Source organism: Neolamprologus multifasciatus, chromosome 7 (assembly GCF_963576455.1).
Source record: "Neolamprologus multifasciatus chromosome 7, fNeoMul1.2, whole genome shotgun sequence".
NCBI lineage: Eukaryota > Metazoa > Chordata > Actinopteri > Cichliformes > Cichlidae > Neolamprologus > Neolamprologus multifasciatus.
In genome coordinates this window covers 24,543,425-24,826,159 of record NC_140445.1, presented here as the reverse complement: position 1 = coordinate 24,826,159, position 282,735 = coordinate 24,543,425, and the positions used below count along the sequence as shown (strand labels likewise).

The 282,735-nt window shown below is 40.9% G+C and overlaps 20 protein-coding genes across 43 annotated transcripts in view; 8 read left to right on the top strand and 12 right to left on the bottom strand.

The window, feature by feature from the left end:
- Positions 1–16,047, bottom strand: part of cabp1b (calcium binding protein 1b) — a 17,504-nt gene extending 1,457 nt beyond the window's left edge. The window contains exons 1-8 of one of the 4 annotated variants that reach the window (XM_085168320.1): positions 14,999–16,047; positions 5,524–5,691; positions 4,613–4,643; positions 4,365–4,508; positions 3,170–3,279; positions 3,000–3,074; positions 2,803–2,875; positions 1–701 (exon numbers count right to left, since the gene is read on the bottom strand). The exon at positions 1–701 is cut by the window's left edge and continues 1,457 nt beyond it. In XM_085168320.1, coding sequence (XP_085024446.1) covers positions 676–701; positions 2,803–2,875; positions 3,000–3,074; positions 3,170–3,279; positions 4,365–4,508; positions 4,613–4,643; positions 5,524–5,691; positions 14,999–15,700 — 1,329 coding nt within the window. In that variant the 5' untranslated portion in view covers positions 15,701–16,047 and the 3' untranslated portion in view covers positions 1–675. Of the gene's footprint in view, positions 702–2,802; positions 2,876–2,999; positions 3,075–3,169; positions 3,280–4,364; positions 4,509–4,612; positions 4,644–5,523; positions 5,692–8,231; positions 14,978–14,998 lie in introns of those variants that run through there. The other 3 variants (XM_085168324.1, XM_085168321.1, XM_085168322.1) reach the window with 3 other exon arrangements.
- A 7,544-nt stretch (positions 16,048–23,591) lies between these two features.
- Positions 23,592–27,770, top strand: LOC146514340 (uncharacterized). The gene is made up of 5 exons (XM_085168325.1): positions 23,592–23,693; positions 23,901–24,003; positions 24,615–25,344; positions 26,333–26,551; positions 27,165–27,770. Exons 2-5 carry the CDS (start codon positions 23,904–23,906, stop codon positions 27,373–27,375), a joined length of 1,260 nt encoding a protein of 419 aa, XP_085024451.1. The 5' UTR covers positions 23,592–23,693; positions 23,901–23,903; the 3' UTR covers positions 27,376–27,770.
- Positions 27,771–27,964: 194 nt separating this feature from the next.
- On the bottom strand, positions 27,965–31,972 carry LOC146514339 (G2/M phase-specific E3 ubiquitin-protein ligase-like). The gene is made up of 9 exons (XM_085168326.1): positions 31,929–31,972; positions 31,740–31,773; positions 31,563–31,624; positions 31,157–31,240; positions 30,455–30,771; positions 30,202–30,383; positions 29,807–29,979; positions 28,418–28,632; positions 27,965–28,301 (listed from the first exon to the last, which is right to left on the bottom strand). The coding sequence occupies exons 5-9, from the start codon at positions 30,612–30,614 to the stop codon at positions 28,066–28,068; spliced, it is 966 nt and encodes a 321-aa protein (XP_085024452.1). The 5' UTR covers positions 30,615–30,771; positions 31,157–31,240; positions 31,563–31,624; positions 31,740–31,773; positions 31,929–31,972; the 3' UTR covers positions 27,965–28,065.
- Positions 31,973–42,796: 10,824 nt separating this feature from the next.
- ggt5b (gamma-glutamyltransferase 5b) lies at positions 42,797–54,528 on the top strand. The gene is made up of 12 exons (XM_085168298.1): positions 42,797–43,900; positions 45,822–45,949; positions 46,043–46,138; positions 46,445–46,634; positions 48,725–48,885; positions 49,037–49,183; positions 49,316–49,446; positions 50,007–50,191; positions 50,282–50,373; positions 50,462–50,571; positions 50,655–50,765; positions 50,972–54,528. Exons 1-12 carry the CDS (start codon positions 43,728–43,730, stop codon positions 51,119–51,121), a joined length of 1,674 nt encoding a protein of 557 aa, XP_085024424.1. The 5' UTR covers positions 42,797–43,727; the 3' UTR covers positions 51,122–54,528.
- Positions 54,529–57,705: 3,177 nt separating this feature from the next.
- On the bottom strand, positions 57,706–73,736 carry ggt1b (gamma-glutamyltransferase 1b). Its single transcript, XM_085168297.1, has 13 exons — positions 73,423–73,736; positions 72,509–72,683; positions 72,220–72,350; positions 72,005–72,094; positions 71,571–71,763; positions 71,322–71,482; positions 70,746–70,895; positions 61,039–61,175; positions 60,556–60,743; positions 60,334–60,461; positions 59,990–60,102; positions 59,780–59,893; positions 57,706–58,553 (listed from the first exon to the last, which is right to left on the bottom strand). Exons 2-13 carry the CDS (start codon positions 72,673–72,675, stop codon positions 58,407–58,409), a joined length of 1,719 nt encoding a protein of 572 aa, XP_085024423.1. The 5' UTR covers positions 72,676–72,683; positions 73,423–73,736; the 3' UTR covers positions 57,706–58,406.
- Positions 73,737–80,508: 6,772 nt separating this feature from the next.
- On the top strand, positions 80,509–139,226 carry lrrc75bb (leucine rich repeat containing 75Bb). The gene is made up of 4 exons (XM_085168308.1): positions 80,509–81,028; positions 94,103–94,231; positions 96,126–96,238; positions 121,906–139,226. Exons 1-4 carry the CDS (start codon positions 80,741–80,743, stop codon positions 122,507–122,509), a joined length of 1,134 nt encoding a protein of 377 aa, XP_085024434.1. The 5' UTR covers positions 80,509–80,740; the 3' UTR covers positions 122,510–139,226.
- On the top strand, positions 131,702–160,796 carry rnf34b (ring finger protein 34b). Of its 5 annotated transcripts, none has more exons than XM_085168303.1 (9): positions 131,702–131,816; positions 139,431–139,649; positions 141,594–141,841; positions 141,878–142,178; positions 148,106–148,168; positions 148,291–148,492; positions 148,585–148,608; positions 148,805–148,846; positions 150,407–160,796. In XM_085168303.1, exons 1-9 carry the CDS (start codon positions 131,811–131,813, stop codon positions 150,589–150,591), a joined length of 1,290 nt encoding a protein of 429 aa, XP_085024429.1. In that variant the 5' UTR covers positions 131,702–131,810; the 3' UTR covers positions 150,592–160,796. The 5 variants fall into 5 exon arrangements, with proteins under 5 accessions (XP_085024429.1, XP_085024432.1, XP_085024428.1 ...); XM_085168305.1 differs by lacking the exon at positions 131,702–131,816 and adding an exon at positions 132,547–132,636; XM_085168306.1 differs by lacking the exon at positions 148,805–148,846.
- On the bottom strand, positions 148,863–182,627 carry kdm2bb (lysine (K)-specific demethylase 2Bb). Of its 6 annotated transcripts, none has more exons than XM_085168292.1 (21): positions 182,354–182,627; positions 181,651–181,795; positions 181,470–181,548; positions 181,281–181,327; positions 180,077–180,255; positions 179,815–179,921; positions 177,698–177,791; positions 177,399–177,552; positions 177,171–177,286; positions 176,458–176,578; positions 175,672–176,078; positions 175,476–175,562; positions 170,028–170,258; positions 167,152–167,295; positions 166,952–167,062; positions 166,514–166,840; positions 162,183–163,255; positions 161,931–162,094; positions 160,431–160,592; positions 158,358–158,576; positions 148,863–157,153 (listed from the first exon to the last, which is right to left on the bottom strand). In XM_085168292.1, exons 1-21 carry the CDS (start codon positions 182,396–182,398, stop codon positions 156,972–156,974), a joined length of 4,194 nt encoding a protein of 1,397 aa, XP_085024418.1. In that variant the 5' UTR covers positions 182,399–182,627; the 3' UTR covers positions 148,863–156,971. The 6 variants fall into 6 exon arrangements, with proteins under 6 accessions (XP_085024418.1, XP_085024416.1, XP_085024419.1 ...); XM_085168290.1 differs by having other exon boundaries at positions 162,183–163,258; positions 182,354–182,624; XM_085168293.1 differs by having other exon boundaries at positions 162,183–163,258; positions 166,976–167,062; positions 182,354–182,622.
- Positions 182,628–183,532: 905 nt separating this feature from the next.
- On the top strand, positions 183,533–187,357 carry orai1b (ORAI calcium release-activated calcium modulator 1b). The gene is made up of 3 exons (XM_085168319.1): positions 183,533–183,909; positions 184,015–185,707; positions 185,841–187,357. The coding sequence occupies exons 1-2, from the start codon at positions 183,796–183,798 to the stop codon at positions 184,570–184,572; spliced, it is 672 nt and encodes a 223-aa protein (XP_085024445.1). The 5' UTR covers positions 183,533–183,795; the 3' UTR covers positions 184,573–185,707; positions 185,841–187,357.
- Positions 187,358–187,388: 31 nt separating this feature from the next.
- Positions 187,389–189,959, bottom strand: morn3 (MORN repeat containing 3). Of its 4 annotated transcripts, none has more exons than XM_085168317.1 (6): positions 189,846–189,959; positions 188,808–188,975; positions 188,553–188,710; positions 188,308–188,467; positions 188,035–188,219; positions 187,389–187,560 (listed from the first exon to the last, which is right to left on the bottom strand). In XM_085168317.1, exons 2-6 carry the CDS (start codon positions 188,950–188,952, stop codon positions 187,471–187,473), a joined length of 738 nt encoding a protein of 245 aa, XP_085024443.1. In that variant the 5' UTR covers positions 188,953–188,975; positions 189,846–189,959; the 3' UTR covers positions 187,389–187,470. The 4 variants fall into 4 exon arrangements, with proteins under 4 accessions (XP_085024443.1, XP_085024442.1, XP_085024441.1 ...); XM_085168316.1 differs by lacking the exon at positions 189,846–189,959 and adding an exon at positions 189,554–189,703; XM_085168315.1 differs by lacking the exon at positions 189,846–189,959 and adding an exon at positions 189,524–189,702.
- Positions 189,947–198,000, top strand: tmem120b (transmembrane protein 120B). Its single transcript, XM_085168309.1, has 12 exons — positions 189,947–190,085; positions 192,550–192,668; positions 192,813–192,929; positions 193,012–193,071; positions 193,174–193,269; positions 193,355–193,444; positions 193,563–193,628; positions 193,711–193,772; positions 196,038–196,130; positions 196,395–196,459; positions 196,643–196,711; positions 197,282–198,000. The coding sequence occupies exons 1-12, from the start codon at positions 190,023–190,025 to the stop codon at positions 197,396–197,398; spliced, it is 1,017 nt and encodes a 338-aa protein (XP_085024435.1). The 5' UTR covers positions 189,947–190,022; the 3' UTR covers positions 197,399–198,000.
- A 184-nt stretch (positions 198,001–198,184) lies between these two features.
- Positions 198,185–205,126, bottom strand: rhof (ras homolog family member F). Of its 3 annotated transcripts, none has more exons than XM_085168311.1 (5): positions 204,872–205,126; positions 201,325–201,412; positions 200,231–200,340; positions 199,768–199,902; positions 198,185–199,541 (listed from the first exon to the last, which is right to left on the bottom strand). In XM_085168311.1, the coding sequence occupies exons 1-5, from the start codon at positions 205,124–205,126 to the stop codon at positions 199,377–199,379; spliced, it is 753 nt and encodes a 250-aa protein (XP_085024437.1). In that variant the 3' UTR covers positions 198,185–199,376. The 3 variants fall into 3 exon arrangements, with proteins under 3 accessions (XP_085024437.1, XP_085024440.1, XP_085024438.1); XM_085168314.1 differs by lacking the exon at positions 204,872–205,126 and adding an exon at positions 204,380–204,490; XM_085168312.1 differs by lacking the exon at positions 204,872–205,126 and adding an exon at positions 201,641–203,180.
- Positions 205,127–207,610: 2,484 nt separating this feature from the next.
- Positions 207,611–221,421, top strand: setd1ba (SET domain containing 1B, histone lysine methyltransferase a). Of its 3 annotated transcripts, none has more exons than XM_085168289.1 (19): positions 207,611–207,825; positions 208,085–208,236; positions 208,490–208,588; positions 208,879–209,149; positions 210,041–210,162; positions 210,550–211,638; positions 213,231–213,950; positions 214,535–214,708; positions 214,796–214,889; positions 214,981–215,189; positions 215,684–215,765; positions 215,861–216,208; positions 216,339–216,470; positions 217,086–217,628; positions 217,876–218,042; positions 218,128–218,253; positions 218,370–218,489; positions 218,832–218,969; positions 219,099–221,421. In XM_085168289.1, the coding sequence occupies exons 1-19, from the start codon at positions 207,765–207,767 to the stop codon at positions 219,270–219,272; spliced, it is 4,821 nt and encodes a 1,606-aa protein (XP_085024415.1). In that variant the 5' UTR covers positions 207,611–207,764; the 3' UTR covers positions 219,273–221,421. The 3 variants fall into 3 exon arrangements, with proteins under 3 accessions (XP_085024415.1, XP_085024414.1, XP_085024413.1); XM_085168288.1 differs by having other exon boundaries at positions 216,936–217,628; XM_085168287.1 differs by having other exon boundaries at positions 216,339–217,628.
- A 655-nt stretch (positions 221,422–222,076) lies between these two features.
- On the bottom strand, positions 222,077–231,769 carry car15 (carbonic anhydrase 15). Its single transcript, XM_085168310.1, has 8 exons — positions 229,733–231,769; positions 229,580–229,609; positions 227,751–227,927; positions 227,531–227,676; positions 227,329–227,421; positions 227,177–227,243; positions 226,928–227,088; positions 222,077–226,842 (listed from the first exon to the last, which is right to left on the bottom strand). Exons 1-8 carry the CDS (start codon positions 229,782–229,784, stop codon positions 226,618–226,620), a joined length of 951 nt encoding a protein of 316 aa, XP_085024436.1. The 5' UTR covers positions 229,785–231,769; the 3' UTR covers positions 222,077–226,617.
- A 139-nt stretch (positions 231,770–231,908) lies between these two features.
- Positions 231,909–251,169, bottom strand: dgcr2 (DiGeorge syndrome critical region gene 2). 2 transcript variants are annotated; one of them, XM_085168299.1, is made up of 11 exons: positions 250,740–251,169; positions 242,661–242,693; positions 240,562–240,684; positions 235,745–235,822; positions 235,452–235,656; positions 235,119–235,195; positions 234,836–235,024; positions 234,546–234,749; positions 233,980–234,132; positions 233,099–233,335; positions 231,909–232,997 (listed from the first exon to the last, which is right to left on the bottom strand). In XM_085168299.1, exons 1-11 carry the CDS (start codon positions 250,819–250,821, stop codon positions 232,765–232,767), a joined length of 1,614 nt encoding a protein of 537 aa, XP_085024425.1. In that variant the 5' UTR covers positions 250,822–251,169; the 3' UTR covers positions 231,909–232,764. The 2 variants fall into 2 exon arrangements, with proteins under 2 accessions (XP_085024425.1, XP_085024426.1); XM_085168300.1 differs by having other exon boundaries at positions 234,842–235,024; positions 250,740–251,165.
- Positions 251,170–251,547: 378 nt separating this feature from the next.
- Positions 251,548–258,734, bottom strand: ess2 (ess-2 spliceosome associated protein). Its single transcript, XM_085168301.1, has 10 exons — positions 258,334–258,734; positions 255,894–256,062; positions 255,684–255,767; positions 255,300–255,469; positions 254,010–254,127; positions 253,743–253,876; positions 253,470–253,572; positions 253,043–253,152; positions 252,844–252,959; positions 251,548–252,745 (listed from the first exon to the last, which is right to left on the bottom strand). Exons 1-10 carry the CDS (start codon positions 258,478–258,480, stop codon positions 252,466–252,468), a joined length of 1,431 nt encoding a protein of 476 aa, XP_085024427.1. The 5' UTR covers positions 258,481–258,734; the 3' UTR covers positions 251,548–252,465.
- A 502-nt stretch (positions 258,735–259,236) lies between these two features.
- LOC146514325 (uncharacterized) lies at positions 259,237–261,237 on the bottom strand. Its single transcript, XM_085165768.1, has 3 exons — positions 259,963–261,237; positions 259,649–259,881; positions 259,237–259,510 (listed from the first exon to the last, which is right to left on the bottom strand). Exons 1-3 carry the CDS (start codon positions 260,177–260,179, stop codon positions 259,430–259,432), a joined length of 531 nt encoding a protein of 176 aa, XP_085021894.1. The 5' UTR covers positions 260,180–261,237; the 3' UTR covers positions 259,237–259,429.
- A 4,289-nt stretch (positions 261,238–265,526) lies between these two features.
- LOC146514324 (uncharacterized) lies at positions 265,527–271,226 on the top strand. The gene is made up of 2 exons (XM_085167010.1): positions 265,527–265,753; positions 268,313–271,226. Exons 1-2 carry the CDS (start codon positions 265,624–265,626, stop codon positions 269,023–269,025), a joined length of 843 nt encoding a protein of 280 aa, XP_085023136.1. The 5' UTR covers positions 265,527–265,623; the 3' UTR covers positions 269,026–271,226.
- rnf185 (ring finger protein 185) lies at positions 269,031–273,299 on the bottom strand. 2 transcript variants are annotated; one of them, XM_085167014.1, is made up of 7 exons: positions 273,168–273,299; positions 272,663–272,931; positions 271,979–271,997; positions 271,752–271,864; positions 271,608–271,662; positions 270,466–270,583; positions 269,031–270,385 (listed from the first exon to the last, which is right to left on the bottom strand). In XM_085167014.1, exons 2-7 carry the CDS (start codon positions 272,824–272,826, stop codon positions 270,285–270,287), a joined length of 570 nt encoding a protein of 189 aa, XP_085023140.1. In that variant the 5' UTR covers positions 272,827–272,931; positions 273,168–273,299; the 3' UTR covers positions 269,031–270,284. The 2 variants fall into 2 exon arrangements, with proteins under 2 accessions (XP_085023140.1, XP_085023141.1); XM_085167015.1 differs by having other exon boundaries at positions 269,031–270,382.
- Positions 273,300–273,888: 589 nt separating this feature from the next.
- LOC146514322 (chemerin-like receptor 1) lies at positions 273,889–277,295 on the bottom strand. 3 transcript variants are annotated; one of them, XM_085167009.1, is made up of 4 exons: positions 276,853–277,295; positions 275,854–275,984; positions 274,779–275,741; positions 273,889–274,396 (listed from the first exon to the last, which is right to left on the bottom strand). In XM_085167009.1, the coding sequence occupies exons 3-4, from the start codon at positions 275,731–275,733 to the stop codon at positions 274,386–274,388; spliced, it is 966 nt and encodes a 321-aa protein (XP_085023135.1). In that variant the 5' UTR covers positions 275,734–275,741; positions 275,854–275,984; positions 276,853–277,295; the 3' UTR covers positions 273,889–274,385. The 3 variants fall into 3 exon arrangements, with proteins under 3 accessions (XP_085023135.1, XP_085023133.1, XP_085023134.1); XM_085167007.1 differs by having other exon boundaries at positions 273,889–275,741; positions 276,853–277,292; XM_085167008.1 differs by lacking the exon at positions 276,853–277,295 and adding an exon at positions 276,322–276,837 and having other exon boundaries at positions 273,889–275,741.
- Between the last annotated feature and the right edge of the window lie 5,440 nt (positions 277,296–282,735).

Sequence of the window (282,735 nt, the reverse complement as noted above, 5' to 3'; positions counted from 1 at the left end):
TGTATCGGTGCTACATAACATATACCGAACAAATACTGGGTCACGATAGTCTCCAGTGACATAACACATGTACAGCATAAAGTGGAAAGAAACAACAGTATGCACAAAACACAAACACGCTGCTTGACAGGGGTCACGTAACATGTTTCTATATTGCCATTTGTATTTGTGCTTCAGATACACTCGGCATTAAAAAAAGGAATGTGCTGTATGAGTTCGGGTGTTTGCTGGCTTACTGCTGCTTCTTCTTAATTGCTACAATTATTAAAGTGTAATGACATGTAGTTTGTAGGTGAGCAAAACAGCTTCACCCATTGAGTCAGGAGAAAAAGCACATCAACATTAGAAATGTTGTCGTTAAAGGAAAATACATTTGTAAAAACTACTTTGCAAAAGTCAGAAATGCAGCTATTGGTTTTGTTTATGCTCTTGGAAACAGCAGCAGCATATTATTCTTAACAGTGTTGCTCCTGACTGTAGTCGTCAGCATTTGTGCTTCAGCGTGGCAGTTTCAGGGCAGGGTTTGATATGTTTTCTTGTTTTGTTTTTTTGCTGTCTTCTTCATTGACAGATTCAGAAGTTCAAGCTTCATCAGTATTCTGTGCTACTTGCACTTCTTTTCCTCCAAAACCCAACAGAGAATCCAGGCTGTCGTTTTAGTTCTCAGCCAGGAACTCACCGAGACATCATCCGCACAAATTCTGAAAATTAAACAAAGGAGAGATTATTCACACAGTGCAGGACCTCCTGTGGTGGCCAAAACGGAGCAGAACTACAGTATGGTTGTTGGAGATACTGGAGCACAAGCTGACCTTGCTCAGTAGCAGCAGAATATGAGAAATCCAGTATTTGCTTCAAAGTCCTGAATATATTTATATTGCTTCAAAAAAAAAATGTCTTAATGATATCGCCAGAGATCGTGTGCTGCTAAATGAGCATGACTTGATCTCTAGGCCATGCATTAACTTGGGTATTATTACTGCCAATCTATCTCTGTCAACAAAGAAAATATGCAAGTTAAATGGTCAATGACACATCGGCTCATGAGTTTATGTAAGAGAAACTCAGTTTTTGCCCTTTATTTTGTACTGATGATGTCATGGGGCTAATAATATGTTAGTCTGAAGATAGTTGGGTAAATATTGGGCTCAAACAAGATAATGATCACTGGATTTCATACAGCTATGTTTAGCATTTCTGTGCTTTTTAGCTTTGTTTTGGCTACACAGACTAGCACTTTGATTTTTCTTCCTCTAAAAGCTGAATGAGAGGAACCCTTGAAGGTCTTTTTTTGAACTGAGTGGCTTCTTGTCATATTTCATGGCCTTCTTGACAAGATATATCTTTATTAATATATACTGAGGTGTCAAAACTGGTGTATACAGGTGATACCTTTAAATATTGTCTTTATGGGATAACAAACTGCTGTGAGCCACTCTCACATCTCCAGTAGCATTGTTTCCAGATGCAGCAGGCAGCTGTTTTCAGTGGTAAAGCGCCAAATGCTAGCCACACCACTGAGATGATGGAGCGTTAAGCAACTAAACAGACAGTATTTGTTATGTCTCCAGATTTATTCCCTGATCTCCGTTTGGTTCTTACGTGTAGTTATGGTTTAGGTTTTGATTTTTTATTTATTTTAGAGTGTGATAAGCCTCCAGCTTTTTGTTATTTGTGGAGTTATTAGTTATTTGCACGTTCTGTGTGTGCGTGTTTTACTGTGGCTGTTGCCCAGCTCCCTGATTAGCCTTGTGTATATAAATAGTCCTGTGTCCCCTTTCCTTTTGCCATTATCATGCTCTGTGTTATCACGTGGTATTTATTTTTTCTTGCGTTTCGACTTGTTTGGCACTTTGCAACAGCCAAAATAAGTCCTTGTCCTTGTTTAGTTCTGCCTCTCTGAGCTTTGTGTTTGTGTCCAGCACACGTCACATTTACCCTTGATATCAGTTTGCTGTGCTATAGAAAAAAGCTTAAAAAAAAAAAGCTATAAAGTTCCCAGTAGAAGACAAAAAAAAAATCAATTAAAGTTTAATAAAGATATCAAAAAGCAAAACTACACATCAGGTTGAATCAGTCTGCAGGTGTTACCAGGGCTTGTAAAAGTCATAATCGCTGATCCACTTGCATGCACACGATGTTAAATAAGCACTGGATACATACTAATACTACAGGATCCTAAAACAGAGCTGAACTTGAGGTTTCAAGTAGATCTGAGTAGACCCCAATTCATACCGTCTATGAGAGCAATTTCTAAACCTCATTTCTTTTTCTACCCAATTATATTTGCTTCCATATCTATTTTTAGCTTTAAAACAATTACCGAGGCACTCGAGCGCATAACCAAGTGCTGAGTATTCATATTTATTCTCTCGTCAGCCTCATTAGCAACCTAATGGTTCTCTCCTGCCTCACGTCTTCTTGTACGTTCTTTTCTGATCTTCACCCAAAAACCTGAAATTATGTATCTCTAAGTTTAGTAACACTGCTGAGAACAGCAAAACAGCCTTAAATTTTCATCCCCGGCATCCTGCTGTATATATCTTTCTCTCTGTGGGTAATCTATGAGGTGACATAAACCTTTGGCAAGGAGATTATCTGAGACAGACCTACTGCTTCATCCCCTCACCTCACTCTCAGCATGGTATTGGTATATAAGGCAGACACATAGTGGGATTTTGCTTATACGTGAAATAGCTGTGTGCGTGTGTTTCAGAGATAGACTGAAGGTTGAGAGAGAAGGACAAAAGCAGAAAAAAAGGTTATACTGTGTTCACAGACATACTTCACAGTGTTTTCTACCTTCAAAGTCTACATGTCCATCTCCGTTGATGTCGATGTCTCGCACTATTTCCTCCAGTTCTCTGTGCCCAACCTAGAAAAGTCAAGTTGGCGTGACAGTGTGAGCTTCTGTGGCACAAAGGTTTAAAAGCAGACAGGTTGGACAGTGATGGATGGAAAGCTACAGGCACGAGAGCAAACTCTCAGCAGCTCTGTACCTGCTGTCCCAGAAGTTTTTTCATGGCCTCTCTGAGTTCTGCAGTGCTAATCTCGCCGTCACCATTAGTATCGAACTGAAAATGGGAAATAAACACATTACTAAAAACAAAAAATATTTATTAGTATTAAATGAAAATATAGCATTGAAAAAAAACCCGCCTTTCCTTACCTCTTTGAAGGCATCCCTCAGCTCCTTCACCCCTATCATGTCTGCTGTTTCAGCCAGAAGTTTGGGCCCCATGAGTTCAACAAAGTCTTCAAAGTCAACATGTCCTCCCACTGATGGATAAAATGTCAGCTTTTATGAGCAAAAACTGGCAGAATTTTTTTCTTCATTTCAACATTATCATATGAATAGTAATGGTGAAGAGTAAACTCTAATTTTAAAGGGTCAGTTTACCCCAAAATCCTGGCAGCTAGCACAATTTATCAATCTTTTTGTGAAGAATACTAGGATGTCAAATGTCAACCTTTTAAACTTCCAAACAAAGGTTTGTGTAATCCGGTTGTGTTACGGTTCTGGGTCAGTGTTGACCCAGCATTTTGAGTTTCTTATATTTTGGTTTATTTTTGCATTATGGATTGTTTCCTGATGTTCTGGTGCTTTGTTTATTGTTATTATCATTATAGATCTGTTTCTGTTCTTGGTGAAGGATCAGTTCTTTGGTTTTGGGTTCTCATGTGTATTGCAGTTTCTGTTCAGTGTCTGGTCTGTCTCTCAGTGTCGTGTCTGCATCTTTATTTAGTGGTTTCTGGTTTCCTGTTTTATTGTGAAAGTCTTTGTCTTATGTCAGTGTGTGCAGCTTCGCTCCCCCTGTCTCGTTAGCCCTGATCTCTCCCAGCTGTGTCTCCCTCCTGTTACCCATTCCCTGATTACCACCCTGTGTATATTAGCCCTGTGTTGTCCTCAACCCAGTGTCGTGTCGTACCCTCAGATCCTGCCTGTGTGTTCCAGTTAGTGTTTTCATGTTTGGTTTCTGTTTTGTTGGTGCCAGCAATAAAGCTGTGGTTTTCAGTTATATTTCCGACTCAGAGTCCTGCACTTGGATCCACATCTCCACCTTCCCGCACACAGAGCCCTGACAGGTTGTGATTTCCTGAAGGCTGTGCAAATCTTGTAGCCAGAACACACAAGCTGAGTGTCACGTTCAGTTTACATTCACCATAAGGTAAGTGCATTTGGTTCCATTACATAAAAGAGAAGACTGATATCTCTACAGCCAATCTCTCCAAAACTGGGCAGCTCTTATCAGAACAATCTAGATGGATAAGCAGCACTACAGGATAAAAGAGGTGAAATCTCTCTTTCAATTTTTATGCATATTTGGCAATGAATCAAGCACACAGGCACACTTCTAACTTACAGTTCATGTTGATCTGCTGGCTCAGTTCTATTAGCTCCATCTCTGTTGGCATGTATCCCATAGTTCTCATGCAGTTCCCCAGGTCTTTACAGCCAATGAACCCATCTTTGTCTTTGTCAAACTCCTTGAAGGCCTCGCGCAGCTCTGAGACCAAGTGAAATTAAGTGTAAATGTGACAAAGATGTGTTGAAAACTTCTTCAGAATACTGTAAAATTCACTCTTTATTTTTACTAACAACATAGCATACCATCCATTTCTTCTGGCCTCAGCTCTCGATCCTGTGGAGGATCATATTGCAAGTTAGTACCCAAACACTGCTGATATCTTAAAAAATCAGGCCAATTCCCAGCATACAAAATGACACTGTAAAAAAAGTAAATTGGCAACCACAGTGCCACAGAGCGCCACGAGCTTTCAGTTTTCACTCCAGCTATAGAGAGAGAGAAATTATTAGTGGGATCACACAGTTAATAAAACATTGAGTCTTCTATTTATAATTAGGCAGTGGGATCAAAGTGAAATAACAGAAACAAAATGTATGGCCTTTGTTGCAGCAGAAAAGAATCAGAGCCATTTTCTGTGTCTTTAGAACGGATGTGTGCGCAATGAGTGAAAATTGTTAGTATTTAGTGTAAATACAGAGACTAAAGGAAGATGTTAATATGAAATAATATGTGTCAGTCCATTGAATTAGAATAACTAGTCTCGACCCCTGTATCCTTTAAGAAGTCCCATATAAGAGCTCATCATCAGAACAGTCGCCCGCACTGAGGATTTCAGCATTGCTCTTGGCTTTAATACCAAGACCTTGAGTTGTGTTGTCAGCTGCTGGGAATAGATGAAGAGAAATAATCACCATGTGAGTAGCATTTCTGCCGCCGCCATAACCTGTCCTAATAATCCTCCATCCAGCTACAAAATGCATCCATCCTCATGCATAACAGATGCTCACATGCCCTTTCAGCATTCAACTTAAATTATCCAAAAAAAAAAAACGTCTTCTAAGCCCGACTGCTCTTCAATACATGCAGGAAGTGCTGACATTACAGTAGAAGGTGATTGCTACACACATGGGATTTGGTTATTGTGCATGTACTGCATTGTGTGCTATAATCTCTCTTGGCATGCATGCACATGATATTTTCTGGACTTACGTACAGCCTGCCGGCTCTCAGCGAAGCCCTTGCGTAGAAAGATGCATGCAGGCCCCAGTACGTTGTGCATGTTGGCTCCATTCTGGGCCAGGGCTACTAGTGGCTCAAGATAGGCCCCCCCAGATCCCCCCTCCTCACAGGATTGCACTGCTTTGTAGTTCTTCTTCTGGTCCTGAAGAAGTATCCGGTGGGTAGCCGGATATGGATGAAGAGGCAAAGACAGGGGTAGAGAGTGTGACTCAGTTTGTTGAGGTATTGTTTCAACAAGGAGCCAACATGGAGATGGGAAGAAGGGAGGGTTCAGAGGAGGATCATAGATGATAGACATATGTCTGTCAGTCATTGGAAAGTGTGGAGTCAGGTGAGTCATGACAGAGGAAAGGATCTCAGCGACAGACAAGTGGGTGTAAAATATAGTGACAGAGCAACTGATGCCATCTACGTATAAATCCATCCAGCAAAAACCATCCTGCACAGCAGAACACTGCAGAGCAGGATGCAGGCCTCTTTTCATGTCACAAAGCAATAGCCTAATGTAAATAGTGCCTATCATTTTTTAATAGTCCTCACAGGTTATTGTGATCATTTTTGATTCATTACACAATGTGGTTTGACTTTAGTAGCTTTGGCCATTGTTTCCAGTGATTACGATAACACTGCACTCACCACAATTGCCGAGATGTGGGGAAACAACAAGTCCAACTCCACACACTGGTCACACTTAACTCTGATATCAGTTTTTTTGCTCTACAGGGATGAATTGTGATAATAATAATAGTAGTAGTAGAAAGCAGTTGCATGATTGCTCCCCAGATCTTATCACAGAAAATGGAGAGTGCAATATTATCTAAGCAATGGCCAGAACTAACAAAATAAGACCCACGCTCTACTAAAATCAAAGAATTTCTTAATATTTTTTTCTACAAGAGTGTTTGTGCTTTTGACTGACACAATTTATTTTTAGATTGCAAATCTGTAAGCAGTAGTTCATTTAGTTCAGCACGAGGTCAAATAAGGGCATTTAGAGTGTTATAGTGAGTTCATGCAAGTCAGCTACAGCACTGTTGCTGGGATTGTTACTTAAAATTACCCAGAAGTGGCTAGTTTTCTGTTGTTTTTTTTTTTGTTGTTTTTTGGCGGGTTTGTGCACATTATAAAACAGTTTTCCTGAAGGTGATGCTGACGTTCAGCTAGCCATTTAATTATAATCACCAATTAGCCAATCAACCAGGGGGCGAATGTTGTTCTCTCACATCAGTCATTGTGATTACCGAGAGGGCTACAAGTTTATTAAAACATTTTTTTTTTTTAAAGCCAAATAAGGTCCAGAAGGTCCAGCTGCAGACCAACACAGCTCAGATTGCTATTTAAAAAACAGAGTCTAATGTGCATTTTGGTGAAGATGAGATTAACTCATTTTAATGCACTAATATGTCTTATAAAACATGTCACATTGGTCTGGTTTTGAATTGCTGCACTTTAACATCCAACTCAATGCAGGAATTTAAAGCTAAAAGGTAGAGAAGTAGACGTTATATCACAACGAGTTACCAGCGGACCATTTTGCTGTTGTTTTAAATCTTTCTGACATGAATTTGTACAACATTCAGATGCTTTATACTGTCAGCACAAGACATCTGCATGCATATGCAATGAAAAATTAATATGCATGCTTGTGCAATATGCACAAACACACACTATTATGCGCTCTACAAATGACCTTCACACTCCATCTGTTACCATGCCAGTCGTCCTGCCCGTTTGTGCATTCCTACAGTTTTCACCACAGGAGCGGATGCCCACTGGGTAATCTGACCAAGTGATGCATGGAGCGGGGCTGTCTGTGGCTATATTGTGCCAGAAAAGTACTATGAACACATGCGCTAGCTTTTATATAACTAAAAAAGAAAATACACGTACACATGCACACACATGCACATACAAGACCAAAGAAAAATCTGAAAGGATGTCAAAGAAACGCTGAAGTCAAGCAAGAACTTCTTCAGCACTCCAACCAATTTTTGCACAGATGGCATCAACAGTTGCTTGTCATATTGTTCTTCCTCAAGGATGTGCAGCTGGCGCAATAAAGGAAATTCTATTCGTGGGTCTGTCTCCCTGCTACACTGACAGTCTATTCAAGCATACGCTGATACGTGAAAGATGTAAATTAGATGTATTAATAAGCCCAAAGACTCTGAGCCAGTGAAAACAGCACACCTGTTTGCAACATTTTCATTGCCTGATCGCATCCTGCAGGTGCTGTTCAACAAGGTAGCATCTTCACCTGGCTGATAAGGTGGTGTGCAGCCTGACTGACCTTAAGTGATGTGATCCTAATTCACAGATGCAGTCGACAGGTCAACCAAGAGAACTGACCAGCCCCTTGAACCTCTATGTGAATACATGCACTGATAAGGAAAGAGAAATCTTTCTGAAGTCCTTAAAAATGTCAACGTGTAAATGCAGACTGAGTTTTAAAGATCAAAACTAAAAGCTCCTGACTTGACTAAAAGTACACAAGAGACGAGCTTTAATCTTAAATTATTCTGCCATTATTCTCCACACAGCCTAAATGTAAAATATCTAACAGTACGCCAGCTCAGTCAGTGCAGATCCAGTCAAATAGCCATCGGTCAGGTTGGGGACAAACCATTAGAAAAACATGCACCAGGAAGGAGGAGATTCAAGGAGAATGAAAAACCTCAAAGCGGACCTTACCTTCTTGGTGAAAATTTTAAGCGACTTTACAGAGTTGCCCATTGCAAAAACAAACAAACCAAAAAAAAAAAATCTTCCTGTCTTATGTTTTCTCTCTAACTGTGGCTGTGTTAGTGAGCCTGCATGTAAGTGCACGTGTATGCATGTGTGTTTGCAAGTGTTTCCAGGCATGCATGGGAATAAGAGTGATTAGAAAGCGAAAGAGGGTTCAGTGGGTCATTGACTAATAAAGGAAGACATTTGGGAGAAGGCAGGGAGAAGAGCAGGGATATAATAGGAGGTACGAGGGGAAGAGGACGGAGAGGAGTGTGCAGGGAGGACCTGGAGGCAAGGACACTGGAACGAGGGGGAGGGACACTGAGACAAAGGGAGGGAAATATGTAAACAAGAATGACGGACAGGTCAGAAAAAACACAAAGATGCGCAAAAGAGAGGAAGCATGCATGTAATCAGCTCGAGATGCAAATGCCAGAAGTAGAAAAGAAAGACTGCTTATTCATTCTATCCTCTCTCCTACTGTGTCTTCCCTCCCTCTACCCTTTCTCTCTTCTCTCTCTGTCTCTTTTATCTCTCTCTCTCTCTTCTTTCTCTGTTCGTCAGTCTGTCTCATGCTCTTTTCCCCCTCAATTGCTCCCCCAAGTCCTGCTCACCCCACAGTTCTAAACCATCTATACGAATGTGACAGAAGAAGCTCGTTCGGACAAGCATATTACCTTCCCCTGAGCAAGATGCTGGAGACACTAATCCAAACATGCACACACGCACATGCACACAGAGACACATCTCTCTCCCTCTCTCACCCTCTCTCTCCCTCTCTCTCTCTCACTCGTACACACGCTCGATTAGACACTCTTGGATGTGGGGCTGTGGAGCTAAAAATATAACACCCACTCTCTCTTCCCCCCCTATTCCCACCATTCTACCCCCAGCATCCATCCCTGCTCTCTCTCCCTCTCCCTGTATGTGTCGACCACACACATACACACATAGACGTAGAAGCATCACAAAGTCACGTTAAGCTTGAAGGGCTCGGATTCAGATCAAAGCTAAAATGTGCAAGAAATGACACATGGATTCTGAACCACCGCGCTGGAGGATTCAAATCAGTGTGTGCAAATGCAAACACACACAGACGGAAAATAAATGCTCTCTCTCAGCCTGTCTTACACACACACACACACACACACACACACACACACACACACACACACACACACACACACACAAAAGCATACATTTGTTGTCAGGCACAATGACCAAAAATGTGGCTTTCTAAAAATGAAGCCTCTGTAAAAACAGTAGTGAAGATGAAAATGCATGCAAATGCAAATGTGGGCTAATTAACTGATCAACACTTTGTCCTACTGGGCTTCACATTTAAAGCAAATGCTGTACCTTTTATTCCAGGGTGCAATAAAAACGTAACAAACAAAAATATAAGCTTAAAGTCTGATCAGTTGCTATATTTTAGCACCTAAAAGTAAGACAATAACAACTTCAAGTGCTGCTCTTAAGTTAATTCACTCATTTCATTTTGTCTCACTATATGTGTTTCCATACCATTTTGCATTTACTCGTTAGTTATTATTGACCTCTGGTTCTCTTCCACAGTGTTTCTTCCTCCCCTCACCCCTAACAGCTCACGGGAGATGGCCGCCCCTCCCTTAGCCTGGTTCTGCCGGAGGTGACTTCCTCTTAAAAGGGAGTTATTCCTTCCCACTGTCACCAAGTGCTTAGGGGGGCCATCTAATTGTTAGTGTGTCCTCTATTTTTTTGTAGTGTCTTTACCTTAAAATATAAAGTGCCTTAAAGGGACTATTGTTGTGATTTGGTGATACATACTGTACATATATTGCATAACTTTAAAATGAGTGTTTATTGCAGGAGTTTTAAGTGAGAATTCAGACATGTTCTTATTGACATGTCCCTCTTAAGTAAAAGCCCTTCCCTCTGAGGCATATTTTAAGGTATGTAAACAAGTTCTGCCTTAAACATTTATTATTTATGACCAGTTTGGGTTTTTTTGCACATGATAAAATGAATGATTATTTCTTAAAACCAAGCTTTTGTTTGATAGCAAATCTAATTATGTTGGTAATGTTTAAAAAGAAAACTGAGGAGAAGCTTTTAGGATTTTGGTAGTCATCATTTTATGCAGGAAAAGTTCTTCTTTCTGTCAGCAACATCCACTCCTGAGGTAACTTCACAGTCGGTCGCTGCAGCACTGACGTGCATCAATATTTCCCCCTCCTGTTCGACCTTGTCTATTCACTGATGTTCTAATAAACATATTCACGCCCAAGTTGCTTCACATCTAACTCCCATTCAATATCTGAGCGGCTCCTCTGCGTTGTTCCTTGGGTGATTCATCCAGCCTCTCACCACAGGCTCATTGTGAACTTCAGAACACATCAGACGTCAGACACAGGAGCCGTCAGCTCTTATAATGTCACACTGTAGTGTGCACGAGCATGAGATCCATCCCTCTCTCTCTTTTTGCTGTATCCTTTCCCTTTTCCATCATGCTCACTCTCGGATACTTTACCCACTAAGAAGCATGTCATTTACTTTCTTTGATATTAGTATCAGATGGTTATGGGGTGACCATTTATCAAGAGTCTACATGCACGCACAAGGCAGGAATCTAAATCAAACAGGAATATTAATCATTTCCTTTGCGATTTATTTGAGATTTGAGGTCAAACATAATCCTGTTTCATCCATCCTCGGCCATCAGCTGTGTTAAATGAGCTGAGAAAAGTAGGAGGGTGAGGGAGGGGACTGATGCAATAATAAGCTCACATGAGTTCACCAGCCATTGTCCTCTAAAGCCACCGAGTTAATATTACACAAACAAGGAGACTGTGACCACAGACTTCATGTGTTCGTTTGTGAGTTTGTCATCAAAGGACATCCGAGCAGTGAAAAGACACGCAGTGCGCACTTGCGTCATCTTCTTGTGTTTGGGTTGAGACGTCACAGTTTTTATCCTGCAGCTGATTCATTCATTGGAGTCAGATTATAGTCAGTATTTAAGTATTTTTCTTACAAACATCTGCTTTTATGTGAGAGGAGTTAAACATCCAGTGTGTCAGCAGGGGAAAAATATTCATATGTGTCTTTTTATTGCATGTCAGTTATTGCTGATTTTTTTTTCTCTCCCTCTGAGTCATTTATCCCTTCTAGTCTGTCTCGCAGTCTCTCACATTGATTTTCCCTTTCAGCCTCAGGTCTGCATCAATATTTAGCATCATCACATGGGCACACATGCACTCACACACACACACTTCATAATGTAGCATGTGCATGTGTGTGCACGGGCCTCTAATCCTCATCTCAAAAAAGGGTTTACCTCCGTCTTGGAGATATAAATATACCTACCATATGTCTAAAAATAGCTTTGTATGTTCTAGATATGAAGGAGGCGTATGTTCTTTTTATTTTCACCCTGATCTTTCTTCTCATTTTACTCATTTGTGCTCCCCCACCCCACCCCACCCGTAGGCACTCTCCTTTTATCCCTTCTCAGACGTCACCAAGGTCACTATGACCCAGGTCAAAAAAAGAAAAAGGAAAAGGAAAGGAAGAGAAGGAAACATCAGTGCGTGCGAATGCAAGACGAGTAACAGGAAGTGGAGTTAATCTGTGTTTTAAGACCTTTTCCTCAGATTGTCTTTAGACTTTTCAGGTGGGAGCGAGGAAGTGAGAGGTGATGAGCGTTTGCCTGATATAACAATCATCAGGTCTGCCAGTAAAGGCGCTCATTCTTCCTATTTTACATCCTTTGTCCCCCTCATTTATCAGATTCCTCCCTGCTTCCTTCACTTTCTTTTTCCTGCCCTTTCGCTTCTCCTGGTTCCCTGATGTGACATTCTCCCCCCACCTCACCCCCTCTCTCCCTCACCCACACACTGGCAGCTCAAAAACCTTGGTACAAATGATACTTGCTCCCTCTGCTGGTCAATGCACATCCTTCAACTATTATTATAGAAAAAAAAGAGATTTCTCTTCATAATAATTTCTCATCACACATCTTTCAATAACAGTTCCCTACTACATTTCCACATTTCCTGCGAGAGTTTGCAGAACAAGGTCACAAAAACCGAGAGCTGTAGTTAGGCTCTTAAAATAGAAACAAATTTTCTACTGGGACGTAAAAGTGCTCTGTCCTCGATCAAGGTGTCCTTTTAAACCCGAATGGTTCAAAGGCCAGAATGTGCTGGGATAATGGGAGCTAATTACGGTGCACGGATGCTCTAAGGATAGAAATTTTGACATTAAAAGCTGAGTGAATCAATGTGCCACAATCTCCCTATAACAAACAATCCGCAAAATGCAAACGGCAAAACACATTTGTCCTTATTCTAACCCCCACACTTGCCTCTGTGATCATCGTGAGTCATCACGATTCACGTATTAAAATGTGAATTTTAAGATGATGGCTTGAAAAAACATTCACCGTCTTTCTCAATCAGGTAGCGCACTTGCAGAAGCCTGAATATTTTTGCCAGGACAAAACAAAAAGTAATAAAAAGGGAAAAAAACACCCTGCCCTCCTCCAGTCTCTCATAATCAGGTCTTGTTGGGCTATTTTTAGCCTTCTCTACATGCAGCCAGTGTGTTCTGTTAGGATTGTGTGCAGATCTTGATGTTACATAAGAAAATATGAAAAGAAAGAGTTTGCAGGGAGTTTAATGCCTCATTGCTGGACCCGGTGTCAAGCTGCCACATCCCGATTTAAGAAGTACTAAAGGGCATACTATGACGATTGTGTTGTCAAATAAATGAAACAGCTTAGGTAAGACGCTGAGCAGGTGCAAAAGAAGAAATAAATAAATAAGAAAGCATGCCTGCATAAGCCTTCTCAGCTTTCTTCACTTTTCGTCCTCACACATGCATCATTCGCTTGCTGGCTCCTTCACACAAACACTGATGCACACAGACTCACAACTAGCTCGCGTCCACTCACAAATTCATTTTAGCTTTTGACGGCCGTGTTTGGCATGACTGAACTTCCGGGCGATATCACAAAACAAAGCACTTTGAGAATTTGTTGATTTGCTTCCAAAATCAGATTTAATTACAGTAGGTATGCTGGTTTGGTAAGCCTGCATTTTCAAATTACATTTGTAGCTTTTTATACTTTTTCTAGCTTTCACAAATGTAATTCTTCCTCACTGTTCCCCTGAATCAAAAATCTGAATTTTTCCCATGTGGGATCTAGGCAGAAAATATCAGATCTCCTTATTCTATGCACATCAGCAGCTCTGGAGACTTTATATAGCACACCGCTGGATGGATTTTGCCTCACTGGAACCCCTAAGACTGATTGAAGCTCTGGCCTGGATTGAGGAGTTATTTCTAGAACACATTAGCACACTGAGAGGTAATTGTCTCCTCTTTAGCTTTTTATCATCCAAAGATGATAAAGAAGGATTGTAAATGAAATGAGAAAAAAAGATGGGGTGGGGTGGGGGGGTGGGGGGTTGAAAAATCTAATGTGCAGCTTCCCAATCTGTCTGAGTAACAGGAGGAATTTGGCACCCTTTGTAGAAAACTAGTTTATTTGGAAGTGAACAGGTGGTGAAGTGATGCAGCCTGCATTTGTCACTCACCACGTTATTGGCAAATGTTACGAATGATATCTCTACAAACGCTTCACTTACCGTTGTGTGTGTGCGTGAGACACACGGGCTCTCATCACTGAAACATTTTCCACACAGGGGGGTAATCTGATCCCCCTGCTGTCACTCAGGTGACAGCAACAATGAAAGTGACTGCATTCATATCGGGATGCATGAAAGACTACAGAGAGCGTGGAAGTAATGGATACCCAAAACAAACAGGAGCCAGATTTGGACTGAAAAGATGCATTCATTTTTAATCTGCCCAGAACGGGTGACACCCTGTCAGTCCAGCCTCACCTTCATCTCACCTGTGAAACCTGCTGCTGAATTTCAGCAGCTCTTATGAAATGCATGTATGCTGCAGTTAATGGACCAAACCTTTGCAGCAACGAACAGGAACCCAGAAGTAAAAATATCTGAATATCTAATCCATCCATCCATTCGCTTCCGCTTATCCTTTTCAGGGTCGCGGGGTGAATATCTAATCAGCAATGTTAATTTTATTCATTTAGGATTGTTTTATTTATGTCCTTTTATACTGAAAGATCTGCTGTGACCCTGAATTGGATAAGAAAAAGACAATGGATGGATGGATGGATGGATGGATGGATGGATGGATGGATGGATGGATGGACTTTCAAAACATTTTCTTTTTTATCTGTGAATGGAGATGGTCTGAATGTGATACACATGTCCACACAGAACATGAAGATCCAGTAGTGCAATCCAGTAAGGACCTCAAAGTGTGCAACCCGCATCACTTTGTAAATAGACTCAATTTTGATCTTTGTGGGGGAATAACAAGTGCAAATAATTAAAAAAAAAACAAAAAACGAGTGTTCCAGTTTCTTCTGGTTAATGAGTCTGCTTTTTTTTTTTTTTATTCATGCTGCTACTGAGGAGTAATACAGCTTGATATTTTGCCCTTTGCATTATGCTACAACAAAACTCTGCAGACTTAGTGTTAATGTCGTAACAAGACATTCTTTAATTTAACTTAAAAAGATTTAGAAAACTTAAAGAAGGTCAATCTATAAATTAATTCATAGATTTTTCACCGTTTGAGCCTTTGATCAACTTTCGAACACTTTCGAAGTTTAAATGTTCTCCCCACCCCACAAACCTCCTTACCTGCCCAAAAACTGATTTCACTATTGGATGAAGACTGGAGTCATACTCAGAGGATGCTGCGTTCAGTCTTTTGGTTTTGCGGCTGGCCGCTGGCCGGACAGGTGCGCTTGTCGCAGGTGGGTCTGAGCTGAGGCTGGATGATGACCCGGTGACGACTCTCTCGCTGGACTCGAAGAAGAAAGCTGCATCGTCCTGGTGTTTTGGATAAGATGGGGTTGGTGAGGTTCTCCTGTCGTGTCTGGATCCGCCCTGCGGATGCGCAGCGGGAGGCACCTCACCTCGAGTGGAGTCGTGGTGGTGATGATGATGATGAGACTGTTTGGATCTCGAGGACCTGATGTGCTGTTTCTGATGCCTGTTCATCCTGTGCCCCACATCCTCCTGAGTGTATTTTTCATCATCTTCATCATCAGCCAGGGTGGTCGGCTGCCGGTGAGTATGACTTTTCGGCGTCCGATGATGGTCACTTAAATGTCGAGAGTCGGCATGTCTTGGTTGGCAGAGAGGTCTCCGCACACTGGTCTCGCAGTCTTCCCTCCAGACCGCGTCCTCGCTGCCTCCAGCTTCGGCGGGATGATTATGGTGAGAGCGGTGGCTCCTGTGAACGTGGGGACCGCGATCCCCGTGGGCAGACCTGCGGTGGGGCCCCGATGTTCTAAGCAGAGAGGTGGTCGACTCGCTTTTGGGAAGAGATGAGCTCATCGTCCGCACTCGTTTGACAGGCGAAGTGAAGCTGAGGAAGGATGAAGGTCAAGCAAAGGAAAAGAAGGCAGTCCTCCGCTACGTGCAGGTGTTCAGCCTCAGACGGTGGGACTCCGCTCTTTAATCTACATCCACGCGCTCGATCAGCACTTGGCAGAGCGCAGAGAGGAAGTTGGAGCACCTGAGCGAGAGAGTGGCAGCAGAAAAATGTAGAAGTTGAGCTCTGTCAGCTAGCCGGTCAGTCACGGGGGGCTCCGCTAAGTTTAGATGACAGCACTGTGTTGCGCTGCCGCGTGTCACATGCGGCAGCAAGTTCACTCCGCTCCACGTCACTACACATAATTTCACACGTAATGAGCAGCTCGATTAATTCTCCCCCCCCCCCCTTTTTTTTTTTTTTTTTTTTTTTTTTTTAAACGAGCAGTTGCTTGGACGTTTCTGCTCACGTTCATGTTTTACATACAGTGGATGATGTATCAAAATCACAAACATCGACGGAGAAATGTTATTAGACCAGACAGCAGTCAGGACTTCCAACAAGTGGCTTCAGTGACATTAACGCGAGTGGACAGTGGTCATTGTTTTCAAGGACGGGCAAGGTAGATCCTCTGTGTCCTGCAAATCTGGAACTTTTATCGAACACTTCACGAGTTAGAAGCACTTTTAAGTTTGAATTAACGCTGATCCCCCTTGAGACACAACACAAAGCAACAGTAAAACATGACAAATAAAATGACAGCTTTGGGGGGAAAATACTTTAAGTGATTCTTAAATTATTCTTTCTCCAATCCTTCAAATCAATGCAGTTTATATAATTAAACCAATTTGCAGATTTAGGAAAAGACTGGTGTTAAATCTCTACTATCTCGCTATAAAAAAGAATATACCAAAAGGGTGTTAACTTGGGATTTTCTCTTTTTTTTTTCGGTAACATTTTATGTATGTTTTATAATGTGAATTATCTATAGGTTGCAGATGTGTAGGGGAGATAAATATGCATATGCAGTGAATCAGTTTTCATCACTTGCTAACAACAAGCAAACAAACAATATACTTGCATAATCTGGGTGTGATGGTGTCAACAGCATAATGGAAAATCTGACTGTGGGTTACTCACAATAATAACAGCAAAATTCAAATGAAAAAAATGGTGAAAACAAAAATAATTAATTAAATAAATAAATAAAATTAAAAGCACATAACAGCGTCAGTCTTGCCCCATCTGCACACCCAGGGTCATAATTCTCACAGCAGATGTCTGGGGATGCAGGGCAAAAGTAATGATGTTAATATACGCAGCCAATTAGACACTCGGGCTCTCACAAACTGTGCTCACAGAGCAAAGCTGAGATTTTGCCCTACTCTCTCAGGGGAATTTTTGTTCTACAACATCTGTGTCCCTGTCTCCACAGCTCTAGGGAGAAGCAAAGTGTCTTCACTCTGCTGCAACCATCCCCCCGACACACACACACTTCAACATGGGCTCGCTTTAACTCCTCTGATACCTTTTCGTTTCAACTGTGCATCTTAGCAAGCGTGGGTCGATGTCACCGTGTGCTGAGCCATTATTGTGTCGTTCTGTAAAAATCAGCAGCATCTTTAGTCTAGTGAGATGACACTCTGATGTAAGAGCTTTTAGCAACATTTCTATCAGAGCATTTCTGGAAGAGGTGTGAATCATGTTGCTTTCATCTTACCCCCTTCTGCTCTTTTTTGCTCTCCCCTTCTGTAGACACTGAGCTGCAGCAGGGGACATTCAGGCCTCAGGCTGCAATATGGCCCATTTATTGTACAAAACAGGAGGGCAAGATGTGCAGCACAAAAACAAAAATATACACATATTGCAACACAGAGACAACACCACAAATAAAAATTAAATTTTTTAAAGTACATCGATGAAGTTATATAAAAGAAAACTTACGTGTTTTTTAGACTTTTTGAGGGCAAGTCACTTTCTATTTTTACATACCCCCCCAACCCATCAACTCTCACAGGGGTCAGATGACCAAACTTTCATGGCAAGTGCTGCAGTGCACACAGCTGCTGCCCTGTGTTCATAAACTGCAAATTCATAATAATATATATTAAGAATATTCTAATATTCATAATATTCTATCATTTTCTGGTGAAAGTACATCAGAGTAGCACTCTTTGCAAAATAAATCTCATTTTAAGACTAACTTATTTGCTTATTATGGAGCTTTATAGTTAAATTAAATGAACATTAAGATTGAGATGCACAGTGCAGTCAAAAAGTATTTTTCCCATGTTCTTTGTTTTCACATATTAAAAAGCTATCCCAAAAGCAAAAACTGCAATCAAGTGTTTGTGATGACTGGTGAATAGTCTTTCATATGCAGAGGTGTGGACTCAAGTCACATGACTTGGACTCAAGTCAGACTCGAGTCATTAATTTTATGACTTTAGACTTGACTTGAAAAAATGTTCTAAGACTTGTGACTTGACTTGGACTTTTACACCAGTGACCTGGGACTTGAATTGGACTTGAACCGGTTTACTTGAAAAGACTTGATATATCACCCCAAATCTAAAATTTAACACACATATTATATAGAAAGTGTGCACCATTAATTAAATTCATTCATTCATTTATTCCAACCACACTCCGTACATATGCATGAGCTGTAGCACAGCCAATCAAATTAACCAGATTTTTTTAAGAAGAAGAAAAAAACGCTCAAAAATGCTGCGAGGAGTTATTTTTTTCAGGTACATAAACTATGAAGTAGTCAACAAAAAAACGAAATGCAATATGCAAAACATGCAAGAGGAGAATCACAGACAGAGATGGAACAACTTCCAACTTTGTCCGACAGTTGAAGTTGCATAAAGAACAGTAGGTTCTCTTTTGCTACGATGAGATAGCTGACTTCATCTAACTTTGTGATGTCAACTAACTTTAATGTGTATGATATTTTTGTCATGCTATTTTAAAGCCGGTCCTACAAGCGCATCCAAGAATAACATGCAGCTTATCTCAGAATTGTTGGTGAAAATTATTCTTGGAGCTAAGTTTAATTGAGCTGCATTTTATAGAGGTGCAATTTCACAATTTGTGTATATTTTCTAAGTTCACTATTTCGTCATGTGTTGAGAAAAACAGAGATTTAAAAATCACATGGTCTAATATTTACATTTAGCATATAACTGCAACATTCTTTTTTCTTTCCTTTTTTTTTAAAGACTCGAAAGGACTTGAAATTCAAAGTTTCAGACTTGTGACTTTACTCGGACTTTTAAACCATTGACTTGAGACTTGACTCTGACTTGAGGATAAAGACTTGAAACTTACTTGAGACTTGCAAAACAATCACTTGGTCCCACCTCTGTTCATACGACTGTGGAGGAAATTTGGATCACTCTTCTTTGCAGAACTGTTTCAATTCAGCCACATTGGAGGGTTTTCGACCATGAATGGCCGGTTTAAGATCATTCCAAAGCATCTCAATTGGATTTAAGTCTGCACTTTGACTAGGCCACTCCAAAATCTTCATTTTGTTATTTTAGCTTTCTTTTTAAAGAGGCAGACTTGCTTGCATGTTTTTGCTCATTTTCTTGCTGCATAACTCAAGTGTGCTTGAGCTTCAGGGTATGAATGATGGCCGAACATCCTCCTTCATGATTTCATATATTGTATAGCAATTGGTTTCAACCAATTGCTATACAACAGATCATCCCCAGACCATCACACTATCACTACCATGTTTGACTGTTGGTGTGATGATCTATTTGTGAAATGCTGTGTTAGTTGAAGATGTAACGGGACTCAAACTTTCCAAAAATTTCAACTTTTGTCTCATCAATTCAGGAATATTTTCTCAAAAGTGATTGGGATCATCAAGACCTTTAAACTCACCCATGGATGCTATTTTTGCCCAGTCACTTTCTGTTGAATTATGATCACTGACCTTAACTGAGGAAATTGAGGGTTCTTTTGTGACCTCCTGAATGAGTTGTTGATGTTGATTTGGGGCGACCGTGGCTCAGGGGGTTGGGAAGCGTATCTTCCGGAAGGTCGCCTGTTCGATCCCCGGGCTCTCTGTCCTGGTCGTTGTGTCCTTGGGCAAGACACTTTACCTACGCCTACTGGTGTTGGCCAGAGGGGCCAATGGCGCGATATGGCAGCCTCGCTTCTGTCAGTCTGCCCCAGGGCAGCTGTGGCTACAACCGTAGCTTGCCTCCACCAGTGTGTGAATGCGAGAGTGAATGAATAGTGGCATTGTAAAGTGCTTTGGGTGCCTTGAAAAGCGCTATATAAATCCAATCCATTATTATTATTATTATGTGCTCTTGGAGTAAGTTTGGTAGGCAGGGCACTCCTGGGAAGGTTCACCACTGTTCCAAGTTTTCTCCGTTTGTAAAAAAAGGCTCTCACTGTGGCTCATTAGAGTCCCAAAGCCTTAGAAATGGTTTTGTAAACCTTTCCAGACTGATAGATGTAAATGACTTTGTTGTTCGTCTGTTCTTCAGGGTTTTTTTCTTTTTTTCTTTTTGAAGTCTTTTAGCCTGCTTTACTCTGTCAGACAGCTTCTATTTAAGTGATTTATTGATTCAACAGGTCTGTGCGTACTCTGGTCTGGCTGTGATTGGTGAAGTTGAAGTCAGCTTAGAAAAAAATTATTATCCACAGTTTATTCATGATTTCAAAAAAGGAGATTTACTTTTCCACACAAGACCAGGCAGGTTTGGATAGCCATTTCCCCTTATTAAGTGAAATCAATTTTTTTTTAAAAATGCATTTCAAATTTGTTTTGATGAAAAGTGTGTGCGTGTGACAAAAATGTAAAATAATAAGAAATCAGGAAAGGCACAAACACTTGTTAAAAACACTGTATCTGTTTGCCAAATAGATACGGGGACTGCCAAGCACTACAGGTGAAAAGTAGCCTTTTGGCTAACTCCGAAATATTTACATTGATATTAATATAATTAATATACACTGTCCATTTTAAATAAATAAATTCAAATTTGAATAAGATTTAGAAAGTCAAGAAATTAACAGACAAACTGAATCTCTAAAGGGGATAACAATCTTACTGCATCCTATACTACAACTATACTATACTTTTCTAAACATTTTTTAAAGGATTTCTTTCCCCCTGAATTGTTCCCCCTTATTCAATATGATCACATCAGGCATCCTCATTAACATCACCCCTTGGCGCATTTTCATATTACTGAAAGATTAATCAGCTGGGTAAATAATTCACCAAACTGCAGCTTAGGGCCTACGATACGAACAAAGAGTTCCTTGATCTGAGTCATCAAAACATTTCATCCAGGGAACAGCCCGAGGAAACGTAATATCAACACTAAAACAATACAATCGGGGACATCAGGCAGCCTCGTAGAACCCAGGAACTGATAATGTGATAAAACTCAAAGTCATTTTTAAGGTGGAATTATGTTTGTCCAAACTGTTCATCAGACTCCATTGTTGTTACTTGTCAGGAAATATTCACGTCAATTCCCACTCACTTGTACTCAAGCCCATCTTGGAGACAATTCAAACATATTTCCTCTGTTACATTGTCATATCCAGTTTGCAGCTTGTGTTTGGCATGTGTTTGAGTCAATGAATAGAAGCCAATATGAGAGAAATATTCTACTGGGCAATAGAAAATTGGTCAGAATTTGACATATGAAACATGAAAGCATGTATCCAACCTGCCTTGTATCAACAATTCAGTCTGCTAATGGTGGCCTAGTGATGTGGGGGATATAGCACACCTTTACCTCATTAATACCAACTGGGCATCATTTAAATGCCACAGCCTATCGAAGTATTGTTACTGACTGTGTCCATGACCATCTGTACCCATATTCTGATGGCTCTTTTCAGCAGTATAATGCACCATGACACGAAGCTCAAATGTCATGTTATTTTAACATAACAAGGAGTTCACTGTACTCAAATGGCCTCCACAGTCACCAGATATCAATCCAGTACAACATGAGAGGACAAGAGCTTCATGGGCAGCTGACAGATCTGCAGCAGCTGTGTGATGCTGTCACATCAATATGAACCAAAATCTGTGAGGAATGTTTCCAGCACATTGTTGAATCTGTGCCATGAAGAATTAAGGCAGTTTTGAAGACAAAGGGGGCTTCAGCCTATTACCAGCGAGGTGTGTCTAAAAAAGAGGATGTTGGGTGTATGATGTCATATTTCCCTCAAGCCGTACCACGCACTAGTTAGTTAATTATCCTTTAATAATCCCCATAGGAAATTTTCTTGTCTGCCTTTAAGCCATAATAAGTATTAAGAACAGTGGGCAACTGTGCGTATCGTCCACACACAGCTGCCCACACACTGTGCTCAGGGACTAACTTCAGCTTTGTGCTTTGGTCAAGGGAACTCTGAAGGCAAATTAAGCTTTCATATTTTTCAAAGCATGAAGATTGCATGTACAGTCCTTGCTGTGAGGCAATAGTGCTAACTACTAAGTCATAGTCCTGCCACTGTTGATAACTTTTTGTTCATGTGCATTTTGAAAAAGACGCTTTGTTAAAGTCCAATGTCCTCCAACAGTAGAGTCTGTTGTTCTTATTGGTTGCAACTTGTTTCCAACTATTGGAAACATATGGTCCCAATTTGTGATCTGGTTATTTAAGGCAAATGCTTTCACTTTCTTTCATACTTGGCAATGGCAGTTTCTTACTGACTCACTAAATCAATGGGAACATTCAGCATGGGAACCAGACGCTCAGTCATACATCTGACGAGGTAAAATGTTTAGTTCCTGGAAGGGTTTTGTTCCCCACAAGTGAAGCATTTCATGAGCAACACCACTAATATGAACTGTGTTTGTTTGTGTCTGTTTTACTTATGCATTTCTAGCAGACTGCTTGACAAATTTTATATTAGTCAGACAATTAGTTATCCAGTTTCTGGTGCCAAAACTAAACCAGAAAGAAGTTTTGAAAGAAAGAAGAATGAAAGTGACACCCTCTGTGGTAGGAAAGTAGAAATCTGTTCTACTCCTGAAGTTTAATTTTTTATTTTAATGTTGTACCATTTTTTGTTGTACACCACCGTCGAACTAAAACACAAAATAAAATTCAATGAAATAGTAGGACGGGTGAAATAGAGACAAATAAATGATCTATATAACAAACAAAACATACCTTGCTGCTTGACCCATGCTTTGAGGCAGAAGTAAGCACCTTACAGATACCTTTAAGAACATTTAAACATCCTCTGACTTAAATTGGCCTCTTCTGCTTCACTTCCATCCTTCAACATGGGTGTACATCTCACTCAGGTGCACCAGCGGAACCAACATGCAGTACAATAGTTCCTACATGAGAATTTCCACAATAAATGACCTAATGACATATAAAATATGCGTAGTGCAAAAAAAAATACATTAACTAAAAATATGGCAGTAAAAATAATAATGCTGCGCTGTTGTGAAAATAATCAGTGTGCTCTGGCCCTTTCTGTTTGCTGTTCTCAAGCTGAGGCGTAATGTGTGAGGATCGCAGATGACAGAAGATTTCTAAAGAAGGTAATTGAGCTAACACTGGATTTCAGATCATGTCTATGATAACAGTACGGTGGCCCTGAGAGGCGAAACGGACTGCAACTTCAGAAAACACTTGCAAAAAGAAAAATGCTGCAAAAAGAAAAATGCTTCAAAAAGAAAAACACTTGCAAAAAGAAAAATGTTGCAAAAAGAAAAATGCTGCAAAAAGAAAAACACTTGCAAAAAGAAAAATGCTGCAAAAAGAAAAACACTTGCAAAAAGAAAAATGCTGCAAAAAGAAAAATGCTGCAAAAAGAAAAACACTGCAAAAAGAAAAACGCTGCAAAAAGAAAAGCGCTGCAAAAGCACACACAACACAACGGAAATAGGAAAAAACACAACGGAAATGTTCCTGGGGAGACAATAACCCGACAGACCAGTTGCACGAACCAAAACATGCTAACCAGTGGGACTGGGAGACACTTCAAAGAAGTGGAGGAGAGGTAAATGTGTTGTAATCTCATGATTCTAATAATACTACAGATATCTGGAATATACATTCAAAGATAATTCTAACAAAGATAATGTTTAATGTAGCCTTAGAAATGAAGCTTTTTTAAACTCGAGAACAAATACTAATAAGTCAAAGTCATTAAGGAGTGTTGCAGTTAATGTGTTCAGGTTTTAATTTGGCATTGTGTCTTCATCAGGCAATGTATTGTCCATATTGTGGAATCCAGCTAGTGGGGCAAATTGGAGTTTTTTGTGGGTCCTGTGGAACTAACATTCAAGTTTTAGCACCTTTTATAGATGGTAAGCACTTCACTTTCCTATGTTCTAGTATTTATTGCTCACCTTTTAATTGCTTCATAATGACTTATATACACCACAGTAGCTTCAGTAGTGCGTGTTAAACTTTTTTTTTTGGGGGGGGGGATTATTATTCATGTGCCATTCCAAAGTACTATATTCATTTCCTTATTCTAAGGTTTTTGTATTGTTAAAGACTCTGTATGCAAAGATAAATCAGAATTCCAAAAACACAAAGGCATGAACTGGTAGGTACTAAGAACTGTATTCTGGTTTAAGCCTGCCACCGGTTCTACGGCATAATTTTAAAAACTAGTTTATTACTTAATAGGGCATATGTACACAGTGATGAAATTCTTCTAACTTCTCTAATTTTGCTCATTTTGAGTTGTCAGCATAGAGGTCTTAATGAGAGTGATAAGTCCTGAATCCTGGTCCATGTTCTTTGAGCTTTTGCTGGCCTTTATTTAAGCACACATCAAGAAGATTAAATACTTGAGTCATGTTTATTGAGAGTTGTTTCAGATGTGGTATTTTTTTTAAAACACTTATTAAGTGCATTTGTGGATTCCTGCGGTCGTAATTATCTTTTCATGTTTTCTCTTCAACCTTAGGCCCAGTCTCAGTCACAGACATCATCAATAAGTATTTCTCTGAGGGCCATACATATGAAGTGATCCTGGATTTTCTTGAAAACAAGCATAATATTTGTATGAGTCTGAGAACATTAAAGAGGAGGCTAAAAGATGCTGGAATGACTAGAAGGACTGACTTCACTCCCACTGACATTGTCATTTCCACTGTTACACAAGAACTGAGAGGCTCAGGTCAGCTTCTGGGTTACAGATCCATGTGTCAGACACTGCGACAAAAGCATAACCTGAAAGTTAAAAGAAATGATGTAATGCACATACTCTCAAGACTAGATCCATATGGTGTTAAGCGTCGCTGTAAACGCAGGTTTTTTCGAAGAGGATATTTTTCAGAAGGACCAAATCAAGTGTGGCATGTGGATGGTTATGATAAGCTGAAGCCCTTTGGTGTTGCTATTAGTGCATGTGTCGATGGATTTTCAAGGAAAGTTATGTGGCTCAGCTGTGGCAGCTCAAATAATGACCCAGGTATCATTGCAAAATATTATATGGAGTGCGTGTCACGGTTTGGTCAACTTCCAGCATGCCTTCGTACAGACTGTGGCACAGAAAATGGCACAATGGCAGCAATTCACTGTGCTTTAAGATCAGACCATGGAGATGAACTTGCAGGAGCCCACAGTCATATGTATGGCACCTCAACTACAAATCAACGGATTGAAAGTTGGTGGTCTTCGTTCAGAAAGCAAAGGTACCTGGCTTTTAAAATATATTCTGAAACTAAAATTGAATGGTTCTGAAGGTGTTTCGTGGTCAGCGATATACTTTTTTTTGTGGGTGGGGTTTTATACTCAAATATTAAATTACAGTCACAAACAAAGAAAGAAAAACATAGTCACCTACACATTTTTCTCATGTGATGCACGACTGCTTCAAAAACTATAATAAATGGTTTGGTATACCAGTGACATTTGTTTGTATTAAAACAACACACTCAAAAAGAAAATCCGACTCAGACATTCCACAAAAGTCCTAAAAAGGAACTATACAAAACAAGAAACAAACTGACATTCAACATTTTAATAAATTATTATAAATCCTAGAGGCAATGGCATCAGTAAAGATTGATCTATTTAAAATTGAGTAAAATTTATTCAAATTTGTGTGCCTACGTAGTACCAAACTAACATCTAGACCAAATAGTTTACCTGTAGGGAGTCATATAAATAAAAGAACAAGGGATTCTTCAAATTTGAGAACTGTAATATGAGTAATATAAGAACATTGATCTAACATGACAGAAATTTGTTAGAGGAGGTCGTTTGTTTCAGACATTTCTTCAACTTTGTGTGCCAAAAAAAAAATACCGATGTTTTCACTCGCTTTTGGATTTCTGTGTGGTATCTAACAAGTGATAACAGCTTCAGTGTTCATGTAGAAACAAAATAGTACATTTATATGGACAGACCTGTATATTACAACTTTTCTTAAGTTCAACCGCCAAATGCAGGAATAACAGAAAGATTAATCACATTGTTAAATTTTGTTATTTGTGTGAAGTTGCTTTTTTTTCCTGCAGTGCATTGATGAAACACTTCAGAACATGTGAATAAGCTTTTGTTTGGACGAAATTGCGCACAGTTCAATATTCTTAAGATTCCGACTTTTTTTTAAAGAGGACAATTACATTGAATTACTTGTGTTATTAAATTTTATATGCCTTGTCATTCCACCATTAGAACTCAGTTCTGGATTGAACTCTTCAGTGACCTGAGGGAGAGGCATCTTTTCAACGGCAGTCATGAACATAAATGCCTTCTACGATATGTCTTCCTCAATGTCTTGCAAAAAGAGCTTGACGAGTACAGAGATCTCTGGAACACTCACACCATCCGACCTGTGCGCCAATCTTGTTGTCCATCTGGTAAACCAGAAGCCATGTATCACCTGCCTCATAGGTATGTATTTAGTCCATGTATTTTATTTCATAGTTTTACTAAATTTTTTCTTCCTCAGTATAGTGTATTCTATGTGCAGGATACCTGTCCAGCTTGCTGTTATTCCACCTTTTGTTCATTTATAAAATGTTTCAGGAACAGTCCATGCCTTATGTGCACTCTTTTCTTTCTTGACCTAACCACTTGAGTTAAGTAAGCAGTATGTCATTTGGGTTTAACAATTTGCCCTAACTGTTACTCACAGCAGGTATTACACACACTTTAGCAATTGAATAGTGTGTTTTGTTGTTTTCACCTTTTTGCTGAATAGAAATTAAAGCTGCCACTTGTGTTTTGCCATTAGTTCTGTTCTCTGACTTCATGCACATACGTTTTATTTTTATATTTTTTTCCAAAACAACAAAAAAAAAAGTTAGACAATCATATTTTAACTTTGGATCACATCTTGGCTAAAAACGACAAATGTAGATATATGCATAATTAAGATTCTTTAAAATCACAATTTCCAGAACTGACTTTTAATTATAAGATTGACTTTGCGCTTTTGCTGTAACCTTGAAGGATAGTACCTGGAGAAGTGACTGAATTTGTTAATTTTTCTGACTGACCTAAGGTATGGTGGAAGAGAGTGTGGATTCCAAGTGCCTCAAGAAATCCTGCACCAGTTTGATGACATTCTACCTGCTCAGTACAGTCTATGTGGGGACGACAAACTCCAGGTTCATTTCACAAACTTGGAAAGACAGAGTGAGCTCCCTCGACCAGTCAACTGGACTACTGCAGTTGAAAATTATATAACACTCAAAAATATGACTGGACTTTAGAAGTAAAATCATCTGCTAGATGTGGGTACAATTACCACTGACACTAATTGTCACAAACCAACTTTAATGAGTATTGAAAAAAATAGTACCATAGTTTTTATATAAATCGTTTCACTACCGTCAACTTTTCAGTGTGTACGGTTTCTACCTGAAGAAATCAAAAGACCATACTGTACAAAATAACTTGTTCCTTTTAATTAGGTACTGTAACAAACACGTTGATTAATTTGGAGATCTGTTTTACAAACAAAGGTTTACAAAAGCATTCTGCAAGACCTGTATTTATGTGGGTTTTTCTTTTTTTTTAACTCCAAGAACAACTTGCATATCTTACAAAAAATGTAATCAAACACAGAAGTGTTTGATTAAATAAAGCCTTTTAACTGAATTTATCAGATTTTTTTCCCTGTGTTATTATACTAGCGTGTCTCAGTACTTCAGAAATGTTTTATTTTGTTACTTTGGCAATTTCTTAACACAGTGAAATATGTCTAACTTGTTCAATTGTCCCACTATGATATTATGCTTTTGAAATTCCAAAACCTGATTGAACTTTCTGCGATGCATTAAACTATATGTTACCAAAATTATTATAAATTATTAGAAACAAAATTTTCAGATTTTAAAATCACAAACTTCAAATGTTTGCTAAAACCATAAATGTGGCTTAAAAGCAAAAGGACTTGGACCTTAGGGAAGCCCAAACCCAGGAGAGTTCTGGATGCCATAATCCATGGCTTCTTGGAAGTCCTCATAATTGTGTAACACTGGGATTTTGATAGTATTTGCACAGACATCTGCTACAGGGAAGCGTGAAGTGGTCTGGAAAAGAAGTTGTGGCTTTGGCTGAATTGCTGCAGGAGGAATTTCTCTCAGTCCAGTTGCAAACATAAGGATGTCTTCAAGAGACAGACTTCCATTTTTCTCTGTGAATGTAAAGAGACAAAAAGTTATTTCTAATGATAATAAACAGGAAAAAGGGGCCATTACACTTTGCTGACATAAATGTACTCATTTCAACATTTTCAAACAAATTTAATACCTTCTACAGAAAGCAGATAGTCTTGCCAGTAGCTTAGTACTCTTGTCTCCTCTTGACGCCTAGAGCTGCCAGGTGGACCAAATTGCACATGGAAGATGTTCTCAAGAAGATCAGCTGTCAGCCTGGTCTCAGTGTAGCACATGAATGAGAAGAAGAGTGAAGGATGCTGTTCCAGGGCGTTTAGAAAATCCAGTGTTGCTAGACCCTCTCTGAAACTAGAAAACAGTCTAATTTTTAATAAAATGTTTAACGTTATTTGTGCAAGCAAGCAAAACTTCACATGGGAAACTACTGTGTTAAGAAAGTAACCAACATTCTTATCTAGCTAAGACACTCATCCTGCTACAAGAAAGAAGTCCTCCTGAAAAAGGTCTTGCATTTAGAATATATTTTTTCCGTCCTTTAAATTTCACTGGAATAAAAAAAAGTAACAATTTATTCTTCTGAAAAGATTGATTGATTGATTGATATGTTTATTGATTAGCATTCAAATATCTCAGTGAAGACAGAACAAAGATTTACCACAAAGCAAGAAAGCATGAGACAAGGCTAATCAAAAGGTATTGGCTGAAGCATTTGCTTATTACGCCAACCCTTTTAACAAAAGATCTTTTAGCATGCAGCTCCTGTACACAGGGCTCGAAGCAAATAATAAAATTCAATTCAATTCAATTTCATTTATATAGCGCCAAATCACAACAAATGTCGCCTCAAGGCGCTTCATAGATACAGAGAGAAAAGCCCAACAATCATATGACCCCCTATGAGCAAGCACTTTGGCGACAGTGGGAAGGAAAAACTCCCTTTTAACAGGAAGAAACCTCCGGCAGAACCCGGCTCAGGGAGGGGCGGCCATCTGCTGCGACCGGTTGGGGTGAGAGAAGGCAAACACAGCAAAAACAAAACAAACAAACAAACAAACAAGAAAAAACACCACCACCTTAGTAAGTAACTACATCAAATCAAAAGAATCAAGAGGTTTTCTGTTTTTTGTTTTTGTTTTTTGTTTTTTTTGCTCTTTTCATTCTTGATATATATATTTTTCTAATACTCTATTTTTAAACATATTTTTAAACAAGGAAAATGAACTACACCTTTTTAAATCACTGTCATAACTATTCCACAGGTTAACTCCTCTAACAGAAACACATCTCTGCTTTATATTTGTCCTTATCTTGTTTTTTTTTAAAGAAATCTGTTCCCCTTAAGTCATATTGACTCTCTCTGACTTTGAACAGCTTCTGAGTACTGGGGCAAAGCAAGTTATTTTGTGCTTTATACATTATCTGTGCCATTTTATATTCAACTAAATCATAAAATTTCAGGGTATTCAGATTAATAAATAAAAAGATTATGTTAAATGGGCACATAATAGTCTGAATTCTATACCTTTGGATGGAAAGATGGTTTCGGTAGATGAAGTACCACTGAATGTAATCCGCTACTACCTTCTTCTTATCCTCCAGTGTCCTCATGAATCGATAGCATCCTGCTGTCTGGAGCATGCTTGAGTGTTTTTCTGAGATTACTCGGAGCTCACTTAGAGATGTTGCATTCTTTATCTAAAGAGAAAAATATATATTACACACACACACACAACACACATGCACAAGTGACATCCTTCGCATGCTGTCTATTAATGTGCAATTTAACACAGTCTTCGATTAGACAATCAGTAATCTTTTCAGGCATCAGTTAGTTACTAATATTATGTTAAGTGGATAACTAAGACTAAAAATTTGCATTTATTGGTGTTTGTCATAATCATAACATCACAAATTTACCTCTAGTAGAGCCTTCTTGATTTCTTCATCTGGTATATCATCAATTGGTGCCTCGAATGTCTTGTCTTTTCCAACAAGGTACATAAAGAAGTTTGGAGATAAACAACATGGCCCTGGACCACCATGGACAATGGAAACTGCAATCATTCTTCCAACGTAGAAATATTCATTTTCATCTGCAGCTAAAGATAAAGACATTACATTATAATAAAGTAACTTTGACCATGGAAAAAAAAGTGAAAAAAATAAATACCTTTACTATGAAATGTGAGATATTTGGCATAGTCTTTTCCTTCGAATATTCTTCTCGTCCTTATGGCTTCCATCAAAAGGGTGAGAAATTCTCGAGTAGGCCCACCTGTGTCTATTGCCTCTTCAGCCAGTCCCACGTCATCAGAGAATTTCACCATCATGCCAGAGTTGGGACTATATGAAGACCTTCTGAAGCCTCGGTAGGCACCATCCCAGACATTGGCTCAGTTAATGTTGAATCTGCTACAGGAGGTTTTGTTGATCTTCAGAGCCAGATTTGAGATGACATCTGCAGCCGTCAATCCATCAGGTTCATCACTGTAGAATCAGTCAGTGAAAAGCAACAAAATATTTACACTATTTACACTTTATGGGGTTTTTTTTTGGTTTAATATCTTTTAAGTAATTTTTCTTGCTTTATCAATTGGCCTTTTTCTGTTAATTCATTTTAAAAAGCAAAATAGTGATCTGAAGAACAATCATCAGCAACCAAATAATTTTAAGAATCTTTTCTTTCTGAATACAATCATCAGCAGAATAACTTCTCAGGAACAGTTAAGCTAAGTTTGCTCCTGTAAAAGGTTAGGATCAAAAATAGCAGCAGTACCCAGCACTATTTTTAGTAAAGAAATATTTGATAAATAGGTTAACTGCAAGTCAAACATTATGGGTTTATTGTACTTATTCAAGATATGAAAGTTACCAGTTTTCCTTTTGCAACTCCTCTCCCTCAGCATCTGAAGAACTGCTGTCAATAACGACAGGTGCATAGATATTGGTATACATACTGTGAAAGAAGAGTAAAAACAGAAGATTAAAATACATTTTATGTAATAGTAATTCTGGCTCTACATTTGGCTGGGTTGGGTCTGAAGTACTTCACCATGACTGAATTTGCTCAAGTTATGGATTAGATAGAGAACCTCTATAATTAAAAAAAAACAACAACAACAACAACAAAAAAAAAACAGTTTCACTGAGCTTATTACTTTATAATTATTTACAAGATATATCATTTTATATTTTTTAAATTTTAGAATCACAATCAGAATCAAAATACTTCATTGATCCCTAGGGGAAAACATGTAATTTTATAACTTAAGACTAACTTGTAACTTGTAGTATGTTCTCCTGATGTGGATGCCATTTGAGATTCTGTACCACACTGAACCTTCAGCATAAACACAAACACAACACAATACCATAACAACTGCAGATGTAATGGCATGCAAATGAAACTTAACAATTAAATATGCAACATTGTTATACAAAAGAGTATTATATACTTGCACATCAGATGTTTGGGATATTGAAGGTAACCTATAAAATATAGATCCAATGATAAAAAGAAAATGTTATAAAACATAACATGCTTTTGTGGCCATCACATGCTAACATTAAAGTGTTAAAAACATTAGATGTTTATATACCTGCCACAGAGGCCAGATCAATGTGCTAGAAGGTAGCCAACTTACCGACGTATAGGCTCTGGTGTACTGTTTTCTGGACTTAACCAAAGCTGTCAGATAAAATCATCAAACACCAAACTCGTTGATTATGGCTGCTCAGATTCTTACCACTATATATACAACGATAGAATGATATTAGTCTTATATCCAGACATTGAATGCATTATTCCGGAACTGAGAGCACTAACATCTCGAACTAATGAATCCTTGAGATTTACATACCACTGTGTCAGAGAGAGGTGACGTAACGGGTGGTACCCTAACGATAACTTCATCATCCTCCTCATCTTCTGAAACACTAACATCTGTGGGAACTGTGGGAAATACTTTGGTTAAAATTTCAACACAGTAATCACAAGATTCTTTAACAATATGACTATAAAAAAGAATTAATGGCAATTCTATTTAACTTACATTCTGACAAAAAGTCCTCAAGGGTGCAGACAAATAGTGTAATTCTTTGGTAAGACTTGCCAACGGCCTCTTTGTAGAGTTCAATCGTAAAGGGTGTGTCAGTTCCTGGAATATTTTTTATTTGAGAGCCATCAGGGTAGAGCAGGATGTATTCTACATCTTTCATATCTTGGTTGAAATCTTTCAGTTTTTTAATGGCAGCACCCAACAGCCTCTCAGATGACCAGCTTGGGTCAACATGTAATGGTAGTGATTTCCCTCTTATGGGTCTCATGCCAGTCTTTTTTTTGTTCATGAGCCCAACAGAAATCTAGATTACATTTCAGGAAAAAAAGTGGTCACATATTAGAAAAGTGTTGTCAGACAACAGATTAACATTTAAAAAACATTTTATTTATACCTTCGCTGTTTTTGTTGATTTCTTTTTGGATTTTGAGAACATCCTCCTTTCTGCCTCTTTACCTTCACGGTACTTGAAGAACTGCTGAACAACTGTCTTGGCTGAACAGGAGAAAAGGGTGAAAGACAGAGAGACTCTTTATTGGTCTATCGTTGTTTATAATTCAAAAGCAAACATGAACTTATGAACATAATGCACAAAAAATCTACCTCTTCCCCACAGTCACATCCAGCAGAAAAATGTCTTTGCTTTCAGAAATGCAGATTTATTAGTCACATGACACCTGATGTCTCTAATTTTCCTTTTTTTTTTTTTTTTAAATTTATGACACTATCTGTAAATTACAAACACCTGAACAAATCTTGCCCTTTTAAGTTTTTTAAAATGAGTTGGAGTTACAATAGCAGGAAGTTCAGAAAAAATTACCTCTTGAGTGTTCTTGTTCTGGGAAAGCATCTTTAGCTGGTACAAAACTTGTGTCTTTTCCACAGGAACAGCTCTCAAACTGGAATCCACAAAATGGACAATACATCTTAACCTGAAAAACACTAGTTGTATGATTTTAGCAATTTATTTTACAAAGCAGTCAAATATATATATATATATATATATATATATCCGCAGCTCCGAACTGTTGTAAAGGGACCTCTAGCTAATACGTCGGGTTCTGTGTCTGCCTCTCACCTGGAACTAGCTTTACAGTTTTGGTCAACTTTGCTAGTAACAGACAGAGAGAGGCGTTGAAAGGCTGCTCCAACCGAACTTATTGTTTGGGAGGAAAACACGAACACAGTGTACAGTCGAGTCTAAACAGAGTACTTACATCTGGACTCGTCAGGCACTGTTTTTGGCTGCAGTGGTTATTATTATATTTACATGCTTCCATCTCCCTTTTCTGCTAGGTGAGAACTCATACTTTTCCACTTTCCTTTTTCTCCCTCCCTCACTCACAGAAACTTGATGTGTATGGCAGTCCATTCTCCCTGCAGCACGGACTACACTGCCCTTGAAGGCACATTCTTTATCGCTATGCCTGTAACACTCTGCCTATTGCCTTCATATTAAATAATTTTTTGAACATGACAAATATTTTGTCATGTCATTATACTGCCGCAAGTAGAGGTGACATGGGCCGCGAAACTGAGACAAAGGCATTAGAGCCTCTTAATGTTTGTTTTGTTTGGGTTTCCACCAGAGTGGAATTACCAAAAATAGAGAGGGCATAGCCTAAAATACGAAATAGGAAAAGAATGATGTGTAATCTATTTATTTCAACAAAGTAACTGTATTCTGAATATCACCTATTTAAACTGTAACGGAATACAGTTACTCATATTTTGTATTTTAAATACGTGACAGTGTTACATGTATTTAGTTTCTCCCAAACACTGCAAACATATCTGTAGTATTATTAGAATCATGAGATTACAACACATTTACCTCTCCTCCACTTCGTTGAAGTGTCTCCCAGTCCCGGTGGTTAGCATGTTTTGGTTTGTGCAACTGGTCTGTCGGGTTATTGTCTCCCCAGGAACATTTCCGTTGTGTTTTTTCCTATTTCCGTTGTGTTGTGTGTGCTTTTGCAGCGCTTTTCTTTTTGCAGCGCTTTTCTTTTTGCAGCGTTTTTCTTTTTGCAGCATTTTTCTTTTTGCAAGTGTTTTTCTTTTCGCAGCATTTTTCTTTTTGCAGCATTTTTCTTTTTGCAAGTGTTTTTCTTTTTGCAGCATTTTTCTTTTTGCAAGTGTTTTTCTTTTTGCAGCATTTTTCTTTTTGCAGCATTTTTCTTTTTGCAAGTGTTTTCTGAAGTTGCAGTCCGTTTGGCCTCTCAGGGCCACCGTATAACAGTAATCCAATAGCAGGAGCAAACACATGTTGTACCATTTTTTTTGTTGTGAACTACTTTGCGATATTTAACTTGAAAGGTACAATATAAATAACATCGTACTATTTTTTTATACATTAAGTATATCAGGTCTGCTAGAGAAGATAAACCTCCAAAATAAGGCCCCAGGTTCGGACTAAACCCCAAGGGCAGTTTAAACATAACCATAAATTAGGCTTTCCAGCTCCAGAAACCTAGCCAAAGTCATGCTTGTACTTGCACAAAAAACTGTTCACAGTGCCAACATCATATCTGGTTTCCCTTTTCACTCATAAACTGAATCCCATCTGAAAGTATGTGACTAGGTAATTCATACCAAGGTGGAGTGAAGTTTATTTAAAAGCCAAGCGGTGCTGCTTTAGAAGAGGTCTTGAGAATATCTTGGAAACAAACAAATAAAGCACACCAAACCATTAAACATCAGTGGCTTTATTGATGATCAGCGGTGGTACACAGGCTTAAAGAGACCTGCCAATGGGGCGACCGTGGCTCAGGAGGTTGGGAGGCGTATCTGTAACCGGAAGGTCGACAGTTCGATCCCCGGGCTCTCTGTCCGGACTGAATATCAGGTGATTCAGGATGAACAACAGGAAATAAGCACACTGAGCATGATTCGTCCTGACCTCACTGGAAAGTTTGACCAGCATTTTTCAGGTGACTTTGATCTTTGAAATGGACTCATTTGGTTTTTGCAATCTTTCTAACCACATACTCACCACATCCATTACATCTGACATCTGGATTTCATGGATTTTACCATCAAACACAGTTTTGCAGTTTCCTTGAAATTACTTGTTGGGTGAGTGGAAATAAGGACATGTGCTTGTGTGCTCATTTCCAGTCAGCCACAGCTGTATGAGAGAGGTGTTAATTCCTTTTCTTCCTTTCTTTTTTTTTCTTCTTAGCTTGAACTGCTTACTTTCCACCCACTCCTAAAACAGTTTCATCACAGTAAATGGAGGACTGGTGCAGTTCAATCAGTTTTATCGTTAGCACGCTCAGCAAGTGGTTTTTGCTCTGAAGGTGAAAGTGGGATAAAACGTAAACCAACTCAGTGGGGATTTTTTTTAAACCAATGAAATATAAACAAATGCACGAACTGTAGCAGCATTTCAGTGAAATGTGAAGATTTTATGACCACGTTCTAAATATTTATAAAATGGGAACATCAGAAAATAATCCGAAATGAATGGTTTTAATGGCTATTGTTGGCTTTTATTACTTCAAAAAAAAATCTCAGACATAAAAACAGCAGCACATAATGTATCTTGACTTCATGCCTTTCACATTTATTTTATTCCTTCGGCAGGATGGAGAAGTTTCATCGGTATCATTTTGCATGTTAGTGCTTCAGCTGTGAACTGCAGCAAAGCATAGTTGCATAAACATGTTGGCTTAAAAGAAACAGATATTTTTGGGGTTATGCAATAGCTGCGAATTCAGAACACACTCCAAGTGATCTTGAATGTGCTTGTGCATCTTTTTCATGCTCCTCTGTTTCATTTCATCCTGTCTAGTTCCCAAAGAAATGTACTTGTCTGAATAGAAGAAAGCATCCATTTTAGTTATGATCTATAAGTGCACTCTAAAACATTAAGACATTAAGAAAAGTGATGCTAATTCTCTCCTGGAGAATGAAAAGTAAGACTCTGCAAAAGGATGGTTTAAAAAATATCCCTTGAACTAAAAGCTGTGAAGGTGCAGTGGCAATGATGGCGGATGTGATTGACTAGAGGCTGGCATGGTGAATTTGGGAGGTGGGGGTAGTTATGACGCATCAAGGACATAATAATAACCACGAGCGATTTATAGGAACACAGCGACCTACAGTATGATATCCTTCATACACCATCTCTGTGTGCTTACATAAGTGGAAATCATGACACACTTATTTGCATTTTGTAAAGATTAATTACTGGAGCGCAGCAGAAAATAAGAGATTCAGCTCCTTTTCAGCGCTGTAGGCACTCAAACCCAGCTCAGATTTTATTACGTTTGTGGTTATAACAAAGCCAACGCGACCTTAAAGAACTTTATCATGCATATGGTTTTGTTTTTTGGAGGCGCATTACTTTTGATTATTGCTGTTTTGCACGTAGCACAGTCCAAATACTTTAATGTGTAACACCAGACATTACGGCTAAACTGGAGTAATATACTGGGGCGATCGTAACCCAAGAGTTGGCAGTTCGTCTTGCAATCGGAAGGTTGCTCTGACAGTCTCGGTCGTTGTGTCCTTGGGCAAGACAGTTCACCCGTCGCCTACTGGTGGTGGCGCCAGTGTCTGGCAGCCTTGCCTCTGTCAGTGCGTCCCAGGGCGGCTGTGGCTACAATGTAGCTTGCTGTGAATGTGTGTGTGAATGGGTGGATGACTGAATGTAGTGTAAAGCACTTTGGGGTCCATAGGGACTAAGTAAAGCGCTATACAAATACAGGCCATTTACCATACAATTGTATGTGCTTTTCTTAATTATGAAAATGTATTCTACATCTAAAACCACAATTCCAAAAAAGTTGGGATGCAAAAACCTGAAAACATGTAAAATGAGACATTTTACTATTTTGTGAATTCAAAAAAAAGCTAATAACTCATTTGAAATTTGATTGCAGCAACATGTCTCAAAGGTTGGAAACAAAAGACTGTAAAACATTGTACTAAGAAGAAACAGCTAGAAGAACATTTAGGTTAATTGACAACAGGTCAGTAACATGTTTCTCAGAATTTCTCAGAAGTAAAGATGGGAAGAGGTTAAAGAAAAACCAAACTGTGTCTTCAAACTGTGGGACAATTTTTAAAAAACTTTGAATATCCCACCAACTACAGTACACAGTATTATCAAGAGATCCAGAGAACCTGGAGGAGACTGTGCACAGGGGACAAATCTGCAAATCAGTACTGGATGTCCACGATTCTGAAGCAGGACTTCATTAAAAACAGGCATCATCCTGTCACGGAAACCACTGCAGGGGTCAGGAAGACTTCCAGGAGTCACTGTGAACACAGTTCACAGACATGTTTCCTGAAAAAGAGATCCACACCTCAACAACAACATGAATGTGAACTTGCCAACATCATCGCTATAATCTCATGTCCATTTGACCAAACTAATGCCTGAATGAAAATGTGTGAACGTGTCATCTTCGCTCAGTCATAGGAGTCTGGAGTTTTATCTCTGAAAGCGTGCACACTATTTCCCCCTTGTGTTGAATGATAGCTGGCCCTTTGCTGCAGTGGCCATAATCATATGAGTGCTCTCTCAAACCATGCAATGTTCAGATCATGTCATATAAGACATACAAATATCTGCATATGTATTGCTCATTATAAATATCACTTGCACCTCTTCTTAAAGTCAATAAAGATTTCTTTTTAATCTTTATTGGTGCACCAGCGGAGCCAACATGCAGTACAATAGTTCCTACATGAGAATTTCCACAATAAAGGACCTAATGACATATAAAATATGCGTAGTGCAAAAAAAAAATACATTAACTAAAAGTATGGCGGTAAAATAAATAATGACAGTAATCCAATAGCAGGAGCAAACACACTCTCCCTTGGCTTGGGACTCATGGCTCCTGTGGTGCAGTGGCTCTTGCTCCACCTAAGAGTCAACACACAAGGCAGCGACAGTCGATGTCAGATTTTTTAAAATTTTGAGCCTTAATGAGTGACCGTCTCACCTGAGGTCACTAAACATACTGGAATCTGGTGACCCTCTTGCCATAATTTTTATTATTTGTGCGCAGCGTCTTTGTTTGCTATTGTCGGACTTCAGCTGATTATATCCCTGAACACACCAGCCCTCCACTGTTGGCTCTTCTTCTTGACTTTACAGTAACACTATCCACTCAACCAGAAAGCTGACTATAGTTACACATTTCATCAAGATTTGTATTGCAGTTTCTGTAAACATAGTGTTTCACTTTCACTGTAACTGAGGCCTATGATTACTGATACTGCGGGTCTAAAGGAGGAAGGAGAGCTAACAAAGGAACTGGGCTGGAAAAAATCTCACAAACCGGTCTGATAGCTGTCTTGTAAAATATGAAAGAGAGCTTTATATGGGACCTTGTTTCTGCCACTGGAAAAAAAATACCTAGCATACCTAAGTCAATACATTTGGGTTACTATCTCAAAATTTCAACTTAATAACTTGAGACTTAAAGTTATTTTCTCAGTCTTGAGTTATTTTGTCAGAAGTTTGAGTTAGTAAGTCAAACTTTTGACAGAAACAAGGTTCCATACCTTTATGTATGTGTACTACTTTAAATATATCACATGACTTTGCCTGTTCCCTCCAAAGAGGGATCATGTGCAGTTATCTCATGGATTATCAGGCTGAGCATGTGGTCATCTGGTAGATTACCAGGTCTGCTCGGCAGAGAGGAAGAAATCCAGTCTTGTTCCTCGCTTCCACGGTGGCCAGCATGGTAGAAATGCAGTGATCCAGGGTGGAGTTTATACATCAGGTTTGTGAACAGACTGTCTGGGATGTTGGACAAACCACATGTTCCCTGTCTGGGGTTTTTCCACGTTTCACAACTTAAGAATAGACTGGCCATCTGGTCATTTCATGTGCTGAAACAGCAAAAATATAAACATTTAAATCCCTGTTTACCTTTTCTGTAGAATGATGGAACCATGTAAGAAGCTAAGAATTAATCACATCTTGTCACTCGTTCTCTTTCACTTCAGAGACTTGGCTCTGGTAATTCTGATTCACATGTGCTGCAGGCTAGCTACGGTGCACCTCTACAACATTTCAAAAAGAGGGGGGAAAAAACCTTAAGATGTTTTGGAGTTTGAATGGGTAGCTATGCATGCATGAACAAAGAAATGAGACAACATTCAGAGCTTCACAATGACTCACAATAACTGTCAAAGTGAAATGACAATAAACACTAATCCATGTCCTCTTGTTGTTTCTGTCTCAGTCCACTGAGCAATGACTTTGTCACTGCCACAAGTTTAGCCTACTGCAGAAAAAAAAGTAAAAGGTACGCTATATTGCCAAAAGTATTTGCTTGTCTGCCTTTACATGATTATGAACTTGAGTGACATCCCATTCTTAATCCACAGGGTTTTATATGACGTCGGCCCACCCTTTACAAACAGCTTTGACTCTTCTGAGAAGGCTTTCTAAAAGGTTTAGGAGTTTGTTTATAGGAATTTTTGACCATTCTTCGAGAAGCCCATTTGTGAGGTCAGACAGTGATGTTGAACAAGAAGACCTAAGTCGTAGTTTCCACTCTAATTCAACACAAAGGTTGAATTAGATTTGATTGAGGCCAGGAGTGTGTGCACGCTAGTCAAGTTCTCCCTCAAGAGACGCACTCATTCATGTCTTTACGGACCCTGCTTTTTGTGCACTGGTGTGCACGTTGGAACAAGATGAGACCATGCCCAAACTGTTTGCACAAAGTTAAGAGCTTTAACTTGTCCAGAATCTCTTGCTATGCTGAAGCAGTAAGAGTTCCTTTCACTGGAACTAAGGGGTTGAGCCCATCTCCTGAAAAACACCTGAAAAAACTACACCAAACTAACAAACTAATCCCCCCTCCACCAAACTTGACACTTGGCACAAGGCAGCCAGACAATTAGTGTTCACCCAGCAACTGCCAAACCCAGACTCATCCATTGGATTGCAGGACAGAGAAGCTTGATTCATCGCTGCAGAGAACACATCTCCACTTCTCTAGAGTCCAGTGGTAGGATGGTTTACACCATTGCATCCAACACTTTGCATTACGTAAGGCTTGTATGCAGCTGCTCACCATGGAAACCTGTTTCATGAAGCTCTCCACAAACTATTCTCGAGCTGATCTGACGGCCATATAAAGTTTGGATGTTTGTAGCAATTGACTCTGCAGAAAGTTGGACCAGTGCATATTATGTGCCTCAACACCTGCTGACTGTGATTTTACATGCCATACCCTCCCACACAGTTGCTATTGTTCCCAATCGCATCCACTGTGTTACAATACCACGAAAAACTAATATAAAAATATTAAGTAAAAAGGAAATTTCATGACTTGTTGCATGGCTGGCATCCTATCATGGGATTACGCTGGAATTCCTGAGAGCGACCCATTCTTTCTCAACAATTTGTAGAAGTAGTGCCTATGCACTTCATTCTACCCCCCTGCGTCACTGGAATTGATTGGAACACCTGAACTCAATCATTTGGATGGATGAGTGAATATTTTTGGCAATATGGTGTATGTGGATTTGTCCTGACATATCAGTTTAAATGTTTTTAAAGACTATCTATTGGTAAAAAAGTGGAAATCAAGGACAGTATTAGTGTTGGACACTTGTGAAATGTAAATGTGTTTTTTCACCTACCTCTGCAAATAATTAGAAAAACTTTTAAGTGGACATTTACTGGAAATTGATGTGGACAGGCTTGGGGATAGTGTATATTATTTTACATACATAATTAAAGGTTTTATTGTTGAAGTCAGCAAGCCTGCTGGTGACTCACCATGAATCACTGATTCCCAGACTGGATTGGCTCTCACTGCAGAGCTCACTTCTCTCTCACTGTAGCTGTTGTGACTGCTTGCAGGAGTTGGAGACAGGTGTGATGGTGTGAGAGCAGAGCTTCCCAACCTGGAGATCAATCCTGTCTTCTTCTTTTTGTAGTTCTGTCTGCTCTAGCGACCCTTGAGCCTCCCTTCCTTCAGTAATGTACAACTCTTTAACACATTCACCAAATAAAAGATTATTGTATCTCTCTGGGCCATCTTACATCAGTGGAAGATGGCCAATTTAAGAAGAAGGCTGCAATCATGCTGCAGACATTAGCACTCAGAACTCTCCGTCTTCTCTCCTCCCACTTTCTGTCTCTTACTTTCTGACTGGATTCCTTCTGTCTCTCTCTGTGTGACTGTTTTTCTCTATCTCTGCTCCAGCCCTCAGCCTCAGGCTCAAAACAATCAACCATGCCCATGCCAGTGTCACCAGGTGGAGGTGTTTTTAGTGGACTCCAACACACTGTCAGACCACCAGTTTTGCTTTGTGCATTGATCTTTTTGTTTGGTTGTTTTTTCCTTTCTTTTTGGGTTTGTTTTTGACTTTTATTTTATTTATTTGAAGTTAAAGTACAGACTTTCTTTACCTAAGTAGAAATACAGATACCTGTTGATGGGTCTGTCTAGCACAACCCTTCGCTGGAACGAAACAATCCTACTACAACAGCAAAAGCAAGATGCAAGTCATCAAAGTTATTTGTATTACTCGTGCACGAGGAAGAGAAGCGTGTTCCTGTCGCTCACCCCAGTCGCTCTCGTCTGCTCTCTCATAACACTGCTCTTTATTGAGGTTACATGAATATGCATAAGTTCATTAACATATGACATCTCAAAGAGTACCAGTCTGTGCATAGTGTAGGTATGTGTATGTGTGTGTGTGGGGGGGGGGAACTCCCCAAAGCTGGTGCTAGGAACGCAGTGGTCCACCTAAACAAAGGGCCCTTATACTTAACCAGATGACAATCAACAATATAAACCTAACACCTGTGTTTGAAAAAAGTACTCCAGTAAATCTTGAAGTACTGACTCCACTTTACTCAAGTGAAAGTGAAAAAGTACAGACTCTGAAATATATTCAAACTAGGTGATTAAAAAGTAGCTCTTTGAAGTAAAATTCTACTCACCATTTTTATACAAAGGTAACTGAACCTTGTGCTATATTAATGCAATAATAAAACAAAGATATATTTTGAAAAGTCGAAAGTCCACATATTTGTGTAAAGACGTAGGGAGCAAGGGCAAAAGGTTGTTTGAAAAAAAAATATGTAAGTACAGAAACCTGAAAATTCTAGAGTAAGTATTTGTACTTACTTCCCACCTTTACATGAGAACTATTGCAGACACCGATAATAAAATGAAATCAATAAAAAGACAATACAATATCGAAAACTATCTAATGTTTGCGCAATGAAAATGAAAACAAGAACAGATTTCCAGTGATGTTTTTTTATTTAAAAAAAATGTTTATACGTCTTTTAAACTCTGTAAACAACTGAGAGAGCTTCGTAAGGTCTCTCATGATGAGCCTTCTCTAAACGAACTGATAGATAAGGTGGAGGAAATGACGTCATGAGAAAGTAAACTATGAATAAACTGTTTACATAACATGTAATCTGATAAATAGGTGTTAGAGTTTTACTAATCTGAATGCTGTGGACTCCTTGAAAGTCATCCTTGTTTTGTTTCGTTGTTGTTGTGGTTTTGTTTATTTGTTTGGTTGGTTTTTGGTTTGGTTTTTGTTTTGTTTTGGGGAGTTTTGTGTGCTTTTTGGTGCAGGGTTTTTCTTATTCACCGCCACAAACGGGAACAGAACCTCCCGTTCTTCAGAGATGTAAATCTATTTGTCCTATTTCCTGTCTCACAGTCTGTGCGCCCCTCGGTTCACTTTTTCTTGTAGACTCCTCGTGCGTAAAACCATGACAGGTTTTACGCACGGAGTTGTTCTGTGTTGCTGTCTACTTTGTCTTACAATGTCTTACCATCCAGAGGTCAGTTACGATTAAAATAACAAGTGGGAGCCTGCTGTGGTCTTAATGCAGATGAGTTCGGCATCTGCGATATCTCTCTTTAAATACCCCACTGTCACAGCTGGGTCGCTGACACAGAGTTCACATCAGACAGTGTGGTGGATGACTGACAGCAGGAAACTAGTTTTTCACACACTGAGGGTCAGAGTGCGATGCTCTAGAGAGTGAGAGGGTACAAATTTCTTTTTAATGTCGCATCTTTAGATCATTTATCGACATTGACGTCACTGAGTCGAATGGAAATCACCCTGCATTTCCCGACTAGATTATTTCCCACCGTGGTCACAGCTAAGTCCCTCTTGAGATTTTAACATGACATAAGAAGGACAATTAAGGTTTAGTGGCATGCTGCAGTCATTGTACTACTCATCCGGTCCTATCTTCAGTTTCAGTTTAGCCATTTCTTAAAAGAGGCTGGTGGAGGCAGGGAGGGAGGTAATCCACGTCTGGATCATTGGGCAGACCTCGCTGAACGCGTGCGCGCACACTGAGTGGCAGCAAGAACAAGTTCCTTCGGCGCAAAGTTTTTCCCTCAGAAAGTCAAAATGGCCAAATATAAGCCCTGGGTGCTGTGGTGCTTTATTTTGATCGGTTTTATTTGCATCGTTACGCTCTTGTGCCTGTGCTTCACCTCGTTTCTGGACGTAAGATGTTCCAGCGGCAGCTTCAAGCAAGCGGCGGTGGCCGCAGACTCTCAGATTTGCTCGGAGATTGGCAGGTACGCTTTTGTCTGTTAAAGTCCTCTTTATAGTGAAAAGCTAATCCGGGGAAGAAAAAGAAAGTATTGCATTTGACTGGATTTTGTCTTTTACACTAATTCTTTTTAGAAATAGTAAGGAGGTTTTTAATTCTGATTTTATTGTGTGTGTGTGTGTGTGTGTGTGTGTGTGTGTGTGTGTGTGTGTGTGTGTGTGTGTGTGTGTGTGTGTGTGTGTGTTTATAGATCTTAGATATAGTATTTTCATTTTAAGCATGCTTTCATTCATGTTATATGCTGTAAGACTGTGCGTCCTTCTGAACCCAGAACCCAGCTGGCACTCCATGAGGAGCCAGTGTGCACCTTGTCCCACTCAGCAATCTGTCAGCCAACAGTAAAGAAAATAAAGAAATAAATAAAAAAATTTAAAAAATAGACTGTACAACTTGGACAGGAGGAGATGGTTAAACAGAAGAAAAACACCTCTATCACCAAACCAAAACTACTCACTAGTAGCAGCAAAACAACTCCAGCCTCACAGTCAGAAGCTCAAACAACGCATATCACTGCAACTTTCTGCCCTCAGGGTGCTTCACAAATTGACTGACCTGTAGCGCTTACCCAGTGCTGCATGGCAACAATTCCCAATACTGTTTGACAGAACTATTAGACTGGACCTTCCAACAGAAAAAAGCTGAACTGAGCAATGTGATAAGCTGTTTAAGAGATTTAATAGGCAGTGAAGAACAGAGATAAGACCTGCAGATCAGTAAGCATGCAGCACACTGTACCTCAGTACTTGTGCTTGTAACTGTAAAAGAAAAACTCAGTAACTGATATTAGCTTTTCTGACTGGGCAGTGAAGGTCTGAGCTGTTTCTCTAATGCACTCTGTGGTTGTTATTTGTTCTGCAGTGAGCAAGCCATTAATCAATCAACACAGTAACTGCAAATAAAGCTCAGCAGATTATTTTATTATCTCCCCCATCCCACCCGACTAGATGTGAGCATACCCTTTCCTGCTTCCTGCAGATAGATATATCTCTGTCTGTTCTCTGCCAAAGTTTAAAGAGGGTTCATTTCCCACTTGAAAGCCGACACACTAAATTTGTTCAGGCAGGTAAAACCACCAGGCACTGTGCCAACAGGACACAACTTCAAGTAATCAAAGAAACCTGAAACACATCAGCTTTTTGTTGTTTAATCATACTGACCCTGTTCTTCTACAGTAGATGGGTGACAAATAGAGCTCTTTATATGTCTGTGTGTGCACCAACACTCACTGCGGACAGATGGGCTACCAAGTTTCAGTTTGAGTTTTCAAACCTCCAAAATTCTTTAAGCTCCCCCACCCCGTGAACATCCTAAATTTTTCCCAACTCATGTTTCATTGTAATGCTCCTTTGGTTGCCTGCTCTGTGTTACTTATGCTCACAGATTTGTAAGATAATCACTCATTCGGTCAGACCTTATTCACTGACCATCAGAAGCAAAACATTCCCAACAGTGCTTCCTCTTGTAGCTCAGTGACTACACTTGATCCCACGCCAGCCTACTGGTGAAAGGGCCCATTCAGGGCTTTTCAAATACGGTCCAGTCAGGATTAAGTTGTTTATATCACAGCTAACTTAGATAATCCGAGTGAGAAATGTGAGTTACATTTCTTTTTTTAGTGCCAGGTTACCTTATGAGTCAAATAAAAAAAAGAAGAGAAAGGAAAGAAAGAACACTACCACTATGGTCAGCGACTTCCTGGTATGTTACCTGAGGTCGACCTCAAACAGCAGGATGTGGTTTGAACATGCCCACTGGCAGCCGTCACCGTACTGTGGCATCTTCAAGTACTCAAACACCAGGTTCAATAATTAAAGCCATGTGTAAGTCGGAGTGTGTGCAATGAGTGTTTACACATTTCCCATATATAAAATAAAACCCCCTTCCAGGAATATGCTTCAGCAGGGTGGATCAGCAGTAGATGGCGCCATTGCAGCTCTTCTGTGCACATCTGTGGTCAATCCTCAGAGCATGGGGATTGGAGGGGGCTCTATAATAACTATAAGAGATAAGAAAGGTGAGTCCTCTACTGACACGTGTTTCGTAAATTGTATTTCTCCACAGCAGTGATTGATTAGACCAACCAATTGGATTTCTCATCTATTTTAAGGCAATGTTAAAGTCTACAACTTCAGAGAAACTGTCCCACGGTCATTCAGACAGAACCTGTTAAAGGAGTGTCCCACTTCCTTCAGTTTTTCCACAGGTAGGTAGATTTACAGTACTTATCAATATCCAGTTACAGATTTTGTCCTCGTGGTTTCTCACTTTGCAGAAATTAATTAATTAATTAATTAAATTAATTTTAAAAGATGCATTGTTTCTATCCACTTATGTACTTAGTATCACTATGTATTGTTTATAAAGTGATTGTAGCTTAAGTTGTTAGTGCTCTAGTTGTGCTGGTAAGGTTAGATCTTCCTCATCAATTAACATTTTGTCATATTTTGCAAACAGTTTTCCACCATTAGTCTAATTTACTTGCACTACTTTTATCATTTTTACAATGAAGGCAGCCAGTGGATCGGTGTTCCCGGAGAGCTGCGAGGCTATGAGGCAATTCACAAACAGTACGGGAAGCTGCCCTGGGCCAGGCTATTTGAACCAACAATTAAACTGGCTAGGGAGGGCATCCCTCTGTCACCCTATCTGGGAAAAATCGTGTCTTTTGTGAAAACAAACATACAAACATCAACTCTCTGGTACAGCTTTTCAATTACTCCTCTGTGACTTAAGTTGTTTTTTTTTTAATTAATAATGCTTGCAAAGAAAAAATTGTGTTTTAAGTCACGTGTTTGATGGCACCAATGAAATAAAAGCATTTGTAATCCTTGCTGGAGCCTATTTCATGCAGCTGTCACTGCAGAAATCCTGGAGCGAAGGCCTCTCCTGTAAATCCCTGGTTATACTAATTTTGTGATAGTTTTATGTAACATCTCAAAGAGAATTTAACTTTACACATTGCGTAATAGTTTAGGCCAGGCACCACGCTCATTGTTCTCAGTGAAGCACTGTTATCTCTGACATAAGAGTGCACATTGTTTTTCTTAACGTGACTCAGGACCAGGATTTACCAGCTCAGAGACAAAGGTAGCATTAACCTTCATCCAAAAAATGTTTGTGAGACGCAGCCAGGACTCAGGTATCATGGGGAATACCTGAAAGATTGCATTTCATTTTTGGATGCCGGGCCAATAGTGTGTGCACAAACAGAGTTTTTTAATGTTTACGATAGAGAAGGGAATCAGAGGAAAATAAGTGGTGATTAGAAAACCTATTGCACTTGGATCTTTAAAAAGTGCATCACTGTCAGGTGCAAATCTGGATTCCTGTGAGATTGAAGATAAAAATTGTAGTAAACACCAAGTGACCCAATTCTACTGTAAGGTAATCTCAGAAAGCTTTTAAACTAATAGGTAAAATTATGGAGCACTGCTTAGATGATCAGAGGCAAACCTGCTTCGACTCACTGCCCTCCCTCAGGGTAGATTTTAGCTGAGTCAGTCATTTAAAAAGGTGTGTTTGCTGAAAGGGAATGATTATCTTTGTGTTTGTCAGTGTCTCAATCTGTAAGAGGGTTGATGGATTGAGTACAATTTTGTGCGTGTGGGTGGTTGAGGCACACACTCGGCTCTAGGTTAAGGGTGAATGACGAGTCTTGTTTATCCAGAGTTTCTTTTGATTTGGGTCTCAGTGACATATGCTGCCTCAGCAGTGCTTTCAGGGCACTCACGTTAGCGCCATTTGATCAGCATGTTGCATTCCTAATGCATTTAAGGTCTAATGTGGTAACAAATATGATTAGCCATTTTTCTGGAGCTCTCTTTTCAGAGTTAGAAATGCCTTGTCTAATCAGCTTTTAAACTGAAAATGTTTTTCTAATCAAGACCAGTGAAAAGGACATTTTGGGTGCAAGAATGAAAATGGCTGCTTCTAATGCCAAAGTGCAATCAGTTCTTCCAAACAGAGTCACCGACTTTATGATCCAGTTTTGTTTTTGTTTTCTTTTAATTATTAGCTTTGTGCTGTGTCTTTCAGATTACTTCCTGTTTAAAGTTAAAGTGTGGTTTCTGTAATTTTGTTTCAATCCCGTATTCCGTGTTATGTATTTAGTGAGTTTTTGTCTGGTCTTGTCTGAATCTCCCTCAACTTCCTGGCTCCTCTGTTGTGCTTGGATTGTTGTTTTTTTATTTAGTTTAATATTCTGAATTTTCTGAGACCTAAGAGCATAAGAAAAAAAAACTAAAAGGGACTTGATAAACTGTCAGCTATCAGTTCCACTGAAGAATATTTCCCCGAACTGTGACTGCGCTGTGTTAATTTCCTATTCAATCAATGCAGCGTGCCACTAATCAACCTGGCTTCAGTTTATACTGCAGTGAGTCTAACAAACCGTCTTCTCTGTCTGCCCAAAAATTAGATGCTCTCCATCTTTGTCACAAGTTCAAACAAGCACTTCATCTCAGTGGACTAAGAAGTAATTCTTTTAAATTTCCAGCGTCTTTATATCAAAACACTCACCTTAAACATTTATAATCCTGGTAGGATTAGGTAATAAATAAGAAGTAGAGTTAGTTAATTCTAAAGTAAAGATTTGTAATAGCCACAGATCCCACACAGGGCAGATCTTGATCCATTCTTCTTTGCAGAAGCGGTTTAGCTGTGCAATGTTGTTAGGATGCATAGGGTGTAGTGCTTTGACCCTTCATCAGTTTTTGGTTTTGACAGCTCTCTGTCTCTTTTTCTCTGCTCTCCTTTTTGCTTAGCTTGTGTTTTCTTTTCTTTTTTACAGTGAAATTTTTTGCCACAAGAACAAAACTGTTCTGAGCACAGGCGACATCGTAAAGTTTTCCAAACTTGCAGAAACCATGCAAACCATTGCAGAGAAAGGAGCAGAGGATTTCTACACTGGCAAGATAGGGCATGACTTAATCCAAGACATAACAGCTGCAGGTTGGTGCAATGTCAGCATTAGCAGCCTGAGGGTTTGTGTTTGAAAAGGAATTAAATGGAAAGGAAAAATGACTTTTACTCAGGGTTATGAAAAAAATCTAATCTAATTAAGGGCAAAGTTTGTTATATATGTTCTGTGTGTCTGTCTCAGGTGGGACCTTGACTATAGAGGATTTGAGGTCATTCCAGGTGCAGGTCCAAGATGCTTGGACTGTTCCTTTGGGAGATGCTAAACTCTACATCCCTCCACCCCCTGCTGGAGGCGCCCTGCTTGCCTTCATTCTCAAACTCATGGAAGGTGTCGTGTTTTGTGTGATTTTCTTTTTGGCTAAGCCGCTGTAATAGCTGGATGAAATTTCAATTTAAAGAAGCAGTTAAACAGTTGTTAGCTCACAAAAGCTTAAAAAGATTATCACTGTCTTTTCTGCAGGGTTCTCGCTGACGCCAAACTCTCTGGTTCGTGACAAGAAGATTGAGATGTACCATCATTTTATAGAGGCAGTTAAATTTGCTAATGGACAGAAGAAGAGCATTTGTGATCCCAAGTTTAATAACGGCAAGGTTGGGATCTGAAATAATTTTTTTTTCTTATTGGAACTGGGGACATTTTCAATACAAGGGCAAGAAATTGAATTCTAAAGTCTAGTTATATATTATGTATTATTTCATGTATTTTATATTTTATTATATTATTTATATTCACTGCTCAAAAAACTCAAGATGGATATCTATAATATGTTAAGAATAATGATTGTTTGATGGAAATGAAAACAATCCATCTACAGAGGATACAGAGGAACTGAGGAGACCAGCTGCTGGGCTCCTCAGTTCCAGATGTTTGCAGACTGTTGATAAAAGAAGTGGTAAACATGGCCCTCTCTCAACGTTTTTGAGACGTGTTGCTGACATCAATTTCTAAATTACCTCTTTCTTTTTTTTAATAATAGTATATTTTCTCACTTTAAACATTTGACATGTGTTCTGCTGTGAACAAAATGTGGGTTTATGACATCTTTTGAAACATTTTATAAAGCATCCCAACTTTTAGGATGGGGTTTCTACATCTCAAACCAGTAATATCTGGGATATCTTAGAAATGTTTAATGATGCTCTCCTTTTAGTGTGCAGAACACTTGATTGATCCCACCTTCATTGATCGCATCAGGAAGATGATTTCTTCAAACATGACCCATGACAACTCTTACTACAACGTCACACCTTCTTCAGATCACACTGGGACGACACACGTGTCTGTCCTGGATGAAGATGGCCTGGCCGTCTCTGCCACAAGCACCATAAACCAAGTGTGAGCAGGAAGAGTTGCGTTATAGGAAACATACTAATGTTAGGTGTATCCATCATCCCCTCAGCTGACTGAGTACCCTTTGTTCTGTAGATTTGGAGGAATGATTTACTCTCCACGTACAGGCATCATCCTCAACAATGAGCTGGCTGACTTTTGCGGGAGAGCAGACACACTGAGGGCAGGTGAAGTTATATACGACAACTAAATTACAGACATTTCACGATCCCATCACCGAGTCTGATTTCCATCTGATGTTTTATTTTTACGTAGGCGAACGACCTCCATCCTCAATGAGTCCAGTGATACTGGAGTCAAAGTCTGGAGGTCTTCTTATAATTGGTGGATCGGGAGGAAGCCTGATTACGCCGGCAATGGCCTTGGTAATCAATAATTAAAAACTCTATTTGTTTCCTTGTTTGTATACTTCTTTGTTTGTTTACTCACAGTTATTTTATCCTTGCAGTCTATAATAAATCACCAGTGGCTGGGGATGAGCTTGAAAGATGCCATTACTGAGCGCATAATCTTCATCGACTCAAAGAACAACGTAAATTTTGAACCTGGTTTTGATGAGGTGAAGTACTTCCCTTTATCCTCGCTATCCATTAATGATATTCAAATTCACTAGACTGTCTATCAGAAAAAAAAATCATCTGTAATAATGGATTCTGAAGAAGATTAGCGGTCCATAATCCTACAAAGGCAGATTTAATTTTTCTGTAATCTCTTAAGGATAAGTAGTATTAATGTTTTGTCTGTGTGTGTGTTGTGTACCCTCAGTCTGTGTCAAAAGGCCTAAAGGAACAGCTTAAACACAAAACCGGGAACTGGCAATACTTTCTCAATGTGGTCAATGCTGTGGAAAAGGAGAACAACTGCATTGCTGCTGTGTCTGACAGCAGGAAGATGGGAATGTCAGCTGGATACTGACCACAAGGATGCGTGACCTTTCCACTTATCTCTGCCCTTTACTCACCTTAGAGGATAACTCCAATTTATAATTGCTTCAAATCCAATCACAGGCTATAGAAACCCAATTTATGTTGAGGTGAAATCTGCACTAAATATATAAATATAAGGGTGTTTAAATTTCTATTCATCAACTACATCTATGTAGATATTAGGAAATAGGCACACACAGGTGGAGTTTGTTTCCAGTCGAGCACCATTGAGCTATTGCAGAAAAGTGCCCTGAGATGATGTAATAAATGTGACACACCGTTTCCAGTGAACTTTGCTTTCATCCATGTGTCAACCTTTCTACCTTCAGCGGGTGTTGACAAGTTTCTGTATGTTTCTTTTTTTATGCAGTCATTGAGAATTCTCATAAAAACAATGAGATAAGAAAATACAGTCGCTGTGTGTACCGGGAGCATGCACAGCCACAGAAAGTTCAGGACAATATTCAGCTAGGAAAGCGGTCTCTAAAGTGTTGTGAATGTTTGAAATGCTCCGTCTTAAGTACATACGCACTTGTTCGTTTTTATGGCACTAGCCTCGATGACAGTAGTCAAAGAGGACGATGGCTTTTATTGGTTTGTCAAAGTTTCTGTCACAAAATTCAGCCGACCACACTGACTGTTTGAAAACTGCTTTTGGTCGACTGCGCGGGCCGCCTGCCTCGTCAGAGCTACTTTTAGTGTTGCCTACGTGTGCTCAGCAAGAGTAGGGGGCTAAACTGAAATGTTAATATCTGACCAACGGATACACAAATGATCACTCCAGCCACAAAGGTGCTCGTATTTGATTTCATGCACTGTTGGAGAAATGTGCACTGAGTGTGTCTGCTAAATCAGTTATTGAAACATGTAATTCTTTGTAAGAAATATTAACTCAAGATGAGCCATATAACCTTTTTAAAGTGACATCCTGGCAGCTTCCTTAACAAGGAACTTTTACTGTGACCTTAAAGGTGTTACTCTATGTGAAATAACTTAATCCAAAAAAAGCCTCCCCCAAAAATGTACTTTATATATTTTAACACACCTTGAATATTTTGTTTTTTTTATGTTTTATGAACATATTTTGTATTGTTTGTAATAAAAATCCTTCTAAACCACAAACTCTTTCTTTAAACACATATTCCTGGTTGTTAGTACAGTATGATGGGAATAATTCTATTTGGTGCTTTTCCCTTTTGCCTTATGCGTTTATACAGACCAGCAGTGGAACAAAGAAAGCAGTAATGAGATACATTTCAGCAGAGAAACTTATGAATTAGTAATGATTTCTTAAGTGGATTCTGCTCCGTTCTCCTTTGAGGCTCTAGATGAGAGTTATGAGAACATGCAAATTTTACTCCGTGTGAAGCGCCACTGTCTTTTGTTGTATGACAAATGAGTTAATCTGGATAAGTTGCAACTTCACGACTTCAGTGCCACGATCTTGCCCTCTTTGTATAAATAACAACCACTTAAAGTGAGCCATCACTTTAAAGGGTGCAGAAATAGTCTTTCTCGCTCAGAGCGGAGCGGTTAAATAATCCTGTGATGATTCAGCACACTTTTGCTCACAAAGTCCTTTGATGAGGCAAATTATCTTAACAGTAGTTTGATGCTTTTATTATGTCAGTTTCTGTGTCATTATATGCATTTGTCACAATGCCATTCGAGGTAATGAGTCAAATTAAAAGTGCATGTAGACTCTGATATACACAGAGAATTTGGATTTTTTCTTTCCTAGCCTAGAGGGTTAGTCAATTGGTCTGAGTTGCATAACTTTGAATTTAATCATATGTGGAAGTGAGACTTTGCTTAATTGGGCCCTGAAGGAAAATTTTTAGATTTTTTATTTATTTTTTATTTTTTGCAGCTTCTTCTCAGAGCAGCTGTAAGCACAGGAGGTAGCAGCTCAGGATAATGAAAATAAAATAATTGTGAATTCAAATAAAATTGTGGTATGTTAAATGTAATATTGGCACACATGGTGGGATTGCACTTTCTCCCCAATTACTGTAACTCTACACCTGTTCCTGCCACTACTGGCAAAACCGCCAATGGATGGTAATGGTCCACAGGTGAGAGAGTGCCCAAACACCAAATAACAGAGAGCGATAAAAGTCAAAAATACATATCTCAAATCTCAGGCGAGAGGTCATTACATCATAACATTATATAACAATCAAGACCAACTGTTCAGGTAAAACATAAAATGTACGTGGAATATCTGGAGTGGAAAAAACGAAACAAAAAACTGTAGCACTGTCTTACTCACCACAGTACAGTCATCTACACATTTTTTATAGTTCTTCTATTTTTGTTGCTCTTCTTTTCTTTTAAAATATGTAAAAAAAAAAAAACAACATAAATTAGGTCAGGTTCAGTAAGAGCCTGTATGTGTAGGAAGATATCTTTGTGAAAAACGATCTTCTCTCTGAGGCTTACATCAAAGAATTCCAGCATCAACATGGATTTTGCAATGCGAATGAGTCTCACTTTAATAACTACGCGCACACGGACATTAAATCATACCTCTCGGCAGGTAGTTCTCCCCCTATTTCCCCCTGCAGGAGACATTTGGCTTTATTTATGTAAAATAAAACCACTGGCTTTTATCCAGCCTTGAGCAACGTTGTGAAAAATAGCACTGCGTCCGAGGTTTGTTCCAGGAGCGGGAATATTTCAGCGGCCAAACATTTTTTCTGATGTAACTGTAACTGTCAGAATGGGGATATTAGCCTGCTTTGTGTGCCCATTGTAGTTTAATGAAAGTTAAAGACCTCACCTCCGCTGTACTGAAGCTGTAAGCTAGTGCTAGTCAATATGTTTGCATGCAGAGAAACAAGTACAAGCAAGTTACAGTTACAGGCAAGGACTTCAAATGGCCTCTTGAGGGTGGCTCCAAAAGCAGTTTTCACTTATACAAGTTGGCAAGTTTTGGTCCTTTTGTGAGAAGAGAGGATAGAGATGAATTTGTCTTTTAAATGTATTGAAGTTTGAAGCTATGTGTTACCTTACAGGAGTATAGGCCCTTTGAACTTGTTCAGTGTCCTCATAAGTCATCCTAAAGACATCAGTATACCTGCCACGTTGGTCACGTTGTGTGCTGCCGCTAACGTCATGGCACACTCACATCCATGTATGCTCACCAATACACTACAGGTAGCACTTGCAGTATTCTCCTGAAGGATAGGTGCCGCAACTCAGACAGTACCTCAGAATGTCCTTGGGCAAGATGCTAGCCCCAAGTTCCTCTCCAATGGATCCATCAGCGTATGAATGTGTTTGAATGTTAGATAGAAAGCACTTATGTAGATAAAGCATAGAAAGAAGTGCTTGTATGAGTCGGCAAGTCGTGTGAAGTGGTCAGTTGGAGTACAAAGGTGTCATTTGCCATTACTAATCATTTACCCTGTCGACACAGAGGCGCAGCAGCTCTACTCTGAGCCCCTTCCAAATGACTAAACTCTTCAGCCTATCACTAAGAAAGATGTCAGCCACACTTCAGAGAAAGCTCATTTTCACCTCTTCTATCTGCAGTCTCGTTCTTTCAGTCACTATCCAGAGCTCGTGACTATAAGGTAGGGACGTAAATCGACATGCTCCTCTCTCTTTTTACCACGATGGACCGGTACAGTGCGTGCATCACTGCAGATGCCGCCCCAGTCCGTCTGTCAATCACTTGCTCCCCTCCCCCCTCACTTGCGGCAGCATCTCATCACTGACCCAGAGTGAGCACTCCACCCTTCCCTGGCTGAGGACCATGGCGTCAGACTTTGAGGTGCTAATTCTCGTTCCCGCCGCATCACTCTTGGCCGCAAACTGCTCCAGTGCATGTGAACTGCTGAACTACGTCATCTGCAATAAGCAGAGATGAAATTCTGGGAAGAAGAAAAAAGCAAAGATTTCCACTGCCAGTGTCACAGATGGGGTCATGTTTATAGATACTGTAACTGTCTGCAAGTAGATCATGACAAAAGTGATTTATTCCTCTGGGGGTGAAAAGTGAAAAAGAGAAAAACAGAGGAAGGAAAAAAGTAGCAGAAAAAGGATGTTTCCATGAGTAATTACAGTCTGGTATCATAAACATTCACTGACCGTGATGTTAGTTAAACAGAGGCATGAAAGTGGCCTTCATTTCACTCAGTGCATGACAAGGTTAGTTTACGTTGTATGGAAACCACAGAAATCATGGCTGGAAACTTTATCTTTAGCTCACTAGTCTGTTCACAACCTTATAAACAGATCTGGTCGTCACGTCTGATGTTGCTGAATAACATTCATCGTTATCAGTGTTGGGGAGTAACGGAATACATGTACCGTATTTAAAATACAAAATATGAGTAACTGTATTCCGTTACAGTTACCGTTTAAAAAGGTGGTATTTAGAATACAGTTACTTTGTTGAAATAAATGGATTACACGGCGGTACTTCCCTGTTTCATATTGTGGCGGGTCAGGACTGTTTGGGTTTTGTTTGACAGCTACGTTCTGTTGTTCCAGGTGGCAGCGTTATGGTTGCCATGGTTACAGGGTGACTTTCTCTGTGTGTGTGTTTCCTGGGTGAGAGAGGCCTTTTTGTTGTTGTTGTGCTAAGCTAATAGGCAGAATGCTACAGGTATAGCTCTAAAGAATGTAGCATCATAGGCAGTGTAGTCCGTGCTGCAGGGAGAATGGACTGCCATACAGTTATGTGTCTGTGAGCGAGGGAGGGAGACAAAGGAAAAGTACCAGTTGTCATCGAGCAAAAACGGGAGCTGGAAGCATGTAAATATAATAATAACCACTGCAGCCAAGAAGAGAGCCTGACGAGCCCAGTTGTAAGTAAGCTATTAAGACTCGACTGTACACCGTGTTCGTGTTTTCCTCCAAAAACAATAAGTTCTGTTGGAGCAGCCTTTCAACGCCTCTCTCTGTCTCTCGCAAGCGAAGTTGACCCAGACAACAAAGTAAAGCTAGTTTTCGGCTACGAGCCAGACACAGAACCCCACGCATTAGTCAGAGGTCCCTTTACTATGGTTCGGAGCCGCGGACCTTCAGTAACAGTAATAAATCACAGCAATAGTACATTCATGTAGTTGTAAACAGCATGATAATATATTAAGTAATCCAAAGTATTCAGAATACGTTACTCTCATTGAGTAACGTAACGGAATACGTTACAGAATACATTTTGGGGCATGTATTCTGTATTCTGTAATGGAATACATTTTAAAAGTAACCTTCCCAACACTGATCGTTATATGACTGGTACTCGCACCATCGAGGCACCTCAATATTTGATGCAAGGAAATGGGCACTAATTTGGGAGTGGTTTTGTGTTTCACAATGGCTGTAATTGGGTTGGGTTCATTGATGACAGGTGTATTTGATTGCACTCACATGCAAAAAATTGTCTTGCTGAGGCTGGAGTGGTTGCTGGACTATGTACAGGATGGGAGGACAACAGCTGATCCCTGTTGAGGTTATCAGCCTGTGGGGTGTAGCTGATTTGTGGCATAGCTATCCCTGGCCTTGGACTGTATTGTTTATCCCTTTTGAAAGTGGGAGATTCAACTTTAATATGATAAATATTGTAGCTGCTGGGAATGTTTCCCGTTAATCTCATTGATTTGACTAATGAATTATATTTTAGAATTAGTCTGAGATGGTCAGAGTTAGACTCTTGCTACACAAGTTAAACTGTAAATATGACTTGTTACTGATTAGGCTAGCAATGAAACGTTGCCATGGCTGTCTGAACTAAGGAAGTGCTAGTCACATATTAATGGGCTATCCTGTATTGACAGGTTGTCTCATTTTGTTTGTGGCTTGCATTGCCTCATTTTGAACTCATCACATTAAGTTTTCCTACATACGTTTGTATTAAGCTTGGTTGTTTTTTTGCCCTTGTTTTCTATGTAATAAAAAATATTTAGGCTTATGTTAAACTGCCCTTTTGTACAAAGTCAATAAAAAAAATTTAACTTTATTTGTGTAACTTTTGTCTGCTGGTTTATTTTACTGCTTTCCTGCACGGTAGTACACCATGGTAATGTTTGTCTTAGATGCACAATTAACAATTAAATGAGGAGAATGGTTAATAATTAATGGTGCCATGTGGGGGGTAGGTGATGTGTTTAGCTTGTGATGTGTTTAGCCCCATAACACCTTGACCTGGCCCTGCACTTGATTTATGACCTCAGAAAACACTTGGTGGTGTCAGTCGCTAGATTCACAACTTAAATTCAATACAGGATTATGTTCATTTGGTAAATTATGGTCCCAGCTCTAGTCTAATAAACTATATAACAGGGTAAGCTACTGGGCTGAATGTTGTGCAACGCGTTGTTGAGTGATAAGAGTGCACAGTCTTTGTCAGTTCCATACTTCACTTATTAGATCTGGTGTCAAAACACCAAGATGGAGTCATGGTTTAATGTTGTAAACATAGTTAATGATCCAAGTAGTGATACAAAAAAAATTAAAAGAGAGAACAAGATGGAAATAGCCAAACTACACAGCTCTGGGATTCAAAAGTTGCAATTTATTTATTTTTCAATAAATATATGGTAGGTGCAGAGAACAAGGCCCAGCTTTGTTTTGAAACATTGGTTCTATTACACATGATCCAGTCACTCATAGCAAATCTATTTATTTCTATATATCTAATCTAACACTGTTATGTATTTAACTTATTATGTATCTCTAGCTGAATGAAAGGTGAAGATGGACGGCAACAGCTGTAATGTTTTTATGAGGTCATTAACTTGGGATTCCTGGATGTTGGTACGTGTTATGTGCAGTGTTTGAAAATGTTTGATCCCGAGGTGTTGCAGTTTCTTATTACAGTAGCAGATCTCAGTTTTGTGGATGCCATGTGTCAAAACAATAGCAGGAAACTGCTTTACACATCTACTAATCTGTGCTTCATAAATAAATTAAATCATAGGCGCTCGGTGTCTGAACAGTTTTGTTTGTTTTTACTGTTTAAATTTCTTTAATTTAAAAGTACATAACAAAAGATATCTTTTTAAAAAGATTTTATTCACTAGATGGATGTGATCATTAGAATGATGTGAAGTTAAGAAGACTCAGCCAAGGCACTCAGTGTTAAAGTATAGCTTGTACTGGTTAAAGGCTTGTACAGCTGGTACTAGCTGTTTTGTACAATCAGTACAAAACAACTGGTGCCAAGACAAATCTTTATCAACTTTCTAATCTTTGAGGTTGTCCCACTTGTGTCAAGGTTCACAAAACCACAGTATCTCTCCATAATCATAGGTGTGTTTATAACTTCAGTATCCTGCTGCATACCCCCCCTTGCGAGGATCAGATTGAGCATACACCTTGTCATCGTGACACAGTACTGCCTGCACCACGGCTCCCATCGATGTGAGGAGTTCTGTCTCATGGTTCTTCCTTGCCAAACCATCCAGGACATCCTGGAAACCAAAGCATGAGTGAAGACAGACTCTAAGCACAAAAACGTGACTGACTAGGCGTGCCATGTAAACATGTGGGGAGGGGTTGTCTGTTCATTGTTTGTCCATTAACACTGCTGTTTTTGCACGAGAGTAGAGAGGATTATTTTAATACTTTTTGCATTACACAGTACTTGTAAAGAGCACTTTTAATAAGAGAACTGGAGTGCTGGTCAGCAATCACCCCACATGTAATGGTGCAACCAAGTTAACTATGTAAGAATAAGAATATAAAACATGAATGATCTTTGGACCAGGAAGTCAGTGTCTGCTGTTAGAAAAAAACAGATGCAGAATTTAAAGGGGGTGGAAGCATAAAACTCAATTACTGAAACATTTTTTTTCTTTTCAGGTAAGGAAATTCATAATTGTAAACTGGTGCCAATAAAAAAAAAAAGTGTGCTACTTTTTTTTTTTTTTGCTTTTTAGTCGAACTAAATTAGAAAATTCAGAACAGCAATCCTTATATTTTTGCATTAAAATATTGTTATGATTGGTGGATTAACTGTTACAGAAACAGATTAATTTTGTACCTACCAATACTGCTAATTCAGAGTAGCTGTGGTATTAAATTTACACCAGAAAAAATAAATTTGTCAAGCATTGTATTTGTGATGTACAAATATATCACCTAAAACTGTCCTTGTTTTCAGTTATATCTTCCTCTCTCCCTTCTTCTCCTCTCTGTGTAATCTGATTACAGAAGTATGGCTCTAGAATCATGAAATCATCTGTAATTGTTTCTACTTGCAGTCCAGTTTTCAGCTCCACCACATCCCCAGATTATAAACTCAGTAAATATCAGCTTTGTTCCAGCCTTTTATAATTGTTCCATTCTGCTCCAGCCTAGCCTCGAAACTTCTCACCGTGTATTAACACACATGTTATGAACACCCAGAGAGTCCTGGTCTGGTGTCTTGTATCCTACATTGAGTTTGGTCCTGACAAGTTTTAATTTGTTAACAGAGGTGAAATGTCACAAATTAGACCATTAGCATAACCCTAGTACAACCATTTCCTCCTTTACTGTTACGCTGTTTTTTCCCATGAAGCTAAAGATGAAACAATGTTCCCAGTTCTAGTCATGACTTTGGTTTATACAGTGTTTCTTAGGGTTGTGAATAAAACATAGTTTCCCTGCACACCACACCACCGCCCAGTTGTTGTTTACTGCTTGTGACACTCACTTTGTCAAAGCCAGGCTCCGCTACAGTGATGTTAGGACTCAGCTGGTTGTGGACCCTTGGATCTAACACAGCTTCTTTCAGATCATAGTTGAAGAACAGGGTGTTTAGAATCACCTAGATAATAAGTATTAAAGAGAAACCAAGTTATTAATTAGTTACATTTAACGAGTAGAAATTAGTGTTTTACGTAGGTATCGGTACGCATTTGACCTGAGCAACAGAGGTGGTGATTTTTGTTCCTCCTGAACCTCCGACCACCATCTTCACTTTGTTGCTTTTGTCAAAAAGGATTGTTGGACACATTGAAGACATTGGCCGTTTCCCTTTTTAAAATGATATGTTGATAATAATTACTTTCTGAATGTCTGAGTCAGAGCAGATTCATGTGCATGCACACAAGATATTATTCAGTAACCGTCAATAACCAGGCTGACATCTGCATGACTTTTAATCACTCTGTCATTAAAAAGCTCATCTGTCTTGCAGAGTCGCTGGTTTTGAGGCCCTCTTATGTGTGTTCTCAGTCTGTACGAGCGTGGTGGCCATAACCTTACCTGGCCTGATGAAGTTGTTTGGTGAAGGAGGCACACCGTAGCTGTTTGTGATATCAGGCGAGCTGAAGTCGTCCATCTCATTGTTGAGAATGATCCCTGTTGATGCTGACATAACTTTGGAGCCCAAACTGCAAAAGACAAACTCAATAACCAGTAAGAAATCACATAAGTTGTACACACATGAGTGATTAACTCCATGAAGTGTCAGTTAGGAAGTCGTACTATGTGTTGATAGTGCTGGTGGCAGCCACAGCGCTTCCATCTTCAGCTACTACCGAGAGGTGCGAGGTCCCGTAGTTTTCAGGCAGATAAAACTCTGGCTCGTAGTAGTTCATGTGATGTGTGGTTTCATCGGTGATCTTTTGACGGAGGGCATCGGCATACAATTGTGAAGTCATATTCTGGATGAGCTTTGGGGGAGAAATATTATAATTATACACATGCAAAACCTAAAAAGGTTTCCTTCTGTCCTCGGGTTTTAAAAATTCTAGCCTAATCAGAATATGCAGGGTAATTTTGTTTTTCTCTTTTCAAACAGTGTCGAACAATGACTAGCTCATGGAGGACTAACATCAAATTTGGATTAATTTCAATTGTTTTTTAAATTTGTTTGCTTTGTTTCATTATAGAAGTGATGTCAAAAACTCCTTTAATATTTAGATTTGTTTTTAGCAGAGATACTAATTGTATAATCTATAACCTTACATCTGTGATGTTGAGAAAGTTCCGATCTCCGAGCATGGTTCTCTTTGCGTAAGCGAAACGATAGGCCTCCACCATGCGGTGGTAGGTTAGGATCTTTTTCTCAGTGCTTGCCATGCTATCTGAGGTGAAGTTGTAGCCTGCAGGAAATACAACAATAAGTACCATTTCTTTTAAAGCACAGCCTTACCCACAAATGGTTGTTCAGGTAGGAAATGAGACACAAAATGCAGGCTGTTCCTGTGCTTTTCATTTAGTCTAAAAGGGAGCTGCGATCAGACCAGAGCTGACAGCCACATGAGGAAACAGGGAGATGGCTGAGAGAGCCAGAGTCTGGGTCTGATGGGTTTCAGCTGACAGCGGCAGGAGTCACGGTAAATCAGCCGGATGGAAGTTTTTGGACAGTGAAATGTGTGTGTGTGTGTGTGTGTGTGTGTGTGTGTGTGTGTGTGTGTGTGTGTGAGTTTGCTTGTGTCAAAATTGGGGACTTCTATCAGCTCACACACCAGTCAATTGGGGACACCTCTCCCTTTGGGGACCAAAACCACCGTCCCCAATTAGATTTACCTCTAACAACGTTCAGCATGCTCTAAAACATATTTTAATCCAAAAATCTCACCTGTCCCCAAAAATGACATTTTTTAGATTTTTTGTGTATGTGTATGACATTGCCCCCAAAATTTTTCGCAATCTGTGTATAACTCTATGTTGCCCCCTAGTGGAAGTGTGTGAAATTGCAAAGATTTCCACTGTCCCCAAAAGTGACATTTCTTGGATTTTTTTGTGTGTGTATTACCTCTCCCTAACCCTTATATTATTATAGTGTAAGATTTCTTTTAAAATACTGATCTTTGTTGAAAATCTTATTCAACATTATTTTGTATGAATGGTTTTATATAAACAAACATTTGTTCTCTTGACTAAATAATAGAAATCAGTAGACTATTTGTTAGAAAGTAGATTATATTTTCAAAGGGTAAAGAAGACACTAGAAAATACAAAAGAGTCATATTTCACGTAATTATGATATAAATAGTTTTAATATTTTTTAAAGAATTATTTGGCATGATGTGAAGCAGATGCATGAAATAATGGAGCACTTTAGGTTCATATTTGTTTTCTGAACTGCAGCTTGACATAAATTACTCTAAATTCTTGATACTTGTATTGCAACATATTTAAGATGTTTCTTGAATTTCTGTTGAATGGTGCAGGGATCCAAAATTTGGTGAAACAGCTGAGCTAAATTTAAATTTCAATGTTAATACCTTTTAGGCAGTATGTAAAATACTGCCTAAAAAGCATAAGTCACAAGCATATGGCATAAAACTTAATTCTCACCAAAGTCTCTTTAAGAGCTGATCAAAAACTGTGTAAGACTATGGTCACTGAATATGGATCATGACAGAAAAAAAATAATTTCCTCGATACAAGCGGGAAAGATTAGCTTCTGTAGCATGGTTGACTGGGCCTTAGAGATATGTGCAGAGTTTGACTCAAGTCAAATTCAAAGTCAGCTTTATTGTGAAAACCCATATGTACAGATGATACACAGGAATTTTAAATTGTAATGCTCCCACAGTCTACAGTGTACAGTGAACAACTTAAAGATAAAAACAAAACAAAAGTCCTATGTACAACATAATACAATAAACACTAGTGTCATACAATCAGAGTGCTTTTGGGAAAGAGTTTGTGTGCAAGTGGGGGTGGGGCAGTCAGTCTAAGGGTGATGTTTAGAGTTTTGTATGTCTGTCGGGTGGGGGGGATCAGAGGAAAGAGATGAATGCAGGTCTGGAGATCGTGTGTGTGAGAGTGAAGAGGGACACAGCAGGGACAGCCTAAAGGTAGGGGAGGTGAGGTAAGACCTCTATGTCACCATAGGCCTTGATCGCAGCCATGGAGGTGTGTGCAAGCAGCAGCATGTAGAGCAGCTTTAAAGATATGAAAAGTGATTAAAACTTTTTTAGTTTCTTATACCTATATCTTAAGGTTTCTGCTGAAAAGTTTCAGCATTTTCTGTTTGAATGTAAGAAAGTTATTTAGTAATAAATGCTAATACTGGTTTGCTAGATGTGCCCTTGATAATTTGGAAAAAAAAGACTTGAGCTAATTAGCCCGAAAAAGCTAACCACGTATAAGTCACACATTCAGAAATGTCTTGGATTAAAAATCAAGGCATGTTTGAATGAACCAAACTTTCAATATTTTAGGGGATTTCATATTTTTATGCTTTTATGATTCTAAAATAAAAAAGGATGTTTATTAGAATCCTGAAGTTTTTCATGTGCAAGCTAACAATGAGGACTATCTTGTTAATTAAGAGAGGCTAATGAAACGGGGGGGAAAAAATGAACTTCATAAAGAGGAATATTATGTTATTTGTTTAATTTATTTATTTATTATTCTGAAACAAAGAAACATATATAAGCTGCAGGATTTTGAATGTCCCCATTTAGATTAAAGCGGAGTGTATTTGTGTTAGAAAAGTCTCCAAAAGTCATAAGAATATGGCATACTAGTGACTATAGTTGGATATGGTTTTGTATTTTTTTTTTTAAATGGTATCATGTCCCTATTTTCTGTATAAACCTACCCATGAAGTCGGAGAACAATTTATCAATGATTCCCACACTCAAGTAAGAGTTATGTTGTAAAATCTTTCATTATGTCTAAGATTTGAAAATACAGAACAAATACCAATCAGAATGAGGACTAAGATAAAGCAATCCATCCCCCAAATCATTACACATACCTCAACATATGCATATGTTTAATAATCAGAGTTCATTGTATTTACCATTTCCCTAAGGAAAGTTTCCCATTGAATGTTACCATTTAGGTTAAAGCGGAGTGTATTTGTGTTAGAAACGTCCCCAAAAGTCATAAGCATATCGCATACTAATGACTATAGTTGGATTTTATTTTTGGGATTTTTTTTCTAAAAATAGTATCATGTCCCTTTTTCAGTATAAATCTATCCATGAAGTCTGTAAACAATTTATCAATGATCCCCACACTCAAGCAAGGGTTATGTTAAAAAAAAAAACCTTCATTATGTCTAAGTTTTAAAAATACAGAACAAATACCAATCAGAATGAGGACTAAGATAAAGAAATCCATCCGAAAAGTAGTTACACATACCTTAACATATGCAGATGTTTAATAATCCGAGTTCATTGTATTTACCAGTTCCCTAACAAAAGTTTCCCATTGAATGTCCCCATTTAGGTTAAAGCGGAGTGTATTTGTGTTAGAAACATCCCCAAAAGTCAAAAGAATATGGCATACCTATGACTATAGTTGGATATGTTTTTGTATTGTTTATTAAAAATAGTGTCATGTCCCTTTTTCAGTATAACTCCCTACATGAAGTTTGAGAACAATTTATCAGTGATCACCACACTCAAGTAAGAGTTATGTTAAAAAAAAAACGACCCTTCATTATGTCTAAGATTTAAAAATACAGAACAAATACCAATCAGAATGAGGACTAAGAAAAAGAAATCCATCCCCCAAATCATTACACATACTTTAACAAATGCAAATATTTAATAATCAGAGTTCATTGTATTTACCAGTTCCCTAACAAAAGTTTCCCATTGAATGTCCCCATTTAGGTTAAAGCGGAGTGTATTTGTGTTAGAAACATCCCCAAAAGTCATAAGCATATGGCATACTAATGACTATAGTTGGATTTTATTTTTTGGATTTTCTTTCTAAAAATAGTATCATGTCCCTTTTTCAGTATAAATCTATCCATGAAGTCTGTAAACAATTTATCAATGATCCCCACACTCAAGCAAGGGTTATGTTAAAAAAAAACCCCTTCATTATGTCTAAGATTTAAAAATACAGAACAAATACCAATCAGAATGAGGACTAAGATAAAGAAATCCATCTGAAAAGTCGTTACACATACCTTAATATATGCAGATGTTTAATAATCCGAGTTCATTGTATTAACCAGTTCCCTAACGAAAGTTTCCCATTGAATGTCCCCATTTAGGTTAAAGCGGAGTGTATTTGTGTTAGAAACGTCCCCAAAAGTGATAAGTATGTGCCATACTAATGACTATAGTTGGATATGCTTTGGGATTTTTTAAAAGATGTTATCATGTCCCTTTTTTCTGTATAAATCTACCTATAAAGTCAACAAACAATTTATCAATGATCACCCCACTCAAGTAAGGGTTATTGTTGTAAAATCCTTCATTATGTCTAAGATTTGGAAATATGGAACAAATACCAATCAGAAGGAGGACTAAGAAAAAGAAATCCATCCCCCAAATCATTACACCTTAACATATGCATATGTTCCATAATCAGAGTTCGTTGTATTTACCAGTTTCCTAACGAAAGTTTCCCATTGAATGTCCCCATTTAGGTTAAAGCGGAGTGTATTTGTGTTAGAAACGTCCCCAAAAGTCATAAGCATATGGCATACTAATGACTATAGTTGGATATGTTTTGGGATTTTTTTTCTAAAAATAGTATCATGTCCCTTTTTCAGTATAAATCTATCCATGAAGTCTGTAAACAATTTATCAATGATCCCCACACTCAAGCAAGGGTTATGTTAAAAAAAAAAAACCCTTCATTATGTCTAAGTTTTAAAAATACAGAACAAATACCAATCAGAATGAGGACTAAGATAAAGAAATCCATCCCCCAAATCATTACACATACTTTAACATAAGCAAATATTTAATAATCCGAGTTCATTGTATTTACCAGTTCCCTAACAAAAGTTTCCCATCGAATGTCCCCATTTAGGTTAAAGCGGAGTGTATTTGTGTTAGAAACATCCCCAAAAGTCAAAAGAGTATGGCATACCTATGACTATAGTTGGATATGTTTTTGTATTGTTTTTTTAAAAATAGTGTCATGTCCCTTTTTCAGTATAACTCCCTACATGAAGTTCGAGAACAATTTATCAGTGATCACCACACTCAAGTAAGACTTATGTTGTAAAATCCTTCATTATGTCTAAGATTTGGAAATATGAAACAAATACCAATCAGAATGAGGACTAAGATAAAGCAATCCTTCCCCCAAATCATTACACATACTTTAACATAAGCAAATATTTAATAGTCAGAGTTCATTGTATTTACCAGTTCCATAACAAAAGTTTCCCATTGAATGTCCCCATTTAGGTTAAAGCGGAGTGTATTTGTGTTAGAAACGTCCCCAAAAGTCATAAGTATATGGCATTCTAATGACTATAGTTGGATATGCTTTGGGATTTTTTAAAAGATGTTATCATGTCCCTTTTTTCTGTATAAAATCTACCTATAAAGTCAACAAACAATTTATCAATGATCACCCCACTCAAGTAAGGGTTATTGTTGTAAAATCCTTCATTATGTCTAAGATTTGGAAATATGGAACAAATACCAATCAGAAGGAGGACTAAGAAAAAGAAATCCATCCCCCATATCATTACACCTTAACATATGCATATGTTTCATAATCAGAGTTCATTGTATTTACCAGTTCCCTAAGGAAAGTTTCCCATTGAATTTCCCCATTTAGGTTAAAGCGGAGTGTATTTGTGTTAGAAACGTCCCCAAAAGTCATAAGCATATGGCATACTAATGACTATAGTTGGATATGTTTTGGGATTTTTTTTCTAAAAATAGTATCATGTCCCTTTTTCAGTATAAGTCTATCCATGAAGTCTGTAAACAATTTATCAATGATCCCCACACTCAAGCAAGGGTTATGTTAAAAAAAACCCTTCATTATGTTGAAGATTTAAAAATACAGAACAAATACCAATCAGAATGAGGACTAAGATAAAGAAATCCATCCCCCAAATCATTACACATACTTTAACATAAGCAAATATTTAATAATCAGAGTTAATTGTATTTACCAGTTCCCTAAGGAAAGTTTCCATTGAATGTCCCCATTTAGGTTAAAGCGGAGTGTATTTGTGTTAAAAACGTCCCCAAAAGTCATAAGCATATGGCATACTAATGACTATAGTTGGATTTTAGTTTTTGGATTTTTTTCTAAAAATATTTTCATGTCCCTTTTTCAGTATAAGTCTATCCGTGAAGTCTGTAAACAATTTATCAATGATCCCCACACTCAAGCAAGGGTTATGTTAAAAAAAAAAAACCCTTCATTATGTCTAAGATTTAAAAATACAGAACAAATACCAATCAGAATGAGGACTAAGATAAAGAAATCCATCCCCCAAATCATTACACATACTTTAACATAAGCAAATATTTAATAATCAGAGTTAATTGTATTTACCAGTTCCCTAAGGAAAGTTTCTCATTGAATGTCCCCATTTAGGTTAAAGCGGAGTGTATTTGTGTTAAAAACGTCCCCAAAAGTCATAAGCATATGGCATTCTAATGACTATAGTTGGATTTTATTTTTTGGATTTTTTTTCTAAAAATAGTATCATGTCCCTTTTTCAGTATAAATCTATCCATGAAGTCTGTAAACAATTTATCAATGATCCCCACACTCAAGCAAGGGTTATGTTAAAAAAAAAACCTTCATTATGTCTAAGTTTTAAAAATACAGAACAAATACCAATCAGAATGAGGACTAAGATAAAGAAATCCATCCGAAAAGTAGTTACACATACCTTAACATATGCAGATGTTTAATAATCCGAGTTCATTGTATTTACCAGTTCCCTAACAAAAGTTTCCCATTGAATGTCCCCATTTAGGTTAAAGCGGAGTGTATTTGTGTTAGAAACATCCCCAAAAGTCAAAAGAATATGGCATACCTATGACTATAGTTGGATATGTTTTTGTATTGTTTTTTAAAAATAGTGTCATGTCCCTTTTTCGGTATAACTCCCTACATGAAGTTCGAGAACAATTTATCAGTGATCACCACACTCAAGTAAGAGTTATGTTGTAAAATCCTTCACTATGTCTAAGATTTGGAAATATGAAACAAATACCAATCAGAATGAGGACTAAGATAAAGCAATCCATCCCCCAAATCATTACACATACTTTAACATAAGCAAATATTTAATAATCAGAGTTCATTGTATTTACCAGTTCCCTAACAAAAGTTTCCCATTGAATGTCCCCATTTAGGTTAAAGCGGAGTGTATTTGTGTTAGAAACGTCCCCAAAAGTCATAAGTATATGGCATTCTAATGACTATAGTTGGATATGCTTTGGGATTTTTTAAAAGATGTTATCATGTCCCTTTTTTCTGTATAAATCTACCTATAAAGTCAACAAACAATTTATCAATGATCACCACACTCAAGTAAGAGTTATGTTGTAAAATCCTTCATTATGTCTAAGATTTGTAAATATGAAACAAATACCAATCAGAATGAGGACTAAGAAAAAGAAATCCATCCCCCAAATCATTACACATACTTTAACATAAGCAAATATTTAATAATCAGAGTTAATTGTATTTACCAGTTCCCTAAGGAAAGTTTCCCATTGAATGTCCCCATTTAGGTTAAAGCGGAGTGTATTTGTGTTAAAAACGTCCCCAAAAGTCATAAGCATATGGCATACTAATGACTATAGTTGGATATGTTTTTGCAATTTTTAATTGGAGGTATATTTCTGTATTTAGTATTAATCTACCCTTGAGATCAGTGAGAAAACCGCTAATGGTCACTGATCGTTAATGACGATCAGTTAATGATCACTGTACTCTGGTACTATATCAATTCAATTCAATTTCATTTATGTATATCCTTTTGATTGTCTTCATTCAGGTTAACGCAGTGCATTTTTTTTAGAAATGTCCCCGGAAGTCATAAGAGTCACCTTTTTTGGCAGTTTTCAATTGTCTCTTGTCTATTTGTTATTCATGTTAAATGTACTCGTAACATCAGTGAAAACTAAAATTAAGATATCCATTCTAAAATCGTACAGCTTGTCTCATCACTCACAGATCTTTAATACTGTACTTATTGGTGCCCTGAGGTAAAGGATAATTTGATTGGTTCTAATGTAGGTTAAAGCAGTGTTTATTAATAATTAAATTAAATCTTTTATGATAGGTTTGCTTCAAAGTTTGGATAGTTTCTGCAAATCAAATGAACCCTTAGTAATTGTGTACAAATTATCTGTGTTAACAATTCATAGTTGAAATTAGAAATTTCTTTTTTAGTTTTAATAGAATATAAAAACTAGGTTAACTGTCTAATGTTTGTCTATTTAACTTATGTTTGGAAGCAAAGTTCTTGCCTTACAATTTTCTGGTAACAAACACAACATAGTACAGATTATTTTTTTTATCCAGGTTTCTCTGCATTAATGATGTGCATATAAATTCCCAAAACAACACAGTAGTAATAAATGCAGTCAAAAATTTAAATTGTTCTGTGGCCGAGAAGTTGGACATAGTTTTGATTTCTTCAAGATAAATGGAGACCTTAATTATTTTTTAGATTATTGTTAGATTGTGTAGTTAACCTTACATTGTACTTTGAAGGAATTTCCTTTAAGGGAAGTAATATCCCCAAAACTGACATAAAATAACTTGTGTATGTGTGTATTGCTGAAGACCCAAAAGGGAAGTATGGTCCCCAAAACTGACATAAAATAACTTGTGTATGTGTGTGTGTTGCTGAAGACCCCAAATGGAAGTAAGGTCCCCAAAAGTGGCATAAAATAGTTTGTGTATGTGTGTGTTGCTGAAGACCCCAAATGGAAGTAAGGTCCCCAAAAGTGGCATAAAATAGTTTGTTTATCTGTGTATCGCTGAAGACCCCAAAGTGGACATTAAAAATCCACAGTCCCCAATGGGAAGGTAAAAATACTGTCTGAACAAATGTTGCTTAAAATGAAAATCTCAAGTGATTTTTTATTTCTGTGGTCTTAGAGGAGTAAAACTGAGTTGCCAGCTTGCTTCTAAACCATACAGAAAGTGGTGTCCCCAAAGGGTGGGAGTTAAGATATGCGACCCCAAATGGGACTTACGCGAGTGTGTGTGTGTGTGTGTGTGTGTGTGTGTGTGTGTGTGTGTGTGTGTGTGTGTGTGTGTGTGTGTGAGTGCGTGTGAAGCCTCCACCACTCAACTCTGTCCAATTAGAGATGAAATAGTGAGATTAATGTGAGTGTGTGGGAGGCAGGGCGGAAATAGTGAGGAAAGGAAAGGAAAGGAAAGGAAAGATTAATATCTTTAAAAGGAAGATTTGGGATCTAATCGTTAGAAGAAGAGACTGTCTCTGACCTAAAAAGTTACTGAAGCAGGAAGACAGTGTCCTCCCGGGCAAATATTTTAGATATTATAGTATTCCCCAACCAACAAGGTCAAGGTCAACTTTATTTATATATCACATTGCCAACAGTCCATGCTGCACAAAGTGGAGCATGGAAATAGCATCTGTAAAACAGACAATTATCTTCACTACTTCAATAAAATAAAAGCTATTTTAATCCAAATGGGCCCTGCATTTTCAACCTGGAGCACTGATTTATTTTTGGCATAGTTATCCCATATCTATATGATAGTTCACTGAAAATCATCCCAAAGGTAGATCTGTGCTTTATCCCATCATTCCAGCTGCTCTTAGGTAGCAATAAGTGAAAGGTGCTTTTTATTGAAGTGAGACTGAAGAGATTTAGTGCACAGTACATCAGCTTGTTGAGTCTTTTCTGTAAGACTGACTGGTAGTGTGAAGGCAGCTCACATAAAAGCTTATTCTCTCCCACTCGGGATGTTTTTTTGGACAAAGCATCAAGGCTTACCATTCAAGATGTTTAATATCAGCGAGAGCACAGGGCCGCTAGCGGGGGCATTGGGAACAACCATGGTGTACTCCCCCACGTTCACTCTTAAAGGGTTCTCATCCAAGACAGGCGTATAATCCTGCAGATCCTCCATTGTGATGATGCCGCCTAAACAGATTGACAAACACTGTGAACGCACACTTGGACAGAACTGCTGTGTTGCACAAATCCTCTTTATCCTGAAAATTAGATGTGCAGAGAGGTGTATGTAGCTATTTAAAGACTAAATATAAAGACTTTGTATGGAAACACTGTATATCGGGTTTTCTAGGTACAGAAACATGATCTTAATTGCAGAAACTGCTGTTCTGATAAGTCTAACCCTTTGACTGTAAATCTCAAAACTGGGAAGATAGTTGCGACTATCAGCACAAGAGAACTGAATGTTTGCTGCCAGACTCAAATCAGTTCAGTCCTGATGTTAAGTGCTGGTGAATTTCTATATATGTGACTCCAACTCATCTGTTTTCCCGTTTAATTAAGATGTCTGCTTATTAGTCTTAAAAACTATACTTTGTAAAATAAAAATAGTACCTGCTGCCTGGATATCTGCCACAAGCTTCTGAGCCAATTCTCCCTTGTAAAAAGCATCAGGACCCTCTTCGGCTATTTTCCTATAGGTTTCCGCGAGCTTAGTAAATTTAATGGTTTCATTTTCTTTTAGGACGTCGCTTTTCTCCCCGCAAAAAACTTGACTGAAAGAAGAGAAGATGATTTACAATGGCTTTAGTCACTGTCTAAATAATGTCACAGTTTTTATAGGTATAGTTCCCTTCTTCTCACCACAAGGTTGGGTCCTCCATGATGGTTTGCTTTTTACTAGACAAAGCTGAGGCAAGTGCCTTTCCCAAAGGAAATCCTTTCTCTGCAAGTTCAATGCTTGGCATAAACAAGTCTTTCCAAGGCAGTTTTCCATGTCGCTGGTGTGCCATCTGGTAACCTCGAATCTCCCCTGGCACAGCAATCGCCAACCCTCCTAATAACAATGAGGATCAGGCACAGGGAAGTCTTAAAGATTTTATTTTGGTACTCTGAAGTTCTTTAGAGGTTTTTTAAATAATTTTTAATCTAAAGGATTGTTTAATTATTTATTTCACAAGCAAACCTTTAAGAAATTACACTCTCTGACACTGATCACCCTTTTCTCCATCACAATCACAAAGTCATCAGCTTCCCTCAGTTTGTTGCCATGTCAGATAGTGCTGGTTAAACATTACCTTTCTGGGATAGATCTGTACTGTTCCCAAACATGTTTTCTGTTGCGTTGCGTGGTGCCGTCTCCCTGGCATCAATGATCTCAACTCTCCCTGTGCAGGTCAAGAAAAGCATTTAGGGGCCGAATGACGTGGAAGCTTTATGGGTTTGTTGTGTTAGTGGGAAAGTGTAAGAACAGAGTATTTGAAGTAAAATGCATTTCAGATGGAAGGTGTACCAGTCTTTGCATTATAGATGGTGAAGAAAAGTCCTCCTCCGATGCCCATACTATGAGCATTCATCAGTCCAACACACAAAAAAGCAGCTATAGCAGCATCTACTGCAGAGCCCCCTCTCATCAGCATGTCCCTGAGGTTTGAAAAAAAAGGAGATAAAGTGGGAAGGGAAGGTGCTGGAAGTTTTACAGTTAAGATCCTCAGACTCTTAGAAATAAATGCAACACTACCATCTGCATTTAGGTGAATCTGTGTCAGTGCCTTCAGAAGTATCTTGTGGACAGATCTTACCTGCCGATCTCTGAACATGGTCCAGCGTCTGCTGCCACAGCTGCCTTAGAGTACCCCCTCTCACTTTTTGTCTCCCTTCTCCCCACACCAAAGTAGACGCCCACAAAAGTAGCAGCTGCTGCCAGCAGCAGTATTGTCAGTGCCACAACTATTGTCTTCTTTTTCATTTTTGTACCTCAAACACAACAAATAATTTCTTTAATACCTCAAAAGACTTGGCTTGTATTTTAAAAGTTGCAATGTTGAGCTAAAACAAAGCAGCAGGAACATGTAAAACACTGAGGAGATTATACATCCTCTGACAGACATACAATACATGTTTAAATATGCAATTATAACGCCATACTTTGTGCAATGTGAAACCAAACATGACTGCTCGCACCTGTACCAGCTACATAAAGAGGTTGTAGATGAAATTAACTCAGCAGAAAGAAAACTAAAAATATATATCATGTCCAGTGGCTTGGGTAAATAATTTAGAAATTTAGTCATCATTATACAGCTACGCTCATCATGTATTCACATTTGATCAAGGTCAGCAATGCCAGTTTGAGCAAAAGATTTGTAGATTTGATAAGTCTGAGGCACAAGATTTCCAACGTTGTGTAATATTAACATAACCACAGTAGGAGCGCTAAGAGAATCCATTTGTAATACTTACCTGAAAAAACGTATTGGAAATTGTAGCCTGCAAAGCTTCACTACACGAATAAAACCAGAGAATGTGACGGTAAAGGAAATTAATAGCTGCGCAGCACATTTAATATTAGTGCACATCAGTATAAACTGACTAGTTATACAAAGCTGTCATCTGTTTTCACACCTCACACACAAAATAACTTCAATAAACTGAAAACGGCCCCGTTCTTCAATTTAAATTAAACATTTTGCTTTCACAGATATGAATCAATCACCTGTCTTACTTCAGTTCCTCTCGGGGTCTCAGCAGCAGGCTGCACGCTGTGCCACGGTCTGCAGGCGTTGAACAGTAAAAGGCTCACTCAAGGTCTCGATGTGTGATTGTCACAGAGTAGTTAAACTTTAAACCATCCCACCATAAAACAACATACTTGTGTTTTTGATTGGGGTGAAAGATGCAGGCAGATGAAAGTAAAGAAAATGAAAAAAAAAAAAACTTAGACAGCTGCTTTCAAATAATTAGTTTTCTGTATTCAAGCAACTTTCTAATATCCACAGACAACTGCACAACCCTGGAGCTGAGAGTAAGAAATAATCACCAGATGAAAGGCTCTTTGTGTCTTTCTGTGGTAATACTTTATCTGTGAAAAAGATTAACCAGCAGCAGCCTCAGTTTGCTGATGGTTCACTTTAAATAAATGCCAAACGTTTTATAGTTAACACAGGACCTGTTTCCCTGCTCTTAAGTAACGCAGTGCCTGCAGGAATGTCATTGAGTTTTATTTCTTTCTATGACTTCACACAAAACCTTTAATATTTAGGTTTTTAAATAAAGTGCCTCCTCATCGTAAAAGTGAAGGCTTTCTCGGCTGCGAGGGAGAAGATCTGCCATGAGGCGAGGAAACAAACTCTGTGAACAAACTGCAGGAGAACCATGTGAACGAGTGAAAAGCTGACTGAGGAAGGTCAGTTAAGTAAGCATTCAGGCCGAAAGCAGCAGGGACACGATGGATTACCTTCTTATGTAAGAAAAATTGTGTATGTTTCTGTTCTGTGTCCTCTGTACTGTTTGTTTGTATATGTGTCTTTTTGGCTGCTGTTACAACCAAATTTCCCCTTGTGGGACAGTTAAAGGATTATTCTATTCTATTCTTATTTTTGACTGATTTGAACCTCAAAACTTGAATTAATCCAGGAACATATTTACTTTAGCAAAGAACCACACTTCTAATAACTGAATTAAAATATGGTGCACCTGGTGTTGAATTATGCTAAACTATGGATTTTACATTCAAATACGTCCTTGTTTAAAAACCAAGGATTTTTTTGTTAGAAAATCTACCCACATACATGGGTTTTTGCAGTTTTTATGTGAGCAATAAACTGCATGATTGCCAGATGTAGCTAAAAAGATAGGATTTTTAATTTATGATAAAATGACAAACTCATATGTGCAAATTGATATATTTTTTATATATGTATTTATATTTTGGATGTTTATTTAGTATATTTGTGTGGATTTCTTAAATAAGCACTCCAGTTTTTTGTTTTTTGAATTGAATTTTATGGTAATTATTTAATGGTTCGGGCTTCACTGGGTTAAATTCTGTGTAAGCTTTCAGTGTAGCTCATCACAGAAAACACACACAGGTGGAAATGAGTGATGTAGCAGCTCCAACCTATTATAGAATAGAATCAAACAGAATGTGCTTGTTACTGATAAGAGGCTGATTCGTTTAAACTGCTGAATTTGATTAATCTGAATCTTTTTCCTAGAGAGCAGGGCAAAGAATCAGTGATGTCTGGGTGGGTGTGATCCATTATTATACACCTGGCTTTCCACTGGAGTCAGGGTGTCGCGCTGACCACCACCTGCCCTCACCAGCTGTGCAGCTGGCAAACCACACCACGCAGCAGAGGGTCCGAAGGCTCTCTGCTGTTGAACGACAGAAGCTGCTCAGCAGGTAGCAAGGGAGGTGAGCGTGTTTTAGTTTCCTCAGGAAGCAAAAGCCTCGGTTGGGCCTTCCCCACCTGACAGGAGATCTTTGTGTGGTTCAAATGAGGTCAGCCTAAATGTGAACACCAAGGAACCTAAAACTATCTACCTGCTCTACTTCTTGAAGTCCACAATCATTTCCTTGGTTTTTGTAGTGTTTAAATCCAAATGATTGTGATAGCAATAACCTGTGAGAGGCCTGACCTGCTCCCTGTAGGTAGTTCTGTTATTATGTAGAGTTGTTCACCTCAACTAAAATGATGTTTCATTCCATCCTAATGCTGGGGTTTGTTTTTAAGGATATCAGAGGCCAGATAGAGATGGTTTGCAGGATGGCTCTGGTCATTTAGCTGTATTTTCCCTATGTGTGTTTTAAATTCTGGATCCCTTGTCCCATGTGGCCCTGTGGAGAGCATCCTCACACAGAACATCACATCCTGGTGTGAGAATAGCTGTGTTCAAGACCGAAAAGCTCTTCGGAGAGTGATCCGTGCGACAGAACGCTGCTGCAGGTCTCGTCCCATCCCAGTGACGAACTGTTTCGACTTCTGCAATCAGGCAGAAGTTTCCACACTATCAGGGCAAAAACAAAGAGACTCAAGAGGAGCTCCCACTCCCACTTCCCTCATAACATCACCCAAAGTGACGGAAACAGGACCTTATATCATATTCTTGTCACATCCAGAACTTTTACTGTCATGTTTCATATCATATCTGATTTATTATTACATCACACACTGCTACACTGATCATACTGCTTCACTACTATTTATATTACTCTGGTCACTCTGTTTAATTATCCTGTTAAAATGCTCTGTTTACATTACTCTGGTCACTTTGTTTACTCTGCTTTCATTGCTCTGTCAATACATTGTTGTGCTAATATGGCACAAAGCACTTTAACATTAAGTTCACACATTGTACTTTTTCAGATTTAAATTTAAAATTTCCAGATTTAATTTTAATTTAAATGTACTTCTTTTTTTATAATGTCTTGCACAGTCAAAAGAGCAGTTCAGGACACATTTGACTGTGTGTTGTACTTGTATCACTACGCATGTGACAAATAACGAATCTTGAATCTGTGGAGCCCCAGCTATCAAAGCACTCAAAAATCTAGTTTAGGCATTTAAGGAACACAGACCTTTGACCTTTGAATTGCCAAACAAAACAATTATAGTCTTCTTCTTCTTTACTAATTTGTCCCCATCACTTTGCTCCTGCTGTGACATCACCAACAGACAGCTTTGATGTTTTCATAGCTGTAACCCTCAGACTGTACTAAATATTCAGAGTTAGGTGCATTGCTCCATGTCAGACGAAAGAGAACAGCAGGAAAATGGTGCCTTCATAATGCAACAAAACATAGAAGAGATGGGATATTGTTCTTTCCTTTTCACAAGAACAATGAAGATGTAGATTTCTCCTCAGGCGCCACCCAACTGACAGCCATCCGCCAGACAGATTTTTTTTAAAGTTTGGTTTCATCGTGTCTTTAATAAAAGATGTTATTGCAGAACTGTGGGTGAGTCAGATTACTCTAAAATATAAATTGCACTCCAAGTTTTCTAGTTAGGTTCCACCAGACTGGTTGTGGAGTTTCTGTTATGGAGTTTGCATTGTTCAACCTGTGGCCTGCCTGGGTTTTATTAGCATGATTAAAGTTCAAGGAGTAATTTCAATATACAGTGGAACATAATCAGAATCAATCTGAATCTAACCACGTAATCAGGGATTAATCAAGCAGCTCTTGTCAATCTAAATGTAGTTACTCATTATTTTTTCCGATTGTGTAACTTAGATAACATTTTATTAGTTATTACCCAGCCCTGTGAGGATGAAGACTCGATATGGAGTCTTCATTCATGTAGTGTGTAATTTTTATCTTGTAAAAGCAGCTATGTCTGTGTCAATGGTCAGTTTTGAGTTTGTCGGAGGTTTGGGGATTTTTTTTTTTTACATTCTTTTTTGGGGATTTTTAAATTATTGTGGAGTTTAGTTCTGCCTGAGAGTCTTACATCTGGGTCCTTTCCTGCCTTGCCTCACACAGCATTTTATGACAGTCTGGCATACGAAAGCATATAAGGAGCTCATGGCAAAGCCTGACCCCAAACCATCTATGTGGTGGTGGTGCAACACAGGTTGGTAAATCAGTTCCTATGTTGCATGCAGGTATTTTGAACCACTGAGACACGTCAGCTAAGAAGCATGAGTGTGGCTGGGAAGGTAAAGGAATGCCTCACTCCACCACCATAAAGAGCAGTGAGCAACGTGAGCCACAGGTGTTCTCGCAGCACGCTAATGATTCTCCTTGAATTTAAATGTTAGCCCACATCTCATAAACCACGCGGTAACCGTGGTGTCCCTCAAGCAGAACAGAGAGAATGAGGAATCCAGGAGATGGAGCTGCAGATCATTATAGATTTTTTTTCCGTACACCTGCTGCTCCTGGAGTAGGCCTCCGCCTGTGAGCGCCGACACATCCTGCAGCACAGCATCCCAAAGGCTCTGTATCAGTTTGGAGACACAAGGGCAGATGAAAGGTGAGATTCACAGTAAACAAAGAGTTTGATTTCGTTCTAAAAGTCCATTTGCATCTCTCTTCAAGGATCTGTATAAGACTGTTCAGTACTGCTACAGTAAGTCAGAAATTATAAGCTTTCTCATTACCCACTTCAGTTTTAGAAAAAGGTCTAGATTAATAAACTAATTTCTGTGTTGTTGTTACTCTTGTGTTTAGAGAAAGTGGCTGTTACCTGCTGCCATAGGCCATAATGATGGTGTCAAGGCAGAATTAAATGCAAGATGAAGGGGGGACAACCCCTCTAAATTAGATGCTTGGCAAGGGTTATACTAGGTTTCCATACAAGGAAAGAGAACATGTCTGTAGGTTCTCAGTCATCCAGGTCATGGTAATCTAAGGAGCTGACGTTCCCTGACATTGTTCCCTGACATTCAAACACAGCTGTTCAAACTACATGTCAGTGAAAAAGGATTTTTTTACCTCTAGCCTCACTCAGCCTCACAGGTGGGTTCTCCAGTTCCACTTTCACAACTGCACCTAAATACAATACAATACTCGTCACCGGTGCATGACAGAGAGCACATCCAAAGGTCTCCACAATCCATTTTTGTAGTGATGGCCCATGAACTGTTCAAACAAGGATTCGCTACATTCGGGACATGGAACTTCTTTGAGGCGATCCTTGTAAAGGGTGCACTGGGTGGTGTGGGAGGAGCCCTAAAGAGGAAGGCTGACAGTCTGGTCAGCAAAGGGACAGACATTCCTAATGCTGCAGAACTGTTTGCTGCATTACAAAAGACAGAAACGGTAATCAGGTTGTTTTTTTTTGCCAACGATGTTGCAGTAGAGAAAGCAGTTCAGGAGATGCCCAAAGATGTGCCATCAATTCCATCCACTATGAGGATACATCAGGCAGTGACCATTGCCCAGGCAAAACTGACATGTAGGGACGGCGGGTGCCTGTGCACACTAAATTCTGATCTGTGAGTGCAAAGCATTTCACACTCAATCATTAACAGATAGCACCCAAAGCCACAGATATTCTGTGGCAAAGTCCTGAAGTTGTTGGCGAATGGTGTGTGGTAAAGTAGTGGTGACCTCCAACCAGGTGTCATCACAGATACACAGATACACATGTTGAGGTGCATGAACAAAACTGAGGTCATCCCACCACTGAAGCCAGTCACAGCCTGCTATATGGAAATTGAAAAAGAGGTCCAAACTAGAGAGGGACTCTTAGAAAAGGTTACATAAGTTTGTTTTCACACACGCTAACACACACACTGACATGCACACATTCTCGGGACATGTTCAATCCTGTTACTTTGCTTTGTTTCTGCAATTATGTTGCTTAATAAATACAATGAACTTGAGGTTTGTGTCAACTTGAACTGATAAATGTACCTTTGGATCTTTTAAAAAACACAGTTTCTGTGTGTACATAAGGATTTTTGGTCACAAATATCAGTTATTTGACTTTCTTGACTTTTCTTGGGAAGTCAGTGGAATTCGTCCATGTTTTAAACATGTTTTTTGAGTTTTGATAACAGGACTGAAAAAATGCAAGCATCTTTGGCTTACAAGGCTTGTTAAACTTGTTAACATGACAACATTACACAGTTGCTGCAGATTTATCAGCTCCACGTCCTTGATGTGAGTCTCCTGTTCCACCACATCCCAAAGGTGCTCTATTGGACTGAAATCGTGTGACTGTAGAGGACATTCAGAAGATATTTCAGAAACCAATCTCAGATAATCCAAGATTTGTGATGTGGTGCATCACCCTGCTGAAAGCACCCATCAGAAGATGGGTACACTGTGGTCATAAAGAGACATGGTCAGCAGCAATACTCAGGCAGACTGTGGCATTTAAACGATGCTCAGTTGGTTCTAAGGGGCCTAAAAAATGCCAAGAAAAAATCCCCACACTGTTACACCAGCAGCAGCCTAAACTGCTGGCACTAGCCCAGATAGATCCATGCTTTTTTTTCAAAGTCTGATTCCTACTATTGTAATGTCAGATCAAATGCCCATCAGACCAGGCAACATTTTTCCAATCTCCTGTTGTCCAATTTTGGTGAACCTGTGCAGATTATGACATTTATTTTACTGTTTTTAGCTGATAGAAGTGCTGCTCAGTGTGGTCTTCTGCTGTTTTAGCCCATCTGCTACAAGATCCAGTGTGCATTTAGAGATGCACTTTTGCGTACCTTCGTCACAATGAGTATTTATTTGACTTACTGTTGCTTTCCTATCAGCTCAAAGCAGTGTGACAATTTTCCTCTGACCTCTGACACCAGCAAGGCATTTTCACCCACAAAACGTCTGATCACTTTTTCAGACCATTCTCTGTAAACCCTAGAGATGAGTGAGTGGGAAAATCCCAGTATGACAGTCTGACTGACACCAACAGCCATGACACGTTCAGTCAAGTCATGTAGGTCACATTTCTGGCCCACTCCGATGCCTACTTTAAACATTAACAGGTCGTGATTGTATATTTACTTTAATAAGTTGAATATGTACCTAACAAAGTGGCCAGTGAGTGTAAATACCACTGAAGGCAGGTGACCCATACAGACGCCCCAAATCTCAATAAACAGACGCATCAAAGCATCATGTTGTGATAACAAATTTCACCAAACTGACAAAAACTCAAACTAAACATATTTTCTGGATGCTTTTATTTTTATTCACTTTATTCACACCCAGTTTCAGATTGTAGTTCAGCTTTAGCCAACTCTAATAGCTATGCAAGAAGCTGAGTGTTTTCCTGCACTCCCAAGCTGTGCAGCGAGTACCGATCTGATTGGCTGAGAAGAAACACCATCCCCGAGTAAAGCGAGGGATGCCAGAGTGCTTAGGCAGTGCATGGACAGATGCAGACTGAGAGAAGACGGCGGCGAAACCAGCCGCACATTTACGGTGGCGATGCTGTGCGGTTGGTTAGTAGCCTTCAAACTTTGAGGCACTATTTTATGCATCTCCTCACATTTCAAGTTAAGTGTGATGTTTTGGCTGCACGCTGAAAATTCGCTCTCCGCACCAACAGTGACACATCCTCCCAGGGGTGATGGGCTCTAAGTTGACCAGACAGAGAAGTCTCGATTTTGATAGCAAATTGTCAAAAAGGAGACGCCAGAGGAATGATATTCCTGGAGAGAGCGAGAGGAGTGGCGGCAGGAGCGGAGACTTCTTGTTTACCTCCCTGATGCTCAAGTCCGACAAGCTTCCAGGGATGCTGCGGAAAACCAACCACAGCCCATATGTCAGGCGGGTGGCTTGGGTCCGGGAAATCCAGAGGCTTCTCCGGGAGCAGAAGATGGAGCAAGCGGCCGAAGTGCTGAAAGTGCTGAGAAAGGCAAGAGACCGAGCTTATTTTAATCATGCATGCGCTTACTGTGGGAGCTTGGGGGAGGGGGGACTACTTTATTCCTAGTGTACCTGAAACTTTGTGACTAAAGGATGGAAGGTGGTTTTTAAGCAACTGGCCTTCTTAAATCGCTAGGAAGCTGGTTTTGCGTGAAACTGTGTGCTTAATGTTTGAACCATCCACAAGTGCATTTGTAAAATTCTGTAGTTCAGTCTTTGCATGTCTGCTAAAACCTGGTCACGTCTAACAGAACATTCACTAAAAGCAGAAGTTCAGCATAATGATTACACCCCAGCTAGTAATAGCCTTTGGCCATCAGCGTTTCTGATTTCTAAAATCCTGTGCAACTTCTCCTCAAATGAAGGCATGCTGAATAGTTCCATAAAGTCTGTTTCTTTGGTTAAATTCGGCTCCAATCAAACATTATTATACTATAAATAATGATTTTATTTTGTTATTGTTGTACGGCATTTCTTAACACATTGTTGCAGAGCTCTTCACAAAAAAAAAAAAACACATTAAAGATAAGTATACACAACCTATCATGCAAGCACACAGGCACACACAATCTTTTAATTGTGTTTTTTCATAAACGCATAGTTCTGTGCATCCATTCAGTGAGTTATATCACAAAAATACTGGATGAAAGATTAGAGAAACATATGAAACCACAGAAATTAGTTCTCAGTAGTTATTTAAAACACACCCACTTATTCAGCTTACCTGATAAGCTGAGGGGGCTGTTCTAAAGTGATGTACCACAACCTCAAAAGAGTTTACAATAAAGTCAAAAAGATTTCAAATTAGAGCTTGGGTCAGTATAAAGACTCTGCTCAGATGACCGGAGCCTGGAGCCTGGCCATACGAGGCTATAAAGGCTTTATATGAAATTAGTAACACTTTGAAATGAATTCACAAATTTCACTGGATGTCAGTGAAAGAGAAGCCAGGATAAGAAGGGTGGTGGCCATGTTTTTTGTGAGCAGCTGCAATTCTGGATGAGCTGAAGATGGGCTAAGCGGGACTGAGGGACGCACATAAAATGTGAGAGATGAGAGAAAATTAAAGTGCGTACTAAAAGCTCTAAATTATGGGTGGGTCTAAATGATCTGTGTTTGATTTATGCATTGTTTTTTGGTTGAACGAAATAGGTTTAAATGAGCTTAGAAATGTGAGATTAAAAATTCAGATGCTGGTGAAATATTAAGATTCAGATGATGAAGATGGAGATGATAAACTCAGGCTCAATATTTTTATCAGCCTTTTATATTAACACTGAAAGTGTGAGTAGGCAGACTTAAGAACCTGGGGTGACTCTGTTTACCAGTCAAGTTTATAGAGTATACAAAGACTGTATATAATGTAAATGAATGGCATGTCTGTTCACTGTTTTCATTGTTAAGAAGGCTTAAGAAGCAGTTTATCCAAAAGTCTTGGAGGTTATAATACACCATTGTTAAAAAAAGCTCTAATCAGTCCCCGATCTAAACACCTTTCTTTCCTGAGCTTCATAGCTCTGAAATAATATACAAGTCTAGGGTAAGGGAAGGCTTTCTTCTCTCATCTGTTACACATTGCTGTGTGTTGCCATCTCTGGTTTAATCCTTGCTCTAGATTTATACAAACTAGAGAAATGAGAAAAAATAAATATTTTTCAAGCTTGAAGCCTGAGCTTCCTGCTGCCTTCTGTTAGCTGTGTATTGATCAAAGGGAACAGTTCTGAAGTTCAGACAAAAGCAGTTTTGATCAAGAGGGCCTCCTGTCATGAAAAGTCCCTGCCCATCTGTAGGGTGCCGTAGAATAAATTATACAGATGTGTGCAGATTAAAGCAGGAAACAATGCTGATGGGAAGCTCTCAAAAGTCTGAATTAAAGTCAGATTTATGGGTATCCTTTCTTCTAAAACCAATAGCAGAGCACAAAATAGGATGAATTGTTAAGCTTCATACACTATTTGCATGAAGCAGGAGGGATGTGACTCATACATATTCCTTTCAGACTTCAAAGTGTCTATGTTTATTAAAGCAGACCTACAGTCAGTCAGTCAGTCATTTCTTTTTATTTTTTTAAAGGATTTTAAAGATTAACATGTAGATTTGTTGGTCGTGTGCAGGGGCTGCTTTCTCTATAGCTCGGCATTTAAACTGCTCACGAAGCACGAATACTCTCTCCATCACTCAGTGAGGTGAAGCCAGAGCACTGCTACGTTGTTGGGCTGAAGCCAAGTGTCTGACTAATAATACTTCAAGACTGGAGGGAAAAAAAACTGCCAGTTGATCTCCTGTTGTTGTTCTCTAGCACTAAAGCAGCTTTTCCTCTCAGGGACGGATGGTTTTGGAGATAATCACCTTGAAGTGATGGATGCTGGAACAAGTGTCTTTCACATCGAGGAAGTCGTTTCAAAGAGGAACCAATAACATCGGCCCCCACATGATATCTCTGTGGTAGATCTGCCTTCTGGGCCATTAAGTTAATTAGTTTGGGATCTTCTAGATATTTATTAGCAAACAAAGAATCAGCAAATACTGATATTAATTACCAATATGTAGCTATGGAGAAAACAGTAATTAAACTGCTACACATTATTGTATGTGACCTTTTTAAAGATTAAGATTAGTTGTCAGAAGCACACTTAATTTATTAACTGGAAAAACATCCTAAATAACAGCGGGCTAGAAATGGATGTAAAAAAAATACATGGAATACTGCCTACAAAGCAAAAACATAATTTGTACAATTCTAACAAGCTTGAAAGTTGATATTTGGTATGACCACCTTTAATTTTTCAATGCAGCCTAAACTCTCTTAGACAAGTTTTCTTGTCATTTGTTTAAGTTTTCTTCAGGAATAGTTCTCCAGGCTTCTTGAAGGATATTCAAAGCTCTTATTTGGATGTTGGCTGACTTTTGTTTTGCTCTCTGTCAAGATGATCCCACACTGCTTCAGTAATAATCAGACTTGGGGAGGCCAATCTATGACTGATAATGTTCTGCTGTTTGTTCTTCATTGGCAGTGTGCTTCAGATCACTGCTGATAAATGCACCGGATGCTTTCCCAGTGGTATTGCATGAAGAGTCGAAATCTGACTCTAGTTTTCTACATTCAAAATTGATCAATTTTGAGAAGATCTCTGACACCACTGGTTGAAATCCAGCCCCAAACCATGACAGAGCCTCCGCTGTGTTACACAGATGGCTGTAGACACATCACTGTTGTACCTCAATGTAAACTGACGATGATATAAACCAGAAATTTAACATTTGGATTCATCATTTCATAAAACATCTTGCCACCAATTTTTAGTCCAGTTTTTGTCATTTTCATCCCCTTCTTTAAGAATGGCTTGTTCACAGCCAGCCTTCCACTAAAACCATTTTGATGCGGGTTCAGTGAGCAGTAGATGGAGAGATGGGTCAGATGCATCTCTCGGGTCCTGTGTTTGATCTCTACAGGATTTTTCCTATTTCTTAATTAGATGACTTTCAGATCTTTTTTAGATCTGCCACTTCTTCTTTTGTTCACCACTTGTCCAGTTTCCTTTTTTAAGACAAGCTACGTCAAGTTTTTGGCTCTTTGGGAATCACCTCGTTGGTCTAAAAAAGCTATTTTATGCCTGCTAACTGTGTTATCTTTGGAAATTTTTGGATATACAAGTAAAGAAGTGGAGACATGGTGTGTTTTGCTGCTGGTAAGAAAATTTGGCTCTTTGTTAAGTTGTCTGTTATGCGTAGACACAATACCGGTTATTCAGTTGACTTAAAAGCCTTTTAATGATTGAATAAGTCAGAGGTTGGTGGTCAGTGGCTTAACAGAAAAAAAACTCTGTAATTGGTCAGGTGAAAGGACTGGACTGAAAATGAGTGCAAACGTAGTCAGTGTCCACTGTTAAAGTTTAAAATGCCTTGAGAAAGCTTGGAAAACTATTCCTCAAGACCACTTAAAAAATTACAACAGCCTGACTCCTTGGAATTAAAATATAAAAGAAAATCAACTTGCCTTAAGTTTGTTAATATGGTAACAACAGTATAGCTGAATTGCAGCCAAGATGCAACCCTCTTAATGGTAGCATTCTTGCTTATGGACATGCGAGGTAATGTTTTAATAGTCTAAATAAAAGCTTCACACTGAATCACGTCGGTGGGCTGCTTTGAATGGATTTTACAGTGTGACTGGTCCTAACGCTGATGAGTTAGCAGCTAACAGAGCTCTGATTAGAAAATCAATTATTTACATGTGTAGGCTATTTATTGCCAATCATTTTCAGTCAGCCAAATTAGATAGATGAGATAGATAACTCTTTATTGTCATTACACAGTCATACCTAGTACAATAGTACAACGAAATTGGTGTCACGTCGGCACCAAGCACAATACAACACAACACAGTAACTTTAAAGTGTTTTTTAAGTGCAAGAAAGGTATGAGCAAAAAAATGAATGACTTAATAAATAAAAGAATAAGTGAATGCTTATTGTATATTATTTTTATTGCACACCAAAAAAGTCAAGGGAGGTAGCCATTCAGGTCAGCTGTTAGCATTGATTGTTGTAAAAGCCGTCCTTGAGTGTGTTTGTTTGTGACCTCAGCAACCTAAATCTCCTGCCAGACGGCAGCAGCTTAAACACCCGGTGTCCTGGGTGTGTGAAATCCCGTAGGATGCTGCATGGCCCTCTTGAGACAGCGAGTGCTGTACGGGTCCTTCAGGAGGGAAGAGGATGTCCAATGGTTTTTTGGGCCATATTAATGACCCTCTGAAGCCTTTTTGTGTGCCGTGGTGCAGCTGAAGAATTATACAGAGATGCAGTATCTCAGCACACTTTAACTTGAGCAACAGTAGAAGACGATCAGCAGCTCCCTCTTCAGGTCCATTTTTCTGAGGATTCTCACAAAATGGAGACGCTGTTGGGCCTTCTTTACAACCAGTCGAGGTGTTTGAGCTCCATTAGATGTCTGTGTCTATGTGCATACCCAGGAACCTGAAACTGGACACCCTTTCTACACACTTCCCGTTGATGCTGATGGGCTGCAGCAGGGACTTCCTCTTCTGAAGTCGACTACCAGTTCTTTTGTCTTGGTAATATTGAGGTCCAAGTTGTTGTCTACACACCAATCCGACAGCCTCTGAACCTCAGCTCTGTATGCTGTCTCGTCGCCCCCAGAGATGAGCTCCACCATCGTATCATCTGCGTTGACTGGGAGCTGATACAGTGTTGTGTGTACAGAGTGCACTGTAGGGACTTAGTACACAGACTTGTGGAGAGCCGGGGTTAAGGCTGAGGGCTGAGGAAAGATGGGACTCACTCTAACTCTCTGTATACGGTCTGACAGGAAGTCTCTGATCCAGCAGCAGGTGGTAGAAGGAAATCCGATATCGAGCAGTTTAACTATTAGTCTGTCCAGGAGTATCGTATTAAAAAGCAGTCAACAAAGAGCAGCCTGGCATAACACCCATGTTGTTCCAGGTGAGAGATGGTTGTTTTGGACAATGGCGTCTTCATTTGATCTGTTAGCTCTGTATGCGACCTGGAGCGTGTCGAGTGTGATTGGCAGGAAGGACATGATGTGGCATCGGGACCAGTTTCTCGAAACACTTCATTATAACAGGTGTTAGAGCAACTGGTCGGTAGTTGTTGAGGCTGCTAATGTTGGTACACTTTGGCAAGTGGGACAATTGTGACTGACTTTAGGCATGGCAGGATGCAGTGCTGAGACAGTGAAGTGTTGAAGATCAAAGTGAAGACCCCAGCCAGCTGGTCTGCACATTCTTTTAGGACACTCCCACTCACCCCGTCTGGACCGGCGGCCTTCCTGGGGTTCACTGTCCCTCAGTCGTGCACCTCACCTCATATACCTGCACCATGAGGCTTGGGCTGCTGTTGTCCGATGTTTGAGCTGCGGCTGCCTCTTGTCCGTTCACCGTGAAGCGTGCAAAGACGTGGTTCAGTTTCTCTGCAAGTGCCTTGTTGCCCTCAGCCATCGTGGTATTTCCAGGCTTGTACTTGGTTAGGTGCTGAACTCCCTCTACATCTTGTTTATTTGACTGTGGGGGTATGATAGATCTGAGCACAGTGAGTAACATTTAACCTCCTAGTACAGGGGTGGGCAACTCCAGGCCTCGAGGGCCGGTGTCCTGCAGGTTTTAGATGTGTCCTTGATCCAACACAGCCGATTTAAATGGCTAAATGACCTCCTCCACATGTTTTGAAGTTCTCCAATGAATGAACTCATCATTTGATTCAGGTGTGTTGACCCAGGGTGATATCTAAAACCTGAAGGGCACCAACCTTCGAGGCCTGGAGTTGCCCACCACTGTCCTAGTACCTGGCTTCCACATATGTGAACATCACATTTTGTGTTGTCTAGACCAAAATACTTAATTTTGCTCTACAAGGGCTTGATATCCACTTAGGAGGACATTATACTGCCACTGGTCTATCAAAATTTAAAATGAATGTCCTTATATGTGGATCTCATTTTTCTCAGAAAAAATCAGGTAAAAAAAAAAAAAAGGTAATTCTTTGTTTTTACATTCATCAGGTCCCAATCAGCCCAAATAGCAAAGAGAAATTAAAAATGTATGTCATGAAAGAGTTCAGGTCTTAGGAGGTTAATGTTTCTTCCAGAGTGCTAATGTGCAGCTATGATGCTAGAAATGCAGCACCAAGCCAATGCAGGGAAAGCCTGACTTTGTTGAACTTGCTTCATAATACAGCCACCGAGGGAAGGACGTAGCTCAACTCTGTCTGAGAGAAAGTATACCAGCAAGTGTCTTTAAAGCTTGCTTGCTAATTAGCATGTGTTATAAATTTTACAAATAAGTTAGAACTTCCTGAAGTTTCAGGTGACTAACAGGGCGCAAGAAGTTTTTTGTTTGTGTAATAGAACCACAGAAGACCCGTCCACGTTTGCATACTTTTCAGCATCTTTATTCACGGCTGTTGAAATGTACACACCAGCTGCAGCTCTTCAGCTCGCAGCTCAACGTTCTGACAACAACAACCACAACAGTCAGAGTGCACAGACTTTAAGCCGGCGAGTAATGATTGCGGATGCCGTGCAGGTGCATCTGCCTCCCCTGCAGCAGCACCGCAGACTACACCCCGCCACACTTTGTTTCTAGAAACAGTTTGGTTTCTATACACAGGCTAATGAACAAGCTAGTTTCAGAAATACTTGACTTTTTGCAAAGCCAGGCTAGCACTGGATGCTAGCCTGAATTAAGCTAAGTGTCTACTTCAAAACCAATATGCAGTGGCTCATATTAGCGTTCCCATGTATCAATGTGACAGCAAAAAGCAACAACAAAAATATCATAAAATACAGAAATAGTCATCTTACTGTGTCCTGACACCTCTGACCAAACATACAGACTCCATCCTACCCTTACCAAAGTGTTGTTTACGTCTTTAACTGAAGGAAAAAAAAGGGTTAGCATAACCGGAGTTGAAACATCCTTCACCTGACAGCTCTGGCATGTTTCTTCCTACATAAAATGGTGGGACTGGATTTGTTGCACTCTGCAATATATTTAATTGGATTCTAATGAACTGCATGTGTGGGATGATGTTCTGCGGTTCGGAGCTCATCGCTCGATTCAGACTTTTTTGTGACAAAGCACACACCAGATTAGATATGCAGCTTTCACAGGGGACATTTGTCGTGGGATCTGAAGGCACACAGGCGTATGCACAGGCATCGTCTCAGTGAGAAACAGCAAAACATTTCATGCTTTTATAATTAGGAATCGGTCGGATTAATCCACAGGATCAGATCTTTTTTTGCGTAGTTGAAATGTCTTTCGATTTAGCTGTGAATGCTCCACAAAGAAAAAAAATCATATCTGATGCTGCAGCTGCACTATGGTTAACACGCATCATAATCATAATCTCCAAAATCCTCTATGCCTCCACTTTTAGACGCATATGGCACCTTCTGTCTCCAATTAATGAGGTTTATTGAAAGGAGAGCTGGTCTGGAGGATAGCCCAGCGTCAGGGAATCCCACAGATCTCTGCTGTAATAAATCAACACAAAAGCTGGAGGAGGAGAAAATGCTGATGGGAGTTTTCCTCTTTGCTTCCACTGTGCCCCGCAGTGTTATGGCTGTCAGCACATATAGAGCATGTCTTACACAGCTTCAACCTCCAGCCTGCAATTTGAAAAGCTTTTCAGTTCATATAGAGCTGACAGTATTTATTTTTAAGCTCCACGGCCTCTTGTTGCATGCTTACATAAAACTGCCATCACTGTAAACTGTTAGAGGAAGATCGGCCAGTGAAACACGATTTTATATTCTTTTCGTATTTTAAAAAAAAGGTCTGTAGTCTGTTGATATATCTGAGTAGGGAAACTCTTTAATTTGTCTTGAACTAGGAAAAGACGTTGATGCTTTATGCCTTTAAAGACCAGATTTCCTTTGACTTCCTTTCCTTTTGCTGCAAGCCTTTAATCTTCGGATTATTTGGTCTCCTCTGCTTCGTTCATGTCTTCTCCGCCGTTTGTTGTTTCTTTTTTAATATGGCTTGTTGTGTGTTTACGTGCATGTGTCAGCGTCTTCATTGAAAAGGTGGCTGACACTGCGCGCTGCTGGGGTTATTCAGCGCGTCTGAAAACATTACATCTCAAACACTGGCTGTTAATGACACGTCAGTACCTCAAGACGCAGCTTCAATATACTCTATTTACATTGTCGCTGCAAACGAAAATAAAGCCCGGTCAAAAAATATCATCAGCCACCCCACTGGGGATGTGACCTGTTTTATGGTTTTATTAAAATCTTCTGCACATCACACAGTCTTCTAGTTATGAACTATGAAGATCAAAGAAAAGCAACGTTAGATTGAATCAAAAAGCATTATCCTCAAAGGTCTTACATTTTTTCCCATTTCAACTGGTTAATGTAAGTGTCCAGCTCCAAATGTCACACTGATTGCTCATTTTAGCATCCCTGCATTCAGCCCTGAAGTGGTGCACCTGTGACAGAGGATCTGTTGTCTTCACAGCATTTTTGAGGAGGGGGGGTTATTATACATGTGACTTCTGATGCATCAAACAGTTGAGAGGAGATGCAGTTCACAGCCTCACACCATTTACTACAGTTTCAGGGTAACATCTCAAACCAGCAACAAAAACCATCCTCTTGGTTGTGACTGTACATGCTGCAAGTTTTATCCATGTTGCAAAAGTTCTTTTTCGGTGTCTGTAGCTTTAACTTTGTTTGATGAACCCTAACCCTGGCCTGAGAACAAGGCAAAATAAACTTGTGTTCTTGCAGGTTGCACAAGTATAGCTATAGCCCTCTCACATGTTAACTGAACCCTGGAGTTTACCTGCGCGTGTTTTGATTAAAAACCCACATGACTGAGTAAAAACCCACATGAAACTCTGGCAGAAATTGCTACATCACGCACAATGTTGTCGGATGTGGTGGCATTACTACTAGATCTTCATTTCTCAGATGCCTGGGGGGAGTGAAGACTCTCGCGTGTACTTGTGCAGGCAGAAACAGTTAAAGTTAGCAGTCTGACAGGTTTGTCTCTGCAAACAAAGAAAGGTTGCACTGTGGATCCCGGTGGGGTGTACTGAAAGCCTGAATGAGGGCAGTTGTACATTGTTATATGTATGTTTACATAGCTTTGCAAATTTTTAAGGTCCACAATCTCTTGTTGTGTCCTTATGCAAATCTGCCATCACTGTAAACTATAAGAGGATGGGCCAGAGGAACATGTTTTTCTATTCTTTTCATGCTGTAAAAATGCCAGTAATCTCTTAATATGTCTGAGTAGATCAACTTCAGTTAGTAAAAGATTGTGATGCTTTATGCATGTGTGCACTTCTCTGTAGATCAAGCTTTTTTAACATTTGCAAAGCAGATACGAGGCAACAGAAGTTTGATTTTCTCCACCACTGTGTTGCTATAATATAACAATGGTGCTCCCCACCCGTAGCACCACTCCACAAAATCTGCTCACGAACAGCTTGAGCAACATGACAATGAGGCACTGATCTACCCTGCAAACTGTCTAGCTATCAGTCCAAATGAGCATCTGCAGGATGGATTGACAAAAGCCCAATCAGCAGAGGCACTAACCAGTAACGATCTGCTTGCCAGTGTCTAGATCGAAGGTTTAGCTTCAGCAACATTATGTGCCCAAAACTGAGTTTGGCTGACTACCTAAACGTACTGAATGACCAGGTTTGTCCATCAGGTGATATTTTCTCCCCTGATGGCAGAGTCATAGTCCAAGATTCACTGAGCTCAAAATGTGCAAGAGTGGTTCAGGGAGCATGAGTGGTCAGATTCTTCCATCATTAACACAAGATGTTGGGAAAGAAGTAATGAAACCGTGGACAGAAATACATTTTGTGACACTGGATAAGTGTTTGACTTTTTGGGGTTTTCAGTACAGAAGGTAGATAGTCTTGAAAGAGTGACCAGACCCTAAAAAGTAATTAGTCATTTCTGTTTATAGTCACATGTAGTCTTTCATGTGGAAGAGTATTAGATTTCCTGGTACCAAATGGTAACACTTGGCAAAGAAGCTTTGATCCAGTTGTGTAAAATACACTTTTTGGCAATTAAAAGAAGCTTCTCCAGAAGTCTGTAGTGTAAATGGCCTGTATTTGTATAGCGCTTTACTAGTCCCTAAGGACCCCAAAGCGCTGAAACACATCCAGTCATTCACACACGGGTGATGGCAACCTACATTGTAGCCACAGCCACCCTGGGGCACACTGACAGAGGCAAGGCTGCCGGACACTGGCGCCACCGGGCCCTCTGACCCGGTGGTCAGAGGGCCACCACCAGTAAGCAACGGGTGAAGTGTCTTGCCCAAGGACACAACGACTGAGACTGTCCAAACCAGGGCTCGAACCGGCAACCTTCCGATTACAAGGCGAACTCCCAACTCTTGAGCTACGACCACTAGCTACTGCTAGATGCAACTCTCTAGAGGATAGGCCTAAGAGGAAAACACCAAGATCGTTTTAAAATTTCATTTTAAATATTCTACTATGTTCCTTAGATATAAATGACCACAAGCTGGAAATCAATTTACACTCCCAGAAGCAATGAAAATATGTTCCCCAATCAGAAGAGAACAGAGGAGGGAGAGAGGTTGATCTTGTACAAAACAACAGGGGTGATATGCAATCTGTGAAGAATCTTATACTGAGTCGCTCTGTCTATTGCATATGAGGGCAGATTTTATAATGCTCCCTGCCAGTCATCCTCTATATATTCTGTGCCTAAATCCTTTTCCCACTTATGAGCAATATTAGGCAGCTCATATTCATCCGAGGAACAGAGAACGGAGTAGAATAGTGAAATAAAAGACTTCCCAGATTAAGGCTCTAAGACAAATCGCTCTATGATGCTATAGGTAGGTAACTGAACCCTGTAGGTAGGTTAATAGAAGTAGAGGCTAGATTAGAAGATAAAAAGTGCCTAACTTTCAAATATCCAAAGAATTGTTCCTTTGGACACATTATCTCCAAACAGGTCTCCAAGTGCACGAATCCCCCGTCCCACAATAAGGAGAAAGCAGATGAGCCAGTGCCAGCAGGAAAGTCAGCATTTTGGACAATAAGGGACAGCAAGGATTTCATATTATTCCTTCCAAGGTATTTAGTAATATAGTGCCAGTCTTTAATACTGTTATATAAAATAAGATGGTGCTTTACCACTGGGCTTATATTACTGACATAACATGACCAGACTCCATAGGAAGCATGGAGAACTCCAAGAAGCAATACATGATTCCAATTTAAGATTTGCATTAGCCAAGACCAAAGATGTGAGCATGGCAAGTCTGGTTGTAGAACAATAATTTAGGCATGGAAAGGCCACCCATGTCTGTATCTAACTGTAAAGGTATAAGCCTCTGTCTAGGTTTTTTGCCATTTAGAGAAGGACTTTTGTATATCCTGAATATTCTTCTGGGCAAGTACAGAGGAAGCATCTACAAAATTTATAAAATATGAGGGAGGATATTCATTTTAATGAAACTAATGTGGCCTATCAGATAAAGTGGTACGTCATGCCAAGGTCAATGTCTTTTCTTTTTATTGAGGAATAAACTGGAAGAAAATTAGGTTTCCACAGGTCCTTTAGGTTTGGCAGTGTTTTGATTCCCAAGTAAGTAAAACCAAATACAGACATTTGAAAGGAAAAATTGTTCATTATAGTTTAGTCCACAAATTTTAAATAGGTTTGAGGTTGGCGCTTTGCTAAGGCCATTCCAGTAGGTTAATTATAGCCCACTTTATCCATTACAAAACCAGTTTGGATGTGTTTGGGGTTATTGTGTCCAAGATTCAACAACGTACCTGTTGTTTTGAGGTGAAGTTGAAGAATTTAGAGGTATCACGCTTTCTTCATTATTCCACCCACTTTGTACAGCTTATCAGTGTGACTGGCGTACCAACCTCCAACAGCTGGTATAGTTCTTTGGTTTGAAAGCCTCAGTTTTACTCCTCTTTTATAATTGTTCTTATTCCAACCCAGTATTGGTAAATCAATTGAATCATGTCAAACAAATTTTTTGAACGCAAAGAGAAACTACAAATTGTAGTCGATCATGATCACCAACTTGAAAATATTAGGTCTTGTTTTTCTTCTTTTTATCTTCTTTTTTTCTCTTGTTTTTTAAAGTCATCAAAGATGTATGCTGTATAATTATATTACAGTGGAAAAAGAACAGTTCAGAGAGCTCATTAAATGCCCACAATTACAAAGACATTTGGCAATGATGAGTGGATGTTGACTACAACTGTATATTCTATATACTGCCCAGCACACCCTAATCAGCTACATTGGGTGGAGAAACACAGCTATGATGGGAAACACTCATCAGCTGACCTTGTGTTAAGGAGCCGTGATGAAAGGGAATAATGAGCATAGCGGACAATACTGAAAGTCTATTTTCAGTTAACTAGCTATGAAATCTCAGTTTAATATTTAAAGTGTGGGTCAGTTGAATCAAATTCTGTTTTTGAAATTCTAATCCATGGGTTAGAAAGAATAAATTGAATCACTCACATCCTTTTTCTTTTCTCTCCTTTAGGATTTGGGACTTCAGGGAACATCACTCAATGACATTTTGTACAAAAATGCAGCATTTCTAAACCTGGTGGACCCCATTTCCCATGAATTGCTGCTCAGCCTTGCCCGGGACCTGCAGTGTCCAAAAAGGGTATGAATAAAACAGTTTTATTCATAGTGAACATTCAAAGCAGCTGTTTGTTTACAGACTTGACACCAGTAAAAAGGACAAGCAGTACATTTCACACAGAGGCTACACACACGCCTTCATTAGCCACGCTTAGATGCTTGTGTCATATTCATTGTCATGCTATTGCAATAACAATGAACCATCGGTTTGCTTTGTGCAGACACAAATGCAGAAGCCAGGAAGAATGGAAAATATTGTAAGAGCTGACTCAATAGCATGAGAGGTTAGGGATGAATAGCAGGGCCAAACAGAACCAGGGTATGACTCTTCATTGTTACTCTGCGCTCGGTTAGCCCAGTTGCAAGTGGGAAGCAGCTGTGCACCAGTACCTGCAGGTGTATTAAATTACCCGCTCTGGTTGGGTTATACTGCAAAGCACGGTCAAGTGCCAGGCAGCTAGAGGTCAACAGAGCTCTTGACCTCTAGCTGCCTGGCTTTAGGGGGCTCATTACCCTGGCACTAATAGTGAGGGAAGTTTGAGGGCTTTGATAAATAGCCAGAAAAATCAAACTGGGGAAGGTAATGCTTTCCTCTTGGAACTGGGAAATCTAGGAAAGAGCAAAGAGAGATTTCCCAACACAAAATTTGAATTCTGCCCAAAAATCAAAGCCACTTTTTTTTTTCTTTGTCCAAACTGGCAGTCGGCTCGTTTACTTGCAGCACAGCATACAAATCAGCACGTTGAAATTCAAAGTACATTTCAATCTAAGGTAAGAGGCTGAAGACATTACAGAATCTACTCAGAGTGGCTGTAAAACATGAACCCAGAAGCTATTACGGATACAGTTATGAAAGAATGGCTGCCACAGGGAGAAAAAAGTCCTTGTGGTGTAGTTATTACTTACTGAGTTCAGATGATAATCACCTGGAAGAAACTCTAATCTTATCTTTGTTTACTTCAGCGAGGAAAGCCCTGGAGGTAAGGAAGAAAAGTGAGAAGCTGGCAGCAATGTTCTCCTGACTGGCTGGCGACCCGTGGCAGGATACTGTGTTAAACGTGACAAGGGTGTATAGAGGCAATGTGGTGGATATAGGGCCCCGCAGGTGCTTCTGTGGCCACTATTTTCCACCTTAGATTTATTTAGGCTGAGCATTCAAGGGCATACTGTGGGTTAAAACATACATTATATGCCAGTGTCTTGTTTTAATGCAGACCCGTTATTAATGCTTAGCAGAGCTTATAGAGTTACAGTACTGCACTCTGTCAATAACTCTGGAGCACGCATTTTTCTAAGAACACTTTTGCTCTGTAAATCAGCATGCGCTGCTTAACATCGTGCTCATTCATCCAAGTGGCTGAAAGAGAAGCACTGAATGTTTTGAAGCGTGTGACATGTTTGTTTGTCACCCAAGAAAAGAAGAGGCAGCAGGAACAGTTAATCGCCTTAAGGTAAATTGGCCCTGTCTTTTTTCCTCTCTCGCCGCATTGCCTCTTTCTTGTTGTCGTGTTCTACCATTAATTAGATTTAGCCTGCCCAGCGCAACCCGTTCCAGTGTTTGACGGAGGAGGGAGAGCGAAGAAAAAGAATGTAAAGAGGTGCCGGAGAATCAGGAAGGAACGCAAAAGAGAAGCTGAATTACTGAGTCATGTGGAAAATGTTTCAAGCAAGACAAAGAAATGCTTTGTAAACATGTAAAATTTGGTAGTTTCACAAGTATTTTTTTCAGCAGTAATAAAGGAAGAAAATATTTGCTAATTACTGACTTTTAGGATATCTAACATCTGGAAAAGCTGTCCAGTATCACATTGTTTGCTTAGTTCCCTGTTTCAGGTGTGCTCATGCACGAGCAACAGTTTGTTTATAGATTTGTGGCTTGCTTTTCTGTCCCTCAGTCACCCTTTTGTGTGTTGCAGGAGACTGACTCGTTCAAGTCTACTAACAAGATATGTCGCCAGCTGATTTACCACCTGACCCCTCACTCCAAGTGGACAAGACAGAGCGTGCCCAGGAGAAAGTCCCAGGCCTGGTGAGTGTGTTCTCTTGGCTACCGCCTGAAACTGTGCCATCACACAGTAAATATATCCTCACCGTGTGTCTCAGTGTGATTCACAACCCTCCGGAGCATCTGTGGAATAAAGGAAGTGTGGAACAATCTCTGTGTCTAAGAATATGTTCCTTGACCTCTTGCTAAGCCCTGCTCCTCTTAGCTCATGCAGCTAATCTATCTCCAACTTACAATGAGAACAGTGCAGATTTAAGATCCAGTCAGATCCCCTGGCAACCACCAGTCACTAGGGGAAAATGTAAAGTCCTCAACCAGCTTGCAAGTGTTTTGCAAGTGGAGGTTGCAAGGATTTTAGGTTGCTTGGGGTTCACTGACCAAGCTCTAGATTTTCCAACATAAGGAGCCCAGACAGGAGAAGAGAAAAATCAGCGTCTCATTTGTAGAGATAAGCTGCTGAATTTGATGGCTGGAATGATTGTGTGCAACAATCAATTTGCGCACTAATAAAGCTACACAGCTAACTGCTCCAGTTAGCAGAAAAGGGTTTCTTTGGCTCAATTTTAAATTGTTCTTGCTGTTTTGTCTTAAAATAAGTCTTAAATATGCTACTAATTAGACAAAGTAAGGTTCTTTCTCAGTGCAGAGTAAATTTATCAATATGGGCTTTAAACTATTCAAGATCTGTATCATCAGAGCTGATCGGATCATTATCATTTATTATGTCATTTCAACAACAGGGCCTTAAAATGAATCATACACAAGCTACAAAGATCTGGATTTGTTTTCCATTTGGTTATTAGGTTATGATGTGAAAAATGGCAGTTGGAGTGGGATTTATGTTTCCTGCATGCTGCTCTTCTTAAAAACATTATTTCCTTGTTTACATTAGCCAGTCAGGGTTGCATTAGTAATACAACCAAGGGTTACATGACCACAAGGCGTAGCTTGTACTTCTAACCCACAACCAATCACAGGGGAACACTAAATGACAGGTTTCATTTTTTCTTTTAAAAAGATTGTTTACCTGATGTTTTTTCTTCTACCTTCTTTAAATAACATTAGAGCTGATATGCCATTACAAATCCTTGTTTGTAGCCAGTAATGATGTTTTTGTATCATTAATCAACACAAAACATAAAAACAAAAGATGTAGTATTCCACTGTTAAGGACATTTCTGTGCTTTTTAAGTGTTTCTTACATTCATTCATATAGTTTTGCTTCAGTTATGAAGCGATATAGTAAACTACCCACACTGACATCGGCTCAGGTGGCAGAATGCAGACTTTTAAAGGTCATCAGTTCATTACATGCAGCAGAAGGACCGATGAGCTTATGCCACAGAGAGGCATCCCCCATCAATAATTCACAAAAATCGCTGCTCCCCCTACGTGTTGGTCAGAATTTGATCAAACTTGCATACAGAAACTACTTGGTGGGTCTTCATCTGTGCAAACTGTGCTCAAGGTCAAAATCACATATGTTCAAAAACCTGTGAATTGTAATGGCTTGTGAGTCAAATGAGCATCACTATGGTTCTGGTCTTTACCACTTATCCTATTCATGGCTGTTGGTGGACTGCGAGCCTATCCCAGCTGTGATAATAACACTGGGATAGGCCGATCAACCGCTCTTTAATTTTTAATTTGTACTGACATTTATCTGATCACACCCCTGACCAAGATCCTTCCTTGTGATCCAAATCAACTTTCAGTGCATAGTCAGTCAGTCTAACACCACCACTAGCCTGTCTGTGCTCTCCTGCTTCATTTACAGTACATTTCTTAAACATTGAGGTGATTTACGTTTTAAATACAGCATATTATATCTGTGCATATGTACAAGTAAGAGGTTGTATTATCTGCAAAATAACAAAGTCAAGAATGAATAAAGTAATTATCTTTTACTTTTCTTGTTTTACTTACTTTAGTTATGAAAAGTGAAGTTTTTCCTGGTAAATGTAATTTTTCTTGTTGTAAAATAACACATCACAATGTGTGCTTACTGGGATGTGTCCGTTTTCTCACTTGCCTCTCAACAGCAATGCTTCTTTTTTCTCTCTCTCTCATCCAATACTGCTGTGACTGAAACACTGCCAGTGACAAGTTTGACAAACCCAGAGCCCTCTCGTTCCCTCAGTAGTAAAATCTGCTACAAACCTGTCCCGTGTCAGTTCATACACTGTTTTGAGTTTTATAAATACTTAATGCAACAGTTATTTTATGTCTCTAGGTTAGTTGTAAATCGCTTTTCATTAGTTCCCTTCCTGTAACCTTAGTCATCTCTTTGTGCTTCGTCCTTTTGTGTCTCCTTGAAGTCTGTCGTGCCTCCCGGTTTGTTTACCTTTTGTCTATGTCAAGTTCATGTGTATTAGTCTCTGTCTGTGTTTGTGCTTCCTGTTTTATTTTGGTGATCTCTTGTTCATGTGCGCCGTCTTGAGTTTTGCTTCCTTTGTGTCGTCTGTTATGATTCTGCTCATCAATGCCTCGTTCTCCCCAGCTGTCTCCACTTCCCCTAATCACCCTCCTGTGTGTGTGTTGTCTGTCTCTCTGTCCTTTGTCAGCATCTGTTTAGTTTCTTCTTGTGCTTAGTGTTTTCTCAGTCCTAGTAACTCCGGTGTATTTCTTAGCAGTTTATAGTTTTCTGTTTTCCCCTTTTGGACGTTTGCTGCTTTTGTTCATTTTTTGCCATCAGTTGAATAAAGAGTTTGCTTTCTGTTAAACCCCGCCTGCTTGTGTCCGCATTTGAGTACAACTCAGCTTCCAGTCTGCACATCCTGCAGATTATGACACAGATCCCAAAGGTGCTCTAATGGATTTGAATCTGGTGACTGTGGAGGCCATTTGAGCACAGTGAACTCATTATCGTGTTCAAGAAACTAGTTTGAGATTAGGGATGGATACCGGTTCGGACATAAACGGTAGTAACCAGACCGAAAAGCAGCGCCAATCATTTTACGTTTCCGAGGATAGTAGGCGGGTCCAGGCACGTACGTTCTTTTAGAGCAGAGCTACAGATTAAAAATGCCCAAGGCGAAGCGGTCAAAAGTCTGGCTGTACTTCACAGCAAAAGATGCAAACTCAGCAGCCTGCAACAAGTGCTTTAAGCTGATACTGTGATACTGTCAAAGGAGGTAACACCTCAAAACCGATGAAACACCTGGCAACGCATAGCGGGGTTTTTTTAAAGCCGAGAAATGCGCCGTATTTGATAGCTTGCTGCGAGACCTCACACCGAGCACATCTACTGCGGGTGTGGTGCCTGTTATCGGACCCGGAGTTAGCAACATCCCCCAAAAACCCGAAGAGTAGAGTCCTGGCCCCTAGCCCTGCCAGTGTAGCAGAAATAATGACGGATGATGATGCAGCAGCAGCCGTTCTTCTCTGCGTGAGTAGCTTAATGTTGTTCGTGTGTAATTTACGTTGAGTAGGCTAACCACGTTATTACATTAATGCATGTAAGGTGAACTAGCAAACACCGTCATAGCTACATGCGGCTGTCTTCTTGTTTGATGGCAGATACTCCCTTCACCCTGGCCAAAAAGGCTAAAATGACCAAAGAAAAAGTGGAAAACAGTTAAACATGAGAGGTTTTTTGGACAAAGTTTGTGTTTTTTCCATTGTTTAAGCACTGCTTCCAGCCAAGAGTGATAACATATATGCCCTATAGCTGCAGAAAAGGCTAACATTGTTATCTTTTTACAAAAAAACAGCTGAACATGAGAGGTTTTTGGACCAATTTTGTGTTCTCCATTCTTTAAGCACTGGTTTGAGCACCGTTTAAGCACCAGCACCGTTTCAGAAGTACTGGTTTGGCACCGATATTGGATAAAACCTAAACGATACCCATCCCTATTTGAGCTCATTTCAGCTTTATGACCTGTTGTGTTATTCTGCTGGAAGAAGCCATCAGAAGATAGCTACACTGTGATAATAAAGGGATAGATGGTCAGCAACAATAAGCAGGCAGGCTGTGATTTTTAAATGATGTTGGTACTAGGGGGCCAGAAGTGTGCCAAGAAAATATCCTCTACACCGTTACACTACAGTGTCACCACCAGACAATGTTTTTCCAATTTTCTGTTGTCCAACTGAGGCTATAATTTACAGGGGAGCCCCTGTATATTGTAACCTCTGTTTCCTGTTCTTGGCTGACAGGAGTTGAATCTAGTGTTGTCTTCTGCTGCTGTAGCCCATCTGCGTATTGTAATGAATGGTTATTTGCATTACTCTGTCCTTCCAGTCAGCTTGAGGCAGTCTCGCCATTCTCCATGACATCAACAAGGCATTTTCACCCAGAAAACCGCTGCTCTCTGGATGTTTTCTCTCTTAAACTAGAGATGGCTCTGTGGAAAAATCAGTTTCTGACATACTCAGTCCCTCCTGTCTGGCACCAACAACCACATAAATCAAATTTCTTCCCCATGCTGGTGCTCAGTTTGACTTTGACCATGTCTGCATGTCTAAATTGAGTTGCTTCTTTGACTGGATGATATTTTAACCAGCCCCTAAACTGATGTACTTTGTGAAGTGTGCTTTAAGTGTGTTATCAATGCTTGAGAGGTAGAGAGAGAGCAAGATAAAGGATGAGTAAACAAAGGACACTGATTTGATCAGCTCGAGAAAAATCCGTGTAAACAAATAAAAATGCTCAAACTCGGTTAAGTAACAGTTACATTTGAGGAAGCATTGTGAAAAAAAGAAAAGAAAAACAGTGCTAATCATAATAGTACAGCACTCTCCCCGAACAATTAACCCAGCTCGAAAGATGGTTTGACAGCTAGAGTTGCCTTCCCGCCCGAGTCTCTTGGTTGCAATGTTTCGAAATAACACTCAACAAAACAACAAGGCAGACACTCCCAGTGTGCTCATTAGCAAGCTCTGTCTCTCTCACAGCTTCGGCTGCAAACATCCACACAGCAGCACTTTACTGTGGCTGTCTCTCTGCTGCTGGATACAATGCTGTCTGAAACATGCAGAAAACGTGTCGGTCTTTGGATTAGATTTAGCATTGGTTTACTTGATTTCAGATGCTTTTCATTACAGCTCAGTCTTCTCTTTCTCAATCCCTCACTCCTTTCTTTGGCAATCTTCTCGCCCACCTTTAAGCTCTTCTCTTTCAGTAACACCCCCCCCCCCTCCCCCCGACCTTCAGTTCAACCTATTTGAAAATCCCCTTCTTGCATCGATTTTCTCCCTCTCCCCCTTTCCTGTGGGATTTTTTTTCTCTCCTCCTTGTGAGAGTCCATTTTGTTCAACAGTTGCCACACCGAGCGGTTCTGCAGTTTGAGCCGAGGCTCTGGGGAAACGCTCTGGGGGAAAGGCCTGTCAGTGAGAGAGAGGGAGAGAGAAAATCTGGAATCAGTGCAAGGTAGCAGATTAAAAGTCACATGTAGCCCCCGCCTGCCCTCCCGTTCTTCCAGACTCACTTTGAATCGATCAAGAATTTGATCTTTTTATAAAATGAAAAGGCGATAGCTATTACGTAAGCTGCATTGTACCCTCGCAATCTTATTTTCTCCATTAATTGATAATGAGAACCCATCTGTCGAAGTGTCCCCGTGGCACACGGGAGATTATTTTCATGAAATATATGCAAGTGGTTCCAAATGTTCAACAGATGACATATAAACTATAATTCAAGCTTTATTACAGAGTCCTGTTTTTTTTTTTCTGTAACACTGTAAGTGCAAAGCAAGTGTGTCACGCATAATATATTATCGAGGCAGTTTCATTCTTATTCTGCAGCTGCTTGTGCCAGCTTTCTACAGTATTGCCAAACATCCAGTGGAGTTTTTAATGTTACCGTAATTGGTATTGAATTTCAGATTAATCAAGCTCATGCTTCATATTGCACTAAAATTGCGCCTCCAGCACATTCTGAAGAGATTGGAATCCAATTGCAGATTGCTATTTCATTACTCGTCTTTACTGCAGGGCAATAATTGATGTGATGCTCTGGCAGCAGATATTAGAGGCGTCTTCAGTTAAAATTACTAGAAGAGCACTCATTCTAATAGGGTAGAGAGAAAACCATCCAAGTATTGGAAAACTATCTGTGGAGCTGTTTTTTTGGTTGTTGTTGTTGCTGTATTTGAGTCAAGATTTAGCTGAAGCTCATCTTCAGTTTTGCTCGTCATGCTGACTAATGCTGAAACTAGGCGCGGCTGTGACAGCTGTTTTGAGCAGGCGGGAACAGCTGCGGATGAGTGTTGATAACCCAAGTCCTGATATTTGACCCAGACCTCACACTGCTCAAACTAAACTGCTTTTCCACCCACATTTCACACTGTGAAGGATGTCCAGATGTCAGTTTCATCACTTTCATTTTGGCTTCAAGTTTTAACAACTGACATCTTCCAAGGTTTTGTTCATCTGTAAGTACTCACGCTTTCATAGTGATGTAGCAGTGATTTAGATGTGTTTAGTGTGTTATGAAATAGTCAGAAAGAAAGCATCTGGAAACATCTGATGACATTTAACATCTGAGATCACTTTACTGTTGCACAACTCAAATATTTTGTAATAACACAAATTTACAACAAAGATTAATAATGCCATGCGTTCATCAGGAATTTCAGTGGAAACCAGCAGAGTAAAGGGAAAAGAAACAAGAGGCAGATATCTATAATCTTGAGCTTCTGTCATGTATGAAGCATTCATGCCTGGGCCATCAGTTATGCTTTGTTTTGCTCATTTTCAGCCTGATTTCTGGTCATACCTCAACTGAAGTCCAATCACAACATGTGAAATGTGCACCTGTCTCCCACCTTCTAAATCAGCAGCGAGAGCTTCACAATCAACCCCCTCGGCTAACTGCAGCACATACTGAGCAGCCTACTGGATCATAGACAATATGGGACTATATTTTAATGAGTTGTTAGTTGGCTGTTTTTGCATAAACAATTTTGACATAAACATTAGATCTCAACTCAAGAAACAAGTACACTAATAGCCATGATCTGCCTAAATCTTGCATCTACTGCACAAAGCTCACAAATGTGTCATTCTCCTTTCTACCAGAGTTGAAATGCCCTTCCTACTTTAACAAGATCACCTTTTCCGTGCCTTTGCTCATAGGCTGCACTTACACAAGTGGCACTTCATGTCATGTTGTCACTTCGGAATCACACCCCTGCAGCACTAACGAGTGAAAAGCCATCCAGGCATCTTCACTATACAACTAATTTTGGTTGAGTAGTGAAAATTCTCTAGACATCTCTTTAACAGTTTGGATGCCCATGACCACTTTTACAGCTTCAGCCCCGAATCTGTGACAGCTTTTCACTAATCACAAGGGAAAAAAGCTCAGTGGGATTTTCTAACTAGGTTTTTTCCTGCTCTGCTCAGCCTCATTTGCTCTAATCTTTAAAGAACTCCCGTCTTCCTCGTTTCCTTGCTGTTATTTCGAGAATTCCCCTTTTGCACAATCCTTCCAGAGCCACAGCAATATTTGACTCAGAGCTTACCTCAAGACAACATTTACACTGATGTGGTTTTAAAAAATGTCTGTCTTTAATTTATCTTTGTGGGAAAGTCAGACCAGGTGGGATATTTATGGTGTTTTTAAGGTGAAGTTCTGAAAGGACACCATGATGGAAGCAGAGCTACTCTAAGTGTTAATTTTAAGAAACGCAATAACAAAACGCTGCTTTGACTCATTGGCTTTAAAAAGGCTGAAATACACCACTCAGATCAAATAGACAGCAGTGAGAAATGCACAGTGAGGCGCTCATAAATTAAACCAGACAGTGATGAGAAGAACAAAGACAGAGACACATGAGGACGCATTCAAGTTTTTTCTATTTATTATTATCTTAAATGTTTAACTTAACTTAGAATTTCAAGTTGTTTTTCAATTTTGATTTAATTATTCAGAAGTCGAATCTGTAAGTCAAACTTTTCAGCTAATAAATCGATATTTTGTGTGGTAGGACTCGACTTATGTGGTCAAAGAAGTGCAGGAGACTGATGCTGTCCAGTGTAGCAAGTGATTTATTCACCATTTTGTGACCCAAACAATATTTACAAAGAAACAAATAAGAAACTCAGCTCTATAATTAACTCAGTTCAAATAAACATAACTGAACTTAAATCAACGGAAATTAAGGTCAAACTGCACACAGCTACACTGACCTGAACCTTTCTTTTGAAACACCTGAGTTCTTCTGCTTAAATAGTCCACTTAATCAAACAATTTCTCCTCTGGACTATTCCATTCAGTAGGTAGATAAGATGAACATGATTATATTCAAACCTCTACTACTCCTCTTTACTGGCAACATGAACTCTGTGGTGTAATCAATACATATTATAACTTCTTCATAAACCCTCTAAAATCAACTTTATTAAATTATAAGAGTTCTTCCCCTTCTGCACTTGGTCTCTTCCTGTCACCTCAAATGAACCCAGAAGCTATAAATCAGGAAGTAAAACTACATTTCCTCCTTTTGTTTCTGGAAGACAGGTAGGTAAGGTAAGTTCTAAATAATACAAATTAACAGTTGAAATAAATAACATGTTAACTTAACAAACTTGTAGGAATTGATTTAAACCAAGATGTTATATTATATAATCTGTAAAAGTGCAAAACATAAACAAACCCGGGATAGTAGATGTTTGCCTATTGCAGATTACATGTGAAATATGGTTGAATCAAAACAAGAATGTTAACTAAGAATATGGACAAATGGTCTTCTCACCCACTTTGTCACATTTTGGCTTAAGAATGGTGAGAAATCTTTTTTTAATAGCAGAGACTTCCTTAACACACATCCTGTGAGATACAGGGAAAAGGGGGGGAAACTGCTAACATGAGCAAGGGTAAAGAAATAAAGAAATTTCAGTAATCTTAAACACACTGAGCATGAAAGTTTCTTGGCTCCCTGACGATGTATTCTACTCACTTTCATGTCATGATGTCCTGACTTTACCTCTGCTGCTGTGATGAATTGCTGGGAACACCAAGTGGGTCTCAACTTGGAAGTGATGTAACTCAAATGTGCACCAGGGGATGGAATAATAATGCTTACCGACATTAGATGGCGTGGGAAACGTTAACACCGAAAAGAGAAAGCAAATAAAAGCAAAGAAAGCTGGATATGTTCACTTCAGCCCAACTGTAACAATGAGAAACTTGTTTTAATCGTGGACAGGACTTTAGTTACCGGCCAGGTTTTTTAAACACTGCAGGAGGAAGTTCTTGGTCTTTGTGCACAAGGTCTTTCGACTGTCTTAGAAACGTGTTTTCAGTGGTGGTTCTAGAGTCTGCTGGGGCTCTAGACAAAAACTCAGAGGGGCCCCTTTTAACCAGCATTCATCACCACGTTGTTATGAAACATTTGAGAGTATCAATAGTCTTATAAAATGTCAGGTCAAATATTCTGCTAGCATTTTTCAGCCTGCTACCTATGCTAACATTTGGACTCAGTCTGCTGAGTCTGACTCTTCACTTGTCACTCGTCTTGTTTTTTTTGTCCTTTTCCTCTTTTTTTCCTCTTCTTTCTTTGTTCACTCCCAGCAGGATAACTCCTTTTTTTCTTTTTGAGTGAAGGCTTTTCTTGTTTGTCATTAGGTTGTTTAAACAGACTCATGTAGCTCCCTTATGGAGTCACTTGAGTCCTCCTTAGGTAGGTTCCTCTTCTGTCATTGAAAACTTTGCAAATTGCCACTACTGTAGTTTCTGTGCACTTCTGCATAATATTTAGGGTATTTTTATACATATTCATACTTTGTGGTATCCAGTGTTAAGGAAAGATATTTCAAAAATGTATGCAAACATAATCTGTTTGAAAGTAAGTGAATGAGAGGGAGATGGGTGGAAATGCAAACTGGGGCCAATCATCCAAAGCAAGAGAAGAGCATGCGGGCAGGGTGGAGCGGTTGAAGACAAGTGTCGGATTTCATGTGTGACAGAAAGAGTGAGAGAGAAGGTTAACAAGATGGTAGTGAGACCTAGTCTATTGTTTGGAGACAGTGGCACTGACAAAAAGACTGGAGGTCGAGCTGGCGATGGCAGAATTGAAGATGCTCAGGCTTTCATTGGGAGTGAGCATGATGGATAGGATTACAAATGAGTATATGAGAGGGACAGCTCAGGTTGAGCAGTTTGGAGACAAAGTCAAATATTCAAGAGTGAGATGCTTTGGTTGCATGCAGAGGAGGGATAGTGGATATATTGAACAAAGGATGTTGAAGAATGAGCTGATCTCATAGGAGGTTCATGGATGTAATGAAGGACATCCAGAGTCTTGGCGTGACAGGAGCGCATGCTAGGCACAGATGTGGTGACCCCTAAAAAAAGAAGCCAAAACAACACGATGATGTAAACACGATCTGTGAAGACAATCAAACAACAGTGTTACTTTAAAGTTTGTTAAAGTTTTTACGTCTGTATAAGGAAATACAACACAATGTCAACCGAGCAAGGCAAACTGGTCCTCAGCTCACAACCTTGGCCTTTCCGTGAAGAGAAACTGAAGACGCTGACTGGAAACATGTGAACATATGTTTCATGCAGTGTAATGGTGTTATAGCGACAGTAGAGCACTACACATTTCAACCCTGCTTTCTGGTTGAAACGTTGCCTTTGTCAACACAATACACAGGACACTGTTTATATAGTAGTAGCAGCAGCTATACTAGTAATCCAATCATATGTGTGTACTAAGTGGTGCAAATACACGGAAGAAAAAGCCTTTAAAGGTGTGTCGTTCATGGGAAAGCACCCGATTAGGCATTTAGTCCCAGACAGTTCCTCTAACTGTCTGGGACAGTTAGAGGAACCAAAAGCACCTTTTGGTTACTTTCTGACTTTAGTTGTTGTGCTTCCTTGACCTGTTAAAACCATGAAACTGTGGACAGACATTTTTTTGTTCTTCTTTAAGCCATCAACAGGTGAAACTTACATCTGTCCAACACTTTAGCATAGAGCTAAATATTAAGCTGTTACCAATAATGTGCACATCTGCTGCTGGTAAAATTAACTATCTTTAACTATCTAGTTCTTCTTTAATGTTTTTACTGTACTCGTGACATCTGCACACTAAGTTGTGTGTCATCTGCCTTTAAAGCATGTGTGACCTATTTGTCTGGAGCCAAATTACCCCCCCGATGTGTACTCTGGCAGTCCAAACAGGCTCTGACACAGCGTGCCTGACCTCTGACTACGCCGCAAGGTCAACGCATAACTGAGGAGGCGAAAGAGTTTGTGGGAAAATATGAACTTGTGCTTTTAATTCCAACTACAGATGTCTGTTTTTTGTAAAATGTGACCGTCCCTGTTTTTATTTCCCTTCGGAGATGGAGTACTCTACTTGAATGCACACCACATTCAGTCTCCTCCATCTCCTGTCTCTCTGACCTCCACTTTTAATACAGCCTTAAGGATCCATCCACCATCCTTGTCCATGAATAATTGAGGGCTTCCCGTGGAGATCCTGCAGAGTGAGGCGGAGGGAGGAGGAGGCGCTCAGTGACTTCAGGGCACGGGGTGACAATTAAATAATTAGAATGATTAAATGTGTTGATCTTTTAACTGAAGATCGCCGGTGTAGTTCGTTTAACTGAAATAAAATCCTCTTTATGCATTTCAAGAGCTTCTTTCTGATGGTTTCTCCTCTCCTAACCTCTCATGTTTTTAACTGTGAATCAGAGATAAGGATTGTTGTGTTTTTGATGATCTGCGGGGTCTCCTTTCTTGAAGGCTGACACAGATCACTCCACACGATCAAGCCCCCGGGCCTGTGTTTGGAGCCCTGCATTTTAATGCTGGTTTCATAACTGCGCCGTGACACGGTGTAGCAGAGACAGGCACACTCCTCCATGATATACAGTTATGTAATGTAAACTGTTTCTATGTGTTCTGTCGCAGCGCTCTTTCCTCCCAATCATCTAGTTTGTCACATGAAATCAAATCATGGGTGAATTTATAGCTCACCCAAGAAGCACGTGTTGCTTCTTTCACACTGCGCAGTTGAATTGTGGTACATCCTGTACCGAGAGGTTTAAGTATCATTGGCAGAAAAGCAACGATATGCTTTTGGTTTGAAGTTACATGTCATTTGAAGAGATCCGCGTCATTGCGTCGCTGGGCCGTTTGTGTTATTTTTGGTGTAAAATGAAAATAACAGGGCATTAATGTTAGTGGTATTTACATGGGAGTCAAAGACATTTGGTTTCTTTTGCGCTGTACTGTACATTACTTACATTTTTTGGTGGGATTTTTTTTTTTTATGAGAAAAAATGTCACTCCAGGTTGTGCAGTCTGACGTGTTTTCCACATTGATGTGTGAAGAGACCTCTGAGAGTTGTGTGATGGAGTAGCTTATAGTTGTGGTTTATAGAAACTCGACAGACCCTAGAGTCTTTTTTGTTCCTGTTTTTCTTTGTGCTAATTAAAACTCCACCTTCAGACTCGTACGAAAGGCGGATGGTGACTAATGGCGCTGCATCTTTAAGGGTGTGTGTCAGGGTTCCTGGGTCAGTGACCCAGTGCTTTCCGTTTTGTTCATGTTCAGTTTATTTTGCCACTTCCTGTTTCATTTCCTGTTTGTTCCTGTGTCACCTCGTCTCGTGCCATTAGCCAGATTATGTTCAGCTGTGTACTCACCGGTCTCTCATTATCATCCTCATCAGTCTGTGTATTTAAGTCTTCTGTTTCCACTCGTGCTTTGTCGTGTCATTGATGATGTTTAGGTTATGTTGTTGTTTCCGCCAGCATTCGGTCAGCCAGCCAGCCAGTCAGTCCTCCTTCGTTCGTTCGTTCATTCAGTCAGTCGTCCAGCCAGCCATGTCCTTCCTCTGTTCTGTGTGTTCATTCCGTCATCAATAAATCACCCAGCTTCACCTACCTGCGAGTCCTGCGTTTGGGTTCCTTCTTCCTCGCCTCCACTCCACAACGCCTGACAGAATGACACGACCCGTGCCACGAAGACACGATTGGGACCCAGCGGACTCGGACCTCAACGAGCGGCAGGTGGCAGCGCTTTACCGTTGGGCAGAGTTGGTCAGGGGAAAACAGCGGCTCTTCGCGGAGCGAGAGCACGTCTTCGAGGGGACTCGCCTGGCTCTGGGTGGGCCTCGGAGACGCCGCGTTCCCCCACCTGCTGCCACACCTGCTGCCACACCTGCCTCGGAGCATTTGCCGCGGAGAGCGGACGTTTCGTGCCGCGTTTCGGCCGCTCCCTCTCTCGCCGCTCCGCTCCTCGTTCGCACACCCGCCGCCTCATTCGCCGGACCTCCACCTTCGCCACGGCACCGCGGCTACGCCTCCCACCTCGACTCAATGGAGGCTAACGCGCCAGGGGCTCAGCTGTTTACCCCGGCCGCTTCCTCTTCCCGAAGAAAGCGGCGCACACGCCGCCATAATATGGACTATTTTCAACCACTCCCGGTGGTGAGTTCCACTAACTGTTTTCCACATCCATCGTCTGATTATTCACATAAAACACACAACAGATCCACCACCGATCCATGGGGGGATTCCCTCCTGGATGATGTAGACTGGGAAGAGTTTTTCTGCTGTGCTCCCGCAAAGACTGTAAATCGTGGTGGCAGAAAAAACAGACTGAACTCTGATAAACCTGCCAGTAGCACACACCCGGTCACCATTTCCACACCCGTCACTCAGCCATTCCCCACCAGCACGGCAGCCCAGATTTGGCCTTCTTCTTCAGCCATTTCACCTCCTCAGATGTCTAGGGCCCGGCCTACACCCACACCGGTGCCAGCTCCCAGGAGGAAGGCAGCTGCGACGCAGTCTACCTCCACATCCACTCTTGTTTCCCGGGTGGGGGTGACTGGTGTCCAGCCACCTCCCGTGCCTGTCCCAGCGCCCAGGCTGAGGGCAGCCTCAACCCAGCCTGACCTCCCTGGAGGCTTGGAAGAGCTAACCGGCCCACCTACTGCTTCACCTCTTCATCCACCTCCTGATCCAACCTTTCACGCCCTCGCACTGTCCCTGGTTAGGCTAGCTGAAGTGTCCCCTGCTCAGGCACCAGCCTTATTAGCCCAGGCCGCCATCTTATCCCCCTCGGTAACTCTGTCATTAGCTCAGCCATTAGCATCGCCAACCTCTGTTCATCCCTTAGCTTCCCCACTCCAGTCAGTTCACTCACCTGCTGGTCAGCTTCCACTCCAGTCAGTTCACTCACCTGCTGGTCAGCTTCCACTCCAGTCAGTTCACTCACCTGCTGGTCAGCTTCCACTCCAGTCAGTTCACTCACCTGCTGGTCAGCTTCCACTCCAGTCAGTTCACTCACCTGCTCTTCAGCCTTCACTCCAGTCCCCTGTAGTCCAGTCTCCTCCCGTCCTCCAGTCCCCTGTAGTCCAGTCTCCTCCCGTCCTCCAGTCCCCTGTAGTCCAGTCTCCTCCCGTCCTCCAGTCCCCTGTAGTCCAGTCTCCTCCCGTCCTCCAGTCCCCTGTAGTCCAGTCTCCTCCCGTCCTCCAGTCCCCTGTAGTCCAGTCTCCTCCCGTCCTCCAGTCCCCTGTAGTCCAGTCTGTAGTCCAGTCGATTCAGTCCCCGGACCTGCAGCCACAGCACCCAGAGCCAGCTGTGAGCCCTCCTGCTCTCCCGCCAGGGGCCTCCGCGCCCGCTGGCCCGGCCGCTCTCCCGCCAGGGGCCTCCGCGCCCGCTGGCCCGGCCGCTCTCCCGCCAGGGGCCTCCGCGCCCGCTGGCCCGGCCGCTCTCCCGCCAGGGGCCTCCGCGCCCGCTGGCCCTGCCTGTCTCCAGCCAGGGGCCTCCGCGCGCCTCCGCGCCCGCTGGCCCTGCCTGTCTCCAGCCAGGGGCCTCCGCGCGCCTCCGCGCCCGCTGGCCCTGCCTGTCTCCAGCCAGGGGCCTCCGCGCGCCTCCGCGCCCGCTGGCCCTGCCTGTCTCCAGCCAGGGGCCTCCGCGCGCCTCCGCGCCCGCTGGCCCTGCCTGTCTCCAGCCAGGGGCCTCCGCGCCCGCTGGCCCTGCCTGTCTCCAGCCAGGGGCCTCCGCGCCCGCTGGCCCTGCCTGTCTCCAGCCAGGGGCCTCCGCGCCCGCTGGCCCTGCCTGTCTCCAGCCAGGGGCCTCCGCGCCCGCTGGCCCTGCCTGTCTCCAGCCAGAGCCAGAGGCCCGTGCGCCTGCTGGTTCTGTTCTGCGCCCGCCAGAGGTCCCTGTGCCCGCTGGTCCCGAGACTGTTCTCGCTGGAGGGCCCGAGGAGCCCGTCCCGAGACTGTTCTCGCTGGAGGGCCCGAGGAGCCCGTCCAGTCTTCTGCCTCGTCAGCTGGAGGGCCCGAGGAGCCCGTCCAGTCTTCTGCCTCGTCAGCTGGAGGGCCCGAGGAGCCCGTCCAGTCTTCTGCCTCGTCAGCTGGAGGGCCCGAGGAGCCCGTCCAGCCGCCAGCTGCGGCCTCCGTGTCTTCACCCTCGCCAGCTGCGGCCTCCGTGTCTTCACCCACGCCAGCTGCGGCCTCAGCTTCACCCACGCCGTCGCCTGGTCCAGCTCCGGCTTCATCATTGTCGCCTGGTCCAGCCTCAGACCCGGCTTCAGCTTCAGCGTCTGCTTCGCCTGGGCCAGCCTCAGACTCGGCTTCAGCTTCAGCGTCTGCTTCGCCTGGGCCAGCCTCAGACTCGGCTTCAGCTTCAGCGTCTGCTTCGCCTGGTCCGGACTCGGCTTCAGCTTCAGCGTCTGCTTCGCCTGGTCCGGACTCGGCTTCAGCTTCAGCTTCGCCTGGTCCGGCCTCAGCCTCGTCGCCAGCCTCTGCTTCGCCTGGTCCGGCCTCAGCCTCGTCGCCAGCCTCTGCTTCGCCTGGTCCTGCGGCTGCCGCGTCGCCAGCCTCTGCTTCGCCTGGTCCTGCGGCTGCCGCGTCGCCAGCCTCTGCTTCGCCTGGTCCTGCGGCTGCCGCACCGTCGCCCCAGCCACGTTCTGGACGTCATCGCCGGCGCGGCCGCCCACCGGACCTCCTCAGCCGCCGCCGCCGCCGCCGCCTTCCTCGCGGCCGCCCACCGGACCAGCTCAGCGGCCGCCGCCGTCTTCCTCGCGGCCGCCCACCTGAACTGTCCCGTCTCGGCCGCCGGCCACGCAGCCGCCCACCTGAACTGTTTCTGTTTTGGACTCCGTCCCTCCGTCCTGGGCCCCCTCCGCCCGCCCTGTTCTGGTTTTTCTTTCTTTTGGCCGTCGGGTGCCGGCCTTTGGAGGGGGGGGTACTGTCAGGGTTCCTGGGTCAGTGACCCAGTGCTTTCCGTTTTGTTCATGTTCAGTTTATTTTGCCACTTCCTGTTTCATTTCCTGTTTGTTCCTGTGTCACCTCGTCTCGTGCCATTAGCCAGATTATGTTCAGCTGTGTACTCACCGGTCTCTCATTATCATCCTCATCAGTCTGTGTATTTAAGTCTTCTGTTTCCACTCGTGCTTTGTCGTGTCATTGATGATGTTTAGGTTATGTTGTTGTTTCCGCCAGCATTCGGTCAGTCAGTCAGTCCTCCTTCGTTCGTTCGTTCATTCAGTCAGTCGTCCAGCCAGCCATGTCCTTCCTCTGTTCTGTGTGTTCATTCCGTCATCAATAAATCACCCAGCTTCACCTACCTGCGAGTCCTGCGTTTGGGTTCCTTCTTCCTCGCCTCCACTCCACAACGCCTGACAGTGTGACTGTAAGTTGGAGACTGTTCGACCCGTGTTTTCCATGATTTGTGTCTTTCGGTGAGATGAGACAAAAAACAAAACAAAAAATAGCGAGAGCCTTTCTCATTTTAAGGGCACACGCTGTCACTTCTTTCTCAGTCAACACAGACGTTTCCCCCAAACTTCGAATTCAAAGTTTCCAAGAACCAAGTAAATGATTTGAGATGTCAAAACACTGCACAGCCTCAAGCTGCTGCATTGACAGTGTACAATAGAGGCAGCCCTAATCAGCCCATCCGCTAAATGTTTCACTGAAATTTAATCCAAATCCAAATGAGCTTTGAGGCTATTTTTTTCCTTCCCAGAAAATGTGCCATTATCCCCATGAAACTGGAGGACTCTGGATGGTGTATGTAATCACCACTTTCATGTTTCCTTGTGCATTTTCTGCAGGAACCGTAGTATCAGTATGACAGTTGCATAGTTGTGCAAATTCAACTCCATTTTTAGAGTCGCTGTAAAGAATCCTCATTAACACGGGACAAAGTAGCCTGAGGCGTAAGAGTGACACATAGCCGATGCTATAACTGAGTCAAGCTCCACAAGCTGGTGGAGAAAATGTTGAGCCTGCAGTCAAAAGGCCTGAAGTGACATCTGCAGAGAACTGAAGGATCGGCCCTTTAGCAGCTCACTTTTCAGCGATGAGTTTGTACAGTACATTGGACCCTTGTAAGGCCCTCCCTGACAGAGACAGTCTACCACGCATGTATTATACAAATGCCCGGAGGCAAAACAGTTCAGATCGATCTGAGGTATAAACAAGTCAAGACCAAAGCGTTGATGAAGCAGACATTGATCTGGTCATCCCACGGGTCTGTGGTACAGCATCCACAACCAGTGTTTCTTAAGTGCTTTTATTTTATTGCCCTGAAATGAATCTGGTGTTTCTCTGCATGCTCAGCGGGAAAAAATTCAAATCAAATTTGTAGTTCAGAGAAGTTTCTCCTCACAGCTGAGATACTGCTCGTTATTCTCTCTGATGTGATCACGGACATGCTGAACTTCGTCAGAGCTGTGCAAATGGACTACAGACCTTTTCTAATAACATGTTCTAATAAGACATATTATATAATATAAATGATTTATTAATGGGCTATAATTTGTAATAAAGTATTCAGCTTTCATGCTTTTAAGAGACTGAAGAGAATATGGATAATGCCACCATCAAATCACCCACAAACGTCAGCTGTATGGCCCACACAGACATATCTGCTTAATAATGCTTCAAACCAAGAAATTAATACATTTCATAACAGAGACTGGAGGACAAACTTCTTGGATGGGCTGTTAGTGTAATTGATTGCACAGTAAGACTTTATTTGTCAAAAGAAAAATAAATAAAACAATGCTATGAAAACACTACTCAGAGGTGCTGTTAGAGGATTATAGAGGTTAGGGTAAGAGTTTTTTATAATTAAAGAAAAAAGTGAGAAAAGTAAGAATTATCACATTAAAATTATGAGGGGGAAAAAAGTCAGAAATCTACAGTGGCCCCAAGGGGTCAAATATACTGTAATTTAAGAAGACGCTTGTAAATTAACAATAAAAATTGCTGAAAAAGCACACAAAACACAATGGAAATTGAATAAAAACACAATAGAAAAAAGAAAACATCTGAGGGACCGGAACAAACTAAAGAGAAGCAGAGAATTCTTCAGTGTTGTGAGGGAGAAAAGGGGTCGTGTGTGTTTAAATCGCATAATTCATACAAAACCAGCGCATGTTTGCTATTAGCAGTAAAATGTTAGCTTGTCATTTCTACCGTCTCCACAAAAACACTTCCATTGTGTTTTGTGAGTTTTGCTTTGTTTTGTGGGGGTTATATTGGATTTTTATAGATTTTCTTTTGTTCTGTTTTATTTGAGGTCAGAATTTTGACTTTCGCCTCAGAATTATAATTTTTTTCATCATTCTGAAATAATAAAAGCCCAAATTCTGTGATTAAAGTCAGAATTTTGTCACTTGAGGAAGTTACTTGGAAACAAAACTCCCTTTTAACAGAAATAAAAATGCAGTAGAAACAGGCTCAGGGAGGGGCAGCCATCTGCCGTGACCAGTTGGGGGTCATTTTAATAACTTATAATGACAGTGAGGCATATTTAATAATATCATACATCTCATTATTGTTAGCAAGCTTTTTTAATTTGAAAAAATAACTGCTTAACAGTAATAGTTTGTTACAGAAACTATATGCAACTGCATGAGTGAAAAGATGAATCGAGATGCCAACCATGCAGTTAGCATCACAAGAAACAGATTAATAATTTTTCCCAGGTTCTCCCCTTTCCTCCCACAGTACAAAGACATGTGTGAATATAAGCATTGTCTTTCTCTTTACGTTAGTCCTGTGATGGACCCGTGACCTATGCAAGAATACCCCACCTCTCATTCTATGCCCAGCTAGGGTTGGCTCTAGCTCCCCAGGATAAAAAGATATCCATGTAGTCCATGAGTCATGAAGTCTGCAGATAAGATTTTCCCCACATTTCTCACCCTATCAGCTCTTTTTAAATGTGTTCATCTCCTCAGCCTTCCATCTCTGCCTGGGTCAGTGCTGAGAAAGTGTTTGGTTGCATTCAAGCAAAAATTGATTAGTACATCGGTGAAGGAGGGAAGCTGCAGACTAATGATGGGTACTTAACTTTTTGAGACAGCTAGACTGAGTGGAGACTGACGGGGAACAGAAAATGAGTGTGAATGCAGAAATCAATGGACCTGCTACGACCGAGCCTTAATGGAGAGGCTTTAATGCTGTCTGGGGATGTATAGAACAAAATTACAACTCCTACATGTATCTGGTAAATGTTTCAGTGAAAATGGGAAAAAAGCCAAAGTTGTATATTTTACATCTGGAAATAAAAGTTGCAAATTGAATATGAATATTTTTCTATTCATTTTTGTTTAAAAATTTTTTTAAAAAATCAGCTGTTACGTATTCAGAAGCCACAGAAGTTGCCGGGCAGCCTAGACTGAATAAATCTCTGTCTCAACAGCAGCAGATTGTGCAATAGATCAAGCCACTCTAGGTTTTTTAATCAGCGTTAACTCCATCGCAGTCTGAAACACGCTGAATCACTCTTGTAGCTCCTAAACCGAATTCTCAAAAATGTTTCATTAAGTCATGATTCTTTCAATTTGTTCTGACCCTTTTTGTGCACTCCACTCTCTTTGCCTGCACTCATTTTTAACGTCACAAACCCCAGATGTTTTATTCTCCACCTCTGGGGTTTACATAACTACAAAGCAACAAGGACCCTGGTTCAGTGGATAAAAGTTAACAACATCCCAGAGGAAAGACGGCATATGAAAAGCAATTAGACAGCCTGTGTGAACCCACATTTAAGCAGCCAATAGTTTGACACATGAGACTCAGCCATTATTGGATTCCTGCGCTGTTGTATCAGTTGCTCCTGAAGATGTCAATAGATGAATTTTCCTCAGTTATTTGCTTTTAAATTGGTCCCGAAGCTGGGGACGCTCTCGTTCACATCATATTTATGGGGACATGCTAGCCTTTGAAGTTGTTTGTGACTGAGCTGGTCCAAGAGGAAACGCACCACTGCCTACAAGTGTGCAACCACATCAGAGAGAGCAAAATAAGACATTTTGTTGTTTATGTTGTTATCATTTTCATGCTGATGGACAGTTGCATACACTGTGGCTTTAGAAATCCTACTTATGCCCCCTGGGCCTGCAGCTAACTAAGGAGCCCGTGGGTGGAACTGAGCTCACAGAGCTGAGAGGAAGCACATTTTGGGGGATGGGGGGGGGGGGCTTTACTCTGTCTCATTAAAATCATATTAGAGCCCCACCTCCCCGTGCACCACCTACTCAGTTGCAGCACCTACTGTGCCTGTCTCATGAAATAGCTCTTTCTACATGAATGCAAAGGCACCACAGGTGAGAGGGAAAGGTTCTAGCAGAAGCAGGAAAACCTCCTATAAATAAGTCAGAGAGAACAATAGTCACTTAGATGTCAGTAAAGAGCAGAAGCTGCACAGTGGAACAGAAAACCTGTGGTTGATTAACCCAAAAAGACTTCTCCTGCTTTTTATGTTGCTTCTTAGCAATGTTTTCAGTATTATTAAACTGAGAAAAAATTATTGAATAGTAATTTAATTGTTAACATATAAGAGATCACAGAATTTGCCAAGAAACTAACGTCAAATATGAGGAACAATCCCCAAACTAGGTGTAACAGGGGGACAATGAGAACGAATCAGAGGGGGACCATGGAAATTTTTTTTAAAAAATATTACAAATTAAGCAATGAAAATTAGCATAGAAGACTTTGGACAGTTTTCAGGCTCCTGTGCTGTGTCACATGCACTGGTACAGGTAGAACATAAAAAGTACATGAAAAGTAGCACTGAAAAAAAACCCTTTGTTTAACTGAATCTCTGCAAATTAGCTCTTGAAGGTCAGACATACACTTGCACATCAATTGCCCTGGTTTGGATTTTATGTTGTTATTATGCTAGGTTCACTAACGTTCACTGTAATCAGCCAATCACATGGCAGCAACTCAAGGCTTGCAGACGAGATCAAAATAACCTGCTGAAGTTCAAACCAAACATCAAAATGGAGAAGAAAGATGAATATCACTTTGAATGTTGCAAGACTGCTGGGGCCAGTTTGAGTATTTTAGAAATGCTGATTCTGGATTTTTCACACACAGCCATCAGTTTACAGAAAATGCATTAAAAAGGCAAAAATATCTTGTGAGCAGCAGGTCTCTTGGTGAAAATGCATTGTTGATGCCAGAGGTAAGAGATGAATGTCAAGACTCCTTTGAGCTAATAGGAAGGCTAAAAAAAACATTACAACCAGGGTATGCAGAAGAGCATCTCTGAACACACAGCATATTGAACCTGCAGCAGCAGGAGACCACAATCTGTGCCACTCTTGTCAGCAAAACCTTTGTATGGGCTGAACAAGAAGATTGGTGTTGCCAGGTCTGATGACTCTCAATTTCTGCTGTGATTTCCAGATGATAGGGTTAGAATAAAAAAAACATGAAAGCATGGATGTGTTGTAGTACAACCCCAACTTTTTTTGCACCACGGACCGGTTTATGTCCGACAATATTTTCACATGTTGCGGAATAATACAACAAAATAAAACCAGTACCGGTACCAGAAAAACAAGATTTATTTATAACACACGGGAAAAGACCCAGGGAAACCAAGTTAATGATAAAAACAATTTAAAAAAATAATGTTAAAAACCCTGAGACCCATCAATTTCACACCCGAGCCTCAACTCTCGCAGCAAACAACTCGTGAACCGACACCGGTCCGTGTCCCGGGGGTTGGGTACCACTGTTGTAGTATAATGATGTGGCTATATTTTCTTTCTTAGCATTGTTTAAATGTCACAGCTTACCTGAGTATTGTCCGTGACTATGCCCGTCCTTTTATGACCACAGTGTTGTGATGACCGTCTTCTGATGGCTGTTTGCACCACAATAACTCGCTGTGTCATTATCTCAAACTGGTTTCTTGAACATGGCATTGAGCCACTGTAATCAAATGACACAGTCAGCAGACATCAATCCAGTTGAGCATTTTACCCCTCAGCAGTACAAGACTGATGGGGTATTCATCACCCCGCCGGGCGGGCGGCCAGGCAAGTGGCGTGAACACCTACGTTTGTGAATGCGATAACTCGAGGAAGAGGAGAGGTAGGCGTTTCAAATTAATAGCATAAGTGTATCTACTAAAAATATTGGACGAGTTCGAGTCTGACCTCAAGGTCAGAGGTCATGTTTTCTGAAAATCTTGTGAATGCGATAACTGGAGAACGAGGCGATGTAGGACTTTGAAATTTATACCATGCATGTATCTACTAGGAGGCTGCAGTGTAGCGCTGGCAGCTGCCAGTATTTTTAGGATGTGATGGAACGGGAGATTCACTTTGTGGATGTCCCCTATAATACATAACCCAAAACTAAAAATTCCATTCTCATATGAAAACTGTTCTAGGTCTTTTAATCTGTTAATTATTAGAGGTTTAGGTGTACCTGGTGCGTGCAATTCAATAACCTTTTGAAGGGAGCCATTCAAAAATGAGAGAATGAAGGGGTGAATACATTTGCTTCAGCAGATCAGATTTAGAACAGGAGAGACGGTGAGGCTGTGAACAAAACAAACCGAAGAGGCCAAGAAAATAGAAAAGAGCAAGAAAGTGAGAGGCAGTGAGCAGGAGTGAGGATATGAGGGAGGGAGAGATGAATTATAGCCTACTCCTCAAATCAATAATCTTGCGAATCACAGCCCCGGTGTGCTACAGATCTTCTTCTTTCCCTTAACCGAGCAGAGAGGGTGACAGATGTAAAGAGCACAGCCTGCCAATTTATGAGGCTCCCAGACAGACCAGAGAGCAAAGAGAGATGTAGGGATAATCCTTTACTGCGCCTGAGGAGGCAGAGGGGCGAGGAAAAGCAAACAGGACTAAGACAAAAACAGAATGAACCTCTGGTCGCTCAAACAGAGCGTTTTTCTGCTGTTTGTTGATTTTTTTTAACTAATTCTCCATTTGTTCTGCATATCTGTTTCCTCTGACTTCTTCAAAAAAAACAGTGTTCTGCAGCAGGCTCTGTCTACACACTCCTGTACTGCCCTAACATGTATGTTTCCTCCTTTTAGCTCAGCCATCCATATTCAACCAAGTTCTTTTATAGAGCAAATGTTTTGCTGAGCAATTCCATGACAGATCTGGAAGTCTGATAGTTACCGATAGTAGTATTTCACCTTTCACTGTGTTCCTGCTAGATGGAGAGGTTCCGTAGTATCCATGTTTTGTCTTTATATAATTCTCTGAATGTTCTAATTGTATTCTGTGACTATGATGGGTCAATGACGTTGTGGCGGGTGTGGTTTGTGGTGAGCTGCAGTGGAGACTGACACCTGAGTTTGTTGTTGTTGTGCCGTATGTGTGGCTGGCAGCTGGGAAGCTGCAGCCGAGAGTTAAAAGAGCAGCAAACGGGAATAGTGTTACAAAGTGCAAATATGTGGTCGGGTCCGTCCTTACTGCCACAAACTTGTTCTTATAAATGATGCTGTACTTCCTGTTATTCTTATAACATGCAGATTGCATGGGGTCTTAAATCAGCAGACCCTTTCATGAATGTAAACACAGAGGGTGCAAGGTGCAAACCACTGGTTACAGTCAAGAACAAGAACGCCAGATTAGACTGCCAGAAAAAAATATAATAGACCCTGCACATATATTTGGATGAAACCAAGATGAACTGATGCACACTGCAAACATGTGGAGGTAATGTTACGGTATGGGCATGTATGACTGCCAGTGGAACTGGTCACTAGTTTTTATGGATGATGTAAGTGCTGAGAGAAGAAGCAGTGCTGCAAAACCAATCAGATGGCACTTCCTAGCGCACAGGGATAATGACCCAAAGCAAAGTGCGAAAACAACCCAAGAGTTTCTCAATCCAAAGAAATTGGATATTCTTCAATGGCCAAGTCTGTAAACTGATCTCAACCTAGTGGGGCAGGTTTTTAAAAAACTGAAGACAAAACTAAAGGCAGAGAAACCCACAAACAAGCAGGAGGAAACCGCGTTTGGTAACATCCACGGGTTCTACACTTCAGGGAGTCAAAGGCATTTCCTCCAACTATCAAAAACATATATTATATATTTAAAATTGTGTTCGTTTGTCCAGTTACTTTGGATAAACGTTCTTAAAATGTTAACGTTTATAAAAAAAAAGATTGTAAACTGTTAATGCAAGGCTTTTGTAAAACCCCTTAAATTAAAGCTGAATGTCGGCACTTCAATCACATCTTGACTGCTCTGGTCCAATGTGGCAATCTACATAAGCAAAACCACAAGAATTGAGTCTTTGTCCAAAAAGTTATGGACCTATCTGTGTAGGAGTTTCCTTTCAGATGGTTTCACCCTAACATCTGTTATCCACAGTTTGACTGACATAGATGGTGACGTGTTGCTTTTATCACTTGTGTGTCTTGCCTTTTCGAAACTGTTTGTACGTGCATCATCGACTCTTTTATCCTCCTGTCTGTTCTACACAATATCCTAACAGCCATTTATCAAATCCTGACAGGGAAAAGTTCAGGGAAGTACATGTATTTGCCTTCTTGCCGACAGTTTGTGGAGAGGAATGATGCATCTCTCAAGTGTATACATTAAATTTAAAGCTAACGCCAGTTTCTGGCTAAATTAACTTATTAGGGAGTCAGTCCAAAGGTAATCATCGCCTCTAACGCCCAAATTTTCACTGTCTGTATTCTTATAAAGCGTACTGCAAAATGTGGCACATCCTAATGCTCCTGGCATAAATACTCAACTGCGAATACTCTCATCTCTAAACGGCATTCATCTCAACTCCAGTGGCTTATTAACCTGTCACTCACAATATTTCAAACACAAGTGGTCCGATTTTCTTTTTTCTAATCCCCCAAAAAACCAAACTTTCCACTGAATCGCTGTTTTCAAAATAATCCGTGTCCCAGGAGTGACGCTACAGTCCCAGATCATAGCAAAGTGACCCATTTGTCAGGGTAACATGTTTACTTTTGCTTTGTTCGCTCATTTGTTTAATCACAAATATTTAAATTTTCTTGTCTCTGTGGGGTTTATTTTATGGATTTTTTATTTACTAGTAGAACTGGAGGTGACACAAAGGTGAAAAAAACAGATGTCACCCAAAGCTGAAAACACCTGGTGCCTTTCTACGCCACACATTCAGCACCGGAGACAAAATTTGTTGTTTGAGAGCCTCGGGACGAAACTTAAATGCAAATTCTCTTCTGCGTGTTATTGAGGGCTGAACTCAGCCTAATGCTGTTTCTTTTTTTGCAGACTTTTTTGCAGCAGTGGAACATTTAGAGTCTACATTATGGAGCCCTTAAATCAATAATGTCTGTATCAATAAGTAACACCTACTTGTGTTTGCATAACTAAGCATTTTCTTGCACATTTAATGTCTGCAGCAAATCACCATTTTGTACCTCGGAGACCAAACTTTTGAACATCGTGATAATGATTTGTTTTTCTTTTAAACAGCCTGAAGACCACGCTGAAAAAGAAGCTTTCGGGAGACGTGGTCAACCTGTCGGGAATCCCGCTCTCCGGCCGGGATGTCCACCGCGTGGCCTTCTACCTTCAGAGCAGCAGTGACATGGTGTCCGCCGTAGACCTGAGCTTCACTGAACTGCAGGACGACAGCTTACGCATGCTGCTGCCCTACCTCGGCTGCTTGCCGAAACTCACCATACTTGCTGTTAATGGCAACCGTCTGACAGCGGCCATCCTGAAAGACCTGACAGATGTAATGAAGGAGCCCAAGAAGTTCCCCACGCTGGCCTGGATTGACTTGGGGAACAATGTGGATATCTTCACCATCCCGCAGCCGCTGCTCGTGGCGCTGCGGCGCCGCTTCGGTTTACGCAGCAGCCTCCCCACCATCTACGAGTACAGTGAGGCGCAGGCATTCGCTAGCTATAACCCGAACATGGAGACCTCTGTGGAGGAGCCTAGTCTGTACGAGGAGGGAGATATAGTAGAAGATGATAGAGAGGAGGAGGAGGACAGACTGGAGCTTCAAGCCTGGGGCTTTGGAGAAGAAAGCATGTCAAAAAATGTGCCAGTGCACTTCTGTGGGAGGTGATCGCCCAGAGCTGCTTTCTTTTTGACTGGCAGCCTTGCATATCCCTCTGTATCACCTTGCTCCTCCTGCGTTAGCTGATGTCAGTGTGGTAGAAGATGCTTACAGTGACCCACACGTTTCTGAAAATAACTTTAAAATAAGTAAATGTGCTGTGTGTCCCTCTGGATGCTCTGACTACTGAAATTAAATGTGAGAATATGTTTGTGGACTGATTTATCCTTCATTTATCCAGGGGAGTCTGAACTGATCCAGCTTCCAGCGCTTCATCTTACTGAAGTTGTGTGCTGTCCCACTTGGAAGCTGGAGCAGCTGTGGATTAAGTGCCTTGCACGAGGGCACATCAGCAGTAGCTGCTGAGGAAGAGAGGAGTGTTATTAATTCACTTTCTCTAAGCACATCCTTTCTTTTTTCCATTTCTTGCCTGAATATGTCAGGGTCTGATATATATGTAATTAACTATATATCCTGCATAGGAAACACTTAAGAAACAGGAACATTTAACTTACTTAGAGAAGAAAGAGTGTGGAAAGTATAAGCAACAAGTTGACTGTAATGAGTCGTTCATCAGCACTCCTGATCCAAGACTGTACACTGGGTAATTATTCACTAGAGCCAGCTGGAGACACTATATTAGTGATTCGTTCATAACTATCCATAAAGTGAGGAGTTTGATTGAAACACAAAGTGACAGAGTAGTCATGAGGAACTGCTGAGGCCACACAGACAGAGTAACAAATGTTAAATATTAATTAGATTTTTAGTAATGAATAAGCAGTTATTGTTTTGGGTTGATGAATATTTGGATCAGAGTTGATGAATTTATGTATGATTATGAACCAGTCCTCCTCCTCCTCCCCCTCCTCCATCCCACCCAATCCCTAACATCCTGTCACACCAACCCTCTGCAATTACTCCTTCACTACATCTTTGAATCTCTTTTGTGGTTTTCCTCTTTTCCTCCTCCCTGGCAGCTCCATCATTAGCATCCTTTGTCCATTATCTCCACTATCCCTCCTCTGCACATGTCCAAACCATCTCAGTATTGCCTCTCTAACTTTGTCTCCAAACTATGAGTACCACCATCTCCAAGTCATACACCACCGCAGGTCTCACTACCTTCCTGTAAACTTTCCTTTTGACTCTCGCTGCTATCCTTCTGGCACTTATCTCCACCCTGCCTGCACTCTCTTCTTCACATCTCTTGTGCACTACCTCTCTGTTTGGATGGTTACCCCCAGGTGTTTCACCTAATGACACACTAATATAGTATTTTCCAGCTGGTTCTGTAGGAAGGAATTGTCAGAGGTTCGGGTGGGAGAGCACTGATGAACGACTGATTACATATTGGTTCATTCCTGAGTCATTCCTCTCTTGTTCTAACTAAGCAAGTTTTTTTTCTGCCCTTTATTGTAAAATCTTAGAGCTTTTTTGTGATATGTATGTTTTATCTGGAAATAAATTAAAGTAATTCTGTTTTCATTAAATATGATTTCAGTTTTGCTACAGCTGGGACTCTGCATTTATTCAGGAGTTATTTTTTTTAATCGATCAGTTATGATAAGCTAATAAAGCATACTGAATGATGCTTCAAGTCCGTGCCGATGTGCCGACGGAAGCCCTGATGCACGCATGGACACATGCTGGCAGGAGCACACAGAGTTTGTGAGCTGCTGATGAACTGGTTACTGCCTCTATCAGGGCTCGTTATGCCCCTTCAGTCAGAGACGGTGTACAGAGGATCTATTTTTTTCTCAGCAAATAGGACTGTAGCCCCAGATCATTTCGTCCAATGGCGATCACCATTTATGAATCAGACAACAATTAACGAGAAGGAAACCGCCTATTTTGAAGATGTTCTCACAGTTTTGTAGACTACAAGCAGTTCTGCTTTTTATTTCCCTTTCTGCTGTTACGCTCCCACGGACAGATCGGATTTTGTTGTGGCATGAGTTTTGTTTGTTTGTTTTTATATATATGGGTGGCTGCCACCCTTTTGTATTGGTTTTAACAAGTGGGCATGACTGTTTACTGTAACACAGCATCAGAACCCGCAGACAGATAGCATCTACGTGTGCACTACATTTCAAATTCTTTTGAATGGGGAGGTTGATGATTTTTTTTTTTAAAAACTGCTGTCTGTGAATACAGCTCACACTTTATCCTACCAGTATTAATGTGGTCTGTTCTCTTTCAGTGCTGTTATTCATGAAATTCAGAGTATTTGTGTTTACAGGGGGACATTAATGAAATGGATCCTTGGCTTTTGTGTGTCTGTGAGATGGTAATTAGACTGTGTGCATGAGTGTTTTGAACATGCAGAGTAAATTACTACCTTTGATCACAGAAATGAAATGTTTACTCATTTGCGCAACTCCGTCCCTGAATTTGCAATCGTTCCTGTTTTTATTGTTGATATAAAAATAAACGAGTGACTCAGCTGCATAGCAGAAAAGAAAATCTGTCCACATCCTCGATTTGATAGATAAGACGTTGACCTTCCTGGAAATTCACTGCGGTAAAGTCGTTTGAAAGTTTACTCAAATGTGACTTTGGCTCGCGAGCCTGCTGTTCCTTCAGAAGTAAACACAGTTTGAATAACATTTCCCTTTTGTGGACTTGTTTCTCGCTAAAGTGAGAAATAATTCTGTTTGGTGAAGCATCTGGATCGCTCTGCTTACATAGTTTGTCTCCTTAAGAAGAAGGAGAGCGATCGCCCTTATTTACTCTGATACTAGTCATTCCTTTACCGTGTACCCACATCCATCCATGCTGACTTTGTCAAGCTGCAGTTTTGACAGCTCGCTTGTCTAGTTTAGAACAGGGGTGGAAAATCAAAACAGGGCACTCATGGGAGCGTGTGACCAGTATAACCACTGGTTCGTTAACACAGAGGACCGGTTTCACACCATAAACATTCATTCGTTACTCTGTAGAAACACTAAACAGTCTCTCTTTGTTTTAAGCCTGCCATGGGAAAACATACCCACATTTCTGTTTTTCAGGTTTTACCGGTGCTTTATACTCTGTCAGTCTTATAACTGGGAAATTTACTCATCTGACTGGAAAGATGTGTGTCAGATCTATGGGGGCATAAGGTATATTTGATGTTTGTATTTTTATGACATGCATGTATATATATATGCTTTAAAGAGATATATTCCTCCCACCACAAGTTGCACCTAAGTCACTCTGCCTGGAAAGCACATGTGTACTCTCATTCATCAGGAATACTTTAAACATTTTCAAGGGGCTCCAATTTCAGCAGCTGGTTTCCATGTCAGTTTTTAGTGCTGCGTAGAGATGAGAACAGTTCCTTGTACGGGCCTGTCAGAGGCACCACCATATCAACATCCTGATGGCTAGTTGTGGCTCTGCTTGCAAGGCATTTTTATGTTTGCAGGAGCAGAGCCTGAGGCTGTCCATCTGTGATTCCTGTCTGTCCCTCTAAAGGAAACACGGGAGTGTCAGATAACAGAGGATGTTGTTCTGGTTTGTAGAGGATGCCGAAACACTATGCAGACATTTACAGAAAGAAAGAAAGTGTACTTTATTGATCCCCGTGGGGAAATTCCTCTGCATTTAACCCATTCACTCAGTGAAGCAGTGGGCAGCCATTGGGCGCCCGGGGAGCAGTGTGTAGGGAGGTACCTTGCTCAGGGGTACCTCAGGGTAGCTGTTCAGGGGAATCAAACCCCCGACCTTCCAATCATGGGGCCACCACTCTACCTACTAAGCTATCCCCGCCCCTATTTCCCTCTGGAGCCTCACATCTGTGCAGTTTGTGACACTTGACTACTGTCTCAAAAATCATAGTGGACAATAATAAAGTATATTTACTTATTGTAAATACTTTTACTGGCTGGGTTTAGTTTCTCTGCCTTTCAAAACAAAGATCAGAGGTGTAACACTGCCGTTGGGTGTATAAATATTATATTTCTTCAGGCATTCTTGTTAAGATGAAAATCGAGCATAAAGTTTGAACAAGAAAAAAATGCAGCAGCAAAAACAACACATCACACTTATCAAAGAATCATTCAAATGTTTTAGGAGTCCTAAAGTACATCAACGCTCACACACTCCTGTCTCATCGGTCCACTTTTAGCTTTGATGGCAGCGCACATTTGTCATGATGTCGCATCGGTAAGATTATGCAGTGTCACATTTATTTCCGTCCAGAATTGCATTATGTTTTCACCAAGTGTAAAGTCTTCTCCAGAACAATCCCCAAAATTCTGAATCGGGTCAAAATGCAAACTCTGTGGTGGCCAATGCATGTGTAAAAATGATGTCTCTCAAATTTTGAGCCAGATGAAACCCAACATTGTCATCCTGGAATATGGCATCAGGAAGAAGAAAAATCCCTGATGGAAAAACCTGGTTATTCAGTATGTTCAGGTACATGGTTGACCTCATTTTTGGGCACCTGATGTTACTAAACCTAGACCAACAGTCCACTCCAAGCCTCTATTTGTTTAGTTCAAATCCAGTGGGAACACTTTTTTAGCCAAGAAGTATATATAAACATGTATTCTTCCTCTTTCTCTTTCTCTTAGTTTGACATCATAGGTAAATGTCACAGACATTTTCTACAGAATTTGGAAAGCAGAAGACATTAAAGACTTCCCATTCATCTAAACCGAGGGTAATTCCTCAACAGGTTTGACTATGAATCTGAAGTTCTCTTGAACAAGAGAAATCCACCAGTAAAGCTTTTATGGATTACCTTTGAATTATCAACCATTACATCGTCCACCTAGTGTGTGAGCAGTGGCATTAAAATGTCAGTCCAGGAATCATTTATCACCAAGTTTTAAAATGGAGCTTTTGAATGTACACCACTGGCATGTGCTGTAACCCCCTGCTGAACATGATGTACATGTGATCAGGCAACGTGAGAACATAGCTGCAAGTAACAATAAAACATTTTAAAAGACGTCATAGCTACAGTGTAAAAATCTGTTCGTTTGTGATAAATTATTATTGAGTACAAATAAAAAGTGAAAAAAAAGTAAAATAAAAATGATTTTTCTCCTATTAATTGCATGAGCTAGAGTATAGCACAGTTGTATTTCAGTAGATTTGCTCCACTCAAAATAAATTGTGACTAAAACTGCTTTTTCTGTGTAATAAAAATACAGTACACCAAATACTTGAACATTTGTTTAACTTCTCCTGAGATGTGCATGAACCCAAGCCTTTAGTGAGCAGTGGATTGCTCTTTTCTTGGAAAGCATACATGCTCCATCTAGTGGCGTTTGTTGGCTGCACAGAGCCAGCGGAAAGAAGAGCTTGTTAGTGCAAGCAGCAGTTCAGAGTTTATTCCATTCATCCATGCATTTCTGATCTCACCAGGAGAACAGATGAGAAAGCAAACACACATGGCTTATTTCTTCTCTACCTCAATAAAAAGCGATGGGGGGACCGATCAGTCATTCCCATAGTATGCTTTGTTTCACAATCCTGGAGACTGATAGCTTCTGGACTCTCTCCCAGAGTTTGCAGTCCTTGAGTTTGAACTTGTCATATGGTTCTCATCCCAAGTTAGTTTCTACAGACAAAAGAACACAAACCACCTCCAGAAATGCGGGGGTTCCAAAAACACTGCTTCGAAGGTGGTCTTTGCTTTGGTCTTCCTCATTTGTGGCAGTCAAAGAATACAATTTATTTCTCACGGGAAAGCACCTTGTCCACTAATGTTGATTTCCTATCAGTGACAAGGTCTTCTTTCATAATTTTCATAAAAGGAAAAGAAGACAGTGTCCAGTGTGTGAGATGAAACATTAAGGTGAGAGCTTATTAATCAGTGACAGTTTTAAAAAGTAGGTTAAGGGAAAGCACCAAAGATAATTTGGCTACAGCCTGTGAAATCTGAAAATGTGCTGCTTCTCCTTATTTGGATCTGATAGACCTGAAGATTTATTTCCCTTTCACTCAGAGGTGAGCTTTGCTTTTTGTCACTTTGATATTTTTAAGCTAATTCACTTAAAAAGGATTTTTTTTAAAACCCACCATGCAACACTAAACTACTGATATGCATCATCCATGTACCTGAATGACATATAGGAGTGGAAACATGCTAGTTTAGTACTCCTGTGTCCAGTGTGCCATTAAGTTACAAATGGAGTGTGTCCAGATCTGCTGATGTTTAGTACTTAAGATGGGTTGAACAACACACGGCTCAAAAACAATCTCCAAATTTTTCCTCTTCAAGCAGTTTCCCAGACAATCTGAGCACAAAGAGAAGCAGGTAAGTTAAGATATATGAGCCAGGCTTCACTAAGTGCGGTGATTACAACGATTCCAATCGCTTCCTTAAGAAGAGGAAGTCAACAGCCTCAGGTGCATGATAACCCACAGGTGCAGGGAAGCCAGAAGGCGGGAACACAAAACACCAAAACCAGCACACCCGATGGTTACTGTACTTTACAATGTATCACTTTACAATGTATCACTCTATGAGCAAACTGGATAACATCTCGGTGTAGTTGGATAACATCGTGGAGAGGCTCTCCAACGGGAATGGTGAGGAACCAGTGATGGACATTAGATCGACTGTAAAATTGACATGCAGTGGTTCGCACTAAAGCAAGAACACCACCATTATTTCATGCGGCTACCATATCGGCGCCAGCTGCAGTCTCAAGGCTGGAGCTGAACATAACAAACAACTTCTCCCCTGATAACAAACTGTGTTTGGACTCTTCGTTCCAAACGCCCTCATACGCTTATCTCCAAGGCCGAGTTGGACGACGGGTCTGGCCCAGCGCTGGATGAATAGTTGCAGGGCAGGATGGCTGTGTCTGGATCGGCTTACTTCTCACCCCATTTCGCTGCAGGGCAACTTGCATGTGACAAATAAAGGCTTTGTGGACTTGACTTTCTTGTGTTTTTGTATTTTGTTCTTTATTTATTCCATGGTTCCTAGGTTGTTCAGTTAAGTTTATTAGATTTCCCCCATGTCTTTACCCCATGTGTCCCCCTCCATGTATCTGTGAGTTCCCACGCCTCGTTTCTCCTCGTGTTTTATTCCATGTTTTCCCCAGCCCGTTATGTCTGTGCTCTTCACGTGTTCTCTCTCCCTTCAGTCTGCTTCTCTGTGTACTTCCTGTTTTACTTTGATAGTCTCCCGTCAGTATACGTCATGTTGTGTTTGCTCCTGCCCTGTCTTGTTATGATTTGAGCCCTCACACTAGCAGATTTTAGTGCATTACTGTTTTGCATAAAATCATTTAATTTAATGATGTTATCAGGATATCTAGAGAAAACAAGCTGATGCTATGATTTTCAAAGTCATCCTTTATTTCATTTTTAGGTTGTTATAGCAGATAAATCTCACTTAAAGCACAAATTTAGAGAGGTGTCAAAGAGAGACTCTGTAACTCTAATTGCAGAAGAGCGTAACAGTTGAACAATCACTTTTAACTAATAAAAAAGCAACCACATGAACTGATTACCACACATCTTCTGTCAGTTACAAGCTAACTGTAACAATGTAAGCCAGGATCCATCTGTGGTCACCACATCAAAGACTTTATATAAAATCTGTCCTGTTGCACAAGAGTATGCTCTTCCTGTAAAACTCTAGAGTGTACCTCTAGAGTTTTACAGAATAATTTAACAAAAGATTCGTTTAATAGCCAAAAATGAAAGCACACAAAAGGAAACAGGGTCACAAACAATAAAGCAGAACATCACAAAAGGGACCATAAAAAGCAAAGAACTTAACAGCCAGACAAAGACTTGGAGACACGTAGGACTACAAATATACAAATATATAAATATATATCTCAGGGCACTGAGACAGAATGAGGGAGGAGCAAACAATCACAAAAGGAAGGAAAGGAACAGAAAATAAAACTGTGTGACACAACACAGAACTGACATTGGACGTAAACAGGATATAACTCCCAGAAAAATAACACTGAGACGTAGGAACCGCACTACACTAGAGGACAGAGAGAGGTCAAAGACATTTAGACATGACCAGAACAGAAGGAGGAAACACAGATGGAAATAAATTAAAACAAGCGATCGTACACAAAGAGAAGAATTCAAATGCTTTAACACCACTGGAACAAAAGAGCCTTTGTTCGTGGTGGCTCTATCAGATCAGAACTTGAACAACTAGAAGCAGCAACCACCAAAAAGTAGTTTAAAGATACGTCGAACATGCTGGATTATATGTCTACCTCTACTTGGTTGCATGTTTTTAACATGAAAGAAAAAAGTAGAACTCTTCCATCCTGCAGTGCAGCCACACAGTGCAAAAAATATTCAGGTCGAATCTAAAACTCTAAAGTGTGTTACTGCTGGCCTGAAGGGATCCACAAATTTATTTTAATGTGGCTACGTGAAATAAAATCACCATAAGGTCACTGTTTGATGTACTACTGTGGATGACAGTGAAGAGAGTCGGCACTGTTCTCACTTCACACACAACAATGCGTCTTGTGTAGTTACCTCAGATGCACTTTTTCTCTCCTGCACCACTGCTGCAGCAGCTGCGCGTATTTCAAAGACGCATATTTTCTGTCTGATTTCGTATTATTACACACTAAGAACATCGGGAGCATCCTTCCTGCCTGCGGCTTCCTTGTGTCTGGACGATAACTCACTGAAGTCTATCTGCTGCCCCCTGCGGGCTTTCAGCAGGTACTGTCTATGTGAAGAAAGAAAACCCCTCTAATCTTCTTACTGCAGACGATATCCTTGTGCGCACACAGACGCACACGCGCGCACACACAGAGAGAGGCTAAATGTGCCTGTAAATAAGACTGTAAACACATTTAGTTTTGGTACAAACAGACAGAAATAACACAGCGTGTGCTGGTGCAGAAGATAAGCTTAGTTTTGAAATCACCTCTTCCTGCAGACACGACCCCTTCAAGCTGATGTGTTATTTTTGCGATTTCAAGGAGTTTTCATTGTGAAAGGCACCAAATTTGTGTGAGGGCTGTTAAAGCTGAGCACCTTACTAAAATGCTTATTGCTGCTAACTCACCAGAATAAACCAACGCTGAGGAGAAAAAAATAGCGTGATTCGTCTGGCACGCTCAGATGCGTCCTTACGCACAGGCGTGAACGCCTACTCCAGTGATGTGTCGGGGCGGATTGGCTGCTAAAGATACCAGCGCCCGTGTGCTCTTTGTGATTGGCTGTGGCTCTCTTGGCCATTACGTTATGCTTACTCCACACACACTGGTAGCCGGAGAGAGGGAAGACGTAATGGTTTGATTCCGTGTGCACTTGCAATGGTCGTCGTTCTGACATTACTCGGCAAATTCCTCAGACGAGAGGTGCAATGAAGGTATGTGCCTGTTTCTGCAGCTCGTTTGTGATTTGGATTGTTAACGAGGCTCATGCGGTGCCGTGATGTGCACGGGGTGCTGCATCGAGAAGCAGGGAATATCCCCATCCTAATGCCAGTTAATTTCATTTGTGTGCAGTTGTATCAACAGGCTTGGACGCTGCAGACACTCTTTAATTTTTAACTTGCCATCACATTTCATTACTCGCCGCTGTCATTCCAGCGCCTGACAGTCTGGGGTTTCCATTATTTTCCTGTCGAGGGTGCAAGCCTGGAAACGCTTTTCCCACGTCTCCAGCCGTCCTGATAAACACTGGGTACAGTGTGTAGCCTTTTAATGAGCCTGCTTTGACCCCAGAGTGCTAGTTCAGTGGACTAAAGTGGCCAGAGCGACATCCATTCATCGTCAGGCTTTAATCCGCTCTAACGAGATAGAGACACTGCGGCCGGTGAGTGAGAGAGCGTGGGGATGTTCGGGAGACGTCTCGGAATACCGAGAGGGTCACCTCTCAGGTCCAAGCTGTGTCAGGCTGTGCAGGAGTCTCCTTCCTCTCAGTGTGCGCTTGTGTATATGCGTGCGTTTGTTTGTGTGCGCCTGTGCTGTAGCAGCTACAGGCTGCAGCACAGGAAGGAAAGGTGATGAAGCTGTCTGGCAGCTTAGGACAGATAATGATGAAGACTACAGCGATGATGTCATTGGTCCTCTGGTGGTGGCAGGTTTCTGGTGGCAGTCGGTGTGAAAGGTGAAGTGAAGTGAAGGCAGGGCTACAACCAGTCCTATCTTCATTATCACCATCAAACAGCAGCAGCATCAAGGAACGTGAGTGTACACAGTACGAAAACTGTGCTGCTGTCGGTGGCAGTTGACACTTAGTCATCTGTTACAGTTAAAGCTGACTGGATGATTTTTTTTTAAAGCTCATCGCATGCATCAGTGATTACCTTAAAAGGGAAATGTCCCCCTTTTTATGAATAAAGCCTCTCTTAATTCCAGAGGTGCAAAATAACCAAATGCATAGCTTTTTAACTCCTCACTAAAGCACTGCTTTGGATTGTCGTGTCTCTTTTTTTCTGTGAAATCCTTTTCCTACGATTCATAGTGAAATGATATGTTCTTTGTGCCAGGTCAGGCTGTTTCTTTAGTCACCCCGAAGTGGCCCAACACACAGCAAACTTATGGAAGCATCATCAGCACTGAAATGCTGCAGGGATTTCAGCAGATGGAACATTTTCTGAAACATGCCACTGAAACATTTAAGCAGAAGGGCGTTTTAGCTTTTTGCGTGGTTTGTGTGTATGGTCACATTTTCTCACTTTGCAGCATTTCTTGTAAATGTTGAACATGTGTTGGCCCATCACCCCGTCGTCTGTTTATCTGCACGTTTTAGGCTGCAGTGTGTTGAGGTTGTTTTGTTTTGTTTTGTTTTGTTTTTATATTATTTAGGTTTTGCCTGCCAAATTTTTACAGTCAAGTCTCTAAAGATTGCTGGATTGTTATAATATTTGATGTTTATTTGTGTTATGTAGGTTTTTCTTTCACTAATCCCCTTTTTTTTCTTGTTTTGGAGCTATGCTGCTCTTCTGTTTAGCTTTGGATTCATCAGTGTTATTGTAGCTTCTCATTTGGCTCTCAGTGGGTAAAAAGGGAAATATTTTTTCTATAGTTGCAATTAGTGGTGATGCACCCATCTTGAACTTGTGAGCCAATTCTGATGCTTAAAATAACCATTTGGCTGATTACCAAAGAAGTTGTTTGTTTTTGCAGTTTTCCTCCTGCGTGCTAAGAAAACAAGGGAATAAAACTCCCATCATATCACTATATTCAAACATTAAGCAGGCGCAAAATTTATGTGGCACAGCAGAAAAGACATTTTGGCCAGAGTCATCGGTAAATGTCATCCCATTTGCTGGCAGGTTGATTCGCAGCGAACAGGGACGATATTGACGTTTGGCTGATATATCGGTGCATTTGTAGCTCCTAATGGTTGCTTTTAACTAACTTGATTTTATGTGCAAGGCCCGTCCTCGTAAAATAGAAGCTTTTTTGGAGAATAAGTGAGCTGGGGTTCAGGTTGAAATCACAGAGGATGTGATTTTTGACTGAAAGGCTGTTCTGATAATCATTATTTTTTTTTTGCAGATTCAACTAAGACCTTTTTTTTTTTCTTTTTTAATGCCTCCCTCCCTCCTCTCCTGTTTATCGCAATATTGTGGCAGATAAGAAAACAGACGGCTTAACTCTGTGAAGTTAATTTTCCCGAGGCACATCATCACTCGCTGTGTCCTGGGAAAGCAAAATGGATGTGACGTTTTATTGACTAATCTGGTTTAAATTGAAAAGCAGCTTTTCTGCCCCTGTGGACGGGACGGCACTGGGTTGTGTAAGCATGCGTCTCAAAACAGGAAAGACTGCTGTACAGTCTGTGCTGCCAGTGCCATTTTATTCAGAGTTAAACCTCTGACTTAAGTGGTTGGCTTTTTCTTTTTCTTTTTTTTTTCTTTATTTTGCATTTAAAAATTCTCATTTTCACGGCCATCTCAAAGCCCATACTGGGCATGGTGGGAGTAAATAGTCACAAATCCCTGCTTCCAGTGTATCACACTTTGTTCCAAATGGGACAAAACTGACTGAAGCTATAAAGAATCAAAGGGTTGCATGAGATTCCTGGTGATATTTCATGATAGTTTTTATATTGCAGGACTGCAGGACTCGGCATCTGTTTCCAGGACTAAATCCAGCCAAGTCGTCCTTTGCCTTCAGAGTAGACTTTGTCAATTTCACATTTTGCACACACAAATCCAACTTTGCCTGTAGCAGTTTGATTTGCACATGCATATTTCTCCAGACTTTGACATCTGCATCCTCCAGCAGACATCACTGACTGTATTTGTGTCATAATTTAATGGAAAAATATCACATTTAGCTCCGTCATCTTCAGACAAATGTCTAAAGGCATTAAATCAATTAGTTATTTTTTTCTGAAACCATTATCTCCGGTATAAACAGGCAGCCAGCTGAATTCACTTTTCACAGTGTGAGTGGCATTTGCAGTTGATACAATAGGGGGGGGGGACTGAGAGAGATTCAGGAGAGAGAAAGGAAATGAAAAGGCGGGAGAGAGGTGGTGGATGATGGAAGATTAGCGTTGAAGGCCCCTTCAATAAAATGTATGACAGTGCACAGTTTTCTCTCAAGTCCTCATAATAGTCTCTGGTTGGTCCACGTGTGCGTGCAGACTTGCAGAAGTCAGCCCCAGGTGTCATTTGTATCATTTAGACAGATGTAGCCAGAGTACTTTGGGGGGGGGGGGGTTTAGATTTCACTCCTTTAACAGAAGAATAATATCCACTTTTACAGATTTCCCTCTGTTTATCAAAGCCTTATGCTTGCATTACCACAAACATCATTCAGAAGTTCATAGTGAGTACTGCTACAAGAAGCCAAGACCCAGCCGATGACTTAATTCAACAATGCAACGTGCGTCAGTGCTTTCCAAGTCCTGCTTACACTTAAAATACATCTTAAGTTTTGCAGTTGTGTTTCCTGCAAGGGGGAAAAGGTAAAGGAAGAGGGATGGGGACGTGACATCAACAAAGGTCACCATCGATAATCAAATTATGCTATCAGGGCACTGCAATGCACCAGTAAAGCACTGAAGCACTCCCATGTAAAGTATTTAAAGTTTATTTTCCTTCTAAGCTAAATTCCATTATTATTATTCAATTCCTATATTTCCCATAGTGCAACTTGAGTAATTTTATTAGAACCCCATCCTCGTGTTGTTTTTGTAGCTGGCTTGATGCATGTTAGTCTATATTCAAAATGTCAGTAATAAGGACAGAAAATAAAAGTAGAAGCAGTGTCAGAGCTCCAAGTAAAACAAAGTCATTTATGTTAATTATATAGTCCAATTCATGTGCACTTATGTAATTTCAGCTCTGCGTGAGAGTCTCTGCTGCCGCTTTACTGCTCTCCTGTGCTCTCTGTTTCACTGTGGGGTCAGCGTGTTTGCTTACTATCACATATCCACGTCCAGAGAAAGAGAAGGTCTTTTGTTTGAGAGACTGTTTCTTCGTTTGATGTTTAGTAGTTCAGAAAGTCATGCACAAACGCTATCAAAAGTCACCCAGTACAGTTTGAAGCAAGGTTAAAATCGTCTGTCTCAGTATGTGACTCATTTCTCCAGTTTGCGTCAGTCTGTCAGTGACCCATTTAAGCCTCATCTAGGTTCTCATCCCGGTTACACTTGTGGATGCTTGGGCAGTTTTTAAGTTTTGATCTTCTAGGCTCATTTTATGAGGTCGGCTAGCTGTTTGGCCACACAAGGTTCTCCCCTGTGGGTTTTTCTATTTAAATCCATGCCTCTGTTAGATTTTGCTACTTTCACACTTTAAGCTTGTGTGTAGGGGCTAGTCAGTGTGATGGCTGAACCCCAGAGCAGTGTCTGAAATGTGACAGGTGACAGGAATGATAAAAATGCACAGTACAGTATCCCCAGAGGTATCATTCAAGTTAACAGACTGTTGAGTGAAGATAAAACAAACAAAACAAAGCACAAAAAAAAAAAAAAACCTAAAATGCTGCCCTATATGTGATGTTTGCACTTGTCACTTGTTTATTCAGGACTCCCTGCCTACAGAGCTCGCAGTGTGCTAATTGAAGTGACACGGGGAACTCGTGCTGCTGGCTTAAAGCCAAATAAGACTGTTTTCATGGCCAGGCTGCAGTGGCTCCTCATCCCGGCGAATGCAGTAAAATTCCTTTTAGTGGCTTCATTCCCTTATGAGAGAGGTTTTATCTAACCGGAGACTTCTTAGCAGCTAACCACGGGGTCAAGTTTGTGCCACAGGCAAGTAATACAAGATTTAGTGTAATTCTACATAAATATATCTGGATAAAGTGAGCAGCTTGTGGAGGAATGTACCAAGGATAAGCAGCCATCTATAAAAAACAAATAAAACCTATATAATAAAATTAAAAATGTACTTTCATTATATAGTGTTTTTTTATATATGTTTATAGATATTTATTTCATTAATATAACATAATATATTGTAGCTACCTGGCTACCAGTCCACCAATAATGCATGGTTGTATGGTTTAAGTATTGAGAAGGAGACAGTGAGTGAGGCATCTGGGGTCATCCTCTACAACAAGTTTGACAATCAGAAAAGTTTTTTTTTTTTTTTTTTACATTTTTCTACGATATGTAATTCATCCAGTCACCTGACAGCAACTCGGCAGATTTTGACATGGTCAGGAGGACCTGCTGGAGTTCAAACTGAGCATCGGGATGAGGAAAAAACACGATTAAAGTGACTGAACGTGGCATGGTTGTTGGTTCCAGAATATTGTAGAAACTGCTGATATACAGGGATTTTGCCACACAACTACCTCTCAGGTTTACAGATAAAACTGGTGTGATAAAAGACAAAATATCAAGTGAGGGAAAAAAAACCCAAATAACCTCTTGTTACAATCGAGGTCCACAGAAGACCATCTCTGGACACACAACAAGTGAAGCGTTGAAGCAGATGGGCTACAGCAGCAGAAGACCACGCTGGGTGCCACTCCTGTCAGCTAAGAAAAGGAAAATTGGAGATAATTAGGCATAAACAACTGCGAGCTAAGCATTCACGGATTCGTGCTGGTCCTGGTGTAATGATGTACTCAAATGGCCTTCCGCAGTCATCAGATCTCAATCCAATAGAGCACCTCGGGGATGTGGTGGAGCCGAGATTCACATCATGGATGTGCAGCAGCTGCATGATGCTAACATATCATGTCAATATGGACCATATGGAGCAGAATCTCTGAGGAGCACAACTCCCTGGAATCTATACCCATGCAGCAGTGGGAGGGGGGTGTTTGTAATATATATAAAAGGAAAACGTCCAGGGTTTTGGAAAGACGAAACAATCTCTTCAAAATATCACCTCGGGCCGAGAGTAATGGAGGAAGACATTTTCCTCCATACTTCATTTTACAGGCTAAACAATTTATCGGTTAACTGAAAAATAATGAAGCAGTTGATGCCATGTGAATTAAGTAGTAGCCTCAAAAAATATGAATTGAAATCGGGCAAAATTGTTATTCATTAATTTAATGGCAGACAAACAGAAATGCAGGCAGGGAGACAGAAAGATTAATGGTGCCCACCGGAAACAGTCATTCATTCAATTAATGAGATTAGTTAATGATTTGAACTGTAGAGCCGGTGGAAGTAGACTTTTCCCCTCCGCGTCCCGAGTCCACATTCATTGCGTCTTTTCTAAGATTACATAACGCCATCCTTAAGCAGATGGGTGAAGTCAGATCACAGGGTGTTTGTGACAAGTCGGAGCAGAGGGCCGTCTTAAGAAAAGATGTGGCAGGATCCCGTGAATTCCTTTGTTTTTCCTTTGGAGCCATGAACCAAAGAGGGCTTACATTATGCTCATGTCAGCTATTGATTCAGCAGGCTGGGGAACAACAGAAGACATATTCTCTCCTCGCTGTCCTCCCCCCTCCTTCCTCCTCGCATCAGTATGCTCCAAGGAGCTGTAGCTCCCATCGCACCATCTTTGCTCCCCGTCTCTGGGCCGTTTTTGAGATCCGCAGACACATCCGTTTTATTCTTTCTGCGTGGGGCATTTTGCTTTAATTTTACATATTCCAACTTAAGTCTGGAAGCTACCTCGGGACGTTTAGAGTATGTATTTACATCCACCGCTTCCCATTTGAGCCACACAAGAATAGCCGTTGTATGGCTTGGACTCTTTTAACGTGGCTCAAAATAAATTAAATGTATAAATTTAAGCCACAGCGCTGTTGGTAAAAATGTCATTAATATATTTTTGAGACGTCTTCTTTCTAATTATCTCTGACCTGCAGGAGCACTCTCAATAATGTGCTTCTCTCTCTCTCTTTCCGGTCATTGATCTCCCCTGAGCACAGTGTATTACTCAAGTGTCGTACTGTAGTTTGATATTTTATATGGGTCTTTATGCAATATTGTACTTTATTTGTTTCATAACTTTGTAGGTTCTAATTAACAGTACAGTAATTATAATTAGTAAAGAAATTATGCCGTTATGATGTATTAAGATAAGATCATACTTAATTAATCTTCACAAGCTACCCAGAGGTGTAGTTTTAAAGTAATTAAAGTTGGCTCTACCTTTATCTGCTCCAATGTTAATGATGTTTCTACAACAGAGGTTCTATTTTTCAGTCATTTAAAAGTAAGTTAAAAGACCTAAGTGCTGTTCTGCTCTTCCCTAGCTCCATATTTCTGTTTCTATCGGGGGGTTCGATTGATTTACAGTTCAAAATAATCCTTATTCACCCTACTGACCTAAGTGCAGCCCCTCAGTTCATCCAATCCCCAAAACTAACCATTTTAGCTCCTCTTGTCTTTCATGCGACTCTGCCAACAGAAGGGCACAAACAAAAATGTTTTTATTATTACATTATTACATCTGCCTGAAAAAGAATTTAAAATAAATTGTCATCCTCAAAAGTCATTAATTTCATCGATGATAATAGTTAAGTACTGTATAAACTTCTGTACTAGATGTCTCTTAAAGTCATATCTAAGTCATGTGGGTGTATTTCTGTCTGTGTTGTTATAGGCAGGAGCATCGTCCATGTGGGCGTCATGCTGCGGGCTGTTGAACGAGGTGATGGGCACGGGCACGGTGCGGGCCCAGCAGCCGGGGTTTGGAGCAGGCGCGGGGCCCTTTCGCTTCGCCCCCAGTGCTGGGTACTCCACCTACCCCCCCACCAGCTCAGGGAGCGCCGGGCAGCTGTGCAAGGCCTGCGGACTGGCCTTCTCGGTCTTCAGACGCAAGGTAAACACGGATGTCAGCGAGTGACATGTGACAAAGCAGTAAGTGGAGCCTATCCCAGCTGTCGTAGGGCGAGAGAGTCGCATCATGACAGTGCTATATAAAAATGAACTCGCAGAGACTGCACAGGTGCGAAGTAATCCCTCACACTCAACATTTTACACACTTTTTTTCAGCCTTGTAATCATTCTGTGCGGTTGTGAGCAGCGACTTTTCCTTCCTTGTGCATTCAGGAAAACGCATCCTAAAGTTCGGAGTCATCTTTTTTTTTCCTTTTAAATCTTGCAAAACATTTAGACGTTTTTCAACCTTAAAATCCTATTTATTATACTTTTATATAAACCTAATAACTTATAAGATTTATACATACAATATTACATTCAATCCATAATAAATGATGTAATTCTTTACTATTTTTAAAGGGTCTATGTTGCTTTTCTTAATCAGCACAATCATTAATTTGAGATACCTTTTAATTTAAGGCCAAATTTTCACTCTTCTGTTCTTATTTTCATTTTCTCCTCAGTTCTCATGGCTCTCATTAGTACATGGAGATCTGCCCAGCTCTGAGGTGCCCCCCACCAGTCCTCACTGAGGCTTTCCCCAAACCACAGTCTTAGGCATAGATGCATCTTTGTTACAGCAGCCGTTCTCTTACAAGAAACATTGTCAATCTAATTGGTCCCTGTTAGTGAAGAGTAATATTATTCAGACTGGTCTTTGATACTTGTATATATCTGTCCCATTTTGGTGCAAGTCAAGAACGTTGTTTTGCACTATTGACAGAAATCCTTTAAAGAAAAGCTCAAGCTGTGCATGATGAGGCAGTTGTATTCTTTTCCTACTTTTAAACTTTTCATAATGTGAATATTAGCCTCCACGTAAACGTAGCCATTGAGAACTCACGGGCTTGTCTCTTTTTGACGTCTCAAAACTCTAAAACTTCAGATTTTTGAACATTTCATAGTATTTATTCCTCTAATGTATATTTATTCACTGGTTTCTGTAGCAAATGTGCTGTTTTAGAGTAAAACTATTTTTAAGAGGACTCGGCTAAACAGCTTACATGGTTGTGTTAGAATGTGCGCCGTACCTTTCCAGGGTCTCTGCACAGCTCAACATGTTAGCATGGCAGAGTTTTATCTGCCTGGCAGTCAGACGGACTGATTAAAACTCTTCCTCTTTCCACGCAGCTTCACAGATGCCGGGTTGACTTCCATTTCACTGTCAGTGTGGTATTTTTGTGGTATCTTTATAAAAAGAAGGGGGGGGAAAAACCTGCTGGGGGATTAACAATAACTGAATGAAGCAAAGTGTCTGTTACGGTGCAAATGTGCTTCTTGTGAACCAGGAGCACATTTGTGCACAAGCGATAAGAAAATGTTTACAGCCGTGGCCGACCCGCTTTCCTGCCCATTTGAAGTGTCAATCTACTCAAAGGCTCTGTATCAGGAGACGGTGTTAAGCCTGTTAAATGTCAAACATCACCAGGAGCTACAGATGGTTTACGTCTCTTTTCTGGACTCTCTTTCCTAGAAATGACTGGGCACTGTTTCAGATGGGACTCTGTGTTCGTGGTTATTAAGGTTTCTCTTTGTCAGGGCGATTCAGGCAGAGCCAGGCGACTCCTGCATGCAGTATTTAAATAAGTGGCTATATGGGGACATGGCTGCACTGAGTACTGATTAAAAGGAATGTCTGTCAAAAGCTAAACTTTGCCCATTTTTCAGAGGTCTAATCTGATTAGATTTCTTTCAGAAGGTGTTTCCCTTTTTTTTTTTAAAGTGGCATAAATGGTGAAGAGTTTATAAGTTTACAGGCCAGACATCATCACCCTTATGTTGCTGAAAAAGAATAACTTCAAGAACAAGTTTGTTTGCGTCAGCCAGAAGAGAAAGAATAACTGATCACATCACATCTGTCTTTCAATCTCTCCTCCCCCTGCAGCACATCTGCTGTGACTGTAAGAAGAGCTTCTGCGCTTTGTGCTCGGTGCTGCAGGAGAACCTGCGCTGCTGCACGACCTGCCACCTCCTGCGCGGCACGGCTTTCCAGCGGCCTCGGCTCATGCAGCTTAGGGTGAAGGACCTGCGGCAGTATCTGCTGCTGCGCAACATCCCGACCGACACATGCAGGGAGAAGGAGGACCTGGTGGACCTGGTGCTCTGTCACCAGGGCGCGAGGCAGGGCGCGAGGCAGGGCGCGAGGCAGGGCGCGAGGCAGACCCCGAGGCAGACCCCGAGACCGGTGATGGAGGAGGATGAAGAGGATGAAGAGGAGGAGGAGGATGAAGAGGAGGAGGAGGAGGATACACATGAGGAGGAGGAGGAGGAGGAGGAGGAGGAGGAGGAAGAAGAGGAGGAAGATGAAGAAGATGAAGGGGGAGATGACACAGACAGCCTGCACTCGCTCCCGCACTCACGTGCCACCTCGCCCCCTTCCGCAACGCGCTCCACCTCTGAACAGTCGGTCCTGTCCGCCTCTCAGGGAGACGTGCTCAGCCCAAGTGACAGCTCAGGGACCACCAGCCAGGTCTGTGCTCACAAACACACCGCTTTCATTCAGAGTGTGTCAGCATCCTAACAACGAGCATCCTGGCAGCCGCACGTGCACAAGCATCATTCCCTGATTTACATCCGCCATACTTCCTTCACATCTGTCCTCATTCTGTCCGAGATAATTAATTTCAGAGGTGAAATCAACATATTAAGTTTCAGAGTGGCTGTTTTAATTCAATTCAATTCAATTTCAATTCAATTTTATTTATATAGCGCCAAATCACAACAAATGTCGCCTCAAGGCGCTTCATAGATACAGAGAAAAGCCCAACAATCATATGACCCCCTATGAGCAAGCACTTTGGCGACAGTGGGAAGGAAAAACTCCCTTTTAACAGGAAGAAACCTCCGGCAGAACCAGGCTCAGGGAGGGGCGGCCATCTGCTGCGACCGGTTGGGGTGAGAGAAGGAAGACAGGATAAAAGACATGCTGTGGAAGAGAGACAGAGATTAATAACAGATATGATTCAATACAGAGAGGTCTATTAACACATAGTGAGTGAGAAAGGTGACTGGAAAGGAAAAACTCAATGCATCATGGGAATCCCCCGGCAGCCTACATCTATTGCAGCATAACTAAGGGAGGATTCAGGGTCACCTGGTCCAGCCCTAACTATATGCTTTAGCAAAAAGGAAAGTTTTAAGCCTAATCTTAAAAGTAGAGATAGTGTCTGTCTCCTGAATCCAAACTGGAAGCTGGTTCCACAGAAGAGGGGCCTGAAAACTGAAGGCTCTCCCTCCCATTCTACTTTTAAATACTCTAGGAACAACAAGTAGGCCTGCAGAGCGAGAGCGAAGTGCTCTAATAGGGTAATATGGTACTACAAGGTCATTAAGATAAGATGGGGCCTGATTATTTAAGACCTTGTATGTGAGGAGCAGGATTTTGAATTCAATTCTGGATTTAACAGGAAGCCAATGAAGGGAAGCCAAAACAGGAGAAATATGCTCTCTCTTTCTAGTCCCTGTCAGTACTCTTGCTGCAGCATTTTGGATTAACTGAAGGCTTTTCAGTGAGTTTTTTGGACATCCTGATAATAATGAATTGCAGTAGTCCAGCCTGGAAGTAATAAATGCATGAACTAGTTTTTCAGCGTCACTCTGAGACAGGATATTTCTAATATTAGCGATGTTGCGCAAATGGAAGAACGCAGTCTTACATATTTGTTTAATATGTGCGCTGAAGGACATATCCTGGTCAAAAATGACTCCAAGGTTCCTCACAGTGTTACTGGAGGCCAAGGTAATGCCATCCAGAGTAAGAATCTGGTTAGATACCATATTTCTAAGCTTTTCAGCGCCGAGTACAATGACCTCAGTTTTATCTGAGTTAAGAAGCAGAAAGTTAGTGGCCATCCAAGTCTTTATGTCTTTAAGACATTCCTGCAGTTTAACTAATTGGTGTGTGTTATCTGGTTTCATGGACAGATAGAGCTGGGTGTCATCTGCATAGCAGTGAAAATGTATGCTATGTCTTCTAATGATGCTGCCTAGGGGAAGCATGTATAATGTAAACAAAATTGGTCCTAGCACTGAACCCTGTGGAACTCCATAATTAACCTCAGTGTGAGAAGAGGACTCTCCATTTACATGCACAAATTGGAGTCTATTAGATAGATATGATACAAACCACTGCAGTGCAATACCTGTAATACCTACAGCATGTTCTAATCGCTCTAATAGGATATTATGGTCAACAGTATCGAATGCTGCACTAAGGTCAAGAAGGACAAGCACAGAGATGAGTCCACTGTCAGAGGCCATAAGAAGATCATTTGTAACCTTCACTAAAGCTGTTTCTGTGCTGTGATGAGCTCTGAAACCTGACTGAAACTCTTCAAATAAACCATTCCTCTGCAGATGATCTGTTAGCTGTTTGACAACTACTCTTTCAAGGATTTTTGATATGAAAGGAAGGTTGGAGATTGGCCTATAATTAGCTAAGACTGCTGGGTCTAGAGATGGCTTTTTGAGTAAAGGTTTAACGGCAGCCACCTTGAAGGCCTGTGGTACATAGCCGATTATTAGAGATAGGTTGATCATATATAAGATCGAAGAATTAATCAATGGCAGGACTTCTTTGAGCAGTTTTGTAGGAATGGGGTCTAAAAGACACGTTGATGGTTTGGAGGAAGTAATTATTGAAGTTAACTCAGAAAGATCGATTGGAGAAAAAGAATCTAACTTAACATCAATGGTACTAAGAGTAGCTGTAGATCATCTGTGGGATGATTATTGGTAATTTTTTCTCTAATGATAAAAATTTTATTTGTGAAGAAGTTCATGAAGTCATCACTAGTTAACGTTAAAGGGGTGGTTGGCTCAAAAGAGCTCTGACTTTTTGTCAGCCTGGCTACAGTGCTGAAGAGAAACCTGGGGTTGTTCTTATTTTCTTCAATCAGTGATGAGTAGTAAGCTGTTCTGGCTTTGCGGAGGGCTTTCTTATAAAGCAACAAACTATTTCTCCAGGCTAAATGATGATCCTCTAAATTTGTGACACGCCATTTCCTCTCCAGATTACGAGTCATCTGCTTTAGGGTACGTGTTTGAGAATTATACCACGGGGTCAGGTACTTCTGATTAGAGACCTTAGTTTTCACTGGAGCTACAGTATCCAGAGTCGTACGTAGTGAGGAGGTGAAATTATTAACAAGATAATCGACCTCTGTTGGGGTAGCGTTCAGATAGCTGCTCTGCTCTGTGTTGGTACAGGGCATTGACGATGATAACAGTGGCTGGATTATATTCTTAAACTTAGTTACAGCGCTTTCAGAAAGACATCTACTTTGATAAAGTCCACTCTCCACTGCTGCGTAATCAATTATTGTAAATGTTTAACTTCTTCTCTTTTTAACTCTCTAACAAACAAGCACTCTCGTGTGCATAGAGGGCTTAGATGTCTGTTTCATTTGATTTCATGCTTTACTCTTTCCTTTGTGCTGCCTTCTGTGTTTTGTTTTGTTTTCTGGTCTTGTTGCTTTGTTATGAATGAAAAATCAACTCCATTGAAGGGAAAAAAGGTTAATTCTCCTCCTTGGTACTGGTGCAGTGTTCAGCAAAATATCCATGTGACAGCTGAAAACAGCTGTGTTAGCTGTGTGTGCTAGCTCTGTGTGTAAGTGCAAAGCCCTCAGACCAGCCAGCGAGGCAGATTAAGCCCTTTGCCTTTTTTTAGTACTGTTACATGGACTGAGCCTGTTATGTAACAGGAGCACAGGTTGAGAACTCCCCACAGCGTCACAGCTGCAACCAAACAGCAGAAACACCACTGTACACTCCTCCTCTCATCTCTTCATGGGATGGGCACTGTGCAAATTTTAGTTTGTGGCACTTTAAATTTCTTACCACCAAATTTTGACACAAATACTACAAAGACAGTCAGACAAGAAAGCAAAAGTCATCTGAGACATTTGTGCTAACTTCATGAATTATTGAGAAAACAATCTGTCATAAATTTAGTCATCTCATCTGTCATCTCTGAGCATGCAACACATCAAACTTGAAGCAGATGGGCTACAGTGGAGTCTCTATTTCTGCTCCAGCAGAAGGAGCAATGAGTGACAAGGATGCCCGGTGCTGGAGTTGGCACCATTTCAGCAGGACAAGCCCCACAGATCCTGCATGTTGCAGATATAATATTGACATCTGTGGGGTTGTGAAATAATTCCTGTTTACAGACATTCATAGGAAAATTATACTTTCCTAAAGAGTTTCAGGTCTCATACTGAAGATAAAATGTTGCTGGTGTTGTAAGCCAGAGAGTCTGCTGGAGTTTTGTTTTTTTAGTTTTTTTTTAAAAAAAAGGACAAAAAAGGAGTCGATGTACTTTGTGACTGACTTGAAACAAACAAGATAATGTCCCTAGTGTGAGTTTAGTGTCAGTTTAGCTTCTGAAACTACAAATTGCAGTGAAATACCTTTTTGGGTGATGCAGTTTTTTGTGTGATAATGCAAAGCCACTGCATGAACTGAGTAAGATTTTCATGCTCACTTAGATATTCAAACTCTCGAGTTGATACCACTTCAACCATTTTCACAAAAAAAAAGGACCGTACACATCGTTGCTTTTGATGAATAACCCATTTTCTCTGAGGCGATGTTTGGGGGATATTGGTGTCACTTTTCAGACTGGAGCTGGAAAATAGACTGAATATCAAAGAAAGGGTGGGAAATTGGATCAGTTGCTTTGAGATTTAACATTTCAGTGCGCAGGATGATTGACAGGATTGTTTTATCACAATATAATGTCAAAACTAGAAGCCTCTTTGTTTGACAAGATGCCGTAATTTCTCTTTTAAATTACCTTGACATTTGTAGCCCTCTAGCATGAGATATGACGATATCGGCATCCGTCCAGGAGGTTATGGCCCTTGAAAAAGTCTGGACATTTTTTGCTAACATTTGGTATCAAATCTATGAATCAGTAAGCATGTGATGGAACCTGACACATTTCAAGGAAATCCTCCTGTGCAGAGCCAAAATAAAAACTATCTAGCCCGTGTATGTTTTGTTGTACACAAAAGCCTTCTGAACGTTTTGACTTACTATAATAATATTGTTTCTGCTTGTGCTTCTGCAGCCTTGCTGGTTAATTCAAGTGCTTTCTAGTACTTTTATGTCATTTTGATGGTTGAATAAAATCTAACATCATTCATGTGTTCCACTGAGGTTCGGCTCTCTGTGAGAGTCGAGACTGCAGCTCATGTTTGTGTCTCTGAGGAGTGCCGTCTGAGCAAAAGCACGATGTCTGCACAAAGCGTTAGGCACCTAGCAGTGCTCCTGATGGATTCATTATTAACACGTCTTTATTCAAGAAAGACGATGGTCTGCGGAAATGTGCTGAAGCAGAGAGAGGGAGTTTAGTTTTTATGGTCTAGAAGGAGAGGCGCTGAACTCAGTGGTATCAATTAGAGCTTATTTCAGTGCCTTACAAGTTCGTTTTGTCACACAGATAAAAGATCAAAGAGGGCAATATCAGCAGTGATAACACAGAGCTACACAAAACAGAGCCTAAACTCTTCTGTAGCTCCTTTCGTTCTCTTATTAAATGCAGCAAATTCCTGACCTCCACCTTCAAAGAGAATAATTAACTGCTGAGCTAAGAGGAGCTGTGACAGTGTTTAAACATCTCTGTTCATTCATTGGCTTTCAGAGCAGTTAAAGTCACAGATAGCGGTAAAGTAATTTCTTTTATCATGGCAATGATGAAACCTTGTCACACAGAGCAGGAACTATTTATTTTATTATGCCTTCCATAAAGGTTCCACGTTGGTTACTTTAACCAGAAGAGGTCTAAGCCATCAGGTAAAATGGCAAAGTATGTAATGTTTATCTCTGCAGTATCTTTTCTAACTGCAATAACTGAGTGATTCTTGTATAGGACCTTTTATTGTGATGTAACATTTTATGCATTCATTCAATAGTGTTGTAGCACATGTATTCTGAAAGAATAGGTTGTTCTAACAAAAAGTCATGTAAATAACTTCAATCCAGTTTTATTTATGTAGCACCAACACAACAGTTGAACTCAAGGCGCTTTATATTGTAAGGTAAAGACCCTACAACAATACTGAGAGAACTCCAGTAATCAGATGGCCCCCTTTGAACTAGCTTTTGGCAACAGTAGGAAGGAAAAACTTGCTTATAACAGGAAGAAACCTCCAGTAGAACCAGGCTCAGGGAGGAGCATGATTGTGCATTATATACCTGAGATTTTTAAAGTATTTTTACACAGGGAAAAGAACTAATATGGGATGTGCATTAGATCTTATGAGTTAAACTACGAAAATCAGTCATTGTCACACCTGAGAAGTCTTTGGTATTTATCTTAACAGGTTCAAAATCATTGTGACAGTTTGATCTGACTTAAGTTAACCTGACTGTTTGTCTCCACTCAAACAGGAGCATGATGATACTCCAACAGCATCCCTCTTGAACCTAGAGCCCACGGAACGTCTCATAGAGGTGTGAGACCCGCTTTTGTGCACATCTACAGCGTCGAACTGTCCGTATCTTTAAAGTCAAAGGAAATGCTGTCCTGTTGCTCTGTAAGTGATTACGGCTCTGCTGCTGTGTGTGGATTGCAGGTCAGTCCAGCGACACAAAGGAGGATCAGAGCCTCGCTGTCTGATCTCGACAACGAGGAGGCGATAGAAAACCTGTCCGTCCGCCAGCTGAAAGAGATTCTCGCCAGGAACTTTGTCAATTACTCTGGCTGCTGCGAGAAGTGGGAGCTGTTGGAGCGAGTGCATCGACTCTACAGAGAAAACGAGCAGAACAGGAAGTCAAGTGAGCACTTTGAATTTTCATCGTTTCTTACAAATTTCACTATTTTTTATTTTTTTCTTGATGAACACATTTTTTTTCTCCTTGTGCTTTAGTGGAAAATGTCAACATAACTGCAGGTAATTTACATTTAATTATGTCTATTCATCTGTGATTACAACATTGCATTTATGCCGCTGATGTGCTATAATTATGTGAGGAAGCATTTAATGCAAGAAAACCTGCTTTATTTGCTGCTTCACTTTTTATATTAATGAGCAAGTTCACTTCCCCCAAACTCATCTTCTTTGTTACTGCCCCTTCTTAACTATATAGTGGTTGCATATCCTCCACCTCTATGCAACAGTGGAGTTGGAGGTAAGTTTTTCTAAAAAAAAAAATAAAAAAAAGCCACATCACATACTATTTACATCTCCTCCATGATCGCCATTGTACTGATACTGCATTTGCAACTCATCTGCTAGACCAGTAAAGGCATGCTGCAGCTGCTTTTACTCACCCCATCTTTTACCATCTTCCTCTTTGTTGTGATATTGCAAGGGTGCTTTTTATTAAGTCATTATTTCCTGCCTGGTTCGGTGTGTCTGCATTCTGTCACTCGTGCTTCTTCTCATGTGTACGTCATCTCTGTTTATTCTGAAGGACAGCCTCTCATGCCGTCGTTAATGCCCTCTTTAAGGGCTTTTACCTCTTGATGAGCCGTCATGGTGCTTCAGTGGCAGCATGTCTTCAGGTGTAATTGCATTGTCAAGCTTCCTCGTTGACATGAAGGGCTTGCGGATCACATTAGCTCCTCTTATTAGTCAGCTGTGCACAGGCAGCAGACAGGCTGCAGCTGCATTGGTCTTTTCCTGTCACGCTAGATGTGAGCAGCAGGACCCAGATTTAGGCCAGTCAGCTGATCAGTCAGAAATCATTTAAGTGTTAGTAAAACCAGAGCACTGATACAATTTGCCGCTGTGATTTTAAATGGTTTTGATGGGAGAGGCTGTCTGCCTACCATCAGCATGTGTTGATCATTATGCATAGCTCAGTTCACAAGCTGTCACAGGACGGCTCAGCGCTTTCCTTTTGTTAGTATTGATATTTTATCTCCATCTCAAATAAATAAAACCCCTTATTTTGCCCTGTACATGGAAACATTTAGTACAGACAGGTTTATGTTGCTCTATTTGGCACTAACACACACATTTCAAAATAGAGCCTAGACTAAAACCAGAGCACAGACCTCTTGACATGTCTGCTAGTTCAGTTAACCATGCAGAAGGCCATATTGTTTGCAATATACAGGGCTCCAAAAGGAACCAACACCACAAAGACAGTCAAGCAAGCCTCGTTGGCATTGACATGTCAATCAAAGTTGCCGTACCCCTAATAATGCCTGTCTTTAATCCTTAATCAGATTTAAATGAGGTGGCAGCATCTTGTGGCATTTTAGAGCTTCACCAGTTTTTATCACCTCAGTACTGGCTTCACTGTTTCAGTCCAAGAAGAGGAAGGACCACATGCTTTTAAGTTTTTTAGTTTAGTTTTTTTGTTCTTTGTGTTTTTTTACTTTGGCATGGGAAGTGCAGGGATTTCGATTAGTCCGAGCACTAACTTGTCACCAAATAAAATGAATGGTAATATTTTTAATCGCTGGAGATGGAGAGCTTCCACCTCACAAGAAGTGTAGATATAAATATCTGCAATAAAGCTTCTTACTTAGGCAAAGTACTATCATTTTAAGTAACATCTCAAACCCACAGGGAGTGTAGGGCTGTAGTTTATTGGGCCGAACATTGGTGATGATGTTTGTGCTTATTATTCTGTCTTGCATGTGCACCTCAGTGCTGATCTCCATACACTCTTATGAGCCCACAGCAAAGAAGGATTGCTTATTGAAAATATTTATTTTATATATATTCCCATCCACAGATGGCGTCAAAGCTCAGCTGGCGGCTGATGAAAACCTGTGTCGCATCTGCATGGATGCCATCATCGACTGTGTGTTACTGGAATGTGGTCACATGGTAACTTGCACCAAATGCGGAAAGAGGATGAGCGAGTGCCCCATCTGCAGGCAGTATGTTGTGCGGGCCGTGCATGTCTTCAAGTCTTAAAACTCAGTGTGAGCGTGGGTGAGTGGGTGAATGTCGGCGCGGCTCTCAGGCGTGGCCCGAGCCCTGAATTTATCACTGAGAATGAACTGCTGTGCATGACGTCTCACAGGGCCTAATGCTGCAGCAGGCGTGAGCAACTTCTCGGTCTTAAAAACCACTGTTGTCTCTGGCCTACCACGGTTTGCCCTCCTGCCCTCCTGCCCTCCTTACTAACTTATGTTCCAGTCCCCCTTTCTCCACCCTGGTGGACCGGCATCGGCTGCATCGGGACTTTCATTTTCTCTGTCTTTGGCCATAAAACACACAGCAGAAGCCCCTGCCATCACGTTGTACTCGCCAGTGTCTGTTTAGATTCAACCCACAAGAGAGGAGTGGGCAGGAGGTGGTCCTGCGGGTACTTGAAGTGGACCGCCTTGTTATTTGTGGGGAAGAGAAGCAGTTAAAATATAAGATCCCAGGGTTTGAGTCAGTATGGTTTACACAGTCATGCCACATGGCATTGTGTCATTCTCCTTCAGTGTTGTTTTGTTTGTTTCTTTGTTTCTTTTTAGGATGTGCAATATCAGAAAAAAATAAAAAAGTAAAAAATAAAAAAGAGAAGTGTTCTTAGAAAATATTTATTATGCACCAGGTCATCTCACACAGGAGCATGTAGGGTGCCAAAAAAAATCATGCCTTGAGTTGATATTTGGTTAAGTTTCACAGTATATGCATCACATAACCAGCAAGCTTGGTGTGATACCTTATTCTTATTTTTCCATTTACTCAAATGAACTTTGGGGAAACAGAATGTGTACACGTGAGCCGGTTAACACTTACTGTGTGAAGGATTGTTTCTCCGTTGTCTCATCCAAGACTCCTGCAGTTTGCCGGTTGGTTAAGTCACAGTGTACATTCCTGCTAGATCTACTGTGCGAATGTTTATTAAGACAACGACAACAAAATGAACTCAAGGCCCACTTTCAAGCTTGTTGTAGAGCTTTTTGCTGCATTTTACAGTCTCTGTAATGTGATCGTTCATTGATTTGCCATTGACATGTTCCTTGATGTCACATGACTTAAGGTGGGAGATCATGTGAAAGGCCTCCTTCTTCTCCTGTGTACATTTTATTTCCCCACGTCCTTTCTCCTACTGGTCCATTTCTCCTCACAGTCATCGTGAAATGTACCTTAGGAGCTAAACTGATTTATAAATGTCACACGTCCACCAGTGATTATAGACAGGATGCACGTGAGACAGTTTTATTCCATCATCTTACAGTAACTCTAACACAGTGGAATATAAGTTCACTGCAAAATTGTGTAGCAGTTGTTACCAACTACGTTTCCTGATACAAAAAAGCAGAAGAGATAACATATCACTTGTCCATGAAGGACTTAAAAGATGATTAAATCAACAACTGTAACACAGCTATAAATGCACAACTACGTTAATCAGTTTAAGTCTTCTCGCATTTTACCAGCTTCTAAGGGAATTTTTCTGTGGACAGTAGAACCAGTCAGGCTGACAAATGATCCTACTGTGCAGCATATCATAAATAAGTGATGTTGCCTAATAGGACTGACACTATGGAAGCAAGAGTTTCTCATTTGGCAGCTTCTGTACTCAAATCTCTCTCCCATCTTTGCCGGGAGGAGCTAAGAGGTGAGGACGACACAGGAGCGAATGAAGTGAGCAGCTTCATTTAATGAAAACATACCCATGACATGCTGCTGGACGTCCCAGTAGGAGGCACTAAGTGGACCTTGAGTTTAGCCCCTGTATTTATCTACATTTTAAAGTTGGTTTAGTCTTCTATAGCTTTCACCAAGCAATACCATTTCATTTCCAAATTGATCACGTGTTTGTGTCATCCTTTTTAATGTCAGATCGTAGGAAGGTAACAGGTGCTACTCCTCTTTTTTTGTTTTTTTGTTTTTTGAGTGAAACTTCCTTACGCAGACGTTTTGCCACGTCGTTTCCAAATATCCATCACACAGTAAGAGGCAGCCTGATTTACTTTAACCTGTTATGCAAATAAAACATTTTGTTCTTGTCGGATGTCACTGAAGTATCTGTGTGTACAGTATGCCTGTGGTAAATAAAATAACTGCAATTTAATCGCTGTTAAGTAAATTGCATAGATAGCTTTTATTGTTGTTTACTGATACTTTATTAAATGTATATTTTTCCATTTACCTTGGAGTTGACATGATTAAAAATTCTAATCATTACAAAGGTTTAAAAAAAAAAAAAGAATTTACTGTTTTTCAGAATGTATTTCTGCTGGTTATGGTCACATGAGTTCGATCATGTCTCTCACTATTAAAGTTGCATCATAGTCTTGCTTTCTACAACCTTTCTGTTGTCTTCTGCTTCCAGTTCACTCGCACCATGCGATGTAGCAGTCGCTGTTACTCTGTCAGTTTGTTGTTGCTGCTGTCTCTCAAAGATGTCACTCACGGGCAGCTAAGGTATTATCAGAGTGAGAGCACATCATAAGCACTCGTAATCCTGGATCTTTATATTTTTGACTGTTCAACCTTTTTATTTTGGTAATCAAGATATTAAAAAAAGGATTTATTAGATTCAATAAAATGCAGTACTACAAACCAGAATGTAAAACCCTGCTTTTCATTTTATAAAACTGTGATATTCTCACTGATTGATATACTGTTTAAAAGTCTTGAGCCAATCCATGACTGATAGTGTTTTTCTATCCAAGTATGCTTTTACTGCATTGGTGGTGCGTTTGGGATCATTACAATACAAAAAAAAGTTAATCAGACACTTTCCAGATAGTATTGCAGCTATAGTGTCAATGCTTTGGGAATCATCCTGTTGAAGTAAAAATACATTTGTATGCCTGTCAAACTGTGTTATCTTGGATTTTTATCCAAGAAATGGGAACAAATGATGGAAAAAAAAGAAACTTCTGAGAAAATGGTTACAGAGTAGGACTGGACTCAAAATTACTGAAAAAGTAAAATTGTATTTTACAGCACCTTTTAAGAAAAAGATAAGTCCCTCAGAAAAAAGGAAATCGTTACCTAAATGCAAATCTAGAAAGTTTTTAGTTGCTCCCCAAAAGAGTCCACAGATTTCAAGTTTAGAAGGAAAGTGTTCCAGAGTCTGGGGGCCATGGTGGGAAAATCCTTGCCACCATGTCTCCTTTAGTTTTCAGGCTTGTATGATGTACAGTAAGCCCTGATTGACCAGACCTCGGGGACCTGCTGGGGATGTATGGCTGTAAAAGGTCACTGATGTAAGCTGGTCCTTGTCCATGAAGAGCTGTAAAAGTCAGAACCAGAATCTTGAAATGGACTCTTAATTTAATGGGGAGCCACTGCAGTTGGATCAGCAACATAAACTAGGCATGAATCTCTCAGGATTCACAAAAAGGGGCTTAATGATGAAAAAATTAAGTTAGACAAGGCTAGGCACTTATTCAGGATATGCAGCTTAGAAACATCTTTGGGCTTAAAAGATATATACAAGGGAATATATAGCAAATGTCCTCAAAGGTGCTCAAAATGTGCTGTAGAGGGAGCAGATATAATAGAAATATTAAAGGTCCTAGTACAGAACCTTGTGGCACACCATAGCTAAAGGAAGAAGACAAGGACCTGAAGCAGGAAAGCTTCGTTCAGACAGATGATGCGAACCACTCCAAAGCAGATCCAGATATACTCACCCAATATTTTAGCCTATAAAACAAAATGTGGTGGTGAGCAGTATCAAAAGCAGAGATCAGGTCCAATATTAGCAGACCAGAACAGTCTCCTGCCTCAGTCGGCATCAAAATCTCACTGGACACTAAGAAATGCAGTTTCAGTAGAATGAGCTCTAGAAAACCAGATTGAAATTTGCCATGTAAACTGTATTTGTCTAAGTAAGCTGCTTAGCCACAGTCTTTTCTAAAATCTTAGCAATAAATGACATTTTAAAATTGGTCTCTAATTGCTAAGAAGAGACGGGTCAAGCTTGTTTTATGTTTTATAAATGGATGGATGACAGTGTTCTTAAAATAAGCAGGGACTTGACCAGAGAACAGCGAGGTGCTGATTATAGTGAGCACAGAGGGACCAATAGAGTTAAAGACTTTTTTGAAAAAGTCGACTTTTCCAAAATCAAACTTTGAAAGACCTCCAGAAACCTGGGAGAAATATTGCTCAAGACCACTTTTAAAATTCTCAATAAAGTCTGGCTCGTTATAAGTAAAATATAAAGAAATGAGGGGTGGCTCAAGAGTTTTGCACAGGACTGTATAGGAGCAAGCGTATGGTAAATATTCACTTGTGAAACACAGAGGTAAATCTAACATGACCAGCTTTCCAGTATAAGATACAAACCTGTTACTGATTGAAACTCACACACTCATCAGTATTTAAAATGAATTTAATATCTCAAAGGTCGACTCTGAAGAGGCTTTGCGTGTACATTATGTACAGATAAATAGATCTGAAGTAATGTACTAAAATATTTCATGGAGACACGGCCTTTTAATAAAAACATAAAATTTTAAATGTAAACCCATCCACTGAACTGTATGGACTGGAGTGCTATTCAAAAATTACGCAAAAGACTTCTTTAGAAAAATCTGGAGTTTTAAAGAGGAAAACAAAATTCTATTAATCACTAAACTCATGAGTCAGTCAAAACTTCCAACAACTTCTGAATGTCTTAATACAATTATAAAGAGTATAGGTGCACAGTAAGAACATTGCTTATGAATTTGAAACTTTATCACTGAATGACAGGTCACAATGTACTTACATCAGAAGATCAACTCAAAATATCATAAAAAAAATAAATAAATAAACCAGTGTTAATGTGTTTTTTGTTTTCAGTGAACCTTCTGGCTAACAAAGGGGAAAAAAAGCCTTTTTTTACTTTTATATTTTACAGACATCTTTCATACAACCCTCTGCTGACCTTTTCACTTTTCTCCTATACTGGATACAGTGTATTTGGTCTCATGCTGAGTTTCTGGTGAAGGCCTCACATTTTGAGATTGGAATGGCTTCACTGTTATTGGTTTCACTTGTTTTCTCAATGTTGTTGTCAATTTCCTTGGAACATGACACTTTAGGCATATAAAGCCCAAAATAAGAGCGATTTACAAAGTAGAGACACTCAGCTGCATTTTTCATTTGTATGTCTGATCCTCTTTTCTAAATTTAAACCTTATGGGCTTTACAGATTCTTTACTTCTTGCATGATTCAGCACACAGTCTCTTCTTTATGGTAACGTGGAGTTCAGCTGGAGTAAACATGGTTATATCGTTTAACTGTTACTAACTCTACTGACAGTGGTGTAAACATGTCTGCATGCAGAGCTAAAACGCTTCCTTCCACAAAGCACCGGGAATACTAAAGAGTAATGGAGATGTTTTTATCTTATAATAGCCCAGTTACCTACAAGCTGTTAGTAAAATTAGCAGAACGTTTTAGTGTTTAAAAAATATGCTTTATACACTGTACACTGTATAGTGTATGTAAGAATACATTCATGTATTCGTATTGACCGCATCAGTGCAAATAACTAGATATTTCATCCAAACGGACATGGAAAACAAAATATACAGTACCTTTATCTAAAAGGAAGCAGAACTCTGGCATATACAATAATAAAATATAAAAACACCCACACAAACAAAAACTACCATCCTACAAGTCTGGCAACAAATCGTTAGACCTTTGTCTCTCGACAATAAAAAGCTTAACAGTAATGCCAACTAATAATCGCTTTCAGTGCTGTGATACTGTACAGTGGTGCATTTAATAAAAGCTACTTTTAGCCACTCCCTTATTGGAAAGGGGTCACCACAGCGGGTAGCTCCGCGTGTTTTAATTTGGCTGTTGTTTTTCTTTTTTTATGTCCGAATGCCCTTCCTGACGCAGTCCTCAAAGGGATTCGTGTCTCCTCCCTCCCCGGATACTGGGGGTTCCTTCGCTTATTAGGCGAATTTGAAAACCACTACAGCATGGAGCCACTACAGTGGTCCATTTAATACTGCACATAAATGTATGAAACACTTTCTGATACAAAAATATTCTTCTATAATGCAATAAACTTTGCATTGAAACAAAAAATAGTCTTTAAACACCAAAAAGATAACCAGGATACAATACATAAAACAATCAATATAAAGAATAAATAACGTATAAACAGGTGTGACAACAAAAACGTATATATATACATATATATATATATATATATCCATTACTGGACCATTTTTACATTCTTGCTTAGCAGCGCAAACTCCCTTTATATCAGTTTTCCAGGAGTCCTTCACGCTCTCTCACACACAAGTAAGCAGTCTTCTGCTGCCTCCATGTGGACGGCACTTTTACTACTTGTGAAAAAAAAAAAATCACACCAGAGTTGTCCGTGTGCCTAACTGATCTTCTGCAGCAGTTTATCCTCAATGAGTTCAAACTGCACACTGACGGACATTTCGGCGATGAACTGGTCACATCCTTCCTTGGTCACCTGTTTGCAGTATCGCAGGTCGATATGGCAAATGCTTCCACAGCGCTTGAAATAGGTCAGCGACTGGTCTGTGACCCTGTTACAGACTGCAGGGAGAAATTGGGTTGGAAAAAAAATTAAATGGTGTATAACAGGTCACCTGCGCTGAAACAGACTCTGCACACGCATGGATTAATCAGCCTTTTGGGACAGGAGCTCAAACGGTCTCAGTATGGTGAGGTTTCTAAAATGGCCCTTTGATTTACTGCATTAAACATTTAATAATATTCTTGGAAGAAAAGTATTGAGTTATTTTTATCAGTTCTGCACAGGCCACTGAACAAGATTTCCTCTCCAAAATTACAGTACTGTGCAAAAGTCTTGACTCACCCCTTATTTCTTTATGCTTTGGATCCAAGGAGCCAGATTTTCTAGGAATTTCTTCATGCGATCTTAAGCAATAGGCTTTGTGAAGTCATTTCAACATTTTTCTTACACACTGGCTGCTTTTCACTATTTTTCAGTCCAGTCCTTGTACCTGACATTTTCAGAGTAATGTTTTTGTTTGTCTGTTTGTTTGTTAAGCCAAAGCCACTTAAGACTGACCTATGAATCATTTAAGAACCAAAAAGGTACGTAAGTCTAGAGATAAACCAGTGTTGTGTCAACACATAACAGAAAGCTTGACAAAAAAGAAATTAAAAATTTTTTACTAGTAGCCAGTCAGCTCAGCCTGGTGCGCAATGCAAAACTAAACAAGCACAGGACCAAAGAAGAAGTGGCAGGGCTACAAAAATCTATCTACAACCGATAAACAGTATCTGAAAGCTGGGTCCTGAAGAACTAGGAAAACATCCAAAGACTGAACACAGGACCTGAGACATGCATCTGACCCCTCAGTTGATCCATCTACTGTTCACTGAAGCCTACTTTGCGGTCTACAAACATCAAGTCATAATCAGTCTCAATCTCTCACTCTGTTTTTGCCGTATATGCTGTACTTCAGTGTATATTTGCACAATTTTTAATAAACTTCTGCACCTAATTTCAACATATAAAGGAATGAGGGGTGATGGGAGTTATTTGCACAGTACTATAACTGCATTATTTATTAATATTGGACCTAAGTTTTCTAAAGCACGGTGTTGCTAGTGGGGCTAAATATCAAGCTGTTTTATACATTCACTGGGATTATCTACAGGGGACAGAGGTGATAATTCAGTATTCAGGTCTAATACATTTTGATTTCAGCCAGTCAGTGCAATGAGTCTAATCCAGGTAGATTTAGAGCCTACAAAGACAGACTCATACCTGACAGATTGATGTCAGTGAGTGAGTCTCTGGTGGTTGTCCCCGCAGCAGTCAGGATGTTAACCGACTGGTCAGTAACGTGGTTGCAGTAGCTGAGGTCCAGCTTAGATAAGAGGGGCATGTAACGAATGATGAGGCGCAGAGACGTGTCGGTGATGTCCAACCCTGCCAGACGCAGGTCCTCTACATTACGCAGTTTACTCCTGTTGTCCAACTGACCTACAAAATGTGTAAAAACACAGGGGAGGAGATTACCAGAGGGATTAAGTAAAGAGAGATGATTCATGGTATATCGTTAATGAGCATGGAAAAGAAACAAATCCCCCAACAGTGAAGTAATCCTACTAACAACTGCTGTCTCTGGATCTAAAGCCTGACATAACTTATCTCTCTGCCACAAAGCTGCATTGTTGTCTACAAACAACATTAAAGGCACACATCGCACATCTGGGTGACATGTTCCTGCAACATGGCTGCTTTAGCCAAGACTCCAATTTTGCATTCATTCATGGCTAATAATTCTGCATTCAACAGAAAATATACCAGTTATAGCAATTTGCTAAATTGGAGAGGTCAGACTTTTTAAATTTATGCAGGTCTTCAACAGGAACCAGTGGGTTGGCTCTCGGTCAGAGTTACAGACCAGGTAAGGAAGTGGCCAATTATTGATAGACTGATTAATTTGATGTTTTATTTTGGTTAGTTATCAGAATTTGTTGACACAGAGCTCCTTTCATTCATTTCTGATACTACGCAAGGTCTCAATTTGGTTTAGGTCAGGATGCTGCCTGGACAGACCATGCAGGACCACTTTAAAGTCAAACAATGAATTGCTCTGTCTTCACATGGGTTCAGTAAGATATCAGACAAACTAAGAACTACTGAGCAGGGAGAGTAAAGTATGTTTAAAATCCTGCCCGAGTCAGTATTTATAGTGTACACATTATTTATGATAAAGGCAATTTACACTACTCTTGCTCAATCTCAGTCTTACTTTTTACTCTTCTTTAACTTTGCCTCATTTTTATTTTTATTGGTGGGGGTTTTCAAAGTCACTGTTGCATGCAGATTTTGCACACATCCATCACACAGTAAAGGCCCTTCACTATGCACCTGAAACATTTTAACTTGTAGTTTATCTACAGTACATGGTACTATTGTTATTCTTAATGCTGTAACACAATAATTTCCCTTTTAGGATCAATCAATTAATCTATGCACCAATCAATCTACTTTTCTATCTATTATGGCCAAACACCTCCACTTTGGTCTCAGTCTTGTGGTTTGCGCAGATGCAAACCTAAGCCTCTTTTTTAGAGAGAAGATACGTTCCCCTGGCAACCCTTTCAAAGAAGTCATACTTGTTCAGTCTTTTTTCCAATTTTGCCATCACGAGCTTTGACATGCAAAATGCTAACAGAGACTTGTAGACTCTGAGATGTAGCTCTTGGGTGTTTTGCAGTTTCTCTGCACATTGCACAGTCTGACTTTGGGGAGAATTTGCTGGGACATCCATTTTGCCACTGAGGTGCTCACACTTGCTGATGATCACTTAATCAAGTGCTTTTTTTTTAGCAGCACCTGGCTGCTACTGACCTTCTTAATCCCTATGAAAGCTGTAACAGTGTATTTGGCTTTCACAGGACTCTATGCAGTCCTGTGAAGATGTTCTTTTTCAGGACAGAGGGAAATCTTTTCCACAAACAGGAAAAAAGGGAAAATTCATGTAGCTGAACATGAATCGGTAGATTAGAGCTTGTGATAGAGCTGCCATTTGACTGTGGAGGCTTTTTAAAAACAGTTTTAACAGGTTGAGATAAATTCAGGGGAAGGGCATGTGTGAAAACAGCTCTCAAAGACATTTAGTTTAGTACATAAACTTCATCTGAGCTTGTCTTTAGATGAATTTGTATTCTACCATTATAAAACGGAGTGACTTGAAGTATAGTGATTCAGAAAAGAAAACACAGACAGAGTCACTATACCAACAATCTCCTTTCCCCCCTCTGTAATCAAGCTCTCTCACTCAGTCAATAATGTTGTCCTGGTGTTTGACAGAAAAACGGTTGGTACCTGGCCTATTATCTGTGGGAGGCGACAGCAAGTCTCTCATCTGAGCGTCTTTCAGTCCCTCGACCCACTGAACATCCAGAGTTCGCAGGAGAGGACAGCTGGAGGTGCAGAGAGCAGAGACGGCTACCCATGAGCATCCAGAGAGAAGCAGCACACGTAGACCTGCAGGGACACAAAAAACCTTGTTATAGACAGTTCCTAAAGTTTGGTTTGGTGTTTGATTTCATGTGGACAAATGCGACAATGTGGCATCTGCTTCTTCGTTTTCTGTCTCAGATGTAGTATTCTTGGTGTAGCAAAGAAAAAAAACATCCTCTACAAATGTCAGCACACGAAAATTACATTTAATCAAATACTCCACTCCCCCCCCAATAAATAAATAAATAAATAAATAAATAAATAAATAAAATAAAACGCACATAATGAATGGATTTGAATTAGAAATTCTCTGGAAGATTGAACAGTGACATACCATCCACACAGAGAGGCTGAGCTGTGCTCCGATACAGTATTATACATCATATTGTATACAGCTGCTGGCAATGACCACAGGGTGAATCAATGCACCCTCATGGCTACTCAGGCGTAAGTAAAACCTGTTCACACCACTCTTCCAGAAACCTTATGAGATGAGCTGCAGCGACGACTGTGGCTGCGATTTGGGCTGTGTCTGGAAAGGTTTAACACCAACTACATGCACTGGTTGCATTACATTTATGTTGCAGTATTTCTGAACTCTTGGAATGCTAACACATGCTAACACGTGAGCTACATAAGGACCACAGATCTAAATAATTTTATTACCACAGAATCAGCCATAAACTCCAAACCATAACCACATTTACCTCCACAATCAGGCAAAGCAGCTGCAGCAGAGCTAACAGGCATTAGCTCCACACTGCGGCCACTCTGCCTGTTGAAACATCCTTTCAATAGACTGCAAATATCCTCTAAGAGTACGGCATAAGCCTCAAGAGAAAAGGAAAAATGATTCTGAATTATTCCCAAAAGTAGTTTGAAAATATTTTCCAACATGTGACCATTAGGGGGCTCTGTAACATGATGAGCTCACTACATTTGGTTTTGTAGTGAGACGAACGTGCTGACACCCCCAAAAAATTACATAATATTGCCGTATATCTGGTTTATTTGCCACAATTATGGCCAAAGGGTGGTAAAACTGTTTTGCAGCGAGTCTCTTCCTTTTCACGACTAAGCTAAGAGTGAAGACGTAAGCTTGGAAAATAAGGACAATTACAAATTGTCAGTCCTCAAAATGGACTGACACTACATAATGAGTGAGATTAACTAGTTTTAAAAATGTCTCTTTCTAAAGCCCGTCAGACCAACTCCCTAAATTGTGTCATGTTTCCGGTGTTAATAAACAGATAAATACACAAAACTGCCACATAAAATCCTTCATCATTACCTGTACATGTCACTAAGGCTGTTTCATACAGACACAAACACACCTGTGTATTGCTGGGTGGATTTACTTACCTGGAAGTCTGTTGATGAGCCAGCTGAGCTGCTTCTTGGAAATGTTGGTCCAACTGAGGTCTAGGGCTACCGGCTGTCTGCGGATGATCCCGCTCAGCATCAGGGGAGTGATGGACTTGCAGCGGTTCAGATTGATGTGCTTCCAGAGCCTTTTGTCACAGCACCTGATGAGAGAGACAGCGGACGTTTTCGCTGGACTGCTGTGTGATGAAGTGCAGAAGGCACGTTTTTCATCTCCATCTTTCTACTCACCATCTGTTCCAGGTCCGGCAGACACGCATGCAGATGCAGAGATCTCTGTGACTGAGGTGACCGAACACCATCATCCAGGTCTCTCGCTGCATCACATGCGCTTCGCCGTCGTTCAGGGGCAGTCTGTCGGGCGGGGGGCTGATGGGAGGGGGCCGGATCACGTGGCGCTCCATTTGGATACACTTCGGTGGCGACCGGCAGGGAAGCGGTCGAGGGCATATTGGTGCGATCGGTGTGTTTCTGTTCCAACTGAGCGGCGAGTAGCCACGCGGCATCCCGTTCATCTCCCGCCCCCGGTGTCGCAGCCAGTCGCCCAGGTCGCTGCTGCCATTATTAAGAGGCCACCTGGGCTTCTGTTCGTCCACTTCACTCTCGGGCTCAGATTTCACTGGCCTTTGATTCTGATTGGTCAAGCTGTCTTCTGTTTTCAGCGGCAGTCTGTTTTGATTGTTTACGCCTTCTTCCATTTTAAGGGCTTTACGACTCGGATTAGCAGGTGGGTCCTCAGTTTTTAGTGGTTTTCGGTTCTGATTGGTCAGGGAGTCTTCGGTCTTAAGTGGTCGACGATTGAGGTTGGCTGGGCTGTCCTCCTCCTTCTTCACTGAGCCCAGCTTCTGGCTGCTCAGACAGTCTTCTATCTTCGGAGTCTCCTGGCTGAACTCTTTGCTCGCCTCCTTGTTGGGGAGCCGCTTACGCTGATGTCGTGCTTTAAGCTGAGCGGAGCTTCTCTCTTGGGCTTCTCCCGACTCACCGCTTGGTCCCGCTCTGGGAGAGTTAGAGGATGTCTGGTCACTTTCTCTGGCTGCAGACGTTCTCAGCAGCGGGCTTAGAAGGACCTTAGCTTTGTCCTCTGCATTATTGTCCCTCTCTTTTTTCACCGTCACCTCTTCCTCAGCATCCCCATCTTGGTCCTCATCGTCATACTCATTTTTCTCCCTTAAATGCATCCTCTCCAAGGACAGCCCATCTTCTTCATGATCCTCCTGGTCGTCTTCTTCATCACCGTGATCATTCTCTCTCTTAATATGCTGAAGCAGCTTCGAAGTAAATGAATCATCCGGTTTTGAAAGCTTCTTCTAAGAAAGAAAAGAGGGAGCGTAATTATGTTTTGAAAGCAGACGGAATTATCAGCTTTTCCACATAAAAATCAGGACTTTCAATTAAGTTCTTGTTTCTTTGACATATTTTAAATATATTCGAGTTTTTAATTAAACATCTGCAGACAAATATTTGAAAACTTTAGTGCCTGTCTGCATTTTATGCAACATCTTAAACCAAGGTTGACAAAAAAATATCGTACTCTGCAAAAGTCTTGAGCCATGCCTCATTTCTTTAATTTTCACTGGAAAATGACCACCTTTATTCTCAAACACAGCCTGAACTCTCTTAGGCAGCTTTCTTGTCATTTCTTCAGGTCTTTAGGAATAGTTCTCCAGGCTTCTTGAAGGACATTCAAAGCTCTTTTTTGGATGTTGGCTGGCCTTCGTTCTGTTCTGAGGAGGCCCATCCATGACTGTTAGAGTTACACTCCGTATTTTCCATCCTGGTATGCTTTTACTGCGTGCTTTCTACATGGGATTGCATGTTGGATCAAAATCTGACTGTAATTTTCTGCTTTCATAATTCCAACACCACTGGCTGAAATGCAGCCTTAAACCAGGACAGAGCCTCCACCATGCTTTCCAGACTGCTGTAGACACTCACTGTTGTATCTCTCCTCACCTCCTCCATGTGTATAGTTGTATAGTGTAGTTGTATAGTTATCATTATAGTATTGTATAGTTAGTAATTATTACCTTTGTATCCCTTAATTTTACCAAAATTTAGCACGTTATTTATTTGTAATTTCTAGTTTTATATCTCTTGGAGATATATCTTTTATATAGTTATAAATGCACCATGGGGGCTTGGGGTGAAACAGAATTTCGGTACACTGTATACTGTGTATACTGCTGTATTGACAATATGAATCTTGAAATATATTGATAACAATTAACTAAAACTAGAGATGGCACGATACCACTTTTTTATGTCTGATACCGATATGAATCCGATAGTGTGTTTTTTAATCAATAAAACTGTTTTTTTAATATATTGCTGCATTTTGTATAAGTTCATACTCAAGTTTAAATAAACAACAACACTAAAGCTATTCTGTCATACCTGTAGGCAAAAAAATACACTGCACCCAAAATATTTCATAGTTCAGCAACACTGATCAATCTAATAAACTTAAGCCTGCTCAATCCTTCCTGTTCTGGTATTTTAAAGAGTACTTAGCAGAAATATTAAGCAACCTAACTAATAGGGTTGCAAACTCCCAGCAAAAAAAATAGGGAACCACCCTCCACCTCATGATGCTTAATCGACGTAATCAACTTTAATTTGATGCAGGGGGAAAAAAAATGCACAGAAATAATTTATTTTTCAAGAATAATTAAATAGATTCAACATCTTTCTTCAACAGAACTGCAGACTGCACAGATGGTATCTTCCCAAAGGAAAAAGCACTATAGCTTACTAAGGTATATTAGACTTAACAGTTACTATATACAGTAATGGACTTCTATACATTTTACATCAGATTAAAACTTTGGGTGTAAGATTCAGATAATTATTTATTAAAAGCTAGACATTTTAAATGAGAATAAGAAAGAAAAGTATGTCCTTGTGCCCCCCTTTTCCCTGTTAATGCCCTATCGGCCCCCCTGCATAACTTTGCTAAATCTGCCCCTGCACAGTTACCAGCCGTCATCTATGCAGAAAAAGATCCTGGTGTAGAACGTAATATTAAATAAATTCTAACAACAGCTTATCAAGCTTAAACGTGTTGCTGTTGTTCAGCCGCTGGTTTCCTCTTTCTGTCGCGAAGTGGGCGATAAACAAACAAGAGAGACTGAGTCGCGACAGAAAAGCCGATCAGCTGATCATTGATCAGTTTCACGATTGAAGTAGCAGCAGGAGAGGGAGGGGGAGAATGAGAGGCAGTCGCTCCATATATCGGTTGTTAAACTTAACATGGGAATGCTTTACAAACATTCAGAGATGAACTTACACACTTGCTTTACTTCTCTCTGGGATAACTTCCTCGGAGATGAAATGCTGGTTTGGTAGCGAGGGTACAAATACACACAGCCGCTCTATCACGTGAGCAAACTGCTCCGAGTTGCTACGGTTATGAGCCGAGTTACGCCATGTCGCAAGTTTTGTGAGGTGCTTTTTTGATATTTAAAGGATCGGATTACATTTTTTATTTCTCTCCAATATCCAATCCAGTAATTTACGTCAGTATCGGACCGATACCGATACGTAATATTGGATCGGGCCATCTCTAACTAAAATTAAAAATGTTATCACTGCATAAGTCCCGTTGTCACTGATTTTCAGTCCAGAACTTGTGTAGTTTGTCATACCTCAGTCTGTTTCCCTTCTATAAGAATGGCTTCTTGACAGCCAACCTTCAACTAAGACCCTTTCTGAGGCATCAGTGAAAAGTAGATGGATCAACTGATAGCTCAGATGCTATGCAATGTGTCAAATCTTTGCTAAATGTTTTCCAATTTCTTGAGGACATGACTTTTAGATACTGTTCATCTGCTGTAGATAGTTTTGTTTTAGGCATGTCACACCTTCTTTTTGTCCAGCTCCCTCAAATATTTTAAGAACATATTGCACAGTATGCATTATGCTGTGAATGCATAAGGCATATGGTTTTCAGCTAGTCGCTCTTTGGAAATCACCTCCTGGGTAACGACATAATTACTACTTTATTTTTATCAAACTGTGTTTTCTTTGGCATTTTTCATAGATTCACCAAAATAAATGGGAACAAATTACATGTTTTAGAAACAGCCCGCTAGTAACAAAGTGCCAAAATATACAATTTAAAATGGTTTTTGTCTGTATTGTCTATTACGTATAGACACAGCATTGGTAGGTGCCTTTTTTTAACCTTAATGATTCATGGATCACTTTTAAGCAGCTTACCTGGCATTGAAGAAACACTGATTTGAAAATGGTCAGATACAAAGACTGCTCTGAAAAATAGTGAAAAAGCAGCCAATGTCCAAAGAAAAACTTTGGAGGGCTGTAACAAAGCCAGGTGAACTATTGCTCAAGACCACTTAAAAAAAAAAAAAAAAAAGACAGTCTGACTTCTTAGAAGAAAAGTATAAAGAAATGAAGGGTGGTTCAAGAATAGTTATATTCTTCCATTTTTGGTTTTCTGCATCTTCACCGTTTGTAACATTTCCGACAACATTAAAAAACAATTTTAAATATATTTTTAAAAAACCTAAATAAAAAACTTTACAAAGAGACATGAGTCTTACCTTCTTTTTAACAAAGCTAGGCTCATCATTTGTGTCAAAAAGTTTCCTCTTTTTCCTAAGAGGATTGTCCTCCAATCTCGGCCGGGGCATACCATCTAGAGAAAGCAAGGGGGGGCGTTTTTTAGGAGGCTCCTCGTCACTTTTCTTTGCGATTACATCCCGTTCCACCTTCCTCTTCACAGCAGAAGTGGTAGTCAAGGCAGCAATAGGTGTTGGCGCCACCATGGGTAGGTCTGGCTCTTCCTTTGAATCTCGGTTTAACCTCGGTTCTTTGAGCAGCGAGCCAGGAAGGTTGGATGCATACTTAAACCCTGGGCCTCTTTTTTGCTTTGAGGCCAAAAGGTTAGGAAAAAAGAGAGCACAACTTTATTTTTCTGGTTCTTAGATTCTTAACTAAAACTCGGCTGTTTAACAAATGCATCACACACACACACTCACAATAAAGTCCATACTGATGCTTACTTTTCCGGTTTTCCCAGCATGGTTACACTTTGGGCACTCCCAGCAGTTTGGCAGCTCATCATTGACTACTCCATTTGAATCTTTAATCTGAATAACAAGAAACACACTGGCTATTAAACAGTGTTTGACATGAAACTAGCAATTATTCGACAGCTGACTGACACTCAGGTCTTCACCTTGAGACAGTTAGGGTGAACGATCTCGTTACAGATGGAACACTCCATGAGCATAAGGTTAAACTTCTCTTCCTCATCCTCCACGGTGTCCTCCTTGCCTGCCTCGCCACAGACGAGACACACTGCTGTGTGGGGTAGGACGGGCTGGAGGAGGGAGAAAAGAAAACAACAGTGCAGAAGATAAAGGCTCTGCATCAGCTCACTCTCGTCTTTTTAAGCAATTCTTTGTCACAACAAAATTTAACCCACACTTTTTCAGAAGGGTGAAACAAAGCAGAGCTGGAACTATTTGCTGCCATGGCTTTCAACAGCCTACTCCTCATATGACTCAACTAAGGACCCAGAATATTTTAAATCCAATCTGAGTGATGGAAAAATGTAAATGGACTGGCATTTATATAGCTCTTTTCTCGTCTTATCGACCACTCAAAGCACTTTACACTACAAGCAACAGTCGCCCATTTACACACACGTACAGACAGATCGTTTTATTCTATACATACAATACTTTCTCCATCAGAGACACACACAAATCACTCACTGGAGGCAATCTGGAGTTCAGTTTCCAAAGATCACATGGACCAAACGCACAACATCAAGCCATTTGCTTCAGCTGCCAGCTTGCTCTATCTCCTCTGAGCCACAGCAACCTCAAAGTAATAATAATGTAATATTGATGGAAGATTGACTTCACTAATTGTTAAGACCGTAGCTGGTTTATAGAGTTGTATAAGCTACCCTTAATTGTGATCTAAAAGCCTGGCAGCTCAAGTTTGCCACCATAGCTTTAAAAAGAATGACCTGATTTATTCATTCATTTATATTCCATATGAATCCAGAGTGTTATAGCCCTAACAGCTAGTTCATCATTTACCGTGAGCTTCCAAACAGATTTACAACAACATTAGCCAACTAATAAATGGGCTAAAGCAACAGAGTCGCTCTTGATGAACTGTGTGTAATCGCTGGCTCTGATGACTACTCTCTATCTGTGTTAGAGTAAGTTAATATGAAGGGCGAGTTAAGCATGTTTTGCATTATTTAAACACGAGTCATGGTGGCTAAAAAGCCCAAGACCCGAGTGTTCTCTCGCTATCTTTTAACTAGCATGATTAAACATTAAAACACAGTCCTTCTCATCATATAAAAGGCAGAAATAATCAAACTCAGCCTCTCTACAAGTCTCTGTCCTTGGTACTGAAACATTTAGACCAGGCCATTATCACTTTCTCCGTGCGTCTATATAAGTGAATCACCCACTGGGTGTACCTTCTTATTTCACCAAAGGCTTTGAATTTGCTACCAATCAGGGACTTCAGGAAGTTAAAACAGTGAGTACCGTTTATATAAAACAGAAATGGAAATGTGAAACTAACAATTTTGAATATAAGTATATGAAACTCAGCCTCGTGGAGAGTCCTAGTAGATATGTCAGCACAGCTGTGCAGACGCCTGCTCAGGCTCTTCAAGGTGCTGGAGGCATGTGGCTCCCAGGAGGCCAATCATTATCACTTGTTGTCGAGCTTCGAGCAGCATCAGTGACAATATCTGACGAGAATTACTTTCAATTGGAAAGAGCTGCTTGTCGGATTCCTATATTTGAAGCAGTGAATACAGCTGCTCTACTGGTATGAGTTTGGTGAACTTTTGTGATGGAAAGGAATCAGCTCTCCCAATTTTATTTTATTTTTTTTACATTAATGTGTGTTATTTATGATGCTTGTTCCCCTGTAGCCAACAAGCATACCACGATTTGTTTGTGCGTTCTGCAATGAGCACAAGAACCAATGTTCATTCATTAACCAATACTTTTCCTCAAAGATTTGTTTTTTCCTGATGAAATTAAGATAATAACGGGATAAAAACAACAACAAATCAAAACAAGTTGAAAGTACTCAGGACAGATGAGACCCAATCAGAAATAATTAAGCTGTGATGAAAGGCGGGACAAGTCGGAAGTGATCCAATCAGAAGTAATCTCCTTGTAATTGTGTAAGGAAGGATTCAGCTAGCATCCATGCTTCCTGTTTCTAATGAAAACGCGACAACATGTCAACGCTTCGGAACAAGAAAAGAGAAGATATGTGGAAGCGCTTCACATTTGATCTCAAAGATGAGATGCTTTGTAAACCGTGCTGAGCGAACCCTCACAGCCCAACATTTACACTTTATATTTTAATCAACTGAATCAGCTTCAGATTTAGCCTACTATAATGATATTTAGTCTAATAAAACTATAAGAATTTAGATGCCTAACTTATGACTAAAACTAAATGACATTTTAGTCAACAGACTACAACTACATCGAAATTGCTGTCAAAATTAATGCCCGAATTATACTTCAGCAGGAAATCTACCCTCTTTTAACCCTGCGGCATAACTTTCCACGTATCCTGACATCTATCTCCCGAGAAATTTGTCAAGTCACAGCGTAGGGCTAAGATAGGTCATAAGTAAATTTCCTGCAGAAGTCTAAATCAGGCACACTTATGAGTACATCCATCCTCTTCTGCTTATCTTTTTCAGGATCACAGGGGGCTTGGAGCCAATCCCAGCTACCATACGGCAAGGTACAGCCTGGACAGGTCACCAATCCAACACAGGGCTAAAACAGTAAGAGAGGCAACCATTCACACTCACATTCACACCTATGGGCAATTTAGAATCACCATTTAACCTAACCCCACTAACTGCATGTCTTTGTACTATAGGAGGAAGCCAGAGTACCCGGAGAAAACATGCAAACAGAAAGGCCCCGGCCAGATGGTGGAGTCGAACAGAGGACCTTCTTGCTGCGACCCAACACTGCTAACCACCGTGCTGCCCACACTGATGACTACACCACACAAAAGTTCACTCACACACATCATACTTACAGCAATGCACTGCCTCATGATGCAGGATTGCTTCATGCGTCCCGGCCCGCCGAACTTCTTCATGTCTTTGCAGAAGTGACACTCTCCGCACTCTGTCCGCAGACACGCCTCGCATTTCCGACAGCGTGTCCGTCTCCTCCTGGCTCCAGATGTACCCCGGCTGGCCGACAGCTTGACCGCTGATGCGGGAGATGCTGCCATCTTAGGTTTCGGCCGGTTGGGAGGCCGGGGCTAAGAAAAAAGAAAAAGGAAAAAAGAAATGGTAAATGGCCTGTATTTATATAGCGCTTTACTTAGTCCCTAAGGACCCCAAAGCGCTTTACACTACATTCAGTCATCCACCCATTCACACACACATTCACACACTGGTGATGGCAAGCTACATTGTAGCCACAGCTGCCCTGGGACGCACTGACAGAGGCTACCAGACACTGGCGCCACCGGGCCCTCTGACCACCACCAGTAGGCAACGGGTGAAGTGTCTTGCCCAAGGACACAACGACCGAGACTGTCGGAGCCGGAGCTCAAACCGGCAACCTTCCAATTACAAGACGAACTTCCAACTCTTGAGCCACGATCGCCCCAAGAAAGACAAAACAGAGAGGAGGACAAAGTGCGGTGCATCAGTAACGGTAAGCCAACAAGTATGCACTTAAAGGTCAGATAGAGTCATGTGTTGGCAAAGAGTGAATGTTCAAAATATTCACCAAGTACATGTTAAGCACGCAGCGGGATGCAGCGCAGCGGGCAGATACGGAAAGTTAATTAATATAACAATTAGGATGTCATTGGCAAAGTACTCGCATCATTAGCTTTCACTACCTTTGGTTTGCATTGTTAATAACAAACTTCTGTACATGTTTAACATCATTCTGATGACTGATTATCTACATTCTAATAATGAAGCTCTGCAGTCGAGCGGCCCTTTTAGAGCACACTTACAATCATGTTACATAAAAAGAAAAAAAACAAAAAAGAGGCTATTAAATCCAGCTGCGGTTGGTGCTACAGCTGACGTCTAAGTACTGCCTGGACCCTTCTTTGTTTCCCCCCCCATCTCTGGGTCAAGATTTCCAGGCGCAGACAAAAGCAAAAAGGAAAAAAAACAACTGCATTTATATACGCAAAAACAGCACATAACACATATCCACAAACCTGATCGAAACATGCTGCGCATAAACACATTATTCACGCCTGGTATAGCTCAGAGTACGAGAGAAAACAAACACATCAAAAACGTCCCTGGAGGCGTCTTCCAAATTTAGCACCTCAATTGCTTGCATGTTTCTACTTCAAAGAGGAGCTGCACTTATGGCTACATTTCACACACGGATCACTAGGATCTATTATTCCATGATTTACAGCCGTGCGCGTTATTAAATGTGCTCTATTTAACAGAAGTGGCCCATTGAAATGAGGGAGTCTTTGATCAGCATCATTATTTTTCTTGTGTCGTATATATATATTTTGCCCCCACCCCCTCGGGCTCACATCCCCACCACAACAATGTATTTTTAACATGAAAACCACAAGTCAAAACAGTGCCAGCCATGCCACATGAAGAAAAAAATCAAAAATAAAAAGAGTGGAGTGTGTGAAATGAAATAAACATGAACGAGGAGTGCAAAACACTGCAGCTCTTGGAATTCTCGGATTTCTTTAGTTACATCGGCAGTGCAGATTTTCCTAGTGTCAGCATAGCAACAGCCACGTCCCATTCCCTAACAGAACAGTCTATGACACACGGACTTGTAACCAATAAGAACTGTAATGAGACCATCTAACAAAAAAAAAGAAAAAAAATTAAGTAGGCTCTATCTTGCGCACATTGCAATAATTTATTCCAACAATAGCCACAGAATTGACTGACATAGTCAGATATGTGGTGACCAGACAGGATTAGCGAGAGATATTGGTGTGTGTGTGTGTGTGTGTGTGTGTGTGTGTAGGATGGGATGGTTGGGGAGGGGGTGGGATTAAGAAGAGAAGAAACAATGAAATGAGACCAGATTACCCAGCAAAACAACACACATGATGTTCTGCAACTCAGCTTTTGCCATTTAAGTGTCAGCTGATGGGCTGAAGTTGCAATAGATTCACATGAAACAACAAGTAACCAGGCCGTGCAGGAACACTGCCTCCATTCATGTTTGTTTATGCCTGTGACATGAACCACAAGGAGGCAGGTTTTGGATTGTCGTCTATATTTTCCACCAATTCCCCCTTCAACTCTGCTCCCTCCCTGCAGACTGATAAGTGGGGTGATCTCTAAAGCAGATATCCTTCTGACACACAATTTTCAATCACAGGAAAGGCTGGCAACAGCAACATCACCAAAGACAACCAACTTCCCTTAAATCTCAGTAAGTACTCCCTGTATCTGCTCATGTTTTTGTGCAATGATATCCAAGAACTCCTGACAAGAAAATATGTCACCGGTGGCAGCTAAGCCTTCATCAGCACGTTTCAGGAGAAGCAGCCAATGAAATCTGTATTATGTAGCGTGCGCCTTTTTACAGCAAGAAGGATGCACATTTGTCCCCTTTGTGCAATAACAAGGACAGCACGGGTGACCTGCTAGTGATTTCTTAACACTACAGAGCTCATTCAGCTGGAAAACATTATGAGAAGCAGACCCTTATGTTCAGTGACACAGCCCTGAGCTAGTAGGAAGATACCCATCATTGCAGTGAAGACAGCACACACACGAACACACACTGCACACAATATGTCAAACTTCACAATCAGATAGCTGACAGCAGTAATACATGGAACACTGTGATGATCTAAACTCTGCACTGACATAAACACACCACGTTCACGTTGCTCTGATGCAATAACGGTTCCCGGTATTCACAATTTCTCTTCAAGGGGATATAGATAAGTAAACTTTTCAATGGAGATCAATTACAACGTCAATCAGTTTTAAAATCTCCATATATACAGAGCATGCATTGGAGATATTGAGACCACACAGCACAAGCAGATAATCGGGCAGTGATATTTCACAAGTTGCTCAGGTTGAAGCCGAACTGCTATGCTTTGGAGCAACGCAGTGATTTAACAGTTATACAACCTGCTGTGGACGTAATACATCCCAAAGATGTTTGAATAGTTGAACTTTGGGATAAAACTTGGAGGGGGGAAAAAGCCTTTTTAATATCTGTCAGCAGAGCAGAATTGACTCATTCATCTGCAGTCAGCATTTTTTTTTAATCTAAATGTAGGCACAGGCTTAATGTAAGGGGGTGTGGTTCAGAGTAAAGAGTGTAGGGGGGAAAATATTTGAATTAACAATTTCCGTGCAAGTCCCATCTTCTAACGTTTTCACCAAAAATTATGTCTTTTCATTAACGCACACTGAAAGAAAAACCTTCCCCTTTTGTTTTGGTTTACCATGACATGTATTCTGATATCAACGATAGGTTTACAATCAAACCGTTAGAGATTCAGCTCCTGCATCTTCACACAACCAATAGCAACCTCGAGCTACATAAACAGAACCTCCTATTGCTGGATCTATCTGATAATAAAAATGCAAGCATGCACGCACACGTAAACAACTAGTCTACCACAAAAAAAGAAGCAAAAAAATAAAAACAAAGGCAAAAAAATAAAATAAAAAATCAAAGCCCAAGCACAGAAGATAAACTGAATCAGTGCTTTTGTCTTCAGGTATCTCCATTACTTCACTGCCCTGTGATGCTGCACACTGCTCTGTCTCACACAAGCATTCCTCTGGCGGCCTCCTTACGCCTGCCTGCAGGGCTTTTAGTGTGCTAACCTGCTCGGAGTCTGAGTCGTAGTCCTCATCATCGGCGCTCAGCGACATGGCCATGGCTGGTTTTCAGATACCGTCCAGCTTACAGCAAACTGACATGGCTGCAGTCTCCTCCTCCTCCTCCTCCTTCTACTCCTGCTACTGCTGTCAGGCCTATAGCCCTCCCTCCTGCTCCAAAAGCTCCACAATACCACAAGCAGATGTAGGAAACACATACAAGCCTGTCTCATTAATATGGATCGACTCACTGAGGAAGAGGAGGGGGTGCTGGGCAGCGCAGAGCCAATGGGAGGCTGCTGTGAATCAGAATATGCACTCGGGGGGAGTCTGCCTCCATCCAATGTGGAGAGAAAATGCAGTAAAGGTATTATCATATTTATGATGAGTAGCAGAGGGAGAGGAGAGCAGGCTCTGCACAGCCAGAGCCAGATGGCATCTCATTACAAAAGGCAAACACAAAGAGGCCCCACGACCAGCAGCTGGCCTTTGGAGAGCCCGGTGGGGGAGATCCTGAGGGTTTGTAAGACCCATACAAACTTCACTTTCATGCATTCCTGTAAAGCACATCTCATTCTAAAACTTTCAGCTGAGGCTCCGATGTCTTGTGTGTTTGTTTGGATACATTTTTAATCACACATATTCAGCGACTAAAATAGAGCAGCACCGTGGCATATTTAAACACTTTTAATTAAAATTGCAACCATCACACTGATTAAAGCCATTTATTCACATTTTGATTTGTTTTGGGATATCTTATGTTACACCGTGAGTGAGATAAGAATTGTACTGATATTAAGGAGCATGTTTTTTTTTGTTGTTGTTGTTATATTTGGAAAAGCCTCAATTATGACCTCACAGTCTGCTGCTCAGCTCAGGGCTAGAGAAACTCAGGTAACATGACATCAAATGCACTTCTGACATCAACAACCATTTTTGTCTTACAATATCACAATTTCAAATGAACCGTATCGCGGTGTTTCGAACAAATGCGAAACACCGCATCTGTGGAACTCGACACCACTCAAAACATATGACAGCAAAAAGGCTAGCGAGGGCAATATTTCTGGATCTCTGTAAATATTTAGTCCCCCCAACGTAAAACGCAAAGGCTATGACATGGTGAGACATGCCATATAATTTCTGCTCTTAGTAAACTTTAGTGTTTTTATGGACACTAAAGGCTTGTTTTGGATTCGGAAGGCACACCAAAAAGCATTAATGACAACAAACCACATGTCAAATTATGCAGAGGAGCAAAAATATCTCATTAAAAATCCTCATCATTTACTTCATTAGGCAATACTGCAGCCCGTTATGACAAAATTATGCAAACCGTTAAATCTCCTGCTAAAGGGAAGGAGTGCAGTGAGTGGTGGGATGAGTGAGGGAAGACAGGGCCTTAGCCATTAATAATTGTCCTATACCAGATATGTACCTGTATAACATAGGTAAAGAAATATATAAAATATGCACACCTGTATTGATAGGTAAATATCTATTTAAAATATACTCAGTGATGTTGCTTGCACCACAAAGTCAAGCAAAAGGTGCATAAGCTTTGTACTACACAGGTATGTAGCACATAAAATGATTCTCAAGTGCCTGAAAATTAAGTAAAAACACTATATTTGCTGGAAAACAGATGTATTGCATTGACACTATCTCACCTTTATGGTTTTCTTAGGCCAGTACACCACAGGATATCCAGTGATGGCTAATTTGGGGTCATCATCAGTATGTTCCTTTAAGACAACCTAGACGGGCACAGAGAACAAAATCAAAATAGGGCCGAACTATGATTCCTGTCTGTTAAGTAATCTGATGTCATGCAGCAAACATGTTTGGTTTTTTTGGGTTTTTTACCTTTAAGTCATCCAACAACGCTTGGGGGTTCTCTATTCCCATTGGAATACATTTCCTATTTTCCGGGAGTGACTCGAGCTTTTCAATCAGCGTCCTTAGCCCATTCAGTTCAAACTCTGTTAAATGAATCCATTTATTCTGAGGCTCTGAGTTCGGAGAGTCTGAAGGAGTTTTAGGGAAATCTAAAGAGGCCGAGCTGGGGTTACAGCTGTCCTCAGAGTCGATGGATAAAACAGCTTTGAGATGTTGGCCCTTCCCATTGTCGGGTGTGCAGGGTCCATCCTGAGGAACTCTCTCTAGTTTTTCACCCTGCTCATCTCTGACATGAGTCCCACACGAGTCCTCGTTCATGTCTTGACTCCTGGAGTCAGAGGAGGGGCTTTCTGTCTTTGACTTTGTCTCAAAATCTGCAGGGATAAAAGCAGATTTCCTATAATGGATGTTTTGATAACAGGCATACCAAAGAGCAAATAATTTCTCTAGTTTGGGGAGCACCTGTTAGTAATCCTGAAATTATGGGTCAATTTGTAGGTTAGCACATATAACAAAGCAACAACAACACATCCAAACCCCTGAAACATTCAAGTTTGATCTAAAGTGACTTCCTGTGACATACCAGCTGGGTTAGGCTCCAGTCAGTGCCCCCTCCCCTCCCCGGCAACCACATGTTGCTAAGGAAAAATATGTATTACCCAACCAGCTGGCGAGCAGTTGCTGGTGGTTGTTGGTCACAACGAGGTATAGAGTGCAATTACTTTGGTGCAGTAATTGAGGTTTTTCACTCACCCATAGACTCTTTACGGATCTCCTGAGAAAAGTAGGACCGTTTGGTAAGGCAATGCAGGTATCTCTCCAGGACATACCAGCATATCTCATAATAGAAGGGGAAACGAAACTTGGAATGAACCTGAAGGGATGACAAAAAAAAAATTATTATTATAATTAATTATAATTATTATTATAATTAATGTCAAATTAAAGAACCATTAAAAAGTAAATGAAAATCTCAAATGGATGCTTTGAATGATTGGTCATTTAAGTAAGGTTAAAACAAAGTTGGCCTTCCATTACCACAAAAGCTTTAATGCATATAAAAAACAGCTTAAAGCGTAAGTCAAACTATAAAGGACTATAAGGAACGAGGCAGCTGCTATCTATAGCAGTATCCTGTGCTCTGACAGTCAGAGGCTATGCAGAATTCTCAGTAATGCAACTGTAATCCCAGCAGACCAGCTCACATTTAACAGGAAGTGGAAAAAGATAGCCACAAAGATGTTAATGCACAACGCGAGTAAAATATAGAAAGAACCCAAGAAAGGGTTACTTTATCCAAAAATTAGTTTTGCAAATGCCCACACCTCTTATTCTCCTGTCTCTCTCAAGGGTAAACTTTTCACCTTCCCCTGGTTCTCAGAGAGATTAATTTCTCCCACGTGGAGTTTACTATATTGCAGTCCAGATCAGAGTTAAGCCACAAAGTGGAGAAAAGAGACTCCTACCTTTGTCCTGTTCTCTATCTCATAGATGGTAAGCTGCATAGGAATGTTAAAGCTGTGCAGAATGTTGCCTCCAAACACCAGTGTGTCCACGGGAGTGTAGACAGCGTGGATCCACCCTTAATTACAGAGAGTTAAATGTGTTATAAAATGGTCAAATATTCAAAGCTGAGCATTAACGAAGCCTAATCTATTCCTGCTGGCTACTTTAAGACAACCATGCCAACACACCAGATGGGATGAAGAAGGTGTATCCTTGTGGAAGCTCCACTCTCTGGCATCCATCAGCTCGGTCTCCCAGGAAGACATCACTCTGCTTGCCTGACAGGACCCAGTCCTCATACAGGGCAAGGTTATAGGGAGTTGGAGGCACAAGCCAGAACACCTGAGGAGAAGCAGTCATTTCTACTTAGAGTCTGTAACTGTTAACAACATTCAAAGCTTTGAGGAATATTAGCAGACGTCTTCGTAGGTGTGATCAGTATATCCTATAGAGGCAAGCAAGCTTTACAAAGAAAGAATAAACTTACTTTCTGTCCCTTGAATACGTGATACCAAACTGAAGTTCCCCCAAAATCGATGTGGAAATCTGTGTAGCAGCCCTTCACGCTCATCAAACAATACCTACAAAGGAAATTAGAAAATCATCTAAGAGGCAAGAAGTAAATAGGTAAACAGAAAAAAGTGGTAAACACAACATGGCTAATTACAAGGCAGCAATAATCTCAGGATGCTACCGACACAGGTAACTCTCGGGAGCGACACAGCGTAGAAAACACTTCATAATAAGGCAATTCTCCTCTAGAAATTAATTTAGGAATGATTAGCACCCCAAGACACAAATGATTTGCCAATTTAGCTAAAGAGTATAATCTCTAAGAGAATACCTACTGACTTGGAGACATTTAAAGGAAAGCCCTTCCAAGGACATCTTGCACACGATGATACTGTGAATGCCACTGAGAGAGAATCTAACACCTTCACAAATAAAAAGAAGCTTGAATTTTGCCAGTTGAACCATCCGTCAAAAAGGTAAGCCAAAATTTAAAAAAAAAATCCTGACATCATTATTGACTATTTCACAGCTTTTAATTTAAATACTTGTGTGTTATCACCGCATGAAAGAAGACTGAGTTCATAGTGAATCATAAATGAGAGCATATCCAGGGTAGCTTTCACTGCAACAATAATAAAAAATTTAATGCTCCACAGCTATATCACGAGTTTCACCTCACTAGTTCTCGGCTGGACCCTGTTATGCCTTCAGAGCTGGCTTAATTCTTCATGGAATAGATTCAACAAGGTGCTGGAAACATACCTCAGATGTTGGTTCATATTGATGTGAGGCCATTTGAGTACAGTGACATCAATGTCTTGTTTAAAAGAAAATCAGTTTGAGCTTTGTGATCTGGCACATTATCCTGCAGGAAGGATAGGCAGGAAGGAACCACTGATACAAGGCAGGATGGATGGATGGATGGATGGAAAGATGGATGGAAGGATGGATGCTTTCATGTTGGTCTGACCCCATCTTAAAAATGTCAGTGTGGTCTTCTGCTGCTGTAGTCCAAGATATGCATTCAGAGATGCTCTTCTGCATATCTTGGCTGTAACAAGAAGTTGTTTGAGCTTCTGTTGCCTTCATATCAACTCAAAGCAACCTGGAAGGGTTGGCTGTGCCGTAAATCAACATTTTCATATGACCAGCGAGTCTGGGACCAACAACCATGCCACGTTCAAAGTCACTTATGTCACCTTTCTTCCCCATTCCCCACTCAGTTTGAACATCAGCAGGCTGATTAGATATTTGTGTTAATGAGCAGTTGAACAGGTGTACCTAACAAAAAGCTGGTATATATATATATATATATATATATATATATATATATATATATATATATATATATATATATATATGCCAATTAAATAGAACAGGAGGTGAGAAACAACATGGGATGTGTCTTCATGCAACAGTATACTAGATTAACAATTTTAAAGTGAAGCCTCTAGGCAAAGGGGAAACCAGTGAGTGTGCTGAAGGGAAAAATACAAGAGTACAGATGACTGAAATGTTTCAGTTTTGAAAATGGCTTTATTTTGAGTAATAGATTCTAAACTAGCTTCTGCACAGTGTGCTGAAATTGCAGCAGTAAAATCGTCTTGTTTGATATTCTACTCCGTTACACCCTAAACCACTGCCAGCATCTCCCTAACCTCTATTTACAATACAGGAGATTAGCAGGGTTTAAGTGTAACAGTAGAAAATATGGGCAGCTAACATTAAAAAGACAGGCAGCCCTGGTTTTAATTCATTTTGATTCTTCAACGGCTGATTGGCTGAGAGGTGTGTGTGTGCAGTCAGACCACAGTTGTTAGAAACCTTTCTCTTATGCGAGGAGGGGGAAAAAAATCCTGCTGCCTAGCAACAACAAGGAGCACGTACAGGAGCTGACAGTATGCAGTACTCTACCGTGATGGAGCGATGGATGAGAGATGGGAGGAGAAACAGACATTTTCTACAAGTGTTTTCTTTTTATTAGTATTTATTTTCTTGCTCTACACACAGTTTTTTTTCACCCCTCATAGACTGACACACAGCTCCAAAGAGAACTTCATAAAAACAAAAGCACAACAGTGCAATGCATACCTTTGCACTTTGGGGTATTTCATCTCTGAGATGATATTGGTGGCTTCAGTTTGGCTTTGTTTCAAACCAGGAGGCCACATGTTGTCCACCCAGTCCACTTGATCCACCTGTAAGAGCAATCAAAGCAGCACCTTTCAGCAACCAATCACAGTGTTCTATCATCTTCTATTTTTGTCATTCTTCTTTGACTCTTTCACCAGATTTGTGACCTCTATCAAACCTCTTATAGTATGATACACAGCGAGGGTCGGGGGCAGATTACCACTGTGGGACGCTTGATGAGGTTCTCCAGCTTGGTGTGGCTGAACTCCAAGCTAATGACATTGAACAGTTTGTCCCGCTCTTCCTCTGGCGTCTCATAATAGCGGACAAACTGAGCCATGCTCATTTCAGAACCTTTCTGAGTGCTCACATCCATAACGTCCACAGACCGGCGACTGCCTGCGAAAAACAACCAGGATACAATGAATTTAGCCAATAAGATCGTACGCATCAACATCAACACACAACACACTCCAGTGCAGTCTGTCTGTGAGTCGGTGTATGCTTTGTCATATTTATACACAGAGAAGTTGTACTGTTGCAAAATATTCTACTATGAACAAGAGCAGTACTTCTTATTTGTAATTCCCAAATTTAACCACTAGATGGGGCAACTACACCCCAATCATACCCTGGCTCGATTTCTTCCAGGGCACACTTAACACAATTATATTGCACTGCATTAGAAAAGAGTCGCAAACAGAAAACAGCATGATGAGACCTTTAACATAACCCCACAACATGAGCAAGAGGCCCTGGGTGAACCTATCGTGATGATCCTACACACATAACACAATAGTACAAGAGGTAGACACAGACAGAGATACAGGCATACAGCAGAGTGAATAACAGATGCATGCTCACTAAATAACTTATTTCCTAAGAAAAATACAAAAAACAACAGTGATGTATTAACATGCATGATTAAAATCTGACTTTTTTTGATGTTCTCTTCTATTTTTTATGTCCATTTCTAGCATTTGGCATCGGCAACATCGACTACATTTGGATGGTTGGTAGGCAGATAAGTAAATAAATCATTTCTACTATATCTTTCAAGTTAGCAATTTCTATAATATCAGATAAAATGTTTATGACAAAACTAAAACAGCTACTCATTATCCTGAAACTTCCCACATGCCTAGTCATAGTTAGTGCAAACTGAACATGTTTCATCATAAATTAAAAGGAAATTTGACCATGAAACACGACTCCGTTACATTTTTTAAGTCAGCATGGAGCCTCACCATATCACAGACTGTTTTGGGGTTTGTTTGTTTTTTTTACTTTTTAGGACAATGCAAAAGCCCTTATTCTCTGAACAAGATGCAGATATACTTTGGTCGTGTTTGCACCCAGGCTAAGAGTAATAAGTATATGCACGGGTAAAAAATATGCATGTGTGTGCATCGGTGTCTACTTACCAACTAGTCCTTTAATTTCACTGACTGTGAATTCTGGATCTGGCATTCTGCATATTTATAGGAAAGGGATGCATGTTGTTTAGTTCCCAAAGACTTAAAACCATAAATATATATATAAATAAACTAGAAAGTAGGTTGAATTTACAGCATGTGCACAGGCATTGCACATTTAAAGGAAAGGCTTCTCACCTGATCCCTAATTGATCTTTCTCTTTAAAAATGAGAGGGATCCTGAGACCCTCCCTTTGCACATACTCATAAGTGAAGTCTGCAAGACAGTAGTTTTACGTTTAGGTCCAAAGCAATTATTTGAAAACTACTGCAGTCACATGTAACCATAAGAAAGCTGATATGCACCGTGCTGCTTTACCTTTACCCTCCATCACCCGGACAAAGTCTGCGCTGTAGCTGTCACTGAGGACCTTTTCCTCCACGCTGAACCCTCTGATGTTTACAATTTCCTCCACGTCAGACAGGTCCTCGTTTTCGTCGTACATCGTCCGGGAGATGGAGCGCTGCCATTGAAAACGAGATGTTTTACAATACAAAAACAGAGCCACGCGGAAAGAGAGAACTCTTTCTACCCCAAAGGCCACTTTCTGCCTCTCTCTGCCCCCCTTGAACGGTCATTGTGACTCGTGTGAGGGAACCGATCGTTAATTTTATGTGTGACTTTCAAACTGGAGCAGTGGGTTGTGCTAAAGTTTTGATAGTACTATAATAGCAGTCATTTCTTTGAATGTGTGAATCAGTGCAAAAACTATTGAGCCAGCTGTTTGTGATATTTTATGGATGCGATTGTAAAACGTTTGCTCGACTCCGCTGCTCCAGATATTGATTTATCTCGTTTTAATTACGATACGCTCGCTCAACTACTGCGATCAGAAAAGAAGTTATAGACTCTAAAATGCGACAGTTAGCCGTTTTTCCTCGTTTTGCTTAAACTTGGACATCTTAAGTGACTTGACAAATATCCCAACGCTCACAGTGGCGAGGGTTAGCTTAGCTAACTAATTAGCTCGCTGCCAGTTTCGCCTCATAAGCTAACGTTTAACACGGCAGATGGTACACACCAGCCTGCGTCCGGATTCAGCACACGTCTCTGCGGCCTGAGCCATCGTCTTTTACGATTGTTTTCCGGCCACTCAGTTTCGCGAATGCATCTCCGTGCGTGGCGAAGTTGAGAGAAAACACTTAGCACGCTTTACGGGTTCAAAACAAGGGAACCATGTTTTTGTGTATTACGTCACCGCCAGGAACCAAAACATTGTTGGACAACGTCACGGCATGTCAGTACGCTTTTTAACCGCGCTCACCAACAATAAACATTCCCCACGTCACACGGTTTTATTGTAGTAGTGGGGGAAAATGATACTAATACTGGTTAAACCCCCCTGTTATCGAATAGCGCTGATATCTATTTTAAATATCAAGCAATAAAAAGGAGGTATATTTACTCACTTTTATTAAACTATAAAGAACGGTACATTTAACTTAAAAAGTTTATTTTTTATTTCCTTGTTTATAAGTTTTACACGTGCAATACTAATAAGCTTGTTTCCACCGCTGAAAAATAAGATAAAATGTAAAAAATAAAAAAAAATTGTTATTATCTTAAAATGTTAACTAAATAGCTTGAAATTTCAAGCTATTCAATCAGTTTTTTTTCTTTTTCAGTACAGAACGTACAGAGCTAATTCAAAATTTGGGGTTATTGTTGCAAATTTTTTAATTTCATAACTCGAAATTGTTAAGTCATATTTTTTTTTCTCTTTGAGTTACTCGATTCTTTTGAGATAACTCCAAATATCGACTCACCTCTCCCCGGTATCATTTTATTTTTGCTGTTATTTTCTACTTCTTTTTTTTTTTTCACTGGGAGAAACAAGGTTCCGTAAAACGTAGCTCGGTCGAAATTATAGGTTAACTCAGAATCTTGACTTACTAACTTAAAGCGCTGAGAACATTTTGAGATAATAACTCCAAATTTGAACTTACCTCTGCCTGGCATCATTTTTATTTATTTATTTTAAAAAATCAATGGCGGAAACAAGCCTCCGTTAAACGTAGCTAAGCTGAATTTTCCGGTTATTTTCTCAAAATTTCAACTTAACATCTCGAATTTCCAAATACTTCCTCATTTTCGAGTTATTTACTCATACGGCTGAGTAAGTATCCGCAAAATGTGACTTTAGCCATTTTTAAAAAAAAATGTATGTATTTATTTATATTGGCAGAAACAAGCTTCCATGTATAACTCAGTAGTTACACTATTATCGCTGACTAATTAATGAGTAGCACCATGTTTTTAAAGCAAATGCTCAGCAGCGGATGTTTCCATGGGAGCGCGCAGACTTATGGGTAATGCAAGGTGCAGGCGGTACAGCGGCACGCTGAAGAACGACAAGAAATTGCTTCCGCAGTTCAGTTAGCAGGCGAGGTTAAATGCTGTGTAAGTGTACGCTGTCGGAATCTCCTTTTTTTAAGTAACAGTGTTTTTGCTAAGTGTCGCAGTATGAGTCTGAACGAGCATTCCCTGCAAGCGCTGTCCTGGAGAAAGCTGTACCTGAGTCGAGCTAAACTGAAGGCTTCCAGTCGGACCTCGGCTCTGCTGTCTGGATTTGCTATGGTAATACGGTCTCCTGGCAAGCACTGGCACACTTCCGAACCTGTTAGAAGACATTACTGACCTGTGTTGTAACGTTGTGTTTCCTGTTTCCTTCCGTCTTCTCAGGTGGCTATGGTAGAAGTGCAGCTGGACAACAGCTACCCCTACCCACCTGCCCTCCTTATTGCCTTCAGTGCTTGCACCACTGTGCTCGTAGCCGTTCACCTGTTCGCTCTGATGGTCAGCACCTGCATTTTACCCAACATAGAAGCCGTGAGCAACGTCCACAATCTCAACTCGGTGAAGGAGTCCCCACATGAGCGAATGCACCGGCACATTGAGCTGGCGTGGGCGTTTTCCACAGTCATTGGTACTTTGCTCTTCCTGGCAGAGGTGGTTCTACTCTGCTGGGTTAAGTTTTTGCCCATCAAGCCCAACAAATCCAGCAACAGCACAGTTTCCTCCGGAGTGGCTGCTGCCATTACCTCCACCTCCATTATGGTGCCCTTTGGTTTGGTTTTCATAGTCTTCGCTGTGCATTTCTATCGCTCCTTGGTGAGCCACAAGACTGACAGACAGTTTGAGGAGCTGGAGGAGCTCTCCAACCTCACCAGGCTACAGAATGAGCTTGATAACAGAGGAGAATCTTCCATCTTGCAGTCGCCAAGCTCACATTTCCCATAGTCGGGTCCAGCTGATGCACATCTGTGGTGGAACTCGTGATCCCTTTGGGAATTCTCCAAGTCAGAAGCCTCGTTATTAGCTTCTATGGTTTTTACAGGAATGAAGATTAATTTCACTCTTTATTGTGAAACTTATTTTGTGAAGAACAGTTGTATTTTTTAGAAAACACACTTGATTGACTGTGAACTCGTATATCCGCCGTGCTGCATGTAGCTTGAAATCGGAAAGTCTTAACAGTGGTAGCTGCCTCACTGATCTCCAACGGTATGGGAGAGATGTCTGAACAGTAACCTGGAATCCTGTCTGTTGCTGCCTGCTGTATTTATTTAACCGTCTGTCAGTGAATACTTCATTTGTTTATGTATATTACCTTGTGAACCACGTGTATTTAACCCTTTATTTACATGGTCTTATTATTGTTTTGTTTTGTTGTTTTTTTTTTTGCATTCAGAATGCTCTCCATTTGTGTCGACTAATCAGCTGCACAACTTACAGTACAACTTCAGTATGTTTTGCTGTCTCGTTTTGCACAGGCTGTGGTGTTCAAATAAACACCTTTTCACAAAGTGATGTTAAAAGTTAACGATCATAGCAAAAATCAAAAAACGTGACTGCGTGTGGAGAGTCTGGTTTGGGCTTCGTGAGGATGCTGACTTGCCAATAGATAGATGTTCTATATTACACAGACTTTGCACTATGGAGCTGGCAGGATAAAGAGCCTCTAATGTCAGAGCAAGCCAGACATTTGTGTTATCACACACTAGATTATCTTGAAAAGTATGCAGTATATGTATGAAAAAGAGCTTAGTCCTATCTGTTTGCCTTAGACTGCTGACATTTTTATACACACTAACACAGCTTTATAATCTCATTGGGATCTCTGCTGGAATCTTAATGTTAATATTAATGGTTAGTGCTGTATTTTGAAGAGTCTGAGCACTCCACTAGTCTCACATATTCTGAACTGGCATTTTACCTTTGTGATTCAGTCTTGAAGTATATACTGAGAACTTTCCAATTGTGTTTCTAACATAAAAAGTGATTATTTTGAATTAAGAGTCTATGTGAGGCTGTAGTCCAGATGTGGTCAGAGATGTGTTTACTTAAGCAGCTGGGACATTGATAGATGGCGTATGTCTGTGAAGGTTCTCAGTCATCCAGGTCATCGTAGTCAAAGGAGCTTGCAAAGAAAAGCGTCTGGACTTCTTTAAGTTACTTGAAGACGTTTCACCTCTCATCCGAGAGGCTTCCTCAGTTCAGATTGATAGATCCAGTTGCTAGTGAATTCTAAAAAATTAAAATATAATGAAAAAGCTTTTTGTTTTTTTGTATTTCTAAAGGGGAAAACATATTACACTTAGAGTGACATTTTAAGCATTTTTTTTTTTTTTTTTAAATTTTGATGAGTATGGCTTGTAGCTCATGAAAATCTGAAATCCAGTCTCCTGAGTTGGCTGACCACTTGCACACAGTAACGGCAGAGTCGGCACACCTTGTAGTAATATGTTTGGCTCTGTGGGAAGGGGCTGAGTCCTGCTGGAAAAGAAAATTGGCATCTTCTTAAAGCTTGTCAGCAGATGGAAGCATGCAGAGCACTGGAAAACCCTGGCAGACATCTGTGTTGATTTTGGAGTTGATGTAAAACACAGGGGACAGACCAAAACAGCGGCAGCAAATCACCACAGACTGCAGAAACTTCACACTGGACTTCAGACACTATGGAGTCTGCGCTTCTCAGTTCTTCCTCCAAACCTCTAAGACTGTAATTTGCAAACAAAATGCAACATTTGCTTTCGTCTTAAAAGAGAACTTTGGACAGCTGAGCAAATTCAGTTCTTCATCTTTAGCCCAAGTAAGACATTTGTGATGTCTCTGCTTCAGGAGTGCCTGAATATCACTTCCTGAGTCAGCTGCTTTTGACAATCCTCTCAATGCTGTGATTATCTCTTTTGCACCCTTTCTTGCCACACTAGCAGTCAACTTTTTAAATCCTGTGATGCAGCACTCTCGAGAACAACCAGCCTTTTCAGCAATGACTTCCTGTGTTCATGCGCAGTGATGATCATCATCATCTAGTCAACTGTCAAATCAGCAGTCTTCCACATGATTGTGGTTGGTGGTATTGAACTAAACCGTGAGATACGCTGTATTTATACTGTTTGAATAGTAATTTACTCAAACTCTAAATTAAATATTCTAATAATTTTAGATACAGGATTCTTGATTTTCATCTATATTCCATAATCACCAAAATTAAGAAAAAAAGAAATGTGAAATATATCACTGTGTGTGCAATGAATATAGAATAATATGAAATTTTATCTTTTTGTATTTCTTTGAGAAGCAGTAGTATTTTTCAAGGTTTAGATGTGGTAAACATAGCAAAATATCATCCTCTTACAGACTGGTTGTTAGGACTAGTGTTTTATTCTTAGGACAACTATACAAACTATAAACAGAACAAAGCGGCTTGTGTGTCAGTTACAAGTTCACAAGGATTTACACACTCAAGGCTAATGTGTGATCAGACACCATATGACAAACAGATGGATGTGTAATACTGAATTTGTCATATGACAATCTCTTTCAATTGTGTGCTCATATTTTTATGAAGTCATCCAATAAAATGTTTTCAATCTTTAGAGGTATATATATATAAAATCTGATGAGGCATTTTTCCTTTATGATCTATTATCTAAACACTTTTTATTGGCATTGGCAACAGATAAATTTGTCACATTAATGGATGATTAAAGGATTTTGCCCCTCTGACAAGGACAAATAATCTGTGTGACAAAATGGATACATGCTGAGAACCCATTATGCTTTTTTTTTTTAATTCTTTATCAGCAAGCATGCGGTGAAGTGGAAACTTGCTCTTGATCCTCGTGTTGTTTATCAGAACAGGCCAAGGTAAGCTGATTTGGCTTCCCTTAAAACCAGCTGTGTATCGATCAGGTGTACCTGAAAATAAAAGATAAGTGCATGCTTTCATGCACAGTAGTACAAATGGAACAGGGCTTTGTTGTCAGTGCTTATATCAGGGGTGTCAAACTCAAATACACAGTGGGCCAAAATTCAAAACTGGGCTAACATTAATGTTTATTGGAAAAAAAATCTTCCTCCAGATATAAGAATGAATCTTTTCTTATGGACTCAAACAAGTTTTGCTGAAAAACTGAATATGGAACAAGCAAAGCTTAATACTAAACAATATATATATTAGCTGTATAATACCAGTAGGCCAGCTCTAATAGTAACTTGGTATGGCTTTGCGGGCCAAATGTAATTAGGCTGCGGGCCAAATTTGGCCCGCGGACCAGAGTATAAGGTTTGGCTTATACATAATCATATAAGCCAAACCTATGGCTTATATGATTATGTCATGTAAGCAGTGTAATGTAATTAGTCGTGTAATTTAATTTTGATCCATGGCTGTAACAGTCAGAAGCAACGCTGTACCTTTGGAATTGGATATTTTGCAGGCATTGGTGCTCCATCTCTCCCAAAATCAGACAGGGTCCCACATTTTGGCACTCCATCCACCCAAAGGCCTTCATAAAGCTGGCCTTTGTCACAGTAGTAGAACTTTCCACGACCATCCTTCTTCCCCTCTCGCCAGCTACCTTCATACCTGTTTCCATTTGCTTAAACAAAAATGTGAAAGTCGCATTATAACATCCAAATTATAATCTAGTTTTGATTCACATGCATGTATAGAAAAGTTTCTCTTACAAAATATAAAGATTCCTTCTCCATGATTCTTATCCTTCAGCCACTTGCCCTCATAGATGTCTCCATTTGCATAGTACATCTTTCCCCAGCCACTCCGTTGGTCCTCGCTCCACTCCCCCTCATACACTGATGAGTTTTTGTAAAAGTATGTGCCATACCCCTGAGAAGCCGGACAAGTACATCACTGACCATACATACTGATATGTCTTGTAGCGTGCATGTGAAACATTATGGCAGATACATACATGCTTCTTTCCATTTGTCCATTCACCACAGTACTTCTTCACATACTTCTTTGATTCTGGGAGTAAAATGCTGTAGGTACCATACCCGTCACGTTTTCCGAATTTCCACTCTCCATTATAAATGGCACCAGACTTCTTCCAAACCTGATGTCCCTTGCCTTATAAAAATAAATAAACAAACAAGCAAACATGACAGCTGCACTACTTCGAACCTCTCAGGAGTTGAGTGGAAGCTGATGACAAACTATATCTCACCATGCTTCTTATTGTTCTGCCACTCCCCGGTGTATTCGTTTCCACTGGCTGAGAAAACTGTGTGCCGCAATCCACATTTCTGTGATTTAATGTCCAGCAGTGTTGACAATGGGGGACTAGTTGGAGGTCTTTTGAGAAATGGCATTGCTAGTTGTAGCTTGATGAAACCTGTAAGCATTAGAATGAAATTAAAAAAACAAATACATGTTTGCTGTCTTTCTGCCATTAAAAATTAAAACAAATATTTATTTGTATTTTTTGCCATCCATAAGTCAAAATTTAAAGTTATTGTCTCAAAATCTGACTTAATAACTCAAACGTTAAAATTATTTTGTCATGTTTGAGTTAGTAAATTGATATTTTATTTTTTGAGATACCTAACATACATTTTTGACTTGATAGATGTCAAAAAAAAGTTTTGTTGGTGGCACAAACAAGCTTCCACACCCATTAAGCAGTACATATCACCAAATTTATACAACAAAAGAAAAAAACACTGCTCTTCTTTGAGGTTTTAATTAGGAATTGACAGTATTTTAAACACTCTCACGACACTTTTCCATGATGTCTAATTGTATATCAAAACTGTATTTTCTAATTCAGAATATGAAAAGTAGCCACAAGGTAATCTAAGGAAACTAGTTAAGCTCTCCAGCTTAGTTAGCATTACAAGTAAAACAGAAACGTGGAAAAGCAAAATAGCAAAGTAGTTGTACCTTCGCGGAGTTTCCAAGCGGATAACTTACTGAAACTGAATCCGCTTGCAAACTTAGCCAAACAAAAGCCATTAATTTACCGAAGAAATCGAGAAAACATGTTACACGACTAGCCGTACACAGCTTCCCTGCTGACCAGCAGCAGCAGGCGAGCAAGTTTGTATGCTGTATCCTAGCAACAGCAATGTGTACAGTTATTGGTGACTTATAAATGTAATTGGGAGACCATTTAAAAATTCGAGTTTAACATGTTTGGATGTCATTTTTAATCCACAAGTCATGTTTTATTTATCTGCCGTTAGTTTTTTTTTTTTTTATTTACCACTTGATGGCTTCAACCGTGGTTAAACCACAGCGTTTGGTCATGACGGCGGTTTACGAAGTGCGCATGCTCCGCACAGGACAGTTAAAACTCGCCTGAGTGGCCGGAGCAGGAGCAGCCCGTGGGTGAAAAGCCTTGTAAAAGAGTCTTCTTCGCTGAATAAGCTACAACACTGCAATGTCCAAGCCGGGGTTTCAGGCGGAGTGGGAGGAAATTGATGAGGAATATCAACAATTACAGGTGACTGAAAACTTAAACGAGTATAGTATCATTTGTGCTAGGTTGGTAGGAGTAGCGTGCCGTCGAGGACATGCAGGGTTCTGTAGCAGTTTGTCTAGCTCTTTCCTATTCGCCATTCATTCTCAGGTCATCCGTAAACCGAGCATCGAGCCAATAAGTGGGCTGTTGGCAGCAGTATCCGAGGGATGCAATATATTTGCCGTGCGTTTTATAATGTTTCTGACTTTACTGTAACATCGCTGTGTTGCAGCCGCTAACATTAGCAATAGTCTTCTTGGGGCTAAGGTGCTTTGCGGCTAATAAGCAGCTACAGTAACTTAGCTAACCGCACACTGCATTGTTGTGCTATTGACTAATGTTAAATCATTGTTACCGAAGTTGAGGTAGAGGTTAAAGTGGCTTCACAAATTAGTTTCTGGGTCTTTGGCTTGGGTGATTTTATTTAGGAGTCCTTGGAGACATCAGCAGCCATCGTGAAGTTGACACGCTAGCTCACGTTAGCCATAGTTTGCTAACTTTGAACAACATGAAGATAAGATACTGTATTGTTCACCTAAAAACTCACAGTTTGTGCACACGTGGATCTGAAACTGAGCAGAAACCGCCTCCCGTTCATATTATAGCTTTTATATTTCAGCTTTATTTACATCTTTCAAACAGCTGCAGTTCTTTAGAGAATGTTAAAACACATATTTTGACTAAACCTTTACAACTATAAACAAATGTGTAAACAAATTTTGAAACGATAAAAGAAAAATGTCGTAAAGCTTTAACACTTACAGAAATATTGAGGGTTTTTTTTTGTTGTCCACTGAGGTGGAGTCATTCACCTTCAGACACTGGGGCCACGATGGCTAAAAGCTGATTCCTCCTGTGTGTATAGATCTTGGGACCAGGAGGCCAGCTGCATAGCATCTGAGTTATCTGTTTATCTGTATATGATGATTATGTGATCTCTGGGAGAGAGGCTGGTGCCAGACCCATAGAAGGATTTAAAACAGATTTTGCATCGTTTTCATGTTAGTTTGAATGGACGTGTACTTAGATCATGTGCTCAGTACTGGCTGACTGGTATAGCCCGTTCTTTTAACAGGCCATGTGCACCTCATCATAACTGATGTCAGGAAATGATCATGTGATAAAACAAAGAATGCAGAAACACAACAAATGAGAGCTGCATGTAGATTGCTTTCTTTTACCTATTAATTGCTGGGGAATTCTCCCTACTTTTTGTAGTGTCGCTAACTTTGAATTATTTCATCATAAGGACACTCATGAGGGCAAGTATTAAACAATTACTGTGCTCTGCTGAAGAGATCAGTCCTGCTTTTGTGATGGTGTGCTTAATGAGTAAAAGAATGGGGCAGGAAAGGTGTGCTGATTCAGAGCTACTGGGAAATCATGTGGGTGGGGTATAATTCGCATGTAGGTGATAAACAAAGACAAAGGTGTAAGCTCAACCTTGAGGAAAATAACTTTTGGGTGATTAGATCAAGGACTTGTGAGGGATGGAGGTACAACAAAGGGGGTTGAGCTGGCTCTAAGGGGGATAGGAATCTGAGCCCTGATTAGCAAACTTACATGTAGTTTACATGTATGACAATAGGATCTGCTTACGGGGATTGTTTCACTGAAGAACAGAGTATTAAAGGCTCAAAGATTCAGAGGATAGTGAGTCACTCTCAGCATGAATGGATGAAAGAACTTTTATTGTCATTATACATAGGCAAACTTTCATTGTACTTTCTCTTATGATTAAAATGACAATGAATGAACAGAATGAATAAATAAATAGGATTAATAAAAATGGGTATGTAATTAATGATAAACGAACTTAAAATTAGAAGCATGACTATATATGGGTGTGTCATCAGTTTTCACTGTTTAGCCAGGACATTTCTATTTACATTTTGGAGTCTACTAATTGTTTACTTTTAATTAATTTATAATTGTTATTGAAGCTGTCAGGTAAAAGACAGACGCAGTAGCTGTAATTTAAAAGTGTGCGTGCGTGCGTGTGTGCGTGCGATGCTTTTTGATGGGGACAAAGTGATGACAGTGTAGCTACGAACGCAAGTAAACCTGAGTATTTATTTTACTAAAGAATCGTGTGGAATTTGCAGTTTGTCTTCATACAGAAAGGTTGGACAGATTTTCCACTACTGCTGAAAGAGACTATGAGCCAAAACTTTCCTCTTTTGTTGTTTTGTTTGTTTTTTTTAAAGCTTGGCAAAGACTTGTAGGGATAATAATGCATTTTTACTCTATCAAACAAGGTTTTCAAGGGAATATGACAAATTTCAGTTGAAGTTAATCTGTAAACACCCACTGGCTTTTCTTTGTATTTGTATTTTGATTCAGTTGTGGCTGTATTTATCTTTAAGTCCTAGCTGGTTGTGCTTAATCCTTATTTCTGCATTTCAGCAGATGTTTCTAACCAGACATGTATTTAATTTATTCACAGGAAACTCACAAAATATACAGACAAAAACTAGAAGAGCTCACCAGTCTTCAAGCAACTTGCAGCAACGCCATCAGTAAACAGAGGAAATGTCTGAAAGACTTGAGGCACAGTTTAACCAAGTAAGTACACCTGCTATAAAAGTAGTCAAGCAAGTAGTCAACGGATTCCCACAACTAAAATAAGCACTTAAATGATCTGGTTTTGATTTCAGTGATATCATGGAGAGTGAAAAGTATCCTTCGTCTTTTCTGCTTTCCTTACAGGTGCGCACAGACGTGTGACGAGAAAGAGCTGAAACTAATAACTGACATCAAAACACAAATAAAAGATAAAGAAAATGTTTTCTTTGACATGGAAGCATATTTGCCAAAGAAAAATGGGTGAGTACTATTTGTTGTTAGTGAGTGATCTGCTGTAATAACTAAGCTTTATTTCATTAACTTGCATGTTTTTCATTTTCAGACTATACTTGAATTTGGTCCTGGGCAACGTGAATGTAACCCTTCTCAGTAACCAGGCAAAGTATGTGTCACCTTTTAGCCTCAGAAGCAGGTTCACGCTGTGGGTTCAGATTGGTTTTTATGTCAGTCTCTTATCATCTCTTTCTTCCGTTTATGCACACAGATTTGCCTACAAAGACGAGTATGAGAAGTTCAAGCTTTACATGACAATAATCCTGATGTTCGGAGCAATAACCTGCCTCTTCTTTCTAAACTGTCGGTGAGATAACCTCCCTCCCCTCGAAGTATGACTGGTGGTGTTATTTTATTAAGGATTGGGTTCTTATTTATTCTGCCTTGTTTAGGGTCACTGATGAAATCTTCAACTTTTTGTTGGTGTGGTACTACTGCACATTAACAATAAGGGAAAGCATCCTCATAAACAACGGCTCCAGGTGTGTTGCTACTATTGGAGGATTTATCCTTTAGTGGGTTATTTTTAAATTAAAGCCTTTGTCTATGGAAGATTTTTAGTTGGGAAAATTTTCGAGTTCCTCCTTTTTTTCTTTTCAGGATCAAAGGGTGGTGGGTGTCTCACCATTATGTCTCCACCTTCTTGTCAGGTGTTATGCTGACATGGTGAGATATTGTCTTTGTTGATTCAGCATTGTGTTGTTTTTATTTTGGGAAATGTGAATGAGTTGGTCTTTTCTTTCCTCAGGCCAGAAGGACCTATGTATCAGATGTTCAGGAGCCAGTTTCTTGCCTTCTCCATCTATCAAAGTAAGATGAATCCATGAGATTAATTCATTTACTTAGTGGTGCTAAATTGGCTTATTTATTTACACTCACTGGCCACTTAATTAGATACAGATGTTAGTACCAGGTTGGGAACCCTTTTGCGTTCAGATCAGAATTCTTCATGACATGTTAGATTCAATAAGGTCCTCGAAACATTTGGTCCATATTGACAGTTGCTGCAGGTTTGTCAGCTGCACGTACATGATGCAAAACTCCAGTTCCAATAAATCACAAAGGTCCTGTATTAGACTGAGATCTGATGACTTTGGAGGTAATCTGAGTAGAGTGAACTTATTGTGATTTTTAAGAAACCAGTTTGAGGTTATTTGAGCTTTCACATGGGGGCATTGTCTCGTTTTTGGACCATTTTCTGTAAACTCTAGAGATGGTTATGTGGGCAAAATCAGAGTTTCAGCTGAGTAGTTTATGAAATATTCAGACAAGCTCGTCTGGCAGAAACAACCATGCCACAGTCAGTCTCTTAAACCTCTCACCTTTCCTCATTCTGTTCAACAGTTCAAGATTTAATAGTTCAAAGTCCAACATAAACAGCTCAGTTACATCATGACAGCAGAGTAATCTGGGCACACCACTGAAAAGTATAGATGAAGTACCATACGAAAAGTACTTAGGGTTGACTTAAACCTCAGTTTTAAAAAAAAGGGGTTTTAAGCATGAAAGCCTTTCCTTTTTGTTATAAGGAACCTCATAACAAATAATGCATTTCACATGGTTTTCTGTTGTTTTGTCAAACATTGCCACACTTCATTGCATTCGAGGCACCATGCTGTCGCAGTGCCAAATAAATGACTACCAATTGAATCAGTAGTTGGCAATACGAGTGTCTTCCTGGAGGCAGAGACAAATATATTGTGATTATTCAAATTTGTGGAAGTAAACAAAAAGAAATGTTAAAAAGCAAATTGTCAGACTGGAGGTGCTTCTGTCACATTTTATTTGGCTTTTGTGATATTTAATGGATGAAAATAATATTTTCTGCCCTTCAGCCAATTATTGCATAAAACTGTGCATGGAGAGAGAAGATGCACTTGAGCTTAAGGTCTAAAATCTGGGATTTCAATTTAAAAAAAAAAAAAAAAAAAAAAAAAAAAAAGAGAGAGAGAGAGAGAGACACATTCTGTAAATCAAAGGTCTAGTTGAGGACCCAGAGGGGGGGGAAACAAACTCAAATGTTCCCATGTCAGACGCTGACATGCAGTCACACTGTGGTGTGATGCCACACTGTGCCAGAAGAGGGCAAGGTCAGGTCACTTGCAAAACCAAATTTGTTACATAACCCCCCAATAAAACTAAAACTTTGAATGACTTCAGGATGGGGCAGCTCTTAAAGGTGATGACTTACAAGTTTGTACTACAAAGAAATACAGTAATTAGAAAGTCATGTCACAGTATCATGTTCACAATGATGTTGGAAAAACTGGATTTGAATACTTTTCCTTTCCATTTGTAGGCAGCTAAGATTTATGAGTGTGTGTCTGCAACTGCTCTTGCAAACGTCTCTCTTTGTATTATGTGTCTGTATATTTACTCTTAAACCGTACAACTCATTGGATGGAGCCATACAACTGGATTGAGCTGAGGTACACAAAAATAAAAAGCTGTCAGTGAAGATCTTCATTAAATCTTTGTTGTAGTCTGGGATTAGACTTGATCTGTATTTGCAGAACTTGCTCTAAATGTCTGTAAAAAGGTTCTTGGTGAGAAGCTTTTTAAATAAGAGCTTTAATAATGCAAATGATTTAAAGTTGATAGTTGGATTTAATAAGGTTGTAGAAAGGCCTAAAAACTAACCGGACTATAACAAAGAGCAGTTTATTTAACAGTGATGGAAAATGATGAGATTGTAGCTGCTGCATCAGCAGTTGTTAAGCAGTTTGTGGAAATAGGTCTTCATCTGAGTATAGAAGGGAAGTCACGTGACACACTGGCGGTTGCACTTGTTGATATGTATATCATATGCAGACTCATGAAGTGTCAACTCTGTGAGGGTGCTCTCTGGTCAGGGTTTTGGGTGACAAGTCAAATGTTTGAAAGTGTAATAATTAAAAAAAAAAAAAAAGTCTCCCTGACGGATTCAACTGACTGTAGAACTTGTGGTTTTGAGCCAAACTTCACATGGAGAGCTGCAGTTTGTTGATTGTTATTGTCTCCATCAGTGCTCTACAATAAGAACGTGGTTATAAAGTGCAGTGTGAATAATTATTTTTAATCTTTTTGTTCCTCCAGGCTTTGTTCAGTTCCTTCAGTACTACTACCAGAGCGGCTGCTTATACAGGCTGCGAGCTTTGGGAGAGAGAAATCAGCTGGACCTCACAGTGGGTGAGCTATTTTTGATGATAACCATTTCAGTTGTTTGAGTCATCTGCAACATCATGTCTGGGTGGGGGAAATGGGGTAAAGGTGAGAGATGGGGGCAGTTGTTAACATCAGCGTGCAGGGTCACAGATGTCCCAACACGCTGGAGCACCGATGACACAGATCTGCTTCCTCAAACGTCAAGCTGTTGAGCAGTGAAATCAGAGTGAGAGCACTCCAAAAAAACAAAACAAAACATGACAAGTGACTGTTTTTCTGTCTCTGCAGAGGGATTTCAATCTTGGATGTGGAGGGGACTCACATTTCTTTTGCCTTTTCTATTTTTTGGCCATGTAAGTTTTCATGTTTTTCTACTTGTATCCAATCTAAAACTTCTATTGCTCGATTGCGCTTTTCAGGAGGACTGCACAAGATCCTCACTGGGCATTAAGAGCATAAACTGGCCAGGCGTTTTTTAAAAGAAACGTGTCTGTGCAGCAACATCATGAAAGATGATGCCTCCTCTTCTTTCACAGTTTTGGCAGCTGTACAACTCGGTGACCTTGTTCCGCTTGGCAAGCCATGAGGATTGTAAGGAGTGGCAGGTAAGGATCGCATTTGCAGTTCAAGTGCTTAAATGTCAAACCGACATGTTGAAGCAGAGCTCAAAGATAATTTTATGTAAGAGGAAAATGTTTGAAACGCTTCTTTTGGATTTCATTTGTACATTCCTCGTGTATATTTGGTAGCAGTATAAGTTGAGTCCACATTTGGGGTCGTATTCAGAGTTGTATTTACAAATTCTGACCCTACCATCAGAGTCTCATCATCCGTCTCATTTCCTCTAACCTCTGACATGAAGGCTTTTTAACCTAGAGAAGTGCCGCTCACTGAATGTTCTCGGTTTTCGGTCCATTCTCTGTAAACCCCAGAGATGGTTGTGCGGGAAAGTCCCAGTCTGACACTAATAACTGTGCCATGTTCAGTGTCGCCTACAATCTGTTGAACTTTGCTCGCGCTGTGCCTGCACTTTCCTCATCACAGCAAGAACCGTCTGCGAACACAAGTGTTAGGAAATGATGCGTTTTAGAACAGTCGTCTTCATTTTCGTGTCCTGTTTGAAAGGCACACAGCTGCACATGCCATGACTTGTAACCCTTTTTTTCTTCTTTCAGGTATTCATGCTGGCTCTAACATTTCTCGTCCTGTTCCTGGGAAACTTTCTCACCACGGTAAAAGTCGTCCACCAAAAAGTTCAGAAAAACTCAGAGAAGGTCCAAAAAACTGACTGAGAATAACCTCAGCAAGGCATCTTCAAGGGCCAGTCATTTTGAAGTAACATGCACAATCGCTTGATGGACTGAACAGAGTGTGATCAGGTCGAGAGACGATGAGGCTGAAGCCACCGTTTTCTCTCGGGCAGCAGCGTCCGGCCAAAGTTTCTGACAAACATGTTTTTACATATGTATGACTGTGTTGATGTTCATATGGGCACATCACAAAGTGACGTTCACCTGATAGATTAGTCTCTTTAACGTGTGTGTGTGTGTGGAAAGAGTGCGTTTATTTGGGTGTTTGTGTCTGTGCATGAACCTTAGCGGAGAGCCTCTGTTCAAATCATATGCAAGTAATGAGGGAAGGTAGCATCGTTTAACAGAACAGAAAATAGTTTGCCTTTGAAGACCTAACGTCTGTCACGCACATACTTCATACTTCTGTGAAGTAATGATGATCAAAACGTCTCCCAAAAAAATTGATCACTTTCAGTTTGAGGCTGTACTTTACCACCTTCTTTTTGTCTCATCTCCCTGTTGTGTGATATTATTTTTACTGCTAGTCTTTAGGTCCTGAAAATCTCAAATGTAGGTCCAAAGCTTAAAAAAAAAAAATCAAACTGATACTTGAGTATTGAGATTTATCTGAAAGGGTGGAGGGAAAAAAAGAATCCCTCTGCTGTCTCGAGTGAGAGCAGCTGCTCTGTCTTTACTGTTACTGTTTTGTTTCCAGATGAGTTGGGACTACAAAGGGAGCGCTACATTGTTTGTCTTTTAGAAAGCAGCGGTTTCAAAAGCCATAACTTTTTCTTTTTTTTCTTTAAATCCAAAGAAGATGCACATAACATTTAGCGACACAGTTTTTGGGGAAGATAGTTCACATTACTGTTCTGTGAGTTCCCGTTTTGTTACATGTTGGAGAAATGTTTTGATTAAATGCTGCTATTGGCACCAGTACTGTGAGACTGATACTGAATTATGATTTTTTTTTTTTTTTTTTTTTTTTTAAATAAATGTATTCGATTATTTTTGTAATTCCAATCCACAGACCCATATACCCTATAATATTTGAATTAATTTATCGTGAGACCTTTCACTTTGCTTCACATAGTTTTCTCTGATGCCTTACTTTTTATTCATGGGATGGGGGAGGGGACAAAAAAACACTTGTATTGTGAAAATGGTTTCATTGATTGTGTCATGTCTTGTGCAATCATGCTCCTGGAGAGAATCTCAGTATCTGTGTACGACTTTTTTCTTTTTTTTTTATTGAGGGAAATTGATCACATCTGATGTGATTTAAAACACTTTGTCTTTAACACACAGAAAAATTGTACGTAGCCATTTTTCAAGAATGCAATTTGCTCCCTGAGTTTTTCATTCATGTGTCCGTTATGGTTAAATCAGCACCTGATTAAGAACATTTACTCGTTTTTTCTTGTTCTCACAGGTGTTCACTGTATTCATTACATTGTTTCAGTCCAACCTGTGATAAAAGCCTAAATAAACTGCAGCCGCTCTAACGTGTTATGGTTTTTCAACTCTAGTGGGCGCTATTGGTAAAGCTAAGAGCCGTGCTTCAGACTGACGGCCACAAAACAACCTAACAGTCATGAGTTGGGTTTTTTGTTTTTTCTCCTCCTTCACTCCTTTAGATTGTAAAAGCTACATCACAATACAAACAATAACTCGGTGCCTCCAATAAATATGTTTTTGGTAAAATAACTACAAAATTCCTCAGGAAGAAAAAAATACATAAAAATAAAAGACATAACATATGAAAGTAAAACCCTCCAAAAGAGGGTGTTTCAAGCTCCACGTTGCAACTTGCAAAATTGTCTTTCCTGTTGTGTCATCACTCATTTCCCTGTAACACTGAAGGAACATGTGCAGGCCCCCAACTTTCAATCTCTGCAAGACACTGAGCACAATCTGTCTCACTGAAGAAGAGGGTTCTTGTGGCTTTTTGTCCTTTTTTAAAAAAAAAAAAAAACTTTCACAAAATGATACATTTCTTCTTCCTCTTGTTATTCCTCTGTTTTCGGTTGAAGGCCAAAGCCCTCTTCGTTGCCTCTCTGAAAACGTCTTCCACGTTCTCCTGATACTTCGCCGAGCACTCGAGGTAGAGCTCTGCGTTCATGTGCTGGCGAGTCTCCTCACCCTGGGTGAGAGAAAAAAGTGAATGAAAATCAAAGCAAGTTTTAGACTGTAAAGCTGCGAAGACAACGATCAGTAAAGGAAGAAGGAAAAAACATGTATCTGAAGGAACTCCGTAGCTTTTAGATGTGGTGATGGGTTCTGGTTAGCGTGCATGCTCTTGTATCCTGTAACATCAGTGAAAACATGTTTACAGAGATCGGTGAACGTCTGCATGGTTCGCTTCTTACTTGCATGTAAGTGACATGAGCCAGATTCATAGCCTTCAGCTTCCTGGCACACTCTTTGTCCTTCCTGAGGTCAGTCTTGCAGCCAATCAGTATGACTGGCGTGTCCCGACAGAAGTGCTTCACCTCTGGGTACCACTAGGCAAACAGAATAGGGAGTTTAACGGTGTGATACAGTGCATGTCTGTTATTTCCCCTATTAGATTTTTGAATTATTTGGCATTACTCTGTTTGTTTACAGCACTGATTGGTCCTGTATTGTAATCCTTGCTCACATGAAGGCTTGCACAACATAAGAGTTAATAATATACGAGACAATGCAAGCCAGCACCAACATACCAGGCGATTAATGATTAATCGTAAACTGGATCTTAAACAAAAAACGAGAACGTTTGGCGACATTCCTGTGCCGGCATGTGTAACTTGGCTCATTGTTAACGCTTATTTTAAAATAGAAAAGGATCACCTTTATCAGGACGTTCTCATAGCTGGTTGGGTTTGTGACATCAAAGCAGACTAGAACCAGATTAGCTTCTTGGTATGAAAGTGGCCTCAGTCGATCATAGTCGTCCTGTCCTGAAAGGAGAAGGGCAAGAAATATGGGTTAGCCGATAAATGTAGAAGTGTGAATACGCCCATACGCTACAAAACTCTGTGTGTGCGTCTAAAGGAACAAAAGGACAAAGATTCTGCTTTTAATGCAACAGTCTAAACATAAAAATGCTACAAAGTTTATGGTAGCTATAAGAAACCACATCCTGGCTTCAGTTTCCTCTGCAGCTGATGTAAGGCACCCTACAGCAGATAAGCTGACAGACCAGACTGCCGTGGCTTTTCCTGACAATGAAATGTCTTCTTAAAAAAGCTCTTCAGATAACATGGAAATGTGTTAAAACTGTCACTTTTGAGTCACACTGCCCACTTTACGAATCTAATTTTGGTACTAGCAAGTCGACGCTGTACAGCTGGCCATACATGCTCTATTTCAAAACATATAAAATACTGTTATTAATATATATTTAAATGGTTTGACGAAGCAAAAATACATAAAATTAGTCCATAAAATGTTTTGAGGGTCTAATCTGAGACTCTAGGTTTACTTCCAGTCAAGTTTTTGGATATTTACTTGATTGTAGGTGTTTCGTTTGGTTTATTTACCCTATAAAAAACCCTCATATTAACAGCTGCTTAGTACACTTATATTTTAGACAGTTCCTGAAATATCATGATGATGATGCTCTGACATGAACGTCAACCTTTACTACTTCCTTCTACAGTGTTTCTCAGAGCACGAAGATAACAACCGAATTCACAAGATGGGAGTGTGGTTGAACTTTAATATCTTAAAAAGCAAAAAAATAAAAGGGTGTTTCTCTTCCTCTCGCTTGATAATCACATTAGATTAGATACAATACTTCTGTTTTATTCCACCCAGAGGACAAATAATGTGGCCTCTGAGCTAAAAAATAAACCCTGATGTCTTCTCATACAATGTGAAATTTAAGTGAAGAAAAGAACCCTGAATCACAGAGATGATTGTTGATTTTTCTTTGGTCTTACCGGCTGTGTCATACAGGTTGAGCTTTATCTCTTTTCCTCCAAGAGTGATAGTCGTGGTGTATTTTTCAAACACTGAAGGTGCATACTTCTGTTTTTGACACACAAAAAAGAAAGCTTTCCAACTTTAAGAGACAGTGTCATGTTTATATATCCCTTCATTTATACCGATTTGAAGTGTTTCAGAGGTGTGCCTCGTTAATCTTTGGAAAGGCAGCTTACAGTGCTGGGTGTGACAGGTTACAGTCACACATCAGAACTGCGTTCATAAATTCAGAAAGCTGTGATGAGTGAAAAGTGACACGGGAGCTCTTCTTACCTCTGGAAAATCACCTTTGGCATAAACCATCAGAAGAGATGTTTTCCCGCAGCCTCCATCTCCCACAATTACAATTTTAAGTTCATCTCCCTTTTTCGTGGTGCCGCTCCCGGCACCGTTTTGTGTCATCTCGCCTCCAAAGTGTCACGCAGGTGCTCCCTCCAGATTTAACTTAAATACATGACACAGCCTAGCGAGTCTATTTTTGAATGGTTGAGATGATTTACAGGGAGTGTCAGCGAGGAACAGCCAAGCCTCATGTTTTACCAGGTAGCTCACTCTGCTCACCACTTCCTGTTCCTGTCACACTGTCTGCCTCCAATTGACCCCCCACTTCTCTCCTCTCCTATTATGAGCCTGTTCACTGAAAGCATGCCGCTCTCTCGCCAAATTACACATGTGAAGCGACTGAGTCTGGCTGCTCCTACTTCCTCTACCGCAATGTGTTTGCGTATTTCATTTTCTGGGTGGGTACTCAGTCTGAAGCACTGCCCCCACTGACCGTGTGGCGTGTGTGTGCGAGGGATAACACTGAGAAATGCTCACTTTTCACGCTGATCCTACTGATGCAGGATCAGCAGGTTTTTGTTGACACTGACAGCTGTCACTACAGAGGTTTCTATACTCCTGCCTGTGGAGGTGTGAAGCATTGTCTTGGTGAGACTGAGTGGGTCACTGGGTGCACCCATCTAAATGTGAGCTTTTTCCAGGTAAAAAGCCTGTTTTGGTTATCTTTTCCACTGTCAGGCTGGAAAGATATAACAGTTGGAACCTTAAGGAAGCATGCAAGCAGCTTGCAGGTAGAATATTTAATATATCTGAAACAGAAAACAGAGCATCTGAGCACCAGCGCTTCCAGATTAGATCACAATAACTGTATATTACTTTAAAATTAAAGTGTTTTCTGTACCATGTGATCATTTTGAGTCCTCAGCAGGATGTGAGTAATGCTTCTCTGCTGTGACATCACAGATGGTACCATCAGGACAAACTATTTTCTCTCTTCCCAGGGTGCAGTTTATGGATGTGGGGTTTTTTTGGTCTTTTTTTTATAATGTGATGAATCTTTTCAAGGGCGTGAGGATTTTTTTTAAGTTCATTTTTGTATTTTCCAGTGTTTTGGGCGTATTTTCTTGTCACAGCGGTGAGTGTTACAAACTAGAGCTAAACACCGACGTGGCTAGATATTAAAAGACACACACAGCAGAAAGTGTGAGAAAGCAGGTTTGGGAACGTGTTTCATTCGGCAGTGTAGATGACTGGTTATCAGTGACTGTGGGTGTCGGGAGAGAGCAGATCACAGGGAACAACCATATATGATCACAAAACGCCAAACACTTAAACATGCTGATGTGGACTAAAAAGGTCAAATTAAACCCAGAGGTGTTTAATGATATGTTTAGCTGGATTATGGAAGTGCTGAAAATGTGAGCAACCTGTCCCTTTAAGAGAAAAGGCTGACACACTTCCTCCATTTTACAAATGTGAAGAAATTGGCACAAAATAAACTTGTTTCTACTCAAAATTCCTCCAGTAAATTCCTCCAGTAATCTCACCGTATATTGTGTCATTACAGCTAAGGCACAGTTTTAAGGATGGGCCCAAAAATTCAACAAAATCTCCTTTTAGTTTCCATAAAAAGAAAACAATAAAATTAATGCATAGTCTATTTATTTCATCATCTCACAAACACACGCACGCACACACACACAGACAAGAGGTAATAAAACTTGCAATGAGAGTATGTTACAGATCATTATGTGGAATAGTACAGCAATACACTACACATGCAAATATTTAAGAGCTAAGAAGAAGAAATCTGGCTTTTTTTCCCCTTTACAGTACCAATCAATCTCTGCACGGGGAAGAGGGGAATAAATCCTTGAAAAAGCCAACTGTGCCCATAAATAATGAAAAACACGACTCCGAGGAATGTTTGATTTGATTCAGTCCTTCAGGATTTAAAGCTGAAAGTACAAAAAACCATAAAAAATAGACACAGCAGTGTACCTGTCAGTTTTGTACAGTATGCAATAAATACGCAATAAATTTCAAAAGAAATATGTTGAATAAGTTACATTTTTTAAAAGTGCTTGATTGACTTACAAGGTGTAATTGGCAGCATAACATATGGCTTAAAAGGATATTAAATTGTCCTTACATATCCACACGCATACAGCCCATTTTCATCAGTTAATAAAGAAAGAACAATTGTCAAAATATTATCACTCCGAAGAGAAAGAGACAGCTGTCCTGCAGGGGAAAAAGGCCAGTCCTCTCTGTGTGGAATATTCCAGACTGTCAGCGGCAGCGCTGAACGGGCACAACCCACTCGGGAAGCTTTTTTTTTTTTAACAACAGAAAAAATAAAAAACAAAAGGCCTATAAGTAACCCAATTGGTGTCGATTTAATCGCAAATCCATCTCTAAAGTAATGTCACATTTTCACTTTTTTGTTGTTTGTTTTAAACATATCCATAAAACCCTCTACATAGCCGTAACCGTGGGCTGGCTGTGAGCAAGGAGAAGCTTAACATAGAGAGAGGGGGGAGGGGGAAGGGTATTGAAGCCCTGTGACCTGAATGCGCGCGCCCGGCAGCTTAGGGCCGGCAGTTGATAACAAGAAAAACAGGCCTCCGACACGCACACTGACACACAGAGAAAGACTGCACCATTTAACTAAAGAGGTGTATCTAGAGACCCCCCCCCCCCCGCGTGCCCCCCTTCCATTTTACGTACGTGAATAAAGACCCTCCCCTTCTGTATATTTAACTCCTTCACCGAAAAAAAGAGGTTCATATCTTGTTTGTCTAATCTGGTAAAACAGCCGTTGATCCGCTGGACTTTGAAGCGAGAGATCACGCGCACGCTGCGTGCTATTTTCGCCTAGATACCAAACAACAGAGCTGCCGCTGCAGTGGATTCTTCGTGACCTTATATGGCAACGGTGTGTAGGAGGGGGAGGGGGTTCCAACGAATGCGCTCGAGCTCTCGGCGCGAGTCAGCCTAGCAACCGACCGCCTGACTACGCCGGTTTTATGAAAGTTTCCTTCCTCACACGCAGTTGTCGTCTTTTCTTCTCTTTTTAGATTCGTGTAAAAACAGCCACCATTTTGGATTAATTAAATAAAAAATAAATCACCCCCCAGTGGCGCTTAGTGTGGTTACTTCCAGTTGAAATTACCCTCGGATTAAAAAAAAAAAAAAAAAAAACGCTCTCCTGAGCCTCACCCAGTTATGGCGCAGCAGCTTTTTCACGGCACAGTGCTCTCCTTTGTCTGTAAAGAAGCCATTTTGAGACAGAGAACAGCAGAGAAAACCACTGAACAAGTGTTGCCTACATACCACTAAAAAGGTCTCTGTTTGGAGAGGGGGAAGAAGCAGTTTAAAAAACACAAGATTTCTTCCCATAAGATTCTTTTTTTGTGGCTCGTTTAAGACTTGGATTACATGTTTTGAATACTGCCTGTAAGTTTGCAATATCATTAAAAATGTGGGTTACAGTTACTCCTTTTTTTAACAATTACGCTGACGTCGTTTTGTATCAACTGCTTCTTTGATGTCTGCTCTCTTATGAGACTATTTAATGTAGACACATAAAGCTGGCAAATTGAGTGAAATAGCTCAAAAATCCATTACCTGTCCAAAACATTATCCTTGCAGTTTTAAGTGAAGTGTAGATCAGCTAGAAATGTCGAAAAAAAAGCAAGAGAGGCTATTATCGACTGCAATCCTGTCTTCAGGGAGAGAGAAGAGATGGTTTTGCATATTGCCCACACAGATGATGCTTGAAGATGCATATTCGCTGGCTGAGAGAGGCAAAGCTACCACTGATCAAAAAAAAGTTATCAAAAGAGCGCTATCTTTTCGTGCTAATGGATTCCTTCCTTTTCAGGAGACGCATTCCCACCCCTTATTAATGCCACTATTAGAGGATCCGAAGATGGAGCTGAAAACATTCCTCCTGCCCCTGCGTTTAGGCCTGTTAACTGCTGAGGTAAATATTTTCAGCCTGAAAGTTTTCCCTCCATCTCTTTAATCTGAGGTTGTGTTTTTAAAAGGAAAAAAAATCGCTGTAGAAGCTGGAAAAAAATTAAATAATTAAAAATGGTGGTGGTGATGGGGGACTTCCTAAGTGGACTTCTTTCTAAATTTAAATTATGCCCTTGAAGTAAGGTCAAGTCGACAATTGCACATTTGGCTCTTTCTTAGTTGGACAGCACAAACCTAGTCGATTCAAGCTGTCTCCACAGTTGCAGTACAGGACACAACAGGAGACACCAGGGTGTTTAAAGCGTTGCTGTTGTGAGAGGAAAAGTTGGAGACGTTGTTAATCAGAGCAAATGGATTATCAGTCAACAAACTATTTAACGAGCGGCCATTAGGTCTCCGTGGCCTGCTTTCAGTCATCTGAGGAGCACTGATGTTACAAACCCTGCACCTCTAGCCTTGTATGTTTTAATGTCAGCATGCCAATGGACATATTTTTTTAAACAATAAAGCTGCAGCATTTTTATGTGATCACATAGCTCAAGTAGACAAAAGTGACAGACATACTTTTAATAACATTAACTGCATGCCTCACATTTTACATTAATTTGTTAAATTTAAAAATAAATTATGATAAAAGACTTGAACTTACTCATTGCAACTCATATCCTACAAGGCCATAAGTGCAATGCCAGCAAGCTGCCATTGCACATTTTGTCACTTTGTGTTTTTCCCCCACCCCAACCTCTATCATTTTAAACATCTCCAAAAGCATAAAGCTGTTTATTCACAACACTTTTGGTTTCTTTTCACTTAAGAAATATAAATACTGTTATATGGGTGTGCCATGACCTAGTTAAGACAAAGATGGATTCCAAGGCAGAGGAAAAAAGGCTCAAAATGTCACGGGGTAATTGCATCCAGCACATTCTCTTCCTTCTTCTCAATCCTTTAAAAGGAGCAATCATAGTTTTATCATAGTCCGTGAGAGATGAGGAAATCAAATGTAAGATCCCTTTGGAACAAAGGAAACCCATATAGGCCATTGAGTCCTGTTTAAGGAAAATGGCTGCCGAGAGCGCTCAGCCCCCTCTCTCTGCTCTCTGTTGAAGGACTCCTGAGCCGTGCCTCTAATAGCAGACGGCTCCTCTGCTGCTGCGCTCTGATTGGCTCGTTGAACTACCGCTGTTAACCAGCCAATTGCCCGAGCACTGCAAACAGCACCAGGCAATGTCAAACAAAACCCAGTTTGTCCGATAGCAACGCACCTCCACTGAAATAATTTACAAACTGAGAGAAGCACAGTCAGGTTTATTATTATATAAATAAAAGCGCCACCGTTTTTTTTAAATGCTAGCATAACATTAATAATTTTTTAAAAAGAGGACAAATGGGGAACATAGGCGACGGGTTGGCACTAGTCTGTTGCTGTAACCAAACAAACCGCCGCGTTCCAACGGTTATATAGCCGGGTAGTGAAATCGAGCTGCCAGACATGCGAGTGTTCGTATTAAAATTCCAATTCTCGTGTTTGACATTTTTATATTAGCCGCCATCACCTATTGCCGTGTCGCCGTAATAACTCATTTACCCTAACATATCAACCGACATGTCCTGAATGTACAAACGCCCACAAGACCGCACAGAAAAGCTCGCCACCAAAGCAGTTTTATTAGCCCTTTAGTGGCAGTTAAGAAGATATTACCCCCTGTGTCTGTCTTGTGTTTGCCAGTTAGGTAAATACAGCCGGTAGATTCAACACTATATGTCGTTTAGAGGATTTGTGAGACACTAAACTATCGCCAGACCTCATTTAGTCGCGGATATAAATGGGAGCGTTTCTGCGTGGCCTGCCTAAAAACACGTTTATTTTATTGTAAGGCTAATGCAGCGTTAAATAAGCTGCGGCCATGGAGGCAAGTTTGTAACGAAAGTGCCGTTGGAGGTGGGCAAGCCTAGCGGTGTATTGTGGGAGAGACAAGCAGCTACAGACCAGAGGCACACAATATGTGTTGGCTCTCGCCGAAAAGGAGGCAGTATTCTTTAAGCTAAATCATGTAATGTAAGCGGCGAAAGGAAAGCGATTTCGTCTTTTCATCAATTACAAAGAAAACAACACTCGATCGGACGAACCATGTCCAAGCCAGGGGAGAGGAACAGATTGAACGAAGACCATGGCAGAAAGCAGAGTTCAAGTAAGCTTGTTCTTTTTTTCCTCTTTCTCCAGCCCTCCTAATGCCTGTTTTCCGTAAGTGGGATATACGCTAGATCCCATTTTTCGCTCTCGCTTGGGGTTACCCCCGCCACCGAAGTCATGCATCTGTAACGTTTGGCTGTTTTAAAGTGTTGGAGGAGGTGGAAATGGGGGAGGTTTTGCTGGTAGGAGAACCGTGCTTAGCGCTTGGCTCCCGATAACGTTAGCTCTCCTCTCCTTGTCGCTGCCTGTCGTTTCAGGTTTGGCGAACGGCATGGACAGTCATCCCGTCTGCGGCTCAGCGGAGAAGCGGAGTCACCACTGGAGAAGTTACAAGTTGATAATCGACCCGGCGCTTAAGAAGGGATCTCACAAGCTGTATCGCTACGATGGACAGACTTTCAGCATGCCCGTAAGTGCCGCATTTGACGCGGCGGAGCGGCTACAATAGTAACCGAGTAGCCGACCTCCATGATAGGTTACAATGTGGCTGTGCTGGCCGTGGGTTTGTCACGGGCACGTTCAGCATCTTGAACACGGTGCCCGGAGGTGTTCGTGTTGATTCACCGACGCAGGTTAACTTTGCAACAAGTTAGTAGCGTGTGGAGCTGTGAATGGGATGGATAACGGCATTGTGTGTGTCTCCCCCCCCTCCTCTCCCACAGAACCCCGGGATACCACCGGTGGACATCGTCCGAGACCCCAGGATCGGTCGTCTGTGGACTAAGTACAAAGAGACGGACCTGCCGGTGCCAAAATTTAAGGTATCCACTCTGGCTTGAAGATCGATGCCACACTTTTCCTTGCGGATACGGGGTGCTGTCAAAAGTTGCAGACACACCCCCCTCTCACTCATCTCCGGGATGCGAAGTGAAAATGTGCCTGTCGGGGACCAAAATAATACGCTCTGCTCTGATGCATGCCTGCATTTACGGACTCGACCGAGTGCATCAACGCGATCTTTGAAACTTCTCCTAGCAGTTGTTATCTCAGCTGTCAGAAATGACCCTCCACACACGCGGTGCAACATTAACTCCTGTCATTCTTCTTCCAGATCGATGAGTGTTACATCGGCCCCGTGCCTCCAAAGGAGGTGACTTTCGCCAGGCTCAACGACAATATCAGGGAAGGATTTCTTACCGACATGTGCAAAAAATTCGGAGAAATCGAGGAGGTCGAGATCCTGTACAATCCGAAGAACAAAAAGCACCTTGGGATAGCCAAAGTTGTTTTCGAGAGCGTGAAAGCCGCTAAAGTGGCCGTGCAGTCGCTTCACAACACGTCTGTTATGGGAAACATCATCCACGTGGAGCTGGACCCAAAAGGTAAACAAGAGCTTAAGTTTGCTTAAAATAAAATCAGAATCATATGTGTTATAAGAGTCGGGAGCACAGAAATATGACAAGCCGAGTGTTACCTTTAGGGTGACAGCGTTCACGTGTGCATATTTACGTGCGTTGCCTGGTTACGTGGATAATTGAATTCATTCATTGAATATAAGCCTGCTCCCACAAGCCCAGAGCTTACGGTGCTGTGCACTCCCACTGTGCATAATTTCAGACCTGCAAACAAACACAAGCCAATCTGTCCGAGTTCTCTGTACTTTAAATTGTTTGCATTTAACTTAAAACTAAGAAAAGAAGTTCGTTTTTCTGTTGTTAAGACTGTTTGAATTCCAAGTCCATACATGTTCTGTCTTGTTATTTATTTTTTTTTACTGATGCAAAACAGCAACTTGAATGCATCGTAACATACCACTTTAGCAGTTTTGCTTATTATTTAATGTTATAAATACTGGCAAATATTTTGATTCACAGCTTGCAGTGTTTTCATTGTCCGTAGTAATGTCTTTATGTTAAAGTATTACAGCCAAATTGATGGATTTTTTTTCCTAAGTGTGATTGATGTCCTTTTAAGAAGTGCAGTTAGGGTTTGCTTTTTTGATCAATATGCTAAAGGCATGCATGCTTTTTAAAATTAAAATATGCTGATCAGTGGTATTTATCCCAGAACATAATGATGCTTTTGCAGATACAAATAATAATGCATCATATTAGTTTGCAACCCCCCCTCGGTAAGCACAAGTTGCTGCTTTAAAATATTTAGTTTGGAGTTCAGCTACTGGAGAATAATCACTGTCACTTAAATGATGCCCGATGAAGTCTGTTGGCTTTGTAAACCTGGCATCAGACCCAGACATGTTTACTGTTCTGCAGGTGAGAATCGCCTGAGGTACTTCCAGCTCCTGATGAATGGCAGCTACACTCCACGGACGCTGCCTGTTGGTGGAGAGGAGGCCAGAGAAGTTTCCCCTCGAAGCCTGGCAGAAGCCTTACTGGTAAAAAAACAAAAAGAAATAAAGCTTAGGTTGTGCAGTTAAGAGTAAAATAGTAATTCAGTAGTAGTTTTGTGCTAGTTTGTTGAAGGTCAGTTTGGAGGAACTGTTGCACACTCCTGTGTAGATGCTTTATTGTGCTTTGTAGAAATGCTTCAAGATACACCTGAGCAGGAACTTAACTGAAAGTCAGGCAAACCTATGGCTTTGTATCTTGAGATGTCCTCACACTGCTGTGCCACCAGCTTGCTATTTTGATTTTAAAATATCTTACTTGCTTTAGTTGTTTGAGAAACTGATTTAAAGAATCTTCTCAAACCTAAAGATGTTCTCAACAAAATGCCCAAATTAGAATTTGCCTGTAACAATTTCATATTTGTGTCCTCTAAGGCTTGCGAGCCCATCCGCAGGTTATCAGAGAGCAGCGTGTCTGCTGGGGGAGGAACATTGCCGCCCAGCAGTTCCTCCACCCCCCTGACCCTGGAGACCGGCTACTCCAGCCTAAGACAGGATACGCCACAATCCCAGGGAACCCCTCATACCCCGCGCCAGGCTGGTACGCCTTTCTCTCAGGACTCTAGTTATTCCAGTCGGCAGTCCACGCCTGCCTACCAATCTAGCCGTCCTGAGAGCTCCGGAGGATACAAATCTCGCCGACACGAGAGTAAATTTCAGGATGCGTACAACCGGAGACCGGAGAGGCCTCAGTATCGCAGCAACATGTATCGAAGTACGCCCGAGCAGCCTCCTTTCAAACAGCACCAGCTCACACCACCTGAACCTCCACCTTCCACCACTTCTTTCAACTACACAGCGCCTCCCCCCGCTACACCCAACTTCAAGTCCGCCTTCTCACCCTACCAGCCCCCTTTGCCCCCTGCGTTCCCTCCAACAGAGCCAGCTTTCCATCACCCAGCCCAAAGGGAGGGTGAATACCTCCGACCGCCAGAGCCGCCTCTGACGGCTGCTGTTGACTTTTTGCCCGCCAAGGAGCGACCAGAGACTCCTCCGATCCCGGAGCCTCCGCCACCGGAGCCTGCTCCTCATCCAACCACCCCGCCTCCTCAAACACCAGAGCACTGCCCTTCACCCGGTTCCCCCATTCTGGATCCAGAGCGGAACAGCCTGGATTCTCGCATTGAGATGCTGCTCAAGGAGAAAAGGACAAAACTGCTGCCGTTCCTGGACGAGCGGGACTCGGACAACGAGGTGCGAATGGAGGGAAGTCCGATTTCCTCCTCGTCCTCGCAGCTATCCCCAATCCCCCCTTACACAGGCGGCTCTCAAGGTGGTCAGCAAAGTTCCCGTCCCTCCAGCACAGGTTTGGAGGACATCAGCCCCACACCACTGCCGGACTCGGAAGATGAAGAGCCAATTCCCGGGACTGCCTCACTGATCAAGAGAATCAGCTCTCCTGTCCACGAGAAAGAGAAAGAAGGATCTTTTGGAGGCCACTCTCCCGCTGAGAAAATGGACACGGTAAAGCAAATTTTTTTTTTTTTAAAATTCCCTGATATTTGTGTCTAAATAGCGCCATATTTACCTCCATGCTTGTCACATTTGACAAGAAACGGCGCACAGATTCTGCTTCAATTACCTCTCATTAATGGCACTGATTAAGTTGATGGAAGCGCGGTGCTGATGTTTACGCGCAGCTGTGAATGACAGTTACACAGAGGACGCAGGAAGTCGGGTCTAGTTTCAGTGTGCGGCGGTAGTAGTAAACCTTCCCTTTTGTTTCATTCTTTTTCTTCTTCTGCTTTGTAAAGGAAATTCCGGTTTCACAGCAAACCGTGCTTTAAAAAAAAAAATTGGGGCCATACCAAAAAGGTGTTTGCTCCTCCAGTTTACCACTGGCATTTTTCTTTCTTTATTTTTCTGCAAATGAAAAATGAAGAATAAAGCACCTGTAACCTTCTGATGAAGCGTGTTTGTTTGCCTCATGTGCGCACAAGCACTCCTTGTCAGGCGCGGGTAAAAGAGTTGCAGTAAGTTATGAATGAAAAAGCTTTCGGTGCAGCCTTACAAATGCCTTCGCATTCATGGGAAGACAAACCACCTCTCTTTGTTTTAAAGTCGCAGTAGCACCGTCTGGCCTGTCAGGTTGCGTTTCAACACAGCGTGCTGCGAGGAAGAATAACAGCCTCTCTGCTGTTGGGGAATTGAACACTCTTGTTTCCTCTTTCTAACACTCGCAGCACACGCTCACATGGACGAAAAGCACGGTTTGGCTGTTGGCCCCTTTCAGCACGCCACATTTCCTGGTTTAGCTGAGCCTGACAGTCAGGATTGGCCGAGGCGTCTCTGTTCTCATATTTCAAGTTATCACAAAGCAAACAGTACAAACAGGTCATTTGGGTAACAACGCCACTCCCATGCTGAGCTTTCCCTGCTCTGTTTCATTTCTGCAGCAGCTGAGACTTACGAAATAAAACAGAACAGATGAGAGTTCAGTGCTCAGATGTTTTTCAGAGTATTGCATTTGTGTTTTGCACTGCGACGCTTTAGTTCGGTGCCTAAGCAAACATCTCGGTTTGGTAACACGCTGACCGAAGACTCGGGTCGGCTGTGTTTGACTGTGACTGAACTTTGAACTCAGACCAGGTGTAGAATCATTTAGTGCTCTTATTTTAAAGGTGCTGTGAGTCCAAGATAATATTTGGTACAGTCTGAAGTTTTCCTGTAGCACATCAGTGAGGGCAATAAAAGAGAGTTGGCACTGAATGCCTACTGAGATTTGTAGGTTTTCCTTTTTTAAATGTTGACAAATGTAACATTACAGAACCAATGTTTTTGTTGTTTGTTCGTTTGTTTTGTTTTTTAAAGTGGTGTATCCCAAGAAATCATCCCTTTACTATCATTATGTTTTATTCAAACATCTCAAACATTTCCACACAATGCCCAGCGCTGTTTATATTAAAGGGGCCACCACATTTCTTGTGGCCCCTTTGGCCCCTTTCTCATTTTAAGGTCTTCATAAGAAAATAACATTTACTCAGGTGTCAGGTGAAAAAGGGCAGGTGATTGCACAGATTTGTTCAGTCCTGACAGGCTGTCCTGTCTCCACACAGGGTCAACAGTCATCGGGAGAGGATATGGAAATCTCAGACGATGAGATGCCCGGGACTCCGATCACAAGCGGAGAGTGTGGCAAAGGCATCGTCGTGAACTCTGCCGTGTCCCCGATGCAGACCATGGCCATGCATCCTTCCAGCTACCACCCCCTGTCCCACCAAGCCGGCTTTGCCATCGCGCATCACCCCCTGGCCCCTCACCTGGCCACCCATACCGGAGTGCCTCACCCCATGCTGCCGCCCATGGGTCCCTACCCTCCAATGCCGGTGGTGCCTATGGATCTGATGAGCTGCTTCCGGTGGGAGCAGTGGAGCACGATTCCGATGTCCTTCCAGATGCAGCAGCAGATGCTGAGTCGCATGGCTCAGACCAGAGGGCCCTATCCCTATCCACATTTTATGGACAATGGCGCTTCCGGACCTTTCGGGGGACCCTATGCACCTCTTTCCATGGGTGCTACACCTGCAGGCAGCACAGGGGCACCTGGACAACAATGGCAGCATCCCAGTTTACCAAAGTTCAACCCTACCGTTCCTCCTCCTGGATATGAGACTAAAAAAGAAGATCCCCACAAGGCCACTGTTGATGGCGTGCTCCTGGTCATTGTCAAAGAGCTGAAGGCCATCATGAAGCGCGACCTGAACCGCAAAATGGTGGAGGTTGTGGCTTTTAGGGCCTTCGATGACTGGTGGGATAAGAAGGAACGTTCTGCTAAGGTAAGCTATCAAGAGCTCCAGCGGGAAAATCTGCATGTACTGACTGCTTATTGTACTAAGTTTGAATTACGATCAGTTAAATAGGGAAATAAAATTAGATCCATAGGATATGAATTAATTATACGTACCAGAGGCCACAGACTGAAGTGACGTTAATGTTGGATCACGTGATGCGTTTTGAAGATTATTAAGGAGAGTAATGAAAAGGCACGTTTGCAGCTCATTTTCCTGCTTGTGGTCCAGCGTGCTTACACAGCGAGGAGATTTGCATTAATACGAGATATTATTTTGACAAGTGTCATAATGAATTCATCTGATGTGGTAATGCATTGTTATGAATGCAAGAAAAGCTGAAGAGGTCACATGTTTCATCTTGTAAATTAATTTTTTTTTTGTTGTTTAAAATCACTTAATTCATTTGCATTTTTGTGCCTGTTGATTGGATAAAACAAACAATCAGAGGATGAACAAGTGATTTAAAAATCTTTTCTTTGATCACTGAGGAAATCTGACTGAGCTACTTTTTGCTGTTCGTGGTAATGAGAAAAACAGGGTTTCATTTAGTTGACGTCTTTCTTTCCAAGGCATCTTTGACTCCAGTAAAGGGCGCAGAAGGGAAAGAAGAAGAGAGACCTAAACCCAAAGAGACGATTGGTTCAAGTCTCCTTGAGAACTGGAACAAGGGTGAGGGGCTGGGCTACGAGGGTATGGGCCTGGGAATCGGGTTGCGAGGGGCCATCCGCTTACCCTCCTTCAAGGTATTATGATTTCTAATTTTTTTTACTGAACTGTAGAAGGAAGCATCATCTGCACCAGGTGTTTAAAATGGTGCATGTCATGCTCAGGTCAAACGGAAGGACCCTCCTGAGGCCGCAGCTGCAGGCGACAACAAACGAGCCCGACCCTCCACGCCTGTGGACGACGAACTGGAGGACGAAGGTAACCCTCCACTGTTTACACTCTCACTTGGTCCTCCATGCGTGCAGTTCTCTTTCAAAACCCAATTTATCTTTTTGTAATTTTCTGTCAGACCGGGAACGAGACCCAGCTGAGCTCCCCTCAGATGATTCCAAACTGGATGGCGACAGCACGTCGGCAAAGAGACGCCACTCTCGACCGCTTGAGCTGGACAGTGAGGGAGAGGAGGAGGTGGACACCTCGGGGAAGGAAGAGTCGCTGTCTGACAGGGAGGAAGAACCTGTTAAAATGGAGGTTGCGGAAAGGCTGTCGCTTGGCAAAGTAAGTCGCCTCCAAAATGAAAGGGGGGAAAAAAGCAGCAAGTGTAGAGAAAATTTGTGTGTATCATAAACCTTTTTGGGGCAGCACGGTGGTTAGCACTGTTGCCGCACAGCAAGAAGGTCCTGAGTTCAATTCCAACATCAGGCCGGGGTCTTTCTGTGTGGAGTTTGCATGTTCTCCCCGTGTTTGCGTGGGTTCCCTCCGGGTACTCCGGCTTCCTCCCACCGTCCAAAGACATGCAGCTTGTGGGGATAGGTTAATTGGATAATCCAAATTGCCACTAGGTGTGAATGTGCGAATGAATGTGAGTGCGAATGGTTGTCTGTCCCTGTGTGTTGGCCCTGCGACAGACTGGTGACCTGTCCAGGGTGTACCCCGCCTCTCGCCCTATGACAGCTGGGATAGGCTCCAGCGCCCCCCGCAACCCTGAAAAGGATAAGCGGAAGCGAATGGATGGATGGATGGATAAACCTTTTTGTTCTGATTTCTTCCAGGAGAGTGGTGATGAGGAGGGCGAAGGTGAAGATGAGGGAGACTTATCCAGTGAAAGCTCCTCTTCAGATTCGTCTGATGATGGTACTTCAGATATTTGACAGAAACAGCTGGTTGGCTTTATTTATTTTAATGCGTTTCCAGTAGTTATTCATTTGTTTTTGCCTCTTTTCTTACAGAAGCTGAGAGTTCGTCTTCTTCCAAGGCCAGCTCAGACTCTTCGTCAGAAAGCTCTGAATCCTCTGGCTACGGGTTAAGCTCGGAAGAGGAAGACGACGATGAGGAAGACAGGGAGGCAGCAGAAGATGCGGAGGTTGACGGCAAAGATGCCGCGGCCTCCTCATCTACTTCATCCTCTACATCTTCATCTTCTGAGGAGGAGGAGGAGGAAGAAACAGAAGCTAAGCCTCCGAGCTCTCCTGCAGTACCGCTCCCAGAGGTCAAGGAGGAGCAGATACGCAGACCTCCTAGTCCTGAGGAGCCGTCAGCAGAGGACCTGAAGCCACCGTCACCTCAACACATCCCTGGTAAATGTTTGCTCCCATTTCTGTAGTCTAGCGTGCATCACTTCAACAAAAAACATTTCTAATTTTTAAAATGATGCTGTCAGAGGTTAAATGAAAATTAGAAATAAAAAAACTGCTTCTTGTCTTTCAGTCCAAGAGCGAGACATCAGTGACAGCCACATTCCTGCAGTGAAGTCTGAACATCAGGGGCATGTAGCAAACCTTCGGCCACCCACTCCCACAGGCGTCCTGTTTGACAGTGACCAGGAGACAAAAGCAAAAGGTAAAGCAGAGGCTGAAGATGTAGCCAGGACCCCTGGTCGATTAGCTTCCTCCCAATTAGATTCAAGCACGGTTCTCCCCAAATCGGCCTCCGCATCTGTAATGCACCTCCCTCTCCCTGCTCACCCGGCAATAGAAGGCCGATCCCTTCTCCATCCGCCTCCAGGGCCCCTGCCCGACTTCCCTCAGCGGCCCCGGCTCCCAACAGATGAGGATATCCCCCGCACGCCCGGCAGGGACCTCATGGAGCGTGCCCGAAGTCTGGGTAAATCCCAGAGCACCGACACAGTGCCCAACACACCAGGCAGTGATGCTCCGCTCACGGGCAGCAGTCTGTTGCTTAGTTCCCCTCACATCCCTGGTAGTCCTTTCTCCTACCCTGCTCAGTCCCCTGTCCTTAGCGCTGGAGTGCCCCGTACTCCAGGAAGAGACTTAACATTCGCCCCTGTCTTCCCTGACCCTGCAGCAATTAATAGGAAAGTGTCCTTGGAGAGCTTGGATGATAGACCAGTTTTTAAGGAGCCGCACATCAGCGCTGTGCCAGGCCAGGTCCCGGCAGCCGGCACAGAGCACTCAGTCAGCATCCCTGAAGATCTACCTACTGGTCTCTCTCTAGATGTCCCTGTGCCGTCCGATGTCACGCCGTTGAAGAAGAAACCTGGACGACCCAAAGCAAGCAAAAAGCTGCCAGCGGCCTCTGCGGCTGATGAGTCTTTGGAGCTCTCATCCGAGTCCATCCATCTGCCTGATGAAGCACATCTCGAAGCTCTCTCTGTACAGACGATCTCTGCACGGTCCCCCAAGCACTCGAGCCTGGACTTCAGGGAAGGAGAGGTGGAGCCTCAGACGGTGTTACCTGATGAAGACAACTTCCTGACCTACAAAGACGAGGCACCCACCGTGGTCTCAAAGCCGGCACGAAGGGCGCGGCGGCCCTGGGATGAGATCCTGCTGGGAAGCCTTTCTCCTGTCACCACGCCTCCACGGCCATACTTCACCCGACGCTCTGATTTTGAGGAGATGACAATCCTGTATGACATCTGGAACGAAGGCATAGACGAGGAGGACATACGGCTTCTGCAGATCACCTACGACAAGATGCTCCAGCAGGACAACGGTAACGACTGGCTCAACGACACGCTCTGGGTCAACCATCCTCATATCCTTTCCTTCTCAAAAGTCTCTAATTTATATCACAGAGAGAAACAACATAAAAGTTGTTATTAAAGGTTTTTTTCTTTCTTTTTTTGTAAATGAAATTGTATTGCACTGTATTTTGAACAGCAGCATCCTCTGGTGGTGAAAAAGAGGAACTTGGCAAATTTTGAGTCAGGGTTCAAGGATTTTTCTGGCTTTCCGGAATAATTTTAAAGGTGTTTTTAGTCCCTTCCTTGACTTCCCTGCACCTACCAGCATCCCTGGAGTGAAGAAAAAGAGGCGAGATGACGGCATGAGGGATCATGCGACGGGCTGCGCGCGAAGCGAGGGTTACTACAAGATCGACAAGAAGGACAAGATCAAGTACCTTCAGAGCACGCGGCTGCAGTCGGAGGAGCCGCCGGTTGACACACAGGTGGGCAGGACGTGTGGATTGTGATGGTGTGTGTAGCAAAAACTTGCTGTGGGTGAACACGTTTAACTTCTCTCTGTCTCTGCAGGGCATGAGTATTCCTGCGCAGGTCCACGCCTCAACCAGAGCTGGCTCGGAACGGCGTTCGGAGCAGCGGCGCTTACTGTCCTCTTTTGCGTGTGACAGCGACCTGCTCAAGTTCAACCAGCTGAAGGTAAGTATTACGCAGGAGAACCAGTGCAGAGGTTGCCTTACTCTACAGTTTTTACCAGCACACACTTTAAAATGTTATCAAATTTCCTGTGACACCCCATTGTTTGTCTGTTTCAGTTCCGTAAGAAGAAGATCAGATTCTGCAAATCACACATCCACGATTGGGGTCTGTTCGCCATGGAGCCCATCGCCGCTGATGAAATGGTGATCGAATATGTGGGACAGAACATCAGACAGGTGAGAGGCAGACAGCTGGTTTGTGTAATGTGGGTTTTCTTTCTGCATGTATGTAAACAGTTTTTTATGTTTTTAACCTACTTTTATGTGACTCACATGTGTCTGATTAACCTAAAGTATAGAAATAATGCATCATGAGGAATTTCAGTACCACTGAAAGTAACCTTTCCTCAGGTTAGTCCAGGTAACCAACAATTGTGACTTGACAGAAGCCAGAGGTTTAGGTTGTTAAGCTCTTCACCAGTGGTTCTAAGGAGTGAAGCTGTTAATATGTTCACGGGGTGTCAGCAGATATCTGCAGTATTAACATACCATCTAATGATTGACGTTCTTGTCTGGCAGGTGATCGCGGACATGAGGGAGAAACGCTATGAAGAAGAGGGCATCGGCAGCAGCTACATGTTCCGTGTCGACCACGACACCATCATAGACGCCACGAAGTGTGGCAACTTTGCTCGTTTCATCAACCACAGCTGTAATGTAAGGCAACATCTGCATGGGGAAAAAGGTTTAGCAGCATGAATATAAAAAATAAAACTTGTTCTTATGCCCTTCTTTTTTTTTTTCTCTCTCTCTCTTTCCCCCCCCCCCCTCTCCTCCCTCTTGCAGCCTAACTGTTATGCGAAGGTCATCACTGTGGAGTCTCAAAAGAAGATCGTGATCTACTCCAGGCAGCCAATCAACGTCAACGAGGAGATCACGTACGACTACAAGTTCCCCATCGAGGACGAGAAGATCCCCTGTTTGTGTGGGGCAGAGAACTGTCGGGGAACGCTGAATTAACGTCAAGTCGAGGTCAGAAAGAAAGGTCTCCCCCAGCTTCTCTCTAAGCTCACCCCAAACTCGGCGCAAACTCCGTGCTTGAAATCTCGGATCAGGAGGAACTGAAGAAGGAACGCTTTGTTTGGGAGTGAGGAGAAGAAAACCGGCAAGTCACCCGGACAGAGTTCAGCTACCTGTCTGGCCCTCTTCACATATTTAACTCTAGATTGTTTACGAATTATGGTGCTCTTAACATACAAATTTAAAAAAAAAAAAAAAATGAAGAAGAAGAAAACTTCTAGTTTTTTATGTGCAAACACTTGACTTGCGGGTGCAGCGTTTCCTCCCCTCCTCTCAACATCGGACAGTATTTCAGCGTGGCTGCTTCTACACCTGGCTCGTACAAGTTTTACACCTTTTTTTCTTCTTCCTTTTTTCTCATTTGTCTCATAAGCTTTACCCACACCACACGTGGTACATAGAAACAACCCAGACTCACATGTTCAGCTGCTCACTAACACTGTTAAGACGCACAAGCCCACCAGGTAAACGCCACCCTCTTCCCCACTTGTGGGATGAGAGGCGGATGGCAGACGGTGCCGTTTCCACGCGGGTGGTTTTCCTGGACGTGAATCAAACTAATGAAACAAAAGGAAAAAAAAATCAAGCTTACCATTGCAAAATCTGGAATATCCAACCATCTCCTGCTCTCACCAGCCAGCGACGGATCATGCTGCTTCCTCTTAGTTTATGCAAAAAAAGCTAATTAAGATGTTCAAACTTTGTATTGATGATATTCCAGTGTTTTGCGGTTTCCTTTAGATTCTCTTCTTACTTCATCAAAGACACTATATTTGTGTGTGAATGTGTTCGTTATTGTGTCCGGATAGAGCGCGAGACTGTGAGTGCACTGACCCCCCCCCCCCTCCCCCTTCTTCCGTGGGCCGCAGCGTGGAAAAAGCCAACCAATCATGCAGAGCAAGAAAGACTAAAGATTAATCAAGTCCTGTCTACTTCCAGAGCAAGTGAAGGTACAAGTTTTCAGCTTTGGAGAGAGTAGTTAGTTCTCATTTTAAGTGCCATATGAATGCGTTACTGTCTTTGTTTAACCCGAGGAATCCAGAGATGCGTTAACATGGATGTGCACAGAAATGCTTCCTGTTTTTGGCTGATGGAGGATTTTTTCTTTTCCTTTTTCTATCTGGGTTCACTGTCTCGTGTTTGTGTGCTCACAGATTTCTCTCCTCGTTATACTACCAGTGTTTAATGTTCCCCGCGAGGCAGAAGAGAGCCGATTCTTTCTTTATAAACTCATCGCAATGAAAAAGACAAACTTGTGAATGCACTCGGGGCTCGCACTTATGCTTCTGCCCCCCCCTCGCCCCCCTTTTCACCCACTCAGTCCTCCCGCTAAGACCAAGTCTAACATTTTGCTTTTCATTCAGTTAAATTGAAAATGGAGATATTTTTTTTTCCACCAGTGATGTTCATATTGTAAATAATGACTTGTACAGAAGATCTAATGCTTTTTTTATATACATCTTCACAACTTTTAAGATGCATCTTTCTCTCTCTTTGTTTTTCACAAAAGACTGAGTATTTAAAAAGACAAACAAACGTATTTTCAGGGATCTGTAAAAGAAATCTGATGGTTTAAAAGGTTGTTTATTTAAAGAAAAAAAGGTCCACTGTGTACAGGACGAGTCTCCACCTCCCTTTGGAAAGATTGTTTCTTGTAGAAACGTCTTCATTTTTCTGCCCATTTGCTTTGTAATCCTAATATGTGTAAATAGTGTAACTGTGAATACTATATAAATAAATAAATATATATATATATATAAATATATATATATTTTTGTTCCCTGGGATTTGCTACATAAACACGGCTCGGACATCTATCAGAATTAGATGAGCTGGTAGCAGGAAATTCAGCTTGTGTCAAGCTTTGGGGTTTGTTTGTTTTTGTTTTTTTTGTTTGTTTGTTTTTTTTTTTTAATTTTCTGTTGTAAATTCTATGAAAAGTTTGCGGTGTGGAGAAAAGAAAGGTGCAGAATCGGCATGAGAAGAGGACTGATGTGTCAGCCTGTTTCTCCTGTCTATTTATTATACAACAAATGTATGAAAAAGGAAGAAAAAATGGAAATAAAGCATTTTTGCATACATCCATAAATGCTGGTGGTTTGTTATTCCTGAGGCTGCACGATGTGAGATAGAAATACGACTGATGGACTGAAGATCGTCCTGCTGTTGCAGGCGGCAGCTGATCAATCACTCTGTGTCAGGCTGCTTTGACGAGGTCATGAGACTCAGTGCAGGTTTCATAATACTACAGGTGAGGGGATTCTGCTTAGGCTCGTTATGTGCTCCACTGCTACTGTCGAGCCACTTTCAACTCCCAAATTCTTGAATGCTGAAATTTCTCAGGTCTATTGCAGTGCTGTGCAAAAGTCTTGAGCCACCCTTAATTTCTTTACATTTTGATGGGAAAATGAAAACATACATGGAAATAAGGCAAAATCAGAGATTTTACAAAGTCTACCAAACTGAGGCAGGTCTTGTCATTTCTTTAAGTAGACTTTCAGAACAGTTCTCCAGCTTTTTGAAGGACATTCAAAGCTCTTCTTTGGATGTTGGCTGCCTTTTGTTCTGTTCTCTGTCCAATATTTTCCCACAGTGCTTCAAAAATGTTGAGGTCCGGGCTGTGAGGAGGCCAATCCATGACTGATAGTGGTGCAACAAATCTCAATCTTACCTGCACTGCGAGATGTAAATTTGAATGACAGTAAAGTCTGACTTTGTCTGTCTCAGTGTTTTTTTCCTCTATCCGGGTATGTTTTTACTTCACTGGCAATGTAGAAAAATGAAGATGTTGCCAATCAGTTGCTTTCCAGCATGTTGGAACAAAATGTGATGGTTCTTTTCTGTGTTCATAACGGCATAAATTTTGACAAGACCTCTAACACCACTGGCTGAAATGCAGCCCCAAATCATCACAGAGCCTCCACCGTGTTTTACTGATGGCTGCAAACACTCCTCCTCCCTCCAGCCCTCCTATAAACCTATTACTGATGATTTGAACAATATTCACATTTTCAAACTCCGATGGACTGATGACCTCCCAGGCTGTACCACATAACCCTGAATTTGCTGGATCATTGGATGGATGGATTGCAGAGAGGAGCCAAATTGTGTTTGGGAGAGGTTTGTTAAATTTCACGTGACCATAGGTGATTGAACCTGACTCTAAAATAATTCAAATTAAAACTGTCAACATGCTGACTTTCTCTCTCGCTATATACACAAACATGAATGCAAAGAGACTTTTAGTCCAAACCAGGTCTTGCGTCAGTTCACTGAGGGGTCAGTCACAATTCTCCATGAGCAAATGGCAAGTCAACATACATGCATGGGACTTGTGGCCTGAGGGTTAGAGGTGGAGGGTGCCCTTTCATCCATGACTGCTCCTACAGATCTGACTGTGGCTGACAGCGAGTACAGCACCCTGGCAGAAGAAGCATTGTAGTGAAGCTCATCTAAATAAACCCCAGAAAAGGCATTTGATTTTTTTTTCCAAGGCTTTTTTTTTTTTAAAATAAAACATTCACCAAACCAACGAGTTGTCAAAGCAAGACTCCAACTACTTTGATTCAGTGCTCCAACCCTCCTCTCTGTAGTTGGGATTAATAATGTGTTTGATCAGTGAATTTAGAAGCTTTTGTGTTTATCTGCAGTGAAAATCTGCAGAAGCCTGGATTCACATTCACGCAGTCCCCAGGGAGACAGAAAAGGCTCACAGTGTGGTCTCCCTGTGTGCGCGCGCCGCCCTAAGGCCGTGACAGGAGGAGGATGGTGTGACCACAAGCGGGGAGGCTGGGCTCAGAGAGCGAGCTTAGACAGCATGGGAGCCCAAGTCGCACTCGTCGCCATCTGCTTAGCGAAATCAAACACAGGATCTGATTGGTTGGTCGTTGTCGCTCCAACTGTGCTGTCTTGCTTTGCCGGTCATCTTTGCAGCTCAGATTGTCTTAAAATGTTTTCTTTGATTCTTTTGGTAATCCTTATAAAAAGGGCAGCTAGAAAATAAAAGCTGAAAGAAAAACTGATATTTACTTTTTACCACGTAAGTATTTGGGGATGATGTGCAGGTGTGCTCAGGAGTTTACACTCACTAATCATGGGCATGAAGCTCAGGGTTATTTTGTTGCTGTTAAAGATTTCGTGGAGTTGTTCTGTTTCCAGGGTGGAATGATTGTACAGCGTACGCCTTTAACAAGAACTGAGCACACAAGGTTTTCACAGTTTCACAGTTTTCACGTGAGACTGGTTCCCTGTATCAAAATTTCAACCATCTAGCTGTTGATTTGACATGAAGTTGAAGATTTCGCAGGTAATTTTTCACTATTCCATCCACTTTGTGTAATGTACCAGTACCACTGGCAAAAACAGCCCCAGAGCATGATGCGGGCAGGTGCAGATGCAGATTTTAATTGACTTTGAAGGCGTCAGCAGCCTCTCAGGCTGGTGACAGTAATGCTGTTTCAGCAGTTTCCAGGTCATGGCAGGGAAGAGACCTTTCCAACTTGTGTAAATCTACAATTCAGCTTCTTACACCTTCACTGAGGTTCTTGGACTGTCCTATTGCTCGGAGCATTGGCCTAAGCCTAGGATCCAGTGAGTCAAAACAAATCCTTTCTATGCTGGCGATGAGAAACTATTAGTTGTAGTCAATCATTATCCCTAATGAGAAGATAACAGGCCGTGTACATGTCAAGTTAAAGGACACTGTAGAACCTTTAGCACCTCTTATTAAAAGATTTAAATGAATGTATGTATATAATTTGACTGTGTGGCTTCAAGAAAATCTAAAATAAATACAGCCACGTGCACCTAATTCTTGCCATTAAAATCATTAATGACATATGCTGTACAATCATTCCACCCTGATGTCAAATAAATAAAGGTCCAAAATTATCATGACAATCATGTCCACGGTGACTGGATGCAAACGTCTGAGCCCAGCTGCAGGTAGCTGCTTGGTGGAGTATTTGCATTCATTTGCTTGTGTTATAAAAGGCCTGAAATGCTAAATTTAGAGAGATTTACATCCCAGACTTGGTACATGATTAAGGTCACATGGATGTTGTCACAGTGGTGACCATGATCACCATATATTCTACACCTGTGTGAGTCTGCTGGCATATTTCACCATTTATTGCCGACCACAGTTCAGCCACACACTTTCAATTTTCTGAAACCTTTTTGCATGAGGAATAACAAAAAAAAAAAACAACAGCAGCAAATATGATTTTAAAGAATGATTTTATTGTTAGGATACACAAGTGTTATAAGGGAGCGAGTCACACTTTAAAGAACAGTCACACAGCAAATATTAAGGCTTTTGTTTCCTTGCTGATTTCTTTTTTTCCTGGCGTAACCCGCAGTCCTCCTTTATACGACGTACGGCCACACTTCAAAATTCAATGCAGACTTGAGCACTGAGTACAAACTAATGTTTGCATGTTTTTGCATGACGCTCGTAAATCGGCTCATTAGCCAGCCATTACTGTGCTATATTCTAGCACCCTTCCTTAACGCCCTCTTCTTTTCAAAACAGAGCTTTCCTCCTGCTACTGTAGGAAAAGCAGGTGAGGCACCATGCAAAATAATGTAACTTTGGATTTCAAAATGTCTGCAGTGAAAACGTACTGTTGCAGGAATAACCGTAAAGCACTAATGTTCGTCCCAATCAAAGGCTAACAGCGCCCAGGGGGACATTTTGCTTTAGCCCAAGTCATTTGGAAAGGAATGTACAGGCCTGCATGATGTAATAGTATCATAATTTTTTAAACAGCCAGCTTAAAGTATGGCTAAATCTATTAGAGTTGAAAGGGTTAGATTTTATCGCTAACCAACACAAGCACACAGTTAAGCAATGAGTAGCTGGCTCAGTGGTTAAAACGGCTAAGCATCCTCTCCATGCTCTCTTGACTACTTTCTGAACTAAAAATTAAACCCTTAGAAAACACACACAGTTAACCTTAATCAATAATGTTAATATCAGAGTTAAGGTGCTGAAAGTAGTTTGGAAAATCGTTAAAATAGCTATGAGTAAATTATAAAGAAGTTAAATCCTTAAATGTATTGCATTACATAAAAAAGCTGAAACTACTGATGTTAATATATAACTTACACTAATGAGTAAATAGGAAATAGCTACAAATGCGGACAGTTTAATGAGGACGTTATACTGCCACTGTTCTATCAAAGTTTAAAACGAATGTCCTCAAATGTGGATCTCATTTTTCTCAGAAACAAAAATGAGGTAAAAAAAAATAAAATAAAAATCTGCTAATTCTTTGTTTTTAAATTCATCAGGTCCCAATCAACCCAAATAGCAAAAAAAAATTAAAAATGCATGCCATGAAAGAGTTCAGGTCTTAGGAGGTTAATATTAATTAATATGAATATATTTTATAGTTTTGCCTCATTATAACACAACAGTGGATACTTTATATTAAAACAAAATCAAGAAATGATTGAAGGGTAAGACCTTCAGCTTCATATAGTGGCTTTTCACTGTAGTTTTAAATCTGACAGAAAACAGTTTCACATCTAGTCAGACCCTTGAGGAAGTAAGAGTGTCAGTTTCAACAATCTTCATTGTTGAAACAAAATTCATTTTGTTCAATTAATTAAAAGACGGTATATAGATTTTATAAAAACGTTTTAAATTAAAACTGAAATTCTCATTTAAATCACATCTCAACTGTTTGAAATCCACTGTAGTGACATACAGGGGCATGGAAATTATGTTGTTGTCTAATGAATTATAGATCTAATTGTATTTTTCTTTATATATTTCTTTACTTTTTTCATAAATCTGCATTACTGCGTTATTTGGGCATATTTTTAAATCATTATCATCAGCTTAAAATGCCTGAACAATACTTTTAATTTTTCAAATGTTTTATAAACAATCAACCTTGTTAGCATGCTAACCAACCCAATTTCCAAAGTTTTGCTTTGACTTAACTTCACTTTTATTTTTATTTTTTAATTGCTCGCTACAGAAAAACAAAGGATATACGCATGTACATTAGGTTGTAGTTTTTAAAAGCACACTTTGAATGCAAAAGGCTTCACATTAAACGGTTAGCAACATGCTAATAAAATCAAATTTCCTAAAAACACATAAGACTTAAATAACACTTACAGTACTCTTCTTCACAGTTTGCTTGTCTTTCCTAGAGTATTTCTAAATGTCTGAAAACTTCTCCTTAAATGAAAAGTTCAACTAACCTGTTCTTTATTTATTTAATTTTAATTTTGGTGTTGTACTATTTCACGCCTTGGATTTAACATGGTGCTAAAGTCCAGATAAGAAGCCTCCCAGTAAAAGGACTGGAAGCAGATGCACTGATGTAGCAGACAAGAGGGTTCGACCAGCCGCCCCTCTGAGGAGTTTGGCATCTATGGAGGCTGAGACAACGCGACTGAAGATGTGATGAATGTGTCTGAAATTGTTCTGGAGAGGGGCCACCTGCTCTGCGTCCTCCTCTGTGGAGAAGATCTGCGAGGTAAACTGAGCCAGCTGAGGAGACAACCAAACCCAAAAATAATATTTTAAAGTCTTTTTTTAAAAAAAAAAAAACCTGCTCTGAACCTAGGCGACTTACTTGGGACCATGAAATGTAGATGGGGACCTCATACAAAGTCCACACAACCGCTTGAGAACATGGAGGGGTGGTAAGGCTGCCGTAATATCGGTAATACTGACTCATGTTGTGCTTCGGCAGGAGGCTCATTAGAGGAAATGGCTTTACTTTAGTTGCTTGCCCTGGGGGAAGGATGCACAGACATAATGAGAACATTGCTACGACTAACACAAGAAGGCAGGAGTGGATTTTCCTTAAGGCTCCACTCACCTTTGTAAGCAACAGAGGAGAGTTTCTGTGAGATGTGTCCAAAGTGCACATTATCTGCATACACAACCTGAGAAATATGATAATGTCTTAATAGTTTTGCTTTAAAAATTCTTAAAAATGTAGTTCAAGACTAGGCTGAGAAATAAACTGACATCAATGAAGAATCCAAGAACGGCAAGTCCCGTTGGATCGTCGAGGGCTGCAGACAGATTTGGATGGATGGACTTCATGTTGACTATGTGCATCTGGAAGTAAAGAAAGTCCACAGAGACATTAAGGGAAGGCTGCACTGCATCTGTGTGCTTAGACAGGTGGCTTGTGACTGTGTAACTCCGTCTACTGACCATACTGTACCTCCATTGGGTATCTGCGTCTGTCCACAGTGTGCTCTGAGCCGTTGGACGCCGGACTTCCCCAGTGGAAGTGCAGCTGGATGGTGTGGTACACATCTGGAAGACCGCCACCACTCACCGCCATGCCGCTGCCGACCTGCAGTATGACTGAGAGCAACAGCGCACGCGTCACCCCCAGCGCCCACGCGACAAAAACGCGCTACAATATGCGGGGTATTCACCTGAGTGCCCGTCGTTTTTGAGCGTCCAGTGGCCTGTTTGCGTCTCCTCGAAGCCCTCTAGATACAGAGCGCCCAGAGAGGCGTTTCTGACCATGTGTTCGTCCAAGTTGATGGGAGAGTGATGGTGATCAAGTAAAGGGTAACAGGAAGGGACCATGTCTCCCCATGAGTAAGGATCTGAGGATGTGAAAGAAGACTCATGAGCTCCAGACAGACAACTAAAAAGTGTAAGAGAAGAACCTTGCTTGCTTAACCTTAAAATCAGCTCACAGCAATCAGTTTAGGACAACCCATGCTTTCTGAATATCTGATATTTTGGCTTTTATTTTGAAAGGATACTTTAGACTTTCAACAGTGACTTCAGCTTCCGATCATCTAATATATAAGTCTTTTTGCCTTCAGCATTGCCTTAACTCTTCATGGCAGAGCTTGAACAAAGTGCTGGAAAAATTCCCTGGAGTTTGGTCCACACTGACATGCGAGCATCACATCCATGATGTCAGTCACCTGTTCCAGCACATCTCAAAGGTGCTCTGTTGGGTTGATGTGGTCAGCAACCATCCGGCTGATATGCTGTTGAGTTTTAATGATGCTCAGTTGGTACTAAGGGCCCCAAAGTGTGCCAAGAAACCCACACCATTACACCACCACCAGGTTGATACAAGGCAGAATAGATCCATCCTTTCATGTTATTTCTGATCCTCACAGGCAAATGTTGCAGCAGAAATCGAGACTCATCAGACCAAGCGTCAACATTTCAACTCTCTATTTTCCAGCTTTGGTGGGCTCATGTGAATTGTAGCCTCAGCTTCCTGTTCTTAGCTGACAGGAGTGATACCTAATGTGGTCTCTTCTGCTACTGTAGCACATCTGCTTCAAGATTCACACACTTCTGCACACATTGGTTGTAGCAACTGGTTATTTACTGTTGCCTTTCATTCAGCTTGAAGCAGTCTGCCTCTTTATTCTCCTCTTTGCTGCCCACTTGATATTTTGTCCTTTATTTATTTATTTATTTTTAGACCCCGTATAGTAAACTCTAGACATGGTTGTGTGGAAAATCCCAGCAAATCAGCAGTTTCTGAAATACTCAGTCAGCTCATCTGGCACCAACAATCAAAGTCACTTAAATCCCCATTTTGAACTTCAATATGCCCCCTTGACCATGTCTACATGCCTAATAGCATTCAGTTGCTGCCACGTGACGGACTGTTGTCACATTCAGATGGTCAGAATTTGGTGTGAACCATATGAAAGCACGAACTCATCCTGTGTGGTATCAATGGTTCAGGCTGCTGGTGGTGCAATGGCAACTGAGCATTAAAGCACTACTACCAGAGTATTGTTGCCGGTCACGTCCATCCCTTTATGACCACAGTGTGGCCATCATCTGATTCCAGTAGGATAACATGCCATGTCACAAAGCTCAAATCATCTCAATTTCTTGAACATGACAATGAGTTCACTGTACTCAAATGCCCTCCACAGTCATCAGATCTCAGTCCAATAGAGCACATCTGTGATTTAGTGGAACAGGAGATTTGGATCATGGGCATTCAGCTGACAAATCACTGAGTAGTATTTCCAGCACCTTGTTGAATCAAGAATTGAGGCAGATCTGAAAGCAAAAGGGGTACGAGCAAGGTGTAACCAAAGAAGTGGGCATTTGGTCTGTATTGTGCACTGTAACTGTGTCATTGATGGAATTTGATAAAATCCTTTCTAAAGATTTCATACTATCATCGTAAATCCTTTTCACCGTTCTAAAGTGAAAATGTGACATCGTGACAGCGCTCGTTCTAAAATTAAAAAATAAACAAGTTACTCACCACAATGTGGCTCATCATAACAGTAGTCATCTGCAAAATGAAAACGGCACAGTGACATCACCTTTCTTTCCCTTCCATCCAATTACACGAAATTGCGCATAAGAGACGTTCACAATATCTTTTCACCCCGCGAGACCCGAGTCGTGCCCTCACCTGAGTCAGCGTATGAGCCGACGATCACGAGGAGAGCTGCGGTCCAAATCATCCCAGGATCCCGGTGGAGCGCACAGTGAGGTAGACTGAAACAATTGAGGGCGAACGGCCGGCTTAAATATAGGAAGGAAGGTGAAAGCTGAGATTTACTTTCTCCTGGGCTGATCAGTGAACCGTGTCATTACCAGTCTAGTGGTCTTTTCTGATAAACAGGCTCATTGATGCAGGGAGAGCTTCACTCCCCCCCACACCCACACACACCCCCACCTCCCCAGCTGCTGCTGCTGTAAGCATAGATGCCCAGTGACTAGTAACAAGACCCATTCATCTCATGGGAAAGTCAGAGGATGTGTTAGGAGGCTGGATTAGAAGTGAACAGAATGTATATGACTCGGTATAAAGAGGCTGTAAAAATGAGACCGTGTTTAAACTTCAGAGGTTCTCTTTTTATTTTCTCATCACTGCCCCACGCTTTACAGTGGAAGGGACCACCCTCTAATCAGTGCCAAGCTCTGGGAATCCAGTTAAAAACCCTCAAATTAACACCTAATTTTACACTTAAACGCATGTTTTTAAGTGATGTTACACTTCCTCTCCTAACAGCTCAGTGTAAAGTGTTACGTGTTTCCCATCCAGGAATAGATTGTGTGACTCCGTCACTACTCAGCCTGCATGAACAAAGCCTCTTTTCTCCAACGGTGCTTCTCGGCTGGGTATCACTCTCTCCTCTCCGCCTGCCCCCTTGTGAGTCACCACGAGGTGCACTATATCCGCTTTCTTTAAATTATGAGAATCTTTTGATTGCCGTGTATCGGACACTGGTGCGAGGAGGCGGGGGGATTTCCCTGCATCCCACCTTAATCTAATTTGACATTTGGTGACCGCAGGCGAAGGAATTTCCTCCTCAAAGCCTCTCAGACCAGCTAAATGTCACGATGTAGCGAGGTTCAACGTAAAGTTCAGCATGTGTTCAGAGCCACTGACGCACAAGCTCGTCCTTCATGGTGCAATTTATTTGGCATTTGATTAGATGTACATCTACCTCAAAAAAAAAAACACAAGCTCCCCTGCAAATTAAGCATTTCTTTTTTAAATGGTAAAGGCTATGAAATAAACAACAATGAAATGTAGCATCTGCTGTATTGTACATAAAACATTTCAAACCCCGCCCCCCCTCCAAATCCAAAAAACAAGCTCTCACGTCACCATCAACACCACCTTCTAGCACAGAAACTACAGTGTAAATGCAGCCGGATGGGTTGTGGTGGGCACGTTTTGGATGCATACGGGGATATTAAACTATATGCAGGAGTCTTTTGAGCCTACTGTACAGGACACACGGTTGAGCATAAAACATTTTTGTCCAAATCAAAAAGAACAAAAACTAAAACTAAAAATCTCTCAGCATGCCAAAAGATTAAAAACATGCACCACAGGTCGAAAACGCAAAAAAAGAAAAAGAAACTTGAAAAAACAAAAAAACAAAACATAATATGAAAAATCAAACTGAATACATCATTTCCTAAACACACATGGACACTTTTCCACAATTTCTGTGAACATGATTTTGTTTCTTGGATAATCCACTGTGGATTGTCAAAGTAAAAGAAAAAAAAAAAAAAAAAAAAGGGGGGGGGGGTAGTTTAAACAAAAAAAATAAAATAAAAACAAGCAAAAAACCCCCAAAAAAACAACTTTTTTTTTTTTTTTTTTTTTTTTTTTTTTTACATACAATACATTCAAACATAAGTTATACAGATGTGCACAGTCTGACATGTTTAAGCCGTTTTTCCCTCCTCGAGGCAGATCATGAGCGGCTTGGATGCTGGTGGTTGTGGGTCAGCGCTGATCTGCAGACGATTACTCCTCTGATGATTGACACTGTAATTCTCCCCAAGTATACAGACCCGCATCACTAACACATTAAAAAAAAAAAAAAAATCCCGCCGCTGCAGTTGGTGACATCCCATCACTAACTGAAAACAAACCTCAGTAACGGAGTTGCAACTGCACGAAGAATAGCACAGAAACGCGCCTGAGCCAACCGAGGGAGGAATTAAATCACCAAGAAAATGCAGAATTATCCTGGAAAGAGTTGGTGATGAAACAGAAGCAACTCTGGGACCATCTGGATGATTATACGACTTAATGATTGGAGCATTTATCTCATAAATGATTTATTTTTTTTTCTTTCAAATTTGATCTTCACATATACGCTCATAAAGCCTTTGTCGCTTTGTTGATGGCCAGGGAAAGAAAATCAGCCTATATCTATCCCACAATTAAACAATCAAGGTAACGACCTGCAGCCATAAATTATTATCAAAAAAAAAAAAAGAAAAAGAAAAAAAAGAGCACAACATCCTTTGACACTACGACGCCACATGTCAGCTTCGCCCGATAAAAACCCCACAGCAGGAAATTTAGCCGTATCTCGCGAGGTTGAACCTCTCAACTACAAAACATGTTTTTCTGCAAACTTGCTCTAAAAACCTGGAAGACAGCTTTGTGTGTCAGACTAATAAACGCCAGGGGACAGTTTCTGTACGCGCTGCGACAGACTGTGGGGTGGATGAGAAAGTTATCGTAGCCTGAACACTGATTGATACGTATGTGTTTGAAAGTATGCCACAAACACAAACAAAAGTTGGCTCTTCTGTCCGTATGCGGTTATTTTTCCTCGTGCTGTTACAAATCTGACCAAAGGGTGTATTTACACTAGGGGCTTTGTTTTTTTATGACCAACAGGCCCGTTTTGAGATGTTTGAAAAGCTTTTCTCAGTCTGGGCTAAAAGCAGAAGTGTGGCCTTCTCGGCCTGGATGTAGAGTTTTTGTCTCTTTGCTCCTTCAGATGTCATTGTCTTTAAAAAAACCCAAAACAAAACAAAACCCAAAACAAAACAAAAACACTCTGATGAGTCTGTACAAACTGTAACTGTCCTCACTGCAGTCAGCATTTTGTGCTCCTGGTGCGGAAAACATCTACGACCCTCCTCCAACTGTGGGTAATGTGCAGGTGTCTGCCCACAGTCTTATACCACGGTACTGAGGGAGGAGGCGCAGTCTGCAGGCATGGAGGCGGGGGCGTGGCCATCTGTCGGTGTGTCGGGCCCCACCAGGAGGGTGCTGCTGTCTATGGAGTCCTCCCTCTCCTGACAGGACGGCGCGGAGTCTGGCACCGGGCCTGTCGCGTTGGGAATATTGGCCTGGAGCCCGTCACCCATGGCGTTCATCTGGCTCGGCACGATGGAAACCCCTCCATGCCCTGAAGATACAGACGCAGACAGAGAAGTGGGAAACGAGAGCGTTTATCACTCCGCGCATGACGATGTTTGTAAAGAACAAGAGAAAAGGATGTGCGCCTACCGAGGTCCACGTAGAGGAGGCTGTCTGGGTTTATGGAGGCTTCGTATGGAGGAGGGGGGTCGTCAGGATGCTGGATGTCGGGGTATTTGTAGGCTGCATAAGGCGGAGGAGGCTCTTGGAAATGAAAAGCGCCTCCCTCCCCATCATCGGACAGATGCAGGGGAGTGAGGCCAGTGCCGAAGGCGTCCGGGCCGTAGTCAAAGCCTGGGACTCGTCTTCCAAGGTTAAAGTGGTGCACTGAGATTAAAGCAGAGTTTAAAGTTTAAGGTGCATTTAAAGTGAGCTTTTTGGATTATTCAGACCATCTAATAATAATAATAATAATGGATTGCATTATCATCTCTGTCTTATCGCACTTAAGATGCTTTGAAGATGGCTACTGACCGAGAGTGGTCGCAGATATGGTTTCCGTTTCCAAAGCAACCACTTCAAAAACAACAAGATTGTAAGTTGTCACAAAAACTTTGTGCTGCCATCTCCAACAACCAATTTCCCCAATGTGACTGTAGCAACAGCCGAGACTGTTGTTACCCTAATTTGTATGAAGTATGAAGAAAAATAGAAATAAATGTAAAATAGAAATAAAAAAACAAACAAATACATTTTAGATGTATAAAGCATAAAACTAGAGGGGAAATTAAATGAATTAATAAAAATAAGTAGCTTAAAACATAAATATCAATATTTAGAATGAATTTCAACATTTATTTTATTTATTTATTTACTGTTGTTTGTGGCCGTTTTTGCCATCCTTATGAGTTTTCACTTTTAGAAAGGAAGATTTTTATCTCAGCATTTTAAATCGTTCCTCAAACAGACAAAGATTAAAAAGTGACCACAGGTGTAAACTTTGGATCTCAGTGCTGCAACACTTTACTCACAGTTCCCTCCAATCAGCGTTTCGATGCGTTCACGTCTTCTCTGACGGAGTCTGTGTACCATGAAGAGCAGCAGAGAGAGGATAAGGAAGGACGAGATGCAGCTGACGATCAGCCTCATCCCGCTGGCCATCGAGTCAAACAGACTATTCCCATCTGACGGAGAAGACGGGAAAAATCGAATCAAATCAGGATTATGTCCTTGCAAACGTACTTAGTTAAAAACTTTCTTTTGCTGAGCTTCGAAGGAAATTCTGCACCGTTTATGTGTGAATGTGACACAATTTGCACATTAAACAACACAAACAACACATCTTTTTCTTGCAGCACTATTTAGAAGAGAAGCAGGAGCTAATTGTTTATATAAATGAGGCAATTTGAATCCTCCTGACTCATGTAACTTAATCTACTGAATATCAAACAGTGTAAAAATGTGTAGGTGACGAATCGTGATGCAGAATAACATCTTATAGGACTACGACCACTGGAAGGCTTCTAATCACTGATGATCATTACACACTGGTGGTGGTTTGTAACCAGTGGGATGCGTTCGGATGCGGTGGTAGTACCTGGATCGAGGCAGGTGAACTTGCAGCACTCTTTGGGATCCTTGCGGAAGTGCTGGCAGCCTTGTGGCCGCTCACACAGCGCGGCGACGCACATCTCAGGCTCGCCGTCATGACACGTGCAGCTGAGACACGGGTCGTCTCCCTTGGGGGTGAAGTAGTAGCCCTCGTTTACGACATTGTCTTTTATATCCACGCACGTTTGCCCTGTGGCACAGAGAATATCAAAATAAACACATGGCCCCAGCGGAGCAAATAACTGACACATTTTTGATAACAAACAGAAAATTAACCCATACTCCTCTTGCACAGAAACGGAAACTTCTTGTAGCAGTTCTCAGCGTGCCAGCTGTGCAGGCCTCGCTCGTTCATGCTTTTGTACTGAAAGCGCTGCAGCTGCGCACAGAAGACATTGTCTTGGGTGGCGGAGGCCTCCCCCAAGTCTTTCAGACCCTCAGGAGGCAAAAACACCTGCATAGAGCCTGAATACAAACAATTCACACATTAAAGCATTCAAATAAATTACAGAAGACAAACAGCACATGTAGGTATTTCATAAAGCTGAATCTTTTATACCTTTGTATGCTACTTCCCAGCGGCCATCCAAGGAGTGGCTCTGATTGGTGATCACATACTGGTAACCCACCCAAAATCTGAAACAAACAACACCACTTACACCATGTCTAGTGATTACGCATTAGCTACTACCAGCCACTAGATGGCCTGCAACCAGCTACAGAGCAGTATAACATCTAAAACAACAAGCACACGCACTTCACTGCAATATCTTCCTTATTAAAAAAACAAAAACAAACCAGAATTAATGCGGAAGTTTAACGACTGAAATGAGATCTCTGTTCAGGAACTGAAACCTGACAGCTTATTTCTGTGGCAATAAAGAAAACTTACTTGCACTGATCTCTGCACACTTTATCGTCAAAGTCCACCTCGATCTTCAGTATGAACTGCAGCTCCTCGTTGGTCACAAATGTGGCCAACGAGCCGTTGACTTTCTGACACGTATCCACGGCCTGCCAGTAGTTCTCGTTCTTCAGGTACACTTTGTAGCAGCTCGCTGTTTTCTCGTAGTGATGCCACCCGCTGGGGCATTTCTCTGCAGACAGAGAAGACAAGAGTGAGCACATGATCACCATGCAGATTCGATTCAAATAAACCTGCTGAGAGCAAAGTGAGATGCTTACTGTTGAAGCGCACCGGCTGAGCCACACCGATGACGTCTTCCACCTGGTCGTACCCACTGCCATAACGAAACCTCTCCTCTTTTATAACAGCACAAATGAAGACAAAAAGGTTAAAAAAAATGGACTTGTTTGTATGTTCTGCCATAATAAATGTAACTGAGAACAACAGATGGTGTTTTCAGTGTGTAGGATAATTGTTAACAGCCCGCGATAATATTTAGAAGTCAAAACCACCACACATCAGTGAAATTAAAATATATACTGAGGCTGATCTGAGGAATATGAAAGCAGAAGCAATGCTTTGCTGACTGTGCAGATAGCATCCTCTACTGTGTTTTATCAGGAGTTCACAGAGACTAAAGTCTAGACTGAGGGAAGCACCCCAGTACTGTCTATGTGCAACACAATATAATATACACTTTTTAATGACAAAGTTGTTAATGTGATGGATCTCTTGCTACTCTTTGACTAGCTAGTGAGAAAATAACGTACGTAGGTATGTTACAAACTATAAAGAAAACACACTGTCTCAATTGTGGCATCTTTACTACTTTTTCTTAGTATAAACTAGAAGAAAAAGATCAGATTTAAAAATGGGAAATATGCTTGGAGATTTTAGAGCACATATGATATATCAGCAGATAATAGGTGTTTACCGATATTGGCATTTATAACAGCTAATAAATGAGCATTTAAAATGTGAAAAGACAAGAGAAACAGCCTTCAACTGCTTTTCTGTGTTGATGCTGCATAATCTGTCCACCAGAGGGCCCTCTGCAACTTCCCTGTTAGCAAAACACCTCTGGCACAACAACCAGAGGTGTGTTGCTTTTTGTGATGGTGGCTATATTGGACAACGGATGCTGGATTTGGAGCAGGCAGGAAGGAAGAGAGGACGACCTCAGAGGAGGTTCATGGATGTGGTGATGTAGAAAAGAGGACAGGCTGGTGTGAGACAATGGCGACCCCTGAAGGGAGTAATGGGTAGCAGATAAAAAAAGACTTTCTCTGTTACATGACTCAATGAGATTTTGTTTTTTTACTGATGCTTCAAAAAGGAAGGAACTGCAGGCTATAAAAACAGCAAATACTGATGAACTTAACTGAAAAAACACCACCAAATTTGAGGAGCATACACTTTGTTTACATTTATAACAGCATTTATTTTGATTTTGCACTGAGATTCATGACAACTAGAGATGGCACGATACCACTTTTTTATGTCCGATACCGATATCATAAATTTGGATATCTGACGATACCGATATGAATCCGATATAGTGTAATTTTTAAATCAATAAAACTTCTTTTTTATCTTGCTGCATTTTATGTTCATACTCAAGTTTAAAAACAAAACAAAACACTAAAGCTATTCTGTTATACTTGTATGCAAAAAATACACTGCACCCAAAATATTTCATAGTTCAGCAACACTGATCAATCTAATAAACTAAACCTGCTCAATCCTTCCTATTTAAAGAGTATTTAGCAGAAATATTAAACAACCTAACTAACAGGGTTGCCAACTACCAGCAGAAAAAAATAGGGAAAAGCTAGATATTTTAAATGAGAATAAGAAAGAAAAGTATGTCCTTGTGCCCCCTTTTCCCTGTTAATGCCCTATCGGCCCCCCTGCATAACTTTGCTAGATCCGCCCCTGCACAGTTACCAGCCGTCAGCTACATTGAAAAGGATCCTGGTGTAGAAAGTAATATTAAATAAATTCTAACAACAGCTTATCAAGCTTAAACGTGCTGCTGTTGTTCAGCCGCTGGTTTCCTCTTTCTGGTGCAAAGTGGGCCAAAAACTAACAAGAGAGACAGACTCGCGACAGAAAAGCCGATCAGCCGATCATTGATCAGTTTCATGATTGAAGTAACAGCAGGAGAGAGAGAGAGAGAGAATGAGAGGCAGTCGCTCCATAGATCTGTTGTTAAGCTTAACGTGGGAATGCTTTACAAACATTCACAGATGAACTTACACACTTGCTTTACTTCTCTCTGCGTTAACTTTCTCGGAGATGAAATGCCGGTTTGGTAGCGAGGCTCCAAATGCTCGACCAGACCGCCGAGAGGTCTCGCACGCCACAGCCGCTCTATCACGTGACGCATACTGCTCTGATGTGCTAAGGTTATGAGCTGAGTTACGCATGTGAGGTGCTTTCGTGATATTTAATGGATCGGATTACATTTTTTATTTCTCTCCGACATCCGATCCAGTAATTTAGGTCAGTATCAGACCGATACTGATATATAATATCGGATCAGTCCATCTCTGATGACAACAATCTGTAGCCACAGTTTTCACTGCATACAGTGACTGGCCTTCAGCTGGGTATTTTCCACTTTTCAGTTTCTCAACTGTAAAGTTGAGACGTTTCTTCTTGCATCGGCCACTCTGCTGTTATTATAAGATTGAAGGGTTGCTTCACCTTTTAGTGTTATTAAAAAAGTCAAATGCCCTAACAAGAACAAAGACTCTCCAGCAAGCCGCTGATTAACGTGACAATAAGCCCTTGCTGTGACTTGAGTAAGGCTTGCATTTCTCAGTAAGCTCACACTTAAAAAAACAAAAGGTCAGCAGTCGTCCCTCTAAACATGCAGACTATCAGATATATGAACTTGTCCAGTTTTACTGCTGAATAAACAGAAAGAAAAAGAAGCAGAAGGAAATTACTTCTCAACTTCTTAAGCTGTTCTGTTAAAAATGTGGTTTTACTGCAGAATGAATAGACTTCAGTGTGAACCCTTAATCGTTTAACAGCAGTGCCGGCATGGAGCGTTAACTCGGAGCGTGCACGGCTGCTGTATGGAGGTCACATGCTGCACTCAATCCTTTCACTAACTCCTGTTATGCTGTTAGAGATCTCGGGATAAGGTCTTTCTAGATTTAAGCGGAGAACAATAGGATTTTGGTCAAAGGCTTAGTGACATCTATGCAGTGTAGGACAGATGAACCAGCAGTAAACAAAAACAGAGACACATGTGCAGCCACTCAGCCTTTAACCCTTCTTCCCCCTGCCATCTGACGCTGAGCGGACTCACTGTGAGGGACTATGAGGTCTACAAAACCACATCTGAGCTGCTGAGCAAAAGCAAATTAGTGAGACAGGACTGTTTATGTGGGTGGTTATTGTATTAAATGCAACTGTGCCATGCTGCAGTTCAGACAGGGACGCAAGGGCCAAGATTTACTATTTTTACGTTTGGTATGAAAAACCTCTGTGATAAAAACAAAGCTATTGTCAGTATCTGTTGAAGAGGTGCACTGAAAGGAGTGGATGCAGGTATTTAAAAGTCATAAAACCTGATCTACTAATGCTAAAGGCAGGTGATTTTACTGCCAACTGTGCTGAATTTAACTCAGTTATCTGGAATGAGAAGGAGAGATGGCATGTGTTCAAAGTAGAAAAACTTAAGTCTGAGCACCGCATATTTCTGGCCCTCAATACTACCGATATTCACCCAAGTGACATGTATCCTAATTTTCCACTTCCGAACTTGCTGAGTAACATACATACACACTGAACACCAAACGTGTGAATGCTCAGTGTCAAAAATAGCACTGTGAAAAAAAAAAACACTGACATGGGGCCATGATCAGCTGGCCCTGATTTTTCTGAACAAGAAAAGAAAGAAACAGATATTCTGGCTTCATCCAGTTCAGACCCAGTTAGTATTCCAACGGTCTCCTGTAGTGCAAAAGCATGTTTATGGATGGTGTGCGAATTGCTATGTATCCGTGTTCCTGTGGGATTACGCTTTAGCAGGAAATCTACAACCTAACTATGTCAAAACTGAACGCATTAGCCTTACATGCACCTCCCTAGAAATGTAACCACACATCGGGTTAATGCAGCCCACAACTACTCTGATTGGTCAATTATTCCTGTGTATGTCTGGCTACTTTTTGGTTCAGTTTTTTATCAGTGAGAGCATAAAATCATCGCCTTAATGTAAGGAATAATAATCAATATTAGAACTCACAAATATCAGCAAATTCCTGGAGGGAGATTGTTGAAACTATCAGAATGAACACGAGGGAGTGTACAAAGAAATTGAAAAAGTCCCCTCAAGCCCCCGAAGAACACTGACCACAACAAAGCACTGACATTGCCTGGCATCGCATGGAACACCAGGACACGACCACACTGTAATTAACATGTAATGCACCAGCACAAGAGTAAGTGTAAGCTTGGGCTCCACAAAGCTTCCCTGCACAGGTCTGGCGCACTGGTGACCTGTCCAGGGTGTAGCCAGGTGGGATAGGCGGGTTAACTCCAGCCTCCCTACAACCATGAGCTGGATAACCGGTTTAGATGGAAGGAGATTACCCAGAAAACAAAAACATATTGATTTTCCTTCAGCTGCCTCTCATTGATCTGAGCTGCCATGCCCTTTCAAAGAGAAAGCACATGTCCTGTTCATCCTGTTCTTTTACTCCATCATATTCCTTAGTACACACTCACTCAATCAACTCTTCTGTATGTAGATGGCACTGCTCATTAATGACATGGACTAGCAGCGTCTTTGTTTACAAACTGAGGCACTGATGGCTGATCACCTGCAGAAAACTTCCATTTACCCTGCATACTAAATCTGTGCATATATTCACCTGAACGTCTCTCAGTTTGGCTTGATTAGATTGCGCTACATCCTCCACACCTGTATTCAGAGCTGCTCAGCTGTGGTCTGATCATCCAAGCGTGAAAAGGTTCTAAAAGGTTCTGGGTGTTGCTAGTCTTTCCAAAAATCAATCATGTTATGGGTGTTAGGTAACAGACTGGGTGTGAAAGGGCTTAAGTGAGCCATACTCACGGGGACAGTCCATCTCGTCACTCTTGTCCTCACACGCTGTCCAGCCGTCACACTGCCAGGACATCGGGATACACTGCATCTTCCCACTGCGGCAGGCAAACTGCCCGGGGCTGCAGCGCTGCTCTGAAATACACACAAAAAAAGAGGGTTTGTGTGGTTAAACCTGCACATAACCAAGGCCTTTTTCCTAAGAAGAGAAAACCATTTAAACTCAGAGTGCAGCAGTCTGAATGGCGCCGTGTGAGCTTTCAAGGCAGTTAATAAAATAAGATGTCTGAGATGGCGAATGGGTAAACGTACAATTAGAGCTGCTTGATCACGGCAAAAATCATCATCACCATTACTTCGTGAGTATTGACATTGGGATGATTTAACACAACTGCTTACACGCTCAAAACAAAAACAATAACAACAACAAAAAACAGGCCAAATGCAAAGGAAAGGGATGCACTTTGTGGCAAAACAAGAGCATTATTGGAAAACACACAACGTTATTATGTTAATAAATGAGTGGAAGACAAAACTGTAACTGAATTAAAATTCAATCAACTGTGCTTCCTGTGATCGTGACTGTCCTAATTATTAAGCAAGGGGTACTCTTAGGACAGAGCTACTGTCCTAAGAGTAGCTCTGCCACTTTAACAGAATTTGTCTGGTATTTCCTTTGACGTAGTGTCATTTCTGTGTGTGCGCAGCCTAGGAAGTAATAGTGACCCTTAAGCCCCTTGCTTAAGGGTCTTTTTCCGCCCCTTGCTTAAGGGGCGGAAAAAAGGCACAGCCGCTAGCGATCATGTATGTTTGGATTTCTTAAACTTTATCAGAGATGTCGATCAACTGTAAGGAGGAAGATAATCTGCCGAGCCATTTCATCATGTCTGCAAGCCACTGCGTTATGTTTATAGCCTGACATTAATAGAATCTGCTGCTAAGAGTATTTCATGATATTCAGTAACATTAGAGTGCTGAGGATAAAACAGTACTCCTGCAAGCAGTTCAGTGATGACAGCAACTCAAGAAGAAGCCTAAGGCACACAGCAGACAATACTGAACTTTTATGTTCTGTCTGTTTAGCGGCCTATGAAATAAACTGAGCTTTCCCGATGCAGTTAAACAGCTCAGTGGGCAGTGTCAACATTACTGATCATCAGATCAATAACTTCTCACTATTTGCTTGTTTTTAGATTGTTATAGAAAAGGGTAAGTTCAACATACCCAGGATATCGCTTGCCTTTACTTAAGCTGTCATATGAAAGTACATATACTTCTGTTAAGTGTTTCCAGCTGGGCGTCGTGTACCTGGAGTCGAATGTTTTAACCGATGCATGAAACGATACTTTTTTAGACATAAGTGGTAACGGCCGCCGCTTTCTTTGTGAGTATTTATTACACGGCGTGCTGCGGGGAAAAGCCTGTTCTAACGTTTGAGTCTAAGGTTTATTTTTTAGCACCTGATGACTCTTTTTTGCTTCTCATCCGTAAACACTCTGCATGCTCTTTCACGTGATTCAGTTTATTTTGAAAAGTCTTAACAGGATCTTGATCTTTATTCTGAAAGGTTTATGTGGAAAATAAACAAGCGGACACCAATGGTTTTATCATTGTTGTTTCTAACGACAACGCATAAAAACAGGCGCTTGTCCATCCGTAGTGTGGTTATATTAAATATAAGAGAAAGAGAGAACTTTAAGAAATTAATATAGCCACCACAGTGACCATCAAAATAATGAAAAAATATTGCCGTAAACAGTTTATTTTGCGACACCACGAAACAAACGATAGCGTAAAATGAAGCAATAGACGTTTTTATATCGTCATTCGATATATATCGTTATATCGAACAGCCCTAGGACATGAAGTGAATGAAAATAAAAACTGAAATTTAAGTTCCTTTCCTTAATACAGGGTATTATTTTCAACAATAGATTTAACAGTCCTGCCCATTAGAGATCAGACTGTGTTAGATAACTAAAATATGTTTTAGCCCACCTGGTTTATATTAAAATATAAATTTGACTGCTTTAAAAGGACTTTTAGTTTAATACAGGGTGACTCTTATATTGAAAATCTGCTTGAAAACCCCAAAAACATACTGTGCTTACCTGACAATAATCTTGCCAGAGCTACCCGCGGACCTGAAACAAATAGAAAAAAAATAAATAAAGTGACTAGCCTGTATATCAGTGTGTCGTCTTTCAAAAAAAAATGTAAAAATATATTTCATTTAATCCAGTCTGATTTTTAAAAAAAAGTTACATTTTTTTATCCTTTTTATGCTGCTCGTGATTTTTTCTTTATTTCTTACTGTCACCTGTTCTCTCCACCCCCTTGTTTGTGAGGACACAGGTAGTCATGTAAACCTGCAGAGGAGCTGCATCACCCACTTGCCTGACAAATATAGCAACGCTATTTTTTCTTAGAAGAGAGAGAAAGGGAGAAAAAAAAAAAGCTTATTTAATTTAAAACCAGACCTCCAGCTTTGAAAATCAACACAGCTGCGACCACAACCTACACTGGACTTCAGTGTTAAGTATTATTTATTTGTACTACAGGTGGCGCAAAATAAATAAGCAATTACAAGAAAAAAAATCAGATTTCCCAAATAAAAGCTGTCAGTTGAGTTAGTTTTGATGTCAGATTTTCAAAATAAATGTTATTTCCCAGATGTCGGACTTTATTACCATCATACTTTTATAGCCAAACTATTTAGCTACCGTTCTTTTGCAACAAGCATTAAAGCCCAACAACACCACCGGATTTCCAGAAAGCCTAGTTCTGATTGCTGCAACCTTACTGCACAAGGATTTCTTAGAAACTAACAACACTGTGGGAACTTCTCACTGGGCTTTACACCATGATTTAAACATTAAAAAGTTTTTTCTAGTACTGGACTATACATCCCTATTTTATAGGGAAGCAGGATGAAGAAAAAAAAAAGACACTGTGGCTGGGATGAATTCATTGCAATTTGTTCTTGGAGGCATTACAAAGCTACCAGTTCATCTATATTTTAGTGTAATGCTTGTCCAAGGGTTAAACAGCAGCAGAGTTGTTAATTTAAGCTTAGGAAAGCTAATGTTAGATCAAAGCAGTGCTACTGAACCTGTAACCCTTAAGGTTAACAAGATCACACAGTCCACGGGTGTTTTAATTGCCATCTCACACAGAAATGTCACCTCTTGGTTAATGCTAAGTGGATTGAGGTGCATTACAGACACATCTCAGTCTCCAGGGAATGAGTGCATCATCAAACCTAACTGTGTGTCAAAATGACAGATAACTTTAAAGACATTAACAATTAAACACATTAGAGGGAGCTAATAATAATAATTCATCCTTGAGTTTATGATAAATAATTGTTGGCGGATGGGTTAAAAAGCTTTGTTTAATCAAACAGGGGCAGAAGGTGACAGCCCTTAGTTGGAAGCAGGCTTGTTTTAGAGTCCGATTTTTTTAATCTAATGCCCCAGTTTAATCAGTGCATTGAATGAAGCCTCGCTCAGATTCCCTCATATTTGCCCTCTTAAAGTCATGACATTATGACTGCAGGCCATCCTATTTCAAAAGTGAGGGGATTTCCCCTTTAAATGCTTCCACAGGGGGGATTTATACACTTTGGGAGGGATCAGGGTCAGTTTGAGCGTGCTGTGTTGGGGGGATAAGCCGGGTGAGAGACTGGAGGTCCGAATAACCGATTAGTAACGTGCAGGTAACTGGTTTGAGTCCCTGTTCAGATGAAGGCACTTCCTGTCTCTGTGATTAAGTTTCTGAATATTATCCCTTTTTCTCCAGAGTGTGATCCTAGGTGTCTTAAGTAGATTTAGATGTCTGCACTCTGTCAACTTCACATCTTTTAAGTCTCATAGAAATATGGAAGGAAAGCACATCAGACTTTGTCCACATTGGATGTCAATTCATCTTTGGAGCAATTTGGACCAGCCATTCTGGACCGGTGCAATGCTTTTAATTGTTTGGGGTATTTTCCTGCATTATAAATGCTAATTTGAGACCCTAGTTTCTGATATATAGTATTCTCTATGTGCAGGAAGCAAACAAGACTTTTATTAGCAGTTCTGGTTTCTATTTTGAGTCTTACTGACTAGCACAGACTTGGAAAATAGGAATACATTGGCTGAAATGAATCTCAAACACATCAACACTTGGTCCAATGACAATTCAGCTATTTATTGACTTTAAATAAAAATCTCCTTACTCATAGTCAGACTGCAAACAGTGACGGAAACACAAAAAAGGACATCCAGACTTATGTGTGATTTTTCTTTTATGTGGATACCCACAGGCTATGGTAGTAGCTCTGAAACTTGTTGGTTGTTATAGCTAAGGATTTTGGGAAGGGGCGACCCTGAAATTTGATCATGAGGACACCCTGACTTTCCATGCTTTTTATTTACAGAAAGATAAATAAAACACAGCCCAATAAAACCTCTGATAAAACCTCTGATATGCCACAATAAAAGCTGCTTCAAATCAAAATCCCTAATGTTTCAGTGGACACCAGCAATGCAGTTTATTGAAACTCGCAGGCTTTTATTGTGAAACATTTTCCTGTGTATTAAATATATTACAAACGAAATAACCAATTACCTTATAATGTACAGGTTTGCAGACTTGCTAAAGAAACCAAGCCTCTTGCTGTGTGTAGCTGAATAAACACTTTCATCAGAGAAGGATGTGAGCTTTTTCCTCTTCCCTACAAGGCTGCCAGATAATTGTAACAAATCCTCCGACAGGGAACAATATTTTAATTTAAAAATTTTTCCCCATACATTTCCCACTAATGAATATTGCAATAAGACTTGTTGCTAAGGCTAAGAAGCAAACAAAGCCAAATCCAGCTTGTTACTGGCTGACTCTTTATATAGCTACATGTGCTCCCTCAGAACTATAAAATACAAGCATATGTGCTCCATTTGAATAATGGCTGTCTGTGCACATCAGTATTCATGCTTTCAGTGCATATCTGGTATCTGTACTGCTTGAAAACCCACAAATGCTACTGGAATCAGAATAAGATGCCAGCAGCTGCCTGCTTTAGGTTATCAGACATTACAAGCTGAAATCAGGGCTTGTGCATATCCAACCTGTTCATATATCAGAATAACAATGATCAGGCAGTTATTGTTTTGTTACTGCTGCGGGAAAACACAAGGTCAGAAAATCATAGATCTCAGTTTAGTTAAAGGCAACAGGGGCAAAAAAAAACAACAACCAAAAAACCCCATCCCTTGCTGAGGCTTTTTTTCAGGATTTTATGATCTGTACATGTTGACAAAAGAATCAGCAAACACTGGTTACCCTGAGCGAAGTGAGCCTCTGCATCTCTTATATAACCGACAGGAAAGCACAATAAAGACTATGAGACTGCCCCAGCTCGGTCCCGCTCAAGTGTAACGGCACAGTGAACCAGCTTTGTGCACACGCTGCATCATCTCCAGCTGCTGCTGATTCATATCAGCACTGAGCTTTGCCGTTAAAAGCACTGTGTGGGTATGGACATTCATTTATTTCTTTTTCATTGCACCTTCTCACATTAACAAGCCATATTTTTATCCGCACCTTGTGCATGAAAGCACTGCTGGCCAGCTTCCTGTGATAATTAACCAAAGTAAAGCGCCTTTCCTGTGCTAACACTGTCAGTTCAGCTGTGAGACACACTTAATATTTAAAATGGTAAACAGAGCTGTGTGACTGGAAGCTACAATGTTATTAGAAAAAGTTAACGCTATTTCCAAAGTAAGTAGTGTCAAAGGGGCAATACGGATTATCTCTATAGACCAATTCACCATGTTAGCTATAAGATGCCTTATGAAATCAGTCCTTGAGTCACTTCTATATTATTTTAAATTCCTCTACAAAAGCAGTCCCCAGCAAACCAGGACGAGAAGTGTCAAAGTGAAAACGTTTTGCTCTACAGCCAGAAATGTGAAAGGGGATGAGGGCTGTCTTACAGCAATCCTGCAGAAGGAAGTAATTCACCCGTATAGACACTATTTACCCCATAAAACAACCAAATGGAAACCATAACTTAGCCTCATGTCTGGACAATGTTGACATCAAATTTCACGAGTTCTCTCAAGCGCCATATTATCTCATTTACTGCTTTTCGCTAGCTGCCAGAATACACGTACGCAGAGTTGTTTTACCCGCATGTCATGTTTCAAACATTTGCCTCAGTGACCTTTCAATAAACTGCATCACTGTATTATTGCGTGGCTGTACTTCAAGTCTACCTGTTAAAATTCTCAAACGATAAATGGCACAGGTTGAAACACCGCCAATTTTTTTGTGAAAAACAGACTACTGAACAGCCGACAGTGCAACACAAATTGGCTGCTCAGAAGCCAGACAAGACCCAAAGATTAGCTGACTGCAGCTCAAGTTTAAGCTGATGGTTGTGTCAGTCACACTACACAAAAACAACCAAGCTCTGTTCACTTTTATACGCTGTTGGCTGTGCTTAACCTCTTGACTCTTTTTTTTAGAGTGCAGACGGAAGTTTTTCACTCTCAGACAGCTCGGTTCACCTCTAGTCTCTGTAACCCACAGGACACATGCTAACCACTGGGCCTGTCATGTGCATTTCTGCTTTATCTTAACCATACAAACTGCTTCTAGCGTGTATTGTTATGCATCATGCAAATGCAGGAAACCTGCTGATTTGCCTTATTCGCACGTGAAACTCAGCGGGCCAATTGAGATGATCCCGATCACATACATTTGCCTTAAATAGGGCTGGGCGATATGACCCAAAATTCATATCTCGATATATTTTACCTGGACGGCGATATAAGATATATATCTCGATATATATTTTTTAAGCCATAAAGTAAGAACAAAAAGAGAGTTCTTAGTCAAAGCTGTGTCCCAGATGTCACACGGGCACTTTTATTAACATAGAGCATAGATGTACATAAAATTTACTCAAAAATAAATTATGAGCATTTATTAAATAATAATGCTCCATAAATAAAATAAAACAATGTTGTTTTTGTGCATAACAAAAAGCTCACAATTGTGCAGTCAAAATGTAAACTAAAAGATGCAGAACATAGTAACAAAGACAGATTTCATAGCTGCTCTGTTCCCAACTTCTACTGCGTGACTGACAGCATTGAGTTTGAAATCCTCTTTGTAACCACGTCTCTTAACAGGTGCCATTTACGGTCCTTATACACAGTAGGGTAATATTACGTTGAAGCACAGTACGTATCACTCCGCGAGGCTCCTCGGTAGCCGTAATGCTCTGACAATCCATCAACCGGTGCAGCACCGTAGCTTACCAAAGTCGTACTAAAACATTTTTTGACAGATTGCTGAGCGCTGTGTACCACATAAAATCGCTTCGCGGCCATCAAGCACAACCAGAATTCATACATAAGCCGCGCTGTCAACTTTTGAGAAAGGATTTTAGGCTGTGCAGGGCCTCTGGGCTGCATGGCGTTAGCGTGGTTAGCTCGTTAGCGTGGTTAGCTAGCTAACACGTTGACGGCGTCCAGCCCCACGCACGGGGCGATGCGCAGTAACTCGTTAACGGAGATTTGCCGTGTCCATCTTGTCGCTTCCTGCAGGTGAAGCGATGGGGGAGGAGGGGGAGTTGTGTTCAGTGAAGGAGGGGCGAGGCCGAGTAATGTTGCGTAAAGACAAAAGTGGACGAAAGAGAGGCAAACTTGCGGCTCCACAAGTATAGTTATAACGTAACATAGACTATATCGATATAAAGGATATTGTCACATCTTATATCTCGTATAAAAATATATCGATATTTTTTAAAAACTCGATATATCGCCCAGCTCTACCTTAAAATGTGTGACACTTCAGTGTTGCCTGCCTCATTGGAAAATGCATAATCTGAACCTTTGAGAGTTTGCTGGAGTCAGCTGTGAAACAAATGTAGAAAGCAGGTATGCCCTTTATAAGTATTAAAAATGTATAAGGATGATGTGGTTTAGCGGGTTACATCAATACCAAGTTAATGTCTCCACAACAGGAAGTCTTAAGCAATTATTTACATGTACGTTCAGATTTGGAGTTATACTCCCGCAGTCTTGATCTCAAGTCAAATGACCAAGTCATGGTTGAAATAGTGACAAAAAAAGACAGCCCAACTTATAAAAACACAAGATGATGCATTCACTCCTGAGCATTTAAGAAAATCATGACTGTACTCTTTGGGAACTCCTAATATAAATAAACATTTGCCCAGGGAACAAACCTCCACACGACCGGGCAATAAAAAGCACGCCCTGTTTGGTGTACCAATTGTTTTCTAGGCGGGAGGTTTCTCCTTTGGATCAAGGCAGACAATAAAGTGTTTATTCGTGAGTCTGAACTGATAGTCTGAACTGAATGTCAGGATCACAAGACCGGGATTAAAGCAAACCACAAGATGCATTTGGCCTTTCCCTGCTCAAATTGACATCTAAACAGCACCTTACAAGCTCTGCATTTGAAACAAAAGTTTACACTTACAGCAGAGACAAATAATAAACATTTTTACCTGTTTGGATTTCTATGACCTTCCAGGTGTATTTTATAATTATTCACTGTCACCAGGGGGCAGCATTTTACCAGTGGATGTGCTCAGGTCCTTTCAGACAAGAGCTGCTGTTTAACTGTTGGCATTTCTTTTTAGGTACTGCTGTTTCTTTTGTGCCAGGCTGCAATTATAAAAAGCCTCATTAAAGGTTACACTGACTCACTAAACCATCTTCGGGTGTAAAATGGTATTACACAAAAGTATAGCCCAGCACTAGTTCTTATTAAGTGGGCATCTCTTCAACACAATACACACAAGTCAAAGTGGTTGTTCCTAAACATCAGTTGATAATCTCTTACTTTGGGTGGTTTTTACAGATATGAAACAATATTGTGTTAAAATGGAGAGTAGTTTTACACACAAAAAAAATGCATTTCTTTGTTTAGGGATTTTATTGTTTCTTTTTCCTTTTCAAATGTTACAGTGTGTCCTGTGCAGGGGTGCCATGATATTTAAAACATAAATACTGCCATGATGTTAATAATAGACATAAATCAGAGTTCCTTTAGCTCAAAATGAGCTTTTGGCAGTGACTTTTGATATTGATCAGGGCGCATGTAGTTAAGGCAAAAAGCCTGGGTTACCTGATTTAACAAACATTTTCCTTTTATTGTATTTAAACTTAAATCAACTAAACTCAGCTTTAGAAAACTGAATTGCAACACACAATCCCCGTCTTTTGTGGAATCTAAAATATATATAATCATCTAAGAAAGGTGTTTTTCTGGCTACACTCCCTTACCATCACCCTGCACTAATGTGCTGCAGGTTTTTAGTGCAAGCAATTTGTCAAAATAAGACAAAACATCCAATAAATGAAGTTAAACTGAATTTTTCTATACAGATGTTTTTTTGACCACTATATTCATATAGTGGCACTACTAGCCCTGAGTATTAGCTTACGAGCTTATGTTGCCACAGAGACATATGACGCATTACCCTTTAATCTCTATTCATCAACTAAGAAGTTTCCTTTAGACAGCTTTATCGTTTTAGTCATCACACCGGTGTGTAGTGCGATGTGCCTGGGCTTGCAGCTCTATGATGTGAGACAGGTTTAGTGATGCAGGAGCATGAATCTCTGACATGCATTTCAAATTGAGGCTTCACGGCGGAAGCGGAGACCAACCCTGGAATGTAGTGAAGCCTAAATACACCTACATTGTTTACAAAGCTTTGGATTGAGCCAAGATATCGTTTCCACCTTGCGTAAGCATAATTAAGTGAATAAATGATTATGAGCTGTATCAAAGGGTCAAAACTAGACGGTTGACTCGAAGCGACCTTGTTTATTTTGACAACAACACACAGCCTTACTTGATTTTCAGGTGAAATAAATTATAATTTCGTTTAGAGATTTCAAGCTCGTGGGCATTACTTTAAAAGATTAAACAAAACAAGAGTGCCAGCAGCAGCAGTAAAGGGGTCCTCCCCGATGTCCAGCAGCAGCAGCAGCAGCAGCAGGAACACGGGTTAAAAAGTACCGGAGTCCCCGGCTTGTGGAGCAGGCCTCCCCGGTGAACCTGCCGCCCCCTGCCTCCAGCTCTAATCCGTTTCTCCCACTTTCAAGCGGAGCCCGGGGGGAATACATGCACAAGAAAAACAACTCGGAGAGGCTATTTACCTGCCCGTGGTGGGTCCGTTAAGGTGAGGACGAAGAGAAGAGAGAAGAGGACGAAACTGCTGCTGTCAGCTTTCGGCAACATTTATCCTCCATTCATAGTAACTCCTCTATCCAGAAATGTAAGATATATTCCGAGGATCTGCACCGCCGCCGCCCTTTCCGAAACTACACCGCGAAAAGCTGAACGCAATTTGTACCCATATTCACGCAGTTGGAGCGGCAGCTGAGGGAAGAAAACAGCGTGTGCACAAGCATAGTCGTACCGCTCAGCGACCAGGGTCGTGCTTCCGCGGGGCTAACGTTAGCTAGCTGAGCCGCTCTGCCGTTAACGTCCCGTCCCGCTGCTCGGTGCCGAGCGACTCTCATCCAAGATGGCCGCGGCCTCCCATCACAACAATCCCAAACATGCAGCGCGCACACACAGGCCATCAGCTGGAGGAGCCAGGGGCGGGGCTTACTGCGCGCGTGCGTGTTTGTGTGGGTGCTGAGGCCATTCAACTCTAAATATTATCGCTAGTTAAATATTTTCTTTGACTCAAGATAAAACTAAAAAGGCACAAGATGTACATCATACAATTATTATTATTATTATCATCATCATCTCTGGGAAATAATAATATTTAACGTGAGAAAATGGTTTTAAGACTAATGTATCGAATATAACATTCTAAATATAACTGTTATTCTTGTAAATTTAACTGGCAATTGAACTGAAGAAGCTTACATTTAAAATAAATTACGTTGTTTGTGCAATAGAAGACTTAATGATCAGTGTAATTATTCTTTCAGACAACACAGACAGTGAATGCAATCTCTTCCCACTTTAATACAACATCATTTAGAGTCAGTAGCTTATTAAAAAGGAGTAAATTCAGCTGAAACAATAATGATGTTTTATTATTCACCCTTACCTCCATCAAAAAATGATGGAGGTAAGGGGAAACAGGTGAGACCTTTGTACAAAAATAGCTGTGTTGTCAGATGACACCTACTTATGGAAGCTCCTTTCCACCACTGAACAAAAAACCAAAAACTTTTTTTGCCATCCGTAATCAAAACTTTGAGATAGCAACTTGAAATGTTGACAAGCTTTCATAACTACTTGACTGAAGTTTCGTATTGGCTTTATTTATTTTAAATTTAAATATTGTCTCTCCCATGTCTTAGTGCTGTCCTGCACAAGAAAGGAATCTCTAACATTGGAAAAAAAAATTTTTTTTTTTAAGTCCGGCCAATCATTCTTTAAATGGACATATGGACACAAAAAGTGTGTGGCAACTCTACACAAGCACCTTTTTCTTTGAGATAAAACATACTTAGATCAAATAAAATGTAAATTTTAACTAGGATGCACACAACTGACAGGGTGATACTTTAAATCTGTGGCAAGTTAAAAAAAAGAAAGAAAAAAAAAAGGCCTCTTTACCATCAGTTCTGACAGCATTCCCATGTTGAGAATGTCAGTCTGTTAGAGTAGCAGGAGCTGTTTAAAAAAAAACAAAAACCCTTGTATGCGAGATAAAGACAATAAAATCAAAATAGAATTCAGACATTCAAATTATTTCTCTTGGACCTACAATGACCTTTGTTGCATTTTAGTGCATAAAGTTTTTATAGTCTCTACTCCACCATTTATTTCTTTTTCCAGTCCTCCAGCAAAATGATGTGCTCTTTAATGTATATATTAAGTCTTTTTTTGTACAATCCAAGCAGAGAGGTGCTGCTCTTAGAAAAAGTCTGATGCTTTCCGTCTTTTGGGAAGCTGCAGCAGATTGTCTGTGAGCGACGTGACGTCCTGAGAAATTGGAGTCTTTGCTTTGTTTGGCGTTGGCGTTCCCGAAGGAGTCGCCGGGCCCCCGAAGGGAGACTTGCATGCAGCGAGTCTGTGTGAGGGTGATGGGGTGTAACTTGCTCGCAGTGCTTTGTCTGTGTATTTACTGGAAGTCCGATTTACGAGCCGCTGCAGGGCAGGCGAGAGGGCCGGGCTCAAACCTTTAGGCGTCAGGCTGCAAGACAAAGAATATAACATTAGTTTCATTTCTTCAAGACTTCACAACTTTAATTCTGGTGGAAATGAAATGACAGACGCAGTGAGCATCAATACCTTGCAAGGTTCTCTGTGACTTTTCGTAACGCTTCCTGTTTCTTTGCACGGTTCTTAGCGGCAGCTTCGTTGGCCATCTTTAAACCAAGCCTTTCTCGTCTCCCTGGTTCTGGGATCTTTAACAAAAGGTAATTAAAGTCAACTATTTTACTTAAACAATTACAAATTAACCATCAATCCACCGGTAAATTCTCAGCACCTTAAAAGAAGGTCCATGATTCCTCTCAACATACGGGGTGTCTGATCCATCCAGACGAAATGGTGTGCTCTCGATCTCACCCCAGGTCATCAGAGGTGACTCGGCTACACCTGAAAGGACAAATGCATTAAGAGATCTAGTGACAAAGCAGCTCCAAGCTGATTGTGGAAACAGATACTTTGGTATTCATGCTTTATCTGCTGTCAATCAAATACCACAATCGCTAACAATGAAAGGGGGGGGGGGGGGGGGGGGGGGGGGGGAGTTTGATTTTTGGCAGCAGGCGAAGCGAACAGACGAAACGTAGTCACATCACGTCTTTGATAAGGAAACAGTTCAATGTGGTAAACTTTTAATTCTTTAGCTGCCCCAGTCAGATTATGGAACAGGTCTGTTCTATGCAAAGCACAATAATAAGATTACTCACCAGGTGCAGGTGAAGGAGTTTTTACGTAACCATATCCATTCATTGATGGGGATTCATGTGGGATAAGCTCTTTCCCATCAGGACCTACTTTACCCTGTTTGAACTACAGAAACAACACATGTTCTGCATCATCAAGAAATCCACTTTTTTGCCTCCCCTACCTCCATTTGAACAGACTGGCATGCAGTTCAAGCACTTCATTCAGAAATAAGTGGCACATAAAGGCAACGACAGTCATTGTTTTAAATACAGTATCACATTAACAACACCTACCTGTGCATTGAGAGCTGCTGCCTGCTGAATCTGGCTCTTGTTGAGAGCTTTGCTGAATGGGTCTCCAACAAAGCGAGTGTTCTTGTGAACCACCTCCCTTGGTTTCTTGAAGATGGCATCATCATCTTTAACACCTGATTTTAAAAAAGGAAGAAAATAATAATAATTGTAGAACAAAATAAAAATCTCACTCACTGACACACACAAGTGAATTTAGCCAATTTTGTAAATTCACACAACATGACTATCGAAGCTCGAGCCTCCTACCCTCTGGATAATACATCAAGGCATTCTTGGCTTTGTACTCCCAGGTCTCCAGTCCAGCTTTGGTGCATTCGAGTGCTGCCTTCTCTACTGATGGTAAGGCAAGGTTCTGCTCATGACGCTGGAAAACAATCACAAGCTTTTATAAATGATTTGAATGCAGCCAAGAGGTAGGATCTATTAACACTCACCTAAGTCTATTTGGTGACTCAATATAGCATGTTTTAGGTGAGTGGTTTACTACTCGACAAACCTGTTGCTCTTATTTTGACAGACTGTGAAACAAAGACTCCTGTTAGGAGTCTATCTTTAGAATAAGGGACTCATCCTCTTCAACTCCAAACTCTTCTCAAAAGTTACACTACGTCACACTAGCTTTACCTGGTGGAGTTTGAACTAAAGTTTATTTACATTTATTTTGTCTTTTGGGTTGTTTTTTTTTTTTTTTAAAGGAGTTCTGCACTAGACTGTCTTGGTAAAAATCTTTATAAAAGCAATCTTCTGTTTGTACAGTAGCATCTGGGAAATAGTTAGCTTCGTGTTCTTGTTTATTGGCAGCTGACAAAGCTTCTGGCTGCACTAACGTCACCTTCTGGTGGCAGAAGTCTATTACGTCATACCAGACATGAGTTTGTTTTGTTTTTTTAAAAAAAAAATGGAAAATGCTGTTTATCCTTTAAGACAAGAAACAGCTGCACAAAGTATTTTTTAAGCAATGTAACCACTATTAAAGGCGGGAATAAATCCTGAGTATAATTTAATTAGTTAGTATATAATTAGTTAGTATATATACTAGGTGAATATATAATGCACCTCTACCAGAAGGAAGTGGTATTAATGGTCCTACAAACTGTTAGCTGACCACCATGCGATGAGCAAATAGAAGAAGCAACACATTAGCTTCCATTTGCTGGCAGATAAAAGGCATGTGGCACAGTCAGATGCGATGCTACTATATAAAACAGGGGAAACATGCAGAGCCAAAGAGGACTACAGCCTGAAAAACAAAACAAAAAAATCTGGTTCACCGCAAACTCCACCAGGTAAAGCTAGAGTGAGCAATCTCAAAAAAAACTGTTTCTAGTTTTTGGTGAATAACAATTCTAGTTTAAATGGTCATCCCTAATATACGTGCTCCACACCGCCACAAATTATGACTTTAAGTCTGTGGGAAACTAATACAATGATTTAAATACTTTTACAAGTTTTTGTGATAAATTGACACTCGTGAACATATGAAAACCCCAGAAAACAGATCAGCACACCTGCATTTACACAGCTAACCATCCATACCTGTTTGAATTCAGCCTCAGCCTCATACAACCAGGCATGCTTCAGTTTCTCCTTGTCTTTTGCCAGATCCATTATCTGTTCAAAGGATGCATTATCCTCACTGGTATTCTTAGCGAGGAAGCGGTCCAGGCTGGGCAGATTTTGTTCTTCTGTGTCGTCAGCCCTCTTCTCTAGAAAGAAAGAAAGAAAAAATACCAATAATTTCTCATAGTCGATCAATTTAGTGCCAAACATGTTAACCACTAATGAGAAACAGAATGGTATACAATATGGGAAAGCATGTAAATGTCAAAAGAGGGATTACCAGCGAGACGTGGATGTGAAGCTTTAACAAATTACACATTTACTGCATGACGTTATGTGTTCATCACCCTGCTTATTTACCTCCATCTAGAGCTTTAGCAGAATAAGTGGAAGCAGGGGATCCCAACTGGCCCACTGGTGTTTCAAAGCTAGCAGGCGTCACATCTTACACAAACAGAAGAGAAAGAAAAAATTTGAATGAGAAAAAACACCTGTTGAATTCAAGTATTTTATCATTAACAAGTATTTTACTTGGAGAACACATGTCTTATTTAATTCCACTTCACTCACATGGTGCAGAAGACTGTGGTGTAGATTTTGTCAACGAAGATCCGTATCGGATGAAAATTTCTCTCATCCTCTCCAGGTCTCCATTTTCCTCTGCTTCAAGATATTCCTTCTGTGCCTGCAGCTTTGTCACATCTGGGAAAAAGTCCCTCTGGATAATTTTCTCTAAGCTCTGTCAACAAAAACAAAACACAAGCAGAAGGTTAATACAGAGGTGCAATTTCCATGGTGCAATTACTGTACAGTATATGACTTTAATCAATTAAAAAAAACAACAACAATAACAAAACAAGAGTGTACACATTTGAATTCACTTTGGATTTTCTCTAATCCAAACAGGATTAAATGTATGTATACGGGTTCAATATATACACACACTAACTTAAATCTTTTGAGTGTTGCTAAAGGTTTAACAAAGCCAAAACAAGGGCAAGGACACAACAAGGACAAAACTTTGTGTAACTGATCACAACTGACTACAACTGGTATTTTCTCTTCACCAGCATAGAAAGGATTTGTTTGACTGTAGTCACTGATTGACCAATACTCAGAACAATGGGAAGGTCCAGTGAACACAATGAAGATCTAAGAATGAGAAGTTTAGATTTACACAAGTTGCAAAGATCTCTTGAAGCCATTTCTAAACAACTGCAGATTACAAGATCATCAGTTCAAATAACTGTACGTAAAAGATTAACAGATGCGTCACCACTTTGCAGAGGTCTTAAAGAAAATCCAAACTGTCAACCTCAGATGACAGGAAATTGGTTAGGCTGTTCAGGAACAACCCTGTAACCACCAAGGCATAAAACCTGACATGAACTGAAAACTGCTGAAGAAGAAAAAAAAAAGTTTTTCCATTCACTGTGGACCAAGTGGGAGCTGACCAAGAAAGAAGCCCCTGCTCTATCGATACCTTTAAAAACTCGACTTAAATTTGTTGCTGCCCACATGGAGAAGCCAAATGCCTTCTGGAGAAAGGTTTTATGGTCAGAAGTGACAAAGTTTGAGCTCACTGGCCACAATGTCAAGAGTTACGTTTGGAGGACTAAAGTTGAGGTTTCCAAACAGAAGTTATGAAGGTAATTATGGTTCTGTGAATTCCCAGAAGACTGCCAGTGACAATAAACAATGCAGCTATGTCTTCTTGTGCTCAGTGCAGGTTGAGATTTCATATAAACAAAGTCAACTGTGTGACCTGTAGGCTACCTACGCGTGTACACTATAAATACCCCCCCGGTACCCTACAACTGATCTCTATAAATGTTCTTGCACTGAGATGCTTCAAGTGAACTGCATGACTGGCAGTTATCTGGGAGTTCACAGAACCGTGGTAACTTTTGTAACTTTAATTTGGTTTCTTTCCCTCCTGCCTACAGAAGTTGCAGTAAACAATGAAGATGACTTATACTAGCAGTGTCATGAGGAAAAACTTACTGGTCAGCCAATGGCAGAATAGTTGAAGCTCGAGTGGGTCCTGAGACCAGATTAAGTCAGGTGACCCTAGCAAACGTGTAAGGCACTGCCCAGGATTCTGCTGCACAGATTTCCCCTCATGGAACACCTCGAATTACTGCCCAGGCAATGTTCCTGGCAATGCGACAACTAATATCTGAAGAGACTTTTTGTACATCTCTTTTACTGTGTCAACAATCTGGTGGGAAAGCTCTGTTTGGGCAGAGCTTTTCCCTTTTTCTTCCCAATATAACATATATAGCCCTGCTCTGAGCTTAAACTCTGAGTTGCCACAGTATACAGACACACAGGTCCCCACTCACCAGACTGAGGAGTGTGGAGAACCAGATCCTTGATGGCCATCTAGGTCCCATCAAGAGACCCTGTGGTCTGACTGCCCCACTGTGTGAAACAGTAGCATTATTAAAAGACCCTCTGGATGGCATTGTGGCAATGGGCTGTGTGCTCCAACACAAGAAAATTTGTAAAACTTGTGGACTACGGTTAAAGCCACGTCTGTGCCAGGAACCAAATCAGTTTAAATTAACTCTAACAATTCTTCTAAGAAGAGTGATCCAATATCCAGCTAGATTTATTTAGGGCTTTTTGATAGCTACTTAAGTGTCTCGTCGTGGTGCAACTGGTTAAACAATATTTAACCAAATATTTTCGCATATTTTATATGCATGCCATTCATGTAACTTTAGTAACTTAATCCTTACTTGAGCAATTTGCTATTGCACTTTCATATCGTGAAGTACTGTCATAACAAGCACCTTACTTTAAACCTATAGGTCGATTTGATAAGTAAACACTTTTTCCACACTGACTGCATAATATTTGGAGTTGTTATACACTTCTATGTCTGTCCAGACTAGTACAATAAAGTCTTTAGTCTAAAGAAATTTAGCTGTGTTGTACATTACCTGCCTGCTAACTTACAGTTGTTAGCTAACAGTCGCGCCTGTCTATGTCTGCTATTATTTACCTCAATGTACTCCTCCTCATCCAGGACGTTTCTCTTCAGCGTTCCCTTCTCCTTATCCTCTGGCTGCTGTTGAAGTGCCACTGTTGAGACCGCCAAAGGGACGAGAGTCCCGGACAGTGCTTTCCTCACGCTGGCGCTGCCCTCCATTGTGGTCCCTGTTAGCCTCCTAGCCAGATGGCTAAATAATCTTCTACTACAAATAGCGACGAAAATTAAGCTATTAGAGGGTGTTTCTTTCAGTGGGTTAACACCGTTTAAAAAGTTAACCAACAACGTAAAAACCCGACACTTAAAAATGCCCAACGCCACCAACTCTAACACATTAGCTGACTTTTAGCCACCAGCGTACAAACAACGCACAGCCCGAACGATTACGTCACCGGAAATTTACGGCTTCGCTAGAATTTTCCAAAATAAACCTCGAAAGCCAACAGTGGTTTGATAGTTCGCAGACCTTAACTTAAATATATAAATAAATAATAAAAAATTAACTATATATATAATTTTTTAAAAAGGCTTTATATAGTTTTTGTTTCATGAAATAGACTTACACTCCATTTACAGTACAGAAGACAAACTCTCGTGTCCTGTCTCACAGTGGCTTTACAAAAGCACAAGACCTTCACATGTGGAGTTTTTAGTGCCTAACAATTTAATTTTATTTGAATTGAATTTAATTGTTTTATATATTTATTTACAGTGTAAACAATTAGTCAGAAGTGATTTAAACTTTTGAAACATTTTCATGCCTGTCATCATCAGAAACGAACAACATTTTGTGGGAAAATTGATATTAGACATACTAAACATATTAATGACTTCATTGTAATTTTCAGATAAAGCAAACCATTCACTGAGCCATGTTGGACTGTAGCTGTATTTTTTCTCAAGGACACGTTTTTTTTTAACAGTCTGTGCAAACTACAACAACCCATTTACAAATTCAAGGTTTTACTTACAGTGATAGTATCAATACATGCCAGGATTTTACATATATGGTTACATATAAGAATTATATGTTACATATAGGTATATGCAAATTATTTTGATTGGATCACACAGAGCCATGCAAAATTCTTCTTTTTTTTCTTTTTTTTCACTTTTTTTCTGTGTTTCCCACAACAAATGAAAGTCTTTTCTGACGTCTCCACTTGGCTCTTCTGTTTTTAAACCAAACCTGATTGACAGAAAAGAGGCAACATTGTTGAGCTGTCATTTTATTAAATTCAGTATCTACAGTAGTTTTTATTCACATTTACATTATTAGCAGACCATCATATTTAATTAAAACAATTATGTGATGCTGCAGTGTTACCTCCACTCTCTCTTCTCTTAAGTGAGTGCGCTGTGCGAGTTTCTCTCTTGTGTTCACATCTGGGTACTGGTTCTGCAGGAACAGCTCCTCCAGTGCGTCCAGCTGTTCCTCGGTGAAAATGGTCCGGTGACGCCGGGTTCGCCTCTGTTGACTGGGTGACTGCTCCTCCCTGTGAGTGGCTCCCAGCCTGCACGAATCTGAGAGGATTGCTGGGTTCCAGCCATACTGACAAGCTGCAGGGAGGAGGTCTGATTTAAGGTTGGGGGAGCAGAATCAAGCTCAACCACAGACAAAAGCAGAAGGTGTGGTCCTACCTTCATGGATGAAGTCAGGCTGGAGTATGTCAGCACAGTGGGAGCAGTAGCAGCAGCACAGGCAGGCATGATGAACCGCCTCTGTTTGGCCTCCAGCAGGATTGACTGTCTTCTCTTTTAAGCCAAGACCACTCGCTCCGTAGGACCGTTTATCTCCACTGCTGCTTGGATACTTCAGGATGTTCTCAATAGTAAAGGGGAACTTCTGCCTCTCCATCCTGATCAGTCCTTCCACCTCCAAAGAGGTTTCAGTGAAAGCTCAAAAGCAGTGGTGATCACAGGATATTGTGACACACACACAGAGGACTTTTCGAGCCTCAGTTGCTTTTCTCCTTCTCCTTCTCCTCTCTACAGCAGCGTGTCAAGCCCTTATAGTGAAATTGGGAGGCCAAAAAAAAAAGAAAAAAAGAAGTAAAACCATAATCCCCCCCTATGGACCAGACACATAAAAACGGTTGAAACTTAATTCCTTGCTAATCTGGGCAGTTTTGTGAAGAGGTTAGGGAGGACGGCAGATTCAGTTAATCTCGCCTCATTCCTTTCTTCAAAAGAAATCAGATTTCGCTGCATAAAATGAGAAGTGGAGAGCTCCTAAGATCCTTATTGTTAAGGTTTTAGAGGAAAGGGGATTTCTTGGTATCAGAAACCTGGATTTAAAGATGAGCGTTCTTGGTGTGGCCACAGACTTGTGTATGCTGAATCTGAGGATTAGTTCTTCAAATTCACTTCATAATGTCGCTTCCACGTATAGCTCTGTCAACAAACGATCCTGCATAAATTGGTATATTTATTTACACAAGCTGGGGCTACACTGTCAACAACAATGCACACTTAAAGTGATTACAAAGTGATTAGGGAGCTGCAGATGACGGGGTGACTCATTTGGCCCGTGTCAGTGATGTATGGTGACACTGATGGATCTGTATGTTTGCACACAGAGAGAGAAAATTCAGAGAAATGGATCCATCCCAGTCGTTTGTATTCACGATCGTGCATCATGTGTCTTATCTTTGTGCTGCAGTCTTTTCAGTCTGACTTTTCTGACAATGTGCGCAGCTGAGGTAAAGCTATTACAGGTTAAATTCAGCCCCCCCCCCACCACCTCCAACCCCGACAAATCCTGTGATTTCATACAAGGCAATACACCTTTTTTTTCCCCTCCCAGAGAATTAATGGATTTCCACAATCTGTCCTAAGCTCCTTTTATAAGCGCTTTTTGAAAACAGATAACAATAAACACCATCTCATCCTTTTCACTCGGGTTTAATAGCATCCAGATTGTTGATGTATAGTTTGCGCAGAAAGTGAGATCCTTATCTGCAGTTATTGTGGTTCTCAATAGAAGGAATTGTACTATATCCATGTTGGTTCAAACAGTTCAAAATTCATTACTGGGGATTACAACAATAAAGATCCATTTTATCGTTGTAAGCAATATTTGGTACAAGGAGTAAAAGAGAAAAGAACCACAGCCGATGGGTGGCAGATGAATTCTTTTCTGCATTTTTAGGAGATTCAAAAATAGTATAAAACTCTTTGTCTTAAGGAAAAATCTTTCTTGATATGCTGGAATTTATTACATTGAATATCACATGAATTGTACAATGCATTTTTAAAAGTGCTTTATAAATAAATGTTGTTGGTATGGTATTATAAGGTAGTTGTGAATGAATAACTGTTCAAAATAATCATTTCATAATCATAATCATTAAAATGGATCTTGTCTCAGCACCTCTGTCAACATTCTTCTGATTGGCTGCCTCTACAATACACAGGTGGACAGGTTGACTATCTCCAGTGCAGAAGGTCTGCAGAAGTCTGGGGAGGATGTATCTACACAGCATCAGATAGTAGTCTGTAGGATGGCTTTGGAAATCAACAAGAGGAAGCGAGTGAAGGCAGAGGCAAGGATTAAATAGTGGAGGTTGAAAAAAGTAGAATGTTGTGCAGATAACAGATAACTGTTAAAGTGCTGAAGGAAACTGGCAAGAAGGCTTTTGCTGTATCCTCTGGGCAGAAAAGCAAGAGACTCGGTTGTGAAAATACAGGAAAGTATTTAAAGGAAGGAGTTGGCAAAGAAAAAGTGGGATAATCGAAGAGATGAAGAGAGGAGGCAGGGGTACCAGGAGGCTAGGCGTATAGCAGCAAAGAGACAAGAAAAAGGCTTTCAATGAGTTATATTTGAGGCTGGACGCTAAGGAAGAAGAAAAGGACTCGTGAGAGATTGAACTGATGGTCAGGGTGATTAAGGACAGAGATGGAAATACACAAAAAAGTGAAGAGAGTGAAGGTGAAGAAGCAAAACAGAATATGTGTGTCAGTGAGAGGAAGATGGGTGTAACAGTGAAGATGCAAGGAAGAGAGGTAGTGAAGGTGAAATATCAGGCTGTACCTGGGCTCAGTCATCCAAACCAGTGGACAGAGCACAACAGAGGTGAAGAAGAGAGCGCAGGAGGGTGGACCGAGAGGAGACGAGTGTTAGGGGTGATTTGTGACGGAAGGATAACAGCAATAATGAGAGGATGACTAGACAACAGTGAGACCTGCTGTGATGTATGGTTCGGAGACGATGGCACTAACAATAAGACGGGAGGTGGATCTGAAGGTGGAAGAGCTGGATGCTAAGATTGTCAGTGGGAGTTATAGAGGCAAGGTTGAGATGGTTTGGACATTTGGAGAGGAGAGATAGAGGAAAAGAGGAAAACCATAGAGCAGATTCATGGATGTAGTGAAGCAGGACATGCCGAGGGTTGGTGTGACAGAGGAGGAGGCTGGGGAGACAATGAGATGAAGGCAGATGAACCCTAAAGGGAGCAGCTGAAAGAAGAGAAGAAGACGACACTGTCTGTGTTTTATGAGAAGACTGAATAAATAAACTAAATGAGGTGGAGGCTGAATGAGACACTGTAATCATTATAATAACTTCTCTGCCTTTTTTGTAGTGGGACACTGCATTTGGAAGACAGAGCCTGGAAAATATTAGTTGCCACACAGAATGTTGATTTGCTTGGATGCTTCTGAGCGTGTGCGCTCTTTAGGGTTACGTGTCACGGTCTTATATTTTAAATGGCTATTCAGACAGAAAGCGCGTGGGCGGAAAAAATGAGAAGATTAAAGGACACAAATCAAATCAGTGCACATCAGACAGGAGACACTGGATTATAAATACACCCACACACGGACTGTTGATAAACGAGCAGGGAGCTGTGCAAGGCAGCAGAACGCTGACGTGTGAAAATGCTCAGCTTCTCTGCTTGGTGCTTGGTGTTTGGACCCAGGCCCAATACCTCCTGCAGAAACAGAGATTGAATCAGGGCGACCGGGGGATCACACCCTCCTACTCTTTCTGTTTCCTCCTGAACTTGTGCAGAAAAAAAAACTGTAGACATAATGCACCAACAGGGAGGAGGAATCTGGAGTACCACCCCATTGTTGCATAAAGTATTTTTTTTAATTGCATTGCACAATGTTTTTCTTTATTGTGTTTTTAAAATATATATATTATATCCCCCCAAGGACCTGAAGTGGGATCTGGTGTTTAGTTTGTTTTGCTTCAAAATCATGCTGCAAGACTGAGCTTGCAAGAAAAAGATGGAATCAAAATGGGAGTAACAAGGAAAAATTGCGCAATTTCTTTCTTTTTTGTATGCTTTTTTGATTCTGCAGCTCAGGTTATAGAGCCTCTCTTCTTCTTCACACTCATATTTTCAATTTTATTCATTTTCCAAAAAAAACAAAAACAAATTAAAGATTAGATTTGTATGATTTTCATTTCATTTCTCTGACAGCTCAAATGCACACATAAACAAAGACTTCGAGAGGTTTGTGCAGATGTTCTGCTCTTTATCACCTTTTTAATTATTTTTTTTTAAAGGAGTGCACACTTCACTGCGGATTGATCGACACAGGCCCTTAAAAGGCCTTTTCAGGCTTTTTCCAGTCACTTCTGAGGACCTGTGAAAGCTGTTGTGTTAGATGTGCACTTTGAATTTAATCATACTCTGTGTGCGTTCATGTAGGGGGAGGGACGCCCCTCCTGCCCACGCTTCCAGTTTCACCTCTTACATTTGGGACACTTGACTTCAGCAGTTGGAGAAATCTGTAGCACAGGGGTTTTGGTTCACTTAATATTTTTTTTAGCCCTGCACCTTAATTGATTACTCGTGTACTCAATAAAGACATGAGAATAAAAGCACTGAGTACATTATTGATTGTGTTTGTCTATAACTGTGACTTAGATGAAGATCTGACAACGTTCAGTAATAAATGCAGAAATCCTGTAGGTTATATGCCAGGGTTTCCTTACCTTTTTGACTTTTGACTCCTTAAAATGAAACAAAGTCTACTTGAGACCTCCAATCACAGGTTAACCTGTAGAGATGCCTCAGTATGGTGATGACATTACGGAAAGCCTAGGGTGCCAAAATAACTTAAGTAAGTACATCATTAAATAATGAATGAAATGTGTCTTTAATTAATAAAATATTATGTGATTAGCTCCCAACAAACTAAACAAAGGGCACTTCTAATCTCCCACGCTAATCTGAAATCCGGGTATGTATGACTTAAAACATAAATACACATAAATCCTACATGTACAGTTTTACAGTATATTTGAATGCAACTTTTCCAGCTAGGTAAATATTGTAAGCCAGAAATGAAGCTAACAAAAGCTCCAAGGACTGCCTTCCCACAGCTTCAGCCGGCATCTTTCCTGCCTTTATTGTAGCTGCATTTTCTTTTCTTTGTGGAAGTAGCCTGTTGCTTTGTACTGTCTCAACATTTCCTCTCTTGGGCGCCGTTTAGGTGCAGGAAAAGTGGTGAATGTTAACATGCACTTGACCCACAATGGCAGTCTTTTGTGCTTTCTTCATAGCCACTTTAGAAAAGTGTGTGCCCTGCAGTGTTGGCTTCTGAATACTAGAGCTAGTCTGCATGTGGTAAACTGTCTTAACTAGATTGTTGATTTGCATATCTGTGGTTTTGCATATTTTTCTCTTCCAGGTGTTGTGCTTTTCTAATTATGTTCTATCATTTTATTATATTTTCTCCCCTTTTCTTTTTTCTTTCAGACTTTTCCCCCAATGTGCCAGCTTTGTAATATATATATATATATATATATATATATATATATATATATATATATATATATATATGTATATATATATATATATATATATATATATATATATATTAATGAAAATAAAGAAATGTGACAAAGATGACACTGGTAAACTGCAACAGCTACTATTCTGTAACATCTCTAACAGGAAGAAAACTCAATGGCTCCCTTCAAAACATCCTATGTCACAAGACATTAAAGCTGTACAATAATCATAAAAAAATTCAAATAACAGACTTTCTGATAAAAGTTTATATTTAAAAAGAGGTTTCAAAAAGAAAGACACATTTTTTGAAATTTATTATTGTTATTATTAAGCATACATATTAAAGCTTCCCCGCTCAATAGTTCAGGGCTGACAGGTGACGTGCGCCCCCGTGTGGCGGAAGCCTGCAGTGTTAACAGCAGAGCGGCACGGCACGGCGCGGCAGGCGGCCCGCCACTCGCGATAACACGCACTGGCAGCAGCTGCTGGGCGGAAAAGGCGGGAGAAGACTGCCGCTTCCGCGTCCGCGCAGCATAGACGACGCTGGGGCAAAATGGACGATAAGTTAATATTGGCTGTATTTAATTACCCGGAGCTTTACAATGTTACACTGCCGAATTACCGCTGCACGGAAAGTCGGACAAATGCCTGGAGAAGCATCAGCATGGAGCTGGGACTTCCGAGTGAGTGTGCCGCTTGTTTTTTCTGTTCGCTACAACTTTAATGGCAGTTATTATTTGTTCAGCTGTTTTCGGCGCGGAGGGCTGAAAGGACGCGAAATGTTAACTGCGCTTTTCTGAGAGCAGCGGCTGTTTCTCACACTGGTCTGGGGGCATCTGTAGTGGTTTTCGCGTTTCTCTGCACGGCTGACCTGCGGTGTGGATGCAGTCGCGCGCACCGTGCTAGCGGTAGCGGCTCGCTCGCACGCCGCCGTCGTGGGCCCGAGGTGCGCAGGCCGCGCTGCACCGAACCGCACGGTCCCGCTCCTCCGCGCTCCCCGCCGCGTGCTCAGCACCGCGCGGCGGAGGAAAGAAGATACCTGCGCTCCGGTACGGAGTCGTAGAGCCGCGTGCCTTTTTCGAAAGCTCGTGGGCAGGGAGAGCCCCCAGCCTCAAATACAAGCAGGTGCACTGCTTCGCGGCCAAGGGTGAACTCATGACCTCCAGACTTGGCAAGGAAAAAGGAGCACAAATAAAAATTATACAAAGAGATGAAAGTATCGTCAAAGCGCGTCACTTTTCTTTATAAAGAAAAATTCTAAAAAAAAAAAGAAAAAGAAAAAAAGAATAGATTAGAAACGTCCTTTATTGTCCCTCATTGGGGAAATTCAGGTGTTCCAGCAGCAAAGTGACAGACATGGAAAATCACTCAAAAGGAAAGAATACAAAATTTAAAAGGGAAGAAGAAAGAAATAAGAGGCAAAGAGTTAACCTGGAGTGCCTGGTGAGACATTTGTCCCTCCCCTAAACTAAACCGCATGAGATAAATATAATTCCTTTTGTTTATTAAATGGCTGTAAATATGTTACTTCAGGTTCACTGTCTTAAATAAAAGCAGAACTAAGCATGGATATAAAAACAAAACCAAAAAAACAACAACAAACCACCTAAAAAGGCCATTTCTGGGCCAGTTAAAACTCTGGTCTAGTATAAAAACACACACTCACCAGTGTTGTTAGGTACAGACATGAAAGTATGGATCCATGCCACCTTGTACCAACACTTCAGGCTGATGGTGCTATAATGAGGTGGGAGATGTTTTCTTGGCGCACTTTGAGCCCCTTAGTATCACCTGAGCAACGGTTACATGGCACAGCCTACCTGAGTATCGTTGGTGAAAATGACCATCCCTTTTATGACCACAGTGTTCTGATGGATGTGGGATAACACACCACACCATAAAGCTCAAATCATCTCAAAGTGGTTTCCTGATCGTGGCAATGAGTTCACTATATTTGTTGAATCTGTGCCATCAGGAGTTATTTAATTTGAAGCTCAAAGGGGGCCAATTGTTAATGAAACATCATCAATGATTAGTAGTGTCAAATACAAGGCTTGGGGTAAGCACTCCAGTAAGCACTCCAATCTGACCTGCTGAATGGCTTTGAAAAATATGAGGCAGGGCATACTTTAAGCACCTTTGCTGATAAAGAGCTCCCTCACAGCCATTCATTCTACATTAAAGCAGATAATGAACTAAATGACAGAAAAGGTCTCGTTTTTTACTGTCTACTATAAAAATGTTGGTTAAAACAAAATTTTCATCAATTGAGAAAAACGGCCAAAACTTTTTTTTATACATTTATCATGTTGAAAAACTGAAATGTGGTGTTGAAATGACACTTCTTTATTTCATAGTAAGATATCTTAAGGATTAAATGTGCAATTAAATGTCTTTACACTGACAAAAATAGTTTCACTGGGCCACTTAAGATCAAAGTGGGCTGTATGTGCCCCTCGATGCAAAATGATTTGACTGATCAAGTCAGTTCCCTACCACTCTAGAGATGGGGAGGGGAAAAATCAGTTCAATACAGTAGGTCTGCATCATTTCAGTGAATAATTTGATTATAAAAAATTCTCGACAGTTATTAAGGCACGGCTTTGTAGCACGCAGATGGGCTAAACGAGCAGCTAAGAATAGACCTGCAATGCAAACAGATTTCGGAGCATGTGAGTAAAAAGTTTGACAACATTAAGCCCACACAGCCCCCAGTTTTAAACAGAAACACTGTATTACACGTAAATACAATTAAAGGTTTTAGTTGTTGTTTTATTTGACAGATGTTGTATTCAGTTTTTAAATATTTCTAAAATGGACAGCAATGAGCAGTTCATTTCAAAATACCATTGTTTTTTCTTTTCTGAATATTTATTATTGCTCATTAATAAGGCAAAAGTTTTTCTTATCTGATTAATAATTAATAGACTACTCGATTATTTAAATAATCAATAGCTGGTGCCCTAAAATAGAGTATTGGGAGATTTCGCGTGGCAATATTGTATTAGTACAAGGACATAAAATACTGATATTTTATTTATTTTAATCAATCAGTTAGCTGAACCGAGCCTCTTACATTAAATAGCTTCAATAAAAACAAAAAACAAAACAATCAACACTGGATGTCTTTAAAGGTGCTCAGTCATCCAGGTCATTGTAGTCTAAGGAACTGGGGGGGGGGGGGTGTTTGAAATGATCCTGTGGCTTCTTGCTTCTTACGTTCTGATGTTCTACTTTTCAAGCCGAGGAGTGCAAAAGAAGATGGAAGAACATGAGAGACAGGTACCTGAAGGAGGTCCGAATGGAGCTTAAAAGCAAGAAGCAGGGAGAAAACGTTCAAAGCAAATGGAAATACAGACAACTTATGAACTTCATCGCGCCGTTCACTGGGTCAAGAAGTGGACTGCAGGAAATCTCTGCCAACAATGATGAGGACCACGACAACCCTGAAGACTCTAGCAACGTGGATGGAGAAACCGCTTTGTCAGAGGCAATCAAAACACCACAGAGTGCTGTAAAGGTCCCCGCGAGTCTGCCCGACCTCAAACCACAGGTGACATTTGTAACGCAGGTACCTCCAGCGACTCAGGACACACAGGGGGCTCAGCTGGCCGTTCTGGCCAAGATACCATCACCCCCACAGGTCTCGCCTGTCACTGGCGTTACTGGACAGAAACGGAAACCGACCCAAGAGCCGCCGTCTGCACCTTCCTCCCAAAGTACGCCCATGCCGACAAAATGGTTGGTCAAAGACAATGTCCCCTCTTTTCCCACTAAGCCGCGGGACGAGGATGAACTGTTCCTGCTGAGCTTTGTTCCCGCTCTGAAGAGACTCGCTCCACAGAAGAGGTGTGAGACAAAAATAAAGATCCAGCAGATTATGTATGAGGCAGAGTTCAACGTGACACATTCAGAGTCTCAAGAAAAGAAGGTGGAGACAGAAACACAGCACTGATTACATTTAAACTTTTAAAAAATACTTTATTGTATTTCTTTTATATAAACCTCTGCCACAGAATTAGTAAAAGTGGTAAATATTGAAGACATTTTTATGTGAAGTAGTTTGTTTCCCCCTGAGTAGTGTATTTATTAGGCAATAAAGACTTAGAGGGAATGAAGTCATTAGATTTACACCATAAACAGACAGTTAATCTTTATTTACATAACTTTATTATCAATAGATTTCAAACATATTTCAAAAAAGCTGTTTCTTAGTCAACCAGTCTTCATTTTTACTCTGTAATAATTACAGTATTTTACATGTAATTACAATTGCATACAGTAAACTGATGAGAATAAATGCGTAGGTGAACACTGTTTAATGAATGACTCTTTCTGCTTACATGCTTCTTTTTAAATCTAAAATAAAGATTCTTGTATTCTGAAAAAGTGTCCATTTGAAGTCACCCACAGCTATTTAGTGGGATTTATGCTCTGATCAGGTAATTTCATTTTGAGCAGTTCCTGGACAGATTTGTTTTTTTTTAAGGTCACTACCATCTGTAAAGGTTGACACACAGTTCAACAGCTTCAGATTACATTTAAGTAATTTTGTTATGTTGCAAAACTCAGTTAAAAATAATCACTGGATCCCCAAAGTATGTCCCAAAGGACACGCTCATTGTTACTGTAGCCAAATAACTTTAACTGCAAAGTGCATCAATCCAAAAGTCCTGTTTGGCAAACTGTTTTTTCTTGTCTTTTCCCAGCATGCCTTCCATGCAGAATAATGTTCTGTTTTCTCTTTCTGGCTGTAGACCCATACACTATGTCGCCATCACTTGCAAGACTAAACCACTAATTGTGTGATGAAACTTTGGGGTTTCTGAAAACTTTTTTTTTTTTTGCAACAAATGATCAGCACTGAGGTTGACCTTGTTTCGGTGACCAGACCCAGGAAAAAAAATTAAATACAATTCCAAATAATCTGGAGATCTTTAGATTTAGATGGCAACAATAACAACATACACTTCAGTAAATTTAAACACTGTACATTTCACTCATCAGTCCCTAAAGAATGTCTGTATAAAACTTCTTACTTACAAACGCAGTTTGTAAGTAAGATCATTTTGCTTTTGCTTTTTATTATTTATAGCATGAAAATGACAACATTTCAGTTATGTGTCATTTGTTTATGTATAATCACATTTATTGCAAGAGGGGGAAAAAAGAAGTATGAAAGCAGAATCACAGATGTGTCAGATCTCTTGAGTTTTATGCAATTAGCAGCCAAAACATAATCACGAGAGCCACAAAGAGGAAGAGTCGAGACAGAAACTGCTCGTCCATGTGCTGCGGTGTCCCCGGAGCCGCTGCTTGGGAAATTGTTTAACAGGAGGTTATTTGACATGCTAAATGCTTGGAGCGGTCATAGTGATGTGTGACAAACAAATACCTGGAGGAGGTCTTCCATCATTGATGTTAAAAGCTGTTGCAAAAATACCAAATGGAAAGGCACCGATCCCAAACGACATTTGGAAGCCTCCATCTCCAAAGCCAAATCCCTGAAAACCCTGTAATACGTATCATCAAAAGTTACGAAAGTCTGAGTTGCCTTAATGAGCAGACGTGTCTTTGCAATATCTGAGGTACAGTTTAATGTACAGCAAGTGAGACGTGACGCAACAGCAAGTGCCAAATGATATCATTCTCTGGAGACGCGCTGGCTCTCCACACTTATTATCTAACAGATCCCGGTGGGGAATGTCAGTCTGTTAATGGATACAGCAAACCTACATCACTGTATGCAATGGTTTCATCATGAATTCATAATGTTACTGGGCAGCTTACAGGGCTATAAAACACTACACTGTCTAAATTTTTTTTTTAAAAAGAGCTTAAAATTTGGCATACTCCAGGATGATAATAAAAATATACCAGAGCTCTAGACTAACTTTTTGCCGTGGTTGCAGTGGTGCACCTAACTTTTTTTCTTAGGCACACCCAAATTTTTCAACTGCATCGCTTAACACTGCAGTTTTACCTGTTTGCTGCTGCCTGCTTCTGAAAGGCAGAGGGGAGAGGGGACACTTGGACAGTGCATTTATCGCAGCATATAATGTGTTTCCTGGGTACACTGTGCTTTTTCAGAGTTCAGAGATTGATGGCTCCATGTCAGAGCACTGGCTATGAATTTCAGACGGATCAGCCCTTAACTTAACAAAAAGGTTATCAATCGTTCTTTTGATCTTTTCTGTGTGGTGTGTAAGCATCACTGCAGATGCCTTTGTGTCAAAGTAACTGAGAAACACAGAAAAACATGAAGATTTTCCTGGCCTAGCTTTTTATAATAGATAACCTTAAAAATATTCTGCAATTTTGCATAAATTTAAAAAGTCTAAACTTCTTCAGTATTGAACAGCAGAAATCAGGCTTTCTTGACAGACAGCGGCCAACAGCGCTGTAAACAACGGTAGACTGGTGGGTAATAATAAGCGAATGAATAATGCAGAAAACAGAGATTTGAGATGGGAAACTGTTCTTGATGTACACTTTGGTCGCACTGTAGAGCCCTGTATACTGATCTATAGTACTTACCCCACGGTTTTCTGGCTCAGGCCTTTGTCCTTGTGGTCGTGGGGGTGTTTTTTCTCTGTAAAACATAACCAGAATTACCCAAAATGACTCCAAATCACTAATATTTAATACTATCTAATTATCACAGTCACCAATTTTACCCACCTTGGATCCTGTTGACCTGTACTTCCGCGCCCATATATGGGGATTACTTTATCTCGGCTGATACCAGCTTTGCATACTGGACACACTTGTCTGTTGGGTCGAGTCTCCAGCCACTACGAAATTACAAAAAAAAAAAAAGTGAAGAAGCTAATCGCTTCCTTTATCTGTAACGATGTGCCGCTTCTGGTGGAGTGCAAAAACAAGAGGAAACAACAGTTTCAGCTTACCTGATGCAAACAAGGCCAGCTAATCAGGAGGAGATGCAAATGAAGATGGGAGAAGCATGATTAGTTAGATATTAAATGTCCTTGAGCACCTATGAGTCACAAAGCAGGAACTTAAATTTGCAATTTAACTTAAATTTGCCCAGAAGGGGTGTACTACAAAGCAAGTTCAACATGGTCAGGCTTTCTTTGCTTTAGGCTGGGATTATGCTTTCTGTGTCTGTAAGTCTGCTGGGGTTTGCTTGGATCCTAGTAATGTAAAGTTCATCATCAGATGGCCACATCTGAGACACTTCACTTTATAGCACACCCTTGGCTATTCTGGGTGGACCGAGGTTGGCCTGTATTACATTCGCAGAGGCTCAGAAGTGGAGGTAAACTCAAACCATCCCTGTTTACATGTTGGATGTAACACTGCACATTTGAAATTTTGTAGGACCTGCCTCACAATTTACTAATAAACAGGCAATATTAACTACTACTATTAACTTCTACCAAAACTTAGCATTTCCGTTCAGTGTTCGCCACGTATGATGTGATAAGTTATGCATGCTTGGAAATGATCTCGTAATGTTTGCCAGTTACAAACTGATATTGGTCTTTAGGAGCTATGCTGATGTGTCCCCGACTCACCTCTGGCTCACAATTAAAAATATAAACATGTGTCACAGACAGCACGCTTCTTACCAGAAGAGGTGTCCACATAAACTAATCACGGCGTCCTTGGCGGTGTCCAGGCATATGTTACATTCAAAGGTGCTGTCCTGGTTGCCACTGTCAGCGGCAGCCGAGCTACTAGATCCGGGACTTGCGTTTTCAACGCCCGGAGTCGGAGGAGCAGCGTTGGCCATTTGTCACACAGCTTAAATCTTCTAAACAAGTAGCTGGGGTGACTACAATGGCACCCGGGGTCTCAATACATACACATAAAGAGGTCCAGTGGCCAGGAAGTGGAGCTAACGAGAGGAGAAAGGAGTGAAAACAAACAAAAATACCCTGCTGGAAGAAACGTCCATGTCGAACATTTACGCTAACGTTAGCAAACAAGGAAAACTAAGCACAAAACGACAGTTTCACAGAGATTAACCAACAGCTGAGCGACAGATATTAAACGGTATCACTTAGAAAATGATTCGATGGTGAGTGACACTCATAATTTGTTGTGAGGAGTCTAGAAAATAGCCTTACAGACCTTTTGCATCACACTTTCAGCAACGCCACTTAACCGGTAGTAGATCCCTGGAGGGGGCGTGGCTAAGACTGAATACGTGGGATTTTGTGGCCCTCAGTTAAGCCTTTCAGGTGAACCTGACAAAAGGTTCCACCACTTTTAAGCAGAGCTTTAAAGATGAAGGACATTTTGTGAAAGTTTGGTCTCATTTAACTGTGAATAAGAGGTCAGAGGTCTAAAGTGACGTGATATTTAAAATCCCCATATATCATTTGCTGCATGCTTATGTTGTCAATCAACACACAATGGCAGTAAAAAAAAAAAAAACAGCAAATAGCTCCATATGGCATTATTATCACTTTGACCTTCAATTCAGTCTATAGACCTTGAAGGAGAAGTCAGAGTTCAAATGTGACCTGATATTTAAAATCTTCATGCAGTACTCTCTATATACACCACACATGTAAGAATCATAGTTTGTAAGTTAAAAGGCATTTTATCAATTTTTGACCAATAAATAATTTGCTTGACATTGAAGACCCTAGTGGATGAAAGCCAAATTTTAATGGATAGTTAACATGACCACACTCTGGACCCCTACAAAGTTTGATCAGAATAATTAAAAAAATTCGAGCTCTTGAATGAACTGAATGACACGCACACAACCGCTACCAAAGACATAATCTCCTTGGCAGAGGTAAAAACTATCTACAAAGAAAAATAATCTGCAGGAACTTCAAAGTCAGGTGATAGTTTGATTTTTACTGGAAAAATGAATACAGGTGCACTTAATATTTATTAATTAAAAGTACAAATATAAGTAATACAGTAATTTAGAGCAGACTTCCTTGACTGTACTTTGAAATGTAAGTCTAAGTAGCTTGGAAAGAAAAGCGTCTGGACTAATCACATGAGCTAAGGTGTGAAAATGGGTGTAGGTTGGGTGTAAGTTTGAAATGTAAGAACTTTAACAGAAGAAAGTGACAATAAAATACTACTATTTGTCAGGTTCCCTTTAAGGGAGACTGAGTGTGTATCTTTTTTTCAGTATTTTATTACATTCATTAGTGAGTCCACAGTTTTTGGCACTCATATTAATATTTACACGCATCACTTTGCTCCTCACAGTTCATCCATCTTCCCATTTTCTTGTGCTTATCCATTTCAGGGTCACGATGGGCCTGAAGCCTTTCCAAGCTGCCAGGGAGCGAGAGACGCAGGTACACCCAGGTCACCCATTTATCGCAGAGCTAACAATGCAGTACAATAAGTAAACTTAAAATATGAATTTCAAAAGAAACATGACAATAATCAATAAGACAAGACAGGCATTCACACACACAAAAATACCTGAGCAAAGATATGCTTTGTTTAACCTAAATGGATTAAGAATTAAGAGCAGTTTCACAGATTTCTGCTTGTCTGAATAACTGATTGTGATCACTTTGTCTTTAAATGTGATATTGTGCAAAAACCAATTATAGTTACCATAATAACTTATTAGTTCAACATTCAATATTATCAGTGTCATTGAGAACGGTAATCATATTTATGCACTGTGATGTATTCCTTAGTAAAAACTCTAATTTAGGCCAGTTTCCATTGTTTTGGACCTTGAGTGATTGAGACCACCTGTACGAATATCCTCTGCCAGAGCATCCTCAATCCTTGATGATAAAGACCGCCTTAGTGTTTTCTTAAAGTCATTGCCGATGAACACATAGAGAACTGGAGATAGGAAGCTGTTTGCTGCAGCCAAGGTGGCCCCAACTTTTAGTCCAGTTTTAATGACCTCCAGGTTGTGGTTCTTAAAGTCTATCTCCAGCAGGACAAAGGTGTGGTAAGGGACCCAGCAGGCGAAGAAAGACAAAATGAGCGCAGCCATGATTTTGTACGGCTTTGTTGACTTGTGGGTCAGACTTCTGAGCTTTATGGCAAGCACAGAGCAACAGAAGACAATCATTAGGATAGGAATCAGGAACCCACAAATGAAACGGGTCAGTACCACCGCTTTATGTCTGACCCCATAATCCGTGTGGCACTGAATGACCGAGCCGTGCACTGTGGTTTTCCTGTACATAAGTGAGGGCACTGTTAAGAATGCAGAAAGAACCCACATGAGGATGACGGCTCCAAGGGCTTTTCCTACTTTGCGGTGGTTGTGCGACCACACAGGAAATAAGACCATGATACAGCGGTCAGTGCTGATGATAACCAACAGGAACACACTGCTGTGCATGTTGAGAAACAGGGCGGATGAGGCGAGCTTGCACAAGGCTTCTCCAAAGGGCCAGTGTGAAGTTATCATGTACACAACTTCGAAAGGCAACAAGGCACAGAACAAAAGGTTTGAAATGGCCAGGCTGATGTACCAGATGGTGATGACTGTGGTTTTCATTTTCCATCCACAAATCCAAATCACCAGGGAATTTCCTGCAAGCCCCAAAACACATATGATGATGTTGACTGCCACCAGAGCATAAGTTGAAGAAGACGAGGCGCTATATAAATTTAGGGTTCCTTCAGTGGTGAAGTTGCTATCGATGTCTGCGGTGTAGTTATCATAATCAAAATACTCCACGTCCATGATTGTTCCTGAAATATATGGAACCATGACTTTTAAAAATACAAACATTTACACATATAAGCTTTAAAATTATAGGTTATAAATAACACAAAGGGTTTTCATAGAGAAAAAGATACTTACATAGGGATTTTATGCCTCGTGTGAAAATAGAGAGTTTAAAGTTGCTTGTGCCGTTGGGTGGACTTTCTCACTTCTGTTTCTTGGGCAGTAGTACTCAGTAAGTACTGACGTAGGTATTCTGCAACAGGAAACTAGAAGAGAAAGGGAAAAAAACTGCTGAAATATCCAAAAAGAGATATCCTCCAAAACTTAGGCAAAAAAAAAAAAAAAAAAAAAAATCACATTTCTTGACCAGGATTGTGCCTACAGATCATTTTAATGGAATGGAAGTTATTGTGTAAAACTGTAATCTGTGGTTGAGCTCGCATTAGACCTCATAGGAAATAATTAAACTGGTTTACTGCAGATGGGAGACATACAATACGACAAATATTACACATGACATCTAAAAACATTGAATTCCCACATTGTAAAAAACAGTTTACATAACATTATTAGGTAGAATCAGCTATGGCTCAATTAGCTTACATGTATAGGACATTCTGAGTTCTCTAATGTTCCTTTTGCAGTTCCCCAAAATCAAATACCAAGCTGTTATGCAACAAACCAAGTGGGGAAAAAAAGATGAATAAACAACTTTCATTTCAGGAATCACAAGATAAGGAAGCAGTAAATAAATCTCACTCATGACACATTTTAGATCAATATTGGTACATTTATACAGCTCCTCTCTGTTTCTTATTAGCAAAGCTCAAGGACGTGGCTTTAACCTAGCAGCAAAAATACACAAGCCTGTGACAAAGTGGCTAGGACAGAATTCATTTGCCATTTGTCACTTGCATATATTGTTATTTTGTGTTCTGTTATCCTATAGTCTATCATAATGCTTTAATGTAAACACAGCACATGTAACCTTGGCTCTACATACTATCCCGGGTCTGTTTGTGGTAGCATTGGTTATATTCATTTCATCTGTGCAAATGTACTTAAAGCTAAATGTCACTTCATCATTAATTGATTTGGATCTTTAATTTGTTTATGTAGTTTGGTTATACTTACCATTGTCTGTTCTTTTGAGCAGGTCCTATGTGTAAAACAGGTATGTCCACCTGATAGGGCCGCCCCAGTACTTCCTGATTTTATAGGATATGATGTCACTGATCATGTCAATTGGGTGTAACCAAATGAAGGGGTGTTTCTTTTGTGTAAAATTGTTTATTTCATTTAAAATAACCTCATGAGTCAGATTAAGTGAAGAGATTGACGTTTCAAACTGTTTAGTTGGGTGAATGAGTTTGTTAAGTGGAAAAATGATTTTATTCCTGTTTCTTTGTCTAGACTGTGTTATTTAGTCTACCCTGTTTTCCCAATGGTAGAGGTTAATGAGATCCAGGTGTGAGTGGAATTCTATATAAAGCAGGTGAGATTTTGACTGACAGGTTCGCTGTTCAGTGGGTGGAAGACGTGAGACCATTACATGCTGTCATTTGTTCAGATTCAAGTTCATCATTGGTCAGTCTACAGCATAGTCACTCAGACAGTAGAGCAGATGTTTTGGCGGAAATTCAGTCACTTTTCCGGATACGCACGATGGGACTTGCAGTGGTGTTTTTATGGGTTCCAGTGCACTATGGAGTATGGGCGACTGAAAAGGCAGATAGAGTTGCAAAGGAGGCCGTAAAACATGGGGTGGTTGACATGGCTGTTAGTTTTGGCCAAGCAGAGATAAGGAGTATGGAAGGCAAGATATGAGAGCAAGATGGCAAAAGCAGTGGGAGGAGGAAAGGAAGGGACGATGGTTGTATAAAATTCAAAGGAGGGTGGGAGGAATGAGAAACACAGGACGGACTAGGAGGGAGGAGGTGATCATATTCAGACTGAGATTTGGACATACTGGCTTGAATAATACATTATTCGTGATAGGGAAACATAGTACTGGAAAATGTGATTACTGTGGGGTAGAGGAAACTATAGAACATGTCATGTTGCAGTGTCAGAGGTATCAGGTTGAGAGGAGACAATTGATTCAAAATCTCAGTAACCTAAAAATCGAACTGGGTCTTGTTGATTTGTTGCGAAAGGAATCGGGAAGTAAAAGTTATCAGGCCTTATTTCAGTTTTTAAAAGAGGGGAAACTGTTTGGAAGGATTTGAGGATTTTTTATTTATTTATTTATTTATTTATTTTTTTGAGCATCGTTCCAGACCATACTCCCTACCCGTTGGTGGCGGTAATGCACCTTTCAGTTGTTTGCCAACCGCCAATACAAATGTAAGAAAAAGAAGAAGTTCTGGGTTCAGGGATCAGTATTATGGGTATGTGCAGGTATATACGGATGCTTCGAAGAATCCAGCTAGTCAAGTGGGGGTGGCAGTGGTAATTCCGGACTTTATGGTAAAAATTGGGAAGAGGATTAATAATGGTTTGTCTGTGTTTACAGGAGAAATGATAGCGATTCTATTAGCAGTGCAGTGGGTGGAAGATTTGAGGCCATTGAACACAATTATTTGTTCAGATTCCAGTGCAGCCTTGGTTAGTCTACAGAATGGTCATTCGAAAGGTAGGTCAGATATTTTATTAGAGGTTCAGCAAACCCTTTACAGGATACATATGATGGGTCTATCGGTAGTGTTTGTATGGGTCCCGGCTCACTATGGGGTAAGGGGGAATGAAGCAGCGGACAGGTTAGCAAAGGAAGCCACTAATCATGAGATAGTTGATCTGGCAGTGAATTTTGGTCAGGAGGAAGTAAAGAATATTATTAAGCTAGAAATGAGGGGTAGATGGCAGAAACAGTGGGACGAAGACAGGAGGGGAAGGTGGTTATATAAAATTCAAAGGGGGGTAGGAGTGAGGAGATCCACAAGAAGGAGTAGGCGAGAGGAGGTGGTGGTGTCAAGACTGAGATTTGGGCATACGGGTTTGAATTCCACACTGTTCTTGATAGGGAAGCATGCCTCAGGGAAATGTGATTATTGTGGAGTGGATGAAACTTTGGAGCATGTTATTTTGCAGTGTCGGAATTATATGGTAGAGAGGAGACGGTTGGTCCGAAATCTCAGTAGCATTGATATGAACGTTGATCTTGTAGAGTTACTACAGAAGGAGTCGGGGGATAAATGTTATCAGGCATTGTTTCAGTTTTTGAGAGAAGGAAAGTTGTTTGGGAGGATATGAAGTGTTTTTTGTTTTTGTTGTTGTTGTTTTGGGTTTTTTTTAGCATGATTTCTGTCCACACTCCATACCAGTGGTGGTGGTAATGCACCATGCAGTTGTTTGCCAACCGCCAATAATACGTAGAAGAAGAAGAAGCAGACTGACAGGTTCTTATGTTTTTGTGAAACAATTGTTGAAAGGCGACGCCAGAAAATAAAGAACACTTAAAAGAAACTTGAACAGTCTGCAGATGCTGTCTTCTTATCACTTTCCATGCTGCTTATGTTACGCTACTTCACAAATGGTGGCAGCAGTGGCTCCAGGCCAATAGGTGATAGCAATGCAGAAATCAACCAAGTCAAGGAAACCTCAAGGGCCAACAGATTTTCCCCCAGAGGAGGCCCCAGATGATGGCAACCTGCCAGAAGCTACGGGTGAGCACAGCACCGAAGCACAAAGTCTCTCTGAGCTCTCAACTTTATTAAAAGGCCTTGTTGCATCATGCTGACCGTGAGGCAAAATGGGAGCAGGACAGACAACGCCAGAATGAACGGTGGTGTAGAATGCAACACCAGTTCAGCCAACTGTAGCAGGAGGTCCAGTCGGAGCGCCGGGAGCATCAGATGCTGTGGGAAGGTGCAGTAGCTGATTCCGGAGTGCCTCTGAGTCCCTCAGTGCGGCAAAAGGTGCAACAACCTGTTCAACAGCGAGGAAACCCCCCTGAATCTTCCGCAGCACCACATTCATCCAATCTGGGCAGAGTAAGCGGTTGGAAAGGCCCGAAGATGCAGCCCTATGGTGAGGATGAAGATATTGAACATTATTTAACCACTTTTGAGAAGATTACAACAGGATGTCAGTGGCCACAAGAAGAATGGGTACTGCATCTGGCTCCACTTCTTAGTGGTAAAGCACGTGCGGCATATGTTGCTATGGACACTGAAGAGACAATGGACTATGATGATAAGTGCTGAGACTTACCGAATCAGATTCCGTGACATGACGGTGAAGGACGATGAGACACCCAAAGAGCTGCGAACGCGCCTTAAAGACCTTTATGAAAAGTGGATGCTTCCAAAGGAGAAGACAAAGGACCAAATAGGCGATGTCATAGTGATGGAGCAGTTTCTCAGAGTTCTTAACCCAGAGCTGAGGACCTGGGTGAAAGAGCGCAACCCCACCACTTCAAAAGAAGCTGCAGAGATGGCAGAGGCTTTTCTTGCAGCCCAACGCCCACAAAAAGGGTACATGGTAGGAAAACCCAGTTCAGCCCCTGTATTTGTGGGTAAGTCAGGGGGTGGGAATGGGTCCAGAGCTAAAGGCCCTAAACAAAGTTCTCCAATCACTAGCAGTAGCCGCGCTAGAGAAGTAAAGCAGAGAGGCCCATTGGTATGGTATGTCATGCTTGTGGTCAAGCAGGTCACTTTAAGGCAGATTGCCCAGGTCAGCAAGTCAGTAAGACTTACATGTGTCTTTCACCACAGTTTTTTGACTTGCTAGAGGAGGAAACTGAGTCTCTCATACCCTCCAGTGATCAGGAGCACACCATCTGTGTTTTCATTGAGGGAAAGCAGTGTGTTGCCCTCTTGGATTCAGGCAGTAGCCGCACACTTGTCAAGCAAGATTGTCTCCCTAGCGACATCACATTTTGTGGTAAAGTTAAAGTCTGGTGTGTTCATGGTGATAATGTTGATTATCCTATTGCCAATGTTTGCCTTCAAGTTAATGAAAAGGAGTACGTACTTACAGTTGGAGTAATGGATAAACTTCCCTACCAGATTGTGTTGGGCCGGGACATGCCAATTCTTGGAGAGTTATTAGCAAAGACAGAGAAGAGAAGAATCTGCATGCTCCGTGCGAAGGTCTGCTAGTGCTCACTAGGTCTGGTAATAGAGCGTCTCAGTCAGAGCTAGGTTTGAGTGAGTTGCCCTTTTCAGACAGTGAAATTCCGGATGTTGACGGACTAAGTAGGCCACATTTAAAGAAAAGTAGAATGCAGAGAAGACAGGAAAAAGTGAGGGGGACAGAAATTGCTGAGTCACTCCCTGAACCAGAGATTGAGGAGCTCCTGGTTTTCCCGAGCAATATTGTCCAACTCCAAAGGGAGGACCCCTCTTTAGCACCCTTGTTTGCTAAGAGCATCCAAGAATTAACACAGATTACAGACAGAGTATGGGAAGTATTCATTGTAAAGAGCGAACGACTGTATTGTCGTAGCAAAGTTGGTGAGCAGTTGGTTGTTCCCAAAAGCTTAAGGCCTGTAGTCTTGCAGTTGGCTCATTCAGTTCCTTAAGTTAAAGACCTTACAATAATACAACGAAAGCATGTATGGAGGAGTTCAGGAGAGAGGTACAACAGTGAGTGTCTATCTGTCAAACACAGTGGAGGCTCTGTCGCAGTGGAGACAGTCCAGCCAGTCCAGCCAGTGGTGTTGGGCATCTTGTCAAATGAAATGATAAAATTGTGAACACTGAAAAGTACCCTCAGATTTTAATCCACCAAGCAGTGACATCTCAAAAACTACTGATTAGAAATAGCTTCATATTTCATCATAACAATGATACACAAACAAACTGGCAATGCAGTAAAAGCATGGATATCAGTCAGCCTCCCCAGAGCCCAGACCTCAACATCACTGAAGCAGTGTGAGATCTATCTGACAGAGAACAGAAGAAAAGGCAGCCAGCATCCAAAGAAGAGCTCTGAATATCTAAAAAAAAAAAATGTTTTGTCTCACTCCCATTTCTTCTTGTTGCATGTTGAAGCTTGATTTGGAACCTTGTTAAGATCCAACCATGCACAATATGATTTTTTTTTGCCATTTTTCAAGTGGACTTAAACTTTTGATCGGGACACTATGAATATGGAGCTGCCAGGCAGGAGCAAAAGAGGAAGACCACAGAGGAAATTCAGGGCTGTAGTGAAGGAAGACATGCAGAGGGCTGTACGACAGAGGTGGATGCTAGAGATAGGGTGAAATGCAGGAAGATCTGTTGTGCCAACCCCTCAAGGGAACAGCAGCAAGAAGAAAAACCCACATATAAGTTGAATGTAATCTTTTGACTCTGTTGTGGAGAACTTCCCTAAGGTTTTCTTTAAATACTAGTGCGATGCAAATATCAGTATCGATCTGATACCAAGTAAATACAGGGCCAGTATTGCTGATGCAGCTTATGTAGTGGAGAGCAGTGTGTCTTGATTTATGACATGAATCCTCATCAATTAGCAAATTCTGAACACATTTTACTCCCTGCTAAATCATTGTCATTTTCTTTCAACTTCACAGAATAATTAGTTAACAGAACAAAACTCACCTTTCAGCTTTTTCGTGTATTTTGAAACTTTTTTTTAAAATTTTTAACGTGACTGTCTCGTATTTTGGGTCAACGCCTGCCATTTAAATGCTCCTTAGGCTATAAATAAAATGAACCTGACAGTCAACACAAAAGGGCTCAAGAATTTTTCAGAATTCATGTCTGAGGTATAGTTTTTCATTTCCAATAAAATAAAGTATTTAACACAATTCAGTGGGCTGAATATATTATTTGAATGTCTGAATAGTCTATTGTTAATCAGTTAGCAAACCTAACAGCCAAGATGACCAATAACACTTTATTTTTATAATTAGTTAATGTCAAAGTGACTGCATGAGTGGAGCAGTGATTGCACAGGCATGTTTCTTTTTTGATGAACCTTAGAGGACAGAAATAAACTAAAGTATGAATCCTGTGGCACTCCATATTTGGCTTAATCTACCCACCTCTACTAAATGCTTGATAAAGACTC

Coding starts and splice junctions, on each gene's coding strand:
- LOC146514340 (XM_085168325.1), top strand. CDS start 23,904: ATGTATTGTCCATATTGTGGAATCCAGCTAGTGGGGCAAATTGGAGTT. Junction 24,004..24,614: donor TTTAGCACCTTTTATAGATG/GTAAGCACTTCA, acceptor CTTCAACCTTAG/GCCCAGTCTCAGTCACAGAC. Junction 25,345..26,332: donor TCTTCGTTCAGAAAGCAAAG/GTACCTGGCTTT, acceptor TTCCACCATTAG/AACTCAGTTCTGGATTGAAC.
- kdm2bb (XM_085168290.1), bottom strand. CDS start 182,398: ATGGCTCAGGCCGCAGAGACGTGTGCTGAATCCGGACGCAGGCTG. Junction 177,792..179,814: donor AAATACCCCAAAGTGCAAAG/GTATGCATTGCA, acceptor TTTCCTTTGTAG/GTATTGTTTGATGAGCGTGA. Junction 167,063..167,151: donor TTCACCCTAACTGTCTCAAG/GTGAAGACCTGA, acceptor CTTGTTATTCAG/ATTAAAGATTCAAATGGAGT.
- LOC146514325 (XM_085165768.1), bottom strand. CDS start 260,179: ATGGAGAGGCAGAAGTTCCCCTTTACTATTGAGAACATCCTGAAGTAT. Junction 259,882..259,962: donor GCCTGACTTCATCCATGAAG/GTAGGACCACAC, acceptor TCCTCCCTGCAG/CTTGTCAGTATGGCTGGAAC. Junction 259,511..259,648: donor TAAGAGAAGAGAGAGTGGAG/GTAACACTGCAG, acceptor TCTGTCAATCAG/GTTTGGTTTAAAAACAGAAG.
- LOC146514324 (XM_085167010.1), top strand. CDS start 265,624: ATGGACGATAAGTTAATATTGGCTGTATTTAATTACCCGGAGCTTTAC. Junction 265,754..268,312: donor CATGGAGCTGGGACTTCCGA/GTGAGTGTGCCG, acceptor CTACTTTTCAAG/CCGAGGAGTGCAAAAGAAGA.
- LOC146514339 (XM_085168326.1), bottom strand. CDS start 30,614: ATGATGGTGAAATTCTCTGATGACGTGGGACTGGCTGAAGAGGCAATA. Junction 30,384..30,454: donor TCTCACATTTCATAGTAAAG/GTATTTATTTTT, acceptor CTTTATCTTTAG/CTGCAGATGAAAATGAATAT. Junction 28,302..28,417: donor CTATCTGCTTTCTGTAGAAG/GTATTAAATTTG, acceptor TTACATTCACAG/AGAAAAATGGAAGTCTGTCT.
- lrrc75bb (XM_085168308.1), top strand. CDS start 80,741: ATGGGCTCTAAGTTGACCAGACAGAGAAGTCTCGATTTTGATAGCAAA. Junction 81,029..94,102: donor TGCTGAAAGTGCTGAGAAAG/GCAAGAGACCGA, acceptor TCTCTCCTTTAG/GATTTGGGACTTCAGGGAAC. Junction 94,232..96,125: donor ACCTGCAGTGTCCAAAAAGG/GTATGAATAAAA, acceptor TGTGTGTTGCAG/GAGACTGACTCGTTCAAGTC.
- setd1ba (XM_085168287.1), top strand. CDS start 207,765: ATGTCCAAGCCAGGGGAGAGGAACAGATTGAACGAAGACCATGGCAGA. Junction 209,150..210,040: donor CGTGGAGCTGGACCCAAAAG/GTAAACAAGAGC, acceptor ACTGTTCTGCAG/GTGAGAATCGCCTGAGGTAC. Junction 214,890..214,980: donor CGACGAACTGGAGGACGAAG/GTAACCCTCCAC, acceptor ATTTTCTGTCAG/ACCGGGAACGAGACCCAGCT.
- orai1b (XM_085168319.1), top strand. CDS start 183,796: ATGAGTCTGAACGAGCATTCCCTGCAAGCGCTGTCCTGGAGAAAGCTG. Junction 183,910..184,014: donor TGCTGTCTGGATTTGCTATG/GTAATACGGTCT, acceptor CCGTCTTCTCAG/GTGGCTATGGTAGAAGTGCA.
- rnf34b (XM_085168302.1), top strand. Junction 142,179..148,105: donor GCTCAGGGACCACCAGCCAG/GTCTGTGCTCAC, acceptor CCACTCAAACAG/GAGCATGATGATACTCCAAC. Junction 148,493..148,584: donor CGAGCAGAACAGGAAGTCAA/GTGAGCACTTTG, acceptor CTTGTGCTTTAG/TGGAAAATGTCAACATAACT.
- car15 (XM_085168310.1), bottom strand. CDS start 229,784: ATGATTTGGACCGCAGCTCTCCTCGTGATCGTCGGCTCATACGCTGAC. Junction 227,928..229,579: donor TTATGATGAGCCACATTGTG/GTGAGTAACTTG, acceptor TCACATCCTCAG/ATCCTTACTCATGGGGAGAC. Junction 227,089..227,176: donor CTCCTCTGTTGCTTACAAAG/GTGAGTGGAGCC, acceptor TCCTTCCCCCAG/GGCAAGCAACTAAAGTAAAG.
- ggt5b (XM_085168298.1), top strand. CDS start 43,728: ATGGCCAAATATAAGCCCTGGGTGCTGTGGTGCTTTATTTTGATCGGT. Junction 50,192..50,281: donor ACAAGCACCATAAACCAAGT/GTGAGCAGGAAG, acceptor TTTGTTCTGTAG/ATTTGGAGGAATGATTTACT. Junction 50,572..50,654: donor TTACGCCGGCAATGGCCTTG/GTAATCAATAAT, acceptor TTATCCTTGCAG/TCTATAATAAATCACCAGTG.
- rnf185 (XM_085167014.1), bottom strand. CDS start 272,826: ATGGCCAACGCTGCTCCTCCGACTCCGGGCGTTGAAAACGCAAGTCCC. Junction 270,584..271,607: donor CTGAGCCAGAAAACCGTGGG/GTAAGTACTATA, acceptor TACGTATTACAG/GGTTTTCAGGGATTTGGCTT. Junction 270,386..270,465: donor TGATGGAAGACCTCCTCCAG/GTATTTGTTTGT, acceptor CAATTTCCCAAG/CAGCGGCTCCGGGGACACCG.
- ggt1b (XM_085168297.1), bottom strand. CDS start 72,675: ATGAAAAAGAAGACAATAGTTGTGGCACTGACAATACTGCTGCTGGCA. Junction 60,744..61,038: donor ACTTTCTCAACATCACAGAT/GTAAGGTTATAG, acceptor TCTCCCCCAAAG/CTCATCCAGAATATGACTTC. Junction 60,462..60,555: donor ACCAGCACTATCAACACATA/GTACGACTTCCT, acceptor TGTCTTTTGCAG/TTTGGGCTCCAAAGTTATGT.
- morn3 (XM_085168317.1), bottom strand. CDS start 188,952: ATGCCATTTCTCAAAAGACCTCCAACTAGTCCCCCATTGTCAACACTG. Junction 188,711..188,807: donor GCAGAACAATAAGAAGCATG/GTGAGATATAGT, acceptor TATTTTTATAAG/GCAAGGGACATCAGGTTTGG. Junction 187,561..188,034: donor CAAAATATCCAATTCCAAAG/GTACAGCGTTGC, acceptor TGTGCATGAAAG/CATGCACTTATCTTTTATTT.
- dgcr2 (XM_085168299.1), bottom strand. CDS start 250,821: ATGTTGCCGAAAGCTGACAGCAGCAGTTTCGTCCTCTTCTCTCTTCTC. Junction 233,336..233,979: donor AACGCTGATTGGAGGGAACT/GTGAGTAAAGTG, acceptor CTTTAATCTCAG/TGCACCACTTTAACCTTGGA. Junction 232,998..233,098: donor CCTCCTCTACGTGGACCTCG/GTAGGCGCACAT, acceptor CTGTATCTTCAG/GGCATGGAGGGGTTTCCATC.
- rhof (XM_085168311.1), bottom strand. CDS start 205,126: ATGATATTGCAAACTTACAGGCAGTATTCAAAACATGTAATCCAAGTC. Junction 200,341..201,324: donor CAACCTGTATGACACAGCCG/GTAAGACCAAAG, acceptor TTCTCCTTTCAG/GACAGGACGACTATGATCGA. Junction 199,542..199,767: donor CTCATGTCACTTACATGCAA/GTAAGAAGCGAA, acceptor TCTCTCACCCAG/GGTGAGGAGACTCGCCAGCA.
- tmem120b (XM_085168309.1), top strand. CDS start 190,023: ATGTCCAAGCCGGGGTTTCAGGCGGAGTGGGAGGAAATTGATGAGGAA. Junction 193,773..196,037: donor TGCCTTCTCCATCTATCAAA/GTAAGATGAATC, acceptor TTGTTCCTCCAG/GCTTTGTTCAGTTCCTTCAG. Junction 196,131..196,394: donor TCAGCTGGACCTCACAGTGG/GTGAGCTATTTT, acceptor CTGTCTCTGCAG/AGGGATTTCAATCTTGGATG.
- ess2 (XM_085168301.1), bottom strand. CDS start 258,480: ATGGAGGGCAGCGCCAGCGTGAGGAAAGCACTGTCCGGGACTCTCGTC. Junction 255,470..255,683: donor TGCTAAAGCTCTAGATGGAG/GTAAATAAGCAG, acceptor CTTTCTTTCTAG/AGAAGAGGGCTGACGACACA. Junction 253,153..253,469: donor AACTCCTTCACCTGCACCTG/GTGAGTAATCTT, acceptor TTGTCCTTTCAG/GTGTAGCCGAGTCACCTCTG.
- LOC146514322 (XM_085167007.1), bottom strand. CDS start 275,733: ATGGACGTGGAGTATTTTGATTATGATAACTACACCGCAGACATCGAT.